We start from the raw sequence: 288358 nt of genomic DNA on the forward strand, positions 1-288358 counted from the left end.
GCGAGGGGGGAGGAGGAGGAGGGGGAGCGAGGGGGGAGGAGGAGGAGGGGGAGCGAGGGGGGAGGAGGAGGAGGGGGAGCGAGGGGGGAGGAGGAGGAGGGGGAGCGAGGGGGGAGGAGGAGGAGGGGGAGCGAGGGGGGAGGAGGAGGAGGGGGAGCGAGGGGGGAGGAGGAGGAGCGAGGGGGGAGGAGGAGGAGCGAGGGGGGAGGAGGAGGAGCGAGGGGGGGAGGAGGAGGAGCGAGGGGGGAGGAGGAGGAGCGAGGGGGGAGGAGGAGGAGCGAGGGGGGAGGAGGAGGAGCGAGGGGGGAGGAGGAGGAGCGAGGGGGGAGGAGGAGGGAGCGAGGGGGGAGGAGGAGGAGCGAGGGGGGAGGAGGAGGAGCGAGGGGGGAGGAGGAGGGGAGCGAGGGGGGAGGAGGAGGAGCGAGGGGGGAGGAGGAGGAGCGAGGGGGGAGGAGGAGGAGCGAGGGGGGAGGAGGAGGAGCGAGGGGGGAGGAGGAGGAGCGAGGGGGGAGGAGGAGGAGCGAGGGGGGAGGAGGAGGAGCGAGGGGGGAGGAGGAGGAGCGAGGGGGGAGGAGGAGGAGCGAGGGGGAGGAGGAGGAGCGAGGGGGGAGGAGGGGGAGCGAGGGGGGAGGAGGGGGAGCGAGGGGGGAGGAGGAGGAGGGGAGCGAGGGGGGAGGAGGAGGAGGGGGAGCGAGGGGGGAGGAGGAGGAGGGGGAGCGAGGGGGGAGGAGGAGGAGGGGGAGCGAGGGGGGAGGAGGAGGAGGGGGAGCGAGGGGGGAGGAGGAGGAGGGGGAGCGAGGGGGGAGGAGGAGGAGGGGGAGCGAGGGGGGAGGAGGAGGAGGGGGAGCGAGGGGGGAGGAGGAGGAGGGGGAGCGAGGGGGGAGGAGGAGGAGGGGGAGCGAGGGGGAGGAGGAGGAGGGGGAGCGAGGGGGGAGGAGGAGGAGGGGGAGCGAGGGGGGAGGAGGAGCGAGGGGGAGCGAGGGGGGGAGGGGGAGCGAGGGGGGAGGAGGAGGAGGGGGAGCGAGGGGGGGAGGAGGAGGAGGGGGAGCGAGGGGGGAGGAGGAGGAGGGGGAGCGAGGGGGGAGGAGGAGGAGGGGGGAGGAGGAGGGGGAGCGAGGGGGGAGGAGGAGGGGGAGCGAGGGGGGAGGAGGAGGGGGAGCGAGGGGGGAGGGAGGAAGAGAGAGGGAGGAGGAAGGGAGGGGGAGGGAGGAAGAGAGAGGGAGGAGGAGGAGGGGAAAGAAGGGAGAAGAGCGGACGGGGTGGGGGCGTGCCGGCCCCTCCCGCGCAGGCAACGTTGCTGTCTGCTTCTGGAGGCGGTTTTCATTTCTTCGGTGAAAGCCGTCCGCCTTTTCTGCACCGACCGATTTCATTTGTACTTTGGTTTTGGGTGTTTTTAAAAACAAACTCTTCCCCCGCGCGCCCCTCATGGAGCCGAAGCCCCGCGAGGAGGGGGCGCCAGCCGCAGGCGGCGGGAGCCTGGAGGAAGCCGGCGCCCCGAGGCAGGCGGTCACCGAAGTGATGGCTCTGTTCACTCGCTTCGGCAAGACGATGCTGTGGCTCATGCCCATCTACCTGACCGGCTACTTCGGGCTGAGCGTGAGCTTTCTGGTTTTCGGGCTGCTCGTGTGGATGGGCTGGAAAGTGCAGAGGGAGAGCAAGTGGAAGCGGCTGCGGGACGGCTTGTACCTCCTGGAGAACGAAGAGACGCTGACCAAGGAAAGGACGAGCAAGAGCCTGCCGGCCTGGGTGAGACGGACGCGTTTCCTTCCCCACTCTCTGCCATCTCTCACATAACGGGGGGAGGGGGGGGGGGGTTGATGCGCAGAGCCCCCACTGCTGTGAACCCCAATCATCGCCAGCCCTATATTCAGCGGTGAATATTCTTTTCATGGAAAACACACAACATATCATGACGTTTCAGCCTTTAAAATCACAACACTGGAGAAGCGCAGCTGGTCCCACAGTCTCTTTCCTTGGATGCATCACCAACATTTCGGGCTTGAGTCTTTTTCTCTTCAAAGAAAGGCTGCATTTGTTTCTAGCTCTAAACCCCTCTGCTCATGAAGGATGAGATCTTCTTCTATTTTTGCGGATTCGGCCTGGTGGCTGGAAATTCCAGAAGGGTGAAGTCACAAGGCTGGAATCCCCATCAATAGACGGAAAGGATTTTCTGGACTGGAGAAGAGTTGATTTTGTTTCCGTGCCTTTGACATTTGCTCGGGGAGTTGCCGTGCACTGGGTGGGGCTGTGATGCATTGCTCGTGTGGTCACAAGTTTGGATCCAAGCTTGTGGCTCAGCCTGGATCCCAGAGATCGCAGTGACCAGTCCATGCAAATGCCACCATCTGCTCTCTCGCTAGGACACTGGTGATGGGAGTAAAACGCGGAAGTCTTTGAAAATTTCAAAAATATATATTACAATTGAGTTTAACGTATTAATCTTGCACACAAGATCTACCAAGAGAGTAAAAAGCAGGTCCTATCATTACCTCTCACAAATGTAATACAAATCCATCCATATTAAACATTTTTTCTTAAAAATAATTCGGGTTGGCAACTGAATGAGTTACATTATACCCTGTGTCATTACACAGAGTAATAGCTTCTCATTGGATAATATGATGGAGGACAACCATCATTCATCTTTTTTAAAAAAAGGAACAAAAGCCTAAAACTAAATCTAATCTAGCCCCTCCCTCTAATCAAGGTTAGCTTATTTTTGAAAAAGAGTAAAGCTATGGATTGAATATCAACCTTCAGCAACGAGACAGAATGGCCAGAGCATCCAAATTACATACCATGATTGGCAGATTAAAAACACAAAAGTCATGGTTGAAGTAAAAGGAGGTTCTCATTAATCAGCTGGTCAAACAATTTTGCATGGCAAAGATAAAGAGACAAAACCAACATTATTTTGCAGCCACACCGGGGGGGGGGGGGGGGAATGCACGTCTCTTCTTCATTTTGAAAACCTGTTGCAAATGAAGAAATGCAGATTCTATTTTATTGGACTTCATCCCACAGTACAACATTAGTGTATCGATGCTGCTTTACTGCATCATTTAAAAAAAAACACTGGGCATGTTGGCTCCCACCCATAATTTTCCAGGTGCAATGAGCGAGAGAATATTAAGAGTTTGGCGATGAGGGGTGACTCAAGGCGGTAAACACATGAGCAATAGTGGGAGCAAAACAGGATTCTGTTCATTCCTTTTTTTTCTCTCTTGAGAGCTTCAATCCATTTCTGCCTGAGGAGATAATATATTTGGAAAAAAAGGAGTAAAACACGGAAGTCTGCAGACGCCGTGATTGAAGTTAAAAACACAAAGCTGGAGAAACTCAGCAGGTCAAGCAGTGTCTTTTATATGCCAACGGTCAAGGTACATAACCAATGTTTCAGGCTTGAGCCCTTCATCAAGGTTACAGTATATATTTCTTGGGGGGGGGGGGGGGCAGTCCATTCTTCAGTGGCCTTTAGTGATAGGGTAACTCGATGAGTAAAAGATAGTAGATATGAATCAGCATTGCATGACACCATGTTAATTTTTAAAAAATGAAACACCGAAGGAACTTGGTTACTATGAAGTAAAATGCTGTGAAGTCAGTTACTGCTTAAATGAAACACAGATGGAAAAGCTGCTCAGGAACAAATCTGTAGGATTCAGACACACTGATATTTAATAATAGTGAATCTTCTGGCGAACAAACAATGACTTCCAATAACCAGGATTAAATAGATGTTGATTTATAATGCAGACCCAATTGAACAAGCCATGGGTGATGTAAATGGGAAGCACCCAACAAGACCAGTTTCCTCAGAATGCAGCAAAAAAAAAGTTCTTTTAAGAAATGTTTTTGAGGGATGAGTTGAGCTGAATTTGGTCAACTAACCTGGGATTCTGCATGTGATTTCTGCCTATCTACCCTGACCTGGTCCAGGGTAGATAGATGAACAAGCTGACTATCCCTCTATCCTCTTTTTAAATTTCACCTCCCCACACTCATTTTGAAGTTTTCAGAATCAGGATTTATTGTCATGAACAAGTCACAAAATTTGTCATTTTGTGGCAGCTTCACAGTGTAAAAATTTATTTAAACCACCATACAAAATAAATAAAAATAGTGCATGAACAGTTAAAGTCAGGCCGTGTCTGTGGTTCACTGATTATTCAGGAATCTGATGGCAGCGGGGAAGAAGCTGTCCTTGTGCCACTGAGTGCTCACCTTCAGGCTCCTGTACCTTTTCCCCGATGGTAGCAGAGTGAAGAGGGCATGGCCTGGGGGGGGTGGGGGTCTTTGAGAATAGAAGCTGCTTTTTTAAGATATTGCCTCATGTAGATGTCCTCAATGGAGTGAAGTCTGGTGCCTGTGATATCGCAGTTAACAACCCTCTGGAGTTTATTCTTGTCCTTTCAGTTGGCCCCTTCAAAAATAGAATATTTTAAACATGCTTAATGAAAAATCAACTAAAATGTTAAAGTATGGAAAGTAATAAAAAAAAGTCACTCCTTCCTCCTGATCGGTGAGACTAAATGCAAATTGGATGGCTGCTTTGCTCAGCATTTTATCCAAACCTTAGCCTCTATCCTGGATGTGATCACCTTTGGGGCCCCTTCCCACAGCTTCACCTATTCCATTTTAACCTTGATTTGAAACATGGATGAGCCATTTCTACTTGTTGGTGCTGTCTGACCTGCTGAATTTCTCCAACAATTCTTTGTTGAAACAAAAACAAGTTTTGCAACTGCTTCAGGCGGTGTATAGATCTACCCCTCCTCTACCCTTCAAACTCTGTACAAACAGGATTCTTTTTCTTCCAAAGTAGTTTGTGCTCTTTCACCTGAATTTTCAAGCCTGCTTTGCTTAGTTTAAGGTTTGTAAAGCATTCTAATTTTCTCACATATTGCAGTGAATAATATCAAACAAGAAGTTCTCATTAGTGGCTGAGAATCAGATAAAGAGGCTGATCTTGGAGGAGCACAAATATATACAAGAGTTGTAGGACTGGGATAGATGCCAAAAATAAGGAGGGGTAGGATGTGAAGACAAGGTAAGAACTTGAAAATTGTGGCATTGCTTAACTAGGAAATTGCATAGATCACAAGGCACAGGGGTGATAGGTGAACAGTATGTGGGGATTTGGGACACTGGTAGTAAAATCTTAGTTGGATTCAGATTTATAGAGGGTTGAGCAATGGAATCCTGCTGAGAATGCATTGGAATTGTCAAAACTAGAGCTGACAATTAGGGTTTTAGCAGCAGAATTATCAACCAGAGAAAGATTTGGATCATGTGACAGAGGTGGAAATCAGAGGCCTTGGTGTCTGAAGCTCACCAATGAGTCAAATATGACACTAAGCTTCATGTCAGGAACTTTGATCTTCCCAATAGTTAGTTGGAGACAATTTCTACTCTTCCAGCCCTGGAAATGAACAGTCTGATGACTTAGAGACAGCTTGGGGATGGAGCGAGGAGATGTTGAGCTGAATTGGGTATTGGTAGAGTATGTGTGGAAATTGACATTTTTGTTTCTGAGATTTTAGAAGGTAAGCATGCTGATGAGAAATGGACTGGTGTTGTCACAATTGTATAGGATGTTGGTGATTTGGAGCACTTTTGGTACTGTAGTTGGGGCAGGAAACCCGATTATGGAGGTAGTCATAGAGGTGGTCCTGGGAAAGAAGCACAATTCTGGGATGTTCCGGGACACTTTAACAAAACCTGGAAAATTCTAGAAACAATCAGCAGGTCAGGCAACGCCTGCTGGGAGAAACGCTTAACATTTTGGATAAAGAAATCTTCATCCAATCTGCTGTCCTTCTTTCTCCTCCACCACCCCCTCCCACCCCCCCTTTCCCCTGCCCTCCTTGTTTACTTACACACATCCCGCCCAGCCTGAGATTTCTGTATGAAAACAATCCCAATTTAGATGGTGAGACAGCAGTTTCCATCGCATCTGGCTTGAGGTGATGAGGGAGACTGGAGGATCCGTGTTGTCTGTCAGTGCGTGGAGCAGGTGCTGTCTGTCCCCAGCCATGATTCACACTCAACGTGTTGATTTTTAAAACAGAGACAAAGAAAGTCATTAGGAAAGAAAAGATACTAAGAGTTTGTTCAAATATATAAAAAGTAAAAGAGAGATACAGGTAGATATAGGACCAATTGAAAATGAAGCTGGAGAAATTATAATGGGTGACAAGATAGCAGAGGAACTAAATGGATATTTTGCGTCAGTCTTCACTGTGGAGGACAGAAGCAATATAGCTGATATTCAGAGGTCTCCAGGAATAGAATTAAGTACAGTCAGGATTACAAGATAGTGTTTAGTAAGCTGAATGGACTAAAAGTAGATAATTCTCCGAGACCTGATGAGGTGCACCTTCGAGTTCTGAAGTAGGTGGCTTTGGAGATTGTTAGACGCATTGGAATTGATTTTCCAGAAATCATTAGACTCTGGCATGGTTCCTGAAGATTGGAAGGTCGCAAATGTAGTTCCACTGTTTAAGAAAGGAGGGAGGCAGAAAAAAGGAAATTATAGGCCTATATCAGCCTGACTTCGGTAGTTGGAATGATATTGGAATCGATCTTCAAGGACGAGGTTATGGAATACCTCGAGATGTATGGCACGATAGGTCCAAGCCTATGAAGGGAAGATCCTGCCTGATCAACCTAATGGTGTTTTTTGAGGAAATCTCAAGTAGGGTGGACAAGAGAGATGCTGTGGAGGTTGTGTATTTGGATTTTCAAAAGGCCTTCGATAAGGTGCTGCATAAGAGGCTGCTTAATAAGATGAGAGCCCATGGAATTACTGTAAAAATAATAGATTGGGTAGAGCATTGGCTGATAGGCAGGAAGCAAAGGGTGGGTATAAAGGGATCCTGTGCTGGTTGGTTGCCTGTTACTAGTGGTGTTCCGCAGGGGTCTGGTTTGGGGCTGCTTCTTTTTACAATGTGTGTTGATGATTTAGATTGTGGATTAAATGGTTTCATGGCAAAGTTTGCAGATGACACCAAGATGGGTGGTAAAGTACGAACGCTTACAGAGAGACTTGGACAATTTAGGAGAATGGGCAAACAAATGGCAGATTTGATGTAATGTTGATAAATGTATGGTTGTCCATTTTGTTTGGTTGAGGAAATAAATGGTCATTATTATTTGGATGGGGAAAAAATTCAAACCTCAAAAGTACAAAGGGACTTGGGGGTCCTCGTGCAGGATAACCTGAAAGTTGACCACCAGGATGGATTGGCGGTACAGAAGGCGAATGCTATGTTGGCATTTGTTTCAAAGGGGATTGTGTATAAAAATAAAGAGTGTTGATGAGACTCTATGGGCACTGGTGAGACCTCATTTGGAGTAACTGTGGGCAGTTTTGGGCCCCATATCTTAAAAAGGATATAGCAAGGTTGGAGAGGGTACAGAGGAAGTTTACCAGAATGATTCCAGGAATGAGAAGGCTAACATGTGAGGAACGCTTAGTGGCTCTTGGTCATTATTCATTAGAATATAGAAGAATGAGAGAGGATCTCTCAGAAACATTTCCAAAAATGAATGGATTGGACAGAGTGGATGTAAATAAGACGTTTCCCCTGTTGGGCGATGCCAGGACAAGAGGGCAGTCTTAGAATTTAAAAAGTACCAATTTACAACAGAGATGAGGAGAAATGGAGGGTCGTGGATTTGTGGAATTCATTGCCACATGCAGCTGTGGAGTCAGCATCATTGGGGGAATTTAAAAGGGAAATTGATAGGTATCCAATTAGTCAGGGCATCAAGGGATATGGGGACAAGACCAGAACTCGGAACAAGATGCGAGAACAGTTTAACTCAGGGAGGTTTCACGGAGCAGACTTGACGGGCCAAATGGGCTGCTTCTGTTCCTTTTGCTGTGATCTTGTGACTTGGATGCAGTCCTGAGCTCCACATCTCAATGCTGAGTGTCTGCATTGCTCTCCCCAGCCTGCCCAGCGCCAAGATGTAGGTGATTAATTGCTGGATTTGTTCCCACTTCATTGCTGGAGCAATGTAGGAAGTTGAAGAGGTCAGAGTGCATCAAGATGAAAGTGACAGGTACAGAAGGTGTTCTATGAAGTGATGACCCAATCTGTATTTGATTTCTCTCATACAGAAGAAGCCCATCATGATTTTAGATTTATTGTCAGAGTACATACAGCCCTGAGATTCCTTTTTCCTGTGGGCGTAGCAGAATTACTACTTACTGGTAGTGCAAAAAAAAACTGTACACATGTAAACTAATAAAGAAATGTAAAGAAACGGCAATACAGAGAGGAAAAAAATAATCAAGTGCACGAGTGAGAGTCCTTAAATGAGTCCCTGATTGAGTTTGTTGTTGAGGAGTCTGATGGTGGAGGAGGAGCAGCTGTTCCTGAATCTGGTGGGGTGAGTCTTGTGGCACTGATACCTCTTTCCTGATGGCAGCAGCGAGAACAGAGCATGTGCTGGGTGGTGTGGATCCTTGATCGCTGCTGCTCTCTAACGGCAACATTCCCTGAAGATGTTCTCGATGGTGGGGGGAGGGTTTTGCCTGTGATGCCCTGGGCTGTGTCCACTACCTTTTCCAGGGCTTTGCGCTCATGGATATTGTTGTTCCCAGACCAGACTGTGATGCAGCTGGTCAGCACACTTTCCACCACACATCAGTAGACATTTGCCAGGGTTTCCGATGTCGTACCAAACCTCCACAAACTCCTGAGGAAGTAGAGGCGCTGACGTGCTTTCTTCACGATGCCATTCGTGTGATGGGTCCAGGAGAGATCCTCCGAGATAGTAACATGCAAGAACTTAAATGTGCTCACCCTCTCCACCTCTGATTCCCCAATGATCATTGGATCGTCCACCTCCGGCCTTCCCTTCCTGTAGTCAACAATCAGCTCCTTAGCTTTGTTGACATTGAATGTGAGGTTGTTGTTGGTGCACCATTCGGCCAAGTTTTCAATCACCCTGACTCATCACTGCTTTTTTTTATACACAGCCCACTACCATGGTATCATCAATGAAATGATCATAGATCAGGACCCAAGATGAAAGGCCAGGTGTTGTATCATGGGAAATGTTAACTTGTTCTCTCCCCACTGGTACCTGAAATGTAGGTGCTTCCAGTATTTTCTCTGTTTGTTTCAGATATTAAGCATCTGCAGTTTTTCATTCAAAGATTTTGGAAAAGAAAGGGAGGTTAGATCGATGGAATGATTTGCTGCAATTAAAATGCAAGTTGTTATTGTCATTTTGATTGATTATGGAACTTCAATAATCAACAGCACTGCAGTAAAATACATTTCCCCTCAAGTCTAGTGAATCTAAAAGGGCCAGGAAATGGAAACTAGAATGCTTCAGCATGTATAATATATTTCATACTAACCTCTGGTGGCCCAGACCCCATCTCCAGCTGCCCTGAGGAGCCTGAACTCTCAGTCCAGACCCCTGGCTCTAAGTCTGGACTAATGATTGAGCCAGATACTGGACCATTTGGATTTCTGAATGATTGGATATTATAGGGTACATAATGCAAATTGTAGAGAAGAATCCGACCACATCAAAGCCTTAGAGAAACACAAGCTGCAGCTGCTGGAATTCTGAAACATTGACAGACCATTTCTACTCATGAATGCTGCCTGATCTGCTGAGTCTGTCCACCAGGTCATTGCTTATCGCATTAAAAAAATGTTTTTTTAAAAAACCCGTTTATCTGCATCTCCTCAGCTCTCTTCCACTCCCCACCCTCCAGCACTTTTTTCCATCTTCATCACTGTTGCAAATGATGCATTTGTATTATGAAAATAATCAGCTAACCTGAGAGGCAGAAGCTGGGATAAATTGACAGGAAATACTTGTTTTAGACAATGCAAAAGCAACTTGTGCGCTGTGCATGTACTTAGTCAATTTTTCATGCAATTATTGCAGTTGGAGACAGTGTTTCACTTTTTACAACATTTTACCAACTTCTCCACGTCTCCAGCCTTGATGAAGGGTTCTGGACCGAAATGTTGACCAGTCTTTTTCTCCCACAGATGCTGAGTTCCCTAGCCAGGGGTGCAGTGCTGCTGGAGGTCACAGGAGGGCTGCTCCGGGCACCTCGTGGAGCCATTCCGAGACCTCCTTGTTGCCATTTTTGGTGAGCTCCGGCACCTAAAAAAATTAGCACGCACCCCTGCCTCCAGCAGATTGTGTTTGGTGGATTTTCATTGAGTTGGATAATAACAGGAACCTGAGATACTGTTCAATTTCCTTTTGCTGAACTGTGTTTCTTCATGGAGCAGAACCTCAGATATAAATAAAACTGTCTTCTCTCCAGAGAATAACTTGCAAACAGCTCCAGAAATTTGTTAATGGAGTTTGAGCCTGGTTTCTGTAAACTGCGAATTAAAAAAAAATTTGAAGGAAACTACATTCAGCTGGCTTGTACATGTAATGAATCCAGTGTGTTCAGAATTAAAATTGATTTTTCTATTTTGCAAAAAGACTTTTTCAAAACTGTACAAGTAGTAATTCTGCCTTGCCCTCAGGAAAAAGAATCCCAGAGTTGTATGTGATGTCATGTATGTATTCTTGACAATAAATCTGACCATTGCATCATTGTACCTATGTTAAGTAAAAACATGATGCTGGAGAAACTTAGCAGGTCAAACAATGTATTTTATCGAGCAAAGATACATAACCAACGTTTCAGGCTTGAGCCCTTCATTAAGGTACTGAGTTTCTCCAGCATTGTGTTTTTACCAACCATGCTGGCTGCAGTATTTTGTGTTTTACTACAAGCCTGTGTTAAGTCTTTGTTAGAACTTTTCCATTTGTATGACTTCTCTTTCTAAGTCACTGGCAGAGTTTCAAAAAATTACATCAGCATCAAATTCTGAGAATGAAGGTGGGGTTAAGGAAGGGGAAGTGTTGGATCTTCTTAAAAATGTCAAGATTGATGTCCCTGTGGCCAGACATGATATATCCCAGGCTGCTGTGGGAAGTGAGAGAAGAGATAGCTGGGGCAGTCGCTATGATCTTTGAATCCTCTTTGACTGCAGGGGAGGTGCCAGAGGATTGGAGAATGGCAAATGTAGTCGCCTTGTTTAAAAAAAGGAGAATCCTGGGAATTACAGACCAGTGAGTCTTACGTCAGCGGTGTTTTAAACTAATGGAGAGGGTTTTCTTCTTTGGCTTGGCTTCGCGGACGAAGATTTATGGAGGGGTAATGTCCACGTCAGTTGCAGGCTCGTTTGTGGCTGACAAGTCCGATGCGGGACAGGCAGACACGGTTACAGCTGTTGCAAGGGAAAATTGGTGGGTTGGGGTTGGGTGTTGGGTTTTTCCTCCTTTGTCTTTTGTCAGTGAGGTGGGCTCTGCGGTCTTCTTCAAAGGAGGTCGTGGCCGCCGAACTGTGAGGCGCCAAGATGCACGGTTTGAAGCGATATCAGCCCACTGGCGGTGGTCAATGTGGCAGGCACCAAGCGATTTCTTTAGGCAGTCCTTGTACCTCTTCTTTGTTAACCATGTAACAATTACAGTTTGGAAACAGGCCATCTCGGCCCCTCTAGTCTGTACTGATTTAAGTGAACTCCTCTAGTCCCACTTGCCTGCACTCTGCCCATTACCCTCCAATCCCCTCACGTCCATGTACCTATCCAACTTTTTCTTAAATTACAAAATTGACCTTGCTGCAACCACCTCTTCCAGAAGGTCATTCCACTCAGCTACTGCTCTCTGAGTGAAGAAGCTTCCTGTCATGTTACATCATGACCCCTTGTTCCAATCTCACCTACCCTCATATAATTTTAAATACCTCTACCAAACCCCCCCTCAAACCTCTATGCTTCAATTAATAAAGACTCATTCTAATCAATCTTTCTTTGTGTTGTAGATACTGCAATCCAGGCAACATTTAGTATATTTTCTCTGCACCCTCTCTACGTTCTTGATATCCTTCCTATAATTTGCGGACCAGAACTGCACACGGTATTCCAAATTCGGCCTTACCAATGGCTTGAATAGTAAGAAACACCACTTCCTAACCAATAGCCTTCTTTACCACTCTATCCACATGAGATTCCACATTCAAAGAACGATGAACCATTATTCCATGATCTCTCTGTTCCTCTGCATTCCTCAATGCCCTCCCCTTTACTGCATATGTCCTGTTTTGATTATTTTTCCCAAAATGAAGCGCTTCACACTTATCGGTATTAAACTCCATCTGCCATCTTTCTGCCCACATTTCTAAGCCGTCCAAATCCTTCTGCAGTCTCTGAAAATCACCTTCACGATCCACAACTCCCCCTATTTTTGTATCGTCTGCATATTTACGAACCCAATTTACCATTACCACTCCATCATTCAAATCATTAATGTAAATGACAAACAACAAGGGACCCAACACCAAGCCCTGAGGCACACCACTCGACACCGGCCTCCATCCTGACAGACAGTTATCCACCATTTATATTCTAGCCACCATTGAACCCATCTGACTATTTCAATATTAATACCTAGCGCCTGAACCTTCCTTGCCAACCTTCCATGTGGAACCTTATCGAAGGCCTTACTGAAATCCACGTAGACTACATCTATTACTCTACCCTCATCAACCTTCCTAGTCACCTCAAAAAAATCAACAATATTTGTCAAACATGACCTACCCTCACAAACCCATGTTGGGTGTCCCTGCCCCTCTAGATACTTGTACATATTATCTCTAAGAATACTTTCCATTAGTTTACCGACCACCGACGTCAAACCTACTGGCCTATAATTGCTGGGCCTACACCTAGAGCCCTTTTTAAACAGTGGAACCATGTTTGCGACACGCCAATCCTGTGGCACCATGCCCCCCTCTAGTGACTTTTGAAAAATCACTGTCAGAGCCTCCGCTATTTCCTCCCTGACTTCCCTCAAAGTCCTGGGGAAAATCCTGTCGGGACCCAGACATGGGTCCACCCTTACACCCTTACATGCCTCAAAAGTTCCAACACCCCCTCTTTCCTAATCCCTACCTTTTCCATAACTACCCCTTTTGCTTCTCCTATCCTACACAATTCCATATACTTTTCCCTAGTGAATACTGAAGAGAAGAACTCATTCAATATCTCTCCCATCTCATTCAGCTCTGCACACAGTTGTCTGCCCTGATTCACTAAGGCACCAATTTTATCCTTCACTCTCCTTTTGTTATTTACATATTTGTAAAAACCCTTCGGATTTACTTTCACCCTGTTCGCTATAGCCACCTCATACCTTCTTTTCACTATCATAATTTATTTCTTAAACTTTTTACAATCCATATATTTTCCAAGCATCTCATCTATACCTTGTTTCTTATACTTAATGTAGGCCTCCCTTTTCATTCGAATCAACTTTCTAATCTCCCTTGAAAACCCTGGCTCTCTCGAATTTTTGGCTCTGCCTTTTATCCTAACAGGAATACAAAGATTCTGCACCCTCAAAATCTCACCTTTAAAAGACCTCCAATTCTCCTCTACCTCTTTCCCATAAAGCATATCAGCCCAAACCACTCCTTGCAAGTCCCTTCTCATTTCATCAAATCTGGCTTTCCCCCACTCAAAAACCTTCATCGTCAGACCAGACCTATCCCTTTCCATAATTATGATGAAACTAATGGTACCATGATCACTGGATCCAAAGTGCTCCCCAACACACACCTCAGTCACCTGCTCTATCTCACTCCCCAACAGTAGATTCAACACTGCCCCTTCTCTAGTGGGTACCTCAACATATTGCTGCCAAAAACTATCTTGAACACATTTTACAAATTCTAATCCATCCAGCCCCTTCACAGAATGTGTCTCCCAATCTATATTAGGAAAATTAAAATCCCCAACTGTGCTTACTACAAATCTCAGCTATTTCATTACACGTTTGCTCCTCGAGTTCTTGCTCCCCATTCGGTGGTCTATAATACACTCCTATAATTGTAACCTCTCCTTTTCCATTTTTTAATTCTGCCTCCCTTGAAGAACCCTCCAATCTATAACACCTCAGCACTGCCGTAATATTTTCCCTGACAAGTAATACCACACCAACCGCCCCCCCCACCCCCCCTTACCCCTCCAATTCTATCAAACCTAAAGCAGCAAAATCCCGGAATATTTAGCTGCCAGTCACAACCCTCCTGCAACCACGTCTCACTAATCACCACCACATCATACTGCCAAGCCTTCAGCTTGTCCACCTTCCTTACAATACTCCTAGCATTAAAATAAATGCATTTCAGAGATTTCCCACATCTTACCATCTGTTTGTTCCCATCTTTACGGACAACTATTATTTAATGCCATCATCCCCTCTCCATCATGGCACCGATCCTTTTCCTTCTCGATCACCTGTCTTTCCACCCCCAAACTTTGTGTACAAGCCTTCTTTATTAGCGGACAAACCTTCTCTTTGCTGTTCTCCTTTATATGGACCCATTCCCCCAACCATATTAGTTTAAAGCCCCCTTAGTAGTCCTAGCAAATGCCCCCGCCAGGATCCTGGTCCCTCTGGGATTCAGATGCAACCCGTCCATTTGGTACAGGTCCCACCTCCCCCAAAAAAGGTCCCAGTAATCCAAGAACTCAAATTCGTTCCCCTTACTCCACCCCTTCAGCCACACTGTCATCCTCCACCTGACACTATTCTTGCCCTCATATCGCATGGCACAGGAAGTAAACCAGAGATTACCCCCTTTGCAGTCCTTCTTTTAAGCTCCCTACCTAACTCCCTTTATTCATTTTTTAGGACCACTTCACTCTTCCTCCCTATGTCATTGGTACCAACATGTACCGCGACCTCTGGTTCATTACCCTCCCCCCTTAGGATGTCATGGACAGGAGACAGGGAGGCAAACCACCATCCGGTTTTCTTTATCATATCCACAGAATCCCCTATCTGTCCTCCTCTTCCTTTCCCGACCCTTCTGGGCTATAGAGGCTGTCCTTGTGCCAGAGATACAGCCACTGATGTCTTCCCCAGCCTGACTGCCCTCCCTCTCCACCCCACCCCCCTCCCCCAACAGTACTCAAGGAGGAGTACCTATTGTTGAGGGCAACAGGCACAGGGGCCCTCTCTTGTATCTGTCTCTTCTCTTTCCCTCTCCTGACTGTAACCCACTGACTCTCCTCCTGTGGCCCTGGTGAGACCACCTGACTATAACTCCTATCTATGACGGCCTCACTCTCCCTGACCAGAGCGAGGTCATCGAGCTGCAGCTCCAGTTCCCTAACTTGGTCCCTGAGACACTGCAGCTCAGTACACCTAGTGCAGACGTGGAGGCTAGATGACTCAGGACCTCCCACATCTGACACTGAGAACAGCAAACTGCTCTCATACACATCCCTTCTCTCTCCCCCTCGCCTTACAAAGGGAAAATAAAGCAAAAATATAATATGTGACAAATATAGTCTTACCTTAATCCAGATATGCTCGACCTCAGCCTCTGCTTGCCAAAGCCTCGAAGCCTCACTCCTTCACTAGGCCTCTCACTCACTGGGGTGAGCCTTTGCCTAACCCTCCTTTTATTGGCCCTTAACCAATTAATCCCATCACTCTCACCTCGCTCCTCCTCCGAACACTGCCTGAGCTCTGAGCATTTGAAGAAGTCCAGTCTACTCAAGGATAGTCAGCATGGCTTTGTGAAGGGAAGGTCATGTCTTACAAGACTAATTGAATTTTTTGAGGAGGTAACAAAAGAAATTGATGAGGGTAGGGCACTAGATGTGGTGCACATGGATTTTAGTAAGGCATTGGACAAAGTCCCCCACTAGAGACTCGTCCAGAAAGTCATGAGTCACGGGATCAGTGGAACCTTGGCTGTGTGGATAAAAATTGGCTTGTTGGAAGAAAGCAGAGAGTAGTAGTGGATGGAAAGTATTCTGCCTGGAGATCGGTGACTAGTGGAGTGCTGCAGGGATCTGTTCTGGGACCCCTGCTCTTTGTGATGTTTATAAATGACCTGGATGAAAAAGCGGAAGGATGGGTCAGTAAGTTTGTAGATGATACCAAGGTTGGAGGAGTTGTGGATGGAGCTGAAGGTTGTTGAAGGTGTTACAAACTAACAAACGTTATTAGTACCAACAAAGGAACAGCAATGGAACATTCACCAGACAATGACAATGGTAAATTCAAAATAATAATTTTGTTAAACTATTAATAACATTACATTTCTTACTTAACTCTAAATTTAACCCCAGTATGCGCAAATGTAAAATATGTGTGTTAAAATCAAAGCTATTTCAGTTTAAACTTGAGTCTGAAAGTCCACTTTAAAGTCCAATTTCAAACTTCCTGTTGAACTTCAGGATCTTTTAAAATTGTGGTTCAGAAGTAATTATAAAGCAAGAGTGAAGCACCCAATTTCTTTCAAACTCGCACGTCTTTTGATGAGTTGTCTTTCAGAGAGATATTCTTCTAACAAGTGTTTTCAGAAGTGTTTCCCCCCCCCCCCCCCCTCCATTAGGGTTGTGGAACTGTGATCTTCATGATGAGTTATTTCTTAAACAGGAGTGACCATATTCTGGGAACGTGAGGCTGCCTCTCTTCTTAAAAGAGCAGTCAGAAGTGGTCTTATTTAAAACCCACTTACATTGAGTAACTCCTATAATAAGGATACTACAATACAGAACAGCATCTCCCTCTCTTTCGAGAGACCACAGCCCTAGTCCTGTCTTTCCAGGATGTCAAGTCTCTTCAGTCTTCTGATTCAAAGTATCTCTCTGACTTCAGTATATAGTTCCCTGACATCATGTTTCATGACATCACCACAGTTTTAATTTTCTTTCTGCAGAACCTCCTGCCTATCTTCGAAACCATTCCATTGCCATAACAGCATCTGACCTCATCTTAGTCCAAGAGGCTTAAATGGTTTACGATGCCAGCAATTCTACATTGGTCATTCCAAATGATACATGAGGATTGAAACAGCTGTCAGCATTATGCTGATTGTACATAAAAATTGCTTTTAAGAACTAGACTTGGTTCTTGAGTTTCAATTAAGAACATTCCTTCAGTTTTATGGCTTTATTTTTCCCAGACGCATCAACTCCAACTGAACTTTTATTGCAATGATGGTTCTGCAAATGTGCTGTGACCTATGTGTGACCCTGTACCAGCCCACAATTAACAGTAACAATATAAATATATATATAATATTTTAACTCTATATCTTACCTTACTAAGACATTTTCATATGAAATATAGCTTAACATTAACCTAAACAGATCCGTTACAAGAGGATATAGATAAGATGCAGAGTTGGGTAGAAAAGTGGCAGATGGATTTAAATTCAGATAAGTGTGAGGTGATGCATTTTGGAAGGTCAAACCTGAAGGCTGAGTACAGGGTTAATGGTCGATTACTTATGAGTATGGATGAACAGAGGGACCTTGGGGTTCAAATCCATACATCCTTCAAGGTCACTGTACAGGTTGATAGGATAGTTAAGAAGGGCTATGGGATGCTGGGATTCATTAATAGGGGGATTGAGTTCAAGAGTAGAGAGGTTATCTAGCACACAGTCAGAAGGTGCAGTACATGCCAGGAGGCACAACCCAAAGCACCTCAGGCAGAAGCAAACCCATGGAATTGGCCATCACAACCGTGGCATCCACGTAGACTAAGCGGGGCCATTCAAGGGAAAGAATTTCCTGATAGTAGTCGATGCGCACTCGAAATGGCCGATTGTAATCCACATGAAAAAAACGACTGCTGGTCAGACCATTGAAAAACTCAGAAGTTTTCACATCGGATGGATTACCCATTGAACTCGTCTCCAACAACGGTCCACAATTGGTATCAGCAGAATTTAAAGCTTTCCTGTGCAACTATAACATTCGCCACATACTGTCTACACTATAGACCATCCCAGTACAAATTAAGAAGCAGAACGTTTCATACAAACTTTCAAGAAAGCCATGAAAGTGAGACAAAATTCAGACTTGTCATTGTCCTTTAAAATAGCTGATTTCCTGCTAGAGCTGATGTTCGGGAGAAATCTAAGGACCAGACTGTTGGCAATACGTCCAAATATCAGCCTCAGACTGCAACAGACAGTTTCCGCTAAGAGAGACCCAAGATCAATTGAAGTGGGAGAACCAGTGTTGGTGGAAGACTACTGAATCCACAAAGCTCCATGGGTGAGGGGAGTAGTCCTGAAAAATTCAGCCTATACTCTTATCACATCCAAGTGGGAGACATGATATGGAAAAGACACATTGACCAACTAAGACCAGTGGACGACGCAATGACACCTGAAGCCAGACAGGACGATGTGTACAGTGAGGTGCCAACCTAGCTACCAGTACAAGCATCTCCACCACATGTCGACAGGCATGTCGACATGTCAAGAGGCCAGGTGAGCAGCCCGCTGGGTCTTCACACCCTAACTCCGAAAAGACCGCCAAGATCATGTTCTCCACTGCCCAGTTATATCCTGAATGATGAACCGGAACAGATTATGCCTAGAGCTCATTTACAACAACAAAGTGCCCAGACCGATACCATCCCTCTCTGTAGATCCAAACGAACCACACACTCACCTGAATGTTTCAAAGACTATGTATGCTGGGTGGGGGATATGACAGCATTACGTGATGACATGGGGAACTGACTGAACGCTTCGTAGTGTATAATTAGTAAAACATTGAGTTAGTCTGCACTGATGTTGTGCTGTCTTTTATTTACAACTGGGGCCTCAATCATAACAGAGGTCATGTTGCAACTCTACAAATCTCTGGTAAGACCACACAGAGTATTGTGTTCAGTTCTGGTCACTTCATTAGAGGAAGGATGTGGAAGCTATGGAGAGGGTGCAGAGGAGATTTACCAGGCTATTGTCTGGGTTGGAAAACAAGTTTTGTTAGGCAAAGTTAGCAGAGCTGGGACTTTTCTCTTTTGAACGTAGAAAGATGAGAGGAGACTTGATAGAGGTCAACAAGATTATGAGAGACATAGATAGGGTGGACAGCCGGCCTCTGTTTCCCAAAGCAGGAGTAGCAAATACCAGAGGACGTCTGTACAAAGTGAAGGGAGGGATGTTCAGCAGAGACATCAGGGGTAAGTTTTTTTTTTACACAGAGAGTTGTGGGGGCCTGGAATGCCTTGCCTGGGACGGTGGTGGAGGCTGGAACATAGAGGCATTTAGGCAGGCACATGGATGAAAGAAAAATAGAGGGTTTAGTAGTTTTTTAAAGAAATATATGGGTCAGCACAACATCGAGGGCTGAAGGCCTGTACTGTGCTGTAGTGTTCTATGTAAATTAACTTTTGAAAGTTAATATTGAGTCTTCCACTGTCCTTTTGAAGTATTTTCCCGATCATAATTCACAGGATCTTCCCCTCTTAAATCTGTGTATTGGGACAACTGAAGGAACACTTTTTTCCATATCTATTTTATAAAAAACACTTTGATATTGAACCCTTCCGTTACACCCATTACATTAATAGTCCCCAGTTCTCTGGTAATTTCCACATAACTGAAGTTTCTCTTTCACTGTATATTCCACTGCATCCTCTTCAAGGCTTTGAAAGCCTCTGCTATTTAAACTAAACATCTTCCAGCCCTTTTGTGTTTTTTTTTCCCAGTGTTGAAACATGCTGTACTACTATTTAGAAGGACAAATTAAACTAAGATGTTGTCTTGTTCAAGTCCAAACATTTGAGAATTTCTTGTCAGAACATAAATTTGGTCTGCACAGAAACAATTCGCTGAACACCCCAATGGTGATGTGCCAAAATCTATGCCTGACTAGCAGATTTTGAGAATGTGAACTTTTTCGAGGATTTTCTGGTTGGGTTTTGGATTTTTTTATATCACATGAAGACTTTCTGGGAAATTGTGTGGAATATCCTCCCAAGTTTCTTCCAACCCAATTTTTAAGGTGTGTCTCAACATTTGAAAAAGCAAAAGGCTTTGTCTTTGAGTTTACATGTTTTATCATCTATTCAGAAATTAATTTTAAAATGTTTCAGTTTCATATCAGCCCTTTATTCAATTTGTATAATTTAATGTGCTTTTTTTTCTCAAAAGCATCAGTGTAACTGTAATGTGCATCAATTAAACAGCAGTGGGCATTTTGTTCAGCATAAAAATCCATTTACATCACTGAATATGCAGACATTTGCTACTATTTCTTCCATAAGCATGAATCTTTAAAATTCATATTAACTTACAATTTCATATCAGCTATGAAACAGTAGGTGTCTAATATATGAAGAATGATTGTCCTGATATCACAAGAGATGGGTATCTAGGGTGGTGGAGAGGGGTGCAGGAGGATGGTAGCAGATGTGAAGGAACAAAGCCCACTGTAGTTACTATAAGATGAATATCCAGTACCTCCACAGTGGCAAAATCTGCATGTATATTCCATGACTGCAGCTTCCCTTTACTGCTAGCAGCAGCATCTGCCTGGTTAAACCACAGAAATCTCTCATTAATGTACAGACAGTGGCCATTAAGTAAAATTGATATACGTCTCATGTACATTGATGATTCGTGAGAAGCCTGGCGAACCAGGAGCTCACCAATTGGGCTTTTACAATTGTCCAGCAGCTCATTCTTTAGCCAGCCTAGAAATTGCCATATTTAATTTAAGTGTTACAACTTCTTGGGACCACTGAACTGCAAAGTTGTCAGTCCAGCAACTCCATCATACTTGCAGGCTAAGGCCTCTTGTTCAAAGAAAGTAAACAGAGATCGAGCCGGCACATTGTACTGGTAGTAAATAGCAGCATTACACACTGTAACACATCCTTTAACACAGCGAACCGGTGCGGTTAAAGGCTGGGGCAGTACAAGACCAGCAGCCCTAAAATGGCACTGACCAAGCTGCCCAGCGAACAGATCAATAACAGGCTGGGGAAGAAGGGGATTCACATGCAAGAATGTTCCCGCCCACTATTTTTATTCATGCGATTGATGTCAGCCAATCAAACAAACGGCGGGAACTCCAACTGTATATATAAAATGAGCCTTTCCAGCCTCAATAAATCTCAGATCTTAACCTCCCACAGTGCGAGTGTATATTGTTTCTTTGTAGCAGTTGACTACAACAGCAGGTATTAATCCCAGAGGATTTTCTCCCTGGAGTCTTCCCATTCAACAGGGAAGTAGATTTGGAATGTGTCTGATTTTTGTGTTTGTTATTGGTATCTGCCTAAGTCACTAGGGGATGAGCATGTCCAGTCTTCATTTACAATTTAGCTATTTTTTACCCTTTGTACCATTCCCTCCTTCAGCACTAAAAGGGGATAGAGGTGATGTAAGATCAATATTATCTACTTATGTTGCATATTTGATGTAATAAGGCATTGAAAGGCATTTCACAGAAATGTTACATCAAAAATGATGGAGGCAAAGAAAATAATGTGAGTGGTGTGGATGGTAGCTTGGCCTGAAATGTAGCTTTTAACCAACATCAAAAAGGAAGATAGCATGATCGAGTTGTACAGAAAGAATGGCAGTATTTAGAATGTAAATAAGTGAAGACATTGGTGTTAAAAGTAGGATGAACTCAGGGACAGAGCCTCAAGATTCAGGGGAGTAGCTTAAAGTCTGATGAGGAGGAATTGCTTCTCCCAGAGAGTAGCGAATCTGTGCCCAAGGAAATGGTAGAGGCTGCCTCATTGAATGTGTTTAAGACACAGATGAATTTTTGCATGGTAGGAGAATTGAGGGTTATGAAGAAAAGGCAGGTGGGTGAAACAGAGTCCACGGCCAGATCAGCCATGATCTGAACGAGCAGGCGAGATGTGCTAGATGGCCTACTCCTGCTCTGATTTCTTGTGTTCTTGTAATGTTCTCATGAGAGAAGTGGCCAAGAATGGGAGGAGTGCAGCTATTTTGGAGCATTGGAGCATCTACAGGAAATTAAGCAAGCAGTGGTGAGACCTTGGAGGAATTTGAACAATAAAATGAGGATTTTAACGCTTGCTGAAACAGGAACTGAAAATCATCAAACAAAGTGGATGAATTGGTCCTTGTAAATTCTGACCAAGGCAGCATCATTTTGAATGAGATTATAATACATTTACAAAGGTGAGAGATTTATAACCTTCATGAAAAAGTAAAAATAAAAGTTTTGCTCAACACGCTTTCATTGGGTGTTAGTTGACTCTTCTTTCTTTGGCTTGGCTTCGCGGACGAAGATTTATGGAGGGGGTAAAAAAGTCCACGTCAGCTGCAGGCTCGTTTGTGGCTGACCAGTCCGATGCGGGACAGGCAGACACGATTGCAGCGGTTGCAAGGGAAAATTGGTTGGTTGGGGTTGGGTGTTGGGTTTTTCCTCCTTTGCCTTTTGTCAGTGAGGTGGGCTCTGCGGTCTTCTTCAAAGGAGGCTGCTGCCCGCCAAACTGTGAGGCGCCAAGATGCACGGTTTGAGGCGTTATCAGCCCACTGGCGGTGGTCAATGTGGCAGGCACCAAGAGATTTCTTTAGGCAGTCCTTGTACCTTTTCTTTGGTGCACCTCTGTCACGGTGGCCAGTGGAGAGCTCGCCATATAATACGATCTTGGGAAGGCGATGGTCCTCCATTCTGGAGACGTGACCCATCCAGCGCAGCTGGATCTTCAGCAGCGTGGACTCGATGCTGTCGACCTCTGCCATCTCGAGTACCTCGACGTTAGGGGTGTGAGCGCTCCAATGGATGTTGAGGATGGAGCGGAGACAACGCTGGTGGAAGCGTTCTAGGAGCCGTAGGTGGTGCCGGTAGAGGACCCAAGATTCGGAGCCGAACAGGAGTGTGGGTATGACAACGGCTCTGTATACGCTTATCTTTGTGAGGTTTTTCAGTTGGTTGTTTTTCCAGACTCTTTTGTGTAGTCTTCCAAAGGCGCTATTTGCCTTGGCGAGTCTGTTGTCTATCTCATTGTCGATCCTTGCATCTGATGAAATGGTGCAGCCGAGATAGGTAAACTGGTTGACCGTTTTGAGTTTTGTGTGCCCGATGGAGATGTGGGGGGGCTGGTAGTCATGGTGGGGAGCTGGCTGATGGAGGACCTCAGTTTTCTTCAGGCTGACTTCCAGGCCAAACATTTTGGCAGTTTCCGCAAAGCAGGACGTCAAGCGCTGAAGAGCTGGCTCTGAATGGGCAACTAAAGCGGCATCTTCTGCAAAGAGTAGTTCACGGACAAGTTTCTCTTGTGTCTTGGTGTGAGCTTGCAGGCGCCTCAGATTGAAGAGACTGCCATCCGTGCGGTACAATGAAAGATAATGCAGACCCAGGCTAAATGCTTATCCAACTTTTTTTCCACAAAGGCTTCAAGGCAGTGATTCTCAAACTGTTTTTTCCCTCCACCCACATACCACCTTAAGTAATCCCTTACCAACCACGGAGCACCTACGGCATCCTATCCCAGATGTGTTCTGTGGTTGGTAAGGGTCAACTAAAGGTGGTATGTGAGAACCACTGGTTTAAGGGAAGTACATTCAGTAGGAACATCCAAATTGACTATGAAAGGGATAGATCATACTTTGATGATGTGATACTTCATGGGCACCTTTCCTTGTTGCTCATTTTGTTCTAGAAATTGAATGCATCTCTGCCTCAAAATGTTTGGTGCACTGATGATAGTTGGATTGGGTAGGTTCAGCCTCCATCCAATCCATTTCCCAAATTTTAGGAGAAGGAATCAGGATTTATTGTTACAAACAAGTCATGAAATTTGATGTTATGCGGCACCATCGTAGTGTAAACATTCATAATATAACCGTCTTACAACATGACTATGGAAAAAAATAGTGAGGCCGTGTCTGTGGTTCATTGATCACTCAGGAATCTGATGGCAGCGGGGAAGAAGCTGTCCTTGTGCCGTTGAGCGCTCGTCTTTAGGCTCCTGTACCTTTTCCCTGATGGTAGCAGAGTGAAGAGGGCATGGCTGGGGGGTGGGGTCTTTGAGGATAGAGGCTGCTTTTTTAAGACACCGCCTCATGTAGATGTTTTCGATGGAGTGAAGTCTGGTGCCTGGAGTTTATTCTTGTCCTGAGAGTTGGCGCCTCCATACCAGTCAGTGATGCAACCAGCCAGAATACTCTCCATGATACACCTGAAGAAGTTTACGAGAGTCTTCACTGACATACTGAATCTCCTCAAAGTATAGCCGCTGGCAGCCTTCTTTGTGATTGCATCAACATGGAGGCCCCAGGACAGGTCCTCGGAGATGTTGACACCCAGGAATTTGAAGTTCTTGATCCTCTCCACTACTGAGCCCTCAAAGAGGACTGGGTCGTGTTCCCTTGACTTCCTCCTGAAGTCCACAATCATCTCCTTGGTTTTGCTGACAACGAGCTGATCTATCTCCTTCCAATGAGAAAGTCAAGGATCCAGTTGCAGAGTGGGGTACAGAGGCCTAGAGTTTGTAGTTTCTTGACCAGCACTGAGGGAATAATGGTATTGAAGGTTGAGGTGTAGTCGATGAAGAGTAGTCTTATGTATGAATTGCTGTCTTCGAGGTGATCCAGAGCTGAGTGGAGAGCCAGCGATATTGCATCTGCTGTGGAGCGATTGTGACGATAGGTGAATTGCAGTGGATCCAGATCTTTGCTTGGGTACATGTTAATTTTGGCCATGACCAGTGTCTCAAAGCATTTCACCACAGTAGAGGTTATTGCTACTGGGCAGTAGTCGTTGAGGCAGCTCCCACTACTCTTCTTGGGTACCAGGATGACTGATGCCCTTTTGAAGCAGGTGGGAACCTCTGACTGCCAAAATGGGAGGTTGAAAATGTCCATGAACACTCCGGCTAGTTGGTCGGTGCAGATTTTCAGTACCCTGCCTGGTACGCCATCAGGAGTTCACCCTCTTGAATGATGTTCTGACATCACTCTAAGAGACAGATATCACAGGGTCCTCAGCCTTTACAGGGATTCTGGTAGGTGCTGTTTGGTGGTTCTTCTCAATGTGGATATAGAAGGTGTTCAGCTCATCGGATAATGAAGAATCACAGCCATCTATAGTGTTTGCCCTCACTTTGTAGGCTGTAATTGCCTGCAATCCCTGACATAGCTGGCATGTATTTATGTCTGTAGCTTCCTCCGGAATTGCCACTTTGCCTCAGAGATGGCCTTCTGCAGATTGTACCTGGACTTTTTGTAAAGATCCGGATCCCTGGCCTTGTTCTTGACCTCAGCAGGTTGCAAATTTTCTGATTCATCCAGGGCTTCTGGTGGGGGAACGCCTGGTATTTGTGCGTGGGCACACGCTCATCCACACAGGTCTTGCTGAAGTCGGTGACGCCCGTTGCATATTCACCAGTCCACTGACTCAAAGCTGTCCTGCAGGCACTCGACGCGTCCCTCATCCAAAATATTACAGTCTTCACCAGTAGTGCTGTGGTCATCAATGAAATGAAACTGAAGTTTTAATCAACAGTGTGAATGCAATATACAGTGGATACTTCAATTTAGCTCCATCCTGTCTCATCCCATCCTACACTTTCCTGTGAAGCTGTGTTGCTTCATGTTATCTGATAACTGAACTGTTTTCTGGCAGCACTGTCAGTTTGTGCTTGTGCTTTTGTTTTGTTACATTGAAGTTAGACTCTTTTGGATTGACATTACAGTATGCAGTTTGGCACTTGATTCTGCCCAGTTCCGTGCTTTGCTCGAGGTGGATTGCTGATGCACGATAACGGCATTTTAAATGAGTGAATGTTCTGGGAGCGATTCCAGGATTAAAATTCAGTTTTTTAATTTGCTGATAGCATCAACTGAAGAAACCAGGCTTGAAAGCTGTTCTGAGCTCCTGAATATGATAAGAATTTTGGAATGACTCAGCTGTTTGTTTATTTTTGAGTAATTTATGCAGGGAAGTGAGGCCAGAGTGAAAATCTCCAGCAGGGAGACCAGTAAAGACATTGACCCAGTGGACAGAATGATCTGGTTCTGACTGAATTTTTTATAATTTTTGGATTTTCTTTCAGCAATTTGAAGGATCTGTGTGTTGATACTAATGGCATTTAAAAGGGAATGATTTAAAAGTTAATTGCATGTTTATTAAGTGACATGTAGGTGATCATTTGTGGCATTGCTTGTATGACAGTTGGGTTCTGAAACACAATAATGAGCATTTAGGTCATTGAAACTAAGCCTGATTCGCAAGCCTATTCCTATCATCAAGCCAATTCTTCCATCTTTGAAGAAAGGTTTAAATTTGAGACACCTTGATATCAACTAGAAGTTCATTGCTTTCAGACATTTCCAATTCAGGCAAATGTCTGACTGTCCTTTGAGTCAGACCAGATTAATTGTCAAAAATAGCAGAAGATAACTGACCGTGTTCCTTATTTTTGTGTACATCTGCAACTCATTTATGATTACTTGGTGTTTTATACATTCATTTATTTTAATCTGATGGAGATATTGTTATATCCTGCAGAATTATTTGCAGAGTCTGGGATGATGTGCAGTTTTTAATATGGCTATCACATAATATAGCCAAAATAACAGTGTTCTTTTTCAGCCATGAAGTGTAATTGTTGTCAAGTAAACCCAGACTCCTCAATTGGAGTGAAATTATGTTGGAGACTTTGCAGAATTTTTGTATTGCTGTAAAGTGCAACATCTGGCATGCGATCTCTGTTTGACTCTTTATGACAAAGAATGAGAAAATGAGTCATCTGGCTAATTTGTATCATAAATAATGTCAATATCTAGAAGTAAAATGTTCTGTCCATTATATAAATTCCCACAAAGGCATCAACTAAAAAGTGACAAAAGCTCCATATTTATGTGTTCAGTAATTTTTTAGTTCGTCGCATGAGCTTTCATTATTACCATTCAGAGATGTGAGAATTTGTCTTCCTTTTCTAAACAAGCAGTGAGATACTGTAACAACATGGGACTCCCACTCAACCAACATAACTTTCGTTAGAAAGGGATGAATCATAGTTCTAGTTCTAAATCACAGCTGGCCTATTGGTTCCTCCTTCCTTGCCTCCTCCTCCTTGATTTCCTATTTGCTCTTTGACTCTCTCATGACCCTTCTGATCTGTGTTGAACACTTGTTTGTTTGCCACTTGACATTCCCTCCAAACTCCAGGCTCCTTATATTTTTCCTGGAGCAGAACAATAAATACACTTGAATGTTTAAAAAGTTATTAGCTGTACATGAAGCAATGGTGCTGCTTTGCACATTTTTCAGGAAGTAATAATACTTTTCTATTTTCTGGGTGGGGCGAAGTACACATTTTCTTTTTCTTGAGCATCTAATCTTTTCTAAATTTAAACATGACATGATGTCATGAGCCATTGAGCATGGTTAGATGGGGTAACGTCCCTCCATCAGAGGAGCAATACCACCCGTCTAGCCATAAGAGAAATAAAAGCTAATACATATAGCTGTTAAAGTTATGTCACTCTCTCCAACAATAAAAAGCAGTTAAGGGATTAGGTTTAAAATTAACTTTAAAAAGTGCAGAGAAAGTTTGAAGTACATAGATCCAGTATTTCTCAAGATTCTGACATGCCCAGAACATATGAATTAATGAAACCTCTCCATTGTTGCATTTATCACAATGAGGAAATACATTCGCATCAAATGAGATAGTTTGACTTTCCACGTGAGCCCTTTGGACTACTTTAAATAGTAGGAGAGAGTGATGGGCACATAAGGAAGAGGTATTAACCAAGTTGAAAATTACATTTCAAGTTTCTTCAGGAATTAAAAGGTGTAGGTCCTATTTCCAGGCTTTTAAAATTTTATCTCAGGGAGCCTCTCTTATTACCAACAACATATCATAAATGTTAGATATTGGACCATTATAGAAAGGTTGTAAATTAAAAATTACACCCATTAAATTCTTATCAGTCCTCTTAGGAAATGTATGTAATTGAGATCGTAAAAATCTCTAAATAATGATAAATGAGTATTTGGTCGACCGTATTTAACTAAAAGTTGTTCAAAGGAGGGAAGACTCCCCTTGACAAATAAATCGTTTGAACATTTAATGCCTAATCTATACCATTCTTTAAAAGTTGCATCGATCATGGAAGGTTTAAAGAACTAATTAGAAAAAATAGGACTAGAGAAAGAAAATCTCATTAAACCAAAATGTTTTCTGAAGGGTATCCAGATCCTCAAAGTATGTTTAACCACTGGATTATTAATTAATTTATTTAGAGATATAGGAAGTGAGGGTCCAAGAAGAGAAATGAATGTTCTTTGGTTCACAGTCCAATCTCACTTTTCATTCCTCCAAGTTCACTGGTTGCAGGCAATTCTTATACTGTGCACAGAATTTAACATTTATGAAGTTCACCAGGCTTTGGTGCTTGAAAGATAAATGGTTACTGCTCCGGAAGGTTCTTGTCAGTTTTCAGAGAGATTTGTTGTTCCAGGACATCCACAACTGATTTATTTCCATCAGCCACTTCAGTGTCTTGGTGATGAAACTTGTCCACTCAGGGTTCTCCAGATGATAACCTCTTTCTTTCAGGTCACCACAGAGTTCCTTTTTGTTTCACTTATTCCAAGTGAAACATTATGCAGCCAGTCGTGTCCTCTTGCATGAACCACAAGGGCTATGACCAGGCTGAACTAAGAACTCACAACCCGTCTTCCAAATGGGGTTTTCCACAAGCTTGCCAGCTTGTCCTGTTCCAGTCCCATTTGCTGTTACTGTCTGTAACACTGTAGGATCTCTCTCCCTCTCTCTCTCTCTCTCTCTCTCTCTCTCTCTCTCTCTCTCTGAGAGAAAACCTGTTTGACTTTCTCTTGCAAAACCTAATGACCCTCTTAGAACAGCAAGTTCCCTTCCAGCCAATCTGTGGCTCCGACTATATATTTCATCTGTTGCCTTTTTGTAAACAAATATCCATTAGTGAAGTCTCTTGGGCACTCTCCAAAGCTCTAGCAAAGGCTATGGGGCCAATATGTCTAGCATTAGCAGAGCTCCAGTATTTTAAATAAGATCTGTTTTAAAGTGTTTGTATGTGACTTACACTAACACTAACAAACTCTGCCCCAATTTATCTCCCAAAAACATACCTATATTCTGTCACACAAAAATAATCAGAGACCCCTCAATGTGGCAAACATGGTCCCATTCTGGAGAGCCATGCTTTCCATTTTCACAAATCTGCTTATAAATGACAGGTAAAACACAGGATTCTGTAGACAGCATGGTAAGTGAAGAAACACACAAATGCTGGAGAACTATGTCCTTCTCTAGCCCCTTCTCACTTTAGACCCTATCCTGGTCTTGACCTGAAGCATTGATTTCTCTCTGTGGATGCTGCTTGACCCACTGAGTCCCTCCAGCTTTGCATTCTCTTTAAAAAAAAAAGGCAGGGGAGCTGTTGCAATGGCAGTACTGCCACTGGTGCAGATCTGCAAAGACAGAGTGTTCACCTGGAGGGTCCTACCACCCAGTCCAATTGCTGTCGTCTCTGTACAGGCTTTAAACGGTCTGTTAAAGAAGTCGACAGTGGTTTATTTTAAAATCCTGCAGGGCACCAGTAACACATTTGAGAAGGAGAAGCAGAGGAGATGACCCTAAGAACAGTGACCACGGAGGTAGACCAGCAAGGGGCTCTGCGGCTGAAGGACACACACAGGAGGTGAGCTGTTGGTGACTTGCAAGCAACGAAACCATACAGGCTATGGACTGCTGGGGACTTGAGGTCAAAGGACCCACAGCAGGTTGCTGGCTGCTGGAGACTGGCTCATGAGAACTAGATGTCGGAGCTAGGATTTAAGAAGGTGCTGAGGGCAAGAAGGGTCCTGGGCTCTAAGGCTTCCTCACCATGGCAGAGGTTTGGATCTGGAGCTTGGGTTGCTAATGGTTTGAACTGTGCAGCTGCAGAGGCTGAGGGAGGCAAATCCACGGACACTCTGTGACTCTGAAGGGGCTCTCTTTACAAACCATAGAACACTACAGCACAGAAAACAGGCCATTCGGCCATTCCAGTCTCTGGCGAAACATTATTCCGCTAGTCCCACTGACTGACACCCATTGCATAATTCTCCAGACCTCTCCCATCCATGTATCTATCCAATTTATTCTTGAAACTTAAGAGTGAATTCACATTTACCATGTCAGATGGCAGCTTGTTCCACACTCCAACCACTCTCTGAGTGAAGAAGTTCCTCCTAAACCTTTCCCTTTTCATCCTAAAGCCATGTCTTCTTGTGTTTGTCTCTCCTAATCTAAGTGGAAAGAGCCTTCTCGTGTGAAGAAGTTCCCCATAAACATTTCCCTTTTCACCCTAAAGCCATGTCCTCTTGTGTTTGTCTCTCCTAATCTAAGTAGAAAGAGCCTTCTTGCATTGGCGAAGCGGTTAGAGTAGAGCTGTTATAGCGCCATTAATTAGGACCAGGGTTCGAATCCCACGCTGAGTTTGTACAATCTCTTTGTGTCTGTGTGGGTTTTCCCTGGGGGCTCTGGTTTCCTACAAACCGTTCAAAACGTACTGGGGGTGTAGGTTCTTTGGCTTGGCTTCGCGGACGAAGATTTATGGAGGGGTATGTCCACGTCTGCTGCAGGCTCGTTGGTGACTGACAAGTCCGATGCGGGACAGGCTGGCACGGTTGCAGCGGTTGCAAGGGAAAGTTGGTTGGTTGGGGTTGGGTGTTGGGTTTTTCCTCCTTTGTCTTTTGTCAGTGAGGTGGGCTCTGCAGTCTTCTTCAAAGGAGGTTGCTGCCCGCCGAACTGTGAGGCGCCAAGATGCACGGTTGGAGGCGAGATCAGCCCACTAGCGGTGGTCAATGTGGCAGGCACCAAGAGATTTCTTTAAGCAGTCCTTGTACCTCTTCTTCGGTGCACCTCTGTCTCGGTGGCCAGTGGAGAGCTCGCCATAGAACACGATCTTGGGAAGGCGATGGTCCTCCATTCTGCAGACGTGACCCATCCAGCGCAGTTGGGTCTTCAGCAGCATGGATTCGATGCTTGTGGACTCTGCCAGCTCGAGTACTTCGATGTTGGTGATGAAGTCATTCCAATGAATGTTGAGGATGGAGCGGAGACAGCGCTGATAGAAGCGTTCTAGGAGCCGTAGGTGATGCCGGTAGAGGACCCATGATTCGGAGCCGAACAGGAGCGTGGGTATGACAACGGCTCTGTACATGCTGATCTTTGTGTGTTTCTTCAGGTGGTTGTTTTACCAGACTCTTGTGTAGTCTTCCAAAGGCGCTATTTGCCTTGGCAAGTCTGTTGTGTATCTCTTTGTCGATCCTTGCAACAGATGAAATGGTGCAGCCGAGGTAGGTAAACTGGTTGACCGTTTTGAGTTCAGTGTGGCCGATGGAGATGTGGGGCGGCTGGTGGTCATGGTGGGGAGCTGGCTGATGGAGGACTGCAGTTTTCTTCAGGCTGATTTCCAGGCCAAACATTTTGGCAGTTTCCGCAAAACAGGACGTCATGCGCTGGAGAGCTGGCTCTGAATGGGCAACTAAAGCGGCATCATCTGCAAAGAGTAGTTCACGGACAAGTTGCTCTTGTGTCTTGGTGTGAGCTTGCAGACGCCTCAGATTGAAGAGACTGCCATCCGTGCAGTACCGGATGTAAACACCGTCTTCATTGTTGAGGTCTTTATTGGCTTGTTTCAGCATCATGCTGAAGAAGAAAGTAAAGATGGTTGGTGCGAGGACGCAGCCTTGCTTTACGCCATTGTCAGTGGAGAAGGGTTCGGAGAGCTCATTGCTGTATCTGACCCGACCATGTTGGTTTTCGTGCAGTTGGATAACCATGTTGAGGAACTTGGGGGGCATCCGAGGCGCTGTAGTATTTGCCAAAGCCCTTTCCTGCTCACAGTGTCAAAGGCTTTGGTGAGGTCAACAAAGGTGATGTAGAGTCCTTTGTTTTGTTCTCTGCACTTTTCTTGGAGCTGTCTGAGGGCAAAGACCATGTCAGTAGTTCCTCTGTTTGCGCGAAAGCCACACTGTGATTCTGGGAGGACATTTTCGGCGTCACTAGGTATTGGTCTATTAAGGAGAATCCTGGTGAAGATTTTGCCTTCAATGGAGAGCAGCGTGATTCCCCTGTAGTTTGAGCAGTCTGATTTCTCGCCTTTGTTTTTTTACAGGGTGATGATGATGGCATCACGAAGGTCCTGAGGCAGCTTTCCTTGGTCCCAGCAGAGCATGGGGGCCCTGTTTTCCTACAAACCATTCAAAACGTACTGGGGGTGTAGGTTAATGGGGTGTAAATTGGGCGGCATGGACTTGTGGGCCAGAAGGGTCTGTTACTGTGATATATGCATGTATTTACTCTGTCTATTCCCCTCATAATTTTGTAAAACTCTATCAAATATCCCCACATTCTTCTAAGCTCCAAGGAATAAAGTCCCAACCTCTTTAATCTTTCTCTGTAACTTGAAGATCCGGCAACATCCTAGTAAATCTTCTCTGCACTCTTTCAATCTTACTGATATCCTTCCTGTTGTTTGGCGACCAGAACTGCACACAATATTCCAAGTTTTACCTCACCAGTGTCTTATACAAGCTCACCATAACATCCCAATACTTTGATTTATGAAGGCCAAGGTGCCAAAAGCTTTCTTTACAACCCTGTCTATTGGTAATGCCACTTTCAGGGAATTGTGTATCTGTATTCCCAGATCCCTTTGTTCATCTGCACTCCTCAGTGCCCGACCATTCACCATTTACTTTCTTTGACTATTGGGGTGGCGGTCTAATGGCCAATCTTTGTCGGCAGACTAAAGGGAGTTTTGTGTAATATGACATTTCTGTTTTATTACATGACTTTTTTTAGACATACAACATGGTAGCAGGCCATTAACCTACGCCCCTGTACGTTTTGAACGGTGGGAGGAAAGTGGAGCCCCCAGGGAAACCCCACACAGACACAAGGTGAATGTACATGCTCCTTCCAGACAGCGTGAGATTTGAATCCAAGTCCTGATCGCTGGCACTGTAACAGCAATGCGCTAACTGCTACACCAACTGTGCTGCCCTATAGTATCTGATCTAAATGTTTCTTCAAGATTCCAGCGTCTGTAGTTTCTTGTGTTTCTCTCAGTTGATTTTGTTAGAGGTCATGTTAACCTTTTTTTATGTTGATGTGGATGCACCAGTGGAAGGTTGAGGACTCGACCAGGTTCCTGGCTTGGCAGTGTTGTCAACAATACATCTCTATATATCCTGTTGACTCTTTTTTACTGCTGATTCCACTAATGCTTGTTCCTGGGAACATATCCTGTGCACTCAGGGAGGGACTGCTGTAAGTGGATTCTTTTTTAAAATTTTTTTAAAATTTTTCACACTATAAACCATATTGACCAAAATACACACAAACATTTTCCTCTTGAATATACGCAGTGTCATTTTCTCCCCTTTTCCCCCCTCCCTTCTCTCCCTCCTTCCCACCCCCCTCCTTACCCACTAAACGTTCAACATATGCAATACATTAAACCCATTAAACAATGTCATCACACGATGAAAATAAACAAGAAAATTGTGTCATCTACTTTTACACACTGGGTCAGTTCATTTCGTCTTCTCATTCTGTCATTTTAGGGGGTGCAGGTCCGCAGTAGGACCTCTCTGTTGTGTTCCATGTACGGTTCCCAAATTTGTTCGAATACTGTGATGTTATTTCTTAAATTATATGTTATTTTTTCCAATGGAATACATTTATTCATTTCTAAGTACCATTGCTGTATTCTCAGGCTCTCTTCTGATTTCCAGGTTGACATTATACATTTTTTGGTTACAGCTAAGGCTATCATAATAAATCTTTTTTGTGCTTCATCCAAATCGAGGCCAAGTTCTTTACTTATATTACTTAGAAGAAAGATCTCTGGATTTTTTGGTATGTTATTTTTTGTGATTTTATTTAATACCTGGTTTAAATCTTCCCAAAACTTTTCCACTTTCTCACATGCCCAAATTGCATGTACTGTTGTTCCCGTTTCCTTATTACAGAGAAAACATATATCTGATACTGTTGGGTCCCATTTATTTAACTTTTGGGGCATGGTGTATAGCCTGTGTAACCAATTATATTGTATCATGCGTAACCTCGTGTTTATTGTATTTCTCATAGTTCCAGAGCATAGCTTTTCCCATGTTTCATTCTTTATCTTTATGTTTAGATCTTGTTCCCACTTTTGATTGGGTTTATAGCTTATTTCATCGTTCTCTTTCTCTTACAGTTTGATGTACATGTTATAAATCTTTTAATTATCATTGTGTCTGTAATCACATATTCAAAACTGCTTCCTTCTGGTAACCTCAGCCTGCTTCCCAATTTGTCCTTCAAGTAGGTTTTCAGTTGGTGGTATTGCAAACATTGTACCGTGAGTTATACCATATTTGTACTTCATTTGTTCAGAAGATGATAAATTATTTCCCAAAAACAATTTTCTATTATTTTGATCCATTTTCTCTCCCATTCTCTAAAGGAAAGGTTATCTATTGTGAAAGGGATTAGTTGATTTTGCATCAATATTAATTTTGGTAGTTGGTAATTTTTTTTCCTTTCTACGTGAATCTTCTTCCAAAAGTTGAGCAGATGGTGCAGTACTGGTGAACTTCTATGTTGCACCAGCTTTTCATCCCACTTATATAGTATATGTTCAGGTACCTTCTCCCCAATTTTATCTTGCTCTAATCTGGTCCAATCTGGTTTTTCCCTTGTTTGATAAAAATCTGATAGGTATCTTAATTGTGCTGCTCTATAATAATTCTTAAAGTTTGGTATCCTCATTTTCCCCCCTTTCCATATGAATTTCCTTATTATTTTCTTTAGCTCATTGAAGAATTTCTCTGTTAAGTGAATTGGTAACAATTGAAATAGGTATTGTATCCTTGGGAAGATATTCATTTTAATGCAATTTACCCTTCCTATCAGTGTTAGTGGTAAACCTTCCCAATGTTCTAAGTCATTTGTAATTTCTTCATTAATGGCTGATAATTTAATTTGTATAGATGGCCTAGATTATTATCTAGTTGAATACCTAGGTATCAGATTGCTTGTGTTTGCCATTTAAATGGTGATTCTTTCTTAAACTTTGTGAAATCCACATTATTCATTGGCATCGCTTCACTTTTATTTGTGTTGATCTTGTACCCCGATACTTCTCCATATTCCTTATGTAATTCTTTTATTGATAATTCTGGTTCTGTTAAGTATACTATGACGTCATCTGCAAATAGACTGATTTTATATTCCTTCTCTTTTATTTTTATCCCTCTTATTTTATTTTCTGTTCTTATCAATTCTGCCAAGGGTTCTATAGCTAACGCGAACAGTGAGGGAGATAGTGGACATTCCTGCCTAGTTGACCTGCTTAATTTAAATTAGTTTGATTATATATCCATTTACTGTCACCTTCGCCAATGGTCCCTTATATATGTTTTAATCCAATTAATATATTTCTCTGATAGGTTGAACCTCTGTAGTCCTTTGAATAAATAATTCCATTCTACTCTGTCAAAGGCTTTCTCTGCGTCTAAAGCACACATGTCAAACTCTGGCCCGCGGTATAATTATATTTGGCCCGCAAGATCATATTAAATATATATATTAGAGTTGGCCCACTGGCCGCCGCGCCAGTATAGCGCATGCACACTGAAGGTGAAAATGAAGACGCCGGAGGTGTGGAGGGATCTCAGAGTCCTGAATCCCGGGGATCGGAGCACCGTACTCAGCCCGCCGGCTCCTGGACACACAGACGCAGCTAGAGTTGGGGACCATCCTCGCTGGGTCTGCGCTTCAGCGGCGACGCCGGACCGAACGTCTCGTTGGCGATGCCTTCCCCCTCGCTCCGTGCACGGCGGACCCTGCCTCCCGCTCCTTTTGTTGGAGACGAGCCCGGCGCCGTGAGATCGCAGTTTAATCCCTCTCCAACCATGGGAGGGGGGTGGGAGCAACGCGCTCTTCTCAGCCAATTCCTCCACCGCCCCGGACGCCGGCGTTTCAACGGGGGGTTCGGGTGCCTTCGTCAGGCGACCGACCTGTTGGTCCAAGACAAGGGGAGAGCGTACAAACTCCACACAGACAGCACCTGAACTCGGGTGAACGTGGAGCTGCGACCCCACATTCCACATCAGGACTGTGTGTAAGATTGGGAGCAGTGAGACGGAAGCTTATTTTGTTCCTGTAATTTAAGCCTTTCTTGGGGTGGGGGGGGTCCTTCTCTGACCATTTGCCTAACAATTAACCTAATCAGATGTGGAGTTACCACAATACAACAGTTCTCAACCTTTTTCTTTCCACTCGCGTCCCTGTGCCATTGGTGCTCTGTGATTAGTAAGGGATTGCTTAAGGTGGTCTGTGGGTGGGAAGAAAAAGTTTGAAGACCACTGCTTTAATCATCCCTCATTGACTCGTCATGTGCACGGTTTCAGAACGCTAAAGGAAATTGGCCAATGACAATTTTTCTCAAGCAAAATATTTCAGTAACAATTGGGTCTAGAGCAGTGATTCTCACCCTTTCCTTCCCACTCACATCCTACCTTAAGCAATCCCTTACTAATTACAGAGTTCCGATGGCATAGGGCACACATGTCAAATTCTGGCCTGCGGGCCAAATTTGGCCCGCGATATAATTATATTTGGCCCGCAAGATCATTTCAAAAATGTATTAGAGGTGGCCCGCTGGCCGCCGCGCCAGAATAGCGCATGCACAGTAATACAACAAATCCCAGAATGCATTGGCATCAGCCCGCTAATCGCCCCCACCTCCTCTGTTTACGTTGCAGGGTCTCACCGTGGACTCTGGTTTTGGGGCCTGGGCGGTGTCAGGGGAAGCCAAGGCCGCTTCCCAGCGCCCGGAACCGGAGGCCTCGGGCCTGACCTCGCCAGGACCGTTGCCCACTCCCCCTCCCTGCCGCAGGCCGACCCGCGACTCACGGTGACAGGGCCGCTGATCCGCCAAGATGCCGCCCTGCAGCGAGAGCTGCTGCCCCCGCACTGTCGTTGTCCAACCCGATAGCCCGCAAACCCCGCCCTCCCGCACACAGGCCTGAGTAAGGATTATGAACTTTAATCTCAGGATAAAACGATCTTCCAATAGTTTCATGTCACAGTGATAAATATATTCCTGGTTAAAAATGGTCCTGCACCTGGATACAAGCTCATTAGGCATAAAACTTGAAAAGTGTGTAAATCAAAGGATATCTGTACCAATGGAAAAAGGGCATGGCAAATAACCCTGCTAAAGTTCATGCCCACAATCAGTCACCCATTTGATTGTTTCAGGAATCATGTTATTCTCCCACATTCTCAATAGCCCTCAGATTTTACTATTCAACAGCACACTAGCAACATTTGACAAATCCTGTATAAAGAAATTATTTATTGAATATTTTATTTCTCATTTGTTAATGCTTCTGGAAAGAGTTTATCCAAAACTATTATTAAACATTTATTTTAATAAGAAAAAGTTTAACATTATATATGTTGAAAGAAGAGAAAACATGTAGATGTTGTTGAAAATTTTCAATAAATATTTAGTTCGGCCCTCGACTTAGTCCAAGTTTTTAATTTTGGCACTCCGTGAATTTGAGTTTGACACCCCTGGTCTAAAGGAACCGCCACTGTTGGAGTTTTGTTTCCTTGTACTGCATGGATTAAGTTAATGAATTTACAGATATTGTCTGTTGTTCGTCTTTTATTAATAAATCCAGTTTGATCTAGTTTTACCATTTTTGGTACACAGTCAGCCAATATGTTTGCTAATAGTTTAGCTATTATCTTATAATCTGAGTTGAGTAGAGATATTGGTCTATACGATGCTGGTATTTGTAATGGATTCTTTTGAGGAGATTGGCATTGAGAGCCAAAAGTTGTGAAGCTTCTGAGTAGCCTAATTTTCCTTAGTGATAATTAGGCAAGACATCGGCTTCTATTCTGAATTTTTTTTTTGCCAGTGTCTAGACACTGGGCCAAATGCGCTAATGTGGGTTTTGGCATAGATACTATCGGTAATTGATCTCAGGAACTGAAAAGCATTTTATGTTGGTAAGCTCCCACAGGGGCTGTAAAAGGCAGGAGGTAAATCAATTATTTAGATAGGTTCTTATCGATTGAGTCTTCATTTATATTCCACTAAAGAATTCAATTTTTGTTTTCCAAAGTGAAGTAAACCAGTTTTGATTTTACACAATCTCATCCTATATGATTTGAATCCTCTTATTTTTTGAGATTTTGAACAACAATTGTTTCCTATCTAGAATCGTACAAATCATTGTCAGTAGTTGATTAAATCACTTGTCTACCTCTTGAGTTCTTTGTATACACAGCTTTGAAAATCTTTTTTGGATGTGGGTGAGTCAAATTAATGTTGGGATAAGCTGTTAAAATCTGTCTTGATAGGAATAGTTAAGACTATTTTACAAATCCTCATCAGATAATTTGATGTAAAAAAAAATACATGAAGCTTTATTGAAATTGCAGATATTCTTTAACGGTGCTATTCCATGCCTGAAGATGGGCCTAAACTGCTTTCTCACCCAGGCAGTGCATTGGTGCACTTGCTCTGCAAGAGTCATTAGACTCAAGAAGCCAAAGTAGAGAAAACATTGGTGCCAAAATAAGGATCTATCTTGCATAATCTTTGAGATGCTTGCAAGATAGGTTGTCATATTGACTGAATGTATCAGCCATTTTTAACAGTAAACTCTGCATCCTTTGTCCAATTAAATATCAGATTGAGAATGTAAATATGATTTCAGATTTATTGTCAGAGTACATACATGACATCACATGCAACCCTGAGATTCTTTTTCCCGTGGGCGCGGCAGAATGACATTGGTAGTGTATAAACTGCAATAAAGAGAGAATTAAAAAAAATCAATAAAGTGCAGTAGTGAGAGTCCTTAAACGAGTCCCTGATTGAGTTTGTTGTTGAGGAGTCTGATGGTGGAGGGGGAGCTGCTGTTCCTGAACCTGGTGGTGTGAGTCTTGTGGCACCGATACCTCTTTCCTGATGGCAGCAGCGAGAACAGAGCGTGTGCTGGGTGGTGTGGATCCTTGATGATCGCTGCTGCCCTCCAATGGCAGCGTTCCCTGTAGATGTTCTCGATAGTGGGGAGGGATGTCCTGGGCTGTGTCCACTACCTTTTGCAGGGCTTTATGCTCAGGGGTATTGGTGTTTACATACCAGACCGTGATGCAGCCGATTAGCACACTTTCCACCACACATCAGTAGACATTTGCTAGGGTTTCCGATGTTGTACCAAACATCTGCAAACTCTGCAATGCTTAAAACTGAGGTTATTAATACCACCCTGAATGTTGCTCCTCTGTTTTAAGCAATCGTGGGCTGGGGGGGTTATTGCTTTTTTTGTGTGGAGGTTTTGAACAGATATTGGAATCTTCTGTCCAATGGGTATATCTCCTGCGACGGAGCTTTGAATACAGATTTCAAGAGCCTGTTGTTGGGCATGTGAGTTCTATGACCTGCCTAATGGAAGAATGGAATGTAACCAGGCCCTAATCCAGAAAATGGATGCTGCAGAAGGATTGCTTATCTTACAAGTGGATTTTGAAGCAGCTTTCGTGGTATCTTACCAATGCTTTGAGATGCCAGCTGTATCTCAGAAGCATACAAGGCTGCAGGGATCACTGCTGCTATTTGACTGTTGTGTGTCAGGTCTGAGGTTTTGATCTCCAAACATCCTTTTCCTCAATCAACTGATGACTGCACTGGGGCATTGAAGGCCTTCACTCTGACAATAAAGGTTCACAACGGGACTCTGGAAAATGTGGATCATGGTGAAGACAGACATTAATAATCAAATTCCTTTTAATGTGCCAGTGTAATCCTTGGTTGATTTGAGCCAAAAACCCTGACTCACAATCAGCTTTGAAGTCTTTCGCACCATTTAATGATAAAGCATTGAGCAAATGAACACTGGTTTCCTGAATGGGTCTGAATCGGATATCACTACCACAGCTCCATTTTTTTTTCTTTTTGAGGTCTTTTGTTGTGCAGATACTTGCATGCAGCTGGTGTTGACTTAAACCAAAAGGGTTACATTTCCGCTGTCATCATTTCACCTCATCAAGCCTATTAGGTTATTTTTGTTTTCTTTCAACTTCACTTTTCTGTTTTTGGTCCATATACCATGATAAACCACACAAGAATCTTCAATCCTGAAAATTTCAGTTGGCTCCCAACACCACTGGCTTTTGGGGAAAGTGAGCTTCAGGGTGAGATGAAGCCTGACCTTTTTTAAGACAAATCGTGGTTAAATGTACTGTAACAAACTGGAGCCCTATGATGAAAGGGATCAGAAATACGATTCCAAACAATGCTGGTTGCAGACGGGGTGATTATGTGCGCAACTTCCAGGTGTCAGAATTCTGGAAATCTGAGCCGGCCGTGGGAGAATGGTTTAAATTCTGAGGTTTTAAAATAGTGTGTTGATTTTAAAAATACGAGTAACTTCCCCACACCATGGAACGTGGAATGATAGGCAGATTAAAAAAGCTGTTTCTTCAATGGAAAATAAGAATGTGACTTTTGGTTTCCTGTTTTCTTAAAAACTTAGTCTCTCCCCTCCATTTCATTTGGAGCCAAATAACCAGGAGGCTTGCCAATGTAGTGATTAATAGTGTGAGCAAATATTGAATTCTGCAGCTGTTGAAGGAGGTCCCACCCCAACCCTATTAAAAGCACAGACACTGCAGTTGCTTAACATTTCTGAGATGGAATCATCTCCTTAATTCTTCAGACTCACCCCACAATCTTTTGATTTAAACAAGCAACTTTAGTTGATCATTACAGTTCTTACCCTTGGGTGAGGAACATTTTAAACAGATATACCGATCTTCCAGAATTTTCCACAAAGTATCATGAACAATGTACTGTTGAGGATTCTAGTTTTAAACACTTGTATTTTCTTTCACTGGGGAATGGAAGAGGAAATGTGTTTGTACGACTGGAACTTTTCACTAAATGCTGCCTTGAAATCTAAACAATTCCCAGAATTTTGTGGAATGTTTTGTTGTTCATAGCAGCCCTAAGCTGCAAGATAATTGAAGTACTGTGAATTGTTTCCAAAATTCTCTGCTACTGTTTTATAGGAAATAGAAGCAGGAGTAGGCCATGTGGCCTCTTTTGTCTGCACTAATTTTTAATAAGGCTAATCTTTGACCTTGGTACCTCTTCCTACACTAACTCCATATATTGTCCTCTGATTTGTGAAATAAATAATTCTAGCTAATTTCACTTGGATTTGGGAATGAGCATAGAACATTATGACAGAGTACAGGTCCTTTGGCCCATGATGTTGTGCCGACCTCTATAAACCTACTCAACAAACTAAACCTTCCCTACCTCACATCCATACCCTCGATTTTTCTTGCATCCATGTGCCTGTCTCAGTTTTTAAAAAAAGTCCCTATTGTAGCAGCCTCTATCACCACCCCTGGTGATGCATTCTAGACACCCAGCACTCTGTATTTTAAAAGAAAACTTGCCCCTGAGATCTCCCTAAAACTTTCTTCCCCTCACTTTGTACAGAAGTCCACTAGTGTTTGCCACTCTCACCCTGCGATAAAGACACTGGCTGTCCACCCTATCTATGCCTCTCATAATCTTGTAGACCTCTGATAAGTCACCTCTCATTCTTCTTTGCTCCAAAGAGAACAGTCCCAGCAATGCTAACCTTGCTTTACAAGACATATTTTCTAATCCAGGCAACATCCTGGTAAATTTCCTCAACACCCTTTCCATAGCTTCCACATCCTTCCTATAATGAGGTGACCAGAACTGAACACACCAGAGATTCATAGAGTTTCAACATGACTGCTCAACTCTTGAACTCAATCTCAGATCAGATTTCAGATTTATTGTCAATATGTACTCTGACAATAAATCTGAAATCTGATCTGGGATTGAGTTCAAGAGATTCCTGAGATTCTTTTTCTGTGGCAGAATTCATAGTGCAAAAAACTGAACACAGTGTATTCATGTAAATAAATAAATAACTGTAAACAGATAACAAACATAAACAAACTGTGCAATACCGAGAGAATTTAAAAAATCAATAAAATGCACAAGTAAGAGACCTTAAACAAGTCTCTGATTGAGTTTGTCCTTGAGGAGTCTGATGGTGGAGGGGGAACAGCTGTTCCAGAACCTGGTGGTGCGAGAACCTTGTGGCACCTACACCTCTTTTCTGATGGCAGCAGCGAGAACAGAGTGTGATCTGGGTAGTGTGGATCCCTGACGATTGCTGCTGCTCTCCGACTTCAGCGTTCCCTGTAGATGTTCTCTATGGTGGGGAAGATTTTGCCTGTGATGTTCTGGGCTGTGTCCACTGCCTTTTGGTGGGCTTTCAGCTCAGGGGTATTGTTGTTCCCATTACTAGACCGTGATGCAACCGGTCAGCACACTTTCCACCACACATCAGTAGAAATTTGCCAGGGTTTCCAATGTCATACTAAACCTCTCCAAACTCCTGAGGAAGTGGAGGTGCTGACGTGCTTTCTTCATGATGCATTTGATGTGTTGGGTCCAGGAAAGATCCTTTGAGATGGTGACTCCCAAGATAATGTTCACCTCTCCACCTCTGATCCCCCAATGATCACTAGATTGTACACCTCTAGCTTTCCCTTCCTGAAATCAACAATCAGTTCCTTGGTTTTGGTGACATTGAGTGTGAGGTTGTTGATAGAGCACCATTCAGCCAAGTTTTCAATCTCACTCCTGTTTGCTGACTCATTCCCTTCCTTTATACTACCCACTACCATGGAATCATCGGCACATTTGTAGATGGTCTTATTGTTGTTCTGAGCCACATAGTTGTAGGTGCAAGGTGAGTAGAGCAGGGGGCTAAGAACACTGCCCTGTCGTGCTCCGATACTAATGGAGAATGTGGAGATGTTCTTACAAATTGTGTAATCTTCCAGATTGTAGTCTGGAGGTGAGGAAATCCAGGATCCAATTACACAGTGGGGTGTTGAGTCCCAGATCTTGGAGTTTGCTGATCAGATTTGAGGAGATCATGGTGATAAATGCTGAACTGTAGTTGATCCCCTGACTAATGAATGCCAGCATACCATCAACCTTCTTAACTACCCTATCAAACTGCACAGCAACCTTGAGAGATCGGTGGATTTGGACCCCAAGGTCCATCTGTTCTTCCACACTGTTAATAATCCTGCCATTAACCAAGTTTGACCTTCCAAAATGCATCATTTCCCATTTATCTGGATTGAACTCCATCTGCCACTTTTCTGCCCAACTCTGTCTATATCGTTTTGTAACCTACGACAACCCTCAACACTATCCACAACACCGCCAATCTTCGTGATCATCTGCGAACTTACTGACCCACCCCTCCACTTCTTCATCCAGGTTATTTGTAAAAACCACAAAGAGGAGAGGTCCCAGAACAGATCCCTGTGGAACTCCACGAGTCACTGACCTCCAGGCAGAATACTTTCCATCCACTATCACCCTCTGCTTTCTGCAGGCAAACCAATTTTGAATCCACACAGCCAAGGATCCACTGATCCCATGCCTCATGACTTTCTGAATGAGTCCTTGTCAATGTGGAGGATTGTTGTCAATCCTCGATTCAGGTACAGGGGTGATATAGCAAACAGCAGTTTACTTCCTTAAGTAAAGGGCCAGTTCCCTTTACACAGGAATGTGGGAGGTCTGTTATTCCTTTTGGGATCAAAGAGCTCCTCGAACATACAAGTGCATGGGTTTGTATATCACACCACAATCTGACTTAACCAATTATAAAACCGTCTTCTGCCATGTGACAAACATTAAGCGACACATTGTTCATCTACCAATTGTGTCATTTTGTAGACCAAACATGGTAATGTATCCCCTTTCCCTGGGCATTGTTCTTGCATGTCACATGCATGGGGAACTCCAGGCCTGTGAAATTTACTAGCTTTGCTGGGGTTGCCAGGCAACACAAGTCATGGGGCCCCTCATTTCTCAAAAGCATTTACAACTCTCAGCATTCTTTCGCAAAGCAGCAGGGCACATGTAGGCATTAATCAACAATGATGAATATACCTCAGTCTACACTAGGCAGATCCACATATACGCCTGACTAAAATCCATTGACATCACATCTACTGTCCTTCCTTCATCAATTTCTTTTGTTACCTCCACAAAAAACTCAACTAAGCTCAAGAGACAATCCCTTCCCTTCAAAGTCATGCTTTCTTTTTCAGTATTTTTGAGTTTTATGTAAATTATACATAGGTAATAATAAGTATCCCACAAAGTAGATCTACTATTACTTATGGCTACAAATAACCTACATTACATTCAAAAATACAAAAGACACAACATATAAAATAAATACTAATAATCTAATCCCTCCCTTATGAAGTTATTGGTTGAACATAATGTTGCAATATTATGAGTCAGACATGTCATCACATCTGATAGTCATTGAATAGGAGTAGGAGGGACAGCATCTTTCCGTCACATGAACATAGCTCTTCTAGTGATAAGGAGAGGAAAGGCAACTACATGTAGCATCAGAAAAGCAAAGCCAGGCTGACTATCCTTGAGTAGACTGGACCTCTCTAAATGCTTGTAAATCCTATCCTTAAAAATCCTCTCCATTAGTTTGCACACCACTGGCAAAAGACACGGCAGGATAATCCCCAGGATTCTCCCTATTACCTTTTTTTAAACATGGGGACCACATTTGCCATCCTCTAATCCTGCAGCCAAAATCATTGCCAATGCCCCAACAATCTCTTCCCTCCCTTCCCATAGCAACCTGGGCTATATCTCGTCTGGTCCCGGGGACTTTTCAATCCAAATGTTTGTAAGAAGATCCAGTACTTCGTCTTTCTTAATCTCAACATGGTCCAGCACATAAGCTTGTTCTATTCTGACCTCACCTTGGCCATGGACCCTCTGTCTGGTGAACACAGAAGCAAGGTTCTGACACCTCCCTGCCGCCGCCGGTCCCCGCTCCTGTCTGGGGAGCCCGAAGCGACATCTTCGATTCAGACAGCACTGCACCCGATGTTGAGAATGGAGTCGCCGACTCCGTCTGCAGCTGATGCTGAAGACTTGGGCCCAGCACTGTTTGGCATCTTCTCAGCCAGAAGCAAAGTTTTCATTTTTAAAAAAAACCGTTAATGTAATGAAGTCAGTGCCAACAGAGTCAGGTGTTGAATTTTTTTCCACTTGTGCCATCATGTCGGTGCTAATTTTTTTTGGTTTTTGGATCTTTTCGGTTTTTGAGATCTTCAGATAAGGGGCACTTAACCTGTCTTCATTTAGGACGCCTCCAACCTCCTCCACCTCCATCATCCTTAAGCGGCCCCACCTTCACTCTTATTATTCTATTCTTCACATTTACGTAGAATGTCTTGGGGATCTCCTTAATCCTACATCCAGGGCCTTCTCATGTCCCCTTCAAGCTCTCCTAAGTCCTTTCCTAAGCTTCTCCCTGGCTACCATATAATTCGCCCTTCCTGTTTCCTGCTTCTTAAATCTAATGTATGGCTCCTTCTTCTCCTTGACTGGCTGCTTCACCTGCTTCGTCAACCTCGGTTCCCTTTTCCGACCATCTTTTCCCTGATAATGTTCTGTAGTATTTGATAATGTTTTTGCAAGGCACCTTGCGATATCTTACTATGTTATTGGTACCATAAATATGTTGTTGAAATTTTAGTCAGTATGAAAATCTAAGCTGCAGATTTTAAAGAACATTGTTAATATTTATGGAATCTTTGTATGCGAAAATAGCCATAGATATAATTGAGGTAATATCTTGCATGAGACTAGATGGCATGCTTTCTGTTTAATGGTTACAAAGTTTAGAGAGGATTGAGGAAAGTTTTTTTCCTCCTCCCATTCAACCTGTAGCAGAGATCTACAACTCACTGCCTGACAGGCTGGTAGAAGGAGAAACCCTCCTGAGATTGAAAAATTACTTGGATGAGCACTTGAAGAACTCACAGGATCATGAGCTGGAAAGTGAGATGAATCTCCAGTCCATTTTTGCCTGATGTAGGTGGACGTAGTGTGCCAAACGGAGGGGTCTATGATTATTTTGGTTGAGTAAAATTAAATAGTGATTTCTTCTCTTGACTTTGCTGTCTTATCCAATGCTTAAGTTAGCCCCAGGTTACTTACGATTATTATAAGATTTGCACCTCAAAACTAAGGCATGTGAATGTAATGATAAATATTGAAGGGATGAAGCATCTTCACATGATGCAAGGGTAACTCATGCCAGAGATTGCTTTTTAGCTTCAAATTTAGATCTGCAAATACTGTGAGACACAAGATTGATTTAACATTCTGGGGAGGACTTCCATTTAAAAGCTACAGATGTCCCGAGATTGATTCATTAAAAAATGGCAATATATTCTCTCTCCACAGATCAACTTCCAAGATCTCGAGCGTGCAGAGTGGTTAAACAAGGTAGGAACTTCAACTTTGATGGCACTAACTTTTGCAGTGGAGGGTTCATCAACCACAAAGTGCAATGAGTTTAATTGATATCACTGGAATACAAGCTTATCTCAGGCACGTGTTGAAAAATGAAATGAGTTTGGCACAAGAAATACAATTTATTTTGATTGAAATGCAAACATTTTGTTAATGTGTATACATTGCTTAGAATTTGTTTTAAAGTTGGCTTTTCCCCCTTGTCTCTCCCAGTATCACATCCATTTAATGCTTAGAATTTATGGGTAATCCCTGAGATTGCTCAGGTGTACAATGAATGCTCACATCCCATGGAAGTTCAAAAGTTTTGACTTTCTTGGATGATTCTGAGCAATGAACATATGCATCCTAAGTGGTGATGGTGTTGAGCATCATTTACATAGCTGAGGCACCAGGCTGAAGATCCAGCTATAAACCTCTGACCACTGTGGAGGAGCTGCTAGAAAGCAGCTTGATGCATGCCCCTTACTTGATTCCTCTGCCGCCTCTTTTGATGCTTGAATAACATAATGCTTGTTCTCTGGTCAATTTACAGGGATGAACCCACATGGCATCAAGTGTAGATGTTTCAAGATGTGCACTTCTCTTATTTTTAATTTTTTAAATTTAAATTTAGACATACGGCACGGTAAGAGGCCTTTTTTGCCCTTGAGCCTGTACCACCTAATTTACCTCCAAACCCGGGTACATTTTGAAGGCTGGGAGGAAACCAGAGCCCCTGGGGAAAACCCATGCAGACACGGAGAGAACATACAAACTCCTTACAGACAGCACAGGATTCACACCCCTGTCCTGATCACTGGCTACACTGAGCACAGGGCTGAATACTCATCCTGCTCCTGTTTATGCGACTGATCCACGACTGCATCGCCAGATCCAGCTCCAACAGTGTCATCAAGTTTGAAGACGACACAACAGTCGTTGGCCTCATCAGCAACAACGATCAGTCGCACAACAGAGAAGAGGTGGAAAATCTGGTGAAATGGAGCGAGAGTAACAACCTGAGTCTCAACATGGACAAGATGAAGGAGATGATCATGGACCTCAGGAACGACCACCCTCCACTACACATCAACACCACTAGAGTGGAGAGCACCAAGTTCCTTGGAGTTCACTTAACTAGTGACCTATCGTGGACACTCAACATCTCCTCACTGGTCAGGAAGGAGCAACAGTAACTGCACTTTCTGGGAAGACTGAACCAGGCAAGGCTACCAGCCACCATCATGTCAACCTTCTATAGGAGATCTATCGAGAGTGTCCTGGCCGGCTGCATCACAGTGCTGTAAGGTTGCTGTGGAGAAGTGGTCAATCCACGGGACCATAAGAGTGGCAGAGTGGATCTCACTGGAGTCTCCCTCCCCCCACCATTTGACGTGAAGAGGGCGCGCAAAATCATTGAGGACCCTTTCGGCCCTGCACACAGTATCTTTCAGTTGCTCCTGTCAGGGAAGAGATGCAGTAGTATCGAACAGTTTGAATGACCAAAGGAACTGCTCGCACTAACCTTTTGAGAATCTCATATGTACAAGACTATATTTATTATTTTTATAGATAAAATATTAGTGCTGTTATTTGAATTGTTTTTCTGTATGCGTGTTTTGTCTGGTTGTATGTCTGTATGTCTGGAGAATGCCGTTTTGTCAGATTGTACTCTTGGTGCCTGCCACATTGACCACCGCCAGTGGGCTGATATCGCCTCAAACCGTGCATCTTGGCGCCTCACAGTTCGGCGGGCAGCAACCTCCTTTGAAGAAGACCGCAGAGCCCACCTCACTGACAAAAGACAAAGGAGGAAAAACCCAACACCCAACCCCAACCGACCAATTTTCCCTTGCAACCACTGCAATCGTGTCTGCCTGTCCCGCATTGGACTTGTCAGCCACAAACAAGCCTGCAGCTGACGTGGACATTACCCCTCCATAAATCTTCGTCCGCGAAGCCAAGCCAAAGAAAGACTTGTACAGTTAGATGGCAATAAACTTGACTTGGCTCTGCAATCGCGTTGCACTAACACTGCTGACTACTGGAACTCAGTTAATAGGAACTGACAGGTCATGTCAATTTCTCCCCTGCTCCTCTCCTGGAAGTTCTACTTGTTGCTGGTTTATAGTTGGACAAGTTCACCTTCTTCAGGACGTAAGAATCTAAGAACTGAAATCATGAGGAGGCCAGTCTGTCCCTTGTGCATATACCCCAATTCATCATCTACTACCTCAGTGGCACATCCCTACTACTAACCACATATCCATAATTTCCATGACTGCGAAAATTGTATTAGTTTTAATTGAATCCCCTCAACAGAGCGTGAGCATTGGTAGGTAACTCACAATTGTGTGGAAGAAGGCAGCATAGTTGAGCCCAATCACCCAACAGTAAATAGATACATGGCTATATATGCATGTGCACACACACTTGCCATTATTGAGTGTTCATTAGGAGCCTGGGTTAATCATTTCCCCAACACTGACCCTCAACACTGGCAGAAATCAACTAATTGAGTTTATCTTGAATCCCTCTGGTGTAAAAGGCTTTGATACCACACTAGGCAGTGCTTTTAAGTACTAACCTTAAGGAAAGCTATATTTTTAAAGTTTTTTTATTAATCTGTTCAGAGTCCTAGATTTCCCCCACTAGTAGAAATATTTATTTTAGCATTTACCTTGTCAAAGCCAGACTTGGATGTTTCATTTGGAGTATCATTATTCTATTAAACACTATTAATTCTTGGCCCAATATGCTTGATCTTTCCTCCTAAAATAATCCACTTCATCCTAGGAATTGAACTAATGATTCTTTGCATTTCCTCCAAGGCGATCACATTATCTTTAAATATCGAAATTGACGGCATATAGGACTCCTCCGTTCAAGGCGAGCACATTATCCTTAAATACCGTAATTGACAGCATATAGGACTCCTCCCTCCTTTTTGTTCAAAAAATTGTCTCAAAAACCACCCCGGGGTCCTATACGCGAAGGTGACATTTTGGTGCCACTATTTCGGGAACTGAAACACAAAGCACTCAAACTATTCACCCAGTTTCAAGAGGCCTGCAGAGGTACTGTGGCTGTCCAGGATGTGGGCCCGCAGCTTAGCGGACCACCTTCCCTTGGTGGTCTGTGCTTTCTGGAGCCACCGCTGCTCACTTACCCTGTGAGAAAGATGATCACGGTGGCCCCCGCCAGCAGCACAAAGCCATGTTTGCAGTACACGCCGATGGTACAGTTGATCGTTTGCTTTGAGGGGAGCACTTGGCCTTGATGATCAGGCTCCACATTGAGCCTTTATTAGACAAGCACAGCCCCCCCAGGCAAATTGAATGAGGCGGTGGAGGGGGGGGTCTGGAAGTGAGCAAGCAACCTGTCAAGTAGCTCCCCTCAAAGCAAGCGATCGATTGTCTGCTCCCTGTGACAGTGGGCCCAGCCTGTTTCCCTGGTGACCGGCTTCTTCCCCCTCCTGTCCTTGCCTCAGCGGGGAGGAGGATCTGTTGCTCATGTGCGATGAGGATTCAGCGTCTCAGGCATGCAAGGCTGGAGGGTTTTCATCGAGGTGAGTGAAGGCACACACGCATGTGTTATCTACAAGTGCAGGAGGAGCCCATTCACCAATTTAGCAGTAACCATAAATACACTAAAACAAAATTTTCCTAAAATTTTATGCTAAAAATAGTAGGCAGGGTGGGGGGGGGTGTGTGGGGGTAGAGGTCTTGTATGCCAGTGGGTCCTATATTCAGTCAAATATGGTTAGGAGACATAACAAACAGTATCTAGACCCATGCACCTATTTTATGTGCACACTTACTTTAACTGCAGTGTAAATCAGAATTTATTGTCATGAACAAGTCATGAAATTCAGTGTTTTGTGGCAGAATCATAGTGAAAACATTCATATCATGAACTATCTTACAACATTACTATAAAAAAATAAAAATAATACTGCATGAAAAGTGAGGCAGTGTCTTTGGTTCATTGATTATTCAGGAATCTGATGGCAGCAAGGAAGAAGCTGTCCTTGTGCCGCTGAGTGCTCGTCTTTAGGCTCCTGTACCTTTTCCCTGATGGTAGGAGATGGTATCAAGAATACAAGTTCAAAACCTCTTAACTCTTTAAATGCTAGCCATTGCAGCAAAAAGGGTAAGTTGGAAATTGCAAGATTGAATGGGGAAACTAAGAGAATTGTGTTTGGCATTCAAGTTACATATAAAAATTGCAGACAAACTGCACCCTCTGTGTGACCCTCCTCCCCTTACTGTAAAGCAGCAACTGCAGCACTCCCACTACTGTTGATAATGTGACAGATTATGTTATATTTAATATTGTATCTTGATATGTTTTAAAGGAGATAAATTGTGGCAGATTTTTAGTTAGGTCACACACAGATACTGTTACGAGCACAAAAGACCCTTCAAAACACTTCAAAACAGATCTCATTTAAAATGCCACAGCTCTGCTCAAGCCAGACAGTCCAGGCTCCAGGTGCCTTTACAAAAACTTCGAAGAATGCCTATAAGGACTTCACAAGTAGGTGTTAATTGGACATGCTGTGGAGCAATGGATTATTGTTTTGGAAAGCAACAGATGAACAAACTCGGAAGATTAGGTCTGGAGCCGCAGTCTGTCTGAGTGCAGTTGGCTGTTCTAAGAGGTCATGTGATTTTCTCTGAGTGAGAGAGGGAGAATTGAGTTCTACAGTTCAGCAGCAGCAGCTGGGACTGGAACAAGACAAGCTGGCAAGCTTGTGGAAAAAAACCCATTTTGAAGCCAGGTTGTGAGTTCTTAGTTCAGCCTGGTCAAAGTCCTTGTGATCCATACAAGAGGAGAGGACTGGCTGTATAATGTTTCACTTGAAATAAGAGAAACAAAAAGGAACTCTGTGGTGACCTGAAAGAAAGAGGTTATCATCTGGAAAACACTGAGGGGGAAAGTTTCGTCAGCAAGACACTGAAGTGGCTGATCGAAAGGGATCAGTTGTGGGTGTCCAATGAGCAATAAATCTCTCTCTCAAAACCAACAAGAACCTTCCTGAGCAGAAATCATTTACCTTTCAAGCACCAAAGCCTGGTGAAATTCATAAATGTTAAATTCTGTGCCCAGTATAAGAATTCCCTGCAACCAGTGAACTTGGAGGAATGAGAAGTGAGATTGGACTGTGAACCAAATAACTTTTCTGAACTTACACACACTTGCGCTTAGAATTAGAAGGGGGTTAAGTTAGGTTAGTTAAGTTAATAGTAATAATTTAAAGTTTGATCCTGTTTTCATGTTTAAAGATAATTAAAAGCAACTTTTGTTTAAGTAACCATTTGTCTTGGTGGATTTCTATTGCTGCAGGGTTTTGAGGTTCTCTGGGCTCATAATACTAGAGAAAAATAGCCCTGAGGAATGCACTTATACTTACAACGTGGGGTTCCATTGGAAATAGGATTGAGGGTTACAGAAAATTGTGATATGAATTGTTTTTTAAGAACGCCACCCCATCGTAATGCGGGAGTTTCCCCGTATACCTCATGTGCCTTTAGTCACCACATATGTGGTCAATAGCAGGGGTTGAACAGCATAGCCTTGTTACAATATATCGATTACTTTAGAAATTGGGGCCATTTGGATTCATTGTTTTATGCATCGCACAAAGCAAAATTCACCTTTTTTAAAATGTTTCTGGTGGAAGTCCCACCCATAACAAATCTCATTGAGAATGGCTTTTTATTGGTAGGTTCTGCGGCAAGCGTGGCCATTTGTTGGCCAATACCTGGAGAAACTGTTAGTGAACTCCATCGCTCCCATTATTCGGAATTCAAACAACCACCTGCAAACATTTGCCTTCACAAAAGTCAGCTTTGGAGTGAAGGTAATTTAATATTGGCACAATTTAAATAGTTTTCCAGTAACAAGTGCTAATTTTCACCTAGCCTGTGTTTGTGAGTTTCTTCAATGTTTGATACAGTGAATCTATTGGGATAACTACAGAATAATTAAATGTTAAGCTATTTTTACTGCTATTTCCTCCCCCTGGAGATGGGTGATATCTCTATACACGTGTGTATTTTGATGAAATGGCAGTTGTCAATTTGAGCCTTGATCACATCAGAGGTTGTTTGACCAGAGTCCATTTCTCTGAAGTGGAAGCCTACTCTCATTCGTGTTTCTACAAGCTGTTCCCAAAAGTGGTAAAATAAGTATCAACAAGGGTTGCTTTAGAAGGCATCTTTAATAAGGCAGTATTAATGAATGTGCAGATTTCCACATACCAATCAGGTACACTTGATCAATGATGAATATAGCAATTGAGCACACAAACCAAATGAATGAAAGGTGTAGCAGCAGGGAGAGGACCACATGACTCATCCAACCTAATCTGCCACTCAATAAAATTATGGCTGACCTTCCAGATTAAATCCACTTTCTCACTATGTCCCTCGATTCCCTTGGGGTTCAAAGAGATATTAATCTCAGTCTTCAGTATATTCAGCAAACCAGCATTCTCAGCCTTCCAGGTGGAGAATTCCAAAGATCTTGATTTCCTGGAATTGATTTACTGAACATGTGATATCTTGGAAAAGGCAAATTTATCCTTTTTTAGGCACTGCAGACCAAAATTGATCGCTATTTCTGATGTGGTCTTTTCAAAGCTGTGTCCATATAACAAAACATTCTTTCTCCTTTTGCAATCCCGTCTTGGAGAACACTAACATACTATCTGCCTTCCTGTAACAAAAATATTTTAAAATGCATTCCTTGTTCTTTTCAGATCCAGCAGCAAAAAGTATTCACAAACAAAGGAGACACTATACATGTACTAAAAGCTTAAAAACACAACTTTATTGTGATTACACCAAGATTGCATAAAACTACTCATGAAATGCTTCAACAAAGTACAGAAGGTACTTTGTCAAGCATGCCAATTCAATGTGTATCAGCTGTCTCGCTCTCCTCTCTTGCTCAATCTCCCTTTTTAACAGCAACTTAGCACTTGTACAATTTCAAGTTGAAGTCCCAACTAGACTAAGGAATAGGCCCCTTTTATACTCTTTTTGATCAAACAAAATTTGCAGTCACTACCTTTCCTATTGTCAGTTTTACTTGATGGGGCATCATCCGAAATTGTTAAATCTTATCAGTTCTTCAGATGTGTCTTTGAAGTACCCACTTTCGTTACATGATACTATAACATTAGACTACCTGCATGTTACATAATTGAGAGCATCACAGATTTAAAATTTTACATTTTTTTACCCGTCAAAACAGAACATAATTCTTATCCCAGAACTTTTCCATCCCTCCTGTGGTGCTGGCCTATATCTAATCTCTTGTGACCCTTTGCTTAGGCACATATGCAAAAAGGCTGCCTTCACCAGCAGCCCTGCACATCTTCAAAGAATTACCTAATTCCAAGTTTTTACCCTACAATTACTGTGTTGTTGTTATACACAAATCACATAATGACTTTGTAAAGTTTTATCCTCTCACTTCTTCCTTTATGCTGACTTTACCTGCATGTTTACTTTGTGGATTTCATTAACCTCTAGTTCCTTGCCATCTTTAAGAACATAAGAATGTAAGAAATAGGAGCAGGAGTCGTACATTCGGCCTGTCGAGCCTGCTCCGCCAGTCAATGAGATCATGGCTGATCTGATGATGGGCTCATTCTCACCTACTTGCCCTTTCCCCATATCCCTTAATTCCCCAACTATGTAAAAATCTATCCAACCTTGTCTTAAATATATTTACTGAGGTCACCCAATGGGCAGCAAATCCCACAGATTCACCACCCTCTGGGAAAAGCAATTCCTCCTCATCTCTGTCCTAAATTTACTCCCTGGATCTTGAGGCTATGTCCCCTAGTTCTGGTCTCCCCCCACCAATGGGAACAACTTACTTACCTCTATGCCTTTCATAATTTTATACGATAACAAATAATATTTGTTTTTATATTCTTCCTATGTAAGTGAATAATCTTAACTTTTCTCACATTGTACCTGCACTGTCATCTTCTTACCCATTTGCTTAATCTTTCTACATTCTTTTGCAAATTATCCATGTCATCTTCACAGCTCATTTTCTTTTGTTTTGAATATTTTATTTATGATTTTCACAGATTCACAAAGCTTAACAAACCATTCAGTTTTCCCAAAATTCCTGCATATAAACAGAGTCTGTATTTATCCACTCCCTCTCCCCCTTCCCACATACAATTTAACATACCATCAAGTAACTTATGTTACTAGAGCAATACACATATCAAAGGGGCCTTCGACCCCAACAAACCCTAAACAGGGATGGAAAAAAAAGGCATGTCACCTGCATCATATCCTGTTTTATTCATCACACTCCTTTTCCTACCAGGGACTAATTATTACAGTATCTCTATTTCTAGAAACGGGGGGACTAGTCCATCTGGGTGCTGATATATCTCAAATGAGGTTGCCATACTCCAACAAATGTGTCATGTTGCAGCTCAATTTCTGAACTAGCTTTGTATAATTAGTAAAATTCAGCAAGTTACACTTGATCATTTTCTCTTTTTTAACCAATCTTTTTTGCTAATATATTACCTCTGACAATCTTAATCCTTACATTATGAACAGGGTTTCTTTTTTGGATGGTACAAATGGCTTTTTGTAAATCCAGGAGATGTAGTACATCCAATGGTCTTTATCTTATCTACCTACTAATTACATCCTTAACAATATTTTTATTTGTTAATGCTTTATCTTTTAATTCCCCTCTAGAATTTCTCTTTGCTTGGCCTCCAAAGACCCACAATTAGTTTCATTTCTCTCTTCACAATTTCATAGATATAGGAGATGTTTTTATACTATTTTTGCCAGTTTTATATTTTATCCTTTTTCTTTATCAGGGTTTATCAGATGCTGATTCTTGATTATTTCTTGGGTTTACAAACTCTTGGCGACATTATATGTTGAATCTCACTCTGTCTTTAACCAACATCAAAGCACAAGCAGTTTTCAGTGAGAGTCTGTAATTATCAATCACCATTAATGTGGTCTAACCCCCTCTTCTAACATAGCATTCTGAATTCTGCCTTAGTTGGCAGTCCTCAACACTCACTTTAAAATGGATGTTCATCTGCTACATTTGACGAGCCATTAAGGAAGCTTTAACTGTAAGGAGCTGAAGCTTGTTTACTGCAGAGCAAACTGATATATATATATATAGTAGCTAACTGGAGATTCTTTCAAAGCTCTGAAATTTCTTTCAGCCTCTGAAGATTCATGGAGTACAGGTGCATTCAGGCGCAGACAAAAGGCAGGTCATGCTTGACCTGCACATCAGGTAATTGACTCACTTTTCAATTCTACTCTCCTGCTTAACATCCAAGGTAAAATATATTTTCATATACAAGTTTATGTTCTTGTATGACAGTTCCAGCTTGACATACCAATGCAGTGGTTTCACCTAGCCCTCTAATGTTTTTGTATGCTCCATGACTATTTTCTGTAATACTCAGGCCATCTAACATCATTTCACCTCCATTTTTAACAGTTTATCCCAGGCTACTGTCGTTGTTACTAGCAGAGGGAACACGACAGACAGCAGACATTATTTGTCCAATTCCCCCCCCCATTTTTATAGCCTTAAACCTTTGCATAAGAAATTCATTAAGTGAGGGCCCAACTAATTTTCTGGTCTCCTACTCCCACTTGCCATCACAGTACCTTGCATCAATGCTGTGGGTACACTGGGTGTAGTCTAGATATGATGTGTGTTGGATGAAATTATAATAAAGGCATGGGAAGCACTTGGAGAATGGGAGGAGGAAATGCATGGGTTGGGATGGTAAAGGATTTTAATCAGATAAATTGCCTCTTTGAATGTGCTCATTGTTTAATCCCAAAATTAATCTCTTGGCACAAGTAGGGATTAAATGTTGCAGCTGCTTTTTTTTCTAGTTGCTGGTGGCAGGTTCAACTTGAAAGTGTTTCTGTGCCCCTTTCTTGGCCACATAGGCTCTGTTGACATTGTTTTGCATGAAACAACTTCTGCTTAAACAGTGAAACCAGGCCTGTTCTCCTCAATCTCTAGATCATAGGAACCATCATTGGAATATCTGGTAATGCTATTCCCCTGAATGGGTGTAGTCATGTTAAACCATTATCTGATACCCATGCATTTGATGGATCTGATCACATTGCATGGTTATGTCTAACAAAGATCCCATGAAGTTGGCTTGTTTTACAATATACTGCAGATACTGGAAACAACGTTTCAACTGAATGAGCTTTTCTGAACAGTTCTGCTGAAAGTTCATTCGCTGAAACACCAAACTTACTGTCCACCAACTAAGCATAATTTCTATTTCATTTAACCCACGTTCCACCCATGTGGATGAGCAAAAATATTCAATCTCAAGAAGGCTAAAAAGTAATGGTGATATTCTAATGTTCACTTTTTTTTTTTTTTTAAATTTTTTATTTTTCACACCATAAATCACAATAGCCATGATATACACTTTTTCTTTTCCACACATTTACAGTGAATTTTTCTCCCCCCCCCCCCTCCTCCCAAGCCACCCCCCCCACCCCCCCCTCTCATCCATCTCTCATCCATTTTAGGTATACAATCTAGGTTGCATTAATTCAGTCAGACAATGTTGTCATTCAACAAAAATACACCAGATATTCTACTGAGTCCATTCTTTTCTTTTCTTCTCCTTCCATCAACTTAGGTAATGTTTGTTCCCGGTAGGCTTTCGCTATTGTATTTAATGTAAGGCTCCCATACTTGTTCGAATATTTCAATATTATTTCTTAAACTATATGTTATTTTTTCTAATGGAATACATTTATTCATTTCTATATACCATTGTTGTATTTTCAAATTATCTTCCAATTTCCAGGTTGACATAATACATTTTTTTGCTACGGCTCAGTTAAGTGTGTTTCTTGGACAAATGCTATATCTATTTTTTCCTTTTTCAGTAAATTTAGTAGTTTCTTCCTTTTAATTTGGTTATGTATTCCATTAATATTTAGAGTCATATACTTCAGCGTAGCCATTTTATATTTTGTTTATCTTCTCTTTCCGTTTTTCCATCATTACCTTTCCTCCTTTTCCATTTCTGTTTTCTTATTTTCAACTCTTTACCAGACAACATTCCTACAACATCCAACATTTTCCTTATTCTCCTATTTCTATCTTCTTTATCCCCAATGTCCCCTTCCCCTCCTGAGTTGTCCTTTATCCCTTGTCGGACAACCACATCTTAATGTTCACTTTTTAAAGTGTTTATGGCTGGGGACATGTTAGCACAGCAAATGTAAGGATGAATACAGAGAAAGCAAGCCATGTTGATGGGTAAGTGACAGAGTGGTGAAGCACTCGAGTCCCTTTGGTGAATTGACACTCCAGTGCACCCCCCGCCCCCCTCATAAATGACCATATCATTACCACATTAGGCTCAATACTTGGTTTCTGCACATCCTGGGATCAGGTGGAGTGAAAATCTCACTTCATAGTAAAGCTTGCAACCAAAGTCTGCTCATTTGTTCCACATATCAGACATGGCTCAAGTATCCATTTCACATATTATTGCTTTTCAATCTGCTCCATTATTAGTATCTGGACGTAGCCCTTATTCAAAATTGCAGCTCTTCTTCTTGCAAACAATATAAATATAAAACAAATAACGTCTGACAAATTGGTTCACTCACATCTTGAAGCGAGGCTGGTTTGGATCTGGTTATACAATAAAACCCATATTATCTGGAATTCAAGCAACCGGCAAAAAATCGCAGAAAATAAATAGGTTAAAAAAAATACAGAAGTTTAAAATTGGCATGCCTCACCATTGGTTGCCAATCACGTGACGCAATCTCAAGCAACCAGAAAATTAATTTAACCAACATATACTAATCCTATAGGTGTCAGATACTAGGGGTTTTACTGTATTGAACTTGCAGCTAAATGCTTTGGTTTATGAGGCTTGTGGTAGGAGTCAAAGGTGTCACCAGCGTCCCAGGGTCTGCAAGCTGCTCGCGTCCAGTGTCATGTTGTTTCCAGTGCGCATGCGCTATTCACTTTGGAAGATTGGTGCATGTGCAGGGGTTTTATGCGATCGGTGAAGTAGTTAGCCTGCATCAACTAGTATGGCAGGATAAACGGTGGGTGAGTGGGGCTCTGATTTGTTTTTTGTTGGCCGTTCATTCGTTAGACGTTACTACAAGATTCATAGAATGTTACGATATTACCTTAGACCGTTAGTCCTTTTTGTGTTGATTAATAAACTGTATAAAATTCATCTGGACTTGTTTTGAATTGATCCGAATGTGTCACAGTAAAGCCCTCAACTTGGCCTTCCAGCGGCTTTTTTAAGGAATAGTTACACTTGTATTTAAGCTTCCCGTGGATTCCAAAATTGTCTGTTTTCTGAGCAAAACCTGTGTACCTTGTGGTACTTTTGAAGTGGCTGGCCTGGCAGCATTTCTCTGCAATCTTCTCTGCAGCAACAGCGCTTCATTTTGAGTCATTGGTGCAAATTTCTGATGCAGGTATAAGTCTTGACTTTGATTATATTAGGACTGAGATTACAGGTGTATCTGTTTTCTTGGTGCTGGGAATGGGCTGCGCTGAATCGTACAATTTAAGGCCCAATCCTAATTTGCTTCTGCTCATTAGGCATAGAAAACCCAAGCTGACTAGCTACCAGCAGGAAAAGCTGGTCAGTCAAAAGCATTTAAACTGCCTATAAGAGGAAAGCTTTTTCTTCTCTGAAATATGTAGTGACTGGAAGGAACAACTTGGTAAACGCCCATTTCATTGTTGGAAATCTGGATATCCAACAAGAGAAGATGCAAGAAAAGACAGCATGAGGCACCACCCGCCTCTGCAAATGCCTGGAGGGAGATAATGGAGCAGGTCTCAATGGACTCCATGAAAGGAAATGGAACCTGTCCTTTATTCCAGGAACAACTGTGACCCTGTTGGTGAGATTGAGTTTGGAGGCACATACCACTCTCTGTTTTGAAGAATTAATGTTGAGCTAATGTAGGCAGTAGCAGGACGATTTGTCCTGACATGCTGTTTGCTCCAGGCTTATGTGCACTTTCAGTCAGATACCACCACCAGCTGCAACATCTAACCCTTTTGCCATTTGGGATTCCAAAGGGATTGTTCTCTGATTCCCTGGCCACCAACCAGACAACCTTGACCAATCACTGCCCTTCTCTTTGCACTTACCCATGAAACTGCAGGAGATGCCACACCTACCCCTTCATCCCCACCATCCAAGGACCCTAACAGTCCTTGCAGATGAAGCAGCAATTCACCTAAACTCTTGGGTCTTGTGAATTGCATCCCATGGTTACAATGTAGTCTTCTCTGCATTGAGTGAGGGCTTTTCAGAACATTTCTTTCACTCCACAGCTCACTGATATTGAGCTTCCTGATCTCCATTCCCTTTCACTTTGACCTCTCTGCTTTAGTGTCCTGGTAGTGGGGAATTTTTCTCAGATTGGAGGCCTGTGACCAGTGGTGTCCCACAGGGACCAGAGCTGGGGGCCCCATATTAAATTCAACAATTTCAGATAGCCAGCTGATCCTGTTGGGAGTTGTAGAGTTGTGCAGCATGGAACCTGATCCTTCAGCCCAACCCCTCCCTGTGGACCCAGTCCCCAACCTGAGCTAGTCCCTGTTCCCTGCATTCAGCCCATCTCCCTCTAAACTTTTTCCATCCATTTTCCAGTCCAAATGTCTGTTAAACAGTGTACTTGTACCTTCCTCTACCACTTCTTGTGGCACTTGTTCCACACCCTCCCACCACCCACCACCCTCTGTGTGGAAAAAGTTGCCCTCTCACCATTAACCTATGCCTTCTTGTTTTAGACTCTCCTACCCCAGGGAAAGACTACGACCATCCACTTTACTGGGATATTCCAAGTTTTGTACTCAGTGCCCTGACTGATGAAGGCAAGCTTGCCAAACAACTTCTTCACCACCCTGTCTATCGGTGTCATCAACTTTGGGGAACTATGTACTTGTGCACTTCAGACTCTATTCTACAACACTTTCCACAGCCCTGCCATTTACTGTTCAAGTCCTGCCCTGGTTTAGCTTCCAAAATACAACACGTCGCACTTTAAATTAAATTTACACATACAGCACGGCAACAGACCATTTCAGCCCACAAGTCCATGCCGCCCAATTGCACCCCACTAACTTACAACCCTAGTACGTTTTGAACAGTGGGAGAAAACTGGAGACCCTGGGGAAAACCCATGCAGACATGGGGAGAGCGTACCAACTCCTTACAGACAGTGCTGGATTTGAACCCAGGTCCCAATTGCTGTCGCTGTGAAGGTGTTGCGCAAACCACTACGCCATCCGTGCCACCCAACTTGTTTGAGTTAACTTGTTTGAATTAAATTCCATCTGCCATTCCTTGCCCTACTTTCCCAGAGGACCTAAATCCTGTTATAATCTTTGATAATAATTTTCTTCACTCCCCAGAATACCATCAATTTTGGTGTCATCTGCAAACTTGATAACTGTCAAATGCATTCTCATCTAAGTTATTAATACAGATAATGAATAATAGTGGACCCAGGACTGATCCCAGGGGCTTACCACTGGTCACAGGCCTCCAATCTGAGTAACAACCCTCCACTACTAGCCTCTGACTCCTACCACCATACCACTTTTGTGTCCAAAGTGATCAGTTCCAATGTAACGTCATCCACTTGTAACATTAATTAACTCAGCCATTCTCTCTCCACAGATGCTGCCAGGTATTTCCAGAGCTCCATTTGCTGGGTTTTGCCTCCCACAGCACCAACACGTATTTTTTTATTCTCCCTGGCCTTGTTCACGTATTATTAGTGACACAGCTCCAAAACCACTTGTGTCACCTGAACAATGTTGGTATCCAACCTATCACAGATCATCTCTCTGCTCCATCCCTCACCCTTCTCTGCAACCTAAAACAGCTGTTTGCTCATTGTGCCAATTCTAATAAGGATTCATCAACTTGCATTTTTAAATTTAAATGTTTATATTTTGACATACAGTACGGTAATGGGCCCTTTTGGCCCACGAGTCCGTGCCGCCCAATTTACACCCAATTAACCTACACCCCTGATGCATTTCAAATGGTGGGAGGAAACTGGAACCCCCAAAGGAAGTCCCACACAGACACAGAGAGAATGTACAAACTCCTTACAGACAGCGCGGGATTCAGACCCAGGTCCTGAACACTGGCACAGTAACAGCGTTGTGCTAACTCTATGCTAAATGTGCCACCCTGCTACGCTAAAGTTATGTGTTTCTATCTCCAGAGGTGTTGATTTATATGCTGAGTATTTTCAAATCTTTTATTGTGGTGGAAAACTTGGTACAGAGCTCATCTGAGATACACTGGTAGAAGTGGCAGGCGTAAAAAGGCCTGTAGATGCCTCTTCACCCAGATCATGCAGCCGTCCGTTAAGTCTCATCTTTCCCGGATGCTTCCTCTACCACTACACTTGCCTGTCACTTGAAATCCAAATAGTGCATGAAGAAAGGAATTATGCATCAGGGAAAACACATTTTCAAAATGTTCAAAGGACTCCTTGGGGACAAGGATGGATTTTGAAAGTCCATTTTAAGCTATAGATTTAAGAAGGCTCTGCAGCACTTTTGGGTGTCCCAAAGTTACCATTGAAAGATGAGTTTCTTTCATTTTTCTGAATTTCTCCCAGGTTTGATGTGTGTATTTCAACGTTTTGTGTAACCTATCAAACAAGCAGCACTGAAAAGTAATTGAATAAATGTTTTTTATGCAACTAGGTTTGGAGAGTTATTTTTGTTTAAAAGTCGACTGAACTTCAGTGTGACTTTAGTTTGTTCTATCTCCACTGATTCCCCCGCCCACCCCAATGCCATTGACCTGAGAGGACAACTGTTGACTGCCTTGGCCTCTGTTAGTTCTGCTCAGCAATGGGGTCTGTTAGTGGGTGTGACTTCTGCAACATTTCTTTCAGAGTCTGGCCAAAGAAAATTTCTAATGGATTTGATCTTGGGCTACTGCTCATTCTATTTGATATCAGAACTTTGTAACATTAATTAACAATATAATTAAAATACTATACATAGACAAACCCCATATCACATGTGACCTTCACTAAACAACAACCCCAGATTTGGTCTTAAATTACTTTTGAAATAATCCAAATAAAAATGCCAGTCTGCCAGTACACTGAGATTCTCTAAAATGGGGTTTCCTCTGTTGTCTTTCCTCTTTAGTTACATTGGTGACTGTGAAATCAATGTTGAAGTAAAGAAGTATTTCTGCAAAGCTGGAGTGAATGGTATCCAGGTAGGTCACTTAATGGGAAGCAGCAAAGCTCAGTGCCCCTTGTAAATACATGCCCCTTATTTTAGAGCCCCTTTGTTGCAAATGACTCTTGAAAAGAAGCACAATCTGTTTAAAATGTCATTTATGGCACAGGGGAGGATTCTATGTTCATCACAGGCACAGAAATAATGGCATTTTATCTAGTGTGGCCAGGTTAATGAAGTGGAAAATTGGCCAAACTCCCCATCTTGACATCTGATGGAAAGTGTATGGTATTGGATCAAAGTTAGTGGTAAAAGTTCCACTTGAAAGCAAGGACTGGAGCTTAAAACCTTGTAAACAAGAAAATCTGCAGATGTTGGAGAAACTCGGCAGGTCACCCAGCATTCGCAGAAGTGAAAGGCAGTGAACATGACAGACCTTGTAGTGACATCTCCTTTCAGATAAATAACTAATAGCATAAGATTAAATTGTTACTTCACCAGTGAATAATAATGGCATCTGACATGGACATAATAAATTTGTTTGTTGACTTTTGTATCGCTGTCAGTTCAAACAATTTCTCGTTGAAACTTCAGAGATTAAGCTGTCAGAAGCTGGATACTATACCAGCTAAAAGAAGACAAAGAATGCAGAAGGTCTATACAAAATGTGGAAATTAATTAAAGAAATCGAGCTTCACAATAGCTCTTTCCCTGGAATAAATTGCAGCAATTTTTCAGTTCAAGTAATGGTTTATGTCAGTCGCCATGCACAACACTTTATGAATGGCTGAGCACAAGGGCACCCATTTGCCTGTCTGTGGGCATGGGTAAGGACATTCAGACCCACTGTGGCAAACACCAACAAGCCATTTAGATCAGATATATGTGTGCCTTGTGATATAAAAGCACTTGCTAATTATACAGACTACTAACAAAATGATGATCAATGCAAAATGCGCAGTCTGCCAGCGCACAGCAGCCAATTCGCAGCAGCATTCCGATCTGCACAAACAGCCAGTCTGCAGCCACCTAATTGCACCAGCAACCAATTTCCAGCAAGCCTCTGGTAGGTGACAAGCACCCATCTGGTTTGCAGCACCAGTGGATGAGACAGTCACTCGAGCGAAATGGTTCCTTTTTGACAGGCCAAGTTGCAAGAGCATTGAAGGAGGGCGACGGTAAGACAAAGCAATAGGTTACTAGAAACAGGAAAAGCTATGGGACTCAGGTACCAGAGTCAGGAATGAGGAAGAGAATAGACACCAGTACAGTTGAGTTTGATGGTCTATCCCTATATAAGTATTGAAATGTGATTTCAGTAGGAACATGGGTGATTCACAATACTATAAAATCATAATGTTGGTTTGACAATTGATGTTCATCACCTGATCAAGGCAAGAGGCGAGCTTGGGGCGCAAACTGCACACCTTTCCAGCATCTTGCCATGATCCTGCATCGTGCGTAACAGATTTCTGAGGTGGCTCAAGGTGATTGGTCGATTGTCTGTTCTTTCAGTTTCTGACTTTTATCCATCTCCCTTGTAGCTCCACGGAATGCTTCGTGTGATCCTTGAGCCCTTAATTGGAGACATGCCCTTGGTGGGAGCAGTGACCCTGTTCTTCGTCCGACGCCCGGTAAGTATGTTGTTGTGGAAGGAAAAACCAGTCTGTACCACAGAAGATGAGGGGGTCATTGCAGAATTGTGTAACTAGGATCAGTAAGATCTTGATTTGGGATCAATTCAGCCATATAAATGATCTTGGGCGCTACCCTACAGGAATGTTGAGTCATATTTCCTATTTTGTTTGCAGTAAGTAAAGCATTTCCCGTGATTGAATATCCCACAGGCACTCACTTCCTCATGTGACCTTTTAGCCAGGGAGAATTGGAAGCCTAATAATGCCTAACCCAGTATGAGTCAGTGCCATTTGTCTTCTTTGGCTTGGCTTCGCGGACGAAGATTTATGGAGGGGGTAAAAGTCCACGTCAGCTGCAGGCTCGATTGTGGCTGACAAGTCCGATGCGGGACAGGCAGACATGGTTGCAGCGGTTGCAGGGGAAAATTGGTTGGTTGGGGTTGGGTGTTGGGTTTTTCCTCCTTTGTCTTTTGTCAGTGAGGTGGGCTCTGCGGTCTTCTTCAAAGGAGGTTGCTGCCCGCCGAACTGTGAGGCGCCAAGATGCACGGTTTGAGGTGATATCAGCCCACTGGCGGTGGTCAATGTGGCAGGCACCAAGAGATTTCTTTAGGCAGTCCTTGTACCTCTTTGGTGCACCTCTGTCACGGTGGCCAGTGGAGAGCTCGCCATATAACACGATCTTGGGAAGGCGATGGTCCTTCATTCTGGAGACGTGACCCACCCAGCGCAGCTGGATCTTCAGCAGCGTGGACTCGATGCTGTCGGCCTCTGCCATCTCGAGTACTTCGATGTTAGGGATGAAGTCGCTCCAATGAATTTTGAGGGTGGAGCGGAGACAACGCTGGTGGAAGCGTTCTAGGAGCCGTAGGTGATGCCGGTAGAGGACCCATGATTCGGAGCCGAACAGGAGTGTGGGTACAAATGAAAAAAATGACCAAAAGTTGGGTTGAGATGTGTTGTCAATGAAGGAACAGAGTAGAAATCAGTAGAGAGGCTGTCGAGCTACCGATGGGAGTTTAGTTTACATCACCAAATTATAAGGATCAGAGGTTTGCTTTCCAAAGGTTTGGGTAAACAAAGGTGATTTTTAATATCAGTAATCAAAGTCACATGAAAAATGTTGAGGAAATGGGGCTTGTTCCTGTTAAGCTAAAAGGAGGCTTGAATCTGATTTAGTTGGAGTTCAAAAGATTGTGAAGTAATCAACATCAGGGAGATACTGCAAATAAAATGAATGTGGGCAGTGGTGCAATCTCTTAAACAATTAATGTTAACAATAGTACACGATTACAGGGTTATTAATCCAGAAGCCTGGAGAAATAATTCAAAGAAAGTGTGTTCAAATGCCACTGTGACATTTTGAGAATTAAAAGATACTTGTTATAAAAATGCTCTCTGTGTTAATGTAAAATTATTCATTTTTTTTAAGGAAGGAAACTTGTCTATGTGTGTCTCCAACAGGATGGGTTTCTGTAACCCCCTTGAGCTGCTGGCTTTGTCAGACACGTTCTGAGACAAAATAAAAACACCTGCAGGTTGAAAGTTCTGGATTGACTTGAGTACTGGTCATAGAAATGTTGAGTTGCCATTTGACCATCTCTGACCTCTTTTTCTTGAGTGCATGGAGAAGAACACTGGTTAATCAGTTTAACTGATAAGAGTTGGGCTTGATTTTTAATGGAAGATTCGGATCAAAATAAGTAATTTTTTAAAACCAAAATGAATGACACCTGACAAGCTTACACAAATTTGAATGGTGTGTTAGATTCAGAGTGACTGACCTGACACTGAAAGGAGAAAGTTTTATTTGTGAATTGCTAGCTGTCCCTAATGTACTAAATTGCAGTTGATGTTCTGAAGATGATTCCTTGGTGTTCTTTCAGATGCTGGAGATTAACTGGACAGGACTAACCAACCTGCTGGATATTCCTGGGCTGAGGTAATGATCACAATCAAAATGTCAGCAATTCTGGTCTGAATCCAATTGCTTAAGGTAGGATGTGGGTGGGAAGGGAAGGTTGAGAACCACTGCTCTAGACCCAATTATTGCTGAAATACTTTGTTTGAGAAAAATTGTCATTGGCCCATTTTCTTTGGAGTTATGAATCTGTGCACATAACGAGTCAATGAGGGACGATTCAAACAGTGGTTTTCAACCTTTTTCTTTCCACCCACATCCCACCTTAAGCAATCCCTTACTAATCACAGCGCCTATGGCATAGGAAATACTTAAAGTGGGATGTGAGTGGAAAGAAAAAGGTTGAGAAGCACTGCTTTAAAGTTAGCAATGCCCCTCTTGGGTTGTATTTTCTGCACTAGAAGCCTCTGATGAATGTTTTGTTTTTCTCTCTCCATCTCCCACTCTATCCCTATTGCTCCACATACTTAACTCTGCCTTTATTTTCACTTGGACAGTTCAAAGTCTGACACCGTACTTATGGACACCATTGCCTCCTTCCTGGTTTTGCCAAACCGGATTACCTGCCCTCTCGTTGCAGAACTACATGTGGCCGAACTCCGTTCTCCTTTGCCTCGGGTATGTATTACAACACATTTCCACCAAATCATTTACTGTGATGAAATTACTCCAATATCAGGTGGTGGGCTTTTAGTGGGGTGAGGCCATGAAATCAGCTCTTCAGGCACTGTTGATATTATTGAACATTACAGGATAGAAAACAGGCCATTCTGTTTTATTCCGTTCTATTCTGTGCCAAACTATTATTCAGCCTGATCCCATTGACCTACACCCAGTCCATATCCCTCCTATCCATGTACCTGTCCAAATTTTTCTTAAAATACACTAGCATTGTATTAATAATAATAATATTAGGCTAATTATAACCCAGGGTAGTAGCTTGAACCTTTTCACTAATATTACAAGGAGAAGAATTTATTTTTACTACCTGAGCAGATCAAAAGGTTGAACTCAGTCATTTTTGTTGTGTTGGTTTCAATGGAATGAAGAGTGGACAATCCATTATCCTATCTCACTGTCCAGGCGATGATAAGATTCCTTCTCCCTTATCTTAATTTTTTAATTGACTTCACTGAATAGAAGCAGCAAGTTCCAATGTTTGTGAATGTCAGAAAACTGAAGAATAAGCAGCTTATCCAGGAAGTAAATTCCAGCCTTGTAATAACAGAAATAGGGAAATACCAGTGCTGTTGCTATGCTTTTGGGCTGCCTAGTTTAATATAATTGGCACGAGATGCAAAGTCTTATGGTTCCCCAAGGCATTAATTGTAATTAGCTGCCTGTACAGTCCTTTTGAGGGGGAGGTTTGAATTTATGCTTTTATTTTTAGGGAATAGTAAGGATCCACTTAATTGAAGCAGCAAGCCTGGAGTCAAAAGATACATACGTCAAAGGACTCATCAAAGGAAAATCTGATCCATATGCAATTGTACGTGTGGGCACACAGGTGTTTATGAGCAAGACCATCAATGAGACTGTGAATCCCAAGTGGAATGAAATGTATGAGGTGGGTGAATATCATTGTTGTTTCACCCAATCATCACCCTCTTTAAAAGCACAGTCCCTGCAATTCCCGGAGCCTACCACAGTAGTTCTGTAATGGTACTGAGGATACCAGAATCTAGACAAGAACTCCAATTGGTGTCAGGTAGAAATCCTGGCATTTTCAGGGTTATTATGGAATTTTCTTGTGTGGTGTTACAACAAAACCTGGCTCTTGTCTGGTCAGGAGGAAACCTGAAACTATTACCTGAAATGGAACTATACAGTGAGTTAATAGCACAAGTATCCCATCTGGAAGGTGAATGTTTGTCATACCTTTGTGAAAAAAGTTCGACTTCTTGAGGAAATGCAAGATCTTTCCTTGTACCCTTTCTTCATCCTTACCCCTGTCTCTCTGAACCATACACAATACATAATTGAAGGGATGTTTACCTCACTTTATACAGTCTCCAAGAACAGGAGTGGGATGAGAATTAAAAGTAGTAATGAAGTATTGGAATATGAAGCTTCACCCATATATTTTCAAGCTGTTTCAAACAGCAGGAACTTAGGTTTTGAAAGTTACTAGTGTTATAAACTGACAACCCTCTTAATATTGTTAGGGACTAAAGAGACTTTGTTAGCACTAACAAAGGAACAGCAATGCCAAAACTTCACCAGACAGTGGTAAATTCAAAATAATAGTTTTTATTAAATTATAATAACATAACTTAAACTCTAAATTTACCCCAGTATGCGCAAATGTAAATATGTGTGTATGTGTTAAAGTCACTGTGACAGAGAATACAGAGTATATAGATATGTTTTTGAGAGATAAATTGGGAAAGATTTGTTGGAGTAGGTTACATACAAACACTTTAAAGCAGATCTTATTTGAAATGCTGGACCCATGCTTGACATATCAGCTACATAGCTTTTGCGAGAGCTTTGGAGAGTGCCCAATAGACTTCACTAATGGATTGTTGTTTGCAAAAGGCAATAGATAAAAGATCTTGCTGGAGCCGCGTATTGTCTAGAGGAAAGCTTGCTGTTGTAAGAGGGTCATGTGGTTTTGCAAGCAGAGAGAGTCAAACTGGGTTTCTCTCTGAGTGAGAGGGAAAGAGACAGAGATCACTTGTACAGAGTTACAGCCAGCAGAAGGAGCTGGGACTGGAACAGGACCAGCTGGCAAGCCCATTTGGAAGATGGCCTGATCAAAGCCCTTGTGGTTCATGCAAGAGGAGAGGACTGGCTGCATAATGTTTCACTTGGAATAAGGGAAACAAAAAGGAACTCTGTGGTGACCTGAAAGAAAGAGGTTATCATCTGGAGAACCCTTAAGGGGCAGGTTTCGTCAGCAAGATATTGAAATGGTTGATGGAAGCATCAGTTGTGGATGTCCTGGAACAACAAATCTCTCTCTGAAAACCGACAAGAACCTTCCTGAGCGGAAACCATTTAGCTTTCAAGCACCAAAGCCTGGTGAACTTTATACATGTTAAATTCTGTGCACAGTATAAGAATTGCCTGCAACCAGTGAACTTGGAGGAATGAGAATTGAGATTGGACTGTGAACCGAAGAACTTTCCTGAACTTACACTCACATTACATACACGTGCGCTTGGAATTAGAAGGGGGTTAAGTTAGGTTAAGTAAGTCAATAGAGACAAGTTAAAGTTGATCCTGTTTTCATGTTTAAAGATAATTAAAAGCAACCTTTGCTTAAGTAACCATTTGTCTTGTTGATTATCTATTGCTGTTGGGTTTTGGGGTCCTCTAGGCTCATAACATCACAAACTGTGAAAAGTCTGTTTTAAAACTTCTTCATTTTGGTCTTGCTTGAAGGTCTCAAGTTTTCAGTTCAGAAATAATTATAAATCGCTTTTAAACATCATATCTTCGAGATCTCTTTCAACTCACAATACTCTGGATGAGCTGTCTTTCATAGAGATATTCTTCAAATAGGAGTGACCATTTTCTGGGCTTAAATGGGAGGTGGTCTTACTTATTTAAAAGCCACTTATGCTGTATCTCCTGTGAATAGGATAATACAAGTCCTGTCTTTCCAGGAGGACAAATTTTCTTATTCAGTTTTCTTAAGAGTCACGGAGGTTCCTTTTACGCTGAGGCTGCACTCTTTCTTTACTTAAAAGAGCAGTCGGAAAGTGGGTTTCCATTTTGAAATCCACTTATTTTCTGTATTTCCCTTTTATTAGAAGTTACACATAACAGCACCTATTCTGGTTACTGTAATTTAACCCTGTCTTTCACAAGGTTCCAACTCCTTCATGTGTCACACACTGTCTTAACCTGAACTGATCCAAAAATATCTGAATTTGATATATTTCTCCAAATCTCAGGTCACATGGTATGTGACATCATTTTTGTCTTTGAACATCATAATGTCATTTCACACAGATGTGCTAAAAAAGCATCTAAGTCCACTTATGCCTCTGTGATATCTGTCCACATGGACACAAAATGGCTGTTTTTGTTTACACAGGTGTTTCTGAGATAACGCCTCTCGTTTCCAGTAGCTCAAGAACCTTCATAAATCCTTAAATCTCTTGACTTCAGCTTCAATCAGCAGCCATTCTGTCTCTGCAAATGGCTGTCCATCTTCCATCTCAACCATGTGTGTTTAAAATGCTAATGTTTGTGCTGAAGCCAGCTAACAGCTCCAAAGAAGCATGTGTGTCTGTAGAATATAAATGAGCCCTGTCCACCCAAAACTAACTTTTACTAAGATATATATACATATATGAAAGGTAGTTTTAACATTAAACTAAAGATTAATCATAGCAGATTCGTCACACTAGACAGGGTCAAAATGCAAGTCTGCTGGACAAGGCAGTCTTGGAGCAACTTACTTTGAGAGAGTAAAATGGAACTTCCAAGAGGTAGAGAATTTGTATGTTAGCAGTTGAAAATTACCCCCCCACCTCAAAATTCTCTTTTACTGTATCTTGTGTGCACACTGTCTGACGTGTTTTCTAAACACCACAGGTGATTGTCCATGAAGTTCCTGGCCAGCTGTTGGAAGTCGAGATGTTTGATAAAGACCCAGATCAGGATGATTTCTTGGGCAGGTGAGAGCTTGGGGAAACATAAATCCTAACTACCTTCTCAAACCTGGTATGAATTCATACCTTTCAATGAGATTATCTCTTCTTCAAAACTCTGAAAAGTCGAGAGCCAGTTTGCTTAATCTTTCCTCATACGGCAAATCTGCTATCCAAGGAATCATTTTAGTAAACCTTTGCAGCACTCACTTTATCACATGTATTTCATATCATTACGTAGGGAGACCAGAACCTGTGCACAATATTCCACAATATGCAGTTTCACCAGGGCCCTACATAATTGGAACAAGATACCTCTGGTCTTTTACTCAAATCATATTGCATTAATGGCCAATGTACCCTTTTCCTTCCTATTTGCTTTCTTTCACACAGGTTTTTCCTTGGGTGTGCCTTGCTTGTAATTGTTTCAACTTTGCCCAGTTTCCATCTTTGTGCCCTGGCCTTTCCACTCATGCTGCCCTGCCAAACTTTTGCCAGACTTCTGCTGATAATTTCCCTGATTTCAGGAGGCAGTCAGGGGAACACGGCCCAGTCCTCATTGAGAGCTCAGTAGTGGAGAGGGTCAAGAACATCAAATTCCTGGGTGTCAACATCTCCGAGGATCTGTCTTTGAGCCTCCATGTCGATGCAATCACAAAGAAGGCTAGTCAGTGGCTTTACTTTGTGAGGTGTCGAAGGAGATTTGGTACGTCACCGAAGACTCTTGTAAACTTCTACAGGTGGACCGTGGAGAGCATTCTGGATGGTTGCATCCCTGCCTGATATGGAGGCGCCAACTCTCTGGACAAGAATGAACTCCAGAGGGTTGTTAACTCAACCTGCGACATCACAGGCACCAAACTTCATTCCATCGAGGACATCTACATGAGGCGGTGTCTTTAAAAAGCAGCCTCTATCCTCAAAGACCCCCACCCCCCAGGCCGGGCCCTCTTCACTCCGCTACCCTCGGGGAAAAGGTCCAGGAGCCTAAAGATGGGCATCCAGCGGCACAAGGACAGCTTCTTCCCCACTGCCATCAGATTCCTGAATGATCATTGAACCACAGACACGGCCTCACTTTTTGTGCAGTATTATTTTTATTTTTTATAGAAATGCTGTAAGATGGTTATAATCTGAATGTTTACACTGTGAGGCTGCTGCAAAACACCACATTTCATGATTTGTTCATGACAATAAATCCTGATTCTGATTAAGTCTTACCCGCCCTTGTTCTATCATTTCACCACTCTTCCTCCCCAACTGTCCTTATTTCCTGTGCTCCCTCAACTCCAAACTCAGTTCCTCTGTCATCATCACTTTTCCCAAAGAGAAGATTGCAGAAGCAAGATCTTTGATCAGATTCCCTCAGGTAGGGCTTATTCTGTCACTCATGATAGAACAGTATGTACAACGTCACAGCCAGGACTCGCAAAAAATCCTGGCAGACAACTGCTGCAAGCTACTTTGGTGTGCTGCAAATGTTAGGTTAACTTTTTGATATCACATTTAGTAAACTATTAAAAGCAAAATTTCTCTTACAGTAACAGTGAATATATCCCAGCGCTTTCCAAATGACTGACTGAAATAATCATGTTTGATTTCTATTTCTTTCAGAATGCAGCTGGATCTTGGGGAAGTGATGAAAAATGTAGTTGTGGATGAGGTAAAGATTTGCAGAGATTGAAGAATGATGACTGGGGTAACTGTCAAAGTTAAAAGATCATGTGACATGATCGTGTTGTCATCGTGTTTAGTGCAATACTGTTACAGCATCAGCGATTGGGACTAGGGTTCGAGACCCGCGCTGTCTGTAAAGGTGTCTGTATGTTCTCCCTGCGTCTGTGTGGGCTTTTTCTGTAGTATGCGGTTTTCGCCTCCCCTCCAAAACATACTGGGGGTTGTAGATTAATTGGGTGGCACTGGCTTGGGGGCCGAAAGAGCCTGTTACAATGGTGTATGTCTAAATTGAATTTTAAAAATAATTTTTGGTGATTGTAAGTAAACCTTTAACAGCTTGTACCATATTCTTTACTCTTTTGTGTTAGAGAAAACTTTAACCTACTTTTTTTCAAGCAGATTAAACCTTCTTTTAAATTTAAGAAACTTGATCTGTGTGTACCCTTGTTGGACAGGTAGGAGAGTTGGAAGAGTTGTGTGTCATTTGTGGTGTGTTACATGCAAGTTATTTGCATCATTTTGTCAGATTTTTTGCAAGGTAAAATATTTGCCAAATGTGTTCTGTGAAGCTAAAATTGTCACAAATGGCATGTGATCTTTCTTTGAGTAGTGGGGCAGTCTGAAATGAAAGGATAGAGTTACAAGATAAGGGACAAGTCATCTTGAACTGAGGTGCTTCGGAACATCTCGCAGGGGATAATGTATCTCTGGAATTCTCCATCCTGGGGGACTGGGAAGTCTGGATCACTGCAGGTATTTAAAGAGGAGGGAGATAAATGTTAGAAAGAGGAGGGAATTGACACAGAAGAGGAGATGAGACCTGGGGCAGATCAACCACATTGAATGCAGGACAGACATAATGGGTCAAATGCTCCAAATTTCTTGTGTGCTTTTTGTGTATGCACTTTGCCTGACTAATCCTCTGTCTATTTTCCAATGTAGTGGTTCACTCTGAAGGATGTGGAGAGAGGAAAGGTTCACCTGAAACTGGAGTGGCTGACCCTGTACTCTGACCCAGCAAAATTGGAGCAGGTAATCCCGAAACTGATCTTTTGAGCTGTTAGATCGTTGACTTTTGTCCAATGGAGTTGATACACAACTCTGGAATATGGTCTACTCTTCATTCACATTGTTGAAGAATTGAGTTCTGAATGTTAAAGAATTGGTCTCACAAGAGTATGAGATCACTCACCACCAGATTCAGGGACGGTTTCTTTCCTACCATTATCAGACACCTGAATGAATATGTTGCTTTTGATTTAAGATTATTTTATTGTGATGTACGAAAACAGAAAATGTGACATTATACAAAAATTTCCTTCAGACTACTTTAAGGCATACAAAAAATCTCCATCAGCAGAAATTGCCCAGCGTCCCTTACAGTCAGAGAAAGAGAAGCACAAGAGAGTCTCCTCCAGAGTCACTGAGCGTCCATGAATTTGCCTCCAGTGCTCCCACAGCCTCCGCAGCTGCACAGTCTTCAGTCCAAACCATCAGCAACCGGAGCTCTAGATCCAAATCTCCAACCCAATCAGGAAACCTCCAACACCCTCGATACACTCTCGCATTCCGTTTCCAATACCTGGTACCCCTTCAGCCAGTCTCCAGCAGTCCACAGCCCGGTGTAAGTCCCTCAACCACAGTCGCCAGCAGCCTACAGCATGCACAGGTTCCTTTCCTTGGGTCACCAACAGCCCATCTCCTGTGTATTCTTCAGCCTTCAAGCCACTCACTGGTCCACTGCGGTGGTCACCATCACGTGGGTCGTCTCCTCTGCTTCTCCTTTTCAAACGGGGGTGGTCTCCCCATTTTCTGGTGGCCTGCGCTAGTCCTCAACTTCCCTGGAGTCTGCAACCCCTCGAGGCTGCTGATTGGAGGCCCCACCATCTTCGCTAGACAGTTGCTCTGTACCAACTTGTCTCTCCCTGTAACTCTGCACGTCTGTACTGACTTTGTGCTGTACTATTGGGATGTCTAGCTGGACTGCTTGCAAAATAAACTTCCACTGCACTGTGGTATGTGACAATAAACGAGTTTGAGCTTGAACTCTTAGCTCAAAGATTAAAAACGAATTTAATCTTGTTATTGCCTTGCCTTTGAGACAGCATTTGACTCAGTATTGCCTTACTTGTTTTTAACTAGTAATAAACTTTTAACATGATTCACTCATCCCATGTTTACTAACCCTACTTTATATTATTCTGCATTTCCGGCACAAAGAAATATCAATTTTGGAAATGGAAATTGTTCTAATCATTCCAGTGGATGTACAAATTTCAAACTTTGGGTGGGCCTTCATTTAACAATACCCTGACAAGGAGTACAGCACAGTACAGGCCCTTCAGCCCTTGATGTTGTGCTGACCCATATTCTCTTCTTTGGTTTGGCTTCGCGGACGAAGATTTATGGAGGGGGTAAAAAGTCCACGTCAGCTGCAGGCTCGTTTGTGGCTGACAAGTCCGATGCGGGACAGGCAGACACGATTGCAGCGGTTGCAGGGGTTGGTTGGGGTTGGGTGTTGGGTTTTTCCTCCTTTGCCTTTTGTCAGTGAGGTGGGCTCTGCGGTCTTCTTCAAAGGAGGTTGCTGCCCGCCGAACTGTGAGGCGCCAAGATGCACGGTTTGAGGCGTTATCAGCCCACTGGCGGTGGTCAATGTGGCAGGCACCAAGAGATTTCTTTAGGCAGTCCTTGTACCTTTTCTTTGGTGCACCTCTGTCACGGTGGCCAGTGGAGAGCTCGCCATATAACACAATCTTGGGAAGGCGATGGTCCTCCATTCTGGAGACGTGACCCATCCAGCGCAGCTGGATCTTCAGCAGCGTGGACTCGATGCTGTCGACCTCTGCCATCTCGAGTACTTCGACGTTAGGGATGTAAGCGCTCCAATGGATGTTGAGGATGGAGCGGAGACAACGCTGGTGGAAGCGTTCTAGGAGCCGTAGGTGGTGCCGGTAGAGGACCCATATATTCCTTAAAAAAAAGTACTAAACCCTCCCTACCCCATAACCCTCTATTTTTCTTCCATCCATGTGCCTGTCTGAGAGTCTCTTAAATGCCTCCAATGTTTCAGCTTCCACCGCCATTCCTGGCAAGGCATTCCAGGTACCCACAACTCTCTGGAAAACAACACAACTTACCCCTGATGTCTCCCCTTAAACATTCCTCCCTTTATTTTGTACACCTGTCCTCTGGTGTTTGCTATTCCTGAACTGGAAAAAAGGCACTGGCTGTCCATCTTGTCTATGCCTCTCAAAATCTTGTAGAACTCTATTAAGTCACCTCTCATCCTTCTTCGCTCCAAAGATGAAAAGTTCAAGCTCTGCTAACCTTGCCTCATGAGACTTATTTTACAATCCTGGCAACATCCTGCTCAATTTCATCCATGTACCTGTCCAAATTCTTCTTAAATGTTAAAATTGAGCCCGGATTCACCACTTCAGCTGGCAGCTCATTTCACATTCCACCACACTGTGTGTGAAGAAGTTCCCCCTCATGTTCCCCCTAAACTTTTCCCCTTTCACCCTTAACCCACATCCTTTGGTTTGTATTTCACCCAACCTAGGTGGAAAAAGCGTTCATGGATTTACTCATAATTTTGTATACATCTATCAAGTCTTAACGTGTTAAACCTTTCCCTGTAACTCAGTTCCTGAAGTCCAGGCAACATCCTAGTAAATCTTCTCTGCACTCTTTCTATCTTATTGATATCTTTCCTGTAGTTAGGTGACCAAAACTGCACACAATTCTCCAAATGTGACTTCACCAATGTCTTGTACAACTTTACCATAACATCCCAACTCCTACACTCAATAGTCAAGTTTATTGTCATCTGATTGTACAAGTACTTGAAGTGGAACCTCCAACAACACAGCTGCAGGCTGTGCATTTCAGATTCTGCTGTTTTTTTTTAAATTGCTTTGGTCTTTTTTTGCTCAGGAGACTTTACATTCCCTATATTGTATATTTACAGCCTTCATTCCTTAGTTCACTCCATCAGGGACAGCTTCTCACAATATCCTTTGTTTAGTCCCTTCATCACCACTAGTCACAGGCCTCCAGTCTGAGAAGCTATTGTCCACGGCCACTCACTGGCTTCTCCCACACAGCCAATGTTTTTGAATATTTTAATATGAGATTTCACATCCAAAGTACAGAGGACCTATGGATAGATGTTAAAATTCTCAAAGATACACTACACTTAAAATCACCAATGCCTGAAGAGGGCGCACAAAATCAGTGAACCGGTCCGGACTCGAAAGGCCAACATGGCCTGTTTCCGCTCCGTAAATGGTTATGGTTATATGGTTATATATATAAGTACAACTTGATGAAACAGTGTTATCCAGTCCTCGGTGTAAAAACATGCAGACACACAACCAGACATAGCACACATACATACAAACAATACATTTTTTTATTTATTCAGATTTATTGTCAGAGTACATGCATGACATCACATACAACCCTGAGATTCTTTTTCTGCGAGTGTGGCAGAATTACCACTATTGGTAGTGCAAAAAAAACTGTACACAATGTAATCATGCAAACAAATAACTGTAAACAGATAACGAATGTAAATCAACCAACTGTGCAATAGAGAGATTAAAGAAAATCAATGAAGTGCACAAGAATCCTTAAATGAGGCCCTGAATGAGTTTGTTGTTGAGGAGTCTGATGGTGGGGGAGAGCAGCTGTTCCTGAACCTGGTGGTGTGAGTCTTGTGGCACCGACACCTCATTTCTGATGGCAGCAGCGAGAACAGAACATGTGCTGGGTGGTGTGGAACCTTGATGATAGCTGCTGCATATGCAGCACGAGTATTATATCTGTAAAAAAAAAAAAAAAAAGAAATATTGTTTTATGAATATGAGAGTCTCGGAGGGTCAGTGTGAGCTGTTCCTTTGGTCATTCAGCATCCTCACTGCCCGTGGGAAGAAACTGTTCCTTAGCCTGGTGGTGCTGGCTCTGATCCTCCTGTATCTCTTCCCCGACGGGAGCAGCTGAGAGATACTGTGTGTGGGGTAGAAGGGGTCCTCAATGATTTGTGTGCCTTGTTCAGACAACGATCCCGGTAGATCACGTTGCTGGGGGTGGGAGGGAGACTCCAGTGATCATCTCTTCTGCTCTTATGGTCCTATGGATTGACCTCTGATTCATTTCTCTGCAGCCACCATACCACACTGTGATGCAGCCAGTCAGGATGCTCTCAATAGATCTGTGGAAGGTTGACATAATGGTGGCTGTTAGCCTTGCCTTCTCCACTCTTCTCTGGAAGTGCAGTCGCTGTGGCACCTTCCTGACCAGTGAGGAGATGTTGAGTGTCCACGATAGGTCACTAGTTAAGTGAACTCCAAGGAACTTGTGCTCTCCATTCTCTCCACTACAGAGTTGTTGAAGTGTAGTGGAGAGTAGTTGTTCCTGGTCCCTGAAGTCCACGATCATCTCCTTCATCTTGTCCACGTTGAGACTCAAGTTATTACTCTCTCACCATTTCACGAGATTTTCCACCTCTTCTCCTTAGTGCGACTGATCGTTGTTGCTGATGAGGCAACGACTGTCATGTCATCTGTAAAGTTGATGACACTGTTGGAGCTGGATCTGGTGATGCAGTCGTGGGTCAGTAACATGAACAGGAATGGGCTGAGCACACAGCCCTGAGGTGAGCCAGTGCTCAGCGTGACGGTGCTCGATATTCTGCTACTGTCCTGGACAGACTGGTCTTTCCGTTTAAAAAAAATCGAGGATCCAGTTACAAAGAGGGCTATGGACTGTGTGCAGGTCAATGGTACTAGGTAGAATATTGGTTAATAGTTCAGCACAGACTAGGAGGGCTGAAGGGCCTGTTTTTTGTGCTGTAATGTCAGCCACAAACGAGCCTGCAGCTGATGTGGACATTTACCCCTCCATAAATCTTTGTCCGCAAAGCCAAGCCAAAGAAGAAGAATGTCCTTCTGGAGTAAATTAGTTAGCAAGCCATTGTGTGGCCACAGCTATGCCTTCCTGAACCCCAGCAGAGGGCTGGGGAAGAAGTGATCCTCCATGATCATAAGGTATGAACTAAGTGAAGAATGCCGGACAAGAAAAGGCCAATTGCTCCATCTTGTTCCAAAGGTGAGATGTCACATGCTTTATATTTAAGACCATCTCCACCCATGGATTCCATTTAATCTCCTGGGATAAGGAAAAAAAAAACATAAAAAGGGTGGGGGGAGTGAAATTCCTGTCTGGCAACCTTGGGTGATTCTGAGTCGTCCAAGAGCTGTGTTAATTAATATCTAACTCTCATTGACTTGATGCCAACCCAACTCATAACTAGGGTGCAGTATGGCTGGTGAGATGTGTTGGGAGGGAAAAAATTATAATGTAAAGAGCAGATTATTATTTAAGTGGTGAAAGACAAGCATTTTGTAGTGCAGAAGGAGTTGAGAGTGCTCATGCATGAATTGCAAAAAGTTGGGTTGCAGGTACAACAGGTTATTAAGAAGGCAAATTGAATGTTGACCTTCATTGCTGGAGGAATTGAATTCAAGAGCAGGGAAGTCATGCTTCAACTGTACAAGGTGAGGCCACACCTGGAGTACTGTGTGCAGTTCTGGTCCCCACACTTGAGGAAGGATATACTGGCCTTGGCGGGCGGTCCAGAGGAGGTTCACCAGGTTGATCCCGGAGATGAGGGGGTTGATCTACGAGGAGAGCCTAAATCACCTGGGATTATACTCACTCGAATTCAGAAGAATGAGAGGAGATCTTATAGAAATATATAAAATTATGAAAGAGATATATAAGATAGAGGCAGGAAAATTGTTTTCACTGGTAGGTGAGACCAGAACTAGGGGACACAGCCTCCAGATTCAGGGAGTAGGTTGAAGACAGAGATGAGGAAAAACTTTTTCCCAGAGAGTTGTGAATCTGTGGAATTCTTTGCCCAGGGAAGCGGTTGAGGCTACTTCATTAAACATATTTAAGGTTCAATTAGATAGATTTTTACATATAAAAGGAATTAAGGGATATGGGGAAAAGGTTGATAGATGGAGTTGAGTCCATGATCACATTGAATGGTGGAGCAGGCTTAATGGGCCGGATGGATGACTCCTGCCCCTTTTACTTATGTTCTTATGTTCTCTTCAGGTACTGCTTATAAATAACTCCATTGTGACACAGAACAGTGAGGAGCCCTCTGCTGCCATTATGGTTGTCTATGTGGACCAAGCACAGGACCTCCCGGTATGTACAATGTGGTCTGAGTGGCTTTGACCACCAATAGATTCCATTTCACAGCTGAACTGGCTAATCAAACACCAGCAGTTCATTCAAAGCACAATATAGGCGTTACCTCGTAATCCTCTTGCATTGCGCTATGTGGCACTCTGTTGATTTGCCAGTGGCAAGATTCGCCAGGTGAGATGTTCCTGATTAAAAACACAGTAAATGTTGGAGGAATTCAGTAGGTCTCGCAGCGTCCATAGGAGGTAAAGATATATTACCAAAGTTTTGGGCCTGAGCTCTTCAAGTTATAAGCAAAGAACAGAAAGGTGTCATTCTGAAGGTTCACTGTAACTTCTTTCTATGCCCGTATTCATAAAGGACAGGGTCCCATGTGTTTTTCTTTTAGATGGCTTTCTCAGCTTGCTCAACCACTTCCAATGAACTTTCCACATGTACAGCCCCCTTCCCTGGCTCTCTCTCTTCCTGTTCCTCCTTTACAATCAGGCCCTCTACCTTGTATTGTCTCTTCTTGTTTTTCATGCCCATTAATGTCTCTGATTCTTTTCAGTTAACCTACACCAATAGGTAATTAACAATGGCCATTTGATCAACCAGCATATTGTTTGGGATTTGAGACAAAACCCTATGGTCATGAACAGAATGTTCAAACTCTGCCCAGGATTAAATCCAGGTCTCCGGAGCTGTGAGGCACCAGGACTAATTGCCAAAGAATAAATCAATTGTATCTGGCTTTTCTGTTTTTTGAGCAATAAACTCTATTAAGTTGTATGATTTACCAACTTTTAAAACAACCAGAACCATCTTTCTTTAATGATATTCCCACAGCATCTTTTTTTTTCTTGGTGAAGAAATGGTAAAGGAATGTAAAAGATAATTATTGTAAGCCAAACATTTTGGGCCTCTAGAAGCTCCAGGCTGCAACTGAGCAGAGAATCATCAGGGCCAGGTATACAGATGTTGAAGAGGAGTCTACCAGATGAGATCAGAGAGTCAGTTCTGTGTAGCTCTGAGGAATGTTAGTTCCCCTCCTGACCACTTTCCATTCCATCTGTATTTCTTTGTCTCGCTCTCTCTCTCTCTCTCTCTCTGCTTCTGTGCTTCCCTGTTCTGATTTCTCACCTTGCATCCACCACCTGTTGTTTCATTAAATCTTGTTTTTCATTTTGTCCACAGCTAAAGCACGGGTCAAGGGAACCCAATCCTCTGGTGCAGGCTTCACTATTGGACAAAACATTTGAGAGCAGGGTATGAATGAGTTCTTCTGGGTCTAAGATGAATACCGTGTACTTTCGAATCCTTTAGCAGAGGGGAAAATAAAATGGGGCAATGATGGAAAAATTGGAGGAGAGGCGAGTACTTTTTTTTTCCTGCCAGAGGACTGTCAAACTCACTGACTGAAAGGGAGAAACCCTTTCCTATGTTTGAGCAGCATTTGTAGAGCAGAGCTATGGTGGAGCTGGGATTTTGACAGCACAAACATAATGTCCTTTTGTGTTGTAGATTTTTGTGCTGCCATGTAAAATGCAGTAGGCAAGAACTAGTGTGGTATTGGCTGTTTGTGGGATCCTACTGTTTGGTCACTACATTTCTGACAGTAAAAAAAAAGTTTATTTTCCATGGGTTATATACATGGGTAAAATCTACTGGGAACTGCAGGTTAATGATCAGGGAAAGAATTCTGAAAGGAAACTCTGAGGGTCCAGTTATCATAAAGGAATTAAGACAGGGCTGACCTATACCACACTAGTTAATTGGTGAAGTTGTGTGAGGAAGAAACTCTAATTATTCTTCAAATAGCAGCCAGGGTATTTTGAGACAAGCTGAGAGAACAGACAGATCCTCAGTTTAACATCTAATCCAGATGACAACAACCCCAAAGATGCAGGCATCACTGTTCAACTACACTGCAATGACATCCTTGATTTCTCTGGAGTGGGATTTGAACCCATAAGAATGTTGTTCACCAAGCCAGCTGACACTGGAATGAATGACATAAAATTGTGATATAGATACCTGTTGTACATCATTTGCAATGCCAGTTACATTCACAGTTTTTCACCGACAAGTAAAGTTGACGTTGTTTTGCCACTCTGATATTCCAGTTTATTGCCTCTTCCTGCAGACTGTATATAACACGAATGGTCCAATCTGGGAGGATGCCTTCACCTTCTTTGTTCAGAATCCAAATCAACAGGAACTTGAAATACAGGTAACTTACCTGAGATGACAGAAGCATCAGTTAACACCATACTAGCCCTGAGGAAATTTCTGGCTAGTACCTTTGAGAGTCAGTTGGGCAGATAGTTTCAAGAAAAGGAAGGAAAAGGGATTGAAAATTGGACCAGGTATGTGAAGTAACTGGAACATCAAGGTGTGGGTGGGCTTGCAAGAGGAGGTAATAATTCCAAAATATTCTTAATTCCTTTTGTGCAAATTTTGGCCACAGAACACCAGTTGAGAAGCTCATTGAAAATTGGGTGAAGGTGAAGATGAAAAATGAGAGGGAAAAAAATATAAATGACAGGTTTATACTTTTAGTATTTAGTTAAACCTGTACATCTTGCTTTCTATTCTAGGTTAAAGATGATGACCGTCAGTTGAGTCTGGGATCCCTGGCCCTGCCTCTTTCACAGTTGCTGATGAGCCCAGATATGACCTTTGATCAGTGGTTCCCACTTGAACACTCTGGACGAAACAGCCAAATTTATCTCAAAATCATTATGCGGGTGAGTGAGAGGGCAACAGGTCAGAATAATTTGTACCTTTAAATAACAACTGTCTATGGATTGAAACTAAAGGAATGGTGCTGGCTCTGACAGGAGAAATCAGGCAGTTTGACGACAGAAGGAGAAGCAGGAAAACAGAACAAAGGGAAACATTTTTATATTCACTGCCTGTTATATGCTGCCCACCATTATACAGCCTGTCTGCCTCACAGTCCACTGATTGTAATGAAGTGAAAATTCAGGTAGACATTATAAAAGGTACTCTGCCATGTTTCTGCCTCAGTGTGAAAATGTTGAAGCCTGTTTGGCAATGCTCTTGTTAGCATATTTGCTCTTTCTTGTGGCCAATGCATCCCTTTCTCTACTTTAATATTCTTCCAGTTTCTTCTTTTCATTCTGATTTGTTCTTCTTTAACCTTGAGGCTATTTCTAAATCTGTTGCAGTAATAGTTTAAGTCAGGACTGGGGTTCAAATCCCACACTGTCTGTAAGGAATTTGTATGTTCTCCCTGTGTCTGTATGTGTTTTTCCCGGGGGCTCCGGTTTCCTCCCACTGTTCAAAAATGTGCCAGGGGTTGTAGGTCAATTGGGTGTAATTGTGTGGCATGGATGTGGGCAAAAAGGGCCTGTTACTGTGCTGTATGTCTAAATTAAACTGAGGAGAAGCTGAAAGGCCTTGCACATATGAAGGTAGACGCATCTCCTGATCAGATATTTCTGAGGACCCTGTGGGAAGCTAGAGAGGAAATAGCAGGTGCTCTGGTTAAGATTTTTGTGTCATCATTAAGTGAGGTGCTAGAAGACTGCAGGGTGCCTCCATTCAAGAAGGGCTGCAGGGAAAATCCCTGGGGACTACAGGCCAGTGAGCCCAATATCTATAGTTGGGAAGTTTCTGGAGAGTATTCTGTGGGAGAAGAGAAAGATGCACTTGGATGGACAAGGGCTGGTTCGGGAAAGTTGGTTTTGTAACTGGGAGGTCACATCTTACAAATCTGATTGAATTTTTTGAAAATGTGACCAAGAAGGTTGACAAAGGAGAGCTGTAGACGTTGTGTAGTATATGAGGATTTCAGCAAGGCATTTGATAAGATTCTACACTGTAAATATCATATGGGATCCAAGGTGAGATCATAGAATGGTGAGAAATTGCTTCAGAATAAAGCAAAGGGGATTGAGAGTGACTAGTGGTGTGCCTCTGGGTTTGGTTCTGGGCCCATTACTGTTTGTCATCAGTATCAATGATGATTCAGATGAATACGTACATGGTGTGATTGGCAAGATTGCGGATGACACTAAAGTGTCTGGTATTGTAGATAGTGCAGACGGTTGCCAAAGATTACAGCAGGATCTTGATTGGATGGGCAGGTGAGCAGAAGAATGGTTGATGAAATACAGAGAAATGTCAGGTGTTGCATTTTGGGAGGTCTAACATGGATCTGGGGAGTGTTGTAGAGCAGAAGGATCCAGGAGTACATGTGCATAGTACCATCGCAACCAGATAGGGTGGTCAAAAAGGCTTTGGTCAGATTTGCATTCATTTGTCAGAGTAATGAGTGTAGAAGTTGGGAGGTCATGTTGCCCCCTGGAGTATTGTGCTGCGTTTTGGTCACCGTGCTGCAGGAAAGATGGAGAGGGTGCAGAGAAGGTTTATGAGGATGTTGTCAGGAGTTGGAGGCTTGAGCTTTTGGGCGAGGTTGATCAGGCTGGGGCTTTGTTGCTTAGAATGCAGGAAGATGAGAGGTATCTCATATAGGTGTACATGAGTGGAATAGATCGGATGAATGCAGTCTTTTGCCCAGAGGTAATGGTTAGGGGAATCGGTAACCAGAGGACATAGGTGAGGTGGAGGGGGGGGGGGGGGGGGAGAGATTTAACATAAAGGGTGGTGGGTGTATGGAATGGGCTGCTGGAGGAGGTGGTTAAGACAAGTGCTATTGCATCATTTAAGAAAAACTTGAATGGATACATGGAAAGGATGGGTTCAAAGGGATATGGGCCGAACACAGGCAGATAGGACTAGTGTGGGTGGGACATTTAGGTTGGCATGGGAAAATTGGGCCGAAGGGCCTGTTTCCACGTGGTATGACTTTATGACCTATTCTGTTTCACAGTTGTGTCTTTTGCAGTTGAATTTCCATTGACCGCATTCTATTTAACTTCTGCTTAAAACTTCCACAGTAAACTACTAATCTTTTAATTGGTGTTAAATTATTCACAAAGACATTCTATGAAAACAGGTTAAGAAGTCAGCATCTAGAAAAAGAATACACCCTCCTGTGTATCACCTCCCCTCTCTCATACTTTCTCTTGTGCTATTTATGTCTGCAACATTGGCCCCTTCTCAATGGTGGGGAGTGTAGACGTGAAAAATGAAATAAAGAGGAAACATAATTCTCCATCGTGATTTAATTGAACCAAGATACCACCTTGATTTGAAATGGGAGTCAATATAATGTTGTACATAAATTGTTTTGTTTTATTAAAATAAAACAAGTCAGATACCACTCAACTTCCCTGTTTTTTTTAAACCAGAATTGTATGTTTGTTTGTCAGGTCCTGATTCCTGATGCCATCGATCTGGAGAAAATTCCTCGAGCTCGAAAATTCACAATGGAAAAAGTACAGGGATCATCTAAGTCAGACAAGATAAATGTGACCACGACGAAGTTGGTGGAAGCTTCGGGAGTGGGGAGCCTGATGCATGCACCCTTACCAACTGAAAGCAGTGCCCCAAGAAGTGTGGGGACTGAGGTACTGAGTCACTTTATATTTTCAACATGAGTAGGTTGGTAGAGATCAGACTGAAGTTGAAGACGATGCCAAGTGATTTATCAGCTTGACTGACAGTGTTTGGATTTTGATTTGTAGCCCAATTGTTATGGTGAAAGAGTACTGGACTCTGAATACCAAAGCTTTATTAAGTTCAGTGGATCATTGACCCAAAGTCCAACTTGAAAGATTTGAATTGGGCACGTTCAGTTCTACCCACATCCAGGAGCTCATCCAGCAGCTTAGTCTTGCAGTTGATGTGAGTAATTTTGCGAAAGGTAGCAGTGTGTTGCCTATTAATCCACCTGCTATGTCAAAAACTGAAAAGGAATTGACTCAATCTTGGAGTGGTTTAGTTGGAGTGGAGCCTGTTTAGTGGAGGATTGATTAATTGTGGGAAGTGATAGATTGCAGGGATGAATTGATTGATTTCAGGCCTTCATTATTGATTGATTGATGAGGATTGACTGATTGCAGAGTTTAGTTGAGTGTGGCAGTCGAATGCAGTTGCTTGAATTGCAGATAATCCTGGTGTTACAAGTGCAGAGAACCCCAAAACCCAGCAGCAATAGAAATTCACCAAGACAAATGGTTACTTGAACAAAAGTTGCTTTTTATTATCTTTAAACATGAAAACAGGATCAAACTTTAACTTATTGCTATTAACTTGACCTAACTTCACCCCCTTCTCATTCTAAGCGCACGTGTATGTAATGTGTATATAAGTGCAAAAAAAAGTTCTTTGATTCACAGTCTCACTTCTCACTCCTCCAAGTTCATTGGTATCAGGCAATTCTTCTACTGTGCTTGAAAGGTAAATTGTTACCACTCAGGAAGGTTCTTGTTGGTTCTCAGAGAGAGATTTGTTGCTCGATGAACACCCACAACTGATTCCTTTTAATCAACCATGTCAGTGTCTTGCCGAAGAAACTTGACCCTCAGGGTTCTCTAGATGATAACCTCTTTCTTTCAGGTCACCACAGAGTTCCTTTTTGTTTCCCTTATTTCAAGTGAAACATGATGCAGCCAGTCCTCTCTTCTTGTATGGACCACAAGGACTTTGACCAGGCTGAATTAAGAAGTCACAACCTGGCTTCAAAATGGTTTTTTTTTCCACAAGCTTGCCAGCTTGTCCTGTTCCAGTCCCAGCTGCTGCTGCTGAACTGTAGAACTCAATTATTTCTCTCTCTCTTACTCAGAGAAAACCACATGACCCCTTAGAACAGCCAACTCCACTTAGAGAGACTGTGGCTCCGGACCTAATCTTCTGAGTCCATTCATCTGTTGCTTTCCAAAACAATAATCCATTTACTCCACAGCATGTCCAATTAACACCTACTTGTGAAGTCCTTATAAGCATTTTTCAAAGTTTTTGTAAAGGCACCCAGAGCCTGGACTGTCTGACTTGAACAGAGCTCTGGCATTTTAAATGAGATCTGTTTTGAAGTATTTGTATGTGATCTAAACTAAAAAAACCTGCCACAATTTATCTCCTATAAAACATATCTACATACAATGTAAAATACAACATAATCTGTCACACTGGGAGAACAGATCATCTTTTGATGGAATGGTGGAGTTGTCTCGATGGCCTGAATTATGCTGTAGAAAATCCTCATAAAATTTGCATAAAACCATAGGTAATATAGTTTACTTCAGATTATGCTATACAGTTTGTAAAAGCTGCAGCTTTGTAGTTGTATGGAAAATGAAACTAAAAATCTGAAGAAAATTACTACTCTGGAGATTTACTCCAAACAAATTATTTCAATGACATCCAGTGAAATCCTCCAATCTACTTTGAAGTTTTTAATGTGAAACTTGTGGGAAAGAGACATTTGTTTAAAAAGTTGCCAGAGAAGAATCCTAAGTTCTTAACTGTACAAAACATATCAGTCAAGCACAATTTTACCCAGAGTTGTAGGTGCCTGGATTGCCTTGCCAGGGGTGGTGGTGGAGGCTGAAACATTAAGGGCCTTTAAGAGATTTAGACAAGTACATGGATGAAAGAAAAATAAAGGGTTACAAGGTAGGAAGGGTTTTTGTTTGGTAGGAATATATGGGTCGGCACAAAGGGCCTGTACTAGGCTGTAACGTTCTATGGAATATAATTTTGTGGTCCTTATTTTTTTAAATAGTCAAGAACTAAGGACTTGTGGAGGAGCAAAGAAATTTGGGGATCCAAGTTCACTAAAGCAAGTCATCAGAAATGTCCAAGGGTCTGAACCTTCTTCCTTTGAAGTTGTGGTCATTGATGTCTGTTTTTTAGGGGGTGATACGGATTCATTTGATGGAAGCTGAGAACCTGATTGCAAAGGACAACTTCATGAGAGGAATGGTGAAAGGGAAGTCTGATCCCTATGTCAAAGTGAGAGCAGGAGCCCAAAGCTTCCGAAGTAGAACTATTAAAGAAAACCTGAATCCTAAGTGGCATGAGATGTATGAGGTCAGTATGTTCAGCCCATGCAGTTTGAAAGCAAAGCAAATTAATATAAAAGCCATTTATACTGCAGGACTAAATGGATATGTAATGGTGGACCAGGGTAACAAATGGGCTGGATGAATTTTCATTTTAAAATGTGCCTTATTTTTACTCTCTTTCCATTGCTGAGAGGCCAATTCCTGGTTCTGGGACCGGCACTGCCCTTCTTTTTCACTCAACATTCTTGGACGTCCATTATAGTACAGTAAAACCCCTGCCAGCCGGAATTCAAGCAACCAGCGGCCTCAAGCAACTGGAAAAAAAAATCAAGGAAAATTTAAAAAATTAAAATAAATAAGAATAAAATATGTAAATATACGCAAGTTTAAAATGCTAAAAGTAAATGTTCTCTGAAGTCACACATAAACCTTGGGTGAAGAAGGGAGCCAATATCCAGCCAGTGGAGGGAGAGCCTTGTTCAGGCTTTGCTTGTAGCAGCTGTTTGAATAAAGTTGTGTGAAACAGCAATGGGGGTCGACCAGGTTGAAGAGCTGGTTGATGCTGCTCGCTGTTGGGGTGACTCTCTTAAAGTGTCTCCTTATCCCTACTGAGTAAGAGTCGCCCCGGTCAGAGGCTTCATCTGTAAACCTGGGGGAGGGGGTGTTAATTATCTGTTATTCGTCTTTCGGGCGGCTCCGTGGTGGGGGAGGAACCTGCAGATGCAGTGACAGTGAAATGTTTTCAAAGAATGTGACTGAAAATAAAGTAAAATGTTTTAAGCTTTATATATTCTCGCAAGTACAGAATAGTATTTTTGTCTTTTAAACTGTTTACTCTTAATGCAGGTGTATTAGTTAGGCATTGTAAGAGTAAATCTAAAGCAGCCAGAAAATACACATCCGGCATCTAACAATCCCCATAGGTGCTGGATACCAGGGGTTTTACTACACAATCCTTTATCCAGACAACTAAAATCTGGAAGGCTCCAAAAACCGGCATTTTATTCCTGGTGCTGGTACAGCAGAAGGAGGGAGAGAGGGGGGGAGAGGGAGAGAGAGAGCAGCATGACTAAGTTGGGCGGGGGGGGGGGGGGAGATGGCAGCACGACTCGGGCGAGCAGGGGAGAGAGATGTCAGCATGACTCGGGCAGGCAGGGGGGGGAGAGAGACAGCAGCGCGACTCGAACGGGCGAGGGGGAGAGAGATGCCAGCGCAACTGGAAGGGGATGGATATGGCAGCGCAACTCAGGTGGGCTTAAATCTGGGGCAGCTGGCTTTTGTTCTGAAATCCGAAATTCGGAACACACTGTCCCCCTGGGGTTCCGGATAAAGGATTGTGTACCTGTAGTAGATTATTTCCTTCTTTGTGTAAACTTTTATTCCTCTGTCAATATGACTTAATCACATTCTACCGAAAGAATGTATTGACTTGTAGTAAACTCTCTCCTCTCAGGTCATAGTAAATCATGTTCCCGGACAGGAGCTGGAGTTTGAGCTCTTTGACAAGGATGTGGATAAGGATGATTTCCTCGGAAGGTATGATAATCCAACAGGAAATTCAGAATCATGCAACAAGATGGTTAACATTCCATTAGAACTTTAACTGGTTCCTCAAAGATGTTGATGAATTTGTTTATTAGTTTGAAGAGAAAATCTCTGGGGTATTGAAGTGCTAGTTGATGAAATAGACAAAGATGATGTGGTCAAACAATAATCATGGCTTTTATTAGCAGAAACTCATGGTACAATAATGAAAGACAACAGATGCATATACAGTTATATCCAAGGGAAGTGTCCTTAACAGTAGATATAATGCACAGCCAATGTTAGTACAGCAAGGCTCATCAAAGGGGAGACAGGCAGCTTGGGAGACATTCACCACATGTATGGAGCACAATCCCATTCCAGGTACACATTGTTAGCACCAAACACTGCAAAGAGATATTAGATTCAGAGTAAAACTCCTTCTGTGCTGTCTCATCAAGTACTCCCAGGGCAGGAAGAACGTGTGTTGGCTGAACGAAGACTAGACATACCTAACTCCAGCTGCAGTCAGTGTTGAAATCTGCACTGGAGAGAGAATATTGCTGGATTTCATCAACTGAGAGGCGAGGATAAGCTTTTACATGACTAAAGAAGACAAAACCTTTATAAAACCTTTGAAAGTTTGATGGCTGGATGCAGAAAACTTCTGGGAGAAGAGGATGAGGTCAACTCAGTGTCCATTTTCAAGGGACAATCTATCATGTCTTCTGCTCTTTGCAGGTGTAGCAGTTTTAAAAGAGCTGTCTCAGATCTGGGCCGCTAATTCTAACTCTGTGGCCTTTGCCAGCATTGCTGCTGGCCCTCCCTTCTGCCCTGTGATGGAAGCAGAGTAAAGTGAGAGGTTGACCCAGAGGGAAAGGACTATCCAGGTGGAAGAAACTAAAAACCCAGAGGCACATCTGAAAACTGAGAAATTGTTTGAGCTGAGCTGAACCACCAGCCCACTTGTCCTGCAGGCCTGAGGGAACTAGGCAGATGTAGAGGAGAAGATGGAGATGTCTTTGGTGATGGAACCTTCACGTTTCTTTTGGGGAGGGGGGTGGGAGGAGGAGCAAATGTTACTTTGAGATGGAGGAGGGCCCTGAGTTACAGTTCCCAGCATCCCCACCATTACATGATGTTGGGCAAGAGCTTGGCGTGGAAGGAACAAATAATTTCAGGCAAAATTATCCTGTCCAACAGAGGGAAATGAAAACACTTCTGTGGCAAGGAAGGCTGTGGACACACTGTATGAATTAGAAGCGCGAGTTGGCTACTTAGCCCATCAAGTCTGTTCCTACAATTAATAAGAATGTTGCTAATCTGATCGTAAAGTCAACTCATTCCTTAGCTTATCAGGAATCTATCTATCCTGGACTTTAATACATTATAAAAGGCTCTGCTCCCACTGTCCTTTGATGAGGAGAGATCAAAAGACTTGTCACCCTCTGGGAGAAATAAAAATGCTTCATCTCTCTCTTAAATGGAGATTCCTCATTGTTGGAACATGAAAGTCTGCAGACATTGTGATTGTAAAATGTTACAGAAACTCGGCTGGTCTTGCAGTGTTCCATAAAAGTCGAAAATCTATTGCCGACGATTTGGGCCTGAGCCCTTCCTCGAGGAATAAGCCAAAAGCAGGAAATCTCCAAATTCAGGCCGTGCCGGCTGTGGGAAGGGATCCAGACCAACAAAAGGGGTCAAGGCCAGTTTTAATGAAAGCCACAGAAGTTGATGTTAATGCCATCCAGTGGAGGGTTCCCAGTCAGAAGATGAGGTGTTGTTCTTCCAATTTGTGGGTGGTCTCAGACTGGCAGTGCATGAAACCATGGACAGACATATCAGCAAAGGAATGGGGTGGGAACTTGTTAAACAGTGACCCCTAGTTCTAGATTCTCCACGAAGAAGCCACCTCTCCACAGTCAGGTCTTGTTCTTCTATACCTCAACAGATACCAGTTGAGCCTTCCTAATCTAGTAAACCTTTCTGAATTGGCACATTATCAAATGCCTTCTGTAAATCTGAATATCATTCTATCCACCTACCTGTTAATCAATCTACTCCCCAGGACAAGACGTTGTATTCACTTGCAAAGTAAATTAACTTTGATCTATCTTCATCTCTTGCCCATACAGATTGAAGATCGGCTACAAAGATATCATGAAAAGTAAATTGATGGATGAGGTACGGACATCTGGTCAATTGCAGTGCTGTATTCGATCTCTCGGTACAAGAATAACTGTGAAAAGGAAAAATCTATATTTTTTTGTCTGGCTGATTTAAAGTGCTCAGTCTTTTTTTAAAAACTATTTATTCATTCAAAAAACAAATAGTATATGGCATATACAATAATTAACCATAAACATGAACGTTATTTTTTATATATAGGAAAAAAAAAGAAAAGAGCCCCCCCCACCTTCGGCCAACTCTCCTAAGGAGAGCCATAAAGAAAAAAAAAATTAAAGAAAAATTAAATATACATATTAAGATCTAATATGAAGTATTAGATGAAGTAAATTGAAATGTAAATATTCTGAATATAACAACCATTTATTAATTAAAAAATTATAATTATTACGTGAAACATACGTAATTTTTTCCATTATTAAACAATATTTCATCTCATTATGCCATCTATTAATATCAATCATACTTGTATCTTTCCACGTACTAGCAATACATTTTTTCGCTGCAGATAAAGCTAAATATACAAAAGCAAGCTGAAACTTATCTAATCCCAAGCCTTTCAGAGGTTGCAAACTACCCAATAAAAATACTATCGGATCTAAAAGTATTTTAATCTTATACAGGTATTCTAAAAACAATTGAATTTTCTTCCAAAAAGATTGTATATGTATACATGACCAAACAGCATGAAAAAAAGTTCCAACTGTATTACCACATCTAAAACACAAATCTGATTCATGAAAAGCATACTTTTTAAATTTTTCAGGTGTTAAGTATAATTGATGTAAAAAAATTATAGTTAATCATTGCATATCGTGCATTTATCAATCTAGTTACTCTATCATAACAGATATCTAACCAATCATCCTCGGAAAAAAATAAAACCAGTATCCACTTCCCATTTACTTTTAGATCCATCCCAACCCTTTTTATCCATACCATCCTGTAATATTTGATACATAGATGAAATATAACCCTTCTCTGGTACCTTCATAAGAAAAGTCTCAAATTTAGTCATTTCAGATAAAATCATATCTCTACCAAACATGCGTTTTACCAAAGATCGAATTTGATAATAGAGAAATAAAGAGTTCTTATCAATACCAAAACTGTCCCTCATCTGATTAAAAGATAAAAATTTACCCTCTTTAAAACAATTTCCCAAATTTTTCACACCTTTAAATCTCCAATGCAATAAACTTCAATTATGTATTGAAAAATAAATAAGTTGATTATTATACAACGGAGTCAAAGCTGATAATTTACCCCAAGAGCCTATCATTTTAGTTTTCTTTATCCATAACTTCATTAAATGTTTTGGTATAGGCACATTATATTGTTGTAACAAATTTATATTCCATCTAAACAAAAATTGATGTATTTCAAATTCAGAAATATTTGCCATCTCAATTTTGGCCCAACTAGGAGGCCGTACCAAATCCATCAATGAACTAAATTTAAGTTGGGCTGCTTCATAAAATTTTGAAAATGTGATAAACGTAATCCCACTAAGTCATATTTCCAAGTTAATTTATTCAAAGTTACTCTTGAAAATTTACCTCTCCATAAAAACTCCCTGACCATTTTATTCAAGTCTCGAAAAAAAATATTATCAAGTAAATACGGAATAGATTGAAACAAATATTGTATACGCAGAAAAATATTCATCTTAATTGTATTTATCCTCCCCAATAAATTAATAGGTAAATCTTTCCAATTAATCAAATCAGTTTTAATTTTTTTTATTAACGGAACATAATTTAATTTATATAAAGATTGATAATTAACATCCAAAATTATACCCAGATATTTAATTCGATCAGTCCATTTCAAATTAATAATATTCTTATAAACTGAATAATCTCCTTCACTTACCGGTAATATTTCACTTTTTTCCCAATTAACTTTATATCCAGAAAGACATCCATATTGTATTAAACACTCCTTCAAATGCAAAAGTGGCTGAGCTGGGTTTGTTAAATACACCAATACATCATCAGCAAATAAATTAATTTTATACTCCTCGTCTAAAACTTTCATACCTTGTATCTGTGTATTTTGTCTTATCAGCTGTGCTAAAGGTTCAATCACTAACTCAAACAAAGCTGGTGATAAAGGACAACCTTGACGAATTGATCGAGTCAATTTAAAAGGTTCCGAAATCAAACCATTCGTCAATACTCTAGCTACCGGTTTACTATATAGAGCCCTAATCTAACCAATAAAAAAAGGACCAAACTTAAATTTCTCCAAAACTTTAAACAAAAAAATTCCATTCAACTCTATCAAATGCTTTTTCTGCATCTAAAGATATCGCCATCGGGTGATCTGAAGATTGTCGAAATCTATTAATCAAACTAATCACGCGCAAAATATTATCTGAAGCATATCTATTCTTCATAAAACCTGTTTGATACATATGAATCAACTTAGGTAAAAATTTAGCCAATCTATTCGCTAATATTTTAGCTATTATTTTATAATCTACATTTAGCAACGAAATTGGTCTATATGAAGATACTTTAACAGAATTTCTATTTTTTTGGGGATTGCTGTAATTAAAGCACTAGAACAAGACTCAGGTAATTCATAATGTTCTCCAACTTGACGTAATACATCCCCGAACACTAGATAAATCATCATAAAAAATTTTATAAAATTCAACCGAAAATCCATCATCACCAGGCGATTTACCATTCGGCATTTCCATCACAGCCATTTTAATTTCCGAATCAGTAAATGGTTCTTCTAACTCCTGTATAACTCCATCCTCTAATATCGGTAAATTCAACTGTGATAAAAAAAGATCAATCAATCCAGTTTCTTGTTTTCCTTCAGATGTATATAATTTTTTATAAAATGAACAAAATTCATCATTAATCTCACGAGGTTTATAAGTAATAAGAGAATTCCGTCTAACAGCATTAATAGTCCTCGAAATCTGTTCTTATGTATTGAACACCTTATGTGCTTTCCCTCCCCATTCATAATACCGTTGTTTAGTCCTATTAATCACAGATTCAAATTGATAAGATTGCAAAGTATTATATTCCAATTTCAACCTAGATAATTCTATTTTCTGATCTTCTGTAGCATCTTTCTGAAATTCCTTTTCTAACTCATCAATCTGTTTCTCTAATTCAAGACTCTGATTTAATCGATTCATTTTTATTTTAGAAGTATAACTAATTATTTGTCCTCTCAAATAAGCTTTCATAGCATCCCATAATACAAACTTACTTTGAACAGAATTAGAATTTTCTTTTAAAAAAATTAATTTTTTTTTCAAAAAATCAATAAATTCCATATTTTTTAACAACATTGTATTAAACCTCCAACGATAGGCCACTTGAATTTTCTCAGAAGTTGCATATGTAAAATATAACAAAGAATGATCTGAAATCACCCTACTTTTATATTCCACTTGTTATATTTTCCCTTGTAAATGTGCCAATACTAAAAAGAAGTCAATCCTTGAAAACGATTCATGTCTAGATGAATAAAAGGAGAAATCTTTCTCTGTCGGATTAAGACGTCTCCAAATATCTATTAAATTAAGATCTTTCATCAACGCTTGAACCTGAACTCCCATCTTAGATTTCTTAACTTTCTTCAGAGATTTATCTAATAAAGGTTCCAAAACACAATTAAAATCACCACCAACTAGAACATTATCATTAGCCTGACCCAAACATAAAAATGCATCTGAAATAAATATTTCATCATCTACATTTGGAACATAAATATTAAGTAAATTCCAAAATTCACTAAAAATCTTACAATTCAATTTAAGAATACATCCTGCCTTTTCCTCCATTGATTATAATTCAAAAGATAAATTTTTATGTATCAAGATTGCTACGCCTTTAGCCCTTGAATTAAATGAAGAAGAATATACATGCCCAACCCAGTCCCTCTTTAATTTCATACTTTCCTTCACATTCAAATATGTTTCTTGTAAAAAAGTAATATCAATTTTCATTTTCTTAATATCCGCCAAGACTCGCTTACGCTTAATCGAACTGTTTAACCTCAACTTTGACATACCTACTATTATTACTAAATACCAATAATATCTTTATATAAAAACTCAAATCAACGTATATAGGCCCTCCAATGGGAAAAAAAAATCACAAATTAAAAATTAACTAAAATGAAAATAAAAAAATAATAAAGAAAATTCCCCCCCCCCCCAAAAAAACTTACCAAAAGGTAGTAATCCCTAAACAAAAATTGGGTGTGGGTCACCCACCAGTGGCTGATGACTAGTAAAGAACTTAGAGCAAATCTCTCCCTCCCCAGCCAAACAATCAATAACATCAAAATATCATAATAACAAAAAAAATACAGTAAGAAAAAGAAAATTCTTCTTTTCATCCAAGAGATTCCAATCTCGAAGATCCCATTTCAGAAGAAGTTGAACTCTTTCCATTCCCATTTTTCCCATTTCTGCCATTTCTTCCGTTTCCAGAACAACCAGATTTTTCTTTAGGAGACAATGGTGGACTACGTCTTTGTCCTCTTATGTATCTTATGAATCAGCAAAAATCATTGCTTCCCGATCATTCTTAAAAAACTGAAATTGATAGTCTCCATAAAACACCGGGTAGCGAAAAGTAGACTTATAACCTTTACGCCACAAAACTTCTTTAATTGGAATAAATAGACGTTGACGTTGAATGACCTCTTCACTCAAATCAGGATTTAAAAAAACTCTGCTATTCTGAATCAATAACGGAGTTTGTCGTTGTCTCGCATTTTGCACTGCTAGTCGAAGTATTGCTTCTCTGTCCAAATAATTCAAACATCGAATTATTACCGGTCTCGGTGGTTGACCAGCTGAGGGTGTTCTTCTTAGACCTCTATGGGCTCTTTCCAGTACGAAGCCTCCAGAGAAAAATTCTTGCCCTAATACTTGTGGGATCCAGTCTTTAAAGAAACGAAGAGGATCTTGTCCTTCTCTTTTCTTTGGCTTGGCTTCGCGGACGAAGATTTATGGAGGGGTAATGTCCACGTCAGCTGCAGGCTCGTTTGTGGCTGACAAGTCCGATGTGGGACAGGCAGACACGGTTGCAGCGGATGCAAGGGAAAATTGGTTGGTTGGGGTTGGGTGTTGGGTTTTTCCTCCTTTGTCTTTTGTCAGTGAGGTGGGCTCTGCGGTCTTCTTCAAAGGCGGTTGCTGCCCGCCGAACTATGAGGCGCCAAGATGCACGGTTTGAGGCGAGATCAGCCCACTGGGGGTGGTCAATGTGGCAGGCACCAAGAGATTTCTTTAGGCAGTCCTTGTACCTCTTCTTTGGTGTACCTCTGTCACAATGGCCAGTGGAGAGCTCGCCATATAACACGATCTTGGGAAGGCGATGGTCCTCCATTCTGGAGACGAGACCTACCCAGCGCAGTTGGATCTTCAGCAGCGTGGATTCGATGCTGTCGGCCTCTGCCATCTCGAGTACTTCGATGTTAGGGATGAAGTCGCTCCAATGAATGTTGATGATGGAGCGGAGACAACGCTGGTGGAAGCGTTCTAGGTGATGCCCATGATTCGGAACTGAACAGGAGTGTGGGTATGACAACGGCTCTGTATACGCTAATCTTTGTGAGGTTTTTCAGTTGGTTGTTTTTCCAGACTCTTTTGTGTAGTCTTCAAAAGGCGAGTCTGTTGTCTATCTCGTTGTCGATCCTTGCATCAGATGAAATGGTGCAACCGAGATAGGTAAACTGGTTGACCGTTTTGAGTTTTGTGTGCCCGATGGAGATGTGGGTGGTAGTCATGGTGGGGAGCTGGCTGATGGAGGACCTCAGTTTTCTTCAGGCTGACTTCCAGGCCAAACATTTTGGCAGTTTCCGTAAAACAGGACGTCAAGCGCTGAAGAGCTGGCTCTGAATGGGCAACTAAAGCGGCATCGTCTGCAAAGAGTAGTTCACGGACAAGTTGCTCTTGTGTCTTGGTGTAAGCTTGCAGGCGCCTCAGATTGAAGAGACTGCCATCCGTGCGGTACCGAATGTAAACAGCGTCTTCATTGTTGAGGTCTTTCATGGCTTGTTTCAGCATCATGCTGAAGAAGATTGAAAAGAGGGTTGATGCGAGAACTCAGCCTTGCTTCATGCCATTGTTAATGGAGGAGGGTTCAGAGAGCTCATTGCTGTATCTGACCCGACCTTGTTGGTTTTCGTCCAGTTGGATAACCATGTTGAGGAACTTTGGGGGGCATTTGAGGCTCTCTAGTATTTGCCAAAGCCCTTTCCTGCTCACGGTGTCGAAGGCTTTGGTGAGGTCAACAAAGGTGATGTAGAGTCCTTTGTTTTCTTCTCTGCACTTTTCTTGGAGCTGTCTGAGGGCAAAGACCATGTCAGTTGTTCCTCTGTTTGCGCGAAAGCCGCACTGTGATTCTGGGAGAATATTCTCGGCGACACTAGGTATTATTCTATTTAGGAGAATCCTAGCGAAGATTTTGCCTGCAATGGAGAGCAGCGTGATTCCCCTGTAGTTTGAGCAGTCTGATTTCTTGCCTTTGTTTTTGTACAGGGTGATGATGATGGCATCACGAAGGTCCTGAGGCAGTTTTCCTTGGTCCCAACAAAGCTTGAAAAACTCATGCAGTTTGGCATGCAGAGTTTTGCCGCCAGCCTTCCAGACCTCTGGGGGGATTCCATCCATTCCTGCTGCTTTCACACTTTTCAGTTGTTCGGAACTGAACAGGAGTGTGGGTATGACTCTTCCCGGGTGAGGACCTCATCCAGCTCTAGCCTTAGGGGCTGTTGAGGGAGCTGGAGCAGGGCGGATTCTTGGTCTGAGCGGTTGGCACTGAAAGGAGATTGGAAGTGTTTTGACCATCGGTTGAGGATGGAGATCTTGTTGCTGAGAAAGACTTTGCCGTCTCAGCTGCGCGGCGGGCTTTGGACTTGGGGTGAGGGGCCGTACACAGCCTTTAGAGCCTCGTAAAAACCCCTGAAGTTGCCAATGTCCGCGCTGAGCTGGGTTCGCTTGGCGAGGCTAGTCCACCACTCATTTTGAATCTCCCGGAGTTTGCGCTGAAGATGGCTGCATGCGCGACAGAAGGCTTGTTTCTTCTCTGGCCAGGACGGCTTTGCAAGGTGAGCCTGGTGGGCAGCTCGCTTCTATACTTTCTGGCAAACCAACGATTTTCACATTATTCCTTCTGCTTTGATTCTCCAAGTAGTCTATTTTCCTCTCTAACTTTCTCCCGTTCTCCCAGTTCTATGATTGATTTTTCAACCTTCAACACTTTTTCTGTTAGAAGCCACGTTGTTTACAGTCCGATAAAGCATTCTGAAATTTTTTAAATTCTTCATAAGATGCATTCACACGTGCTTTAACTGTATTTAATTCTGAACTTATACCAGCATTCATTTGAACCATCTCATTCATTAGAGGTGGAATAACTGCATTTAATTGGCAGAAAAGCTCAGCTCTGCTCTCTCTGACATAGTGGCAGAACAAGGTAACTGCAGCTCCTGCTGCAACTCAACAGAAGGCATTTTAAAAGTTTTACTGCGGGTCTGGACTCCCAGTGACGGTACCCCGACTTCCTCAGGGGGTCGCCGCTGGTCTCCCTCCGCCTCGTTGTTTTTTTCACAAAATCACGAAGGAAAGCGATATCTTCAGGTTGAAATGCTTCCTGATGCATTTCCAACAATGGAGTCGTCTTCCTGTGTGCTCCCTCTGTTGAAATCGAAAGGCTTTCCAAATCGAGGTCCACTTCTTGGGAACATGCACCTTCTTCCAGAGAACGGGTAATTCCAGCACCATCCTTCACTTGGTGAGTAATAGACATTTTTTTTCAGCCCCCACAGGCGATCATTGAGGTTTAGACAATGAAGAGCTTGAGCCTGGGGCTGTATCAAGTCGTCTAGGCCCCAAATCTTCAGCACTTCGAAAATGTAACTTCTTCTGCACTTGAGGTTTAATCTTTTTACCATTAACGGCCATAATAGTTCCTTAATACTTTAAACTAAAATTTAAAAAGTTTAAACTTGAAAACAAAGGGTTAAAAAACAGGTATTTAAAAGTCTGGCCAGAGAGGTCGAGATTACACGTCTAGACTCTATGCCATCTTGCCACGCTCCCCAGTTGCTCAGTCTTCTTGTCGTGAATCCCAACTTTAGCTAAGTTTTCAGATGCTGATCAGGAAACATTACAGATTAGAAGTTTATCCAGCTAAAAGTTGCTAGTGTGGAGCAATTGTCCAAGGACAGGGTCAAGGCATTGCCCTGACAGGGTTGGAAAAATCCTGGATACCTCTGTTTTCCAGATGGGAGGGCAATGAAAATGACTTCCACAACGTGACACAATAAAAGCAGGTTCTTCAGCCCTGAGACTGCCTCCACATGAGCCACCCAATGAAATTTTACAAGCACGTCAATTAAAAGCAGGTGGAGGCTATTTGGTCTGCTCCACTATTCAATACATTTGTGGCTGATCTGATTGTTACCTTTGCTCCATGTTCTCCTCTACCTTGGGAACTTTCATCCTTTCTAATTGAGAACCTTTGCATTAACAATACAGGGGATCCCCAGGATATGGGTGGTTGACTTACAGAAATTCATTTTATTCCAATTTTATATATTTTAAAAGTATTTTTAAGATAGTAGTAATAAATTCACAACTGGATACAGAATAAATTCCATCAGTTTAATTTTGGGTAATGTTTTGTAATTATTTGAAATGAAAGAATTTTAACAAGCGCATGTCGAGATACTGTAGAAAATGAGCATCCATGACATGTAAAAATTAACTTGCAGAGTGTTCTCAGGAACGGAATCTTTGTGTAACCCAGAGACTGCTCAAAACCTGTTGAACTTTTCCTCACAAGACAGTCTTAGCCAAGGAAGCTATTCCTGAATTGCTTCCTTTGTATTAACATCCTTTCTTGTATATGGAGACCATTACTGTACATATTTCAGATGCGGTCACACCAGCACTTTGCGTATCTGAAGTATAACCTACTTCTTTCTGTGTTCACTTCCTTAGCTACATTCTGTATTTGCCTTTTGTTAATCATACATTTTGACACCCAGATCTATCTGCATCTCAGTTCTGAAATCTCTCCACATTTGGACAATAAGCTTTTTCTATTTTTCCTGCCAAAATTTAGTTTTACAATTTTCCATGTTATTTGTCATATCTTTCCCTACTCACTTGACCCATCTAATGCCTTTGTAACCTTTTTGTGTCTTCTTCACAACCTACTTTCTACCTATCTATGCCTAGTCAGTAAATGTATCACTCATCCTTTGGTGCTTTCATCCACATCATTCATATCAGTTGTAAGCTCTACCATTGACCCCTATGGCACAGACGGTTCTTGTTGCACCTTCAAGTCAAGTTGTAGTGGCCCGCGAACCGAGTCGGCTCACAAAATAACCGGCAATCACGAGGGCTCTGCAGGGACCAATGGCTGTCATCCTGCATGATCTCCCTCATGGCAGGAAACAGTAGGCAACGGCGGGAGCGCTGGCCACTCAGAGGCCAGTGCTGCAATGACGTTACTCCTGTCAGAGGCAGGGAGTGAATATAAACAAAGCTGGCAGTGCAATAAATTAGTCTTCGACCTCAACTCGACTGTTCTTACTCCACATTTTGCATAGCGCATATGCTACAAAGTCACCTTTATCGTTGATATCATGCTCGCATAGTAAAGACAAGGATGGAGCATATTTACATGAATATAAGTTAGAAGTTAAACACATTAAAATATTAAAAGATGTACAGTAAAAGTTCACGGTACACTATCCACACATGTTCTGGAAATCCAAAGTCTGATGGCTTATGGGTAATAAACAGTTGCCCAATCTGGACGTAAGGGCCCAAATGGCAGAAGGGAGAACAGTTTACATGAGGGGTGTGTGGGGTCCTTCACAATGTTTATTGCCTTTCATTTCAACCTCCTTTATGCCTACTATGTTTCCTGTTGGCCTCCAGCTATAACTCTCTTGGCTGCGAATTGAAATTGTTTTGAGATCTCTATGATTTTATAGTTATTGGTTGTATTTTGATATCTCATTGCAAGTTTTTTTTACTGGAAAAAAAAACTAGACCATTGCTCTCAGGTTTGCATCAGAGAATAAAAACTGAGAACCATTTCCTTTTTCTGCAGTGGTTCATGCTGAATGATGTGAAATCAGGAAAACTTCACCTCAAGTTGGAATGGCTGCCACCAAGTACGAATTCCGTCATCTTGCACCAGGTACCAATTTCCTACCTCCTATACATGATTTTGTGTCTTTAGCTAAGAGGCTGAACATCTGGCAGAATGTGGGGACTGGGGGGGTTATTGGCTGCAAACTTTTGCGCTGAGTTCCAAATAACTTGGATGAAATTCTGCTCTTGTGGAATGAAACTGCTTTCTCAATTTCAGATGGTGGAAGGAGAGACTAATAGTTTCTATTTTTGGAATTAGCAGAGTGCTTTTTGGCTTCTAACTAAATACATACACCAGGGCTATTGTGCTTAACAGGCATAGAGAACATAGAACATTACACCATGGCACAAGCCCTTTGACCCACAATGTTGTGCTAACCTATGTAAACCAACTCAACAATCTAACATTTCCCTCCCTCACAACCATAACACTATTTTTCTTGCATCATGTCTGAGTCTTTTAAATGTCCCTATTGTACCAGCCTCCACCACCACTCCTGACATTGCATTCTAGACACCCACTACTGTGTTTAAAAAAACTTGCCCCTGAGGTCACCCATAAATTCTCCTCCCCTCACCTTAAACAGATATTCTCTGGTATTTGCAGTTGTTGCCCTGTGAAAAAGGGTGCTGGCTGCCCACCTTATCTATGTCTCTCAAAATCTTGTAGATCGCTTACTCACCTCTCATCTTTTTTCACTCCAAAGAGTTCCTTTGTTAACCTTACCTCATAAGACATATTCTCCAATCCAGGCAACATCCTGCTAAACCTCCTTTGCACCCTCTCCAAAGTTTCCACATCCTTCATCGGGATGCTCTTTATCGACTACAGTTCAGCATTTAACACCATGATCCCCTCAAATATGATCAGTAAACTCCAAGACCTGGGACTCAACACCCCACTGAGTAATTGGATCATGCATTTCCTCACCTCCAGATCACAATCAGTGAGGATTGGTAAGAACTTCTCTACAATCCCCATCAGTACTGGAGCACCACAGGGCTGTGTTCTTCACCCCCTGCTCTACTCACTTTACATCTATAACTTGGTACAACGATAACACCATCTACAAATTTGCTGACAATACCATGGTAGTGGGTTGTATAAAGGAAGGGGATGAGTCAGGACACAGGAGGGAAATTGGAAACTTGACTGAATGGTGCTCCAACAACAACATTGCACTCAATGTCAACAAAACTAAGGAGCTGATTGTTGACTTCAGGAAGGGAAAACCAGAGGTGTATGATCCAGTGATCATTGGGGGATCAGAGGTGGAGAGGGTGAGCAAATTTAAGTTCTTGGGAGTCACTATCTCAGAGGATTTCTACTGGACCCAACACACTAATGGCATCGTGAAGAAAGCACTTTAGGGCCTCTACTTCCTCAGGAATTTGCAGAGGTTTGGTACGACACCAGAAACCCTGGCAAATTTCCACAGAGGTGTGGTGGAAAGTGTGCTGACTGGTTGCATCCTGGTTTGGTATGGGAACACCAATACCCCTGAGTGGAAAACCCTGCAAAAGGTAGCGGACATAGCCCAGGGCATCACGGACAAAACCCTCCACACCATCGAGAACATCTTCAGAGAACACTGCTGTCAGAGAGCAGCAGCAATCATCAAGGATCCACCCCCCCCCCTCCCCACCCCCCCAGCACATGCTCTGTTCTCGCTGCTGCCATCAGGAAAAGGTGTAGGTGCCACAAGACTCGCACCACCAGGTTCAGGAACAGCTGCTTCCCCCTCCACCAACAAACTCAGTCAGGGACTCGTTTAAGGACTCTTGTGCATTTTATTGATTTTTTAAAAAATTCTTATTTCATAGTCAGTTTGTTTACGTTTGTTATCTGTTTACAGTTCTTTATTTGCTTACATGCATGCGCTCTGTACAGTTTTTTGCTCTATGAATAAGTGGTGATTCTGCCTTGCCTGGAGAAATAGAATCTCGTGTATGTACTCTGATAATAAATCTGAATCTGAGGCTAACACAATATTCCAAGTGTGGTCTAACTCGAGTTTTATAGAGCTGCAACATTACTCTCGACTCAATCCCGCAACTATTGAAGCCCAGCATCCCATAAACCCTTCTTAACTACCCTATCAACCTGCAAAGCAACCTGTACTCCATGTTCAAGCCCGACCTTTCAAAGTACATCATTTCACACTTATCCAGATTGAACTCCATCTGCCACTTCTCTGCCCAACTCTGTATCCTGTCTGTATCCTATGACAAACTTATACACTATCAACAAACCTCCGACCTCTGCTAACTTACCGACTCATCCCTCTACTTATTCCTCCAGGTTATGTATAAAAAATCACCAAGAGCAGGGGTCCTTGTGGAACTCCACTATTCACTGACCTCCAGACAGAATATGTTCCATCCACTACTACCCTTTGCTTTTACAGGCAGGCCAATTCTGAATCCACACAGCCTAGGTTTCATGGATCCCATACCTCGTGACTTTCTGAATTAGTCTACCATGGGGGACCTTGTCAAATGCCTCAATAAAATCCATATACACCACATCTACTGCCTTACCTTCATCAATTTCTTCTGTCACCTCCTCAAAAAAAACTCAATTAGGCTCGTGAGGCATGACCATCCCCTCACAAAGCCATGCTGACTATCTCTGAATATGCTTCTCTAAATGCTCGTATCACATCCTTAAGAATCCACTTCCAAGTTTGTCCACCACTGATGCAAGATTTACTGGTCTATAATTCCCCGGATTCTCCCCATTACCTTTTTAAACAAGAGCACTTTATTTGCCATTCTCCAATCCTCGGGTACCTCCCCTGTGGCGAGGGAGGACACAGATATCATTGCTAATGCCCCAGCAATCTCTTCCCTCACTTCCTGTAGTAACCTAGGTATATCTTATCCAGTCCTGGGGACTTGTCAAACTGGATGTTTTTAAGAATATCTAGCACCTCCTCTTTCTTAACCTCAGCATGTAACCCTGTTCTTTTCTGACCACACATTGATCAAAGTATTTGTTTAAGACCTCCCTTAGCTCCTCTGTTGCATGTTCCCTCCTTTATCCTTTAGTGGCCCTTCTGTTCTTTATATGTGTAGAACGCCTTGAGGTTTTCTTTGATTCTACTTGCCAAGGCCTTCTTATGCCCCCTTCAAGTTCTCCTAAGTCCTTACTTAAGTTTTTTCTTGGCTACCATATAATTCTCATGAGCCCTTCCTGGATTTTGCTTTTTAAACCTTATGAATACTTTCTTCTTCCTCAACTTGTTGATAAATAGTCTCAGAGGTCTTTTATGAGCAGTTCATCAGCCATTCAGCAGTCTTGGCTGCCTGTGGGAAGAAGCCGGGTGTGCTGGCACTGATACTCCTATCTCTCTTACCTGACGGGAGTAGCTGAAAAATGCTGTGTGTGGGTTGGTAGGGGTCCTCACTGATTTTGCGAGCCCTCTTTAGAAAATGATTTTGGTAAATCTCATCAATGGGGGAGGGAGACCCAGTGAGTGGGACAAACCTATCCAGAATCCCACGCAAGTGGTCCCTAAACATCCTCCAAATTACTTATGTTCCTTTCCCCGAGAAGATCTGTTTCCAATGTACTCTCCAAAGTTCCTGCCTAATACCATTATAATTAGTCCTTCCTCAATTAAACTACCATTTCTTCTACTCATATCCTTGTCCATAGTTATGCTAAAGGTTGGGTAGTTATGGTCACTCTCATCAAAATGCTCCCCCACCGAGAGTTCTGTCACCTGACCAGGTTCATTACCCAGAATTAGATCCAGTACGGAATCGTTGGCTGGTCCACATACTGTGTCAGGAATCCTTTATCAACATGCCTGACAAATTCTACCCCAAATATCCCTCTTGCGGTGAGGAAGTGCCAGTCAATATTGGGGAAGTTTAAATCTCCAATAACAACAACCCTGTTTTTTTTTTTTTGCACCATTCCAAACTCTGCCCACCTCTCTGTTCCTCAGTGTCCCAAGGGCTATTTGGAGGCCTATAGACAACTCCCAATAGAGTGATCACTTCCTTCCGATTTCTGACTTCTGCCCACAATGTCTCAGTAGACCCTCCCTTCACAACATCCTCCCTTTCTGCAGCTGTGATAAAACCCCTCTTTTACCTCCCTCATGTCCCTTTTGAAATATCTAAACCTTACATCAGCTAAGTCTCTGTAATGGTCACAACTTTGTAATTCCACATGCTGGTCCAAGCTTTAAGTTCATATCCTTTATTCCTAATACTTGCATTGAAATAAACACATTTCAATCACAACTGACTACATTTATGCTCCTCCACTGCCTGACCTTTCTCACAATCACACTACACATTGCATCAACTTTTTCACCATCTGTTCTATTCTCTGACCTATCATTTTGGTTCCCATCCCCCAAGCAATCCATGAAGTTTAAATCCTCCCCAACAACTCTGGCAATCTTCTCCACCAAGATAGTGGTCCCCTTCCAGTACAAGTGTAACTTGTCCTTTTTTGTACAGATTGCACCTTCTCCAGAAGAGATCCCAATGATTCAGAAACTTGAAACCCTGCACCAATTATACAGCCACACGTTCATCTGCTATATCATCCTATTCTTACCCTCACTGGCATGTGGCACAGGCAGGAATCCTGAGATTACTACCCTTGAGGTCCTGTCTTTCAGCTTTCGGCCTAACTCCCTGTATTCTTTCTTCAGGACCTGATCCCTTTTCCTACCCATGTCATGTTACTAATATGTACCACGACTTCTGGCTGCTCACCCTCCCTTTTCAGGATGCCATGGACCTGATTGGAGATGTCCCTGGCACTTAAACATAGAAGATAGGAGCAATGAACCTGCCTCTACTGCCCTCTGTGGCAATGAATTCTACAGATTCACCACCCTCTGGGTAAAGAAATTCCTCCTCATCTCGGTTTCAAACCTAAATGGTTTGCCTATTATCCTCAAACCATGGCCCCGGGTTCTGGATTTTCCCATCATTGGAAACATCCCATCTGCACCCACTTGGGAGACAACAAACCATCTGAGTGTCTCTTTCATATCCATAGAATTTCCTGTCTGCCCCTCTAACAACTGAGTCTCCTATTTCCTATCACTCTCCTTTTCTCCCTCCTTCTCTTCTGAGCCACAGGACCAGATACCCCTGGTCATTGCGACTTTGCACTGGTAGGTCACTTTTGTTTAGGAAAAGAATAATTTTGGAAAATAGTGCAGAATAAATTGGGGTTGTTAAATTTATATACCTTTTTTTGTGCAAGTATTTTCTTTTCCTGTCAAATATTAGTGCAAAATAAGGACATTGTGACCAACCAGACTGAAACTAGATTTTGGCACTATCTTTTTAAAAATATTAAATTTGACGTTAGAAACAAATTAGCTTTTAAATCTGAGTTGGTATTTCCCATTGATGTTTTCTCTTCTTCCCCCCCCCCCCCCCCCCCCCCAAAACTGTGCACAGGTGCTTCAGGCCAACAGGACTATTTTCACACAGAATGAGGTGGAACCATCTGCTGCCATCTTGACGGTCTACTTGGACAGAGCACACGAACTTCCTGTAAGTCTTCAGGTTCTTGATTATCAATAAAATACCAATTTCTAACCCAAGATAAAGTTAGTACTTCCCTGTTGGCCTAGCTGTTAGCTCAACGCCTTTACACCTCCAACTATTGTGTCTGGGGTTCAATCTGGCGCTGTCTGTAAGGAGTTTGTACATTCTCCCCATGTCTATGTGGGTTTTCCCCCGGGGGCTCCAGTTTCCTCCCACCGCTCAAAACGTGCTGGGGGTTATAGGTTAATCGGGTGTAAATTGGACGGCATGGACTTGTCATCGTGGGAATGAGACAGAATCTAAGTTTGTTTGTGTGCATGATGCTGTACTATATTCAATACTTAAGTCATTCTAAACTTGGTCAAACCACTGAGTTGAACTTGCTATCTCTGTTCATTTGATGTGATTCTGAATGTAGCTCTTTTATTTTCATAGATGAAGAAAGGAAAGAAGCTCCCCAATCCAATGGTTCAGCTCACTGTCGATCACACCACATTTAAAAGTCAGGTAAATGGATTTGAAGCTTTCATGAAGTTAAATTTATCATCATCTGATTGTACGAGTACAATCTGATGAAACAGAGTTCTCTGGTCCTCAGTACAAAACACGCAGTCACACACCCAGACATAACACACACAGACAAACAATACACATGCAGGACAAGTATTCATTTCTACAAATAAATAAATATTGCTTCATGAATGTGAGAGTCTCGGATGGTTAGTGTGAGCAGTTCCTTTGTCTGTTCCTCAGCCTGGTGGTGCTGGTTCTGATCCTCCTGCATCTCTTCCCCAATGGAAGCAGCTGAAAGATGCTGAGTAGAGGGTGGAAGGAAACTTCAATGATTTTGTGCACCCTCTTCAGACAATGATCCTGGTAGATCATGTCAATGGTGGGGGAGAGGGAGACTCTAATGAGCCTCTCTATCACTCTTATGGTCCTGTGGATTGACCTCTGATCCATTTCTCTGCAGCCATCGAACCCCACTGTGAAGCAGCCGGCCAGGACATAATGGTGGCTGGTAGCCTTGCCCACTTCAGTCTTCTCAGGAAGTGTAGTCGCTGTTGCACCTTCCTGACAAATGAGGAGATGTTGAGTGTCCATGATAGGCCACTAGTTAAGTGAACTCCAAGGAACTTGGTGTCTCCACTCTCTCCACTACAGTGTTGTTGACGTGTGGTGGAGGATGGTCATTTCCTGGTCCTCCTGAAGTTCACGATCATCTCCTTCGTCTTGTCCACAGTGAGACTTAAGTTGTTACTTTTGCACCGTATCACGAGATTTTCCATCTCTTCTCTGTAGTGCGACTCATCGTTGTTGCCGACGAGGCAACGACTGTGGTGTCATCTGCAAACTTGATTTCGCTGTTGGAGATGAATCTGGCGACATGGTCGTGGGTCAGTAGCGTGAACAGGTGCGGGCTGAGCACATAGCCTTGAGGTGCGCCAGTGCTCAGCATGGTGGTGCTTGACATTCTGTTACTAACCTGGACAAACTGGTCTTTCTGTTAGGAAGTCCAGAATCCAGTTACAGAGAGGGGTGTTGAGTCACAATGAGGGCAGAGTCTGGGGCATGATCGTATTAAACACTGGGCTAAAGTCAATGAACAGCAGCCAGGCATATGCAGCGTCGTTCTCCAGGAGGGTCAGGGTGGAGTGAGGGGACAAAGCTATAGCATTATTTTCTGGCCTCTTGAGAAGATTATGCTGAGCTTATACCTGGTGTAGAAGTCCTTTCCCTCCTGTTCTGGCAAAGTATAATTTAGAATAGGGCTGGTGATTTGCCATTGCAAAATATGACTGAAAATCAGCATCCGTTAAAACATTGGTATCTTGGTAAGAAAGGATATAGAAATGGCTGTTGAGTGAATATATGGTAATGGTACAATAATGTGGATTTGAAATGAAGCTGACCCACCTGGAGAACAACACTGCATATGCCAGGCTGCTGTTGAATAAGGGAGGTCATTCTGCATCTAAAATGCTGTATGAGAATGCTGAATCACAGAGATCAACCCTGTATCAAACTCGTTCTGTACCTGTCCTGGGAGTGTTTCATGGGGTAGGAGAAGGGTAACATTGATCAGCAGGTCATTCAGCATCTATAGGAAGTAAATGGTAACCAATGTTTCAGGCCTGAGCCCTTTGTCAAGGTATGAGCAAAAAAAGCAGGCAAGTACCTGAATAAAAGGAAGGGGCAGGTGGAGAGGTGGGGGGGGGGAGGAGGGAGAAAGGGGCAAAAGGAGAATAGTCTAATAGGGAGGAGGACATAGGTGGATATAGATGGAAGCATAGAAAAGAACTGAGGTGATCGGGGAAAGAATTAGCACTTCAAATGGAGAGGCAAGGGGGTTGGAAGTTGGGAGGAAAGGAGAAAGAGGGATTGGGAAACAGACAGAGAGAGAGAGAGATGGGGGAGGGTCCTAATGGAAACTGGAGAAGTTGGTTATTAATACCCTCTGTCTGGGCTCTCTCCAACCGGATGGTATCTCCAGTTTTCAACAGGCCCCTCTCCCTTCTCTCTCTCACCCTATCCTTGTCTCCTTTCCTCCTGTTCCCCACCCCCTATCCATTCACAGAGTTACCCCCTTCCCCATCACTTCTTAGCTTTTTTTCTTTTCTGCCTTGCCACCTGTATTCACCTAAGACCTCTTCCCATTGGCCTCGAGTTCCTACCCCTGCCCCTTCCTCCTCTTCTTCCCCAACCTTTTTATTTAGACTCCTGCCTGCTTTTTGACGAACGGCTCAGACTCTTTGCTTCCTATAGGTGCTGTGTGACCTGCTGAGTGTCTCTGGTGCTTTTGTGTGTTGCACAACAATCTCAGCGTTTGCAGACTTTCTTGTTTAACTCTGTGAAGTTTTCCTTATTCTTTGTGATTTAATTATGTTATTCTCTGACACAGGTTATTAATAGCACAGACCTACCTATTTGGGAGGAGTCGTTTTCATTCCTAGTTAAGAATCCAAATGTGGATCATCTGGAGGTTCAGGTAAACAGCAAGAAAGCCAGAATATGAACTTGTATTTTCAGATACTTTGTCTTGAAAAGTCACCTGAGCTTACCAACACGTATGCCCACCTCAAAAAGTTGGTGGAAATCTGAGTAAAGACAGAAAATAATAGAGCATCACTCAATAGGTTAGTAAGTATCTGTGTCAGGAAAGCAAGATTAATGTTTCAGTTTGATGACCTTTCATCAGAATATTGAGAAGAGTATTTTAAGTCATGGAGGGGCCAGAACAAGAGGAAACTAGTAAGTTGGAGATGCGTGAGATTTTAAATGAATATTTCTCATTGGTCTTTACTGATCGCAGAACCTAAGGAATTGAAGGAAATGAGTTGTGAAGTCCTGGATGATGTACTTAGTACCAGGGAGGCAGTATTGGTGGCTTTGGAGTAAATTAAGGTGGACAAATCCCCAGGGTCAGACCAAGTGAGGAGCTGGGGAAGAAATTACGGAGGCCCTTACAGAGATGAACATAACTTTTGGCCTTGGGTGAAAGATTCTGTTCCTATGTGAACACTTATGAAGAGTGGAGGTGGCTAATGTTGTACTGTTATTTAAAAAAGGCAACAAGGACAAACCAGCGAGCCTGACGTCAGTAGTTGTAAAGTTTCTGGAGGGGATTCTGGGGGACATGGGATCCAAGGTGGGCTGGCTGATTGGATTAAAAACAGGCTTGGTGGAAGGCATCACAGGGTTGTGGAAGGTTCCTTTTCTGATTGGAGGCTTGTGACCACTGCTTGTGACAACTGCAGCAGTTGATTCTGGGTTTGTTAACTATATTAATAATTTGGATGACAATGTAGTTAACATGATAAATTTGCAGATGACACCAAAGTTTATAACAAGATCTTGATCAGTTTGTGCTCGCTTCGGCAGCACATATACTAAAATTGGAACGATACAGAGAAGATTAGCATGGCCCCTGAGCAAGAATGACACGCAAATTCGTGAAGCGTTCCATATTTTAAAAAGTAAAAAAAAGATCTTGATCAGTTTGAAAAGTGTGCCAAGGAGTGGCAAATGGAATTTAACTCTGACGAGTGTGATTTGTTGCAATTTAAGTCAAATCAGGGCAGGATTTGTGCAGTAAATGGTAGAGCCCAAGAGAATGTTATAGAACAAGGGGTACAGGTGCATAGTTCCTTGAAATCGGCAACTCAGGTGGACAGGATGTTGAAGACAGCATCTGGCTGGGGAGGATATTCAGTACAAAAGTCATGCCATCAGGATACAAAGCAACAGAGAGACCACATTTCGAGTACTGTGTACATTTCTGGTCATCCACTTATAGAAAAGATATCAACAAGTTGGAAGGTTTGCAGAGGATATTCATCAGGATGTTGCCATGAATGGAAGGCTTGAGTTAAAGGGATAGGCTGGATCTTATTCTCTGGAATTTAGGAGGCCAATGAAATGACCTTGTAGAGGTACAGTAGACCCCCATAATCCACAGGGGATATGTTCTGAGACTCCCCCAGTGGATGTCTGAAATTAGGGTGTTACCCTATACTGGGTATGCACCACTTAACGTCCATGATACTTTCTGTGAAATTGGGCGTTATGCGATGTGGACATAGTTCAAACACCATATTATATACAGCAAAGCTACATGGGATACTGTAATGTATCTGTAAAGTTTTTATTTGTAAGTATGGATCAGGGTTGTGAGCAGAGAGCAGGGCAGTGGGATCAGTATGGGGACTAATACAGGGTTGTGGTGAGAGAGTGGGGCAATGGAATCCGTATGGGGACTGATAGAGGGCTGAAGGGAGAGAATGGGGAAGTGGGATCAGTGTGTGTACCGACGTGGCGCTGTGGGGAGAGAAAGTGGCAGTCGGATCAGTTTTGGACCATGAGTAACTGAAACAGCAGAAAGCAAAACCACAGATAAGGAGGTCCACTGTCTATAGCACCATGTCGGGAATGGGTAAAGTGAGTGCTCATAGTCTTTTCCTCAAGAATAGACAATTCTAGAACTGGAGGACATAGGTTTTTAAGGCAAGAGATTAACGGATCTTAAGGGCAACTTTTTCCACCAAGAGGATAGTCTGGAACAAACTCCTAGAGGAAGCTATAGAAGTGGGACATTCAGTAGACATTTGGATAGATACAGTATATGAATAAGAAGGGTTTAGAAGGATTTGGGCTAAATGGGACTAGCCCAGAATGTCGTCATGGTCAATCGCGTTGGACAAAGGGCCTGTGTTCCATGCTGTATAACTATATTACTTTTGTTAATTTCAATATTTTAATATATACGTTATTTATTTGTTTTAAAAATTTTCCCCTAGGTGAAAGATGACGGTCACACCCTGGGGACTCTTACCATTCCACTTTCTGAACTGCTGGCCAGCAAGAATCTGACCTTAGACAAGTGGTTCCCTCTGGAAAATTCAGGGCCCAATAGCCAAATTATGTTGAAGGTTATCCTTGGGGTAAGGATACAAAAGAAATAGTGATTGTGTATCTATGCCTTATAGAATGTGTTATTAGGAATTGGGTTTTGATGATTTTAATTTTCACACAGATCCTAGTTTCTGACCATTCCAGCGAGCTTTTCTCAATTCAGTCCATGGATCAAGGACCAACCAGCCACGAGGTGGAGAACTTGTCATTCTCAGCTTCGGCAAGTGATGAGTGTGAACCGAAACCTGTTTCCTCATTAGTAGAAGATCCCAGCAGTCATTCAGTGGGCTCCTTTGCTTCTGAACACAATGTCAACATTCCGGACAGCGAGTCAGCATCTTCTGAACTGGATCTGCGCCAGAGAATGAATCGGTAGAGAGGAACATATTATCTTCATGCTAATAAATAAATGCTTTATTATTTGACAGATGTTTTCTAAACATTAATTTTATGTAACTTATCTGTCATAGGATGCAAACATGGTATTCCAACTTTAGATGTGTTGTGATTCAGGAGTCATTTGGAGTTCAGAATAAATATAACAAACTTTTTTATTCAATCAATCTTGGTACAAACATACATGTAGGCTATTAAAGGAATAGTATGAATGCTGGTTCCTCTACTAACTATATATCTTATCACTGTCTCTACTCCCTAACAGAACAAAGGCAGAAGCTCAGGAATCCCATGCTTCATCTCTCCAGCTTTCTCCTCTTTTATTTTGTACAAGAAAGTCAGGGAAGAAATTAAAGAGCATCAGAGTCATGTTAAACACTGTATGTCTAATGTCACGCAACTTTGAGCTAGTGGTTAACTTATGGACTGGTTGCTCAATGACCATATGATGCAGTTGTTATCCCTTTATGTAATTTCATTGTCCTCCTCTTTCAGCAAAATGGATGTTTCAGAGTCACCACAGATCAAGTTGACACTGTTGTACAGCATGCAACATGGGAAACTGCTGCTTGTAGTGCGTTCTTGCAGGTAAGCGCGACGATTATTCCACTTCAAAGAGAAACATACAAACTGCAGATCTTGGAATTGTGAGCAAACAATAAAATTCAGAGGGTCAGTGTCTTGGGTTTATTGCTAACACATCATTGCACTTCACAACTCTTAATCCTTTTGGGATGATGGGCTTCATTAATAGGGTGATTGAATTCAGGAGTCGAGAGGTCATGTTGCAACTCTACAAATCTCTGGTGAGACCACATTTAGAGTGTTCAGTTCTGGTCACTTTGTTATAGAAAGGATGTGAAGCTATGAAGAGGGTGTAGAGATTTACCAGGATGTTGCCTGGATTGGGAAAACAAGTCTTATTGAGGCAAGGTTAGCAGAGCTGAGACTTTTCTCTTTGGAGTGAAGGAGGAGACTTAATAGAGGGCTACAAGATTATGAGAGGCATCGATAGGATGGATAGTCAGCCCTGTTTCTCAGGACAGGAATAGCGAACATCTCTACAAAGTGAAGGGAGGGTAGTTTAGGGAAGACATCAGGGGTCAGAACATCTATTGACACAGAGAGTTGTGGGTGCCTGGAATGTCTTGCCAGGGGTGGTGGTGGAGGCTGAAACATTAGGGGTTTTAAGAGACTCTTAGACAGAAACATGGACAAAATAAAAATAGAGGGTTATGCAGTAGGAAGGGTTTAGTTTTTTTTCTGGTAGGAATATATAGGTAGGTCCAACATTGAGGGCCAAAGGTCCTGTAATGTTCTGTTCTTTGTGAAAAATATCTGTTGATAATTTCATGCATCTGACTTCTCATAGTAGCAGGGGTTATTCTGCCTTAATACAATAAATTCCAGCAGCTCCCAGAAGTAACTGTGGCAGTAAGTTTAATTAATTTTAAAGCTAGCGTCTAGTCAACGTCGATGCCAACCCAAAAATCATGAGCTCGTTTGTTTGGTGACTTTGGTGAAAATTATATAGGAAAATGGATGGTCAAAACTGAGATTCAAGCAACCAATATCCCATTTAAGTGGAGGTTATTTCCTTGATGTCAATCTTACTCCTCCCTCCCCCATTGTTTCCCACTGCTATCTCCCCTTTTTCTCATTCCCTTTCAATACTCTTCCTTCTCAACCCCTTTCCTTTTCATTTTCCCTCTTTTTCTCTGCTCTTTTGCACTCCCAATAATCTCAACGTCATGTCCGTCCTGACTTTTAATATTAGTCCTGTCCCTCATCTCACTGCTTCCATCTTATCCACTCATTTATATTGGAGACTTTTGGAGGAGGATATGATCGGACTGCTTAGTTTTGGCATGTCAGACAGCATAATGATTGAAAATAACCACTGCATAGTGAAATTGTATTTACTTTGCTATGTTTAAAAATTAACTGACTGCTGGTTATTTGTTGCAGAAACCTATGCCTCCATTCGAAGGAGATCCCAGACCCATATGTCTCTCTAATTCTGCTCCCTGACAAAAATAAAGTGACAAAGAGAAAAACAAGTGTGAAAAAGAAAACAATTAATCCAGAATATAATGAAACGTAAGTATGGGGTAGATAAGGAATGATCGAAAGGAAACTGAGAAAAAAGTAGTAACAGAAGAAAATGGGTAAAAAGAGAATGAAAATGGAGAAATATCCAACACATGAAAGGGGAGCTATTGCTTTTGGGATGCTCTTGTGTATTAGATAATGATGGAAATCTTTGTATATGCCATTGTATAGAACGTCTGAGTAATAAATTCACAGCATCAATTCTGACAAACTTGCCTTTTTAGGACATAAAAGGTTATTTGGCCCATGCATTCTTTTCCCCTCACCTCCCCTTCCCCGCATCATCCCCTTTCCCGCATCATCCCCTTTCCCCCATCCTCTCCCCACCCCCCTTTCCTCCACCCTTCCCCACTTTCCCCCTTCCCCTTTCCCCATCCTCCTTTTCCCCCATCCCTACCCCCACCCTCTTCCATCCCCATTCCACTTTTCCCTCACCCCTTCCTCCTCTCCCCCTTATTTCTCCCTCACCTTTCCTCCTCCCCTTTCTCTTCCCCTCATCCTCCCCTTTCCCATCCTCTCCCCCTGATTTCTCCCCCTCTCTCCTCCCACCCCCCTATTTTTCTTCTCCCCTCTCTTCCCCTTTCTCTCTACTCCTCTCTCTTTCTTCCCTTCTCCCCCTCTCCCTCTGTCTTTTCCCCTTCCTTCCCATCTCTTCCTCCCACCTCCTCTCTCCCCTCTTCTTCCCTGCAAGTTTATATAACTTTGTCAATAAAGGGAACTGTGGGTTAGGGAGGTTGAGGAAATACATTGTTCAACCTAAAAGTGTGTGTGTGTGTGTGTGTGTGTGTGTGTGTGTGTGTGTGTGTGTGTGTGTGTGTGTGTGTGTGTGTGTGTGTGTGTGTGTGTGTGTGTGTGTGTGTGTGTGTGTGTGTGTGTGTGAGGAAGCAATGAAAGTTGGGAAGTTTACGATAGAATCAACATTCAGGAACTCTAGTATAGGAATGATGCTCAATTAAGTTTTCATATTCTAGGTTTTGTTCTTGAGGTGGTTTGTTTTTCAGATACGAGTTTGAAGTATCAATGGAGGAAGCAGTGAAGAGAACACTGGACCTAACTGTTAAAAACAGCGTATCCTTCATGTCTAAAGAGATTGGAAAGGTATGGTACACTTAGGGAGAACTTTGAAAAGAAAACTATTCCATGTGATAAATGAATATAATGCCACAAAAATGGGCATGATTGCATTGGGAAATATGAATGTGTACAAACCATTTGACAGCACCTGCAAATTTCCCTCCATGTTACCTACCATCTTGACTTTGAAATAGGTGGCCGTTCCTTCCTCATTGCTCGGTATAAATTCTGAAACACTGTCCAACGGTACCGTGGGAACATCTTCATAATGACCACATCAGTTCATGAAAGTACTCATTAAATGCTAGCTTTGCAAAGGATATCCACTGTTACGGAGTCCAGAGGACCCCAAAAACCAGCAGCAATAGATATGCACCACAACACAGGGTTACTTCAACAAAAGTAGTTTTTAATTATAATTGAACTAGAAAACAGAATTAAACTTTAACTTATTGCTTAACATACTTACTTAACCTACCTAATCTACTTAATCCCCCCTCTAATACTGAGCACAGGTGTGTATAATGTATATTTAAAGATTAGAAAAGTTCTTTGGATCACAATCCAATCTCATTGGTTGCAGGCAATTCTCCCTAACAGAAGTTAGCATGAACAAAGTTCACCAGTCTTTGGTGCTTAACAGGCAAATGGTTACCATTTGGAGGGTTCTTGCTGGTTTTCAGAGAGATTCCTTTTCCAGGACATCCGCCACTGATTCCTTCTCAATCAGTCTTGCTGACGAGACTTGCCCCCTTCAGGGTTCTCCAGATGATCCTCTTTCTTTCAGGTCACCTTTCACACCGTCAGTCTTCTCCTTTGACCAGGCAGCCTGCCAAATTTTGCCAGCTTGTCCCTCTGGAACAGATTTCTGTCTCTCTCCTCTCTGTTTCACACCCTCCCTCTCTGAGAGCAAAACACTTCTCTGCCTGCAAAGATCACATGCTCTCCCAGGCAAGCTGCTGTCCATACTTTGTTGCCTCCTGCAAAAAGCATTCTGCAAAAGTCCTGGAAATATTCTGTGTTTTAAAATTTGTGTGTGCAAGATGCTCCAACAATTCCTCCCAAACCACCTCCAAATACTCTGTCACACCACATCCCAGGATTTTTTTTTAATTATGAAAATAAACCTTTATAGATCTAAAGAAATATAAATAACTTTTTCGACCAATCATATAACTTGCTGCAAGATATACTTGGTGCTTCAATATTAGAAAGATTCTGATCGTTCCAAGCCCCTCTTATCATCACTTCTAGGAGTTTATTCTTCTTTATTTTGTGCCTTGTCTCCTTAATTTTGAGTTTTAATAAATTTAGGTCTAACCGTCTAATGCATCATGAAGATGGCGGCGCTGCTGGAGCCCCTGTAGCAGCAGCACTGCCGGGAGTGAGGGAGCAGAGATGCAGCACTCCCGCGGGGTCTCGCCGCCCAGTTGACTGCCATCAGCTCCAGATGGGCTTTGAGCAGCCCGTTGAAGGAGCCGACGGTGGTTTTAGTTGAAATTCCACGACTGGGTCTGTCCCCAAGATGGCAACGCCTATTAATTGGCAGCAGCCACGAGGGGTTGCTGGCTCAGGGGAAGTGGAGGACTGGAGCAAGGCACCAGAAGATGGGAAGATCACACACCATCTGAGAGGGAGAAGTGGAGCAGATGACCCACGGGGACAGTGACCATGGCAGTGGACCAGTGAGGGGGCTCTGCGGCTGAGGGATGTGGTAGGCTGCTGGCGACTCGAGGCGAGGAACCTGTGTGCTGTTGGGAGATATGCCAGACTGCAGACTGTTGGAGACTGGCTTGAACTGACTGGAGGGGTACCAGGTATCGGAACCAGGACACGAGGAGTGCCAAGGGCGCTGGAGGGTCCCTGACCATGTCGGAGGTTGGGATCTGGAGCTCAGGTTGCCGATGGTTTGGACTGGACTCTGTGGGACTGCTGAAGTGCTGGTGAATCTACGGACACTCGGTGACTCGGTGGGGGGGGGGGGTGGGGGGGGGGAAAACGACTCGCTTTTACTTCTCCCTCTCTCTCTGACTGTTGGACTGTAGAGGCACTTAGGCAATTCCTGCTGGTGGTGAATCTGTCTGCCTTGCAGCAGGCAAAAAGGAATTTCATGTAATATATCACAATGACAATAAATTGAATCTTGATGTTGATATAATCAGATCTATTTTTGATTCACTTCCAGCTCCAAATTGATCTCTCGCAACTTGACCTGACTCAGGAGAGAACACAGTGGTAAGTGAGTAAGACGAGGATTTGAGTAAGAAAATGGGCCAAACTGTTTGCCCATCATGATTAAACTGTTCTATTACTGATGCTTACCTTGTTTTATTTCTAATTGATCACTGGCTTTCTTACAACAAACATTATTTAAACATTTTCTTCAAATTTAAAAAAGAGATTATTCTGCTCGCGGTTAATGCAGAAATGCCAGATCTACATCTTCAGAGAAAGAGGGAAATGCAACAAAAGTTATTGCAATCCAGACCCTGATTCTGTCCCAGTGAGAGACCATTGGATTGTCAGAACCTGTCAGGTGCCAATAGAAAATGACTTTTGTGATTAGAGATGACACTTTGCATGCTAAACATAATTCTGCCTGTGACTGCATGAAAATAGGATTGGGCCTTGCTGTGTCCTTAAACTGTTGGAGAAGCTGTCAACATTCAGCATTTAGTATGAAGTATGACTGTTTTTGTGAACCATTGGAGAGTTGTCAGTGGACTGTACCTTCATAAGGAGTTGACAGCTTCTGGAAGAGCAAAAATATTAAGATATAATTTAAACATTTATTGATATAATAACTTAAAATATTTATAGCAAATTATTAAAATAAAACTTTTCTTCATTTTGCAGGTTTGATTTGAAGGAAGAATAAATAGTGTGATTCTGTTGCCATAATAAACTAATTGTTCAATTTGGTTTTGGTTTACAACCAACTATTTTTAAATGGTTTTGTTTCCACTGAAGTATTTTGTACCACTTTAAGTATTATGCTCATTTTAAAAAATATTTCATATTCAATTACTGCATCAATATTCATGTTTTAGCTTTAATTCACCAGAAATTCTAAAGATTGCAATCAGAGTATTAAGAAAAGTTACTGCTCATTCTGTTTGTTAGTCCTTTTTTTTGTTTGAAAATAGTCTTATTTCATGCTGAATAACTACAAATCTGAAAGCACTTAGTGTTTTCATCTTCAGAAAGTAGGTTTATTTCCCTCTATCTCAACATTCTTAATGAAAAGGGGTGAAGGAGTTTGTTGCATTTTCTAATTAAAATCCAATTACAAAATTGCTTGCCATTTAATGTATAATGGGGCAGACTCAAGACCAAAAGGACGGTTAGAATATTATTAGAATATTATTACTGCAGCCCTCAGAGTTGTGTCGACCCATATATTCCTACCAAAGTAAAACTAAACCCTTCCTACCTCATAACCCTCTATTTTCCTTTCATTCATGTGCCTGACTAACAGTCTCTTAAATGCCTCTAATGTTTCAGTCTTTACCACCATCCCTGGCAATGCATTCCAGGCCCTCACAACTTACCCCTGACGTCTCCCCTAAACCTGCCTCCCTTCTCTTTACAGATGTCCTCTGGTGTTTGCTACTCCTGTCCTGTCCTCTCTATTGATGCTAATCGATAGTGCTAATAGTCAGAATCTCGCCAATCTCTATTAAGTCTCCTCTCATCCTTATTCACTCCAAAGCGAAAAGTCCCAGCTCTGCGGACCTTGCCTCATAAGACTTGTTTTCCAATCAGGAAACATCCTGGTAAATCTCCTCTGCACCCTCTACTTAGTTTCCACATCCTTCCTGTCATGAGGTGACCAGAACTGATTGGTCACCAGTTGGTGTGGAAAATTGCTGACTGGTGCAGGAGAGAAGTTTGAAATTGCTTTTGAGCTGTAACTAAGTTGATGTCACTGTTGGATCTAAACACTGCAATTCCTGGCAGAGAATGATGGTATTTAAAGAGGGGGGGGGGGGGGTATAATAGGGCTGATAGAACATTTTTAAAAAGCAAGATCTGAATGCAAATGAACAATTTCTAGCTCATTAATTATAAAACAAAAGATTACTTCAAAGAGATAATGCACAGCATTTGTTCAGTCTCCAGCACCAATGAAGTACAATTAACTTTGTACTGTATCTAAAGCAATTTTTCAAAAAAATTGAACATCATAATAAAGTAGCCATTTTCAGTGTGTGGTGTTTTGCTCAAACTAATCACAGCATTTTGGATCGCAGCTTTAATTAAAGTGTAAGCTGTCAATACCTGTTGTGACTTTACAGGTGTCATATTCATTGCCAGAAGCAACCCTTGAGATGCGTTACAGGAGCTTACAGTCACAGCATGCTAACTTGCAAAAGAAATTTCTTTCATTAGTAACTATTGGAGCTGGTGAAGAATTATGAGCATCTACTTCACTCAGCAGCATCTAAATTGTACAGATTCTAAATCAAGCCAACGAGGTCCCCATTTAATGAGTGGAAAACGCCTATTTTTTTTTAGGTGCCCAGGAATGTTCACTCTTCATCAATCTCACTTTAGCCCTGTTCCAGGTTTGAAGCAGGCAATCAGAACTCCTAGTTGCTAAATATGAAAGGTGCAACCCTTCTGAATGACGGTCACATTTCAACAAACAAACCTACATCCCCACCCAAAACTAGTCAACAGGTAGGTGAAGGTGATGTGCAGGAAATCCATTGATTTGCAAAGATACTAACAAATGGCAAGACAAATCTTTACTCCAACAATCAACCAGCCTTTCATCAAATTCCTGATCTCCTTTTTCCACTTTTAAGGTTCAGTGTTGGGTGTACCTAATGGACCCTTAATTGAGGAAAAGCAATATAATTTCTGCTCCATTTTCCACTGGAGCAATTTGATACCCACGAGATTCAGCAGTCCTTTTTGTGTTAGGTCCTCTAAAATATCAGTTCCAGTGTTCAAATAGCAAATGAGAATTCAGTAACTATAATTACAGTGCGACTCTGATTATCCGAAATGGTCAGGACTGGGCTAACAGTTTTTTCAGATAACTGGTCATTTAAAAAAAAAGCCCAATAGCAACAACAAATAAAATGTATCAATGTTTAAAGAACAGCAAACAACAAAGGAAAGCTTTTTAAGCATTAAAATAATGTTTAATTAAAAAAAATGCTGGCTGCTACCATCTCCCCACTGAGGTTCCCGCTCCTGCCGGGAGGCTGCTCTCCTTGATGCCGAGACAAGGGATTCTTCTGACCGTTTGTGGCTGGGAGACAGTGGCATGCAGTTTGAGGGGGAGAGTTGGAGAGAAAAGTCAATGGGGAAGGTAAAGAAGAAATAAAGCAAGAGGGAAGGGAGTTAACCGAAACAAAGAAAAGCATTCTCATTTCATGTCAAGTGAATTTTTTTTCAACCTGTGAGGCCATTTTTAAAAAAAATGCATATAAATGAGGATTTCTGATTTGTTTCAGATATCCTTATTTATCTGAAATTTTAAAAATTTTTCTGATAAATGAGGATTTTGGAGAATCCAATTTTGGATAATTGGAGTTGTACTGTATGTATTTGGGCAGAAGTGAACATTTTAAATTTAAAATATTTATGTAGATTGCTATTCCCTTTTAAAGTCTGCAATATATTTCCCCTTGGTTGAATATTGGAACCAGTGCAAACCTCTGTAAACAATGCCCACTGAAGTAACTGAATCGAAGTGGATGATAGATGGTGTTAATGTCATTTAAAAATGGAGATAACAAGAAAATAGCTGTCGGTGCCATATTTAGCTTATTTCTTGGGTTTATTTCAATAGTCAAGAACAACTCTGTCGCCTTTTAAAAAGTTCTACATATATTCACAAACTTGCCAAGTCTGAATTAAAATAAAAATGAACATTAAAAAACATCCACAAGGCAATACGTCTCAGCTAAACATTTGAAGAATATGCACTGCTCAGATCAACAAAGGGTTATGACTCACAAATATCATGAGAACGCACTCAGAGGTTGTGATCTCTGCAGTCTGAGCTCTGTTAACCTTCAGTAATTATGACAAAAGCAGGTCTGAGGCAACCCCACATCCTTCAGAGCTATAAGCAGCTTCTGTGGATAAACAAATCAGAAAAATACAAAAACATTCAGCCCATCAAACAGCTCATTTCATCCACTGTCCATGAACTATATTATTAAGGATTCCCTCTCATTGGCCCTAGACCAATACTCTAAGAAGCACCAAATTCATCTTTACCTTTCCCTGAAACAACAGGAACAATTAGCTGGTTTTACCTCTCTGAACCCAAATTACTATCCATGCAGTTCTCGATTTAAGAGTTAACTAATTGAGTTAATTCATGCTAAGAAAATCAGAAAGGGATTGATGTTTAATGGTGAAAAATTCTAAGCAGACTGGAACTTTATAACATATCATTTCAGATTGTACATTAAAGCCATTATGAATCTTCAGCTGAAATACAAGGTTCTTATTTGATGTTCAGAGTTGATGTACCCCAGTACTCCCACAAGGTGGTGGTATTATGCTTTGTAATATTTCGTACCAAACTCTTAAATCACCATGCTTACTGGATTTGTATGGGATTGGTGGGGGGGTGTTCGAAAAGAGTATTGTACTGTTTACAAATGTTAAATAGTTTGGTTAATTTATCTGCAAAATCAAGTCAAAATTAAGCTCAGTTCCCTCACATTCATTCTATTAAAACTATCAAACCTATTTTTCATTTACGAAAAAACTTGAGTTGCTTAGAATTAAAATATTTTTTTCCTGAAATATATCTATTATATTTAGGACATTAAAACTAATACCCATCTGATTTAAAATAATAGCACTTTTGAGCATCATTGAAAATGGATTAGTCAATTATTCACAAATATTGCCCCATAAAATTTGATAATTCAGTAAATTTAACAGTCAAAAATGATCACTAAATCTAGGGGCATACTTATTCAAAATATTGTAAACTGTATTAAGGCTGCTAATCTTAATATTGATTTTAGTGTTTCCACCTGTCTAAAGGTTTTTAAAAAAACAAAAGTGAAAAGAGCTGGAGCTAAGCTTACTAAATCATGGTTTCCCCAGATAGAAGCTGATTGTCCAGACAATTTCTAAAAAAAAACAAGCTTCTTTCTGGTTTGGACATGATAACATTTAATGGTTTCATTCTAGTTCTTACTTACTGCTACTCTGCCTTGTATTTCAGATAAAAAGTAACAGGAGGTCACAATGTAGAAAAAATTCTTACCTACGATTATAATAAAGCTTTCCATGCAATAGGAATGAGTTTAAGGTCATTCTTCTGAATCGTAAATATATCAGCACTCAAACATGACAAGCATAAACTGCTACCTTTATGGTTTCATGTTGCCAAATTATAGTATAATTGCATGGAATCACGATGTATTTCAGTACTTAATCATGTATAGAATTTCACGAATTTAAAAGGCCATAGATGAATACATTTGCATGTACATTTATTGTATTGCTGTATGTATCTCAATAAAGTAACAAATGCAGTCACAATCCATCATCTACCTTTACTGCTGTGATAATGCACTTACTCTTTTGTTTAACATTGTTCGGTGGCAGCCCACTTTTTTCAGTGGCAGTAGGTTGTGGGTCAAGCCTCACCCCTTGGACTAAAATATATAAAACAAAAGCCAAATACTTTTAAATGGTGGAAAATTGAAATAAAACTACAAAATGCTGTAATCTTTGAATAAGTCAGAGAGAAATAGATATTCTCGTCAGTTTTTGGGTTAAGCCATCCATCCAAAACAATAACTTGCATCTCTCTGCAGATGCATCATAACCTGCTGAGTATTTTCAACTTTTTGTATTTAACCAGTAGTAATTTTTCAAGAATAAAGACTTTTATTTCTATAGATCACAACTTGGGATGGCTCAAAGTGCTTTACAGCCAGTGAAGTATACATTTAATGGCAGGAGTCTCAAAAGCATTGATGTACAGAGGGATCTGGGGGTTCAAGTCTATCAATCCTTGAAAGTGGCTACTCAAGTGATAAGAGTGGTAAAGAAGGAGTATAGTAGGTATGTTTGCCTTCACTGGGTGAGTATAAAAGTAAGGAAGTCATGTTGCAGCTATATAAAACTTTGCTCAGGCCACATTTAGAATACTGTACTGTGTGCGATTCTGGTCACCCTATTACAGAAAGCATGCAGAAGCTTTGGAAATGGTACAGAGATATATCAGGATGTTGCCTGGGTTACTTAGAAGAGGTTGGACAAACTTGGATTGTTTTCTCTGGAGTGTTAGAGTTTAAAGGGTGATCTGACAGAAGATTATAACATTATGAGAGGCATTGGTAGGGTAGACAGTCAGAATTATTTTGCTAGGGTAAAAATGTCAAAAACTAGAGGACACATGTTCAAGGTAAGGGGAAAGAGTGCCATCGTTTAAAGGAGATATGCAGGTAAGTTTGTTTTCCCCATACAGACTAGTAGTCCCTGGAATGGGCAGCCAAGCACTATAGTGGAAGCAGATAAAATAGTATTTAAGAGGCTCCTAGACAGACACAAATATGCAGGGAATAGATGGATATGTATCACATGTAAAGTTTTAGCATAAATTGGGCATCATGTTCAGTGCATATGTGGCCCTGTTGCTGAGCTGTAGTGTTCTATGCTCTAACAGGAGCCCCAATGAAGTTTTAGGACTAAAAATAAAATAAAATTTTGGATGCTACTGACCAACACAAGAAATACAAAAAGCAAGAAAGTGATTTGTTCTTTCTTGATGGAAGCTGGAGGGACTTAGTGATACAGGCAGCATCCATGGAGAGAAATAGTCAATGTTTCAGTTCGGGACCCTTTAGTGTGAAGGGGAGATAATCGAATATGAAAAGGGGAGAGGCCAAGAGGTGATAGGGTGTTGGACAGAAGGTGGAAAATTATGAATCGCTATTTGATACGAGTCAGATTATAGTTTGCATTTTGCATAGATATATGGAGATAACATGGCAGGATGTTGACTTTACAAAGAGATAAAACAATGAAAGAAAGTTATGACACGAGTTTTCTATTGTGTTAATTCATTGTTCAGAATATCTAACAGATTTTCAAAATTCTTGAAGGGTTTTGAGAACAGAACAAAGGACTTTTCACACTAGCTGGTGGATTGGGAACAAGGCAAAATGGAAGATTTTCAACAAATGATTAGATTGAAACAAACAATTTTACATCATTTAAAATTCTCAATGAATGTTCTTTTAAAAGAATGCAACATAACCTAAAGAACAGGAATACAAGATCAGAGTATAATTACTGAAACATTACGGCAACAAAGGAGGCCATTAGAGACTTTGGAAGTGATAGCTACAGTTGAAGAACCAGCACCAGCAAAAATGTTTCTGTTTTGATTTCTCAGGTTATAATGGGAAACTGTATTTAAATATGAGATGCAAAACTCTACCTATTCCTTGTGTCAGTGCTGCTGTCGCAATGAAAAACTTTTGTGGTAGAGGTGTGATCCCCTTTTTAGAAGATGTCAATGCAAAATTTTATACTCCCAATTCATTCTGTTGGTAAAGTTAAATTATGGCCTAATTTTTAAATTTAAAAAGTATTAATAACTATTGAAGGTATTAATAAGTTTATTTCAGAAATGTATAGATTACTTCAGAAAAATGCTCTGAAATTGGGAATTCATAAATCAAGATTAAAATGGGAATCTGATATAAATGTTAAAATAGATGAAAATCATTGGAAAGAGATATGTACACAAAGTATGACTAAAATTATTAATGTTAGGTATAGGCTAGTACAATATAATTTTTACATCAATTATATTGAACACCAAAGAAATTAAAGAAATTTAATTTGACATTATCAGATGTAACAAAGAAGTAGGTTCTTTTATACATTCCACTTGGTTTTGTCCAAAAGTATATACATTTTGGTCTGAAATTAAAAAATGTTTGAATAAAGTATTAGAAGTTACACTCCCAATGGATCCTACGATATTTTTGTTAGGAGATATTACAAATACTTGTATTAAATTGGGATTAACCATGTATCAAATAGAATTCTTACAAATTGCTTTAGCTGTTTCAAAGACATGTATTGGTACTACATAGAAATCTAATGTAGATTTAGAGTTAGAGAGATGGCATGTATTCCACTTGAAAAAAATTACTTATAATTTACACAATAAGCATCATTTCTTTTTGAAAATATGGAGCCCATATACAAAGTGTTGGTTTAAAAGTTGAAAGATCTCTCAGTATCTGGTCTGAGTGGTGAACCTGTACTCCACAATTCAAATCAATTTAGATTTATATTTTAGATTGACATTTTCCTATATTATCTACATAGATATATTCCTTTTATCTATCTTTTATTTTTATTATTAGAAAAAGGGTTAGGGAGGGAGAGAGGGAGGGTTGAAAATATTCACATGTAATTTGATATCAATACATCTATACAGTATATAGATGTATTTTTCGATGTGATTTAAATTTTTAAACAAAAATAATCAAAAAAATGCAAAATATTATATTCTTGCAAGCTTAACAGGGTAAATGGTGACAGAATGCATTCTCTCATGACAAGTCCAAGACCAGAGATCATGGTCTCAGAATTGGGGGCATCCATTTAAGACTGAGATGAGGAAGAATTTCTTCTCTGAGGGTTGAGTCTTTGGAAGTTCTTGCCACAGAGAGCTGTGGGTTAGAATCTTTGTGTATACTTAAGGCAAAGATTAATCTATTCAGTAAGGGAATGAAGGGCTAATGGGGCAGGAAAAAACAGAAAAGTGGGCAAGGAATGTTTGTTCAGCTGAATCTTTATGAACAGCACTCCTCTTTTCTTTGGCTTGGCTTCGCAGGCGAAGATTTATGGAGGGGGTAAAAGTCCACGTCAGCTGCAGGCTCGATTGTGGCTGACAAGTCCGATGCGGGACAGGCAGACACTGTTGCAGCGGTTGCAGGGGAAAATTGGTTGGTTGGGGTTGGGTGTTGGGTTTTTCCTCCTTTGTCTTTTGTCAGTGAGGTGGGCTCTGCGGTCTTCTTCAAAGGAGGTTGCTACCCGCCGAACTGTGAGGCGCCAAGATGCACGGTTTGAGGCGAGATCAGCCCACTGGCGGTGGTCAATGTGGCAGGCACCAAGAGATTTCTTTAGGCAGTCCTTGTACCTTTTCTTTGGTGCACCTCTGTCACGGTGGCCAGTGGAGAGCTCGCCATATAACACGATCTTGGGAAGGCAATGGTCCTCCATTCTGGAGACGTGACCCACCCAGCGCAGCTGGATCTTCAGCAGCGTGGACTCGATGCTGTCGGCCTCTGCCATCTCGAGTACTTCGATGTTAGGGATGAAGTCGCTCCAATTAATTTTGAGGATGGAACGGAGACAACGCTGGTGGAAGCGTTCTAGGAGCCGTAGGTGATGCCGGTAGAGGACCCATGATTCGGAGCCGAACAGGAGTGTGGGTATGACAACGGCTCTGTATACGCTTATCTTTGTGAGGTTTTTCAGTTGGTTGTTTTTCCAGACTCTTTTGTGTAGTCTTCCAAAGGCGCTATTTGCCTTGGAGAGTCTGTTGTCTATCTCGTTGTCGATCCTTGCATTTGATGAAATGGTGCAGCCGAGATAGGTAAACTAGTTGACCGTTTTGAGTTTTGTGTGCCCGATGGAGATGTGGGGGGGTTGGTAGTCATGGTGGGGAGCTGGCTGATGGAGGACCTCCGTTTTCTTCAGGCTGACTTCCAGGCCAAACATTTTGGCAGTTTCCGCAAAACAGGACGTCAAGCGCTGAAGAGCTGGCTCTGAATGGGCAACTAAAGCGGCATCGTCTGCAAAGAGTAGTTCACGGACAAGTTTCTCTTGTGTCTTGGTGTGAGCTTGCAGGCGCCTCAGATTGAAGAGACTGCCATCCGTGTGGTACCGGATGTAAACAGCGTCTTCATTGTTGAGGTCTTTCATGGCTTGTTTCAGCATCATGCTGAAGAAGATTGAAAAGAGGGTTGGTGCGAGAACACAGCCTTGCTTCATGCCATTGTTAATGGAGAAGGGTTCAGAGAGCTCATTGCTGTATCTGACCCGACCTTGTTGGTTTATTTATACAGTAAAAGCCCAGAATTCAAGCAATCAGCAGCCTCAAGTAACCAGCAAAAAAATCGAGGAAAATTAATTAAAAAAATTAAAATAAATAAGAATAAAATAATAATTTTAAAAATGAAAGTTCAAAATTGTAAATGTTTTCTGAAGTAACGCATAAACTTCCAGCCAGCGGAGGGAGAGCCTTGGTTGTGCTTTGCTCATAGAAGCTGTTTGAATAAAGTTGTGTGAAACAGAAATAAGGTCGCCCAGTACAAAGAGCTAGTTGATGCCACTCGCCATTGCGGTGACTCTTAAAGTATCTCCTTATTCTTGCTTAGTAAGAGTCACCCCGGTCAGAGGCTTTATCTGTAAACTTGGGGGGGGGGGGTGGGGGGGGGTTATTTAAATTATCTATAATGTTACAGTTTGTCTTTTGGCAGCTCCTTGTTTTCATAGAGTGTGACTGAAAATAAAGCAAATGCTTTAAAGTTTAATTATTCATGCAATTGAAGTTTCTTTAGTGTAAATATAGTAGATTTTTTTTGTCTTTTAAACTGTTTATTCTTAATGTATTAAGTATTGTTCTTCTTTTCTTTGGCTTGGCTTCGCGGATGAAGATTTATGGAGGGGGTAAAAGTCCACGTCAGCTGCAGGCTCGTTTGTGGCTGACAAGTCCGATGCGGGACAGGCAGACACGGTTGCAGCGGTTGCAGGGGAAAATTGGTTGGTTGGGGTTGGGTGTTGGGTTTTTCCTCCTTTGCCTTTTGTCAGTGAGGTGGGCTCTGCGGTCTTCTTCAAAGGAGGTTGCTGCCCGCCAAACTGTGAGGCGCCAAGATGCACGGTTTGAGGCGAGATCAGCCCACTGGCGGCACGGTTTGAGGCGAGATCAGCCCACTGGCGGTGGTCAATGTGGCAGGCACCAAGAGATTTCTTTAGGCAGTCTTTGTACCTTTTCTTTGGTGCACCTCTGTCACGGTGGCCAGTGGAGAGCTCGCCATATAACACGATCTTATCCAGAATCTACCAATCCCCATAGGTGCTGGATACCAGGTGTTTATTGTATTTCTTATGGTCTTAAGTACAATTAGAACATCAGTTTTTCCAAAAAATGCCACCTTAAAATATACATTAAAAGGCCATGAATCAATTAATTGTGTCCTTCCCTATGAAACTTTAAAATTGACTTAACATCACGTTGACAACTAATCCAGACTTAAAATTTTCATTTTAAGTGAACACATTCTCTGTGTTTTACTTTCTATTCATACTTAAGCTAGTTTTGGAGGCTTTTTCTCTAATAATATCACAGTGTGCACCACTGAACAAAATCACAAATACTATAAAATAACTACTATAAACAGAGCACAAGTTTACCTTGCACACAGTGGCAAACTTAATCACATTATTATAATAATTAATATAAACTGTATTGTTATAACAATGAGCTCTATCTTAGTTGACAAAGCACTGGACTTCAGACTGGAGATGCTGTAAATTTAGTAGGATTTTTTCAACCTTTCTGGAGCTTTTTTATATTGCTGATGGCATTTGGCAAGCTGATAGCAGACAACAGGAGGAGCACCAGAGAAATCTTGTTCTATTTTCTAGGGTAAGTCGGCAAAATATCCCCACCTTGTGTCTTAAAATATGGTGTTACACAATCTAATTGCTCAGCCAGTATTTTGGACAGGTTGACTTTAATTTTCCTAGGTGTGCAATCAATGTATGGGTTAGAAAAATTACAGTAAAGTGTATTCCAGCATGCTCCAATTTGAATCGTAAGGAAAAGCAGTATGCAACAAAATGAAATCCTGACACTTTTGTTTTCTGAGTTATTTTTTTCTCTGCTTATGAAACTGAAAAATATCAACAAAGTATCGGTTTTGCTTTACCCTGAGGAGATGGATTCTGAACCAAAGTTAGATCCGTGGTAGAAACCATGTCTTGCAGCTTATGATCAATTGGAGTTGAAGGTACTTCAAAATCTAAAATTGAACATTTTAGTGTTAAGAAAATATTAATCATTATGCTTGTTTGGCTTACTTAAATGAAGCTTTTGGAATTAAATATAATTATACAAACTCCAAGGATATGCATTTATGGCCAACATGTTTTGGTGAAGCTTTTGAATTTATGGGCCTAGAATTTCCCCATTCTTCCCAGCTCCAAAAGAAACTTCAGTTTAAGATTTGCAGAAACTGGAGAAACAGTGGAAAATAGCTATTTCAATATTTTTAGCAGGGGTTAGACTAATCTTTTACTCACATTACAATCACAAATCAAGAAAACCCATCAGAAATTCTACTCAATTCTAGAGTAAAACATTTCATAATTAATTACTACAAAAGAGCCTGACTGATTTTGCAGCCAAAGTAACAAAAACATTATTAATTACTCTTCCAAGTGTGGTAAAACTTCAGTGCAATCCTTCAGGAAGAAGATTGTAAAGTCACCTTGAATTACAGTCTAAATATCATTCCAGCCAGTTATTTGCCTGCTTTCTACCCCAGGGAGAGTTTTGTTGCCTCAGAGAGCAATATGTAGCAGTGGTATAGATAGACTACAACTCCCAGGTCGAGCGAACTGGCACGGGACATTGTGACATGGCGCACATGGTTCAGTGTTTTAAAAGAATATGCGCATGACTTGAGTAAACGAGTTCTTATTTACCTGTAACTGTGTGTCGTTATTTCATGTTCATCAGTCACGACTGCATTTTCAGTGGCTATAATTGGTGACCTCAACGGGTCCAAAACGAGCTTTTGGACCCCATATGGATACTGCAGCTGTTGCTGTTAAGCTGCTGCCCTTCCGGATGGTGGTTTCCAGAGCTGTGGTTTCGACAGGCTGAGGCACAATTTCACTTCAAGAAGATCTAGGTGGAAGCGACTTGCTATTATCACCTCATCAGTGCCTTGGATGAAGCCACTCCCAAGCGAGTTGGTGACGTCCTGCGCGATCTACCAGAGCTTGGAGAGTGCAAGTATGACACTCTTAAGTGCTCCTGCTGCGAATTTACGGCGTGTCCCATAGAGAGAGGGCCACCAGACTGTTACACATGGAGGAGTTGGGCGATCACGCCCCATCCGAACTAATGGACGACATGCTGTGCCTGGCATTCAACCACAGCCACTTATGTTATTTGAATAGCTCGTCCTGGAGAGGATGCCAGAAGACATTAAGACTTATTATCACAGAATTCTTTCGAAAACCCCAAGGCAGTAGCTGCAGAGACAGACATCCTGTGGCTGGCACACAAAAAAACACACCAAAAGGTATTTGAACAATGTCACTGCATCACAGCTGTCTGTACCCAGCACCTCTGATTTTGATACTACTTCCCAAGCCAACACTCTCAACACACCAGCTCTTATAATGAGGCAATGGCTCAAGTCAGACAGACAGCCTGTTGACAATTCCACCTGCGTTTTTACCACCAGTGTTAGGGATTTTACCACCAGTGTTGGGGAGTCAATGCATGTAGATGCTTGCCACACTGTGTTCTTGGGAAACACCCTGGCTGACTGTCGTTAATGGCTGTGATGGTTGGCCAAAAATCTATGAGCCTTCTATATGTTTGGAATCAGCTATCCCAATGTAGATATTTGGTGGACACAGGATCAGAGATTAGTGTTTTTCCACCAACCAGTTTTGATACGGTAGTTCCAATATACCCATGTATGGCACCAAAAAATACGAATGTTCAGTTTCAGGAACATTTATTATAGCGGCAGTGTCATGATCGCTACTTGAGGCCGATTTCTTTCAAGCTCATTCGTTCATGGTGAATTTAAAAGGGTGTTGACTGGTGGATAGTACCACCTTTCAAACTATTCGCCTGGCAGAATCGCACGTTCCTGCACTATGCCTTCAAGTCATGTATAAGATTGTTGATAAATTCTCCAGACCTATAGAAGATTTTCCCAAAATTACAACTCTGCAGTTTTCAGCCCCCACCGCAAAACATGGAGTAAGTCACCATATTTCTACCAAGGGTCCTCCCATTCATGCTAAGGCACATTGCTTGACTCCAGATAAACTGCAATTAGCTAAACAAAAATTCCACAAAATGAAAGAGCAGGGGATCATTTACAGGTCAGACAGCCCAAAAATGCACCGGAGGGTGGAGACCTTGTGGAGATTATAGACAGCTCAATTACACCACTATACCGGATTGCTACCCTATTCCCCATTTTCAGTGAATCTGCATGGGGTGAAAATATTTTCAAGCGTGGATATCACCAGGTGCCAGTGGAACCAGATGACATCCTGAAAATGGCAATAATTACCCCTTTTGGACTGTTCGAACTTTTATGTATGCCTTTTGGGTTAAAAAATGCAGCTCAGACCTTTCCGCAAGTTATGGACGCAGTAGGGCATGGCATGGCCAACATCTATTTATTTAGATGACATATTAGTCACCTGCAAAAATAAAGAAGAGTAGAAGGAACACCTGCGTACACTTTAGATGTCTGCGAGAATTTGGACTGACCACCAATCCAGATAAATGTGTTTTTGGATAACAGTCCATAGAATTCCTGGGGCATACAATCACCAAGGGTGTGGTTCCGCTGCCTTCCAAGATCGACGCCATGACTGAATATTCCAGACCAATCACTGTTGAAGGCATGCAAGAGTTCTTGGGCATGGTTAATTTTTATGGGCGATTCCTTCCAGCAGCAGCTCATGTTATGAAGCCTCTGTTCAATCTGCTGTCTGGTCAGGCCAAATCTATTCAGTGGACAGATGAAAGGCAAAATGCTTTCATATAGAGAAAGGGACTATTAGCTCAAGCAACCATGCTCAATTATCCAGTCAAAAACGCAGCCACCGCCCTTTCAACAGACATGTCTGATGTGGCCATAGGTGGGCCTCTGCAGCAGTATGTCGATGGACAATGGAAGCCATTGGCATTCTTTAGCTGCCACCTCCAGGCCGAGAAAAAATACAGCACCTTTGATAAAGAGCTCCTAGTCATATATTTGTCCATCCATCATTTCCATTATTTTCTGGAAGGCAGACACTTCGCCATGTTCACAGACCATAAACCCTTGACCTTCGCGTTTTCCAAGGTGTCGGAGCTGTGGTCAGCTCAACAACAGTGGCAGTTGTCCTTCATCTTGGAATTCTCTACCAGAATAATGCACATTTCTTGAAAAGACAATGTAGTGGCTGATGCACTTTCCTGCTTAGTTATGCTTGAGGTATCAACTATGGACCACGATATTGACTACGTGGCTCTCACCGTTGTCCAAGCGCAAGACGGTGAGATGGAGTTGTATCGCACCTCGATAACCAACCTACAATGGAAGGATGAGCAAATCAATGCTGACGGCATGCTGCTCTTGCGACATGTCAACAGGAGATCCACGACCAATGGTTCCAGGTTCGTAGAGACGTCGCATTTTTTATTCTGTCCATGGTCTTTCTCATCCATCCATCAGATCAACTGTTTGTCATATTTCAGACAGATTTGTTTGGCACGGTCTGAATAAAGACATTATGCAAATGGACAGATCTTGTACAGCTTGTCAAAAAGTGAAAATCTATCGGCATACGAAAGCACTGCTACAACCTTTCTCACCAGTAACTCACCACTTTAACCATGTCCATGTGGATATTGTGGGACCAATTCCAGTTTCATGAGGTTACCGCTATCTCCACGGTGATCAATAGGTTTATGAGATGGCCTGAGGCAGACCCCATGGCGGATGCTTCTACAGACTGAGGAGCTTGTATACAGCGGTGCCTTTGGTGGTCCCAGGGAAATTGGTTCCACATGGATCCAGTAAAGATTAAGATTACAAAGAGCTGCTGAGCAGACTAAGGGATGCTGTAGGCAAATTATCCATTGTACCACCATCATAACATGGCAAACCTGTTTCTTTTGTACCACACGAACTGAAGGACTGTGAGTATGTGTTTGTACATAAAGAAATACATAGACAGCCCTTGCAGACGCCATACGAGGGACCATACAGGGTGATAGTCAAATGAGGTCAACCTGGATCAAGGACATTTCCGGGCAGGCTCTGTCATTCATAATTGACAGGCTCAAACCTGCCCATGTTGACAAAACTGCTCCTATTCAACAGCCAGTAGTCTGACACAGGGGTAGACCTCCTAAAAAGCTACCAGGTGATAGTGCCGATTCTGGTGGGGGGGGGGGGGGTGCATGTCGCGGTATTATAGATGACTACAACTAGCAAACTGGCGTCATAACGTGGTGCGTGTAGTTCAGTGTTTTTAACGAAAATGTGCGTGACTGGAGTAAATGAGTTCTGATTTACCTGCATGTGTGGGTGTGTGTCGTTATTTCGCGTCCATCAGCCACCACTGCTACAAAAACATTAATGGTGGTGGGGAGGGGGGAGGAAAATAATGAAAAATTACCTGTGTCCTGAGAATTCAGCATTTTCTCAGCATTGTCACATAAAAGTGAGCATGGAACATCTTGATCCCTGTTACTAGCTGAAGAATGAAATCAGTGTTACAAAGATTGCCAGCTCTTTATAAGTAGTAATGTTAAGCAGCTTTATTCAAAATTACCTTCGTCCATCATTTCAAGAACCCAAATGTCAAACCACTCAAGACCAGATCTTTCAATCTCAGGCACCAGATGCAAAGGTGACTCAGCTAATAGAGATTCAATCTGCCTACTGTATGGAGAGTAGTAAGTAGAAGCTGTTTGATGTCTTGCTCTGTGCTCCATTTTGAACACTGTAATATTAAATACATAATACTATCAATCCACATTCAAGAATCTAAACTTTAACCTGTACTAATAATAGATTGCTTAAGGTGGTTTGTGAATGGGAAGGGAACTCAATTGCAACTTAAATATTCTGCTTGAGAAAAATAGTCATTGCCCCATTTCCTTTGGAGATATGAAACTGTGCATATAACGAGTCAATTAGTATGATTAAAACAGTGGTTTTCAAACCTTTTTCTTTCCACGGGCAGGGTTTTTAAAAGCTGCAGGTGACTGAATAAACAACTTTTACTGAACTCGCTCTTCATTTTGCACTGAAACACAGTTGCTACAAATCTGTATAGGTTCCATGACCTCAATGCTTGTTTTACTTACTTCCCACGACTCTGTGCCCCATTCTGAGTAAATACTGATTGGAAAAAAAACCATTTAAGATCACGGCCATCTCTTTTGGCACCATACAAGTCTGATTTTCAAGGGGACCAATTTTGTCCCTTACTATCCTTTTGCTCTTAATATACCTGTAGAAGCCCTAAGGATTTTTCTTCACATTGTCTGCCAAAGCAACCTTGTCTTCTTTTAGCCTTCCTGATTTCTCTCTTGCAATTTTTATACTCCTCAAGTACCTCATTTGCAATTGGACCCCTATATAATCTAAATATAGTTGTGTAGTGGCCCTCTACCCGGCATACAAAATGGCCGAAGAATACGGCGACCGTGCAGACTCTGGTGGGGCCAACGACCTTCCCAGATGACCTGCATGGTGGGAAGAAATCAGCAACGATGGGAACGCTGCCTAATCGGAGATCGGTGCTGCCATGATGTCACCCCTGTTGTCAGCAGCCGGGAGAGAATATAAGCAATACTTATATTTATTGCAGTGCAATAAATCAGTCTTCGACTTCAATTCTTCAAGTGTGTGTCTTCTTTTCACACTTTGTGGTAGCGTGCATGCTACATTGGTGATCTCGGCAGGTCCAACCGGCAGTTGGACCCAAAGATGACGGATCAAGCAGTTTCAAGTTGAAACTGCCAACTTTCTGGGCATCGCAGCCACACATGTAGTTCGAACAGGCCGAGGACTAGTTCCACCTTCAACAGATCAGTGCCGATAACATGTTACTACTATGCAGTAAGCTCACTCGACCAGGAGACAGCAGCAAGAGTCGTCAGCTTGCTTCGGCAGCCTCCAGAGCAAGGCAAATACGATACCCTCAACGAGATATTAACCCACACTTTCGGGATCTCACGGCGTAAGTGCTCTGCCCCATTGTTGCATATGGATGGTTGGGGGACGGGGTCCCATCTGCCCTCATGAGTGAAATGCTCACCCTTGCTGAGGGTCACTGGCTATGCCTGCTCTTTGAGCAGATTTTCCTGGAGCTGCTGCCTGAGGATACCCGACCCTTGCTTGCCAACGAGGACTTCAGCGACCCTAGGAAAGTTGCAGCTCAGGCGGACGTGCTCTGGAGGGCCAAGAAAGAAAATGGCGCTTTGGTGGAACAGATCGCTAGGTCCCACATGCAGCCAACAAGAAGGCCACAGAAGAGAGGCAAGTGGATCCCCTGACCCATCAGTATTAATATTATCACCAATGTGTGGGCCCATTGATGCCATCCACCCTGCATGTTTCAGGGAAACACCACAGCCAACCATAGGCGCTTCTTCATGACACTGGTGCTGAAATAAGTGTCCTTCCCCCCTCCCCCACCCCATGGCCTACGAGATCCAGAATGGCAAATTGGGCCCGGCATTGAGGCCAGAGAACAGCACCGCCATACAAAAATTTAGCACCCACACCATCCCCCTCTGCTTCAGCAACAACTGGTTCATGTGGACATTCACAATGTGGCTATGGCACAACTGCTCCTGGGAGCAGAATTCCTGCGAGCCCACTGCCTGCTGGTGGACCTTAAAAGGTGGCAAACGGTGCATGCTAGGACTTTTCCAACTATGCCCTGGGCGAAACCAAGTTACCTGCCCCCCACCTCGACCCCATTACTCTGTCTGACAACACATTTACGCAGATCCTAGTGGAGTTCCCTTCGATTGTGGTGCTGCAGTTTTCCACCGCCGAGACGATGCATAGGATAAAACACCACATCCTCACTGAGGGGTCCCCCACTCCACTCGCCAAGGGAGAGTTTTTAAAATATCGAATATGGATAGTGCGGCATTCCGACAGCCCCTGGGCCTCTCCCTTGAAAGTGGTACCGAAGGCAGCAGGAGGGTGAAGGCCATGTGGTGACGATCACCGCCTCAATAAGGTCACCACATCCGACAGGTACCCCGTGCCCTTCATCCAAGACTTTACCACTAACTTACAAAAGGCACAGGTATTTTCAAAAGTTGACCTCGTCAGGGGCTATCATCAGATTGCAGTCCATCCCAATGACGTCCCTAAAACCGCCATCATTATCCCTTTTTGGACTCTTTGAATTCCTAAGTATTCCCTTTGGTCTTAAGAATGCAGCCCAGACCTTCCAGAGGCTGATGTATGCGGTGGGCCGGGATCTCCCATTCATGTTCATCTATTTGGACGATATTCTCATTGCCAGCTGCAACAACACAGAGCATGCGGCCCACCTAAGGTAACTGTGCACCCAGCTACAGGAATTTCGGACTAACAATAAACCCTGCTAAATGCCAGTTCAAGTTGGAATTGATCGACTTCCTGGGGCATCGAATCAACAGGCGCGGAGCGAAACCCCTGCCCAAAAAGGTAGAGGTCATTCGGTGTTTTGCCAAGCCCCACACAGTGAAGGGGTTGTAAGAATTCATCAGTATGATTAACCTTTATCACTGATTTATTACCGGCAGTAGTTCATATCATGCACTCCCTTTTCACGCTCATGACAGAGAAAGGTAAAGACATATTACCTGGAACAATGAGGTCACAGAGTCGTTCCAAAAGGCCAAAGACACACCGGCCAATGCCACCCTTCTGGTACACCCCAGACCAGGGGCACCAACCACTCTTACTGTAGGCACCTCCACCACAGTGGTAGGGTGCATACTGGAGCAATTCATCAAAGGGCAGTGGCAGCCCCTGGCCTTCTTTAGCAGGTACTTCTGGCCACCTGAACTCAAATACAGTGGCTTTGACCAAGAGCTATTGGCGTTGTACCTGGCAGTTAAACACTTCAGGTAATTTTTGGGAGGAAGACAATTCAAGGTCTTCACTGTTAACCTTTGCTTTCCATAAAGTGTCTGACCCATGATCGGCCAGGCAGCAGCGACTCCTCTCATGTGTCTGAGTTCACCACGGTCATCCAAAACATTGCGGGTAAGACCAACATGGTGGCCGACGCGCTGTCCTGCCCAACGACTGAATCTGTCCCAGGGAACAGACTATTTCACCCTAGCCAAGGCACAGTAAGAGGATCCTGAGATCCTGGCATACAGAACAGCAGTTTCTGGCCTCAGGCTGGAGGATGTCATTATCATTCCTGGCAACATCTCCACTGGCAAACTCCACCCCATCATGCCGGCAGCTAGGAGGTGGCAGGTCTTCGATGCAGTGCACAACCTGGCGCACCGAGCCATCAGAATTTCTGTTAAAATGGTGGCCAGTAGGTTAATCTGGCATGGCCTTTGGAAACAGGTCAGTAGTGGCCCAAGACCTGTATGCTCTGCAAGACGTCCAAAGTCCAGACGTATGTTAAAGCATCCTCCCCACCCAGACTTTCAAGCCAGTGTGACATCAGTTCAGCTACGTCCATACACGCTGCCAGTCTCCCGTGGGGTGAGATATCTCCTCACCATGATTGACCACTCGATGAGGTGGCTGGAGGCGGTCCCACTGGCCGACACAACCACCAAGACCAGTGCCAGGGCACTGATTAACACCTGGGTGTTGAGGTTCGGAATCCCAGAGCATATAACCTCCAATAGAGATACACTGTTCACTTCGGGACTCTGGGCAGCACTGGGCAAGTTGCTGGGAACCCAGCTCCACCATACTATGGCTTACCACCCTCAGGCCAGGCGGAGCGGTTCCATAGGCACCTAAAGGCGGGCTTGATGGCTTTGCACAAGGGGCCGAACTGGGCAGATGAGTTACCCTGGGTCCTCTTTGGCATCCACACCAAACTGAAAGAGGACTTTAGTGCCTCAGCAGCCGAGATGGTATACCGTTGGTGATAGCGGAGGAGTTCTTGACCGCTGCCAAGGACCCAGAGGACCCCACAGCCCATTGACTAAGCTGAAGGAAAAACTGGGCATTCTAGCACCTCCACAATCTCCGCTGTGTGGCCAGACCAAAGTCTATGTCCCCAAAGCCTTAGAGATCTGTGAGTATGTTTTCGTTCGGTGGGGGGAAAACAGAACACCTCTGCAATGGGTCAATATGTACTGGATATCGCCAGTAAAGAAGAGACTTTCACTATCAACCACCTCAAACCAGCACACCTGGACATTAGCCACATAGCCCCCATAACGCAGAGGTAGGCCACCGAAAGCAGCTTTGATCGCTGGATTGGTGGAAGGGGGAGGGTTGTCGTGTAATGGCCCGCTAACCGGGTTGCGACCCAGTACACAAAATGGCCGACAAACATGGCGACCACGCAGACCCTGCTGGGGCCAACAACGTTCATCCCAGGTGACTGCCTGCACGATGGCAAATGAGCAACGGCGGGAATGCTGCCCAATTGGAGATTGGTGCTGCCGTGACATCACTCCTTTTTTTTGAAAAATTTATTTAGTTTTGCAAAATACTAAATATAAAACGCAAAATAAAACTAAATCTACCCCCTATAACCCCCCCCCCCCTTCCCAACTTTCCCACCCCTTACCACCCTCCCCTCTTGGAGCTTATATAAAAAAACATTTAGATAAAATCATAATATGTTGAAGTGAAGTATGTCAACGATATACATAAATAAAATGTCTACTTTACATCTAAATCCATATATTCTAAATACAAAGTCCACATTTTAACAAAAAAATTATTTTGTAAATTATACATTTTCTTCTCTAAATAAAAACATGATTGAATTTCTTTATGCCATCTTTGTATACTTAACTCAACATAATTTTTCCAAGTTACAGCTATATATTTTCTAGCCACCACCAAACCCAATCAGATAAATGCAATTTGAAGTTTTTCCAAACGTTACAGATGCGTTTTTACATTTGAATCAATCAAATGAGAATATTATGGTTGGAGGGGATTTTAATTGTTGCTTGGATCCACTATTGGATAAATCTCCCAAAATTGTCATGAAAACTAAGATGGCGAAAAGAGTAATTGAGTTGATGGGGGGCTTAAGTTTGGTTGAAATATGGTGACGAATCGAATCGACTGAGAAAGATTATTCCTTTTATTCTGCACATCATGAATTGTTTTCAAGAATAGATTTCTTTTTGGTATCAGCTCACTTACAAGGTAGGATTGAGCAAGCGGAATATAAGATTAGAATTTTGTCAGACCATTCATTGTTTTTGATTTTTTTGTACGGTTGGTGATAAAGTGGGAACAAATTACCGTTGGAGATTTAATGAGATGTTGTTAAAAAGGCCTGAATTTATTCTGTATGTGAAAAACCAGATTAAGTTTTTTTTTAGAAACAAATGAGGGATCTGTACAAAGTAGATTTACATTGTGGGATGCTTTAAAAGCATACTTACGAGGTCAAATTATTAGTTAAACAGCTAAAGAGAATAAGCAATATATAGCGAAACTTTTAGGGTTAGAAAAAGAAATTGCAGTATTGGAAAAAAATTCAGAAAAATGCAACAGAAGAGAATAGATACAGTTATCTAATTTGAAGTTTCGTTATAATACAAAGCAAACTTATAATTACGAGAGAATGATTCAAAGATCAAAACAGTATTATTACGAATTAGGGGAAAGGACGCATAAAGTGTTGGCGTGGCAGTTGAAGACTGAACAAGTCTCTAAAACAATTAATGCATTTCGGGGAAATTCAGGAATTACTTATAAACCACAGGAGATTAATGAGGAATTTCATGTTTTTTATCGGGATTTATATGCATCTGAAGGGACTACAGATATGGAGCAGATTGATTCCTTTTTGTCAAATTTGAATTTATTGGATGAGGAGGATATAAAGTCATTAGATAGTCCATTTACTGATCTGGAACTTAAGGAAGCATTGCAATCTATGCCAAGTGGAAAATCACCTGGGGAAGATGGTTTCACAACAGAATTTTATAAAGAATTTCATGATTTGTTATTTCCGGTGTATATGGATGTACTTAAACAAGCTACCAATACAGGTTTATTTCCTGAGTCATTTTCAAGAGCATTGATAATGGTTATACCAAAGAAAGACAGAGATCCATTTAAGGTTGTATCATATAGACCTTTATCTTTATTGAATGTAGACTATAAAATTGTAGCAAATGTTTTAGCAAATAGATTGGCTAATTTTTTACCAAAATTAGACATAGAGATCAAGCAGGATTCATTAAGAATAGGTATTCTGCTGATAATATTACTAAATTGATTACAATAATCAATACATCAAGACAGCAACTCAACCAACCAATGATACTTGTGCTAGACGCTGAAAAGGCTTTTGACCGCGTGGAGTGGAAATTTTTATTTAAGGTGTTAAAAAGATTTAAATTTGGACCACTCTTTATTGGTTGGGTTAAGACATTATATACTAATCCTTCTGCACAGGTGGTGATGAATGGACAGATTTTGCAAGCATTTAATTTGTTCAGGTCAACTAGGCAGGGCTGCCCATTGTCACCAGCCTTATTTGCATTGGTTATAGAATCTTTGGCTCAAGCAATTAGACAGAATGTAAATATTAAGGGAATTACAATTGGCCAACGAGAGTAAAAAATTAATTTATTTGCTGATGATGTGTTGATGTATTTGTCTCAGCCTAAGAATTCTTTAGAACCTTTACAGGATTTGTTAAAATATATGGATCAATGTCAGGTTATAAGGTAAACTGGGATAAAAGTGAGATAGGATATATGCATATCAATAGGATCGAAGGATGTGTTTTCAGTTAAAACTCCGCGATATCAGAATCAATTAATTATACTTTCTTTGCATAACCCTTATTTGAAGGACTGGGACTCAAAGGGATTGATATCAGTGGAAGACTGTTTTGAAGTAGGTTCATTTCTTTCGTTTGATAGACTTAAAGAGAAGTTTGGTATATCACAGAATACTCTATTTGCTCATTATCACGTACGTGATTTGTTAATGAAATGTTCTGGTTGAAAATTAACACTACCAAGTCAATCGAAGTTTGAGAACTAGTTATGGATAAGGGAAAGAAAGGGTTTGTTTCAGAAATGTATTTGTTGTTACAAGCAAAAATGAAGAAGGTAGATATATTTAGAATAAGGTATAAATGGGAGAAGGATTTATCTATTCCGTGACGTCACTCCTCTCATCAGCAGCGGGGAGAGAATATAAGTAGAGCTCCAGTGCAATAAATCAGTCTTTGACTTTGACTCCTCGCATGTGTCTTCTTTCCACACTTTGCATTAGTGCGCACGCTACAGCTGCCATATCTTAATGAAAGTGTCATATTAATTTTAAAGTTATAAGTAATTTTCTCTATGGGTACCCATCTACGCATCTCCTCAGCCCATCGAGCAATAAGTAGGATAGAGTCGGACTTCCAAGTGATTACTATACACTTCTTGGTCACAGCCAGGGCTAACTTAGCAAAACACATTTGAAATTTAATCGACTTATTGCTCACATCCATGAAGTTGCCCAGAAGGTGCAGCTCTGGGTCACATGTGAAAGTCAAATGATCTTTTTCTTTTCTTTTTTCTTTGGCTTGGCTTCGCGGACGAAGATTTATGGAGGGGGTAAAAAGTCCACGTCAGCTGCAGGCTCGTTTGTGGCTGACAAGTCCGATGCGGGACAGGCAGACACGATTGCAGCGGTTGCAAGGGAAAATTGGTTGGTTGGGGTTGGGTGTTGTGTTTTTCCTCCTTTGCCTTTTGTCAGTGAGGTGGGCTCTGCGGTCTTCTTCAAAGGAGGTTGCTGCCCGCCAAACTGTGAGGCGCCAAGATGCACGGTTTGAGGCGTTATCAGCCCACTGGCGGTGGTCAATGTGGCAGGCACCAAGAGATTTCTTTAGGCAGTCCTTGTACCTTTTCTTTGGTGCACCTCTGTCATGGTGGCCAGTGGAGAGCTCGCCATATAACAGGATCTTGGGAAGGCGATGGTCCTCCATTCTGGAGACGTGACCCATCCAGCGCAGCTGGATCTTCAGCAGCGTGGACTCGATGCTGTCGACCTCTGCCATCTCGAGTACTTCAACGTTAGGGGTGTAAGCGCTCCAATGGATGTTGAGGATGGAGCGAAGACAACGCTGGTGGAAGCGTTCTAGGAGCCGTAGGTGGTGCCGGTAGATGACCCATGATTCGGAGCCGAACAGGAGTGTGGGTATGACAACGGCTCTGTATACGCTTATCTTTGTGATTTGCCAAGGCAAATAGCGCCTTTGGAAGACTACACAAAAGAGTCTGGAAAAACAACCAACTGAAAAACAAATGATCTTACGACTATGTAGAATGTACAAAGGTTCCAATTTTGATGCCACACCTAAAGGACATTTCAGATATTTCATATTTTGATTTATGTTAATTTTGTGGTGTAAGATATAGTTGATGTAGAAAATTATATTGGACCAGTCCATTTCTCACATTAATCGTTGATGTCATACTGTCCAAACACCAGTCAGACCACAATTCCACTGGTATTATAATGCCTAGATCCAAGGCCTACCTCTCCATTGACCTTTGTAGGCCTGGCTTAACACTTTCACCTTAGAGAGCAGAATACATCCTAGTTATGAATTTTGCTGTAATCCCCAAAGCATCCCCTGAACTTCATTTCTTGAGGGCAGGGCCATTGTGGGACCCCATCTCTCTCGCAAGAAGGACCTCAACTGAAGAAACCAGTGGAAGGTTCCATATAAATTGACAGATTATATTTCTGTTCTAGTTGTTCAAAGGACGTAAGTAGCCCTTCTTCATAGCAATCTTTAATATGTTTAATTCCTTTCTTATGCCAAATATTTAAGATTCTATTGCCCAAGTTCATTCTGGCACAGTGGTGCTTTTGGTGATAACTCCACTTTTTTTCCAATACTCCCATTAATTTCATGCTGGATTTTAATTATATGTATTAGAATGGGGTTATCTTTTTTTATCATTAATTTGACATTCCATTTATAAATTAAATCTTACACTGCACCCTATCTCATTGTACGTAGTCCCATTTGGATCCACGAAGGAGAGTTCTCTTCGAAAAAGGATGAGAGGAACCTCGCCTAGGCTGCTAAATAATATATATTTTTTAAATCTGGTAATCTTAATCCTCCCAATTTATATTCCCAGTTAGTTTCTCCATGGCGATCATAGGCATTTTATTATTCCAAAGAAATTGTCTTATATTACCAATAAGAATCTTTAAAAATTCTTTGGCAAAGAAATGAGCAACGATTGAAAGAGGTATTGCAGTCTTCGCATCACTTTCATTTTCACACAATTAATGCTTCCAATTAAGGTGATAGGCAGGTCTTTCCATCTTGTAAATCCTTCTCTATCTTTCCAAGCAATTCAAGATAGTTAGGTTTGAACAGATTTTGTAAGTTATTATCCACCATTATTCCTAAATATTTAATTCCATCCACTTACCATTTGAACTGGCTTCCTTTTTGATATATTTCATTTGTTAATGAAATATTTCCAAATTTAATTTGTAACCTGAGACTCTCCCATATTTTTCCAGTATGATCTGTAGTTTGGCCAAAGACTCAACTGGGTCTGATAAGTACAGCAGCACATGATCTGCAAATAAATTGATTTTATGCTCTTTCTGGCCAACTCTGAATCTATTTATATCTGGATCTCTCCTTATAATTTCTGCTAATGGTTCAATCACCAAAACAAAGAGGCTGGAGACAGTGAGCACCACTGTCTGCTGGATCTACTCAAAGGAAACATCGACGACATTTGGCCATTGGTTTTAATTTTGGCTTGTGGTTTATGGTAAAGAGTTTTTTTTATATCCAATCAATAAATGTTCAGCCCATTCCAAATTTTTCCAGTACTTGAATAAAAATGGCTACTCTAGTCAATCAAATGCCTTATCTGCATCTAATAATACAGTTAAACTTAGATTTTCTTTAGACTTAGCCAAATGAATTATATTAAATAGTCTGCTCAAATGATCTGCAGAGTGTCTTTTTTTAACAAAGCCCACCTGGTCTGAATTTATCAGTTTAGGCAAATTTACCCTAGTCTATTGGCTAACGCTTTTGCCAACATTTTGTAATCCACATTTAACAAGGAGATAGGTCTGTATGAAGACAGTTTTAGCAAGTTTCTGTTTTTCTTCGGTAGTACCGTAAAAATAGCTGTTGAGAGGGATTCTGGAAGAGTCTTTGTTTCAACCGCCAGTCCAATATCTCTATAATGAGAGGCATCAAAAGATCTGTAAATTGTCCTTATAACTCAGCTGGGAAACCATCTTCTCCCAGTGACTTATTTGCCTGTAGTGCATTCAAGGTTTTTTTGATCTCTTTAGTGAAGGGAGAGCATCTAATTCTATCTGATCTCAATCTTCCAATTTTGGTTCAATCGCAGAGAAATTCATCTATTTCAGTAGAATCCCCTATCAAGTCTGATTCATACAGCTTTGTATTCTTTGAAAGTATCATTGATTTCCCTCTGATTATATGTTAATTTGTCAGGCTCTGTTTGAATTGCATTTATTATCCTTGATGTCTCCTCTGCCTTTAATTACCATGACAAAACTTTATGTGCTCTATCTCCCAATTCACTTTTGTTTTGACTAAGATAGATTTTTCTATTCTATAGGTTTGAAAATTTTTTTTTATTTTCCAAAATTATGTATTTTTCTTTCAAACCTGTTCTCTGGTATTCTTTTTCCAATTTTGTTATTTCTTTTCTAGGCCAATGAGCTCTGCCATATATTCCGTCATTTTTTTTGTATATGAAATTCTCTCTCAAATAAGCTTTTAGTACAGGGGTGGGCAACCTTTTTTTAAAAAAAAACACTCATTTTCCACCTTAAGTATTCCCTATGCCATAAGTGCTCCACGATTGGTAAGGAATTGCTTAAGGTGGTATGTGAGTGGGAACCACTGCTCTGGACCCAATTGTCACTGAAATATTCTGCTTGTGAAAAATTGTCATTGGCCCATTTCCTTTGGAGTTATGAAACCGTAACATAATGAGTCAATTAAGCAAGATTTAAACCTTTTTCTTTCCACTCATATCCCACCTTAAGCAATCCCTTATTAATCACAGAGCCCTTATAGCATAGGGAATACTTAAGGTGGAATGTGAGTTTTTAAAAAAAGGTTGCCCACCCCTGTTTTAGTGTATCTCATATTAGGAACTTACCATTAGTCGAGGGTCATATTTGTTTCATAAAATAATTCTATTTCTTCCTTAATAAAATTACATAATCTGTTCTTCTGAACAGCGTAGGATTAAGATGTCATCTGTATATACTTTCTTGCTTCTCAGGTATTGTTATTGTTAAAGTCAGAGGTGCACGTCAGAGTGTAATCTGGCTAGATATTCTGTTTCAACCACTCTGTTTTGCAATTATGCAGACATTAAAAACAATCTATTCTTGTATAGGATTTGTGAACCTTTGAGTAAAATGAATGATCTCTCATCGTGTGGTGTGACTGTCTCCATACACCTATCAGGTTTAAATTTTTCATAAAAGATAGAGTGACTTTTGCAGCTTTTGCCTTTGTCACTATCCTTGCTGATTTATCAAGGACAGATCCAAGCAAAAATTAAAAACTCCTCCAATCAATACATTTTGTCAACCCTCTACTGTTTTTTTAGAAGACATTTTGTATAAAGGATTCATCATCAAAATTTGGAGCATAAATATTCATGAGAGTTTAAGATTCTGCATATATCCGACAATGTGCCATTACAAGCCTTCCTACTGGGTCAATTCGACCAACACCAGTATATTTTTGTTTATTAAAATTGCTACCCCCTTGCTTTGGTATTAAAAGAGGAGGATATGACTTGTCCTGCCTAGTCCCATTTTAACATTGTGTTCCAATTTTGAAGGTGTGTTTGCTATAGCAAAACTATTATCTCCCTTTGATTTTTTTTAGTGTGCCAAAACTCTTCCTCTTTATTGGTCTGTTTAACCCATTAATATTATAACGGATAAATTTTAACATTCTGTTCATATTTACATTTGTACAGATTCAGCTTTATCATTAGACCCTTTAAAGTGATTTTCCCCTGTTAACAAACACATGTATTGCCCCTGCTCTGATGGTGACATAATCAAGAAATCCTGAAAGCCCGCGATAATATCCACGGTATTGTCTGAGGAAAAGCCCCTTCCCCCTTAGCTTTAGTGATATTTTGAAAAATTTCTCCCTCTCCAGCACCATTAACCCCCTTAAATTGGCGTATCCACCCTACTATTTTGCTAAATATTTACTTTCTGTTGAGCTCTCCCTATACATTTCAATATTATTTTAAATAACCAATAAAAGATAGTTTAAAAATGTATCTCTCATTTTACTTGTTACCCAATTTTTAACAATTACAGATCTCTATCTTTGTTCTTGTGCTTTTTCTTCTTTCTGGCATCTATTCTTGGGTCCCCTTTATAGTTCTTGTAGAAACCTCTCTACTTCCTTTACTATTTTATAGAATCTTCAGGGTCCCTCTGTTTACATCGATCCTGAGCGTCGCTGGGTACAGCATTGCATATTTTGTATTCCGTGTTCTTTACTGTCTTTTAACATTGCCAAATTCTTTTCTTTGTTTTATCAAACTAGTGCTTAAGTCTTGAAAGAATAGCACCTTTTCTCCTCCCTTCTCAATTGGGCCACTGTTTTCCCTGGCATACTCCACTGCTGCCCTTGATGTTGCTTCCCGATCCAGGTAACTCAAAAATCTTACCAGGACCAGTCGCATTCTTTGATCATCTGCTTTCCTGGGGCCAAGGAGTTCTCTCTAGAAGTAGTTTTTCCTTGAATTTTCCCACTCCCAGCACTCATGGGATCCACTCTTCAAAGAAATTCACTGGGTCATTCCCCTTGGTCCCTTCTCTCAGCCCAAAGATTCTACTGAAGTTTTCCATGTGGTCGATTTTGTCCAGCAGTAGTTGCTTATCTGATTTCCATTTCTTTGCATTTTCCTCCAGGGTTTTTAATTGTTCTGAATCATTACGTCATTTTCAACCTGGCCCACCTGAGAAGTCAGGTCTTCACTCGCTGTCGCCATCATCAGCCCCTTTTACAAGGGGCACAATTACAGCACCTGGGTGGCTGTCCTGGGGCCCAGGTCCAATTACTGGGGCAAAGGTGCTGGAAGCACCTTTTAAATTGCAGGGGGATTGACCCATCAAATCACCAACTCAATGATTTAAGGGGAATCCCACCCCCGCAATGACACGTCACGCATTCACCGCAAGTATTGCCGGATGTTCAGATGCTGGCTGCCTGGTGATGCCCGTACACAAGCGCTGATGTCATCGGACTAAGCAGGTTGGCCATTTTCCTGTTCAAATCGCCTGTGGACATGACCTAGGTAAATTTTAATGGGGTAGGCCAGGGACCTGGTTGGATTCCATTGGGGTTGAATGGGTCAGACCCTTTCTAACTGCCGCATAATGGAGGCAGTAACCGGCAAATTGCCTGGTTAACCCAATTTTACATGCCATAGAACTTTGTGGATTTATTATTGGCTTGCCTGCAGAAAACAGAAGTTAGTAGTGGATGGAACATATTCTGCCTGGAGATGAGTGACCAGTGGAGTTCCACATGGATCAGTTCTGGGACTCCTGCTCTGTGAGTTTTATGAATGACCTGGACGAAGAAGTAGAGGGATGGGTCAGTAAGTTTGCAGATGACACCAAAGTTAGTGTAAATCATTATAGGTTACAACAGGATAGAGAGGATGCAGTTCAATCCAGATAAGGGTGAAGTGATGCATTTTGGAAGGTTAATCTTGAAGGCTGAGTATATGTTTAATGGCAGGATACCTTAACAGTGTGGAAGAACAGGGGGCCTTGAGGGCCAAATCCACAGATCTTTCATGGTTGCCATGCAAATTGATAGGGTAGTTAAGGTTTATGGTATGCTGGCCTTCATTAGTTGGGGGATTGAGTCAAGAGGTAATTTTCAGCTCTATAAAACTCTGGTTAGACCACTCTTGGAATATTGTATTCAGTTCTGGTTGCCTCATTATAGGAAGGATCTGGAAGCTATGGAGAGGGTGCAGAAGAGATGTTGCCTAGATTTGAAAATATGTCTTATAAGGTTAGCAGAGCTGGGGCTTTTCTCTTTGAACAAAGGATAGGAGGGGCAACAGAGGTCTACAAGATTATGAGAGGCATAGATAGGTTGGACAGCCAGCATCTTTTTCCCAGGGCAAAAGAAGCCAACACTAGAGGACATCTGTAGAAAGTGAGGGGAGAAAAATTTAGAGATGTCAATACACAACGTGTAGTGTAGTGGGTGCCTGGAATGCATTGCCAGGGGTGGTGGTGGAGGCGTACAATTGGGATATCTATAAGACAGGCACATGGATGATAGAGGGTTACGAGGTAGGGAAGGTCAAGTTTTTTTGAGTAGGTTTATAGAGGTCAGCACAACATTGTGAGCCAAAGGGCCTGTACTGTGCTATAATGTTTATGTTTAACGACAGTTGTCCAAAGTAATGAAGTCCAAAGGTTCAACCCTTTTGAGAAGAGGAAATTTATCTCAATCTGAATTTTTTTTAACAAAATTTACACATACAGCACAATTACAGGCCATTTTGGCCCACGAGTCTGTGCCACCCAATTAACCTACACTCCCGGTATGTTTCCAACTGAAATGGTCTCCCTGTTAGTCTGAGACTTAACCCATGATTCTCGATTTATCAGCCAGGGGAAATATATTCCCTGTCAAGCCCTTTAAGACTAAAAAGTAGCGCTCACACTGCATGGGTGTGGAGAAGAATGAATCGCACACCAAAGCCTTGAAGTTGATACTGGTTTATTGCACTGGCCGTCGCATTTATATGGGTCCAGGTGCTGATGCCAGGGGACCGTGTCATCGGAGCACTGGCCTGGGATTGGCCAGCATTCCCGTTTTCCTGCCGTGCGGGAGGTCACCTGGGACGATGGCCAGTGTCACCTCCAGGTCTGTGCGGTCACTGAGTTTATCCGCCATTTTGTGGCCCGGTCTGTGTCTCCATGCGCAGGCTGCTATACGACTCCCCTCCCAGAACCGGCAATCGGGCCATTGTTTGCTGACTTAGGCGGTCTGCCCTGCATCGCGGGGTAGGAGTGGAGCCCAACTCGTTGCAGTCCAGAAATGCCGACTTCAGGCAGTCGACAGTAAAGGTCTCTTTCTTACCGCTGACGTTGAGGACGAAAGTGGAGCAGTTGTCCCTGATGATCCTGTAGGGCCCCTCGGAGTGTCGGTGTAGCAGCGGCTGGTGTGCACCTCTTCACACAAACACAAAGTGACAAGTCTTTAAGTCCCTGGGGATATTATGTTTGGGCTGGCCACATTGTGGGGGCTGTTGTGGGATCAGGGACCCCAGTTTTCACCGCGTTCTCAAGGATGGCCACAGAGTCTTCTGGACGCTTGCCGGAGGCCACGAACTCCCCCGGAATGATTAAAGGTGTGCTGTAGACCATCTCCGCCATTGAGGCATTAAAGTCTTCCTTCGGCACGGTGCAAATCCCCAGCAGGGCCCAAGGCAGTTTGTCCACCTCGCTGGGACCCTTGAGCTGGGCCATCAGGCTGTGTTGAGGTGCCTGTGAAACTGCTCTACCAACCCATTGGCCTGTGGTGTGGTGGAGCTGTGTCCCCAGGAAGTGAGCCAGTGCTGCCCAGAGTGCCCCCCTGAAGTTTGGTGCTCAGGACCCCGAATTGGGACACCCATGTGTTCTGTGGTGGCATCGGCGAGTGGACCACCTCCAGTCACCTCAAGGAGGGGTCAACCATGCGGCATCTCGCCCCATGGGAAACTAGTAACGGGCCCCACAATATTGATATGGACATGGCTGAGCCTGCACGCGCGGGCTTGAACTTAGTCTTGAGTACAAACTTTAAAAAACCCAACCCCATAAAATAAGAAGGAAACCCATTCAACCCTGATCAATGAAATCCGAGAGCAAACTTTTGTCATTTTCTGCCGGAATCACCTTCGGGAACGGCCACTCCGGCTCTAAGGGAGTTGTGAAGGAGAAGTTCACACCGAACAATTTCCCTCCCCGACTTGTTGCCGCCATTGAGGGGAAGGAAATACCTGCGACGCCAGAGATGGAAGGAACAGGGCGGCGGAGGCGTCGTCGCCCGCGCGCTGCTGTGAACGAGCGTTGCGAAGTGCGCCTCCCCTGCGCCACTTCGAAAAGAAACGGTCGCCGTGCGCTCGAGGGAAAGGATGGTTTTCAAGAGTTGCTGCTGGAGGTGACGTTGTGACGGAGGGGCCGAAAACCCCCTGGTCTCCCGTCATTTGGCGCAGCAAAGCATGGAGCGACGCCGATGGCGACGGAGGCACGCTGTCTGATCCCATCTGCACAGCAGCTTGTCGGGTTCCAGGGCAACCCTGGGGCAAAATCAATTCTGCCAGCAGGTTAACCCCAGGTCTTCGGGGAAACAGTGGTCGAACCAAGTCTCAACCAGATCATTAGTGTTAGAGATAGAGAATTTAGGTTAAAATGGCTTAAGTTAAAATGTGATGATTAATCATAAAAAGGGAAGCCAGAACGGACAGGGAGCTTACTAGCAGCCAAGGACAAAAGGTTCAGCTGAATATGTTTTTTTAAAAACCTATCTTTTCATGGTCATAGTGAGAGACATGCAGGAGACAAAGGATTGATAAGAAGTGTGAGAAACAGAATTCAGTGAATGTAGAGTTCACAGCGTACGTAACGAACGTGATCATTAATAATGCAGTTATACTTAGAATGTTTTTGTAATACTAACCAATTAAAACAGTATTAATAAGAAGGGGAAGGACAAGCAAAAAAGGTATAAAAATCAATGCACTGTATGTATCGGGGCTTAACTGGTGAGAAGCCAGTTAAGTCCAACTCTGCAGACTTGTAAATAAAGCTTGTCGTGTCATCAGTTTTAAAGAGACTCATGTGTGAGAAGTTTTATTTCTGACAAATGGGGGCTCGTCCGGGATCTACACTCCGGCCGTGAGGGGAGGCGAGAAGAGGGACATCGGAGGCGGTGCACCCCGCTGAGTTCAGCGGCTCCTAGTCCCTTGCTCGTCGCTTCGGGCGGCTTGAGCGAGTGGTATCCGGACAGGGTGACACGACAAGACGGAGAGGAGAAGGGTGACGGTTCAATCCCCGGGAAGACACCGGTAAGTGACGACTTACGATTGTGGTGTGGGGATTGGGTAACAGGTGTAACGGGATACACCTGTTTGGATAAAAACCTAACGGAATAGATTAAGTATAGATCTTTTGTCGTTGTGTGAGGACCCTGTCGCGGGACTCTAGGATAGACCCCAGGGAAACCTCGGCGGTAACCGAAGGAGGGACAGCACCTCCGACGAAGTGCCGAGAAGAGAGGGGTCAACCCCAGGAAAACCTCAGCGGTAACCGAAGGAGGGACAGCACCTCCGACGAGGCGTCTGAGAGGAAGGGAGTAGGGTCCAGAGCGAGAGGGTCCTCAGCAACGATAAACAGATCTAGGTGGGAAAATGGGAGGATCAAAATCTAAGGGCTCGTCTGAAAATTCAGGACAATTCCTGGGAGTACCCCTTGACAGCCCTTTGGGGAGAATGTTTGAAAATTGGGATAGTAAAAGATATCGGGACAAAAACAAGAAAAAGATGGTCCAATATTGTCTCCTTTGGTCAAAACAACCTATTAAAGGTTCCTCGGTCTGGTGGCCGAAATTTGGATCTGATGAGGATTGGGTTAGACAAGCATTAAACATATATGTAAATTCGAGACCAAAGGTGAATCAAGAAGAGTCAGCATATGCATTTTGTTGGGTTCCCTGGCCAGGATCCTTAACAGAATGTTTTAAATTGAGAGTGGCAGGAGAAAAGAAATGGGAACCTCTGGACAACCTTCCCCCTCCTTATATTCCCCCGGTGCCTACTGCGCCCGAGGAAAGCTTATTACCGGAGGGGAAAGGTGATGAATCTGATTGCCCCGAAGGGGGCCGGGATAAAAAGGATGAATTAAGGGAGTCGGACCCTAAACTTCCACCGGTAAACCGACCCTGGACAAGATCCCAGACTGGTCCAGGACCATCAAAATTTTCAATAAGCCTAAATCCCCTGAGGGAAGTTCCTATGGGAGGACCGGGAGGGGGAACGGGATATGTGAATGTTCCCCTAACTAGTACAGAGGTGCGGGGATTTAAGAAAGAAATGAAAAAGTTATTAGAAGATCCTATAGGACTGGCTGAACAGCTTGACCAATTCTTGGGACCAAACACATATACGTGGGAAGAGATGCAGGCAATAATGGGAACATTATTTTCACCCCAGGAGAGGCAGATGATTCGACGGGCTGCCCTCCTCATGTGGGAATATGAACAACCTGGGGACCCTAGACCCCATGAACAAAAATATCCCCTAAATGAACCCAGGTGGGACAAACGAACACCTGAGGGATTGGCAAGTATGAGACAATATAGAGAGTGGACAATTAAAGGGATACGGGAGGCTGTGCCAAAGGGTCACAATTTTACCAAGGCATTTGGGAACCACCAGGGGAAAGACGAGTCCCCTACTGATTTTTTGGAGAGGGTGAGAAAGAATGTCCAACAGTATGCTGGTGTGGACCCTAGTACACCAATGGGTGAACAGCTTATTCGAATTGAATTTGTTTCCAAATCATGGCAAGACATTAGAAAGAAACTAGAAAAGGAGGAGGACTGGAGCGAAAAACCCCTAAGCGACCTGTTAAAAAAGGCGCAAAAAGTATATGTGCAGAGAGAAGAAGAAGATCAAAAGAGGGCGACAAAGGTTATGGTACAGACTATCCGACAGATGAATGCCGAATCCAGAGGGGAAAGAAAACAAAACCTTCCTCTAAACAATCCAAGATATCCAAGAGAGGGAAGACCCCGGAGGTTCGTTAAGTGCTATTACTGCAATGAGGAAGGACACTTTAAGAGGGAATGCCCCCGATACAAGAGGGAATTGCGTGCCCTCGAACTTATGGAAGAAGATTAGGGGGGTCAGGGGTTCCAAATGTTAGGGACCAAATATAAGAGGGAACCCCTGGTAAAACTAAACATTGGTCCCAAGGGAGAAGAGGTGGTGTTTATGGTGGACACAGGAGCGGAACGAAGTAGTGTAATAACTGTGCCAATCGGGACTGAACCTGTAAAAAGTAATTTGAAAATTTCTGGGATAGAAGGGGCTCCCAGAATGGTATCAATAATTCCCCAAGTAACAGTGAAACTGGAAGAAAGAGAAGGGGTACAAGACCTCTTGTTATTACCTTCGGCTGGATTTAACCTCCTAGGAAGGGACTTACAGGCTCTCCTAGGTTTGGGTGCTCTCCCTGTGGACGGAGAAGTGCGAGTCCACCTCTGCGCTTTAAAGGAAGAGGATGAACGGCAGATTGACGAGAGAGTCTGGTATAAGGAGGGAAATCGAGGAGGTCTGGACATCCCACCTTTACATGTCACATTAATACCAGGTCATCAGCCGGTAAGGAAACGTCAGTATCCTATTTCTTTGGAAAGGAGAAAAGGGCTACAGCCGGTAATTGAGACTCTAATACGAGACGGACTATTAGAAGAATGCATGTCACCTTATAACACCCCTATACTCCCAGTGAAAAAGTCAGATGGATCCTATCGCCTAGTTCAGGATCTAAGAAGTTTGAATGCTATTGTTCAGACCCGCCACCCAGTGGTGCCTAATCCCTATACTATTATGAGTCGGATTCCCCCAGACCATGAGTGGTTTAGTGTTATCGACTTGAAGGATGCCTTCTGGACGTGTCCATTAGAAGAGGAAAGTAGAGATATGTTCGCGTTTGAATGGGAAAATCCATGGACAGGTAGACGGAGACAGCTTCGGTGGACTGTATTGCCCCAAGGATTCATTGAATCTCCGAACCTGTTTGGACAAATGCTAGAACAAATCCTGGCGGACTATCCACAATCTGATGATTCCCAACTAATGCAGTATGTGGACGATTTACTATTATCAGGACCCAAGGAACAAGAAATGAGGGGAGATACAATTAGACTCTTGAATTATCTGGGGAAAAAGGGTCTACGGGTGTCCAGGAACAAGTTACAGTTCGTTGAGAGAACTGTGGTATATCTGGGACACCAGATAAGTAAAGGACAGAAACGGATTACCCCTGAACGGATTGCGGGAATCACTAGAATGCCGTTACCCCGTAATAAGAAGGAAATAAGACAATTCCTGGGACTCTTAGGTTACTGTAGGTTATGGATAGAGGACTACTCAGCGTTGGTGAAGTTTATGTATGAAAAGCTGACAAATGAAAATGAATATCCATTGAAATGGACCCAGGAGGAGGAGGGATGGTTTGAGGACTTGAAACATCGCCTGACACGAGCCCCGGTGCTCTTTAAAACAGCCCTTCCAGCTATTTGTCACTCATAACCAAGGAACAGCTGTGGGAGTTTTATCACAGGAAAAAGGCGGTCAGCGACACCCAGTGGCTTTCCTTTCCAAAATGATGGACCCAGTGTCTCGTGGATGGCCGACGTGTATCCAGGGAGTAGCGGCTGCTGCTCTGTTGGTAGAGGAAGCACGTAAACTTACTTTTGGAGGAAAGATGACTGTGTACACCTCCCATTCTGTGAGTGTTTTATTAACACAAACTGCCCATCGATGGCTGACTGATTCTCGTATATTAAAGTATGAAACCATTTTAATGGTTGGAGAAGATTTACAGTTTGCAAAAATTAATAGCTGCAACCCAGCTCAGTTTTTATACGGCAGTGAAACAGAGAGAGAGGTGGAGCACGACTGTGTCGAGTTGACGGATCTTCAGACCAAGACCCGAGAAGACCTTTGCGATACTCCTCTGGGAGAAGGATATGAATTCTACATTGACGGCTCCGCCAGATGTGTTGACGGAATGAGAAGAAGTGGGTATGCTATAATAGAAGGAAATACTTGGAAAGTAGTAGAATCCACGAGACTACCCGGAAGCTGGTCAGCACAGTCCTGTGAACTATATGCCTTGCAGAGAGCCCTCAGAATACTGGCAGAGAAAACTGGAACGATTTACACTGATTCCAAATACGCATACGGGGTAGTGCATACCTTTGGTAAGATCTGGAAGGAGCGTGGTCTAATTACATCAAGAGGAAAGGAATTGGCACACGAACAGATGATTACTCTGACTTTAGAAGCCTTGACATTACCCCAGGAAATAGCAGTGGTCTACATACCAGGCCATCAGAGGGGAGATACCCCGACAGCAATTGGAAACAGACTGGCTGATGAAGAAGCCAAAAGGGCAGCCATGCAACAAGAAGTCCGTTTGCTGACCTTAATCCCAATAAGACAAGGCATAAAGAAGGCTCCCATTTTCACTGCTAAGGAAGAAAAGGACATGGCTCAGCTGGGCGCAAGCCAGCTGCCTGATGGAACATGGAAGACATCAGATGGAAGAATGGTTCTAAATAAAGAAATAACTCGCAATATTTTAAAACACCTGCATCAACAGAGCCACTGGGGCACCCAAGCCTTATGTGACACAGTGCTTCGAGAATATGTGTGTAAGGGAATCTACACCTTGGCCCAACAAGAGGTGCAAAATTGTTACCTATGCACAAAAATTAATAAGAAGATAATGAGGACTGGGACCATGGAAGGTCAACCATTAGCCATACGCCCTTTTCAACGTATCCAGATCGACTTCACAGAGTTACCTCAAGTTCAAAGATGGAAATATCTGTTGGTGATAATAGATCACTTTACCCGATGGGTAGAAGCCTTCCCAACAATAAATACTACAGCCTCTACAGTAGCTCGCCTCCTCCTAGAGCAGATAATCCCCAGATATGGTATAATGGATTCTATAGACTCAGACAGGGGTCCACATTTTTCTTCAAAAATCCAGCAATTGATTTGTGATGCATTACAGGTCTCTTGGAAATTACATACCCCTTGGCATCCACAAAGCTCAGGGAAGGTCGAACGTATGAATGGAACACTAAAAATCCAATTGACAAAGTTAATGGTGGAAACTAAAATGCCTTGGATAAAGTGTCTGCCCCTAGCCTTATTGAGAATTCGTACTGCCCCACGAAAAGATGTAGGGCTGTCCCCTTATGAAATGATGTTTGGGCTTCCCTTCTGGAGTACAGTTGAGGGGTGTCCCACCTTGGGGGAAGGGGATATATTTACAGGCACTGTCACGCTCTCTTGCAGATTTACGAAAGAGAGGACTATTGGCACAAACACCGCCTTTAGACTTTTCTTTACACAAAGTGGAACCAGGAGACTGGATTCTCATCAAGACCTGGAAAACTGAAAAACTCCAGCCCCAGTGGGAAGGTCCATACCAAGTTCTCTTAACTACAGAAGCTGCAGCACGAACAAGAGAGAAGGGGTGGACACACGCATCCAGATTTAAGGGACCTGTAGAGGCGCCACAGGACCCTGATACGAACTCAGATTGGACTTGTATTCCTGGAGAAAAACCTCTTACCTTACGATTTCGCAAAAAGACTTAATTCACAATGTTATTGTTATGTTCTTTGATTTTTCTTAGTTTGCCTATGTCTTTATCAGGTGTGAAATGTAAGAAATGCAGAGATACAGTGGTCCTGTTTCAGGACCACATTTGGGGAAGAAAGGAAGGTAATTTCATTTCCCATACCTCAGTTCCTGAGAAATGTTGGGCAGAAAATACCACCCAACATCCATATACCCCTTGTGTGGAAAAAGAAGGAAATAATATGGGTCATTATATACAGATTCCTAATACCACTCCTTTCCCTCTTAACGGTTGGAAAGGTGACTCAAGCCCACCATGCCCTGATGGACTCTGGTTTTGCATACACCAACGTACTGTTCCAATGAGAAGTTACACTCCACACCCGAAATTGCCTGTCCCTTTAAGACAGCCGGACTTAGTTCGAGTCCATCCAAATAACCATGAAAGTTTCGGTCATGCAGTTGGGGGAAATAACCTTTTTGTAGATCTTGCAACTAAAATTGCAGGAACTTTTAATGTAACCAATTGTTGGGTCTGCGGGGGTCCACGGATGAATTCATATCTATATATATTACACACATTTTAAAGAGAGAAAGGGGTGGATTGTTAGAGATAGAGAATTTAGGTTAAAATGGCTTAAGTTAAAATGTGATGATTAATCATAAAAAGGGAAGCCAGAACGGACAGGGAGCTTACTAGCAGCCAAGGACAAAAAGTTCAGCTGGATACGTTTTTTTTAAACATATCTTTTCATGGTCATAGTGAGAGACATGCAGGAGACAAAAGATTGATAAGAAGGGTGAGAAACAGAATTTAGTGTATGTAGAGTTCGCAGCGTACGTAACGAACGTGATAATTAAAAATGCAAGTGTACTTAGAATGATTTTGCAAAAACTAACCAATTAAAACAGTGTTAAAGAGGAGGGGAAGGACAAGCAAAAAAGGTATAAAAATCAATGCACTGTATGTATCGGGGCTTAACTGGTGAGAAGCCAGTTAAGTCCAACTCTGCAGACTTGTAAATAAAGCTTGTCGTGTCATCAGTTTTAAAGAGACTCATGTGTGAGAAGTTTTATTTCTGACAATTAGCTACCCAAATTTTGCCTATTCTCTGCTTCTAATAGTATTTACTTCCATACATTTTTTCCAAAGTTCCAGCACTCCATCAGGCATGGTCGAAAAGCACGAGAGCAGTGTGGGTTTCAGGATGCAACTTTCCATTGGGAAATACCTCGGATGATATTAGTGTCATTCAGAAGTCAATGTTGGAAATCACAAGGGCAATTAAAGAGAAGCTCCTATTCGACCATCACCTGATCGTTGGTACTATACTCATTGAATTACACTCATTAAAGCAGTAACAGTGTTGCATTTTAATCATTTTTATTTCCTTATAGAAATAAATTAGTTTTCCCATTCACATTTTCATCATTCAAGTCGATTGAATTTAGACCAATAGCAGGAATTCTTTTTATGAGTATACACATTTTAATAAGACTCCATAATCTATTGAACAGAAATGTTTCCATTTATTAATACTTACGACAGACCAAACGAAAAGAGAAACAAAAACTTGTCTAATCTTTTGCAAAATGCAGGCCAATTTAAGTGAGGAATGTTGCATCTTTAAAAAGGTACATTTCACATTTGATGTTACAGTTGAGTACATTTACTTTATCTGTTTCTCTATTTTCACGACAAGTGTACAACAAAGAACAAGATTAAACAACAGTATTACTTGACCATACAGCAGTTTTTCACAATTCCTCCAGGATAACAAACAACTTTTACATCCACCTTGAACTGAATCAGCAAACACGTTACAGCACTTGAACAGTTCTATAACCTGGGTCTTTATAGCTAAATCCCAGGACTAAAGAAAATGAACTTCACCAAAATAGAAGCTACGTTGGCTTTTATTCTGTTTCTATTCCTTAGTTCAATGGGTATGTGATCATGTGGTTTAATTCCATTATAAGCCCCATCTTCAACTTTCGGCTAACATCCTGCTAATTTGGTGGACCAGATTGCTGACTGTACTTATTTACATTGCAAATGTCACAAGACTATAGGCTTTCTGCAACAAAATAATCTATTAATATATTTCTTCAAATTTCTCTAAATAAAATAACAAGTCTCTATTTCTACATGTAGTTTACTAGAAAGAAGCTGTATTAAAAATGTGTGCCTGCACTTTTTCTTTTGAATTCAGGAAGGATATAATTTTAAATCTTCTTACATTCAAAATCATCAAATCATGATTGTGTTTCTCCAGGAAATCAGACAAAAACAAATGCCTTACAAGTGTGACCGAACTGTAATGAATTCTGGAGTTACGAGCATAAGTATTCAAAGTAATGAGTTTTACCATCAGAATGGAGAGATTTGTTTTTATTGCCAGGTGCCCTCAACAGCCTGCAATCAGCACAGTTTTTATATCTTAGAAAATAAATCCGAGGAAGAATGCAATCTATTAGCCATAATTTAGGCTTGATCAATGATCCTTCCAAAGTATCTATCACCTTTTCATCCTACCACCCCCTCCCTAAAATCACCCATTAACTTTTTTTCTTCAAAAAGGAGTTCAAGGATATACAAGGATCTGAAAGAGTATTTGACAACCTTAGTTGGCAGTGGATATTAGCATCCAGCAGCAACCTCATGAGTTACCCACATCTTATTCATTTGGATTTTGTCTGGATCAAGATTTCACTAGGGTCATATTTAAACAAATGGCAAAGGATGGAATCTTTCTCATTTAATGAGTTTCTGCTTCGACAGCACTAAATATTGCTATATTATTGCATTGAAATCTTCAATCGTCCCCAAATAAGAAACTTAATAAAATTGTCTGTGACAATAGTTTCTTGTAATTTTAAATATCAAGTCCTTGGGCAACTATGCATATGCTTTTGGTGGAAATAGCTTAGATCAATCTTTTTGCACTTTATTTAGCATGTCTTTTTTTTGGAAATGGCTCTTTACTCATTCTATCTAAATATAATTGAAGCACTGTATTTTAAAAGAATTAGCTGCAAATTACTTGTAATTTGTCACGGTGATACAATGCAATTGGGCTTTGTTCCCTCCTCAAGATTCTTAATAGGGGCATTAAGAGTAGCAGGCTGATGAGGGGTACAAATGATAGGCCTCTCAAAACTATTGGTAAGGAATTAAGAGAACATTCATTTTTTAAATATATAATTGGCCATGGGGTATGTTAATAGTGACTTTAGTTTGTACAGTATATTGCACAGCAAGTTGCTTTATTACTTAGGTAACATTTAGTAATCAAGGTACATGTAAACATCTTTGATAGTCTAGAATTTTTTCATGCAGAGACATGAAAACACATTGAAGTGTAGAAATCATTTAACAGCACTAATAATCACAATAATTGTGATAGAGTACATATAACAAATCTAATTCTTACAATCTATATATCAAACATCTCAAATTATATGCTGGTTAGAGATGAAAACCTTTCAAAGGTTGATTTTTATCAGTCAGACTCTGTATCACAAAACAAATATTTTAAAATACGCAACATTACACTGGTTTGCGTCCAAGAATTTAAACGTATTAATTTCCAGCCAACCTAAAGATTTGCAAAAAAAAAATCAAAATTAAAATTTATTTTAAAATGTTGGGAGTTTTCTTTGAAAGGCTTTATTGGGGTTCCGAGTAATTAAAAGGACAATGTGCTGCCTTCAGCTTAAATTTCCAAGGATCTTCCATGAGACATTGCAAATATCCAAATGGCTCTTCCCTGAGTCAATTAAAACTTCATCCTTCTTTGTCAAGATTTGGATTTAATCCTAACAAATAAACAAAACAGTGTACATTTGTATCAGTTTTTGCGAAAAAAAAGATGCCCGAGTACAGTACATTGAAATTGAAGTAGCAAGCAGAATATTACGAGCTGAAAAACGAAGACAATTAAAAAATCATGAAGGCAGAGAGATTTGGCAAAATAAAAAGATGTTTGACAGATGACTGTGAACTCTTGGCATGGAGGGGATGTTGCAATTCAATGTTGGTTGAATTGAATGTGCAGATTGGCATGTATAGAAAAGTTAGGTCAGATTGGGATTTGCAAACTAGAATCTTAAAATTAATCTTTTGGGGCAGAGTGGGCCAGTAGAAATAAGTGAGGATGTGTTTTACAGACATCAAGATAATTGGAAGCTTAACTATGGTGTCCTCCAGCCTCCATTATGAAAATAGATTCTCCAGATGCTACAGGTGCTACATGAATAGCCATTTTTGCAGCATTTGTGAAGGGTACAAATAATGTACTGAAGTGAGGTTTAAGGACAAATCCCATAGAGGCTGAGGACCCCATGATATCAGTCTCTGAGGGTGATATCAGAACATCATTCAAGAGGGTGAACCCTCATAAGGCATCAGGCTCTGATGGCATACCTGGCAGAATACTGAAAATCTGCACCAGCCAAATAGTCGGCGTATTCACGCACATTTTCAACCTCACATTGTGGCAGACAGAGGTTCCCACCTGCTTCAAAAGGGCATCCAAGAAGAGTAGCGTGAGTTGCCTCAACGACTACTGCCCAGTAGCGCTAACTTCTACTATGATGAAATGCTTTGAGAGGCGGGTCATGGCCAGAATTAACATGTACCCAAGCAAAGATCTGGACCCACTGCAATTCACCTATTGTCATAATCACTCCAGAGCAGATGCAATATTGCTGGCTCTCCACTCAGCTCTGGATCACCTCGAAAACAGCAATTCATACATACGACTGCTCTTCATTGACTACAGCTCGACCTTCAATACCATTATTCCCTCAGTGCTGGTCAAGAAACTACAGACTCTAGGCCTACTCTGCAACTGGATCCTTGATTTTTTTCATTGTAAGACCACAGTCTATACAAATTGGAAACAAAGTCTCCTCCTCACTGATCATCAACACAGGCACTCCTCAAGGATGTGTGCTTAGCCCACTGCTCTACTCATTATACACCCGTGACTGTGTGGCCAGGCACATTTCCAGGGCCATCTACAAATTTGCCAATGACACCACAGTTGTCAGTAGAATCACAAATGGCAACGAGGAAGCGAACAGGAGGGAGATAGATCAGCTCATTGAATGGTGTAATGACAACAACCTTGTACTCAACATTAGCAAAACCAAGGAGATGATTGTGGACTTCAGGAGGAAGTCCTTTTAATTTTTAATTTAGACATACAACACGGTAACAGGCCATTTTGGCCCACGAGTACGTGCCGGGGATGTAGGTTAATTGGGTGGCATGGACTTGAGGGTAAAATGGCCTGTTACTGTGCTGTATGTCTAAATTAAAAGTTAAAAGGTTGTCCACCTTTGCAAATTGTAAATACACAAATATGGTTAAGTGTGCAATACTTGATAAAAAATTGAAAGGAGGAAGCTGGGAGTAAAGCAGGGAATCAGGCAAAATACTCTGGCTCTGAGTCCAGGCAAGGGGTGGGGGTGGGGAGGGTGAGAACTTTTGTTGATCTGGCCCATGATATACCAGACTAACATTCATTTTAATATCAAAACTTTATTTTTTTTCCCCACCAAAACAATGTTTCACTCACCTGATCCAAGGAACATAATTTACATTGGTTTTTGAATGGAACTGCTGTGAAAAGAAATAAATATAACATATAACATATATATAACATAACAATTACAGCACGGAAACAGGCCATTAGGCCCTTCTAGTCCGCACCGAACCAAACACCCCTTTCTAGTCCCACCTCCCTGCACAATGCCCATAACCCTCCATCTTCTTCTCATCCATATACCCGTCCAACCTTTTCTTAAATAATACAATTGACTCCGCCGCCACTATTTCTCCCGGAAGCTCATTCCACACGGCTACCACTCTCTGAGTAAAGAAGTTCCCCCTCATGTTACCTCTAAACCTCTGCCCCTTAATTCTTAGCTCATGTCCTCTTGTTTTAATCTTTCCTCCTCTTAATGGAAATAGTCTATCCACATCCACTCTGTCTATCCCTTTCATAATCTTAAATACTTCTATCAAATCCCCTCTCAACCTTCTACGCTCCAAAGAATAAAGACTTAATCTGTCCAATCTCTCCCTATACTCTAGATGCTTAAACCCAGGTAACATTCTGGTAAACCTCCTCTGCACTCTCTCCACTCTGTTTATATCCTTCCTATAATTAGGCACACAGAACTCCAAATTAGGCCGCACCAACGTCTTATACAATCTCAACATCACCTCCCAACTCCTATATTCCATGCAATGATTGATAAAGGCCAGCATACTAAAAGCCTTCTTCACCACCCTATTCACGTGAGTTTCTACCTTCAGGGAACGATGTACCGTTACTCCTAAATCTTTCTGCTCTTCTGTATTCATCAATGCTCTCCCATTTACCACGTATGTCCTATTCTGATTTTTCTTACCAAAATGAAGCACCTCACACTTATCAGCATTAAATTCCATCTGCCATTTTTCAGCCCACTTTTCTAAGCAGCCCAAATCCCTCTGCAATCCTTGAAAACCTTCTTCATTATCCACTATTCCACCTATCTTAGTATCGTCTGCATATTTACTAATCCAATTCACCACCCCATCATCTAGATCATTAATGTATATAACGAACAACAATGGGCCCAATACAGATCCTTGAGGCACACTACTGGTCACCGGCCTCCAACCTGACAGACAATTATCCACTACCACTCTCTGGCCTCTCCCTTTCAGCCAATGTTCAATCCATTTGACTATCTCAAAATTTATACCTAAAGACTGCACCTTCCTAACTAACCTTCCATGTGGTACCTTATCGAAGGCCTTACTGAAGTCCATATAGACAACATCCACTGCGCCACCCTCATCCACATTCCTAGTAACCTCTTCAAAAAATTCAATCAGATTGGTCAAACATGACCTTCCTCCCACAAATCCATGTTGAGTGCTCCTGATCAGACCCTGTCTATCCAGATGTTTATAAGTACTATCTCTAAGAATTTTCTCCATTAATTTACCTACCACAGACGTCAAACTTACAGGCCGATAGTTGCCAGGCTTCCTCCTTGAACCCTTTTTAAATAACGGAACCACATGCGCAATGCGCCAATCCTCCGGCACTATCCCCATATCTAATGACATTTGGAAAATTACTGCCAGAGCCTCTGCTATTTCCTCCTTCACTTCTCTCAATGTCCTGGGGAAGATCCCGTCTGGTCCCGGAGACTTATCCACCTTTATATTCTTCAAAAGCCCTAAAACTACACCTTTTGTAATCTCTATATTCCCCATATTTACCCAATTTGCCTTTTTTATCTCACATCTCCCAATATCCTTCTCCTTAGTGAATACCGAAGAAAAGAAACTGTTCAATATCTCCCCCATTTCTCTAGGCTCCACACACAGTTTTCCGCTCTGATTTTCTAAGGGACCAATTTTGTCTCTAGCTTTCCTTTTACCATTAACATATTTGTAGAACTCTTTTGGATTAGTTTTCACCCTGCTTGCCATAGTTTCCTCGTACCTTCTTTTAGCTTTCCTAATTCTTCTCTTAAGATCCCTCTTACATTCAATGTATCTTTCACACATCTCCTTAACTCCATGCTTCTTATATCTAATGTACGCCTCCCTTTTTCTTAGAACCAAGTTTCCAATATTCCTTGAAAACCACGGCTCTCTCAAACCTTTTGCCCCTCCTTTTAACCTAACAGGAACATAAAGCTTTTGCACTCTCAAAATCTGATCTTTAAAAGACTTCCATCTCTCTACTACATCCTGCCCATAAAACAAATTGTCCCAATGCACACCCTGCAAGTCCTTTCGCATCTCCTCAAATCTAGCTTTTCCCCAATCAAAAACCTCAACCCTTGGCCCTGACTTCTCTCTTTCCATAATGACATTGAAGCTGATGGCATTATGATCACTGGACCCGAAGTGCTCGCCAACACTAACCTCCGTCATTTGACCCATCCCATTTGCCAACAGTAGATCTAACACTGCTCCTTCTCTGGTCGGCACCTCTACATATTGTTGTAAAAAACTATCTTGCACACATTTCACAAACTCTAACCCATCCAGTCCTTTCACAGAATGTGTTTCCCAATCTATATGTGGAAAATTAAAATCTCCCATAATTACAACCCTGTGCTTATCACAAATATCTACTCTCTCCCTACAGATTTGCTCCTCTAGGTCTCGGTCCCCTCCGGGTAGTCTATAATACACCCCTACAAGTGTAACCTCTCCTTTCCTACTCCTCAGTTCCACCCAAATAGCCTCCGTGGATGTGCCCTCTAATCTATCCTTCCTAGGCACCGCTGTAATATTTTCCCTGATAAGCAATGCAACCCCACCTCCTCTTGCCCCTCCGACTCTATCACACCTAAAACAACGAAACCCAGGGATATTCAGTTGCCAATCACATCCCTCCTGCAACCATGTCTCACTAATCGCTACCACATCATACTTCCAAGTATCAATCCACACCTTCAGCTCATCCACCTTTTTTACAATACTCCTGGCATTAAAATATATGAATTTCAGAGATTTCCCAATTTTTAAATCCCTGTTTTCCCTCAACTTTAATAACAACATTATTTACTTTTCCTGCCAATTGCCCTTCATCTTCTTCCAGAGCATTTCCCTTCTCTATCACCTGCCCATCCATATTCAAATACTTACTACAAACTTTCTTTGTTTGCATTCTAACCTTCTCCTTACTGCTCTGTACTATTTTGTTCCCTCCCCCCAACCATTCTAGTTTAAATGATCCTGAGTAGCCCTAGCAAATACCTCTGCCAGGATTCTGGTCCCCCTGGGATTTAAGTGTAACCCGTCCTTACTGTACAGGTCACATCTCCCCCAAAAAAGGTCCCAGTTATCCAGAAACTTAAAACCCTGCCCCTTACTCCACCCCTTCAGCCACGTGTTAATCCTCCACCTCATTCTATTTCTATTCACACTGTCACGTGGCACAGGGAGTAATCCAGAGATTACCCCTTTAAGGGACCAATTTAATCAGGTGGAACCTGCAAGAGGCCTGGACCATTTTCATGCTCAAGGCTCATTTAAATGTGATTGACAAGGTGGCACTGGTAGATGAAATTTAATTGATTAACCTTCCAATTAAGGTGATTTGATCATTCCTTTACAGAGTCAAACTAGAATTAAACATTTAAACAGTAAGAGGACTATTGAATTGCTGTCAATGGTGTGGAAGATTTCAAGAGGCCATTCATGCTTTCATTTTCAGCTGCCTCCAGCAGTCCAATGTGAGAAATACTAGTTACACTGCTCTATATTTAGTATCAAACTACCAGAGTATTTATTCAAACCAACAGTATTTGAAAATTGCACTGGAATCCTACCACCAGAATAGGACCCCAATTTAAATCATATACTAAAACTGTCACATCATTCAGATGGGAATATTGGCTACTCTTATAAATATGCTCAGAAGCCAAGCCAAGCACCCATCAGATGCCCAGTAGTTTTAAGAATATGCTTTCTAACGGCACTTTCAGATGGCCAAAATAACCCGATGTAAAGCTGCATATTCTACCCCTATGCGGCTGTAGGGAGGCCACCTGAAAGTGGATAACCCAGCCAGGAGGAGCACTTAACTAACCCTCCCCCTGTAGGTATAATCTCTGGCTCAGAGAATCCCCCGTTGCACCTGAAAGCAGCAGTGGGACTACGGCCACAGTCCACAGGAGCTGGCGTTCGCTCAGATGTGGCTCTCCTTCAGCTGGCACATTCAGGTGACAGAAAGGCGTCTTCTCCGCGGCCACCTGAACGTCCCAGCTGCACTCCCCCAGTCGCATCTGCCGGCACATTATCTGCGTCCGAGCACCTGAAAACTGCTTAATTTTCCATTTTCCATCCATGTTTTTTTGAATATTTTATTTGGTTTTTTTTCCCCAAAAATTATAGTGCATTTTAAATATACAATATATTAAACTTTTTCTCACAAACACAACAAAAACAAAACAGTCCCTCCTCCCCCCTCTCCTTCCATACATAGATCCGTTCACCTTCAGAGCTTACATATATTTTAAGTATTTTATAATTATACTGAACCAGTCCATATCTTCATTTATAATTGATGTTATGCTGTCCTTACATCAATCTGACCAGCTTCTTTCTGAAATCACCACACCCAGGTCTGACTCGCAACTTTCCCTTGACCTCTGCAACACTGGTTTTGCACTTTCACTCTGGAGAGCATAGTACATTTTTTGTTATAAATTTGGGTGTATTCCCCATCCAGACCATTCGTTTAGTTTCACTAATTTCAGGTGGGGTCAATGTTGGTCCCCATCTTTTTCTTAAGAACGATCTAAGCTGGAGAAAACAGAGGAAGATCCCATTGGCCTCTCCATATTTGTGTTTTAATTGTTCAAAGGACCCAAGTGTTCCTTCCGTGTAACAGTCCTTAATATATCTTATACCTTTGTCACACCACGCATTTAATATTCTATTGCCTACGTTCATAGGCAGTAACACATTTTTACACAATGGTGCTTTTATTGATATCCCTACTTTTTTCCCCCCAAAGAAGAAACCCTCCCTTTGGCGCCATCTTTTAAAATCGCTCCTCTCCCAGCGCCATCTTCCCCCTCGTCGGAGTTCCCATCTTGCTGCTTTTCTTATCACCTTTCTGTCTTTTCATATAAACCAATGATTTTTTTTTTTAATTTAGTATATTAGTCTCATTTTGAAATGGTCTTTTCAGCCCCTTTCAGCTGGCGACTTTAATCTTTTCATAACTTTCTTAAAAATTCTTCCACTTTATTCTTGAAAATTCGATGATCTTAAGAGATATCTGCCCTCAGCGTGGCTGGATAAATCATTGAATATTTAAATTTTTAGATCACAGTTGTCTCTTTACCTTGTCAAATTCCTTTCTTTGTATGACCAAGGTAGGACTGAAGTCCTGGAAAAATATTACTTTTGCATTGTCCACCACTAATGGGCCATTATTATTTTTTGAATATTCATATGTTGCTCACAAGATCGCATCTCTTTCCCGGTAACTTAAAAGCTTTACCAGGATTGGTCGTGGTCACTAGTTCTTCTGGTGAACCCTTTCAATTTGCAGCTTTGCATTTAACTTGTTTTGTCCCAGCATTTGTGGATCCATGTTTCAAAGAAACTCACCGCGTCTTTTCCCTTGATTCCTTCTCTCAGTCCAATGATTCTTGCATTGTTACGTCTGCTAAAATTTTCCATATGGTCGATCTCGTCTGTCATTTCTGTGTCCCATATTTTTGCTTTTCCTTCCAGTGCCTTTAGCTTGTCTTTTGTTTTGTCCAGCTCAGCCTCTGAATGAGTCATTTGTTCATTTAAGTCTTCCACAACTTTTTAAATTTCCATGACCTATATCTCTCATCACTGATTTCATATGTAAAATGGCTGCAGAAAGTTTCCAATATGTTCAGGATGGAGGCTATATCTTGGGCTAACTCCCCAGCTCTGCAGATTTCAGCTGGTCCCAAGGCCCCTGCTGGCTCATCAGGCTTCCACTCTATGTTCCTGGCTGAGCTATTACTTCTTCAGTTTTTGTTCTCAGTTGCCTTGGTCGTTAGCACTTGCTTTTTTCATTTTTGATGATGAAATTCTGGTTTTTGAGCTTTTAAACCATCTTTTTAATACTTTTTTTGGAGAGCTCTTTCAAAACACTTCTGCCCAACTCATTAGCATGGGCACACCCCTGTTTACCATCCATGTTCATTAGAAATAGGGTAGTGGACAATTTTACTAATTCAGGCTTAATTATTAAATCTTTATTCATTAAAACATGCTTGTGAAACAAGATTCATTCAGGAAATCATATATACGAACTTGTATTGTTTTATGATGTCAAAAATAAAACTATTATTTTTAAATCTATTAAATACCAGTTGCTAACTGTGACAAGAATTCATATCGGATAAGTTTAACACCCATTTTTTGTCAAGATGCAGACTTTTGCTGAGGTTGTTCATGCAAACAGGAACAGCCAGCACTGACAGGATAGTTGACAATGTGAAGTACAGAAGATAGCAGTCAGGAGTGAGAACCTTAACAGATTGTCCCCATTTGAACCAGGGACAGAGGTCAATTGAAGGTCCTTTACTACGTAGTGAATTAATGAACACAAATTGACCAGTCCCTCCAATCTCTGAGTGAATAGAAGTTGCCTGAAAGAGGACACTTGAATCCTTGTTTCAAGGAATATTTGTCCATAGGCTTAGTTTGTTCATATAACTGACGGTAGAATAGGTTCAATAGAAGGGGACCATTTCCTTCTTCAAGACCATTTCCTTGTGAATTGACTTGAAAGTTTCGTTTACAGAGCCATTCAATATTCTTGAAAGAGCAAGAGAGCAAATTAAGGTGACAATGAAATTTCAAACATCTCAAACCAGCAGCAGTTTACCTTTTTGAAGTTGCATTATCCTCAGTTTTCTTGCTCTCTGCATTCATACTAAGTGCCTTCCAAACTGTAGATCTGGACATTTCATCCGAGATATTAATTTCAGATGGATCACATCTATGAACAAAATTCAAGCAAGGACTTAATAAAACATCCCAAAACACTTCACAGGAAGATTATCAAACAAACTTTGACACCAGCCATACAAGGAGATATTAGGGTAAAGAAGATAGGTACAGGTAGAGGTAAAATGCCTCCAATGCGGAGCTTGGGGCATGGGTATCAATAGTGGAGCATTTACCAATTCCGTCAGGAACACAGATATCTGAGTGTTGTAGAACTGCGGGAGAATAACAAGAGAGGCGAGAACATAGCAGGATTTGAAAACGTGAATTTTTAAATTGATGGTTCTGTTAAGGAATACCATGCATGCATGCATGCATTGGTGAACAAGACTTTTAGGGATTTTGGGCAAGCAGAGATTTGGATGACCATGTTTATGCTCTGAAGTGGTCAAATCAAGTAGTAAAAACTGACGGGCGAGAGTTTCAGCAATACTTGAGCTGAGGTAGGGGAAGATTTGGGCAATACTATGAGAAAGACCTCCTTGGGTGTTATGTTCGACCCCAAGAAGAACTTGAGGTTGGATATTTGTGGCATCACTAACGTTGCAAAGAATGTGGTTCAGTCACATTTACTTCAGAGTTCATGGCAGGAACTCAAGGTAGTGGCCTCAGTCTTCCCAGTATTTCCTTATCAAGTACTGGATACTAGATGAACATTTTAGCAGAGTGATGGTGAGGTAGAATTAGTGTACATCGGAAATTGATGAATTGATTGAAAATTGCTTTAGAATGGAATGCCAAGGGGTTTCATATAAATAGGAAAAGAGAGGAGGCCAAGGACAAATCTTTAAGCAAATAACAATAGTAAATCAACTTAGTTCTCCCCCATCTCCATTTTGTCATCTGTAGAAAATCTCCAAATGCAGAAAGGCCAAAGGATTGTAGATTTGCTTACTGCTGCTGCACCTTCCAAGTGGTGGTGTTTGCTGTGAGCTTTTGCATCTATGCATACTGTGGGGGAGGGGAGGGGGGAAAAGAAACATTCCCTTCCAACTCCAGATTTTAAGAAACGCAACCAAATTGCGAATGGATTGCTGCTGTTTATACAACATTGCTGCATTTTGTAAAACAAAATTAAATTGCCTTTCAGTACATGTAGTTTTGCCACAACAATATGCATATTTGAGTAATTAAAATACAGCTTGTATTAAATCCACCATTATCACACTAATAAGATAATCATATTTTGGTCATCTGAAGATTCTCATTTTTTTTTGTTGTGGTTCACATTAAGAATTCCCTCTATTTGTTTTATTTCCAAGAAAAATACTAAATTGGTAATGTTGAATAACACAGGAAACTGCCAACTTGTGCACTTCCCTTAAAATTGCATCTAATTTTAGTGGCAGCAAGATAGGTTATCATCAGGTGCAGTCGAAGTGATCAGTGTTTCGATCACTGGACTTGACATCCCACACTTTTACCGGTAGCATATTGTGGGTACAGTATCTACAGAATATACTGCAGAAGCACATCTAACATTATGTAACAGTCCTTCCCATGATCTTGAAAAGACAGAAAAGCAGTTATGTCTCAAGAACCTGATCTTCAAATTCTCATCCAAGTTTCACATAATCCCACTTTGACTGATTTATCTGTTCCTTTAATATCACTGGGAAATTTCCTAGAATTCCCTACTTTTACAAGTACAAGAGCAGTTCAAGGCAGCCCAACAACACTTTCTAATGGCAACAAGTCCACAACACAAAAACAAATTATAAAACCGAATCATTCTCGGCTATGCCATTTCATTGTGGTTCAACTTGACTGCACAAGGTTTTGGAAAGCAAGGAGAAAACTGATTATTCCATTGAAACTAAAATTGCATTCAAATATAGTAATACTCATGTTTTTATTACTTACAAGGGTAAAACCAATTTTAACTGTCATGCATACAGACAGAAAAGTTACAATGTTCCTAATCTCAGTTGCACAACTGCATGTTGCTTTCTGTGCAAACCCATTGCATGTTTTGCTGCGTACCATTTCAACAACTTATTCATCTTGTTGATTGCTACATTAGTTCAAGTACTGTGATAAGTAGGAAATTGTCAACACATGCTCATCAAGGAACTTGGGCTGCAAGGCTTTATTGGAAGGAATAGAATGAATGCAGGGCATTTTTTGAGCAATCATCCAATGCTTTCAGCTGCCAACCCGAAGAAAGAAAAATCAATTATGCCAATGCTGCTGGAGGATAATGCGCAAGTTTTGCAGACTTCAGCTTTGCCGACTTCTTAATCAATAGTCACATGGCAAGAAGTTTCAAACTCTTTGGTATGCGTTCATTGCAATGCATTCTGCTATGCAAAAGCTCCATTCAAAAAGTAGCGCAAAATTGCAAGTTTGAAGTCACTGGAATCAAAAGCAATGCAACTTTTTAAAGATTTTAAGCGTGTCACAAGAAAACAATACCAGTCTTTGTGCTGTTCACATAGTAATTGTGTAATTCATGGCAATTCTGCCTGTTGTATGCATTGTGCTTTCTGCCATTGTGTGGTTGACATTTGGATACTGGCTTAATCTAGAACATTATCACATTGCTTTACCATAAGTATGACCTCTGTCAGAAGATACAATCAATGTATGGTACATTTATTTTTTAAATTATATTGGCCATACATCAACATAGCAGTACTGCATTTGCAAGTGTAATCTCACTTTTGGACAAATAATTAATTCTAGTTATTTGATGGAATGATATTATCAACAGCATTCAGAACAACAGTGACAATTTTACCTTATAGACAACTGAACTGCAGATATTAAAAAAACTAGACTGAATATTTACATTTAACCCAACTGATTTACAAGTATTGGTATTTTTAGGATTCTAGTCTGTTATCTTGTATCATTTGGGTTAAAAAAAAATGGCTGGAGATGCATGAAACAGCATGGAAACATCCAAATAGCAGAGCAGAGTGTATTAACTTAACTGTGAAGAGTATTAGAAGCACTATTTATGGGATTACCTAAAAACATTACTCTTTACTGGACTCTGAAGCAGTTTTCTACTTTCCATTGGTAGCTGCACAGCACTGTCCCCTGGTTCCAGCATTTTCTCCGATTCCTGTTAGGGAAATAAAAACACTATACTAGATAAAAATAACGATCCAAAATGACATCTTGATATGCTAAAAATATTTTCCCAAGCTCATCACAAATAATAATCTGGAGAAAGGCAGAGAGAGAGTTTTTTTTCCCTGGGTAATATTACCAAGATGCCTTTACTCTGACTAAATTTCACACTTCCCTCTCAATATTCTGTTATATATCATCTCAAACTTGGAAACACCATTGATTTTATATTCAAAAACATAATGTGCACCAATTAACATGCAGAATGACACTTTTTCCCGTTTGTGCAAAACAAGAAAAAATAACCCTAAAAAGGAAGCACAATTTCTTTTCCGGAGAAGTGAACTTATTCGGAGAAAGTGACGTTCGCTAACTCCTATTTCTCTCCATGCTCACTTGCTATTTGTGGAAAAGTAGTACAATGATTCAAGTTAGGCCTCTCCTTACTGAAGTGTCTACTTAAATTAGACAAAAGCCTGAGGTCACATTCCAAAGACAAGGGAATATTTTTGTATTCTACAAATGGAGAAAATGTCTGCAAACCATACATTATCTTGTTCAGATCACAAGGGGCCTATTGTTGCATCCTGGGTAACATGTTCAAGCAACCAACTGCTGAACAATAGGAGCGCATTGCTGAATGCAACATCGAGACTGTAATTGGGAATAAATAAAATAAAACTGCACTATATGCAAGATTGTGTTTGAAGCTTTTCAACAAATGCTATAGGGAAGAGTTTTAGTTCCACAAAAGTAGAATATATTCAATGAAAATCAGATAAATTTTAAGTGGTTTAAGTTGCACCGACTACACGTTAAATATTCTAATCTTTTTTTGCATTAACCAACTCTATTAGACAATAGTAGATTTGAAAAATCTTTATGCAAATTCTGTACACAATTTCATCTTCAAAACAAGTCACTTGCTGTAATCCAAAACTATTGAAGACAAGTAGGAAATTAAAACAAGTCTTTTATGACAATTAAATCTTACCCCGTCCTCTTTGACTTTTTTGGCGTCATCTAACTTTTTCTTCTTACTTTCAGGTATTAAATCATCAAGCCAGCTTAGCTCACGCTTCAGAAAGCAAAGGTCCATCAATTTTCTAACAAAAACTAGAGCTAATACCTGCAATATATCATCAGAGATCAGATTAAGAAATATTGAGATAACAAACAACTTGCTTGTTAATGATTCTTAATAAATGTAATAATAATAATAATGGCTTGGCTTCGCGGACGAAGATTTATGGAGGGGGTAAAAAGTCCACGTCAGCTGCAGGCTCGTTTGTGGCTGACCAGTCCGATGCGGGACAGGCAGACACGATTGCAGCGGTTGCAAGGGAAAATTGGTTGGTTGGGGTTGGGTGTTGGGTTTTTCCTCCTTTGCCTTTTGTCAGTGAGGTGGGCTCTGCGGTCTTCTTCAAAGGAGGCTGCTGCCCGCCAAACTGTGAGGCGCCAAGATGCACGGTTTGAGGCGTTATCAGCCCACTGGCGGTGGTCAATGTGGCAGGCACCAAGAGATTTCTTTAGGCAGTCCTTGTACCTTTTCTTTGGTGCACCTCTGTCACGGTGGCCAGTGGAGAGCTCGCCATATAATACGATCTTGGGAAGGCGATGGTCCTCCATTCTGGAGACGTGACCCATCCAGCGCAGCTGGATCTTCAGCAGCGTGGACTCGATGCTGTCGACCTCTGCCATCTCGAGTACCTCGACGTTAGGGGTGTGAGCGCTCCAATGGATGTTGAGGATGGAGCGGAGACAACGCTGGTGGAAGCGTTCTAGGAGCCGTAGGTGGTGCCGGTAGAGGACCCATGATTCGGAGCCGAACAGGAGTGTGGGTATGACAACGGCTCTGTATACGCTTATCTTTGTGATAATAAATGTACACTTTAATAAAAACACAGAAGTTTTATTTACAGTGCAATCTCCTGTTATTTAAAGATGTAGTGAATTTCATTGGATCACGACATCTCAGATTTCCAGACCTAAGGACATCGCTTTATTGCTATATTTTCTGGCATTTTAGGCAGATTGGGTATTCTTTCATTCAGAATCTAGTTACCACAGAAGACCAATCAATGGATGCATTAATATGAAGCCCTAAATATTAAACATAGATTTTTCTTCAATAAAATTAAATTAGTAAATACTCTCCAAATTCTCTTGGAATCCAATTCATCTCCAGGGAAGCTGAGGACTGGCACAGGGGGCCATAAAATGGAGAGACCACCCCCTTCCCCATTGGAGACTGGTTGAAGGGGTACTAGATATCAGAACCGAGATGCAAGAGGGGGCTGGAGGCTTCCTGATCATTCATGTTGGAGGTTTGGATCTGGAATTTGGGTCACTGATAGGTTGGACTGAAGAGCGTGTGGTTGTAGAGGCTGCAGGAGCACTGGAGGCGAATCTATGGACATTCTAGTGACTCTGGGGGATTCTGTTTTGTTTCTTGGCCTGTAAAGCCAAGTCAAGGAATTGGAGCTGGATGAACTCCGTATCATTCGGGAAGCAGAGGATGTGATTGACAGGAGTTTCAGGGACACTATCACACCTAGGAGGCAGGAGGAGGGTAGATGGGTGACTGTCAGGAGAGGGAAAAGGAACAGGCAGGCAGTGCAGGGCACCCCTGTGGGTGTTACCCTGACTAACAAGTATAGCATTTTTGATACTGTTGAGGGATATGACCTACCGTGCTCAAGCCATGGCAATCAGGTCTCTTGCATGGTGTCTAGTCCTGTGGCTAAGAAGGGAAAGGAGGAGAAGAGGTGAGCTGTAGTGATAGGGGATTCCATAGTTAGGGGGACAGATAAGAGGTTCTGTGGAAGAGATTGAGTATCCCAGATGGTATGTTGCCTCCGTGGTGCAAGGGGGCAAGATATCTCAGATCGAGTTCACGGCATTCTCAAGATGGAGGGTGAGCAACCAGATGTCGTCGACCATGTAGGGATGTGGGTAGAAAGGGTGAGGAGATCCTGCAAGATGAGCTCAGAGAGTTAGGTGCTAGGTTGAAGGAAAGGGCCTCCAGGATAGTGACTACTTTCTGGTATGGTTAGAGATAGGAGGATAATGCAGCTTAACAAGTGGCTAAAGACATGGTGTAGGAGGGAGGGCTTCAGGTTTCTGGATCATCGGGCTCTCTTCCAGGGAATTGTGACATGTTCAGACAAGACCGTTTGCATCTGAACTGGAGGGGACTAATATCCTTGTGGGAAGGTTTGCTCGTGCTGCTCCAGAAGGTTTAAACCAGATTTGCAGGGGGAGGGGAACCAGAGTGACAGAGCAGATAGAGGAGTGGAGGAGGGAAAAGATTATGCGAAAATTACATGCACCGTTAGAAGTCAATGGGTTGAACGTGATGGAAATGTTACCAGGTGCATCTCTTTGAAAGCAATGAGTATTGTAGGAAAGGCAGACGAGCTTAAAGAATGGATTGGCATGTGGAATGATGACATTGTGGCCATCAGTGAAACTTGGTTGCAGAAAGGTCAGGACTGGCAGCTCAATGTTCTGCGCTTCTGTTACTTTAGACGCGATAGAATGGAGGGGGGGGGGAGGAATGAGAGGTGGAGGACTGGCATTGCTCGTTAGGGAAAATATCACAGCTGTGCTCAGGCAGGACAGACTAGAGGGCTTGTCTACTGAGGCTATATGGGTGGAACTGAGGAATGAGAAATGTATGACCACACTCATGGATTGTATTATAGACTGCCCAGTAGTCAAATTATAGGCTGGTGAACCTGACATCAGTGGTAGGTAAATTATTGTAAGGTTTTCAAAGAGATCGGATATAGAATTATATCCACTGGATAGCCAGAAACTGATTAGAGATAATCAATGTGGTTTTGTGCATGGTAGATCGTGTTTAACCAATCTTAGAGTTTTTCAAAAAGGTTACCAGGAAGGTTGACAAAGGCTGTGGATATTGTCTATATGGACTTTAGTAAAGTTTTTGACAAGGCCCCACATTGGGGGTTTGTCAGGAAGGTTCAGACGCTGGCTAATCATGGAGAAATAGTGAACTGGATTCGACAATGACTGGATGGGAGAAGCTGGAGAGTAGTGGTGGATGATTGCTTCTCAGATTGGAGGGCTGTGACTAGTGGTGTACTGGGCCCATTGTTGTTTGACATCTATATCAATGATCTGAATGATAATGTGGTAAATTGGATCAGCAAGTTTGCAGATGACACTAAGATTGGAGGTTTTGTGGACAGAGAAGGTGGTTTTCAAAGCTTGTAGAGGGATCTGGACTGAAAAATGGCAGATGGAGTTTAATGTGGGCAAGTGTGAGGTGTTGCATTTTGGAAAGACAAATCAAGAAAGGACATACACGGTAAATGGTGTCAGAAGGTGTCACTCAGTACAAGATACTTAAGGAGAGCAGAAAGCAGATATATTTAGGAATACAGAGATACTTAATTCCCTGAAAATGGAATTATAGGGTTGTAAAGGGAGCTTTTGGCATATTAGCCTTCATAAATCAAAGAATTGAGTACAGGAGTTGGGATGTTAAAGTTGTATAAGACATTGGTGAGGCCAAATTTGGAGTTTTGTGTACAGTTTTGGTCACCTAATTGCAGGAAAGATATCAATAGGATTGAAAGAATGCAGAGAAAATTTACTAGGATGTTGCCCGGACTTTGGGAACTGAGTTACAGGGAAAAGGTTAAACAGGTTAGGAGTTTATTCCCTGGAGCATAGAAGAATGAGGGGAGATTTGATGGAGATATTTAAAACTATGAGGGGATAGACAGAGGAAATGTGGATGGGCTTTTTCTACTGAAGGTGGGTGAGATACAAACTAGAGGACATAGATTAAGGGTAAAAGGGGAAACATGGGGGGAAACTTCTTCACACAGTGGTGGGTGTGTGGAACGAGCTTCCAGCTGAAGTGGTGAATATGGGCTCAATTTTAACATTTACGAAGAATTTGGACAGGTGGTAACATGGATGGGAAAGGTAAGGAGGGCTATGGGCAGGGTCCAGGTCTAGGACTAGGAAAAAATGGTTTGGCACAGACTAGCGGGGCTAAGGTGACTTGTTTCTGTGCTGTAATTGTTCTATGTAAGGGGTGCTGGGCAATTTCTGCTGATCGTGAATCTTAGTTTGCCTTACAGTGGACTAATGGAAATACTGTGTTATATCACATTTTCTGTTTTATTACATGACAATAAAATAATCTTGAATCTTCTGTCGGTTCATCAATGACATTCTTTTTTTTGTATGGTCAGAAATGGGGATAGCTGCTCAATGCCCAATGTTTTATTAGCACACTCATACAAAAAGACCAAGAGAACTTCCAGGCACAGACTGTTAAGTTTCAAATAACATTTATGTCACAAAAATATCAGACAATGATGGTCTCCGACAGGTACAAGTACCTACTCATGATATTCAAAGACATGATCATTGGAGCATCCCCCACCATCAGCATCCTGGTCACAAAAAAATTCAACTGGACCAAATACACGAATATGATGGTTGCAAGAGCAAGTCAGTACATAAGTATCTTGTATTGAGTGACTCACCTCCTGACACGTTAAAGTACCTTCCACCATCAACAAGGTGTAAGTCAAGAGAGTGATGGGATCTGATCAATTTGCCCACACGAGTAGAGTTCCACAACTCAGGAAGCTTGTCAACACTCAAAACAAAGTGCATCTCTTGATTGGAACATCAACCAACCCAAGCATTTATTGGGTCCATCAGCAAAGAGTTGACAATTGACAGTAACTTACCTAATCTATTCTAACAGAAGCTCCCAAACCGGAAATCTCCATCACTGAGGAGGACAAGAGGAGTAGGAGTGTGGGAAAAACCACCACCTGCAAGATCCCTTATAAATCACAACATCCAGACTTGGAAATGCATTGCAAATTCTTCATTAGTACTGGAACCAACTCCTGGAACTTCATACCCAATAGCACTGTGGAAGTGTCTTCAGAGTGACTGCAGTAACTTGCCACATTTACTATCAATGCCAGTGTTTCCAATTAAATACCTATTAAACGAATAAATTTAAATGCAGCACATGACAGACCACATCAGATGACTTTGTTTAAAAATTATACTTTATTAATGATTACGGTAGTTCAAATAACTCAAAGATTCACTAGGTAGGTCAAAGAAAACCTACCCTTTAATTACTCAGTTCTTTTAGCTAGCTGCACAACCTCCAATTGTTGTCTGGTATTGCCTGTTTGAGATGAACTTGGCCAGGGTCCAATGTAGCAAATTTCTCTTCAAGTCAGAGACCAGAGGTCTTCTTCTGCAGTCGTTAGTCTCTGCAGTTACTGCTGCCAGTCAACTCTTTTTATACATTACTTTGTAAGTTTTCTAGATGGCTTTGATTTTTATAGGCAATTATATGACTACAAGTCGATTCCATTTCCATGCTCGTTTTTGTTCTTCAATTCTTTCATATTTCTGCAAGTTCAAAATCACTATAGCCACATTATCCACAGTTATGTTACCAGGTCCCTGGTAAACAGCATTTCAAAACTGCCTGTGCTTTTTGGTGTCAGGTACGATGGTGTCCACAGCACTATATGGCAGTCTTAGAAGGAAAATTACTGCAATTATATTCCCCCACTGATAGCAACAGGTATCCAAATGTCAGCACAACCTGACCTTACATCTATTCAGGTTCATGCTGACCAATTCTCAGTTTCCAATTTTCCTAATCAACTTCCTTCTCTCTTCCACTGTCTACAGCAGACATGTCCAGATCACAAAAATTGAATTTAAAAAATTCAAATAGTGTACAAATAGAAATAAAAGTTGGAAGATAACCCAATGATCCAAGAGCCTATATACTCTTTGAATTGGCAATGCAATACCTTTGCATTTTAAAGCAAATATGCAAAAAATGTTAACAGTTATAGTACACTGGAATTTTCTAATAAATATTGAGAGGCAAACAAAATGCTTTCTTCTTAAAACCCCTCCTACATCCAAAGTGGAAAGGAATCAGTTGAGATTATGATACAAGGTTAAAATGACAAATTGTGCCATCAAGTGTCAAATTAGCCTCTTCAGAGCTGGAATGGAGCATACGCACAAAAAGTGTACCCCATGCTCACTTCATGAAGAGTTAGCTTAAATGACAACTGATTAATGACAAAAATCAAGTTGGAGGTAACAAAAGATGTATCCAAGATGCAATATTCACAACACCTAAAAGTGAATTAGTACAATGAGAAAGGAAAATAAAAGTTTGTATGCATACAAATATAAAATGCACACAAAATCAAAGGAGCTTGAAGAGCTGCAGGCATAAAATCCAACTTTAATTGGTGCTCCCAACGAAAGAAGAGACAATGTGTATATGGTAAAGAATATTGCAAAACATGAATATAGAGTATCCAAAAGACCAATGTGATCATTATGTTAGTTAGCCCTTTTCACATTGGCTAACCAGTAAATTGGTTGTTCAATGAACCGGTTTAAGAAGCCATTTTTGCCATTCACACTGGATTGCTATTAACCGGTTTTCTGCATTCTTTCACACTCAGCACCAGGCATCCCCAGGGAGAGGAGTACCTATCCTCCACCGGTGATGTCCTAATTTGTCTCAGGATACCCCAAATCCTGTTCACACTGGGCTAACTGGCATGCAGACGTCAGATCGCCACAGGGATGATACACCCTCACTAGGCGGTCCATCCCCGGAGTGATCTGACGTCTGTGTGCCAATTCACGAGCGTTCACACTGGCACATTAACGGGTATATTGGCAGTTAATTACTGGGACAGAGTGCCAGTGTGAACGGGGCTTACTAATATCATTGTAAGAAAGAGACACTGAACAGGAGAGAGACAGCAACATGCTGTTGGTCTTTGTAACAACCTTGATAAGGGGTCATCTGCAGATTAGCAAGAATATAGAATATAGCAGATTTGGTGGATAGGATCTAGAACTAAATTATATAAAATAGATTGTGAATAATTGCAAAATTTTGATGAGAATTAAATGGAAGCACGTAACTGCCTGCAATGTTAACAGAAGTTTTATTAAGAAAAGTATTCCACCATCTCATCTGATAACAGAATAACAATGCAGGAACTAACAAAACAGAAAGCATTCAATAAAGATGTACACTTCAACAATATTATGAATAGCTTAGAGGAACACACAAGCTGGGTCGTTGGATATAGGTGAGCAATGGGGAGTATTAATGGTAAGAGTGGGGCAGCCACATGCTTTAAGATCTAGGACATCAGCTGGACTTGCTACTTTCATTCACTGTTCAAAACCATCAAGTGTGTATACAAATCACTGATTCTTGTTGTGCTTTCAGGTTAAGTATTCTGCTGATAGCAAATGCTGTCAGTGTTATGACTAAAGTAGTAGGCTGCAATACATTCTACAGCGACTACAAGGCAACTGCAAAAGAGATCTTGACGCAGACAAATTGATGCCACATTTGGTACAGAGTTCAATGTACTTGAGTAAATTTAGACAAGCATAAGCAAAGGAAAAGTCTGTACTTGGTCTGATTAATAGCCCAAGAGAGGACTGAGCTTTCAGCAGCAACAAGTAGACAATTGCGCAGAGATGGACTACTCCTAACTTCGTCTAAATGCATTGCTTTTAAAAGCTGCAATCCAAGAGTACAGCAACTTCCTGGCACAGAGCCCTCAGAATTTGTAGGCATGTGGACTTAAGCTTTTGGAATCGTAAGCAACTTGCAAGAGTTCTTTCTTAACTATTGTTTAATTAGAGAATTGCATCAGAGGAGTTTAAAATCCATATCAAGGTGGATCACAATGTTTGAGCAGATAAAGAATTTTGATCATACTTACTGCCTGCACTATTACACAATTTAAAAAAAAATCAGACACCTCGATCAGTCTTTTAACACATCCATTCAAAATTCAAATATCAAGGAACAACAAGATGGCAAGGTGAAAGGTTATCAGGTGCATCAAAATGATGAAGTACAGGTACTATGCAAAATCATATTTCCTAAATAAATGACCCATCACAGTTTTCGATGGCAGGCTCGCTTCCCACATAGTTCCCAGGTGTAAATTTCACCAATTTGTCTTGGTCCAACTATATGGATGCCAAGGCCAAGAAAACACAGCAATGCCTCCACTTTGTCAGAGGGCTAAGGAAATTCATCAATTTTAACCAATCTTTAATAGATGCACATTCCATCCTGATGAGTCACAGCTTGGTACAGGAATTGTTCTGCTCAAGATGCAATAAATTGCAGAGTTGTGAAGGCTGCTCAGACCAGCCTTTCCTCCAATGACTCAGTCGATACTTCCCACTGCCTCAGGAAAACAGCCAACATAAAGAATCCATCCCCCTCCAATCAGACTCCTCCCCACCTCCCTCCTGTCAGGTCAAAGATCAAAATTTGAAAACAAGAAACACCAAATTCAAAGAGTTTCTTTCCTGCTGTTATCAAACTGTTGAACGAACCTGTCATACATGAAAGAAAAAACATAATCCCACTCTCTCAAACCTCTCTCATTGTAAACTTCCATGGCTTTATCTGTACTTTCCTCTGTAACACTGTACTATTGTTTTATTCTGCAGCACCTGTGTGCAGGTTGATTTGCCAGGATAGCTTGCAAAACACATTTTTCCCCACTGTATCTTGCTACAAGTGACAATAAATAAATAAACACCCTTACATTAATGGCCCCTGAATTTTGTGTCACATACGAGTTCTTGCTGGTGTACACATTATGCAACAGCAAAGCCCCTGCCCTGTATGATGTGTGCTATGTCTCAAGGAATAACAAGATCTGGGAAATTTTTTTTTTAAAAAAGGTTATTCAAAGGATACAGACTGATCCAGAATTTAATTGTCCATCTTTAATTGCCCTTGAGGAAGTGGTGCCCTTGAGAAAGTGTCAAGCTACCTTCTTGACCACTGCAGTCCTTGAGCTGCGGATATACTCAATGTTACTAGGGATGGAATTCCAAGACTTCGACCCAGCAACAAATGAAGAACAGCACTTTTTCCCCCAGTCAGGAGGGTGCATATATTGTAGTAGAGCCTGACAAACAATACGGAAAGTCTGACATGCAGCTTGAGCTTCTTCTCCAGAAATATAGCCAAAATAATTTTAGTCTGCTGAGGAAGATAAAGCAGAGGTCAAAATTGCAAAATGATTGTCTGACAGAATGGGAGTCAATGAGTGGTCCCTGGGAAAGATTAAGGCACTGATTTGGTAATTAAAGTATAAATTTGCATAGAAGTGCACAAATGACTATCCATATTGTTTATTATGACCTGTTTCCTGGGAAAATCAATTGCATCTGCATTACCTGTTGCTGCCAAAAGTGGGTATTTGCTGAAGATGCAAGTTGGGATTGATGGAGGTTGGCAGTACAATATGGGAGTAGCAAATAGCGCCTTTGGAAGACTACACAAAAGAGTCTGGAAAAACAACCAACTGAAAAACCTCACAAAGATAAGCGTATACAGAGCCGTTGTCATACCCACACTCCTGTTCGGCTCCGAATCATGGGTCCTCTACCGGCACCACCTACGGCTCCTAGAACGCTTCCACCAGCGTTGTCTCCGCTCCATCCTCAACATCCATTGGAGCGCTCACACCCCTAACGTCGAGGTACTCGAGATGGCAGAGGTCGACAGCATCGAGTCCACGCTGCTGAAGATCCAGCTGCGCTGGATGGGTCACGTCTCCAGAATGGAGGACCATCGCCTTCCCAAGATCGTATTATATGGCGAGCTCTCCACTGGCCACCGTGACAGAGGTGCACCAAAGAAAAGGTACAAGGACTGCCTAAAGAAATCTCTTGGTGCCTGCCACATTGACCACCGCCAGTGGGCTGATAACGCCTCAAACCGTGCATCTTGGCGCCTCACAGTTTGGCGGGCAGCAGCCTCCTTTGAAGAAGACCGCAGAGCCCACCTCACTGACAAAAGGCAAAGGAGGAAAAACCCAACACCCAACCCCAACCAACCAATTTTCCCTTGCAACCGCTGCAATCGTGTCTGCCTGTCCCGCATCGGACTGGTCAGCCACAAACGAGCCTGCAGCTGACGTGGACTTTTTTTTACCCCCTCCATAAATCTTCGTCCGCGAAGCCAAGCCAAAGAAAAGAAAGAAAAGAAAGATGGGAGTATCAACAAGGGGCTACAGTGGTGGCAAAATGGTGCAATTAGAGAACATGTGTAACAATGTATGTTAATGGAAATGTATGGATATGACACAATGGATCTGAAAAAAGGGAACTTTAAAATTTTTTTTATTGTGAATGGCACAGTAAGCACAATGCCTTTATAGCTCCTGCAACTGGGATCAGTCAAATCCCACACTGTCAATAGAAATTTGTACGTTCTCCCCATGTCTGTGTGCATTTCTTCTGGGTGCTCACCATTCAAAACGTACCGGGGATGTAGGTTAATTTATGTGTAATTGGGCGGCATTGCTCGTGAGCAAAAAGGGGCTATTACTGTGCTGTAGGCCGAAATTAAAAAATTTAATTAAAATTAAAATGTAAAAATTGAATGAACTTTATTTTTGGAAAAAATCGACATCTACAATATTAAGATAGCATATCTCAATAAGAACAATTATATTGAACCACTCAGCTTTCCATTCTTGGATACCTAAAAAGCCCATAGTCAATAGTTCACCTCCCATTTGGGAGGCTAGCAGTGCCTCACATGCCCTCTACTTATCCAGTTTGCTTATAGTTTATGACCATCTTGTGATTTCTACATTTTTTCTCTAATCAACTCCTCACTCGAGTTATAAAGAATGAATCTAAAGTGCTTTTCATTATCTTCAGGATTCTCAAAGTGCTTTAGTTGCAAAAGTAGTACCTCTGAAGCAGTCAAGCTTACAATGCAAAAAAAAATCCTGCTAATTTGCGCACAGCAACTTGCACTGATCTAACATTGAATATTTGGTGTGTTTGTATCCCCACAATACGATGTTGCCTTGAAAAACAAAGGCAATTCCCCATTTCTTTAAAATAGTTCCACAACATTTACTTTTACCAGAGAGATCTTTGATTGAGTGTCTGGTCCAAAAAGAAGGACCGTCAGCAGTGGAACATTCTCTTAAATATTTCACTTGTTTCTTCGTCTATAATTACAAGTATTTTGTACAAGCCAGAAACCAAAAGCGAATATTTAATTTGAAGGGTCCAGAGCTGACTCTTCAAGCTTTTAAATAACCAAGAAAGATTTTAAACAACATTTATAAACCTTTGTCACAACAGATTTCACAAGAAAGGAATTTGAAAGTTCATTAGAAAAGTTTTTGGAGAACTTTAGTGTGGGCCAATCAGCAAGTTCCCAATCACCCTTAAGTAAAGGATAGTACAAACTCCAGGGAGACCTAAAAGGGAGGAAAATAAAATTAATTTTCACAATCAGGTACACAAAATACATTAAAAAGACAATTTTTACCATCATAGGAAAGACAATCGCAGCAGGTGAGGCTTTGATGACCCACAGTAGGATTAGACATCCGAGCTGTATCAGGGTAAAAAGATGAACTTTGCGCAGAGGCACATGACGTAGGTAGATAAAATCTGGTTGGTGCTTGGCTGGCATTGCAAATAGCTGGAGACGATCAAAGAACTGGGAAAAGCAAGTTTGAGTACAATTTAAAAAATGTTCATTTAGATCAGAATCACCTGTCAAAATGTTGAAACTCATTTCTAATTAATATTATGGATATTACATCTTAAAATACATTGAGATTTTATGGCATAAAAAGATTTTTTTTAAAAATCACATATTTTTTTATATAGATATATATATATATATATATACACACACACAGCTGGTTTCTCAAATTCCCACATAATTTTGGAGGTTGCATTGAGAGATGTATTTTTCTTTAAAAGATAAAAATACTTGGAAAAATATACATGCTTTCACAACCTGAACAATTCAGAGAGGAGTTTCTAACATACTTCTCTGCACAAAAATACATTTCACTATCCTTATTACTCCAATCATGGGCTCTTTCCTACTCCCCCACTAATACGATATCCTTGAAGTTTGTGCTTTTATGACATTAGAATGTAAAATAACACATTTTAAATGCACAAGTACAGTGTATAACAAAAAAAAGAAAAAAATTGTTCCATTTCCTTTTTATTAGAACAACTTAAATAGGTTAAGGGTACTGGTTATCTGACAAAGACATATAACACACTTCCTATCACTAAGATGTGCCATCTTGCATTGGCTAAAGAAAGCTAAATTAAGCCACAGGCAGTGACTAAATGTGTAAGCAATGTGTTAAGACTACTGGATCACAGATCGAGTTAATCATCTATCTAATCTTATTAAATGTACCATCTCACACCATTGTCATGCCCACTTTTACAAACTGAGCTGCAAGTCACTGATGCTTTTTACACAGAAATCCCGCAATATTGCTGTAAAGAAGAGCCGGCATTAAGTCAGCTTTGGTTGTTTTCAATGAATCAAACAAAGCCAGCATAATGTCAGGTCAGTGTGTCATTTTAAACAGCAAGCCGACATTCTGGAAGTAAAAGAGGCGGAACGTGCAACACAACACCGTCGGCATCTAGTGTCACGTATAACATACTGTATTTGATGGCATTTTAGACCCATTTCCCCCCCCCCCCCCCCCCCCCACCAAATGGTTCAAAAAATATTCCCCTGGTCTTGTATGTGAAGGTCTTAGTGTGATAATGGTGAGTAATGCCAACAGTAACACTATTGGTCCCCGCATTGGTCACTGTTGTGTTGAGAAAGTGTCAGGTTCAAGATAGATGAGTCTGGACATGTAGAGCTCGTCGAAAGAATCAAAGACTTGTTGATCCAAACCAAGGCTTTTATTAGCAAAAGACAGGAGCTCTTCACAGGTGGCCAACCAGTCCGGAATGATCCGACCTGGCTAGGGACACAACCCTTTAAGGCCCAGACAGTAGGCGTGGATAAGCTCTCAGCCAATCGCTGTAAGCACAGTCTAGATACTGTAACTATATACTTTGTTGACCTCACCAAAGCCTTCGACACCGTGAGCAGGAAAGGGCTTTGGCAAATACTAGAGCGCCTCGGATGCCCCCCAAAGTTCCTCAACATGGTTATCCAACTGCACAAAAACCAACAAGGTCGGGTCAGATACAGCAATGAGCTCTCTGAACCCTTCTCCATTAACAATGGCGTGAAGCAAGGCTGCGTTCTCGCACCAACCCTCTTTTCAATCTTCATCAGCATGATGCTGAAACAAGCCATGAAAGACCTCAACAATGAAGACGCTGTTTACATCTGGTACCGCACGGATGGCAGTCCCTTCAATCTGAGGCGCCTGCAAGCTCACACCAAGACACAAGAGCAACTTGTCCATGAACTACTCTTTGCAGACGATGTCACTTTAGTTGCCCATTCAGAGCCAGCTCTTCAGTGCTTGACGTCCTGTTTTGCGGAAACTGCCAAAGGAGGTCCTCCATCAGCCAGCCCCCCCACCCCCCCCACATCTCCATCGGGCACACAAAACTCAAAACGGTCAACCAGTTTACCTATCTCGGCTGCACTATTTCATCGGATGCAAGGATCGACAATGAGATAGACAACAGACTCGCCAAGGCAAACAGCGCCTTTGGAACACAACACAAAAGAGTCTGGAAATACAACTAACTGAAAAACCTCACAAAAATTAGCATATACAGAGCCGTTGTCATACCCACACTTCTGTTCGGCTCCGAATCATGGGTCCTCTACCGGCATCACCTACGGCTCCTAGAACGCTTCCACCAGCATTGTCTCCACTCCATCCTCAAAATTCATTGTAGCGACTTCATCACCAACATCGAAGTACTCGAGATGGCAGAGGCCGACAGCATAGAATCCACGCTGCTGAAGATCAAACTGCGCTGAGCAGGTCACGTCTCCAGAATGGAGGACCATCGCCTTCCCAAGATCGTGTTATATGGCGAGCTCTCCACTGGCCACCGAGACAGAGGTGCACCAAAGAAGAGGTACAAGGACTGCCTAAAGAAATCTCTTGGTGCCTGCCACATGGACCACCGCCAGTGGGCTGATATCGCCTCCAACCGTGCATCTTGGCGCCTCACAGTTCGGTGGGCAGCAACCTCCTTTGAAGAAGACCGCAGAGCCCACCTCACTGACAAAAGACAAAGGAGGAAAACCCAACACCCAACCCCAACCAACCAATTTTCCTTTGCAACCGCTGCAACCGTGTCTGCCTGTCCCCCATCGGACTTGTCAGCCACAAACGAGCCTGCAGCTGACGTGGACATTACCCCTCCATAAATCTTCGTCTGCGAAGCCAAGCCAAAGAAGATAATTGTGAGCTGCCGGGAGAGAGTCTTTTTATGAAAAAGATTTTTCCTGTTGTCCTACTTGCACGTTTTGCCAAGTTTTTAATGCTTACCCGTAAATACACACAAAAAAAGGTACATATACACTTTTGTGAGAGATGGGAAAATTGATCTAAAATTATGAACATGGAAGAAACTAAAATTCATCAGTTAATGGCTGTAACCAGTACAAACAGGATGAGCTTGGGGATTAGGATGCAGGAAAGCAGTGTCAGCACGATTAACATAAGAATCTTCTGTGTGACAAGAGCCACCATAAGACTAAGAAAAGGAATGGTAAGGTACAATAGAATGTAGGAAGTTGAGGTAGTCTGGATCAGATAAAGGTCTCCTAGCCCTGGACAGAAGTACCAAGTCCTACATATCTAATTAGCTAAACATACACAGATTTATACATATGAAATTAGCCAACCCAAGATAGAATGAGTCAACTCCGCATACCAAGAGATTGTAGCCCCGAGAATCAGGAAGGTGTGAATAAGGACAATGACATGATGGGGCATCCACAGGATACCCCCTGGTCCTCCAAGTGTACTGAAACTGCACGTAGGCAGGAAGGATTACCTATGCCAAACCCATCCAGGGGGCAGAAGAATGTAAGGGGGAGGGCACTCTGATACTGAAATTGACTGTATAAAAGTTGGATGAGCCCCAGGGTAAGGGAAAGCACCCAACTTTGCATTGTTGTAGTAATAAATGTTCTTTGTTCTCAATTTTTGTCTCGAGCAATTTCTTTAAAGGTACATTAATTTCTAACAAATGGGGGCTCGTCCGGGATCACACTCCCTCCACTGACAGAGTGCCCCGACGACGAGAGTAGGTGCACCCCGGCTGATTCAGCTGGACTCACGGGCGACGGGTGGCTGGTCAGTGGAAGAAGCGAGTGATATCCGAGAAGAGGCATTGAGAACAAACGACGGAAGGAAGCGCGCTAGAGCATTGCTACTGGAACACGGTAAGAGTAATTTTACTTGTTTATAAGTATGGGAATAATGAGTAGCAAGGAAGAGAGTCCTGGTTCAGGATGTGAACACCAGATAGCTACGTACAGCCCGCTTGGGTTGATGTTATCTGAGTGGGGCACGGGAAAGACCCGTGGGAAAGACAAACTGACAATGGTCAGGTATTGTTGTATTGAATGGGTTAAATACCCGGTTAAAGGGAGCTCCGTGTACTGGCCAAAGTTCGGATCCGAGGATGAATGGATGTGTCAAGCTTTGAACATCTGGCTCTATCAAAACCAGAAAGACAATGTTGAGAGCAGGGAATATGCAGCCTGCTGGCTCAAGGGACCCATTGAACAACTGGTTTTGAATGAGAAAGAATTCAGGGATAAGAGAGAGGAGGAACCTTTTGTCCCTGAATCACAGGGTTGGGATGTGTTACATTCCCTCCCTCCACCTTATGTTCCTCCTATGCCGGCTCCTATCTTTCCTTCCCCTCCTATGACCTACCCTTCTGCACCTCCCCCTCCTCCCCCACCACTAGAGAAGAAAGAGGAGAACCGGAATGGTATGGTGACTCGCTCACAAAGCGCTCGATTACCACCTCCGTTGACAGTAGAGGTAGAACATTGTAATTCAGAACAGCGTGAGATCCCTCAGGAAGAAGTGGCAGAACCCTGCGATTCACTTCTCAGGGAACAGGAACACAAATCTAAGAAACCAGAAATTAGCTGGATGCGACCCCTGCGGGAGGTTCCCGTGGGAGAAGGTCTTGGGTTCGTAAATGTGCCCCTGACCAGCACTGAAGTACGTAATTTTAAGAAAGAATTAATCTCCCTGATAGAAGATCAACAGGGATGTGCCGAACAGTTAGACCAATTTTTGGGACCAAATCTGTATACTTGGGAGGAATTAACATCCATCTTTAAGACTTTGTTTACCTTAGATGAGCGGGGAATGATCCGACAGGCAGGCATTAGAGTATGGGATAAGGAACACCAAGGGGGACACGAGGCGACCCCTGGAGAAGTCAAATTCCCCCTCACAAAACCTAATTGGGACAAAAATACCAGTGGTGGCCGCACACTGATGGAGGAATACAGGATTAATTTGATCAAAGGAATCAAGGAATCTGTCCCCAAAGGACAGAACTTCAAAAAAGCCTTTGAGGTTCCCCAAGGTCCCGAGGAGACCCCCTCTGCATTTCTCAATAGATTGCACACGGCAATTCAACAATATGGGGGTCTCAACATAGAATCCCCAGCAGGGGAACAATTGGTTCTAACGGGTTTTGTTACGAACTCAGCCCCAGACATCAGAAGAAAGCTACAAAAGACAGAAAATTGGCACGAGCAAGGAATTACCCAGTTACTGCAGATTGCTCAGAGAGCATTTGTCCAGAGGGCAGAGGATAAACAAAAAGGGAAAGCTAAAATTCTATTACAGTCAAAGGAATAGTAGCTGACCATCACGAAAAAGATAAGGATTACTGGCCAACTTCTGTACGAGGTGAGGGGAGCCACGGGTGGGGAGGTGGAGACCCCAGCAGGTGGAGGAGTAGAGGAGGATTCCGGGGACGACGTATACCCCCTAGAAATTTTGGGAAAGATTGGGAAACAGGACCCCTTATTTGTTTTCATTGTAAAAAGGAAGGGCACTTTAAAAAGGAATGCCCACTGCGAGCAATGGACACACGTTCCTATGCCCTGATGGAAGCTGATCACGAATAGGGGGGTCACGGTTCTCAATTAATACATACCGTGGGGCTGCAAGGAGAACCGTTAGTTAATTTATGCATAGGACCCCACAGGGATAAGATGACATTTTTGGTCGATTCTGGAGCCGCCCGATCTAGCGTTCTACACCAACCCCAGGGGGTGAAAATATAAGGGACAGTTACAGTTTCTGGGGTAGGAGGACGAGACTTTCCTGTCCCGGTATTGCGAGAAGTCAGAATTCAAATGGGAGATAAGATCATAATTGAGGATCTTCTATTACTTCCCCAAGCCGGAGTATGCTTGCTAGGAAGGGATTTACAGGACCAATTGGCTATCGGTACTCGACCTCTACAATCAGGCATTGGAGTACAATTCTATGTTTTAAACGAGGAAGATCGCAAACTAATAAATCCAAGAGTATGGGCAGGAAAGGGAAATAGAGGAATCCTCGATATTCCTCCGCTACAAGTCACTTTAAAAGATACTCAACGAATTGTTAGACAGAAACAGTACCCGATTCCGATGGCTGGCCGGAAAGGTTTACAGCCCGTGATTGACCAGTTGATTCAGGACGGTATACTCGAACCCTGTATGTCTCCCTTTAATACCCCGATTTTACCTGTTCAAAAACCAGACGGCACCTACCGCCTAGTACAGGACTTGAGGGAGCTTAACAAATTCATTCTTGCCCGTCACCCGGTTGTACCCAACCCCTATACCATCATGAGTAAAATTGACCCCCATAATCAATGGTTTAGTGTCATTGATCTCAAGGATGCATTCTGGACTTGTCCATTAGCCACAGAGAGCAGAGACATGTTCGCCTTTGAATGGGAGAACCCCTTTACTGGCCGTAAAAACCAATACCGGTGGACTGTCCTTCCACAAGGCTTTACAGAATCGCCCAATTTATTTGGTCAAGTCCTAGAGCGGGTATTAGATGAAGCTCCTCGGAGAGAAAATTGCCAACTCATACAGTATGTGGATGACTTGCTAATTACAGCAAGAACTTATGAATTAGCTAAAGATTTTACGGTAGCACTTTTAAATTTTTTGGAGAAGATAGGTCTGAGAGTCAGTGAGTCCAAACTACAATTTGTGCAATCCGAGGTCAAATACTTAGGACATCTAGTTAGTCAAGGAACCAGGAAAATTAGCCCGGAGAGAATAACTGGTATTATACAGATCCCCCCTCCCAAAAATGCCCAGGAACTCAGGAAATTCCTTGGGTTAGTGGGATTCTGTAGAATATGGATAGAAAATTATTCGAACCTGGTCAAATTCCTTTATGATAAGATTCCCAGTATAGGAACAGAAACCCTTGACTGGACGGATGAAGAGATTGAAAATTTTAACTTTGTTAAACAGTGCCTTACGCGTGCCCCAGTTTTAGCGCTACCCGACCTAAACAAACCTTTTGATTTATACACTAATACCAAAGCTGGGGCAGCCACCGGAGTGCTCACCCAAAGCAGGGCTGGCTATAGACAACCAGTGGCTTTCCTGTCAAAGCTTTTAGACCCCGTTTGTCGCGGCTGGCCAGAGTGTATACAAGCCATAGCAGCCACTGCAATTTTGGTTGAAGAAGGACGAAAGATTACTTTCGGCGCCCCTATGATAGTTCATACCCCTCATACAGTCCGCAATATTCTATTGCAGCGGGCTGGAAGGTGGCTCACGGATTTGAGAATCTTAAAATACGAAACGATACTAATGGACAGCAATGATTTGACCTTACTCACGACCAAAACTCTCAACCCAGCAGCCTTCCTCATCTCTCCAACTAATGACCAGCCCTCAAACAATTTAGAACATGTGTGCTCAGAGGTTATCGACTTACAAACAAAAATTAGGGAAGACCTAACCGATGTCCCTTTAACTGAAGGAGAAAGATTGTTTATTGACGGTTCTTCACGTTGTATTGCAGGAACCCGCTATAGCGGGTATAGTATAGTGGACGGTAAACAGGAACTGGTGATCGAAGCTGGTCGCCTCCCTGGTCATTGGTCAGCACAATCCTGTGAGCTATATGCCCTCTGTAGAGCACTCCACGAACTAGAGAACAAGGTAGGAACGATCTACACTGATTCTAAATATGCTTTTGGTGTAGTCCATACCTTCGGTAAGATATGGAAAGAAAGAGGGATGATAACTGGCAAAGGACAAAAGTTAGCCCATGAACAGTTAATTACCCAATCCCTAGAGGCTTTAACACTCCCGTCCGAAATTGCCATTGTACATGTGCGGGGACACCAGACTGGTAACAGTCCTGAAGCCAGAGGAAACAGGCAGGCTGATGCAGCTGCCAAACAAGCAGCATTAGCAGAAAAGATTCACATGTATCAGGTACTGCCCACGCCGATAGAGATTAAAAAGAACCCCATCTTTTCACGGGAAGAGGAGGTCTCAATGAGAGATAAGGGATTTTGCCAGACTGCCGACGGGTTGTGGTGGACAGTCGACGGACGGCAAGTCCTTAACAAAGCCATAGCCCGCCAAGTCATAGATCAGTTACATCAACAAACGCATTGGGGAACCCAGTCCCTTGTTGATACCTTTGAACGTTTCCTTCACTGCCCTGGCATATACAATATTACTAAACTTGCTACTAGATCTTGTCCCATTTGTCAAAGGGTTAATAAGAAATCGATGCGCCAAGTAATACCTGGCGGTCGCGACATTGCCGTTCGCCCGTTCCAGCGCATACAAATAGACTTTACTGAACTTCCTAAGATTGGTATTTACAAATTTCTCCTTGTCATGGTTGATCATTTTACAAGATGGGTTGAAGCTTTTCCTACCCCGAATGATCGTGCCAACACTGTCATCAGAATACTCATTGAATGTGTCATTCCACGATACGGTATGATGCAGACCATTGATTCAGATCGAGGTACGCATTTCACCTCTCAGATTCTACAGGGTGTCTGCAAGAACCTAGGAATAGAATGGCAACTACATACCCCATGGCATCCCCAAAGTTCGGGTCGAGTCGAACGTATGAATCAAACATTGAAACTCCAACTCACTCGACTTAATGAAGAGACTGGTCTTTCCTAGATTAAATCGTTACCATTAGCCCTGATTAGAATTCGGACAGCACCTCGTAAAGATCTTGCAGTCTCACCGTATGAGATGATGTTTGGGCTCCCATTTATGGGGTTCCACACTGATTCTTCCATTCTGAGGCTAATGACCAATACATTTCCAAATTTTTACGAGGGCTTTCTACTTCCATCCAAGATTTGAAACAAAAGGGACTATTAGCCCAAACACCACCCTTAGACTTTCCTATACATTCTATTAAACCTGGTGATTGGGTTTATGTAAAAGCATGGCAAGAGGATCAACTAAAACCTGCCTGGGATGGTCCCTTCTGTGTACTTTTAATTACAGACACCGCAGTAAGAACAAGAGAGAAAGGATGGACCCACATTCAAAGAATTAAACCAGCTTCTGAACCACAACATCACGACACACAGATTCAACCCTCAACCTGGCATGCAGTTCCTCATCCTTCAGACCTGAAACTTACACTGCGCCGTGACAGAGTGCCGTAATGTTACATTTATTGTCGTATTTTAACGGTTTATACATTTATTGTTGTATTTTTTTATTGTCGTATTTTAACGGTTTATACATTTATTGTCGTATTTTAATGGTTTATACATTTATTGTTGTATTTTTTTATTGTCGTACTTTAATGGTTTATACATTTATTGCCGTATTTTAATGGTTTTTACATTTATTGTTGTTTATTCATTTTTTGGAATATTGTTCGTTAAATGGATATGTCACTTCAGTACTCGCTATGTTTTAAGTCCTCCTGGAATAGGGGCAGCAGAGGTTACAATTGTGATACTTTACAGTGTAGACAGGGCATAGATTTAGGACAATTTTAATACGGACCAGGGGAACACAGTAGCGATAGTCAGTTAACAGCCTACATAGTGATTAATCAATGTACATTCCACACACAGGGAGAGACTCACAGGCAAGCTGAAATTCACGAGAAACAATCCCCCCCCAGCTTGGTCTCTTTTCATCACCCCGTGAAGGGGAGCACCAGTTACCAACAACGTGAGCTGCTTGACACTTTAATATCAGGCTCCACACAGCCTTCGGAGATTGGTGGCCCTAGGGTTCGGGGCTGAAGAGGACATCAGATACTAGCCACAATTCAACAGAACCGCCTGACTCAACTCGTTCGCTGCTGAAGGCAGCGTTTCTCACAGACTGCTACTTGTTCACTGCTGAAGGCAGCGTCTCTCACAGACTTCGTCAGGACAATGCTTACAAAAGTCGGGTGGTTAAAAGACTCTGCTTCAATGTTTCAACGTGAATCTGCCCATGCCCATATTCAGACGTGGCAACTTCGGACTGATGTGGGATGGACTAGACTCTTTACTGAGAACTGGAGCCTGATACTCGCAACCCTAATAAGCAGCTGGACTCGCTACTCTGACCTTCATGGTGCTGCCCTACCTAAAGACTTTACGCAGGTATTACAATTCGGTTAATGACCAGCTGGGTAAAACAACACCTTACACTTGAAAGATCAGTATTACTGATCTAAAAGAAAAGTGAGGAGGGGGGGAGGGATCAGTCACACTGACACTAGTAACCAAAGATCAGCAACACTGATCATGGTGAAAGATCAGTATTACTGATCTTAAAGAAAAGTGAGGATTGTGAGAGATGGGAAAATTGATCTAAAATTATGAACATGGAAGAAACTAAAATTCATCAGTTAATGGCTGTAACCAGTACAAACAGGATGAGCTTGGGGATTAGGATGCAGGAAAGCAGTGTCAGCACGATTAACATAAGAATCTTCTGTGTGACAAGAGCCACCATAAGACTAAGAAAAGGAATGGTAAGGTACAATAGAATGTAGGAAGTTGAGGTAGTCTGGATCAGATAAAGGTCTCCTAGCCCTGGACAGAAGTACCAAGTCCTACATATCTAATTAGCTAACCATACACAGATTTATACATATGAAATTAGCCAACCCTAGATAGAATGAGTCAACTCCGCATACCAAGAGATTGTAGCCCCGAGAATCAGGAAAGTGTGAATAAGGACAATGACATGATGGGGCACCCACAGGATACCCCCTGGTCCTCCAAGTGTACTGAAACTGCACGTAGGCAGGAAGGATTACCTATGCCAAACTCATCCAGGGGGCAGAAGAATGTAAGGGGGAGGGCACTCTGATACTGAAATTGACTGTATAAAAGTTGGGTGAGCCCCAGTATATGTGTGTATTCCCAGGGTAAGGGGAAGCACCCAACTTTGCATTGTTGTAGTAATAAATGTTCTTTTTTCTCAATTTTTGTCTCGAGCAATTTCTTTAAAGGTACATTAATTTCTAGCACTTTCTTACCCAAGATGGTCCTGGAATGCCAGATTGCCCTTTTACACAGAACGCGTTCCAGCACTGTTACTACCTCTGCTGCCAGAAAAAAAGCCAGAACAGCAATGATTCTTCCCCCCCCCCACCCATTCCATGTCAGTGCTTTTTATATCGAAGGTGTAGCATAAAAAAGTCGCAAACATCCCAGAATAAAATAGCTGTGTAAAAAGCACTACTGCCGCAGACAACACTAAACCACAATAAAAAATTACAGTGGCTAACTAGGAAACATATAGGATTGGAGTAGGGTAAGTAGTAGCAAGAGTATCTTGTGTGTTCATAAAAAGCACGTGGGAAAATGAAAAAAAAATAGCAAAATGGCAGATAAACTAGAACAGTTTTAAAACTCAAGCACAGAAAAGGAATAGAATCAAATTAAAACACACAGATGAGTGAGAGGTATTAATTAAAGTTTGCTGAAAGGAGGCAATTGCCAAATCATTCTATACAAGGGGTAAAGCTAGATTCCATTGTATAGGAAGGGGATGGAGCAATTTTATAGTTTGATTTGAACATCATTTGTTCCTGAGCTATTCTTCGTTGACATTTCCCCTCAAGCCCCCACCCCAAGAATGTTGATGGTACAAATTAGGCAAATTAGGTCCTGGTTCAAAATGTTGGTCATCTGCAACTCAATTAAGTTTTCTTAAACTACTTAATGAAGGCACTGATCTTGAGTAGGGTCTCAAAACCTAGCAATGGGAAGATGACTTGGATACGTCCCTTTTAAGTTACTTCCCTAAGGGCTCTCAATTGACCCCTCCTCTACCACCACATTAAAAGGTACGATAATAAACAAGCAATGTGTAACATTTAAAGAATTAATACATAGTTTAAGGAGAAACAATCCAAACAGGTAAAATGGCCAGCTCTGGCCTCAAAATTAGGATTAGATCAAAGGCATATATAATGTTGCCTAACCAAAATAAAAAAATACACAAAAAGATATGGAAAATTTCAGAATTCAGATGACCAAGGCATTAGTGGAAGAGAAAATAGAATACTGAAAGTCAGCTGATGATATGGAATTAAGTGGCAATGTGAATTGTGAGGAGGATACAGGATGGATTCCTGGGAAGGCAGGTATGATACAAAAGATGACTATGTAAAATGAGCACATTCTCTGAAGTTTAGAAGGTAGATGAGGAATTGACTTTATTTGGTTATGATACAAACCACACAGAAACACTGGAGGAACTCACCCAGACTCATAGCATCCATAGGCGGTAAAGATATATTACTGACATTTCGGGCATGGTCCCTTCCTCAAGGTATAAGCAAAGAAAAGGAAGGCATCAGAATAAAGACTGTAGTCTGGCAAGGGAGAAGTGCAGACCAAGAAAAGGTGTTAAATAGATAAGAGGAGAGGTTAGAATTGATCCTGCAATCCTCTTTCTGCCCCCAGACTTGCCAACCTTTTGTTCTCATCCCCCATCTTTAGCACAAAGAAAAACCCTCGACTTCTTCCCTCCGTCACCTTTCCCCCCAGCTGTCTGCCTGACTCCCTCTTCCCTTTTCTCCTCCGTCTTCTTTCACAGAGCGACAATCAATTCTCACTTCTCCTCTTATCATATCCAATTAACACCTTTTGTTGTTGCAGACTCCTCCCCTGCCAGACTACAATCTTTATTCTAAAACCTTCTTGATCTTGCTCAGGCCCGAAACATCAGTAATACATCTTTATCTCCTCCTGTGTATACAGTGTGACAGACTGAGTTCCTCCAGCATTTCTGTGGATTTTTAGTACAATCATATCATCTACAGACTTTCGTGTTTCACTCCATTTGGTTATGATGTCTAATAACCAGGGGTCAGATTCAAATCAAGGGATCGGTCAGTCACGACACAAGATCGTTTTGTCCCATACAGAGGATAGCAAGCCTTTGGAAATCTCTGTCCAAGAGGCTATGGAGCTTGGTTGTTGAGTATATTCAAAAGAGATCTTTAGATTAAGATTAAGGAATTTTGGGAGGGAAAGTGCAACAATGTAAAAGATCAGCCATTCTCCTATTGAATGCTGTGTTCTCCTTTGACCAGGAGTAATGTTTTCTGGTTATTGTATCTTCAATCCTGTCTGCCTATCTCTGTTTCTATTTCTTACTTATCACCCTCCATTCCACAAGCTCCTGAACCTTCTGAGCCTTTGGCCCACATTGCTGGGAATTGACCCAAGCCCCCAATTCCCCTTCCTCCTGCAATCCTCTTTCTGCCCCTAGACCCAGACTTGCCAAACTTTTGTTTCAACCCTGTCTTCAGCACAAAGGAAAATCCTTGGCTTGTCCAAGGCCAATTTAGCAACACAATGGGTTATGCCGTGGGCATCTGAATATTAATACAATAGGTTTGCAACCAATCCTTAAAGTATAATAACAGACACCAACAAATTTCTTGGCAAATACATCTTTATTGTATTTGTACATCTATCTTTATCCTCCATCATACTCAAAAACAAATTTCACGTATGGGAACTACAGAATAAGGTTTGTTTTACAAACACAATTCTCACCTGAATTCCTTTCAGTGATGAAACCCCCATGTAAAGAAAGACTCCGTAAAGCACAGGCATTGGAATGAACTGAAAATACAGAGTGATTGGAAATATCACAATGGAACATTCAAATGACTACTATTCTCTCTCCAGCCTTCACCTCATCAAATGCTGAAGTGAAGAGAAAGATTTGATAATAAGCCATTATGGTTACAATATTGCCTCAGCATAGGTTTTCAGTCACAGGATCCTACTCAGGTCATTGCTCCATTTAAAACAAAGTTTGAATACATTTTGAATTCTGATTTTCCCTTTCAGCAAAAATCAAGTTCACTCACAACTTCACTGCTTGTAAACTTGAGCTCATAAAATATTTTGGAAATCATTTGTGCAAATTCAAGTTCAATTGTACCTGACACCATGCAAAAAAATGATTTTTTTTAGTATATTTTGGGTTAAACAATGAATATCCAGTTTATTAGTCTCAAGTTAACAAGTTCATAAAAGTTAATGTGATCAACCTGAGGGACACATTTTCATACTGATGAAACTCAAACAATCATTTATACATAAAAATATATTTTTTAAAATGCTTTTTAAAAAAATTTCTTGCTCTTAGATTAAGAAAATAATAAGTGTTAAACTGGCTATCACATCCAAATTATTGAGCAGTAAATGACAGGACTAAATAACTACGGAAATAGTAAATAATGACAAACAAATCAAAATTAAAGTTGTATCATGCTGAATCTATTAAAATACGATATTTATGTCAACTAACAAGTCCCTGGATTGATTAACAAATGATCGAGATTTCTATAAACCCAATATGAAATTTTACAAGTACTCAGTGGAAGATTGTCCAATTAAAAAATGTGAAAACTGATAGTGAATATCTTGTTTCAGGAACAAAGTGCAATGTAACTAAAGTTCTTAAGTTTATTATATCAGCTCAGAAAATATAACAGCTTTTTTGACAATATTGAACAGAATTTGTGTTACGATCCAATTAAAAGTCTGGTTTGTATTTCATACTAAATGCAGACAAATCCTCGACCGAATTTTCCAATGATCACATTGTCTAATAGTCTGCTATTAACTTACCTTTAACAAAGCAGTCATAAAGACAGAACAGCCCATAAGAATAAAGATCATCAGACCAGTGACACGCTGCTCTCGAATGCCAAGGAACTTTGGCTGCTCACCAGGAGCTGAACATGCTGATTCCAGTTTCAAACTGTTCACATGAGAGATGGAGAGAACAGTTGCAGCTACAAACCAGGGTAGACCCATGATTGAACACACACCCAGCATTACAGCTACAACCAGGAGATCAAGGTGATAGCCACATCCTTTCTACAGAGAGAAAAAAAAATTGTTTGATTAGAATCTCTAAATTGTGACTGATTAAGTTCCAGCAATAATGTTAAAGCCAAAACAGTTAACTTAAAAATCAAGATACAACTTTAAATTGCATGCTACATTGAAGTTGCAATGGATTCATATGAATGCTGTTATATTCTTAATAATATTAAATTATCCACAACATTAATTTTCAAAATTTTCAAAATCAGCAGGAATTCATACTTTCAGTTTGTGTTCCTTCCTATTTATTATGACAGCAGTGATCTGTTGGTCCATGAAAATAAGAATAGTACAGAGTAGAGCTGGGATAATGGCTGCAATGACTGTCCACCAGGGATTTGGACCTATGGGGTTAATTATCCATCCACGATCATCTCTTGTTGGCTGCAAGTAAGCACACAATACAAGGATTTATAGGTCGTTTTTTTTTTGAAATTACTGGCATTAGTCCAATCTTGCAACTTCTCATTAGCAATGTATTCCAAGAACAATGTTCTAAGAGATCAGATACACAAGTATTTGGACACCCAAGGGTTAATTAAGGATAGATGGCATGGCTTTGTGTGTGCTCGGTCATGTTTAATTAATCTTATAGTTTTTTTGAGGGGTGTGGTGATATGACTACAGCAGGGGGCAATCTCTGAACCTGCAAGAAGACCACTTAAGGGGCTGACTCCACCTGGCTGGCTGTCAATCAGCTGACCTGAATATAAACCTGAGCTGGCCCCTCCTGAGCCAGTCACATGGGGAGCCACCAAGGCAAGAACTGGTTTTCAGACTTTTACTGGAATAAAGCCTGTTGAACAGTCTTTTGAGTTTTGTGCTTGCTGGCTGCTACCTCAGCACAGTACAAGGATATTACCCAGAAATTAAATGAAGGAAAGGCTGTGGATGTTGTCCTCATGGACTTTAGTAAGGCCTTTGACAAGGTCCCACACGGGAGGTTAGTTTAGAAGGTTCAGACACTGAGGTTGCAAACTGGATTCAAAATTGGCTGAATGGGAGAAGACAGAATGGTGGTGGATGATTGCTTATCAGACTGGAGGCCTGTAATTAGTGGTGTGCCTCAGGGATGGGTGCTGGGACCATTGTTGTCTATAATCAATGATCTGGACACTAAGATTAGAGGCATTGTGGACAGCAAGGAAGGCTTTAAAAGCTTGCAGAGGGAATCTGGACCAACTGGAAAAATGGTCCAGAAAATTGAATTTAATGCAGACAAGTGTGAGGTGTTGCATTTTGGAAGGACAAACCAAGGCACAACATACATTCTTCTTTGACTTGGCTTCGCGGATGAAGATTTATGGAGGGATATGTTGCAGGCTCGTTGGTGACTGACAAGTCCGATGCGGGACAGGTAAGCATGGTTGCAGCGGTTGCAAGGGAAAATTGGTTGGTTGGGGTTGGGAGATGGGTTTGTCCTCCTTTGTCTTTTGTCAGTGAGGTGGGCTCTGCGGTCTTCTTCAAAGGAGGTTGCTGCCCGCCGAACTGTGAGGTGCCAAGATGCACGGTGGAAGGCGATATCTGCCCACTGGCGGTGGTCAATGTGGCATACATAGGAGGAGTCACGTGATGGAGTAGTGGCCGGACGGTGAACTCCAGCCCTCTCCAGAAAAGTCGGGAAAAACAAGAGAAAATACAAAGGCACAGAAATAAAAGTTAAAGAAAAGTGGAAAGAGTGGAAAGAAGATGGCGACAAAAAAAGAAAAATCAAAATCATCGGTAAGAAGAGAGGAAGTGAAGACAACGGAGGAAGAGAGAGAACGCCTTACCTGTCCGAAGAGGCCCGATGTGGAGAGAGAAGCCCGCTTCCTCAGGTCGGTAGAAATAGGACTACAAAAATGGCTCGCAGAGCCGAGTAAAAGTGCGCAACCGCGCATGAAAAAAAACACACCGACGGGAGGGGGGACCAGCTGGGGAGTCGATCTCCACAGCTGGCAACGACAGCTGCAGAACACCTGCAGCAAGAAGAGACCACAGAAAACAATGAAAACAAGAAAGAAGAGAAGAAAAGGGCAACAAAGAAACAACAGATGGCCAACCCAGAGGAAGAAGAAGAGGAAGAATACAGTGAAATAGATGAAGGGAAAGGCAAGGTAAATGATATACTTTCTCTTGTTAGAGGATACATGGAGTCATTTAAAGAATGGCAAACACAGGAATTCAATGATTTAAGAAGAAGAATAAACAACACAGAAGAGAAAATGAATAAAATAGATACGACCTTAACAGAAATGGGAAAGAAAATGGACAAGATGGAAGAGCGGGCAGTAGCAGCAGAAATGGAGGTAGAAGACTTAAAAAAGAAATTGGAGGAATCTAATAAAAAAACTAAAGAGACAAGAACTACTAGCTCAAAAAATAGATATAATGGAAAATTATAACAGAAGAAATAACATAAAGATAGTGGGCCTTAAGGAAGATGAAGAAGGCAAGAATATGAGGGAGTTTATAAAAGAGTGGATCCCTAAGACCCTAGGATGTCCAGAACTACAGCAAGAAATGGAAATAGAAAGGGCACATAGAGCATTGGCCTCTAAACCACAACCACAACAAAAACCAAGATCTATTGTAGTAAAATTCCTAAGATATACTACAAGAGAAAAGGTACTGGAGAAGACAATGGAAAAAGTAAGAGAAGGCAACAAACCACTGGAGTATAAAGGGCAAAAAATCTTCATTTATCCAGATATAAGTTTTGAACTCCTAAAGAAGAGGAAAGAGTTCAATACAGCAAAGGCGATTTTATGGAAGAAAGGGTATAAATTTATACTAAAGCATCCAGCAGTATTGAAAATAATTATTCCAGGACAACAAAACAGACTATTCTTGGATCCAGAAGAAGCACGAAAATTTGCAGAACAATTACAAAAATAGACTGAGGGATGAAGACAGGTAATGAGAGTAAAAATGATCACGATTGATATGTATGTGGGTAAAGACAAAAATAGACTGAGGGATGAAGACGGGTAATGAGAGTAAAAATGATCACGATTGATACGTATGCGGGTAAAGAGGTATAAGAGTGAATAGAGACAAAGTGCATACGTGATTGTATCTGTAATTAGAGGAAAATATAGATAGTAGAGACAAGAAGTAATAAGGGAAGGTAATGAAATAGAGAGAATAAGGAGGGAATTAAAAGAGTGACCTTTGTGACATATGAAAAGTGAAATCTTTTCTGGGGGGGGCTGGGTGGGGGGAAATAGCGGTCACTGCAAAATCAGTTGACGCTTGCGAGTGGATTCGCAAATCCAAATGGAGAGGGGAGATGTGGTTGTCCGACAAGGGATAAAGGACAACTCAGGAGGGGAAGGGGAGATTGGGGATAAAGAAGATAGAAATAGGAGAATAAGGAAAATGTTGGATGTTGTAGGAATGTTGTCTTATAAAGAGTTGAAAATAAGAAAACAGAAATGGAAAAGGAGGAAAGGTAATGATGGAAAAACGGAAAGAGAAGATAAACAAAATATAAAATGGCTACGCTGAACTATATGACTTTAAATATTAATGGAATACATAACCAAATTAAAAGGAAGAAACTACTAAATTTACTGAAAAAGGAAAAAATTGATATAGCATTTGTCCAAGAAACACACCTAACTGAATTGGAGCACAAGAAATTAAAGAGAGATTGGGTAGGACATGTAACAGCAGCATCGTATAATTCAAAAGCAAGAGGAGTGGCTATATTAATTAGCAAAAATGTGCCATTTAAAATAGAAGAGGAAATAATAGATCCAGCAGGGAGATATGTTATGATAAAATGTCAGATATATTCGGAGTTTTGGAATCTACTTAATATATATTCACCTAACGAAGAAGATCAAAAGTTTATGCAAGATATCTTTTTGAAGGTAGCTAATACGCAAGGGAACATACTAATAGGAGGGGATTTCAATCTGAATTTGGATCCAAATATGGATAAAACGGGGAAAAAAATTAACAGGAAGAACAAAGTAACCAAATTTATAATTAAATCAATGCAAGAAATGAAACTTTTGGATATATGGAGGAAACAAAACCCAAAAGAAAAGGAATACTCATACTACTCGACTAGACATAAAACATACTCAAGAATAGACCTATTTTTGTTATCAGCTAGTATGCAGGATAGAGTAAGAAAAACAGAATATAAAGCGAGAATGCTATCGGACCATTCACCCTTAATACTGACAGTAAAGCTAGAGGACATCCCTCCAAGAATGTATAGATGGAGATTAAACCCCATGCTACTTAAAAGACCGGATTTTAGAGAATTTATTGAAAAACAATTAAAAATGTATTTTGAAGTAAATACGGAATCAGTGGAAGATAAATTTATACTATGGGAAGCAATGAAAGCATTCATTAGAGGGCAAATAATAAGTTATGTAACCAAGATGAAGAAGGACTATAATCAGGAAACAGAGCAGTTGGAAAGGGAAATAGTAAACATAGAAAAAAAATTAGCAATGAAGGAAGATACAACCAAAAGAAGAGAATTGGCGGATAAAAAAATAAAATATGAAACATTACAAACATATAAGGTAGAGAAGAATATAATGAAGACAAAACAGAAATATTATGAACTAGGTGAAAAAACACACAAAATCCTAGCATGGCAGCTTAAGACAGAGCAAACTAAGAAAATGGTATTGGCAACAAGGAAAAAAGACAAACAAATTACATATAATCCAAAAGAAATTAAGGAAAACTTTAGAGAATTCTATGAACAATTATACCGAACTGAAAACGAAGGGAAAGAAGGGAAAATAGATGAATTTTTGACTAAAATTGAACTACCAAAACTACAAATAGAGGAACAAAATAAATTAACAGAACCATTTGGAACAGTAGAAATACAAGAGATAATAAAAAAATTACCAAATAATAAGACACCAGGAGAGGATGGATTTCCAATAGAATTCTACAAAACATTTAAAGACTTATTAATACCGCCCCTCCTGGATGTAATCAACCAGATTGATGAGACACAAAACTTACCAGATTCATGTAAAACAGCAATAATTACAGTAATACTAAAACAAGGGAAAGATCCACTATCACCAGCATCATATAGACCAATATCTTTGCTAAACACAGATTATAAGATAATAGCTAAACTATTAGCAAACAGATTAGCAGAACAGGTACCGAAAATGGTAAATTTAGACCAAACTGGATTTATCAAAAAAAGACGCACAACAGACAATATTTGTAAATTTATTAACTTAATTCATGCAGTAGAAGGAAATAAAGCACCTACAGTAGCAGTTGCTTTAGACGCAGAGAAGGCGTTCGACAGAGTAGAATGGAATTATTTGTTCAAAGTATTGCAAAAATTCAGTTTACCGGAGAAGTATATTAATTGGATTAAAGCATTATATAAGGGACCGTTAGCGAAAGTGACAGTAAATGGACATGTATCAAAGCAATTTAACTTAAGCAGGTCAACGCGGCAGGGATGCCCACTATCACCGTTATTGTTTGCGCTAGCTATAGAACCACTAGCAGAATTGATAAGAATAGATAATAATATAAAAGGAATAAAAATAAAAGACAGGGAATATAAAATCAGTCTATTTGCGGATGATGTTATAGTGTACTTAACAGAACCAGAACTATCAATAAAAGAATTATATAAGAAATTGAAGGAATATGGAGAAGTGTCGGGTTACAAGATAAACGTAAATAAAAGTGAAGCAATGCCTATGAATAATGCAGATTTCTCAAAATTTAAGAAGGAATCTCCATTCAGATGGCAAATGCAGGCAATAAGATACCTAGGTGTACAAAAATCTAGGCCAATTATATAAACTCAATTACAATCCACTAATGAAAAAATTACAGGACGATTTAGAGCATTGGAAAGATCTACCACTAACACTGATAGGAAGGATAACCTGTATTAAAATGAACATTTTTCCAAGGATACTATACTTATTTCAGGCATTGCCAATACAACTGACAGAAAAATTCTTCAAAGAGCTAAAGAAAATAATAAGGAAATTTTTATGGAGAGGGGGGAAACCGAGGATAGCACTAGATAAATTAACAGAATGGTATAAACAAGGAGGCTTACAATTGCCAAACTTCAAAAATTATTATAGAGCCGCACAATTAAGATACCTATCAGATTTTTATCAAACAAGGGAAAAACCAGACTGGACGAGATTAGAATTAGAATAAATAGGGGAAAAGATACCTGAACACATATTATATAAATGGGACGAAAAATTGGTACAACATAGAACTTCTCCAGTATTCTCCTCAATATTTGGAAGAAGATTCATGTAGAAAGAAATAAAACAAATTATCAATTACCAAAACTAATATTGACGCAAAATAAGCTACTCCCTTTTACAATAGACAACCTTTCCTTTAGAAAATGGGAAAAAAAAGGGATTAAAAGAATAGAAAATTATTTTTCAGGAAGTAGATTCTTATCCTTTGAACAAATGAGAGATAAGTACAATATAACTGGAGATACAGCGCTGGCATATTACCAACTGAGATCCTACTTGAAAGATAAATTAGGAAGCAATTTGAGTTTACCAGAGGGAAGTAACCTTGAATATGTGATTACAGATACAATGTTAATCAAAAGATTTATAACAAATATGTATATTAAACTGCAAGAAAAGGAGAATGAGGAAACAAATGGTAAAACTAAACAAAAATGGGAACAAGATTTAAATATAAAGATAAAAAAGGAAACATTGGAGAAATTATGTTCTCGAACGATGAGAAATACAATAAATACGAGGCTACGTATGATACAATATAATTGGTTACACAGACTATACATTACACCGCAAAAGTTAAATAAATGGGACCCAACAGTATCTGATAGATGTTTTCGATGTAAAAAAGAAAGGGGAACAACAATTCATGCAATCTGGACATGTGAGAGAGTAGAAAAATTTTGGGATGATCTCAATTAGATATTAAATAAAATAACAGAAAACAATATACCAAAGAATCCAGAGATCTTTCTCCTAAGTAACATAAAAAACAAAGAATTTGGAATTGATTTGGAGGATGCACAAAAAAGATTTGTTAAGATAGCCCTAGCCGTAGCAAAAAAATGTATTATGTCAACCTGGAAATTGGAAGATAATTTTAAAATACAACTATGGTATATAGAAATGAATAAATGTATTCCATTAGAAAAAATAACATATAGTTTAAGAAATAATATTGAAATATTCGAACAAGTATGGGAGCCTTACATTAAATACAATAGTGAAAACCTACCGGGAACAAACATTACCTAAGTTGATGGAAGGAGAAGGAAAGAAAAGAATGGACTCAGTAGAATTTCTGGTGTATTTTTGTTGAATGACAACATTGTCTGACTGGCTTAATGCAACCTAGATTGTATACCTAAAATGGATGAGAGGGGGGGTGGGGGGGTGGCTTGGGAGGAGGGAGGGGGGGAGAAAAAGTCACTGTATATGTGTGAAAAAGTGTATATCATGGCTAATGTGATTTATGGTGTGAAAAATAAAAAATTTAAAAAAAAAAGTGGCATACAGACATACATAGTGTGAGAGATAATGGAATATGGGAAGTCAAGCAAGTGCTAAATAGGAATGAATTAGGATGGGTTGAATCAGGGTGGAGTAAGAATAGAATGTGAGGAAGGGTTAAGCAAGTAGAATAGAATGTGAGGAAGGGTTAAGCAAGTATAATAGAATAGGGGTCTTATAGCAAGTAGATAGATTGAGGAAGTCCTGGGGGGTTGTGATTTATGAATAAGAACAAAGACATGACACTTTCTGGTAAACAAGTTTACAGAAAGGCACATAAACTGCATGTAGGCATAATTACCTAATGCTAAACCAATCCAGGAGGCAGAAGAATGTTAAGGGGGGAGATACCTCTGTACTGAAATAGAATGTATAAAAAGTAGGGTAAGCCCCAGGGTAAGGGGAAGCACCCAACTTTGCACTGTTGTAAAATAAATGTTCTTTGTTCTCAATTTTTGTCTCGAGTGAAATCTGTGAAGGCACCTCTGCTTCTCACAATAGTAAAACGGTAGGGCACTGAGGAGTGCAGAGGAACAAAGGGATCTGGGAATAGAGATACATAATTACCTGAAGGTGGCATCACAGGTAGACAGGGTTGTGAAGCTTTTGGCATATTGGCCTTCATAAATCAAAGTATTGAGTACAGGAGTTGGGATTGTGAGAGATAAGTAAAACTGATATAAAAATATTAAGATGAGGAAACTAGTATCGATATATTGTGTAATAAATAAAGCCAGTATGAATAAGATAAAGTTAGTTTGGATAAGATAAGGGTCTTCTAGCCTTAGACAGAATTAGCAAGTTCTGCATATAAGGTTGTAGCCATGAGAGTCGGGAAGGTGTGAATTAGAACAAAGGCAGGTTTGTGAATAAGGACGATGACATGATGGGACACCGACAGGATACCCCCTGGTCCTCCAAGTTCACAGAAACAGCACGTAGGCAGACAGGATTGCCTAATGCCAAACTCATCCAGGAGGCAGAAGAATGTAAGGGGGAGGGTACTTCTATACTGAAATCAACTGTATAAAAGTTGGGTGAGCCCCAGTGTATGTGTGTATTCCCAGGGTAAGGGGAAGCACCCAACTTTGCATTGTTGTATAATAAATGTTCTTTGTTCTCAATTTTTGTCTCGAGCAAATTCTGTGAAGGTACTTCTGTTTCTCACAGGATGCTATGGTGAGGTTATACAAGATATTGGTAAGGCCAAATTTGGAGTATTGTGTGGAGTTCTGGTTGCCAAATTACAGGAAGAATATCAATAAAATTGAAAGAGTGCAGAGAAGATTTACCAGTATGTTTCCGAGTGTAATGGATTTGTGTTAATATTAATCTTTAAAGTTTTAGATATTATCTTAGTAAAGTTAGTGTGGGCGAGAGAGAGAGAGAGAGAGAGAGACTCAAGATCGATGAGTGTTTCTTTTAAAAAAGCCTTTGTGTGTACATTCTGGTGGCAATTTTTCAAACAAGCAAGTTCTTCCTCGAGGGAATTACACAGACAGTTCGGAATCTTTCATTTTAAATTCATACTTTTGAAGTGGGTCTAAATGGATAAAGATGCTTTTAGCATATGGATGTGAATCAACTTTTAGAAGCATTTCAAAAGGCCATTTGGCATTATTCATGGTTTTGGAGAAATGAAACAAGAAACGATGTCATGTGCCATGTGATAAGCATTTTGTAACAATATTAATATTTAGGGAGAATTTATAAGATTTAGAGTAGGTCACGTACATACACACATTTTAAAACGATCTTATTTTAAAGACTGAAGAATTCACATTGCAGGGTCTCTGTTGAATGTGCACCTTTCACAAGTAGGTGTTAATTGAACTGAAGTCAAAATTGACCATTGTCTTGCTGGAGTCATGCTGTCTATCAGTACCCTTTCTGCAAACATAGAAAGGTCACTCCTAGATTTTGTTTATCTAGCAACAGATGAGAGCAGAAGAAAGAACTTCCTGTTGTTTTATTCAGGAATGTGGGGGGTTTTGCAAGACATGAGTCATGCTCTCTTTGGAGTTTCAGTTGAAAAAGAGAGAGAGTTGAGTTAACAGCTCAGTCAGTCAGTCAGTGTGTGGGACACTGCCAAGTAACTGAAAAGTGCAATCCTGGGAAAACTGTTTGAAACTTGTGAGAGATGGGAAAACTGATCTAAAATTATGAACATGAAGGAAACAAATTCATACATCAGTTAATGGCTGTAACCAGTACAAACAGGATGAGCTTGGGAATTAGGATGCAGGAAAGCAGAGTCAGCACGATTACCATAAGAATCTTCTAGTCTTTGTGACAAGATCAATGAGCCACCATAAGAATAAGATAAGGAGCGGTAAGGAACAATAGAATGTAGGAAGTTGAGGTAGTCTGGATAGACAGAAGTGCCAAGTTCTACATATCTAATTAGTTAACCTTACACAGATTTACAAAGTTATACATATTAAATTAGCCAACCCTAGACAGGATGAGCCAACTCTACATACCAAGAGACTGTAGCTCCGAGAATCAGGAAGGTGTGAATAAGGACAATAACATGAAGGGACACCGACAGGATACCCCCTGGTCCTCCAAGTATACTGAAACTGCACGTAGGCAGGAAGGATTGCCTCTGCCAAACCCATCCAGGGGGCAGAAGAATGCAAGGGGGAGGGTATTCTGATACTGAAAGTACCTGTATAAAAGTTGGGTGAGCCCCAGTGTATGTGTGTATTCCCAGGGTAAGGGGAAGCACCCAACTTTGCATTGTTGTTGTAATAAATGTTCTTTGTTCTCAATTTTTGTCTCGAGCAATTTCTTTAAAGGCAATTCTGTTTCTAACAAACTGATGAAAGCAAGTTCCAGAGCAGTAGATGGCTGGAAGTGCTATCTGTCTGATGTTTCTCTTGAAATAGAGGAAGGAATGGAACTCTGTGGTAGCTTGAAGAAAGAGATTACCATCTAAAAATCCTGATGGGGCAAGTTTCATCAGCGAGATCCTAAAGTGACTAGTGATGGTACCTCAGTTGTGGAAATCCTGGAGCAACAAATATCTGTCTCTGCAAACCCTACAAAAACCTTCCTGAGTGGTAAACATTTACCTTTCAAGCACCAAGCCTGGTGAACTTTATACATGTTAAATTCTGTGCATAGTATGGTGATTGCCTGCAACCAGAGAACTTGGAAGAAGGAGAAGTGAGATTGAACTGTGAACCAAAGAACTTTTCTTAAATTTACACACACATTACATACATGTACACTTAGAATTAGAAGGGGGTTAATTTGGGTTAGTTAAATATAGAGTTAAGTTAATGTTTGATTCTATTATCATGTTTGAAGTTGATTAAAAATAACTTTTGTTTTGAAAGCCACTCGTCTTGGTGAATGTCTGTTGCTGCTGGGTTTTGGAGTCCTTTGGGGGTCTTAACAATTTTCAGAGAAAGATATTACTAGAATCAGAGATTTTTGAAACCGGAAGGAAGTTGACCATCCTGTGGAATACAGGATTGAAGATACAGCAAACAAAAAAGGTATTTTTACATGCTATTCCTGGTCAAAGGAGAACACAGACTAAGTGGCTTTTGAATGAGGAAGACTACTTCTGATTGTCTCTTTACGATAAAGAGGGCAGTTCAACCATGTTCTTTTCCATTTGGGCAATTTGTTTAACCCTTGGCCAATTTGTGAAATCTTCATGGAAGAAAATAGCCACATCTCTGTCTCTTTGGAAAGAGGACAGATTCTTCATGTGGAACACAGATTCCAAAATCTTCAGGCAAGAGAGGAAAAAAATCATTCTTATAAAGAAACATTGCTCTGAAAACAACTCTATAAAAGAAATGTGCGAGTTTTAAAGAGGTCTGATGACTTGATATTTCAACATACTTCATTATTGCTTTTGAGCAACAATTTAAAGAAATTTGATGCCTCACACTTTCTCCATAATCATTTTTGAACAGCAGTAAAGACTGAGTTTCAACACAAAAGCTTTCTGAGACTGAACTTTAAAATCATCTCTTCAGAATCAAGCTTAAACTGTAACGGATTGAGTTTTAACACACACATATTTACATGTGCATATACTGGGGTTAAGTTTAAAGTTAAGTAAGAAGTTTATGTTATTAATTATTAATAATAAAAATGATTGCTTGGACCAAATCCAATGTCTTGGTTATTCCTATTGCTGCTGATTTAGTATGCAACACCGGGTCTTTAGGAGTTGAGTTACTAAACAGGTTAGGACTTTATTCCTTGGAGTGTAGAAGAATGGGGGGAGATTTGATAGAGGTTTACAAAATCATGGAGTATAGACAGAGTAAATGCAAGGAAGCTCTTTCCATTTAGATTAGGAGAGATAAATACAAGAGGCCATGGCTTTATGACGAAAAGAGAAAGGTTTAGGGGGAACTTCTTCATTTTGAGATTGGTGGGAGTGTGGAATGAGCTGCCATCTGACATGGTAAATGCGGCTCATTCTTAAGTTTTAAGAATAAATTGGATAGATACATGGATGGGAGAAGTCTGGAGGGTTACAGAATGAGTGCAGGTCAGTGGGACTAGTGGAATGATGTTTCCGGCACAGATGAGAAGGCCCGAATGGCTTTTTTCTGTGCTTTAGTGTTCTATGTTCCACATTGTTCCACATTGACCATCGCCAGTGGGCTGATATCGCCTCAAACAGTGCATCTTGGCACCTCACAGTTCGGCGGGCAGCAACCTCCTTTGAAGAAGACTGCAGAGTCCACCTCACTGACAAAAGACAAAGGAGGAAAAACCCACCACCCAACCCCAACCAACCAATTTTCCCTTGCAACCGTGTCTGCCTGTCCCGCATCGGACTTGTCAGCCACAAACGAGCCTACAGCTGACGTGGACATTACCCCTCCATAAATCTTCGTCCGCGAAGCCAAGCCAAAGAAAGAAAAGAAAGTGTTCTATGGCTAGAAATGCAGGAGCAGATCATTTTGAAGGGTGGGGTAGGCTCAGTGACATTACTGGAGGAGATTATACAGATAATGAAGGGCATTAATCATGGAAACATTTTTAAATCCAAAACATTATTCAAATGGGACTTTGTTGGTCAGCAAGCACAAGGGTGAAGGGCAGAAGAGATGATGCAAGTTAGGATAGAGGTAGCAGAACTTTACACAAGCACAAATGACTCATGCACAAACCCCCTTCATTGCTTTCTCTATTTTATTTCATGTACCTTGCTAAGAAATCTGTTTCAGAGAACCACCACCACCTGAGGCAAGTAATTAAATCTAAAATGTCTGGTTCCCAAGTTTCAGTGTGTGGCACATCATTGCACAATATAATTACAAATTTGTGTTCTATTTATTCATTCCTCTTCAATACTGTTGTCATTATAAATATACTGTATACATGCAGTATACAGTATACAATGCAGCCTTAAGATTATTTTGCTCGCCTCAAAGTAAATGATTACTTGTTCCTTTGAGCATTTTGAATAATATTCCAAATTATAGAATTTATCAAAGACCCTTTCAACCCAGTGCACAGCATTATCTTTGATCCACTACCATCATAAAGGTAAAGGAGCATCAAAATCAGGACAGCCCGGCTGGGAAATAAGCTTCTTCCCAAAGTCTGCAAGATTGATGATCAGTATCCTGCAACCAAGTAAAATAATCCCAAAATATTTGTATATATTTATTTAAAATTCTATCTTTATGCATATACAGGATTACTATTGTGTATGTATGCACACTGTAGTCTGGAGAAACACTTTAATCAGATTGGACATGTATATTCAGATGATAATAAACTTGAACTTGAAATTATTTTGTTACCTTAAAGACACTGGGAACTTCAAGCTTTGGTGATGGTATTCCCAGAGCACAGTCAATAAGAACCATGGACAAAATGGTCAGGAAAACTGCAAAATCACTTATCATTGAGCGTACCTGTCAGTTAATATCATTAATGAACAAAACACTGTTATCAGCTATCAGGAGTAATAAATAATCACTTTCAAAAATAGATTAAATTTGCCAATAACTTTTAGATTCATGTAATAAATGGTACAGGTTCACTGAAACAAAAAGGAAAAAGACCCTTGCCAAAAAATTGCAACCAAAGGAATACATTAAAAATAGCAGGTCTACTCTTTTTCAGTAAAACTCTTCCCTGCAATCACATATGCTAAACCAAATCATCTGTTGCATCCAATCAGACGTTTGGAGTGAATCTTTACAGGCTTCCTTGTACTCGTAAGTTACATTCACTAATTTGTATTTTTTTTAAATAAAGTCTTGTCCTGCAAAATAGAATCTGCATAATTCTAGAAAAACAATTTTATTTTAAAGAAAACAAAATAATCAAGTTGTACTAACCTTGGTTGGGAAATAGTGACTTGTTTTAAACTGCTTGAGGAACCCCGATAGGGCAAATGTGGAAAAAAATAGTATAACAGACCAGAAGAGGACATCTGGAGTATATGGTCCATGCGGTCCACACGAAGGGCCAATAAATTCCCCGTGAAATGCCCTGCAGTCCTAAATTATGAAAAGCAACAAACAGATTACATTAAAAACAATGAACTGGACTAATTTTTGGTGCACCATTGCCATTGGTTTCATCACACTGAAATAATCTTCAGTCACTGATATCCACAATATTAGATGCTTATCAGATCCCACACATTATAATGGGATTGAACAGCAACATGTTTCTATTCACAAGGATTTGTCATTCATGATGTCTCTTTAAAAAAAAACAATAAACTGAAGTTTCAGAATTTTTTATGTGCCACAAGTTCATGACAAATTAAAAGGTGTTAAAACATTTGTGTTGGATAACTTCAAAGTAACTACACACACCAATCAGCATGTTATTCAGAAATGCACAGGAAACAATCAAAGAATGGGAGGGGGCAGGGTAAGGAAATGATCTTCCACTTGTCCCAGCCTTCTGTTTGAAACATACAAGTAGTGTCAAGTGCTCTCTGCCACCCATTTGTTGATCTACCACTTTCTCATGACTTGTATCCTTGCACCACAGGAAACAATCAAAATGTTGATTCTATCAAATTACATAATCTAAAGTTTGGAAAACTTCTATGCAGCACATATATCAATTTATACTGTAGGTTATAAAATGGAAAGAATGCTTAAACCAATTGAAACTTAAATAATCAAGTGAAAACCACTTCAAATCCTAAAATCATGTCAGAACATCAAATCAAATATAGTTGATCCATTTGTGGGTTTGCTGTTTATCAATTAAGCTGAAATCAACATTAAATAATGATCCTTTGGATTTTGGGAACTCTTATCCAAAGTAATTGAATGCATGAACTAAATGATTAATGGGCACAAGTTCCAAATAACTTGCATAAAATGAAACACACACAAGTTATGAAGCCTCATGGAAAATTGATGAGATACTCAAATCAACATGTTAAAGATATTTGGGGAAACAAATCTCAAACTAAAAACTGAAAATGCTGGGAAAAATTCAGCACACCAGGGCTCATCTATAGAAATAAAAATAGTAAATATTTCAGGTCAAAACTAGGAAAGAAAGCATGCAATTTTGCAGAAGGTGGTGGGGGAGAAACACATAGGGGAAAATATATGATAGGATGAGATTAAGATTGCTTTACGGACAAGCTATGGATAAAGTTAGAGTTGATGTGTTAATGATGTCAGTCAAAGACACAAAACAAAAAAAAAAGCACTGTGAAATGCAGATACAAGAAACACCAGGCGGGTCAGGCAGTACCAATGGGGGGAAAAAAACCTAATATTACAGATGGCCTACAGCAGAACTGCCAAGTGTTACAAACAGAAAAAGGGAGTGACCCAAAGATCAATGAATTTGGCTTCAACATTAACAGATGAAAGTTGAGGTGCTGTTCTTCTATCTCATAGTGGCTTCCTTTCAACAGTGCAGGAGGCCACAAACAGAGAGCTCAAAGTGGGATGGAGAATTAAAATGGCAGTTCACAGGAAGCTTTAGGCAGAATTCTTGGGGACAGAATGCAGGTGCTCTGCAAAAATCCACACTGAACATCAACCACCGATGATACTCATCCTATACTAATCCCATTTAAAAAAAATTCTCCTCACACTCTCATCAACTACCCTGCACCAAATTCTCTTCCATTAATGTCCTTAAGCCCCGACAAATACAGGATTCAGAATATGTAGTACCAAAATATAATCTTCTATAGCTATTAACAGTAATCATGATTCACCATTCTCTGAAATTTCATCTCTAAAATTACCTTTAAAAGAATGAAATACCCACTCTCTGTAATTAGCAGACGTGAACAAAACTACAGCAAAACAGCCAAGAAAACTCAATTCTGAGAATGTAACGTGCTGCCCAGCTATTACTTTCTTATCAGTTAGCCTAATCAATAACCATTCACAATCCTCCTTTACCCAGACTCCTATTTATTTCTCAGACACAATCAAAATTAGCTTTTTGTAACTTACGCTGACAGTCAGATTTGCCCAAGAGATTGACGATCTTGTAATATTTTGCTTCTCCCAGTACTCTATTGTTCTGTTGTTAGGATTATGAGGCTCTGTGCATGTACAGCTAAAGTGAACAGAACCAGAAAATTATACTTAATGTAATTAGATAACTGCGAATACTTCCCATCTTGAAGCAATCATTACCGAATTATTAGCAGAAAATAAATTAAACATTTCACAGTAAAAATAGTTTGTTAACTTAAAGAAAATTCTGTTCCACTAAAATCAGTTCAGGAATACCCAGATGTTTCTCACTATGGGTGCACTTTCTTAGGAATCTCTGTATATGCCAGGATACATTTGTTTTAGATGTGATAGATCAGGGGATCTATGGTTGCTCTGCTTGTTAAGGAGGACATTACTGCAGTGAGGTGACAGGATGGTATGGAGGGATCGACCAGTGAGGCTGTTTGGGTGGAATTGAGGGGTGGAGGAGGCAAGAGGGTGCTAATAGGGGTGTATTACAGACCACCAAATGGGCCAAGAAAATTAGAGGAACAAATTTGTAGGGAGATAACGTATATGTGTGAAAAACATAAGGTAGTGATCATGGGAGATTTTAACTTCCCACACATTGATTGGGATACCCATACGGTTAGAGGGCTGGATGGGCTGGAGTTCGTTAAATGTGTTCAGGATTGTTTTCTAAATCAGTTAGTAGAAGAACCGACTCGGGATGGTGTAATACTGGATCTCCTGTTAGGGAACGAGCTAGGTCAGGTAGCAGACATTAATGTTGGAGAACCAATTGGGTCTAGTGATCATAATTCTGTTAGTTTTAGGGTAGTTTTAGGGAAGAGCAAGGAGAGGCCTAAAGTTGAGGTTCTGGATTGGAAAAGAGCAAATTTCGAAGGAATAAGAAGGGATTTGGGGAGTATTGAGTGGGACAGGATATTTTCAGGTAAGGATGTTAATAAAAAATGGAGAATATTCAAAAAAGAAATTTTGAGGGTACAGAGTAGTTATGTCCCAGTGTGGATCAAAGGAAAGGCTGGAAGTCATAGGGAGGCTTGGTTTTCGAGGAATATTGGAAATTTGGTTAGGAGAAAAAGGGAGGTGTACAAGAGGTATAAAGAGCAGGGAGCTGAGAAGTTGAAGGAGGACTACAAGGAGTGTAGAAGGAATCTTAAGAAAGAAATTAGAAAGGCCAAAAAAAGGCATGAAGAGGCAAACAAAGTTCCCTACAGGAGGTTACGAAAAAAGGTGGAGGCATTAGGTATAAATAAGGAGGTCGTGAAATGGATTCAGCAGTGGTTGGATGGGAGGTGTCAGAGAGTAGTGGTAGAAAATTGTTTGTCCAATTGGAGGCCGGTGACTAGTGGAGTTCCTCAGGGTTTGGTCGTGGGTCCACTATTATTTGTTATATATTATACGATCTGGATGTAGGGGTGGAGAATTGGATAAGCAAGTTTGCGGATGGCACAAAGATTGGTGGTGTTGTGGACAGTGAGGTAGATTACCGTAGATTAAAAGGTGATTTAGGAAGGCTGGAGGTGTGGGCTGAGAAATGGCTGATGGAATTTAATACAGATAAATGTGAGGTGCTACATTTTGGAAAGGCAAATTTAAATAGGTCTATACATTGAATGGTAGACAATTGAGGAGTGCAAAGCAACAAAGGGATTTAGGAGTTATGGTAAATAGTACCCTCAAGGCTGATACTCAGGTAGATGGTGTGGTGAAGAAGGCATTTGGAATGTTGGTCTTCATAAATCGGAGTATTGAATTCAAGAGTAGGGAGGTTATGATGAAATTGTACAAGGCATTGGTGAGGCCAAATTTGGAGTACTGTGTACAGTTTTGGTCACCAAATTATAGGAAAGATATAAACAAAATAGAGAGAGTGCAGAGAAGGTTCACGAGAATGTTGACAGGATTTCAGGGTCTGAGTTACAGGGAAAGGTTGTGCAGACTGGGGCTTTTTTCTCTGGAGCGTAGAAGATTGAGAGGGGACTTGATAGAGGTGTTTAAGATTTTAAAAGGGATAGACAGAGTAAATGTGGATAGGTTTTTTCAATTAAGAAAGGGGGAGATTCAAACTAGAGGACATGGTTTAAGATTGAAGGGGGAAAATTATAAGGGGAACATGAGGGGAAATTTCTTTACGCAGAGGGTGGTGGGGATGTGGAATGAGCTTCCGGCAGACGTGGTCGAGACGGGATCATTGGTTACATTTAAGGAAAGACTGGATCGTTACATGGATAGGAGGGGACTAGAGGGGTATGGACCGGGTGATGGTCAGTGGGACTAGGAGGGCGGGGATTTGCTACGGCATGGACTAGTAGGGCCGAACTGGCCTGTTCTGTGCTGTAAGTGGTTATATGGTTATATGCCAACTTGAAAGTGAAAGTGCTTGGATCCAACTCGTCTTTGCAGAGAACACCTACACAGAATTAAGAATCCCCAACCGCTATTGGAAGGGATTACCAACTACTTGCAGTTAAGTTATTTTTTTTCCTTTCTGTTACTTCAATTCCTTGAGCATGTTTTTTTTTTTAAAAACACACTCTTGTGGAATGGAATCATGTGCTTAAAGACTTCAAAATAGAAGAGGAAGGGAGGGAGAACGAAGGGGTAGAAGTGTTCTCGATAAAAAGCAGAACCTGCCTTAGGTGTTCAGAGTGCAATTCACCTAAATAAACCTCAACATTGAATGTGAAGAAGACAGGTTGCCCTGAATGAAGTTTATCGTCTGCTGCAATCACAACTGAAACCTCAGCAGGGCAAGGCTTTCATTGCAAGTCCTGTGAAAGTGACTTTTATGCATTTTACTCAGATTAAAAATGGGGATATTTTCAACATTTTCGACACTGCTATACAATTTAACCAATGATCCAGTTCACCTGCTCCAAAATCCAGATTATTTCTTTCAAAAATGCATGCATTTCAGCTAATATTGGCATCAAATTTTGGCCTAAATATTCCGTGGAACCCAGGTCCTTAACTAAAGCTGTGTGAAGTGAGAATATTTACAATTATACATGTCTATTCATGCCCTCGTACTGCCAGGTTGAGGCCATGTAAGAATCGTCCTTAATTCTGACACTTACAAGATTACTTTTTTTTTTAAACATACCAGTTTCCTCATTAACAATTGTGCCACTTTTATAATTCGTGATCAGTTCGTTTCATACTCTCATTTATAACCCATGACAGTTATGATATTTTTATGGGGATATGTTCAAAGCTTCTCTGAGGGATTGGCAGGGAAGTTGTGTGTAATGGAACCATAGAAACTTAAAAATACCAAGATTGGTATGGCAATCTTTGGTAGATGGCAGTCTGAGCATTAACAATGAAAGGAAAGCAAAATGGGATTCAGGCCCTTTGTAAATATTCAATGACTTCCTGTTAGGAAATGAACAGAATTAAAATTGTTATGCCATATGGTGAAATATTCTTCCAATACTTGGACTTGGCTGGCACTTCTAAAATAATTTAAGTAAGTACAGTAACTGCTTCCCATGGAATACTAATGCTGCAGGAGCAGAGAATATTTGTCAATAAAGTCTAATGCTTACAAGTATTGAGTAAGCTGATCCAGATCTGAATGCATATTGAAAGAGTAGATTTCTCCCAAATGGACCAGCTTTTCCAGGGCTTCATAGATGAAAATGATGCAGATAAGAGAGGCAAATGCCTCCTCAGTAAAACGAGTTATGTAGCAAACAAGAGAGCTTGCATCTGTGGCAACAAGCAAGATACACAGGAATGATGTCCAGAGTCCAATAGTTGCTCTCAGTGAAAGGTAGGACAAGTTATAGTCCCTATAAAAAGAAGAAAGAGAAAATTACAATTAAAAAATGAAATTAGGAGTGATATTGAATATTTATATATATCTGAAATGCAAGCAACATCATCTGACTTTTTTTAAAAATTTTTTTTATTTTTCACACTATAAACCACATTGATCAAGATACATACATTTTCCTTTTCAAATATATAGTGTCGTTTTCTCCCCCCTCCCTCTTCCCATCCCACCCTCCCTACCTCCCCTGCCATTCATTTAAAATTCAGAATCTAAGATACATTAAACCCGTCAAACAATGTTGTCACTCAATAAAAATAAACAAGAAATTCCACTGAGTCAGTTCTTTTCATTCTCTTCTCCTTCTATCATTTTAGGTGGTAGATGTCTCCGGTAGGTTTTCTCTATTATGTTTCATGTATGGCTCCCATATTTGTTCAAATATTGTAATATTATTTCTTAACTTGTATGTTATTTTTTTCTAATGGAATACATTTATTCATTTCTATATACCATTGTTGTATTCTCAAGTTATCTTCTAATTTCCAGGCTGACATAATACATTTTTTTGCTACAGCTAGGGCTATCCTAACAAATCTTTTTTGTGCACCATCCAAATCAAGTCCAAATTCTTTGTTTTTTATGTTACTTAGGAGGAAGATCTCTGGGTTTTTTGGTATATTGCTTTTTGTGATTTTATTTAATATCTGGTTTAGATCTTCCCAAAATTTTTTCACTTTCTCACATGTCCAGATTGCATGAATTGTTGTTCGCATTTCCTTTTTACAGCGAAAACATCTCTTAGATACTGTTGGGTCCCATTTATTTAACTTTTGAGGTGTAATATATAGCCTGTGTATCCAGTTATATTGTATCATACGTAACCTCGTATTTATTGTATTTCTCATAGTTCCTGAGCATAACTTCTCCCATGTTTCCTTCTTTATCTTTATGTTTAGATCTTGTTCCCATTTTTGTTTAGTTTTACCATTTGTTTCCTCGTTCTCCTTTTCTTGTAGTTTAATATACATGTTTGTTATAAATTTTTTGATTATCATTGTGTCTGTAATCACATATTCAAAATTACTTCCCTCTGGTAACCTCAGATTGCTTCCCAATTTGTCCTTCAAGTAGGATTTCAGTTGGTAGTATGCCAATACTGTATCGTGAGTTATATTATATTTATTCTTCATTTGTTCAAAGGATAATAATTTATTTCCCGAAAAGCAATTTTCTATTCTTTTGATCCCTTTTTTCTCCCATTCTCTAAAGGAAAGGTTATTAGTTTTGGTAGTTGGTAATTTGTTTTATTCCTTTCTACATGAATCTTCTTCCAAATATTGAGCAGATGATGTAATACTGGAGAATTCCTACGTTGTACCAATTTTTCATCCCATTTATATAATATGTTCGATTATCTTCTCCCCTATTTTATCTAGTTCTAATCTAGTACAATCTGGCTTTTCCCTTGTTTGAAAAAAATCTGATAGGTATCTTAATTGTGCGGCTCTATAATAATTTTTAAAGTTTGGCAGTTGTAAGCCTCCTTGTTTATACCATTCTGTTAATTTATCTAGTGCTATCCTCGGTCTCCCCCCTTTCCATAAAAATTTCCTTATTATTTTCTTTAACTCCTTGAAGAATTTCTCTGTCAAGTGTATTGGCAATGCCTGAAATAGGTATTGTATCCTTGGGAAAATGTTCATTTTAATACAGTTTATCCTTTCTATTAGTGTTAGTGGTAAGTCTTTCCAATGCTCTAAGTCGTCCTGTAATCTTTTCATTAGTGGATAATAATTGAGTTTATATAGATGGCCGAGTTTTTTTATTTATTTGTATACCTAGGTATCGCATTGTTTGCATTTGCCATCTGAATGGTGATTCTTTCTTAAATTTTGAGAAATCCGCATTATTCACTGGCATTGCTTTACTTTTATTTGCGTTAACCTTGTATCCCGACACTTCTCCATATTCCTTCAATTTCAACATCATCTGACTCATGTAATTCCAAAGCACTTCCTTCAAAGCAAAGATGGTGGACTTTTGCAATAGAGGAGCAAAAGATGGTTAATTAAAATTACAAATCTTTGCATCACATTTTATTCCCAAAGACTGGATCTGCAGTTTTAACAACTTATGATAATATGCATCAAATCTGAATCAAGTCAGTAGGAGCAGGGGCTCAGCTCAACTCATCCTTTGATTTAAAAAAAAAATACCAGATCAATGGAAACTTTGGGAGACAGAATACAACAGTGAGAAAAACCTCCATGTCCACTGTTCCCCCACCCAATACAACAGTGAGAAAAACCTCCATGTCCACTGTTCCCCCACCCAATTTGCTTATTAATTTCCCCTTCTATCACAGTAACTAATACAATGAAGTCTTAGAAGACCTGAACTGGACAGGATAAAAAATGATGCCATCAAGTTGTGAAGTAAAGTCAAACAGTTTAGCAATTCGAAAACCTGTTAGCCAAAGCTTTTCGCTGAATCCACAAGGTCTACAATTTCAAGGTATTTCCCAGTGTGATGGTACTCAGAGACTTGTGTGGAGCAAACGTGCTTTTATTAGCTTACAATTAACAGCCGGTATCTACAATGGTCTTCAGGTAAATTGGAGGTAAGGTGGGAAAACAAGGTTTATATCGGACCGACGGTGGCAGAACCAAGAGGAGGAGCCGGTCATCTAATCTACCCATAGACAGTGAATTCCAGTTCACTGCATTCACCCCTTCCTTCAGAAGAGAAACTGTGGGTGAAAACAGACCATATTCAGCAATACAAGCTTTTTACAATTATTTACCAGTTGAATCTGTCTGGGGGCCTGGTTATTCTGGTCGAGTACCTTAGTTCTGGTGGACTTTGCTCTTCCAGAACTTCCTGTGGGTCTTGGATACTGGGACTCAAAGGGGGACTCTGGTTTCAGGATCCGATGGTTGCGTGGTTGGTACCATGTTGTCTGGAACCCTGTGTGGGGTATTTGGAAGTTCCAGGCCTATTGTAGGTGTTGGGACCACAACTCCTGAAGGTGCCAGATCTCTGATCAGATGGTGTCCTCTCTGCTATCCAGGTATGCCCATAGCCATACATCAGGTTGCGTGCAGTAGGTGCACTCTCTTGACCAAAGGGTAAGTTTTCTCCTCACGTACTTTTTCAACAGGACTGGTCCTGGAGTCGTTAGCCATGCTAAATCCCTGAGGTGGATTTCCTCAGAAATGCAAACATTAGTCCGTGAGAAGTCACATTGGTCGCAGCGCAGAGAAGCGATCTTATGGAGTGGAGTGCAGTGGGCAGAACCTCTTGTCAGTGTGAGTCTGGAAGGCCTTTAACCGGGGAGCTAATTTCACAGCTTTCCAAACCACTGCGTTCTCTTTTTCAACTTGTCTGTTGCCCCCAGGTGTTGTAGCTAGTAGTCCTGCTTGAGGTGATTCCTCTTATGAGCAGGTATCAGCATAGCTCTTCGCTCATAAACGATGAGCCCCAGTCGCTATGAATATAGCTAGGATACCCTAATATGGTGAAAATGGAGTGCTGACCTCTGATGACTGTGGTGGTCATGTCTGGGCAGGGGATGGTGAACGGAAAATGCGAGTACTCATCAATAACATTAAAAAGTACATGTTTCTGTTGGTGGAAGGAAAGGGCTCCTTGAAATCGATGCTGAGTCATTCGAAGGGATGGGAAGCTTTTATCAGGTGCACTTTGTCAGGGCAGTAGAAGTGCAGTTTGCCACCTGACCTGGTTATTTCCCTGATGCCTTGATAAAGAGAGCCATGTGGGTGATGCCCAAGTGGCAAAGCTCGTCGTGGATTGACTGCAACTGGCTGGTTTGTGCAGGAGCATAGCTTCCTTGGGATAGGGCAACTGGCCTGTACAATATATCATAGTTATAGGTGGAGAGTTTGATCCTCCACCTCGCGATCTTATCATTCTTCATTTTACCCCTTTTTGTGTTATTGAACATGAAGGCTACAGATCGCTGATCAGTGAGCAGTGTAAATGTCCTGGCCAGGTAGTGCCTCCATTGCCTGACGCCCTCCACAATGGATGAGCCACTTTCTCCACTGAAAGGTTTTAAAGCTCCTGGCCTTGTAGGGTGTGGGAAAAGAAAGCTACTGGCCTGCCCGCCTGGTTAAGGGTCGCAACCAGAGCTATGCGGGAGGCATCGCTCTCCATCTGGAATAGTGCATTTTCGTTCACCGCACTCATGGTGGCGATATAGCTCCTGACATAGCTAAAAGCCGGCTGAGCTCTAGCTGATAATGGAAAGGAGGTGGATTTTAAAAGGGGATGGACTTTGTTAGCATAACGAGATACCCACTGGGTGTAGTATGAGATGAAGCCCAGGCACCTCCTTAAAGCTTTCATGGTCCTTGGGATCGGGAGGTCTAAGAGGGGGCACATACGCTTGAGCTCTGGGCCAATGACGCCATTTTCCACCACATAATCCAAGATAGGTAGATGTTTAGTCTGGAACACACGCTTACTGACATTGTACGTGAGGTTCAGGGATTTGGCTGTGTGGAGAAACTTCTGAAGATTGGCATTGTGATCCTCCAGATTGCGCCCACAAATGGTGGCATTGTTGATGTAGGGAAGGTGCCCCTTAACTCATACTTATCTACCATTTCGTTCATCTTCCTCTGGAACACTGAAACCCCGTTCGTAATACCAAAAGGGACACTCAGGAACTGATAAAGCCATCCATCGGCCTCGAATGCTGTGTAGGGATGGTCCTCAGAAGGGATCGGTAGCTAGTGATGTGCAGCTTTCAAGTCAATAGTCGAATAGATCCGGTACTGCGCAATTTCATTCACCATGTCTGAGATTCGGGGGAGGGGGTATGCGTCCAGGAGTTTGAGGCAATTAATAGTTTGGCTATAGTCAATCGCTAGCCTGGGCTTTTCTCTCCCTTTCATGACTACCACCTGGGCTCTCCACGGGCTGTTGCTAGGTTCAATGATTTTTTCTTTAAGTAGCCACTGTGTTTCAGCTCTAATAAATTCTAGGTCCCCTACACTGTATCACCTGCTCTTCGTAGCTATCGGCTTACAGTCGGAGGTTAGGTTCTGAAACAAGGGGGGGGGGGGGGTTCTATATTCAGTGTGGAGAGACCGCGTGCAATGTCTGGCTTTTGGGCCTTTCTGTTCCGCACCATGATTGGGGGAAGTGGGCCCGACTACTCCATGGACACACTTTTAAGGTGACATAGGAAGTCTAGGCCCAGAAACACAGAAGCATACAAATCCTTCAATACATACAATTTGAACTTACAAAATTCCCCCCTTTTTACAGTTAAGTGTACTGTACAATACCCTTAAATAGTCACCGAATATGATTGAGATGCTAGATAAATACGGTAGCCTGCTGGGTCCGAGCAATTTCAGTTTCAGCTCTCAGTTGAACCAATGTCTATTAAGCAATATGTCAGATGTCCGTTTACCCTCACCTCTATCGTCGAGTTGTTCAGCTGGTGGGGTTTTGCCCGGTCGAGGACGACTGATGCCAGCACTCTGGAGGCTGCATTGCTTTCCCTATTGGTTGTCTTGATCCGAGGGCCAGGAAGATGGCATCGACCACAAGAAGCGGCAAGATGGCTGCCGCTCCTGCCATTGCTTCACTTCCAGATTTCTTCGATGCTTCATTTCCAGCAGCGGTTCCCATTATGAGGCGTAGCAAGATGGCAGGGGTGAGCAGCATAGAGAGGCAGAGCCTGAACACGGTGCGTACGACGGTTCGGGGGTCACCTTCCTGCGGTTCCCCTTGGCCCAACAGACTTTCACCCAATGTCCCCTCTTACCACATCCTGAACACATGGAATCCTTCATGGAGCTTCTGGCACAGGGGTGTTTGGCCTGTCCACAGACGTAGCATCCTTGGTTGTGTGTAGCTGTGGTAGTCGGTAATGGGGACAGCTGCGCTCTGCAGGCCTGGTCTTCTGAGAAGGCGCCGCTTTTGTTAGCGAGGTCGTCTGCTCCCAGTTGGGCCTGTTCAAGACATTTCGCCAAATCAAGGGTACTGGCAAGGTCTTTCTTCCCAAACTCTAACAGTCACTGCCTCAAGTACCTCAATCTCACTCCTGCCACGAGACTTGCTCTTCTTCTCTCACATGGGCTGAAACCGCTTCGTAGTGGAAGTTTCTCGTCAGTGTCCATAGTTCCAGAATTTAGTCTCCAGCGATCCACCTGGTCATTGCTGACATTGAGAGTCAATGTCTCACCAATACGTCGTTCTGAGGCCTCATGTAGTGGGCCTTCAATGGCTGTCTCGTACGTCGCGCAGTTCCTGATAACTGCGTATCCCTTGGGACCGATTCGAGAGAGGAAGGCCTGGCTTTGAAAGGGCATCCATCCCGTTTCTAAAAGTAAGCTAATAAAATTATAATGGGATTGATGGTTCTTGGAGACTTGTGTTGAGCACAAACACACTTTTATTAGCTTACAATGGTCTTGCAGGAAAACAGGTTTATATCGGGACTGACAGGGGCGGAACCAAGAGGAGGAGCCGGTCATTTAATCTACCCATAGACAGTGAATTCCATTAGATTTCCCTTTTGTTCTATACATGTTGACTTCCTGCTACACATTAATTGAACTATGAGTTATTTGAAGTTCATTAATCCCTGTATTAATAATTACTTACTTGCAGAATTTGAACAAGATCTTTTCAAACACCAGCACAGGACCTGTACTGCCCAATATAGTGAGAGGTTGCCCAGCAAATAGGGAATAAGCAATTCCAGTCATGGACGCCCCAAACAGGGACTCTATTGCGCTCTGAAAAGAAATCCAAAAATTAAATTTTAAGTAATAGGGACAGAAATAACTTGCCAAAAAAAATCAGCTATTCCATTAATAAGATTTTAATAACATTTACTGTATTTATAAATAACTGCATTTTGTAAACAGTACACAAGTTATACAAAACCTTTATAAAATACATTGTTCATTCAGAATGAAAGACAAGAGTGGTTGCAAAGAGGGGTTAAATGGAAATTGAAGAAGTCAATATCGACTGCTGAGAAGGGATACAAGACACAAGTTGTTTCTCCAGTTTACGTGGCCTCAGCCTGGCAGTACAAGTGCATGGATTGACATGTCAGTGAGGCAATGGAGTGCGAATTGAAGTGGTTGGCCACTGGGAGGTACTTGCTGTTGTGGCAGACAGAGCAAAAGTATGCAGATGTGGCAATGTATTCTGCACTAGACCCCAGCATCTGCAGATTTCCTATTTACCTTTATTAGCTGGAGGACAGTTTTAAGTAATTGGCGGGGAGTCAGATTCCTCCATGTTGTCAGCCCAACATCAAGGGTTGAAGGGCCTGTATGTACTGTGCTATAGTGTTCTATATCTACTTACCTGTTTCTTCCCAATCAGCCCATTTAGGCTAAGACAGCACCCCGCACAACAATACGATGTTCCATCATTCCATCTATTTATTTGAAAGCTATTAACAATGGCCATGACCCTGATCTTTAACACAGAATTGTCTCACTTTCTGTAGTAATGTACAGAGCCTACTAAAATTTGACATTTGTATTTGCTGTATTTCACCACCTGGTATAAAAAAAGTAGCTAGTACAACCCACTAGTTTAAACTAATACAAGTCTGAGTCAATGGTGTACAGCATGACAGAATAGGAACAGTAAAGAACACTGATCCAGTTCCACTGTGGCAGGAGTTTGTCTTTATTTGGCTGGTTGAAGTGCATATGCCACATGAGAGCACATCTCCCAGAGCCGCTGGACCCATTTCTATTTGCCTATAGAAGAAACCATTCCACTGATGAGGCGATAGCTTTGTCCCTTCACTCCATCTTGACCCACCTGCAGAACAACACCACATAAACCAGGCTGTTGTTCATTAACTTAAGCTCAGTGTTTAATACAATCATTCCCCAGATACTGGTGGAGAAGCTGCCCTTCTTGTGACTCAACACCCCTCTCTGGAACTGGATTCTGGACTTCCTAACAGAAAGACCAGTCTATCCAGGTCAGCAGCAGGACGTCAAGCATCATCATACTGTATTATCAATCAACCACAATCAGATAGAGTTGAGATTAATAGGCTTTAATCATCTTAAAGTCTCAGCACAGCTCGCCTGCTGCTGGCCAGTTCCAAGGCAGGTACTGAGGGAGGGGTTTGGGCATGACAGCCTTTATGGGTATATCTGGGACGGAGGGGGGGTCACAGGTTAAGGAGGCAGACCAGCCCATACAGCACATATATACATAGTGGTAGCACCATATTCACCCATCCTTTTATTCAGTCCAGCAGGGTGGTGTGGTTTTAATGTTCATTGCAGTTCCAAAGTCCCTTACAGGTTCAGCCTGCCTGGTGGTCTTGTCTGTTGCTGGGACTGTTGCAGGGTCTGCTGTGGCCCAGCTGTCATTTCCTGGGTGGTGTCTTGTGCAACAGACGGTGCCTCCAGTGGCTGAGGGGGTGTTGGTACCATGGTGCTTTTCAGGTCGGTTGGAGTTTGGGGTGCAAAATCAGATGGGTTACCGGGGGAGGGGATTGGCTGGTCAGTCGGGGATCTCCTGTGTGCACAAGGTCTTGGATGGAGATGGTGTCCTGTTGACCATCTTGATACTCCACATAGGCATATTGGGGGTTGGCGTGGAAGAGGTGGACCTTCTCAACTAGAGGGTCAGTTTGTGGTGTCTGATGTGCCTTTGGAGCAGCACCAGCCCAGGGTTCGTCAGCCAAGACAGTAGTGTAGTTCCAGATACCAACTTCTTGGGGAAGGAAAGAATCCTTTCATGTGGTGTTGGGTTCATGGCCATACAAAGAAGGGACCTGGTGGCATGGAGCACATGGGGGAGGGTGTCTTGCCACCAGGAGGTGGGTAATCCTCTTGATTTAAGAGCTAAGAGAACCATCCCCCAGACAGCGGCATTTTCCCTCTCGACTTGCCCGTTTCCCCAGGGGTTATAGTCCATGGTCCTGCTCATGGCTATACACTTGGCCAACAGGTACTAGCGCAGGTCTTCGCTCATAAAGGAGGACACCCAGTCACTATAGATATAGCGGAGGTATCCGAACAGAGTGAAGATGCTCCTTTATGATGGTGGCCATGGTCATATCTGGGCAGGGGATAGTGAAGGGGAAGCAGGAGTATTTGTCCACGATGTTAAGGAAGTATACGTTCCTGTTGGTGGATGGGAGGGGTCCCTTAGAGTCCATGCTCAGCCGTTCGAAGTGGTGGGTGGTTTTGACAAGGTGGGTTTTTGTCCGGCTGATAGAACTGGGGTTTGCACTCAGCGCAAACCAGGCAGTTGCATGTCAACTCCCTGATGTCTTTGACCAAGTAGGGGAGGTTGCGGGTTCTAACAAAGTGGTAGAGCCTGGTGACTCTGGGGTGGCTGAGCTTGTTGTGGAGCACTTTGAGGCGATCCAGCTGCATGTTGGCACATGTCCCCCAGGTCAGGGCATTGGGAGGCTCGTTGAGCTTCCTGGGCCAGTACAAGATCTCATAGTTGTAGGTGGATAATTCAATTCTCCACCTCAGGATACTGTCATTCTTAATTTTTCCACGCTGTTTGTTGTCAAACATAAAAGCAACTGCAAGTTGGTCAGTCAGCAGGGTGAACAGTTTTCCGGCCAGTTACTGTCTCCAACAGTGCACAGGTTCCACTATGGCTTGTGCCTCTTTCTCAATGGCTGAATGTCAGAGCTCAGGGCCCTGGAGGGTTCTGGAAAAGAATGCCATGGGCCTGCCCACCTGGTTGAGCGTGGTGGCCAAGGAGAAGTTGGATGCATCACTCTCCACTTGGAAGGGGATGGATTCATCTACTGCATGCATTGTCATAGTAGAAGAGGCCCAAGCACCTTTTCAGGGCCTTAAGGGTCTATGGTAATGGGAGTTCCAACAGGGGGTGCATACAGTTCGAGTCAGGCCCAATTACACCATTCTCCACCACGCAGTCCAAGATGGTCAGCCTTGAAGTGCTAAAGATGCACTCCTTTTGGCTATAGGTCAGATTGAGGCTTTTGGCCACCTGGAGAAACTGATGGAGGTTGGCATCATGGTCCTGCTGGTCATGGCCGAGGATGATCACATTGTCCAGACTATGCAGCCCATCTCCCTCTGGAAGATAGAGACCCTATTGGTGACTCTGAAAGGGACGTGGAGGAAGTGGTAGAGGCAACTATCTGCCTCGAAGGCGGTGCAAGTGCTGTCTTCTGGCCAGATTGGTAGTTGTTGATAAGCCGACGAGGTTGATTGTTGAGAAAATCCGGATCTGGGTGATCTCGTTGACTATGTCAGCAATGTGGGGAGTGGGTAGGTGTCTAGTAGGGTGAAGTGATTTATGGTCTGACTGTAGTCAATGACCAAGTGTTGTTTCTCTCTGCTCTTTACTACCACTACTTGGGCTCTCCATGGGCTGCCACTGAGTTCTATGACTCCTTTCGCTAAGAGTTATTTGACCTCCGCTTTAATGAAGGCTCTTTCCCTGGGGCAGTACCATCTGCTCCTAGTAGCTACCGGCTTGCAGTCAGGGGCGAGGTTCTCGAACAGGAGCGGTGGGGAGGAGCAGGAGAGTAGAGGCCGCAGGTTGTGTTCAGGAGTGGTGGGGTGGCCGGTTGGTGTTGGCAGGTGGGAGCTGTTGAACTGCATGCAGACGCTCTGTAGGTGGCACTGGAAGTCCAGTCCAAGTATGTCCAGTATGCAGGGGTGCAACATGATCAGGAGTTTAAGGTTCCTGTACTCGGTGCCCCGCTCAGTCAGTGTCACGGTGCAGCAGCCGCTGATCTTGGCTGAGTGGGGTAGGGAGGCCAGAGAGACTTTACATTGCATCTGGGTCACTACAAGGGAATTTGGTGTACAGTATCCAGGTGGATGAAGTTCTCAGTACTTCCAGTATCGAATAAACAGTCTGTAGGGTGGCTGTTTACCTCTACATTCATTGTAGCTTTGGCTAGTTGGTGCGGGCTGTCTTGATCGAGGATGATGGAGACAAGTGTGTGGTCACTGTCCGAGTCACTGCTGTGTTGGTTCTGGGGCATTCGCCAACATGGCTACCACCATCTCACGCACACGGTGGTATCCCGTGTTGCCTAAAGTGGTGCCACGTCAGCTCATTGTCCACAAGGCCCCATTGATCTGTCCCCGACCACCAGTAGTGACCTCTGAGGTGGAGGCAGAAGTAGTCCAAGATGGTGCTGTCGGCCACATGCGGCGCTGCTAGGAGAAGGTTGGGACCTACACACTTTTACATAATGTCCTTTCTTCCCGCAAGCAGAGCATGCGGCACTTCGGGCTGGTCAGGTCTTACCGGGGTGCTTTCCATGCCCACAGAAATAGCACTTCTGGCACTCAATAGCAGCGGTAGTGATGTGGGACCCTGCGTCCCAAGATGGTAGCCCCCCATGTCCTCCACACTGTGGCCACATTACCGAAGAGAATGCTATGGCGCTTCGCTGCGCAGTCTCCAGCAATTTAGCCAGGTCCACTACCTCCTGCAGGCTCCAATCACCCTTTTCTAGTAGCCTCTGTCTGATGTAACCAGAGCTGAACCCAGTCACGCACACATCTCGTATTAGGTCTTTGAGTTGGGCAGCTACAGAGACTTCTTGGCAGTTGCAGGCTCACCCCAGCTGCCACAGTGCCTGCATATATTCATCGATTGACTCACCTGATGCTTGTTTTTGGCTGCCCGGGAAGAATCGTGCACATATGACGTTTGTCGGGGCTCAGTACTGCTTCTGCAGGAACTCCATCACCTCAGATAAGTAGAAAAATCTCATTGCTTGGAAAACCCAGTGGCCGACTTGAGCAAAGAGTACTTCCTTATTGTTTTCTTCACTCCACATGTCGTTATGCCTCTTGAAAACGTTGAGGCAGTGCACCCACTGGTTGAATTTGGTCGAGGCCTCTGGGTCCTTGGGGTCGGTGTCTAATCTATCTGCCCATACTACCTTGTCCATAGTCTAAAATTAATGTAATTAAATTGTACTACCAATCAACCACAATCAGACAGAGTCATGAGTAATAGGCTTTAATCACCTTAAAGTGTCAGCACAGCTCGCCTGTTGCTGGCCCGGTTCCAAGGCAGGTACTGAGGGAGGGGTTTGGGCTTGACAGGCTTTATAGGGATATCTGGGAGGGAGGAGTCACAGGTTCAGTGGGGTGGTCCAGCCCATACAGCACATATATACAGCTATACACAATAATGCTGGCACCACACACACCTCAGGGCTGCGTGCTCAGTCCACTCCTATTCATGCTACTGACCCAACACTGCACCACCAGATTTAGCTCCAGCAGAGTCATCAAGTTTGCAGATGACACAACAGTAGTCGGCCTCATCACTAACAAGGATGAGTCACACTACAGAGGTGGAAAATCTCATGAAATGGTGCGAGAGTAACAACCCGAGTCTCAGCGTGGATAAGATGATGATCATGGACTTCAGGAAGACCAGGAACAACCACCCTCCACTACACATCAACAACTCTAAAGTGTTCCTCTCCACTCCAGACACCACATTATCCTCAGCCATTGAGGATAAAAGTTCACTTCAGTCTGCATAGTCAATAACATTTTAATTAAGTGTTACAGGAAGCAAGATGTACCTCTGTGACAATAACTTAAAAAAAAATCATTAATATTGCCAAGATTTTCATTTATTTTTCTTCAAATCTCAATCACAACAATTGTACTTGTTTTCCCACCCCCAGGACGTTCCTATGACCCACATTCAATCCTGAGCCATGTGATATTTGTACATTTTGCCTGTGACAGTGTGGGCTTCCTCCAATACCTAAAAGATGTACAGGTTAGTAGGGCACAAGTGTGTATGTAAGAGTTCAAATCCAAATTGATGGGAATGTGGGGAGAATAAATAAAATGGGATTAGCACAAGGCTGGTGCATATGGATGCTTGATGGTCAGTGTGGATGATGTGCTGAAGGGTCAGTGCCATGCTGTGTGACTAACTGCTTTGGAAAGATCATCAATTAATTACAACTCAAATTTCCCCAAGTTGAAGTTCCCATCTCAAAATATATTTAAATTTTATAGATTAATCCTCTTTGTTTGTGTCATGCAACATATTTTTTTGCCAAATTAGCAATTTAAATCCTCAACTTTCTTACTATGTGTCCTTCTGTTGCTTCTCCCAAGAGGCCACCAAACGTGATTACAGGAGACATGCAGGCACAGTACAGGAACAGGAAGGATGCCACACACTGCAAGTTCAAGGCATCACTGAAGTCACTCCAGAAATAAGGCATCTTTCGTTTAATATCAAGGATCAAACCCCCAAATGGCCTAAAAGAATTAAAATGAATAACAGGAATTATTATTTTCTAACATGCCGATTATTCAAAGACCATGCAAGAAAATATATTTTTTAAAAATGTAATTGACTGGTTGAATAGTATAGCATAGGCCAAGATTGATAAAAACTGAGTATGGTATCTTGAATATTTTTCTAGAAACAGTTTAACATTTCCTTTCAATTCATTGTATTCATCAATTCAATTTTAAAATGAAGCTGGTTCTAAGTTTAGAAATTAAAAAGGAAATCAAAGCTTATAAGGGTTGGACATTCATAGTAATTTAGAGATGCTACAGCTGACAAAGATAGAAATACTGGTGGAAAAATGAAAAAACTGGATATCCAGAGCAAATCAAGGTTAAGAAACAGTCCCAATCAAAATATTGGAACATTAAAATTATTGTGAGAAAAAAACTAATCTTGAGTACTAATCAATAACTTCCACGTACATAAAACCTTGAACTTAAAAGAGCACAGCAAAATACCTCATAGAAGTGCATACTAAATCTAAGAGGTATTAGGAAGGGCAGCTCAAGAATTAGTTAAAGAAATGCATTTTAAATGGAGGAGTGAGAGAAGAAGAAAATGGAAGATCATTCCAAACTGAACTGCATACTGGTGAAGAGAGTGTTCTCAAATGATGGGCTAAAAATCAGAATTGGAGGGATCAGAGATGCACAGCATAGAAGGTCCTCTGGCCATGTTACTGCTGACTATCATTGTCATCTTTACTCATCCAACTTGCCTGCATTAATTCCATAACCCTCCATGCCTTACTCATTCAAGAAGTCAGAGTTTGAGAGATTGGGAAGAAATCAGGGTGTGGGTAATTGCAGGGCTTTAGGAAGGTAGAGAGAGAGACGGAAAATGGCATCCTTGAAGTAATTAAACACAAAACGAGAAAATAAATTTGATTACATCTGTGCAGTTTCAGGGATGATGGACAAGAGGAGTTTTTGATTCAGGTTTAATGTGTAGAAACTTAAAAGCACACAACTAAAGCCATTGGAATTGGCAATACATATTGATCATGTGCACTTTACATTTTTCATTCATTTTCAAATAATTATTTGCAGCTTTGAAATTATTATATTGCTCCAGCAGTTAATCTCTGCATTTATATGCTCAACAAGTCACTGCTACAATCAGTGGTTATTAGACAATTTCCAATGGAGTTTTAATTCCTTTTCTAATTCTAACTATAAAGTGTCCACTGTTTTTGTTATATCCCATCTTACCACTGAAGTAGTTTCAGCCTTAATCACCAATTCAATAAGTACCATTTTCCCAGTTTTCACCATAGACATTATCACTTGGTAGGTTTAGATTTTTCATTCAACTATTGTTGTCCAAATCAAATATTTCAAATTACTAAATCTCAAATATTCTTTTTTTTTTTTTTTTTAATTTTTTTATTTTTCACACCATAAATCACAATAGCCATGATATACACTTTTTCTTTTCCACACATTTACAGTGACTTTTTCTCCCTTCCCCCTCCCTCCTCCCAAGCCACCCCCCCACCCCCCCCTCTCATCCATTTTAGGTATACAATCTAGGTTGCATTAATTCAGTTAGACAATGTTGTCATTCAACAAAAATACACCAGAAATTCTACTGAGTCCATTCTTTTCTTTTCTTCTCCTTCCATCAACTTAGGTAATGTTTGTTCCCGGTAGGTTTTCGCTATTGTATTTAATGTAAGGCTCCCATACTTGTTCGAATATTTCAATATTATTTCTTAAACTATATGTTATTTTTTCTAATGGAATACATTTATTCATTTCTATATACCATTGTTGTATTTTCAAATTATCTTCCAATTTCCAGGTTGACATAATACATTTTTTTGCTACGGCTAGGGCTATCTTGACAAATCTTTTTTGTGCATCTTCCAAGTCAATTCCAAATTCTTTATTTTTTATGTTACTTAGGAGAAAGATCTCTGGATTCTTTGGTATATTGTTTTCTGTTATTTTATTTAATATCTGATTGAGATCATCCCAAAAATTTTCTACTCTCTCACATGTCCAGATTGCATGAATTGTTGTTCCCCTTTCTTTTTTACATCGAAAACATCTATCAGATACTGTTGGGTCCCATTTATTTAACTTTTGCGGTGTAATGTATAGTCTGTGTAACCAATTATATTGTATCATACGCAGCCTCGTATTTATTGTATTTCTCATCGTTCCAGAGCATAACTTCTCCCATGTTTCCTTTTTTATCTTTATATTTAAATCTTGTTCCCATTTTTGTTTAGTTTTACCATTTGTTTCCTCATTTTCCTTTTCTTGCAGTTTAATATACATATTTTTTATAAATCTTTTGATTAACATTGTATCTGTAATCACATATTCAAGGTTACTTCCCTCTGGTAAACTCAAGTTGCTTCCTAATTTATCTTTCAAGTAGGATCTCAGTTGGTAATATGCCAGCGCTGTATCTCCAGTTATATTGTACTTATCTCTCATTTGTTCAAAGGATAAGAATCTACTTCCTGAAAAACAATTTTCTATTCTTTTAATCCCTTTTTTTTCCCATTTTCTAAAGGCAAGGTTGTCTATTGTAAAAGGGAGTAGCTTATTTTGCGTCAATATTAGTTTTGGTATTTGGTAATTTATTTTATTTCTTTCTACATGAATCTTCTTCCATATATTGAGGAGATGGTGTAATACTGGAGAAGTTCTATGTTGTACCAATTTTTCGTCCCATTTATATAATATGTGTTCAGGTATCTTTTCCCCTATTTTATCTAATTCTAGTCTCGTCCAGTCTGGTTTTTCCCTTGTTTGATAAAAATCTGATAGGTACCTTAATTGTGCGGCTCTATAATAATTTTTGAAGTTTGGCAATTGTAAGCCTCCTTGTTTATACCATTCTGTTAATTTATCTAGTGCTATCCTCGGTTTCCCCCCTCTCCATAAAAATCTCCTTATTATTTTCTTTAACTCTGAAGAATTTTTCTGTCAGTTGTATTGGCAATGCCTGAAATAAGTATAGTATCCTTGGAAAAATGTTCATTTTAATACAGTTTATCCTTCCTATCAGTGTTAGTGGTAGCTCTTTCCAATGCTCTAAATCGTCCTGTAATTTTTTCATTAGTGGATTGTAATTGAGTTTATATAATTGGCCTAGATTTTTGTTTATTTGCACACCTAGGTATCTTATTGCCTGCGTTTGCCATCTGAATGGGGATTCCTCCTTAAATTTTGAGAAATCCGCGTTATTCATAGGCATTGCTTCACTTTTATTTACGTTTATCTTGTATCCCGACACTTCTCCATATTCCTTCAATTTCTTATATAGTTCTTTTATTGATAGTTCTGGTTCTGTTAAGTACACTATCACATCATCCGCAAACAGACTGATTTTATATTCCCTGTCTTTTATTTTTATTCCTTTTATATTATTATCTCTTCTTATCGATTCTGCTAGTGGTTCTATAGCTAGCGCAAACAATAATGGTGATAGTGGGCATCCCTGCCGCGTTGACCTGCTTAAGTTAAATTGCTTTGATACATGTCCATTTACTGTCACTTTCGCTAACGGTCCCTTATATAATGCTTTAATCCAATTAATATACTTCTCCGGTAAACTGAATTTTTGCAATACTTTGAACAAGTAATTCCATTCTACTCTGTCGAAGGCCTTCTCTGCGTCTAAAGCAACTGCTACTGCCGGTGCTTTATTTCCTTCTACTGCATGAATTAAGTTAATAAATTTACAAATATTGTCTGTTGTGCGTCTTTTTTTGATAAATCCAGTTTGGTCTAAATTTACCATTTTCGGTACCTGTTCTGCTAATCTGTTCGCTAATAGTTTAGCTATTATCTTATAATCTGTGTTTAGCAGAGATATTGGTCTGTATGACGCTGGTGAGAGTGGATCTTTCCCTTGTTTTAGTATCACTGTAATTATTGCTGTTTTACATGAATCTGGTAAGTTTTGTGTCTCATCAATCTGGTTGATTACATCCAGGAGGGGCGGTATTATTAGGTCTTTAAATGTTTTGTAGAATTCTATTGGGAGTCCATCCTCTCCTGGTGTCTTATTATTTGGTAAATTTTTTATTATCTCTTGTATTTCTACTGTTCCAAATGGTTCTGTTAATTTATTTTGTTCCTCTATTTGTAGTTTTGGTAGTTCAATTTTAGTCAAAAATTCATCTATTTTCCCTTCTTTCCCTTCGTTTTCGGTTCGGTATAATTGTTCATAGAATTCTCTGAAGTTTTCCTTAATTTCTTTTGGATTATATGTAATTTGTTTGTCTTTTTTCCTTGTTGCCAATACCATTTTCTTAGTTTGCTCTGTCTTAAGCTGCCATGCTAGGATTTTGTGTGTTTTTTCCCCTAGTTCATAATATTTCTGTTTTGTCTTCATTATATTCTTCTCCACCTTATATGTTTGTAATGTTTCATATTTTATTTTTTTATCTGCCAATTCTCTTCTTTTGGTTGTATCTTCCTTTATTGCTAATTTTTTTTCTATGTTTATTATTTCCCTTTCCAACTGCTCTGTTTCCTGATTATAGTCCTTCTTCATCTTGGTTGCATAACTTATTATTTGCCCTCTAATGAATGCTTTCATTGCGTCCCATAGTATAAACTTATCTTCCACTGATTCCGTATTTACTTCAACGTACATTTTTAATTGTTTTTCAATAAATTCTCTAAAATCCTGTCTTTTAAGTAGCATGGGGTTTAATCTCCATCTATACATTCTTGGAGGGATGTCCTCTAGCTCTATTGCCAATAACAGGGGTGAGTGGTCCGATAATAGTCTAGCTTTATATTCCGTTTTCCTAACTCTCCCTTGAATGTGGGCTGATAACAGGAATAGGTCTATCCTTGAGTATGTTTTATGTCTAGTCGAGTAGTATGAGTATTCCTTTTCTTTTGGGTTTTGTTTCCTCCATATGTCCACAAGTTTCATTTCTTGCATTGATTTAATTATAAATTTGGTTACTTTGTTCTTCCTGTTAATTTTTTTCCCCGTTTTATCCATATTTGGATCCAAATTCAGATTGAAATCCCCTCCTATTAGTATGTTCCCTTGCGTATTAGCTACCTTCAAAAAGATATCTTGCATAAACTTTTGATCTTCTTCGTTAGGTGAATATATATTAAGTAGATTCCAAAGCTCTGAATATATCTGACATTTTATCATAACATATCTCCCTGCTGGATCTATTATTTCCTCTTCTATTTTAAATGGCACATTTTTGCTAATTAATATAGCCACTCCTCTTGCTTTTGAATTATACGATGCTGCTGTTACATGTCCTACCCAATTTCTCTTTAATTTCTTGTGCTCCAATTCAGTTAAGTGTGTTTCTTGGACAAATGCTATATCTATTTTTTCCTTTTTCAGTAAATTTAGTAGTTTCTAAATCTCAAATATTCCAGGAATTCCATCATTTTATATAAAAAGTATGTGATTTATTTTTTATTTTTATTTACTATTTTATTTATTTAGACAGACAGCACGGTAACAGGCCATTTCGGCCCACAAGTCCATGCCACCCAATTTACCCCAATTAACCTACACCCCCAGTACATTTTTGAACAGTGGGAGGAAACCAGAGCCCCTGGAGAAAACCCACACAGACACGGAGAACATACAAACTCCTTACAGAGGAGCCTGCTCCGAACCCGATTGCTAGTGCTGTAAAGGCATTGCACTAACTGCTACACCAACTGTGTTGCCCTAACATGTCATGGTAGCTGTGCTGTATCATCAATTCAAGTTTTGTGAACAAAATTTAATTTTAGCAGAAAAGGTTTTGAACTTTCCTCCCTGGTGAAGTAATCACAAGGCATTAAAGGCAATCTAGATCAAAAACTTGCCATTTTTCTTAGTCTCAACACTAAATAAATACACAGGTTCCAACCAAGATCACAACAACACCATACATTATAGAGTAGTTGTCATAAAAAAGCTGAAATTTACAATTTACAAATGAGATGGACAGAGATTTGAAATTAATTAAAAATACCATACAACAAACCTTCCTGTACGCTGAAGTTCAGGACCAGTGTGGCCCACTTGTGGTTCAGGCTCAACATGATAAGCATTACCATTTGGGATCCCTGGCTGCTTCCGTTTCTCCTATTGTAGAAATGGGAGCATAAATAAGACAAGGCACAATAAATCCCTACCCCTCCCGCCAGCATTTTGTTTGGGTGCCTGCCTACATTTTTCTGAACCTTGATGAAGGCTGAAGCCCCAAACGTTGGTTATGTCTCTTTATCTTTGCTACATAAAATCCACTGTTTGACTTGCTGAGTTTCTCCAGCATTGTGTTTTTACTCTTCTTTGGCTTGGCTTCGCGGACGAAGATTTATGGAGGGGTAATGTCCACGTCAGCTGCAGGCTCGTTTGTGGCTGACAAGTCCGATGCGGGACAGGCAGACACGGTTGCAGCGGTTGCAAGGGAAAATTGGTTGGTTGGGGCTGGGTGTTGTGTTTTTCCTCCTTTGTCTTTTGTCAGTGAGGTGGGCTCTGCGGTCTTCTTCAAAGGAGGTTGCTGCCCGCCGAACTGTGAGGCGCCAAGATGCACGGTTTGAGGCGATATCAGTCCACTGGCGGTGGTCAATGTGGCAGGCACCAAGAGATTTTTTTAGGCAGTCCTTGTACCTCTTCTTTTGGCCACTCTGTCACAGTGGCCAGTGGAGAGCTCGCCATATAACACTATCTTGGGAAGGCGATGGTCCTCCATTCTGGAGATGTGACCTACCCAGCGCAGTTGGATCTTCAGCAGCGTGGATTCTATGCTGTCGGCCTCTGCCATCTCGAGTACTTCGATGTTGGTGATGAAGTCACTACAATGAATTTTGAGGATGGAGCGGAGACAACACTGGTGGAAGCATTCTAGGATAGCTCTGTATACGCTAATCTTTGTGAGGTTTTTCAGTTGGTTGTTTTTCCAGACTTTTGTGTAGTCTTCCAAAGGCGCTAATTGCCTTGGCGAGTCTGTTGTCTATCTCGTTGTCGATCCTTGCATCCGATGAAATGCTGCAGCCGAGATAGGTAAACTGGTTGACTGTTTTGAGTTTTGTGTGCCCAATGGAGATGTGGGGGGGCTGGTAGTCATGGTGGGGAGCTGGCTGATGGAGGACCTCAGTTTTCTTCAGGCTGACTTCCAGGCCAAACATTTTGGCAGTTTCCGCAAAACAGGACGTCAAGTGCTGGAGAGATAGCTCTGAATGGGCAAGTAAAGCGGCATTGTCTGCAAAGAGTAGTTCACGGACAAGTTGCTCTTGTGTCTTGGTGTGAGCTTGCAGGCGCCTCAGATTGAAGAGACTGCCATCCGTGCGGTACCGGATGTAAACAGCGTCTTCATTGTTGAGGTCTTTCATGGCTTGTTTCAGCATCATGCTGAAGATTGAAAAGAGGGTTGGTGCGAGAATGCAGCCTTGCTTCATGCCATTGTTAATGGAGAAGGGTTCAGAGAGCTCATTGCTGTATCTGACCCGACCATGTTGGTTTTCGTGCAGTTGGATAACCATGTTGAGGAACTTTGGGGGGCTACTGGCACAACAAAGCATCTTTTCTAGTATCCAACGATTTGGATTTCTGAAGATATTAAGTGCAGAAATGTTGCACACCTTCATTGTGATTAAACAATTAGCTCTGATTGGCACTTCAATATTTTTTTAAATGTTTAAGGGTAAATAAAAGTCTTTTGATCTAGTTTTGATAGCTTAATGCTTCTCTCTTTAATCAATCATATTATTGCAATGAACGGTACAACGTGCCAGTGCCATACGTTTGCAACAAATTAGTGCACGAGTACACTCTTCACTGATTACATTGGAAAAACCATACCTGAGATGGAACATTTTTTGGTGGTTCGATTCGGATGGAGGGGTCCCATTCACCAGGGGGCAGAACAGTCACCTGATCAAGAAATTCATCTATCCCAGCAAGAAGATCACTGCGATCTTTGGCTTTGTAGGCTACATCATGGAAAATCTGAAATTCAGGCGGAACAATATCAGTAATTTTAAAAATTAGTGTGCATGATGAATATTTTTGAATGCCACTTGATAAAATTAGTAAAAGACTGTGGAATTATTGTTTGGGTTCTAATCAACAGTCTAATTTAGTTAATCAAGGTACAAGGCTGCACTTTTGTTGACTACAATTGATTCTCAGCTTTATCCTTTGTGATTCATGAAGCATCTTTGCAACTTGCTGTTTGGCACAATTCCTCCACTTCAGCTGAGCAGAACTTAAAATGGGCCACCTTCACATTTTGACATTCATTCTTACTGTTCTTTGCATCAGAGCATTTTGATTAAAATTCATTGGTCAGAGACAAAATCCTGAAGGAATCATAAAGATTGTTTCAAACACAAATAGTTTGGGGAGCATCACTAGTTCTTCATCTTGATCTGATATCTTTCTTCTTGATTAAAAAAGGTTGTAACTGCTTTTCGCTCTTTTGCAGTTCTGATGTCAACTCTTTCTTTATCCACAACTGCTGCCTGACATTTCTAGCATTTTCTCTTTTCAACATTAAAAGTAGCAATGTGCATTTTATAAGCTTGTTCCATGTCATTTTGTGATGCAGAAGATTAACACTGTGTCAGATTATGTTATATTTTACATTAAGTATAGATATGTTTTTGGAAGATAGATTGTGGGGTTGAGTTAAGTCACAAACAGATATAAACACTTCAAAACAGATTTCATTTTAAAATGCAAGAGTTATGCTTAAGGTGGTGCCCACAAGTCTGCAAAGACAATAGACTCCTGTGTTTGAGAGAGAGAGAGAGAGAGAGAGAGAGAGAGAGAGAGAGAGAGAGAGAGAGAGACTGCTGGTTTTCTGCAGTGGACTTTTGGAAGCTTGTTTGAATCCCCATTTTGAAGACAGGTTGTGAGTTCTGAGTTCAGCCTGTTCAAAGCCCTTGCAGTCCATACAAGAGGAGATGGCTGGCTATATAATGTTTCACCTGAGATAAGGGAAACAGAAAAGGAACTCTATAGTGACCTGAAAGAAAGAGGTTATCATCTGGAAAACCCTGATGTGCAAGTTTCTTCGGCAAGACACTGAAGGAATCAGTTTGTGTGTGTCCAATGAGCAACAAATATCTCTCTGAAATCTGACAAGAACCTTCCTGAGTATTCATCTTTCAAACACAAGAGTTTGGTGAAAATTCATAAATGTTAGATTCTGTGCACAGTACAAAGAACTTTTCTGAACTTACACATACATTACATACATGTGTGCTTAGAATTAGAAGGGGGTTGTTAGGTTAAGTTAATAATAATAATAATAATAATAATAAGTTAAAGTTTGATCCTGTTTTTATATTTAAAAAAATAAAAAGCAACTTTTGTTTAAATGACCATTTGTCTTGGTGAATTTCTATTGGTGCTGGGTTTTGGGGCCATCTCAAAGCTTCCTTCAGTAGAATTGCACTAATATACAAATACAAGCACGGGTTGTACCATCAAGCTTCCTTGTTGAGTCTCCTCCACTAACAACAATACTTAATGGTCTGTTCTTGCTCGTCCTTCTCATTTCTCTCTTATTAATTGTGGGTCAGCAAATGTCAACTGAATGTGAAAACACAGTTTAGCCTTTCTGCGATCCAATATCCACATTCAGATATTGATACTGACATTGACCACAAACAAAAGAAATGGCTCTAATCTGATGCTGGGCCAAGTCCAGATGTGCTTGTTCAATAATGACACTTTAAACATATTTAAAACTGCACTGATGTTATTCAAACAATATGACTATAAATAGCAATTGCACAGTGAGGGGGGTAGAAGAGAAGAGGAAATTAAGTTTTTAAAAAAAAATTTCTGAATAATGATCAGTTCTCAAGCTTACTTTTCCATGGAATTAAAGGTACCATTTTGTGGGTTTAATGTTGCAAATCTAATCACCAGCAAAGCTAATGCAAAAGCTTGTAAAGGGCGTACCTTTTGAATGATTTTAGAATCTTATTTGAAAAGAATATTCATGCATCATGATTTTGGAGAAAAATGCCAATATTTTAGAAACAAATCGAGCAATTGTAAATGAAAATTGTTTAATGTGCTAAGGTATCATTCATTATAAATAATTGTAGGAAACAGTCATTTTTTAAGTCTTTGAATAACTCTTCTTGCTGTGCGCATGAGCATTCCAGTATTTTAGTGAAACTGCACTAATATAGGCATGAGAATCAGCATATTTTAAAGAAAACAAAACTACAGAGATTTCATTTGTAAGTAATTTCTGGAATTTGTTTTCTATACTTCAGTGAGGTTGGCACCAATTAAAAAAAACTGTTGGGAGTGATGTCTGGCCTTCAAAATACTGTAGAACAAAGTAAGAGTGAAATGCACTGAAATGCAAATAATCTCAACAGGTGTGGATTTATGGATAACACTGGAATTTTTTCATGATTATACTTCAATATATTACCAAACCAAAACTTCCTTAAGTACAGGAATAACCAAGTTCAATATCAGCAAAAGTCATCCTTTTGTTAGGCAAATTAGATTTAAAAGTTTCAGTTTTCTTGTTATCTTAATCCACTTCAAATAGCAAAGGCAATTTTCACTTCTCCCAATCCAGAAACTGAGCACAGCTGCAATGCACTCGACTTCAACCCTCCCCCATTTATTATATCACGAGTTCAGGAATTCTATCTCAAATTTGTGATGCAAATAGAAGACGTCATAGGCAGCAGTGGCAGATTGTAGTTACTGTCAATCATGAAGTTCACAGTAATCTAATTGACACTGCACCCAGCTAACTGCTGCTCTGACATATCTGAAAGAATTCAGAAACAGAAATTAAAAACAGCTTCACCTTTAGCATTGTTCAGTACTCATGCACACCATCGTCTCAAGTACAGACTCACCTCATCTGTCATTATGGTGGCCATAGACCTACCAATTTCATGGTATTGCTGTGCTTTTCCAACTGGTCCAAGCAAAATGAAAAGGAATCTGGAAAAAAAATCTTCCAACATCACTGATGTTATTGAATGTTTTATAGAAACCTATTGCTCTCCAAATTAAACTGGTCTCATAATTACACAAAGTAACATGGAGCATGATCCTGTGTCTCATGTTATGATTGTTTCATTTTTAAATTCCCATTTTTTGTAACTTTTTATTTATTGCACTATTAACCATATCAACAACAATATGTACAAATGTTCTTCATTAAATATACACAGTGACATTTTTCCCTTTTCTTCCCCCCATCCTCCCTCCCCAACCCCCTCTAAAACCAATAAATATTAAACATACAAAATACAAAACAACATCCACACAGAAAAAACAAAGAACAGTCATGTCATCTACTTTTACATATTTAAGTCTAATCATGTTTATCTTCTTATCACTTAGGAGGTGGAGGTCCGAAGTCAGCACTTTCTGTCATATTTCATATATGGTTCCCAAATTTGTTTGAAAAATGTATATTAGCCTTTTAAATTATATGTAATTTTTTCCAGTGGAATACACTTATTCATCTCTATATACCATTGTTGTATTTTTAGGTTCTCTTCCATTTTCCAGGTTGCCATTATGCATTTTTTTTGCTACTGCTAGGACTATCATAATGAATCTTTTTTGGCCTCTATCTAATTTGAGACTTAGTTCTTTGCCTCTTATATTATTTAAAATAAAAATTTCTGTTTTTTTGGTATGTTATTCTTCGTAATTTTGATTAATATCTGATTTAATTCTTCCCAGAAAGTATTCACTTTTATACATGCCCAAATTGCGTGTATTGTTCCAATTTCTTGTTTACAGCAAAAGCATCTATCCGATATTGTTTTGTCCCACTCTTTTAATTTATGAGGGGTGATATATAGTCTGTGTAACCAATTATATTGTCTCATGTGTAATTTTTTATTTATTGTATTCTTTATAGTTCCTGCACATAGCTCTTTCCATGTTTCATTCTTTATCTTTGTTTAAATCTTTTTCCCAGCTTTGCTTAGGTTTTTACCTTGTTTCATCCTCTTCTTTACATTGCAATTTAATGTACATGTTTGTTATAAATTTTTTTATTATCATTGTATCTGTAATTATATATTCATAGCTGCTTCCTTCTGGCAGTCTCAAACTGTTTCCCAATTTGTCCTTTAAATAAGCTTTCAACTGATAATATGTGAACATTGTACCATATGTTATTCCATATTTGTCTTCAATTGTTCAAATGTTAATAAATTATTTCACAAAAAGCAATTTTCTATTCTCTTGATTCCTTGACTCTCCCATTCTCTAAAAAAAGTCATCCATTGTAAAAGGGATTAGTGGGTTTTGTGTCAATAGCATTTTTGGTATTTGATCATTTATCTTTTTTTCGTTCCACATGTATTCTCTTCCATATTTTCAGTATGTGATGCAGTTCTGGTGAATTGTTGTATTGCACCAGCTTCTCATCCCACATATAAAGTATATGCTCCGGTACCTTCTCTCCTATTTTATCTAGTTCTATCCTAGTCCAATCTGGTTTTTCTCCCGTCTGATAAAAATCTGATAAATACCTTAGTTGTGCTGCTCTGTAATCGTTTTTGAAGTTTGGTAACTGTAAGCCTCCTTGCTTGTATCTCTCTGTTAATTTGTCCAGCGCTACTCTCAATTTTTTCCCCTTCTTTATTATTCTCCTTAGTCCTACAAAGAATTTCTCTGTCAAGGGAATTGGTAACGTTTGAAATAAGTATTGTATCCATGGGAATACATTCATCTTAATGCAGTTCACCCTCCCTATCAAAATTAACGGCAATTCTTTACAATTTTACAAATCTTCCTGTATTTTCCTTATTAATGGCTGATAATTTAGTTTGTAGAAATGATTTAGGTTATTGTCTATCTTGCTAACAAGGTATCGTATCGTTTGTGATTGCCATTTAAATGGAGATTCTTTTTTGAGTTCTGTATAATCCATATTATTCATTGGCATCACTTCACTTTTATATGTGTTAACCTTGTACCCAGATATTTCTCCATACTCCTTCAATTTCTTGTATAGCTCTTTTATTGATCTCTCTGGTTCTGTTAAATATACTATGATGTCGTCTGCAAATAGGCTAATTTTATATTCTTTCTCCTTTATTTTTATCCCTTTTATTTTAATTTCCTTTCTTATCAGCTCCGCCAATGGTTCTATTGCCAAGGCGAACAATGAGGGGGACAATGGGCATCCCTGCTGAGTTGATCTGCTCAATTTAAAATAATTGAATACATATCCATTTACCACTACTTTTGCCAACGGCCCATTATATAATGCCCTGATCCAATTAATACATTTTTCCAGCCATTTAAATTTCTGTAACACTTTGAACAAGTAGTTCCACTCTACCCTGTCAAAGGCTTTTTCTGCATCTAACATAACCGCCACCATTGGCCTTTTATTCCTTTGTGCTGCATGAATTAAATTAATAAATTTACAGACATGGTCTGCTGCTCGTCTTTTCTTGACAAATCCATTTTTGTCCTGCTTTACTAATTTTGGTACACAGTCAGTCTGTTTGCTAATAGTTTTGCTATTATCTTATAATCTACATTTAGTAAGGATATTGGTCTGTATTACGCTGATGTTAATGGGTCCTTCCCTGTTTTTGGTATTACTGTAATTATTGCTGTCTTACATGATTCTAGTAAATTTTGTGTTTCTTCCACCTGTTTCATTACTTCCAGGAGGGGTGGGATTAATAAATCGTTAAATGCTTTATAAAATTCTATTGGAAATCCATCCTCACCTGGTGTTTTATTGTTTGGTAGTTCTCTTAAAATATCCTGTACTTCCTCCATTTCAAAAGGTTTTGTCAGTTTGTTTTGGTCCTCTACTTGAGTTTTAAGCTAAAATAGAATTATCACAACTGCATCTATTTTTATCATTTTTTCCCCGTGTTCTCAGTTTGGTACAGTTGTTTGTAAAATTCCTTAAAATTTTCATTGATCTCTATTGGGTTGGATGTGATCTGCTTATCATTTTCCCTTGTCACCAATACAGTTCTTTTAGCTTGCTCTGTTTTAAGCTGCCAGGCCAATATTTTTATGAGTTTTTTTTTCTTCAATTTGTAATATCTTTGTTTTGTTTTCATTATGTCCTTCTGCACCTTGTATGTTTCTAATATTTCGTACTTTAATTTTTGTCTGCCAATTTTCTCTACATCGTCCTTTTTCACTAATTCTTTTTCTGTAATTGCTATCTCCCTTTCCAATTGTTCTACCTTCCGGTTATATTCTTTTTTAATCCTGGTTACATAGCTTATTGTCTGTCCTCTAATGAAAGCCCTCATTGCATCCCATAGTATGAACTTATCTTTTACAGTCTCTGTGTTTATCTCAAAATATGTTTGATCTGGCGTTCAATATATTCTCTAAAATCCTGTCTTTTGAGCAGCATGGGGTTTAACCTCCATCTATACGTTCTTTGTGGGATATCCTCTAGTTCAGTGGTTCTCAACCTTTTTCTTTCCACTCACATACCACTTTAAGTATTCCCTATGCCATAAGTGTTCTGTGATTAGTAAGTGATTGCTTAAGGTGGTATGTGAGTAGGAAGGGAAGGTTGAGAATCACTGCTATTACTACTTATTTACTTATTTATTACTGAAATATTTTGCTTGAGAAAAATTGGCATTGGCCCATTTCCTTTGGAGTTATGAAACTGTGCACATAATGAATAAATTTGGAATGATTAAAACAGTGGTTCCTAAAGTTTTTCATTCCACCCATATTCCACCTTAAGCAATCCCTTATTAATCACAGAACAATAATGGCATAGGGAATACTTAAAGTGGTATGCGAGTGGAAAGTAAAAGGTTGGGAACCACTGCTCTAGTTCTATTGTTAATAGCAGGGGTGAATGATCAGAAAGTAGTCTAGCTTTGTACTCAGTTTTTCTGACTCTCCCTTGGATCTGGGCCGACAACAAGAACATATCTATACTTGAGTATGTCTTGTGCCTACTCGAGTAATGTGAATATTCCCTCTCTTTTGGATGTTGCTTCCTCCATATGTCAATTAGTTTCATTTCTTGCATTGATTTAAGCATGAATTTGGCTACTTTATTCTTTTTGTTTATTATTTTTCAGGTTTTATCCAACACTGGGTCCAAGTTAAAGTTAAAATCCCCCCCCCCCCCATCAGAATGTTTCCCTGTGTATCTGCTATCTTCAGGAAAATGTCTTGTATAAACTCTTCATCTTCTTCATTAGGCACGTAATTAAGCAAATTTCAAAATTCTGAGTATATCTGGCACTTTATCATCACATATCTGCCCACTGGGTCTGCTATTTCTTCCTTTATCTTGATTGGTATGTTTTTTTTATTGACTAGTATGGCTATGCCCCTGGCTTTTGAATTGTATGATGATGCCACTACATGACCTACCCAGACTCTCTTCAATTTGCTATATTTTTCCTCGGTTAGATGCATTTCCTGTACAAATGCTATATCTATTCTGTCCTTTTTGAGTAGTGCTAGTAGCCTCTTCCTTTTAAATTGGTTGTGTATTCCATTAATGTTTATGGTCATATTATTCAACATAGCCATCTTGTACCTTTGTTTTCACTTCTCTCTCGCCTCCTTGGCCCCCCCACCCCCATCTCCTTTCTTCCATTATTCTTCTTTAAGTTTTCCTTGCTTTTTTCAGTGCACAACAACATGCTTAGAACACAAAATACCCCTAAAATCCCCACAACCAATAACACAAAATATACTTTTAACCAAAATAACCTCCACAGAGCCAGGCTGGCTGTGGCTGCAGCAACTCAGTGTGAGGCCCCGGGAGGCCGGCACAGACTTATGTCCCGGAGGGTGATTGACGCCCGATCGGGTGGGGCTTGATCCATTCAGGCCGACTGATTGGCAGCCGGCCAACTGTTGTCCTGTCCCCTTACACTTCTGGCGTTTTTCTCTCTTCTTTATCTGTTGTTCTGGCTTTCTCTTTTTTTCTGCGCCATATCCTGGTTCTTCTTAGTTACATTATCCTCTTTTTCTTATACTTTTTATTTGCTGAACTTTGTTTTTTCCCCCCGACTTTTATTCTTTTCTCTGGAGAGGACTGGTTCTTCCCGACTGGCCACTACTTCATCACTTGACTCCCCCCTTTAAATTCCCATTTTGAAGCAATTTAAAAATGTAGCACTGGCTTTTTTTTTTAAAAAAGCAATCTATATTTGAGTGTGTTTATTCCCACTTGTCATTCTCTCATCTATTAGGAGGATAACATTAACCAGGAAAATACAGAATTATTGTGAAAACACTAATGTCCAGGCCTCTGCAATTCAGGCCCACAAAATATGGTCGATTGTTAACTGCTTTCTCAGTGCAAGGCAGTTTGGGGATGGGCAACAGATGCTCATACTGCCAGCAATGTCCATGACCCATGATAGACTTTAAAAAATGCTTAATACTTAAAAACAAACAACATGCTACTCGTGTTCCCTGTAAAATTAAATTCAACACTCTGAAAACAACTGGCAGAAAGAGATCTGGCTTGAATCTTACTCAACAAATAATGAGAGGATCAGTTTCATTTAGGAAATGAATTGGACAAATTTTTAACATCCAATTCTGTATTTATCCACAATACTCCAAAGCTGTAGTCCACGTTGCCCTGCTCTTCTGCACATTGCACCAAGACACTTGGTAAAGGGAGCAAATTTGCAGTATTTACCCAATGAATTCCCAAAGATAACCAAAATGCTCAAGGCTAATCTATTCAAGGTGGAAGCAAAAAAGATTGATAAGCATCAATGCCAAACCACTATTTGACACAAAAAATCCATTTGATTAATTGTGGACCCTTTCATTAAAGATGTCAAAGAAAAATGCCCAGATATTCCTTACAAATGACAATGGTTTCCAGCTGGCATTCAGCTTTCCAAATGAAAGCCCATTATCAAACACAGACAAAATACTCCATCACTACATCTATCCACATTTAATCATTGTGTACATTTGTGTACATAATTAGGCACAATAGAGAACTCCACAACTTCATTGGAAACCATCCACTACTGCAAACTATAGAAAACATTAGCTACCTGGTGGGTATCGGAACTTCAGTAAGCCCCGTCAGGAGGATAGCTGGAGAGAGACGTACAAATGCCACAATTGGCCGGCTGAGAAAGTCTAGCTCACCAACCAGTACATTGGAGGCTTCAGCACCAACAGGGATCTTCTTCATGAAATGGAGATCAACCTGACAAAACAAAAATATCCAGATTCTTGAAGTAATAGGATGCAGTCCCAAGTGAATAATTTTTAAGAAAAAGGTCTGGCAGTGGTAGGAAGAACCCAAATAACCAAATTGCTCTTTAATGAGCTATTCAGAACAGGCCTCTTGGGCTCAACCAGAGTGTGTGCAGAGTTAAATAATCTCAAGGCTGCAGGTGCGTGCAACACTGCAATTTATCTCAGTGCTTTTCAGTAAAAGAGGGGACAAATAAAAATCAGTCAGCACTCCAGCTGTTATCTAATGCCTAGCCCTGAAAACAGTTCTGAAGTGCATTAAAATATCACGTGAAACTGAAGATCTTTATTTAATGATACAAAATTATGCTGTTTACTAAATCAGACAAAATGAGTGTTACTGTAATTGTAAATTGCTGCCATGAGGTATCTGAATTCAAGTATTGAATGAATAGTCTGCCTTCCCACAGTGCCATATAATGCCATCCTTTAGCACCATACAGGCTCATTCAATGGGGAAAAAATCTGCTTCTAGCCCTCATCAACCATTAAGTCACTTGTGGTTATGCAAATTGTCCCTTCTCCAAGGAGTGCCTAACATGACTGCATTCAGTCATCAAGATGACAGTCATGACTGCATTTAATATTCTTTAAATGGCAAGGTAAAAATAAAATTAAAAATACTACAATTTTCTCAAAACAATTGCTGGAAAAGGATTCAAATTAACAATGCTTTCAAATTACTTCTGAAAATGTCTTTCAGACTGAAGACACCAGAATAAATTTCCACCTGAATGATCTATGAAAAGAATACAAAAGATAAACAGAACAATAGCTGTCATTTCCTGCTTGGTTTTCCACAACCACAAGATAGTCAAGTGTCAACATTGAACCCCCACCCCCACCTCCAAAGCAATGGCAATTAGACCCTAATTGATCTCAGTATGTGCATCATTATTTTTAGATCACTTCAGCAATGTCAAGCCCAGTTAGCAGGTGAGTGGTACAACAAAACATTTTGGTAAATACATAATTCAATAATAGCTTGGATTTTATATCATTGAATTGGATTTTAAAAATCCATTAATCAATGGGCCAAGGACACTGATGTTGCACCTTTTAATGATAAATAGATTTGTAGTTCTCCACAAAAGAGAATCCATGATCCCAGGTAGATGGGAAGAAAAATATATCTATCCCAACTGTGAAAAATGAGTAAAACTGATATAAAAATATGAAGATGAGGAAACTAGTATGGATATATGTGTAATGAATAAAGCCAGTATGAATAGGATAAGGATAGATAATAGAATGTAGGAAGTAAAGTTAGTTTGAATAAGATAAGGGTCTTCTAGCCTTAGACAGAATTAGCAAGTTCTGCATATAAGGTTGTAGCCCTGAGAGTCGGGAAGGTGTGAATTAGAACAAAGGCAGGTTTGTGAATAAGGACAATGACATGATGGGACACCGACAGGATACCCCCTGGTCCTCCAAGTTCACAGAAACAGCACGAAGGCAGACAGGATTGCCTCATGCCAAACATCCAGGAGGCAGAAGAATGTAAGGGGGAGGGTACTTCTATACTGAAATAAACTGTATTAAAGTTGGGTGAGCCCCAGTGCATGCGTGTATTCCCAGGGTAAGGGGAAGCATCCAACTTTGATTTGTTGTATAATAAATGTTCTTTGTTCTCAATTTTTGTCTTGAGCAAATTCTGTGAAGGTACTTCTGTTTCTCACACAACCACAGGTATAATCAAACAAGCCAAAGTGACCATCTTACCTTGCTTGACTCAATATTTGCAATGTCTTGGTTGACTACGTTTTTAGCTTCAAGATGTGTTGGAAGGGACTGTGGGGACAACATCTGACCTGAAGGGAAATTTAAAAAAAATCAACTTGATACATTACAATGGGACATTGGTAGTTTTAGAAAGGCTTAATTTAAAACTAAAAATTAAACAATTGTTAATAAAACTGATTAAATGAAAAGGAAAACCAGATATACACGCTCCAGTGACCATGGGTGGGGGGGGGGGGGGGGGGAGGGGGGTGGTGGAATCTGAGGTGGAGACAGTGAGCAAATTTAAGTTCTTGGAAGTCACTAACTCAGAGGATCTTTCCTGAACCCAAAAGACTAATGGCATCATGAGATGCACATCAGTGCTTCTGCATCCTCAGGAGTTAGCGGGGTTTGGTATGACATTGGAAACCCTGGCAGATTTCTACAGATGTGTGGTGGAAAGTGTGCTGACCGGCTGCATCACAGTGTGGACACCAGTACCCCCAATTGTAAAACCCTGTAAAAGGTAATTGACACAGCCCAGGACATCACAGGCAAACCCCTTTCCAAAGTATGTTATATTGGAGTAGATGTTAATATCCCTTATTGCTGAGATGAGACTTGCTGCCTAGACTCTTTGGGGGGGGGGGGCAAGTGAGTGATGGCATCTTCTGAGTTATCAAGTGGGTGCCCTCCTTCTTCAGTGTTTCGCTGATAGACCCATGACACATCCAAAGGGGCTCACCAGTGAATCCCGGGCTCACCCCCTAGATGCCATTCACTCACTTGGGTGCCCAGGAGGAATCCTTTCTCCTCATCCAGAGCCACTGACTACCCTTTTCAGCAGCTCTGGAGAGATCTTTAACTGTTTGTTGGTGCATCTTTCCTCAAACTCCCAACTCCCGGGGTAGCCTTGATGTCAATCTTCTGCAGCCTACTTCAACTGGTCTTCCAGCCACGTTGCTGCACATCAGCTGCAAGCTCAGTGTTTCTTGCACTCACAGGCCTCCTCCACTGCATCCTCCCAGGGCACTGTAAGCTCGATTATATAAACAAGATAGAGTGAGGCTGACCATAGCACAAGGTCTGGTCTGAGGTTGGTTTCCACAATTTCATTTGGGAAGCAGAGCCTCTGGCCTAATTCTGCCACCATCTTCCAATCATGTGCCCCGCCTAGCCGCCTGGAATCTGATCTTAATGTGGCGATTCCAGTTTGACCCTCATCTTCCTGGACACATGCTGCTAATGGCCAGTGGGATGAAGAGAAGGTAGAGCGTTAACACTTGTCTGTTGATTTTCCAGCACTGCTGCAAGATACCATCGCACCTGGTTGTGACTGAGGCTGGTCTTATAGCCCGCCAAAATATCTTTTAGTGTTGCTGAAGTCGGGCAGAGGGAGCATGCCACTGGCTGAGATTCGAGGCAATCAGCAAGACATCGTATGTAGCCCTGATGGTGAAGCTCGCTCTGAATGTCTCCATCTCCCATAGCTCTTTCCAGATCTTCCTTTTCTCCACTCACTCCCATCTCATCCATTGCCCTTGCCTTGCCTGAGCGACGGCTTTTGCATACCTTGCTGCCTCCTCCTGCCGACGTATCTCCTCCATCACAAGCCTGCGTCTCTGAGACGGAGCAGCCTTGTTCCAGGCTGGTGTACTGGCCCCAAGACCAAGACCGTTCCTCCCTTGGGCACTTGGCCCACGATGTCCCTATGTTTGAGTGCTACCTTTGCTTGCTTAGTTGATTCTGATGGAATCCATTTCCTCCCAATATCCAGGAAGATGGCAGCTTAAGCTACAAATGGATCACTCGCCTCTGTACACATCATCTCCAGTCTTATTATGGCACACTTGTACCTCTCTGAAAGATTGGAAATGGGTAGCTCTAGGATTCCTTTGCTGTAGAGCCCTATGCTGCTGAGGCATCTGGGAAGACCAAGCCACTTCCTTATGTACAAGTTGATCAGTCTCTCCAGATTTTCCACAAGCGAGACTGGAACTTCATACAGGGTTAATGGCCAAGAGGCGTGGAAAGAGTCCAAACTGCATACACCAAAGCTTGCCAGGTCGTATGGTTCTGTTGATGCTCTCAAGGCCACTGACGGTATCCTTCCTGAGCTGATGTACCTGCTCTGTATCTTTGAAGGATGCATAATACCACCAACCTAAGCTTTTCACTGGTTTTTCACAGACTGTTGAAATTGTCTCATCGCCTATGTAGAACCATTGTTCTACTATCTTCCCCTTAATGATGGAGATGCTTCTGGACTTGCTCAGGTTGATTTTCATTTGAACCTGCTCAATGTTCTCTTGAAGCTTCCTCAGCAGGTGTACAAGCCTTGGTTGTGGTCAGTGCTGTGAGAATGTCCATATATGCTCTGATAGGCAGCAGCCTTAAGCCAGATCTTATGCGCTGCCCTCCAACCACCCATCGAGATGCTCTAATGAGAATTCCATGGCCATGGTGAAGGCTAGCGGGGAGATGGTAGAACTGGCCATAATTCCCACCTCCAGATGTTGCTATGCTGTGGGGCAGTCTGCTGTTGTCAAACACATCTGCACGTCCTGGAAGTAGGCCTTAACGAGGCTTGTGAGGGCCACTAGGACTCTGAAGAAGTCAAAAGCAATCCAGAGGAGGTTATGAGGGACTGAACCTAAGGCATTGGCAAGGTCCAGAAACACCACATGAATATCTGTTCCCTCCTTCTTGGCAACATAGATCTGATCCCAGATTATGCAAGCATGTTCTAGACAGCCAGAGAAGTTCGAGATCCCTGCTTTCTAGATTGATGCATCAATTAGATGGTTCCTTTGCAGATATCTTGACAGCCTATGAGCCACCGCACTAAAGGTTTTGCCCTCATCGTTCAGGAGACTGATCTGGCAGAATTAGCTGCTTTCAGATGAATCCTTTTCCTTTGGGATTAGGATTTCTCCCACTCTCTGCCAGGATGTTGGTATCTCCTGGTTACACCATACCACCTGCAGAGGAACTGCAGGACACCTGGTGCATTTTTGTCAAGGCTGTATGGCACTCCATTGGGACCTAGGGCTGATGCAGCCCTTGCTCTATGTACAATTTTCTCCACCTCATTCTATCTAGGTGGGCTGATATCAAGCTGGTGTTCCGGTAGATGGTCAAGAACATCTACAGGGAATGCTGTTTTCAGAGAACAGCAGCAATCATCAAGGATCCACGCCACCCAACACACTCTCTGTTCTTGCTGTTACCATCAGGAAAGAGATATAGCTGCCTCAAGACTCACACCACCAGGTTCAGGAACAGGTGCTACCCCTCCACCATCAGACTCCTCAACATAAACTCAATAAGGGACTCATTTAAGGACTCTTATTTGTGCACTTTTACTGTTTGATTTTTTTTCCTCATCTCTGTAATGCACAGTTGTTTACATTTCTTTATTTGTTTACATGTGTACATTGTATACAGGTGCCCCACAACTTACAATGGGGTTACGTTCCTGCAGGCCCATCATAAGTCAAGAAACACAAGTCGAGAAAGAATACCACACCTATCATTTTTTATTAATTACATTTTGAATATTTTTCCACACTGAAAAAAAACCATTAAAAGACATAGCTGAAAGCATGCTGGGCATGAACAATATTAGAAGCACTGAACTAAAAACAATTGCTGGATGGTGAGAATGACACCAGAAGCAGGAAACATACATGGGCATTTAGTAGACATGATGGGTTGTATGCAATACACTCGTTCACGTTATCGCTACAGAGACTGCGAGGATGGTTGAATCAGCATCGGGGAGAGTACGCTGTACGATTCCCCCGCGCGGGGATGCTGCCATCACCCAGCATCAAGAGAGAGTCGCGTATCGCAAGCACGGGAACAGATCAGAATCCAAAATTTAAAGTGCGGATTCAAACCATCGTAACTTCGAAAAATCGTAAGTCGGACCTTCGTTAGTAGGGGAGCGCCTGTACAGAATTTTTTTGCACTACCAATAAATAGTAATTCTGCCTGGCCTGCAGGAAAAAGAATTTCAGGGTTAGGGGACAAAATGTCATGTATGTACTCTGACAATAAATCTGAAATCTAAATGCAAAGTCAGCAGGCTATTCCATCTCTTCAAGTCGTAAAAAGAGAAAATTAATGGCAGTTTAAAAGACCATTGGCCTGAAATGTCAACTTTTCCCTCTCTTCACAGATGCTACCTGACCTGATCAGCATTTCTAGTATTTTCTGTTTTTATTTCATTTTTCCATCTTCTGTGGCCGTTTGCATTTCATCCTTCCAAACCAAGTATACCAAATCAGCTTATGTTTGACTGCAGAGATAATAGCTTAAGACTTACTAAGAAAATAATTTATGGGTTGTCTCCCCAACAGAGCACCCACACCCTTCTGAGATAGTAACAACATAAAAATACTCCCACACGCAGTGGCTTCCTGCTATAAATTAAAATACCACGGCAAGGCCATCTCAGCTAGGTTGACTCAGATCTAAATGAATCAAGCTACTGAAAACAACTTCATTTCAAATCAAAGATTTTCTTGTTCCATAGTTCATATGGTACTCCACCAACTGGGTGTTAGTATCAAGCCTTGGGATTGTGTTGAAGATTTGGGATTATGAAGTTTAAAACACAATGAGTGACCACGGCACAGCATTGTTTTTATGACTGAATACAATGCTCCTACCATAGGATAAGGACACCACAGTTAGCGTGGCAGTTAGCATGACGCTCCACAGCCCCAGCAACCTGGGTTCTAATCCCACACTGTAAGGAGTTTGTACATTTTCCCCATGTCTGAGTGGGTTTCCCCATGGATGCTCCAGTTTCCTCACACCCTGCAAAACATATGGGAACATTGGTTAATTTGGGGTATAATTGGACGGGACAGGTTTAAATGGCCAGAATTGGCTTCTACTGTGGTGTAAATAAATAAATAAACAAGCTGAGCGTGTTTGATTGTGATATTAATATATTGTAGTTCTCAAAAACAATAACAAATTCAGGTTTGCATCAGAGCTTCAAGTTGGGAAGGCCAGCAGCCAAGTCCAGCTCTATTAATTATACCAATTTAGTTAATTGGTAAGTCAATTAAGGAAGTCAATGATCTTGACTCTTCAAGCTGGAGACAAGTTCAGGCAAAAAAATAATCATGGGAAATTTATACTGCCACTCCTTTGACAAACTGTATGGTTATATTAACAAGCTCTACCATAGGCATACAGTAGCTAAAACATAAGCATTTTGTCAAATATTTCCTCTGCATTCCTAGTTCTGGGATTTGGAGTTTCGACACTTAAATTTGCTGAGAATAGAGAGATACTGAACAGTATCAATCTTTAAAGATCCCAAGTCCATACTAAAATGCACTTACTTTTTACTATTACTGCAGTTGGTCTTTATGGTACACAATGACTACATCAGATGACAATTCAACCTTAATGTTCAGAATTTACAATGAATATTGTCAAAAATTTCAATGCTGCTCTCTAACATGACAGCACTACTTAAAATTAATCTCAATTTGGAAGCCATTGTACACAGTAAGCAATGTCTTGCTGACCATTTTTTCTAATATGAAAAATCGAGTGATTCCATCCTAATATTCCAGAAAATTGCACTTCAGAAAAAAATCCTCTTCCAGTTACTCTGCTGGAACTTAAATACTAACCATACATGTCATCCTTGCAAACACACACTGATCTCTTGTGGCATCCCATCACAAGCCTATCTGCACACCCATTTCAGAGGTCATAGACAGGTCGAAATAATTTCTATAGAAACATGGTTAAATGTTTCTACGTGTCCTTTGTAATGTCAGCAAACATTTCCAGAAAGGCTGGTAGCTTAGAAAACAACAGAATGCGATCAGCAATCATGACTGGACCTGTTAAGACTTTGGAGTTACCGGGACCAGGAGACAATTCTGGGAGCAGTATACGAATACTCTAAGCAAAATAATGGCCAGCCCAAGATTGACGATGAAAAAGTGTAATTTTTCAAGATTTTAGTGCTACTTTGATTAAGCAAAGGAAGGAGTTTAACTATGTTAATAGACTACAGCATTTCCAAACTCGAAATATTCAATAATATACCCCACGACTGAAGGTTGAAGAAGCAGAAGGTAATCAATGATTTTTTCAAGACTAAGAACGAGGTGGAAGACTTCCTGCAAGGTTTATGAAAAGACTAAGGTTGCCAAAGAGGAAGACTGAAGAATATTTAGAATTATTGAAAAGTAAATTTTATTGAAATGTTCATGGCGAGTTCAGAAAAAAAGAGAAAACTTGGAAAAGTCGTAGCAGGGTGGAGACTCCGTTCTAAGGGGGAGAATGGCACCCGGAGAGGAGAATATATAAAAGATGGCGCTAAAGGGAGGGGTTCTTCCTTGAGAGATTCCACAGGCTTTCAGGATTTCCTGTTTATGTCAACTGTCAGGGCAGGGACATTGTATGTGTTTTTTTTTTAAAAAAAGGGGAAAGATCACATACATGGGTATACACATACATTTTATAATTTCTTAACATTAAATATTATTTAATCAATCAAAAAAAGTTTTACTGTTAAACAATATTTGTTTAAAAAATCAATATGGATGGAACATTAAAATTTATTAGTCTTAATGTTAATGGGATAAACAAGCTGGTGAAAAGGAGAAGGTCTTGGCACACCTAAGAAAAATTAAAGGGAGTCTTTCTACAAGAAATGCATCTTACCAAATCGGAACATGCTAAATTAAAAAGAGGATGGTTGGGACAAGTACTATTGTCTTCATTTGGCCCAAAAGCAAGAGGAGTAGCAATTCTAATTTATAAAAATATACCAATAATAATAATAGACGAGACAAGCCGGAAGATTTGTAATGGCACATTGTAAAATTTATGCCGAATCATGGATGTTTATGAACATTTATGCACCAAATTATGATGATGAAGCCTTTATGAAAGGTATCTTTTTAAAAACAGCAGAGGGAAAACAAAATATATTGGTTGGAAGAGACTTCAATTTCTATTTATATCCAATACTGGATAAATCAGCCAGAACAATGACAAGGGCAAAAGTGACACTATCATTTATGAAAGATTTAAATTTGATTGATATATGGAAGCAGCTTAACCCCACAGAAAGAGACTACTCATTCTATTTCTTCTTCTTTGGCTTGGCTTCGCGGATGAAGATTTATGGAGGGGTAATGTCCACATCAGCTGCAGGCTCGTTTGTGGCTGACAAGTCCGATGCGGGACAGGCAGACACGGTTGCAGCGGTTGCAAGGGAAAATTGGTTGGTTGGGGTTGGGTGTTGGGTTTTTCCTCCTTTGTCTTTTGTCAGTGAGGTGGGCTCTGCGGTCTTCTTCAAAGGAGGTTGCTGCCCGCCGAACTGTGAGGCACCAAGATGCACGGTTTGAGGCGATATCAGCCCACTGGCGGTGGTCAATGGGACAGGCACCAAGAGGTTTCTTTAGCCAGTCCTTGTACCTTTTCTTTGGTGCACCTCTGTCACGGTGGCCAGTGGAGAGTTCGCCATATAACACGATCTTGGGAAGGCGATGGTCCTCCATTCTGGAGACGTGACCAACCCAGCACAGTTGGATCTTCAGCAGCATGGATTCGATGCTGTCGGCCTCTGCCATCTTGAGTACTTCGATGTTGGAGATGAAGTCGCTCCAATGAATGTTGAGGATGGAGCGGAGACAACGCTGGTGGAAGCGTTCTAGGAGCCGTAGGGGATGCCGGTAGAGGACCCATGATTCGGAGCCGAACAGGAGTGTGGGTATGACAACGGCTCTGTATACGCTAATCTCTATTCTATTAAATTAAATTATTCTATTAAAGGGTACATGATTCACATACAAGGATTGATTTGTTTTTAATGTCTGCCCAGTTAAAGAGTAGAGTAGTAAAAACAAAATATTTGGCGAAACTTCTGTCAAATCATTTACCATTAACTTCAACTATTGCAATAATGGAAAAACAAGAAAATGTATACAGATGGCGTCTCAATGCCACACTGTTGAAAATGACGGACTTTTGTGAGTTTATTAAGAGACAGATAGAACTATTCTGTGAAACTAACCTTTCTTCTACTGATAATAGCTTTTTAATATGGGATACCATATACAGAACAGAACAGGCCAGTTTGGCCCTTCTAGTCCATGCTGGAACAAATCCCCACCCTTCTAGTCCCACTGACCAGCACCTGGTCCATACCCCTCCAATCCTCTCCCCTCAATGTAATTATCCAGTCTTTCCTTAAATGTAAATAACATCCCTGCTTCAACCACCTCCGCCGGAAGCTTATTCCACATCCCAACCACCCTTTGCGTGAAGAAATTTCCCCTCATGTTCTCCTTATTTTCCCCTTTCAATCTCAAACCATGACCTCTGGTTTGAATACCCCCCCACTCTTAATTGAAAAAGCCTATCCACGTTGACTCTCTCTGTCCCTTTTAAAATCTTGAACACCTCCATCAAATCCCCCCTCAATCTTCTCTTATACAACTAGATAGTCGAGAGAAAGATATAATGAAATTGGAAAAATATCAGAGAACATGGTCATAAGAAAAATATAGACAAGAATAAAAAAATTGAAATATAACCTATTACAAACATATAGAACTGAAAAAATATATATTAAAAACCTAACAAAAATATTATGGATTATAGGAATGTGCGCATAAAGTTTTATTTTGGCAGTTAAAGGCAGAGGAGTCATCTAGAATGATAAATGCAATAAAAACAGAGGTCGATATTATAACATACTATAAAAAAGAAATAAATAATACTGTTAGACAATATTATACAAAACTATATAAATCAGAACTATTAGGAGATTAAAATGAGATGGACGAGTTTTTATACAAATGTTGAACTTCCAAAATTAGAAGATAGATGCCTCTTTCACAAGAGAAGAAATTGAGAAAGCCTTGGGTATTTTACAAGCTATCAAATCTCCAAGGAAGGATAGGTCTCCTATCGAGTTCGACAGAGAATTTAAAGATTTATTGATATCTCTTATGATGGATGTATTGGACCAGGTGGTGGAGACCCAGACCCTCTCAGAATATTTCTCAACTGCTATAATTACAGTGTTACCGAAGAAAAGTAGAAACCCATTAAAAGCTTCATCATATAGACCTATATCACTTATAAAATATTGGCATTAGCTAATAGACTGGGACAATAGCTACCAAAATTAATAAATACAGATCAGGTAGGATTTGTTAAAGGAAAACATTTTGAAATAGTCTAAGTAGACTGTTTAATATAATACATATGGCAAAATCAAAGTTGAATCCAAGTATAACTATCTCCTTAGACACAGAAAAAGCATTTGACCGATCAGAATGGTCTTTCCTATTTAAAATATTGGAAATATTTGGCATAGGCAGAAAATTTATAAACTGGATAAGAACTCAATCATAAACCACAAGTAAAATTATAACTAACAATCAGATGTCAGCAGGTTTTCCCTTGAATAGATAAGGGTGTCCTCTGTCTCTGCCACTTTTTATCCTAGCTACTGAACCATTGGCGGAGATTATAAGGAGAGATCTAGACACTAAGGGCTTCAAAGTTGGACAGGAAGAGCATAAAACGAGTTTATTTGCTGACGATGTGTCTGACCCAGCTGAATCCCTTGATAAAATTAGAAACAACATTAGAAAAACATGGAAGAATATCAGGTTATAAAACAAATATGGACAAGAGTGAGACAATGTCATTGAAAAATTTTGATTATGAAAGGTATCAAAAAGGTAGTAGATTTAAATGGAAGATAGATGGAATCAAATATTCTGGAATAATGACAGATAACAACTTATAGAATTTATATATATTTAAATACCACTTTTAGAAAAAATAAAAATTGACAGAAATGGAAAGATCTGATGACTATTCTAGTGAGAAGAGTAAATCGTATTAAAATAAATATGATGCCAAGATTACAGTATCTTTTTCAATTGTTGCCTATTGCATTACCTAAAAATTATTGAATAATACAAGGAAATTCCTATGGAATAACTAAGTGCTGAGAATTTCATTGGAAAAGCTAACATGGGACTATAACCTGGGTGGACTTAGACTTCTGGACTTTAAGAAATACTATTTATCAACACAAGCAAGATTTTTATCATTCTTTTTTGAAGAAGACAGACCCCCCCCCTTCTTGGATCTGAATGGGAATCAATTCACTAAAAGAAGAAACAGAGAAGGACTTTATTTATAAGTGGAATGTTAAGTTAATAACAAAACAGATGGATAACCCTATATTAATACATATGATTAGAATATGGCAAGAAATAAATGAGTGTGTTGGAAAAAAAGCAGATATATCATTAAGAACACCATTATGTAAAAACTTATTGCTGCCTGGATAACAAAATATTAAATTTATGGCATGATAAAGGAATAAGATATTTCTTCTTTTCTTCGGCTTGGCTTTGCAGACAAAGATTTATGGAGGGGTAATGTCCACGTCAGCTGCAGGCTCGATTGTGGCTGACAAGTCCGATGCGGGACAGGCAGACACGGTTGCAGCAGTTGCAGGGGAAAATTGGTTGGTTGGGGTTGGGTGTAGGGTTTTTCCTCCTTTGTCTTTTGTCAGTGAGGTGGGCTCTGCGGTCTTCTTCAAAGGAGGTTGCCAAGATGCACGGTTTGAGGTGATATCAGCCCACTGGCGGTGGTCAATGGGGCAGGCACCAAGAGATTTCTTTAGGCAGTCCTGGCGCCCCTCTGCTTTGGCGCCCCTCTGCTTTGGCGCCCCTCTGCTTTGGCGCCCCTCTGCTTTGGCGCCCCTCTGCTTTGGCGCCCCTCTGCTTTGGCGCCCCTCTGCTTTGGCGCCCCTCTGCTTTGGCGCCCCTCTGCTTTGGCGCCCCTCTGCTTTGGCGCCCCTCTGCTTTGGCGCCCCTCTGCTTTGGCGCCCCTCTGCTTTGGCGCCCCTCTGCTTTGGCGCCCCTCTGCTTTGGCGCCCCTCTGCTTTGGCGCCCCTCTGCTTTGGCGCCCCTCTGCTTTGGCGCCCCTCTGCTTTGGCGCCCCTCTGCTTTGGCGCCCCTCTGCTTTGGCGCCCCTCTGCTTTGGCGCCCCTCTGCTTTGGCGCCCCTCTGCTTTGGCGCCCCTCTGCTTTGGCGCCCCTCTGCTTTGGCGCCCCTCTGCTTTGGCGCCCCTCTGCTTTGGCGCCCCTCTGCTTTGGCGCCCCTCTGCTTTGGCGCCCCTCTGCTTTGGCGCCCCTCTGCTTTGGCGCCCCTCTGCTTTGGCGCCCCTCTGCTTTGGCGCCCCTCTGCTTTGGCGCCCCTCTGCTTTGGCGCCCCTCTGCTTTGGCGCCCCTCTGCTTTGGCGCCCCTCTGCTTTGGCGCCCCTCTGCTTTGGCGCCCCTCTGCTTTGGCGCCCCTCTGCTTTGGCGCCCCTCTGCTTTGGCGCCCCTCTGCTTTGGCGCCCCTCTGCTTTGGCGCCCCTCTGCTTTGGCGCCCCTCTGCTTTGGCGCCCCTCTGCTTTGGCGCCCCTCTGCTTTGGCGCCCCTCTGCTTTGGCGCCCCTCTGCTTTGGCGCCCCTCTGCTTTGGCGCCCCTCTGCTTTGGCGCCCCTCTGCTTTGGCGCCCCTCTGCTTTGGCGCCCCTCTGCTTTGGCGCCCCTCTGCTTTGGCGCCCCTCTGCTTTGGCGCCCCTCTGCTTTGGCGCCCCTCTGCTTTGGCGCCCCTCTGCTTTGGCGCCCCTCTGCTTTGGCGCCCCTCTGCTTTGGCGCCCCTCTGCTTTGGCGCCCCTCTGCTTTGGCGCCCCTCTGCTTTGGCGCCCCTCTGCTTTGGCGCCCCTCTGCTTTGGCGCCCCTCTGCTTTGGCGCCCCTCTGCTTTGGCGCCCCTCTGCTTTGGCGCCCCTCTGCTTTGGCGCCCCTCTGCTTTGGCGCCCCTCTGCTTTGGCGCCCCTCTGCTTTGGCGCCCCTCTGCTTTGGCGCCCCTCTGCTTTGGCGCCCCTCTGCTTTGGCGCCCCTCTGCTTTGGCGCCCCTCTGCTTTGGCGCCCCTCTGCTTTGGCGCCCCTCTGCTTTGGCGCCCCTCTGCTTTGGCGCCCCTCTGCTTTGGCGCCCCTCTGCTTTGGCGCCCCTCTGCTTTGGCGCCCCTCTGCTTTGGCGCCCCTCTGCTTTGGCGCCCCTCTGCTTTGGCGCCCCTCTGCTTTGGCGCCCCTCTGCTTTGGCGCCCCTCTGCTTTGGCGCCCCTCTGCTTTGGCGCCCCTCTGCTTTGGCGCCCCTCTGCTTTGGCGCCCCTCTGCTTTGGCGCCCCTCTGCTTTGGCGCCCCTCTGCTTTGGCGCCCCTCTGCTTTGGCGCCCCTCTGCTTTGGCGCCCCTCTGCTTTGGCGCCCCTCTGCTTTGGCGCCCCTCTGCTTTGGCGCCCCTCTGCTTTGGCGCCCCTCTGCTTTGGCGCCCCTCTGCTTTGGCGCCCCTCTGCTTTGGCGCCCCTCTGCTTTGGCGCCCCTCTGCTTTGGCGCCCCTCTGCTTTGGCGCCCCTCTGCTTTGGCGCCCCTCTGCTTTGGCGCCCCTCTGCTTTGGCGCCCCTCTGCTTTGGCGCCCCTCTGCTTTGGCGCCCCTCTGCTTTGGCGCCCCTCTGCTTTGGCGCCCCTCTGCTTTGGCGCCCCTCTGCTTTGGCGCCCCTCTGCTTTGGCGCCCCTCTGCTTTGGCGCCCCTCTGCTTTGGCGCCCCTCTGCTTTGGCGCCCCTCTGCTTTGGCGCCCCTCTGCTTTGGCGCCCCTCTGCTTTGGCGCCCCTCTGCTTTGGCGCCCCTCTGCTTTGGCGCCCCTCTGCTTTGGCGCCCCTCTGCTTTGGCGCCCCTCTGCTTTGGCGCCCCTCTGCTTTGGCGCCCCTCTGCTTTGGCGCCCCTCTGCTTTGGCGCCCCTCTGCTTTGGCGCCCCTCTGCTTTGGCGCCCCTCTGCTTTGGCGCCCCTCTGCTTTGGCGCCCCTCTGCTTTGGCGCCCCTCTGCTTTGGCGCCCCTCTGCTTTGGCGCCCCTCTGCTTTGGCGCCCCTCTGCTTTGGCGCCCCTCTGCTTTGGCGCCCCTCTGCTTTGGCGCCCCTCTGCTTTGGCGCCCCTCTGCTTTGGCGCCCCTCTGCTTTGGCGCCCCTCTGCTTTGGCGCCCCTCTGCTTTGGCGCCCCTCTGCTTTGGCGCCCCTCTGCTTTGGCGCCCCTCTGCTTTGGCGCCCCTCTGCTTTGGCGCCCCTCTGCTTTGGCGCCCCTCTGCTTTGGCGCCCCTCTGCTTTGGCGCCCCTCTGCTTTGGCGCCCCTCTGCTTTGGCGCCCCTCTGCTTTGGCGCCCCTCTGCTTTGGCGCCCCTCTGCTTTGGCGCCCCTCTGCTTTGGCGCCCCTCTGCTTTGGCGCCCCTCTGCTTTGGCGCCCCTCTGCTTTGGCGCCCCTCTGCTTTGGCGCCCCTCTGCTTTGGCGCCCCTCTGCTTTGGCGCCCCTCTTCTTTGGCGCCCCTCTTCTTTGGCGCCCCTCTTCTTTGGCGCCCCTCTTCTTTGGCGCCCCTCTTCTTTGGCGCCCCTCTTCTTTGGCGCCCCTCTTCTTTGGCGCCCCTCTTCTTTGGCGCCCCTCTTCTTTGGCGCCCCTCTTCTTTGGCGCCCCTCTTCTTTGGCGCCCCTCTTCTTTGGCGCCCCTCTTCTTTGGCGCCCCTCTTCTTTGGCGCACCTCTTCTTTGGCGCACCTCTTCTTTGGCGCACCTCTTCTTTGGCGCACCTCTTCTTTGGCGCACCTCTTCTTTGGCGCACCTCTTCTTTGGCGCACCTCTGTCTCGGTGGCCAGTGGAGAGCTCGCCATATAACACGATCTTGGGAAGGCGATGGTCCTCCATTCTGGAGACATGACCTACCCAGCGCAGTTGGATCTTCAGCAGCATGGATTCGATGCTGTCGGCCTCTGCCATCTAGAGTACTTCGATGTTAGAGATGGAGTCGCTCCAATGAATGTTGAGGATGGAGCGGAGACAACGCTGGTGGAAGCATTCTAGGAGCCGTAGGTGATGCCGGTAGAGGACCCATGATTCGGAGCCGAACAGGAGTGTGGGTATGACAATGGCTCTGTATTCGCTAATCTTTGAGGTTTTTCAGTTGATTGTTTTTCCAGACTCTTTTGTGTAGTCTTCCAAAGGCGCTATTTGCCTAGGCGAGTCTGTTGTCTATCTCATTGTCGATCCTTGCATCCGATGAAATGGTGCAGCCGAGATAGGTAAACTGGTTGACCGTTTTGAGTGCCTGATGGAGATGTGGGGGGGCTGGCAGTCATGGTGGGGAGCTAGCTGATGGAGGACCTCAGTTATCTTCAGGCCGACTTCCAGGCCAAACATTTTGGCAGTTTCCGCAAAACAGGATGTCAAGCGCTGAAGAGCTGGCTCTGAATGGGCAACTAAAGCAGCATCGTCTGCAAAGAGTAGTTCACGGACGAGTTGCTCTTGTGACTTGGTGTGAGCTTGCAGGCGCCTCAGATTGAAGAGACTACCATCCGTGCGGTTCCGGATGTAAACAGCGTTTTATTATATCTCACAACACAGAAGTTGCATAAATTAAAATCTGAAATATTGGAGATGTGTTTTATGTGTGGGATAGAAATAGGAATGTTCTTACATGCGATGTGGTTGTGTGTGAACATGAGTCCTTACTGGCAGGATATTACTGAAATATTAACAAGGATAACATGGGTGGCCTCCACGGGTGACCCGGAGCTTTATCTTTTGGGAAACTTCATTGAAATAAGTAATAAACTAACTAAATTCCAAATTTCATTTCTTAACCTTAGCAGTGGCAAATAAATGTATGGCAATTAATTGAAAATCCAACTATGAATAGTTGTATATCTATGGAAAAAGTCACATACAACTTAAAGAACAAATATGACCTATTTATTAAGATATGGCAGCCAATATTTGGGTCATATAGGGGCTCAATTGTAATAGTAAATACAATAATAAAGGATCATAATAAATGCTGCTCTAGTATAAATCCAAGTGACATCCCCATATAGAATTTTTGATGGTCAACATAAATTTGAGCCCTGATGGTGTGTGGATTTATATTGTGAAAGTTGTTGGGGGGGGGGGGTAGAGGGGGGGCAGGTTTGTAAAGAAAATCTCTCTCCATTTTAAAAAAAATATGTATATTTATGAAAAAAAACAAAAATAAAATATTTTTTTTAAATTAAAAAAAGAGTACAACAGAATGATAGAGCTCAAAAGTTTCACAATTTTGAACTTTACTGACACAGCAGGATAAAAAAAATTCCATTTTGGTGGACACAATCATTCAGATAAATTTGTGATCAATCATAGCAACTTATCGTTTGCAATAGGAAAGACCCAATTGCCTGTCAGGGGCATTATCTGTGTTTTCTAATGGTCTTGTTTGGACAGAATGGTACCGATGACAATTAGGGAAAAAGCAGTGGAACAAACAATTACAAAGCGCTTGGTTTATCAATGTGTTTGCACATTGATAGATCACTCTCAACAAGGAAACCGGAGGAAATGCACATTATAGATCCATTATTACCAACAGGTTATTGTGATCAACAGGTTAAGCTGACCAGTCAAGTAAATCAGACATTTACTTAACTATTTATGAAAGATGCACAAAGATCAAGACTTTCAATTACAAGGTTCATAGAACAGGATAGTCAAGTTTCCTACACTGAAACTGACTTGATTGCTTTTAGCATTCTTTGACTTGCTACAAAAATCTTGCACTTTCTGGCATTTAATTTAGAAACTGCAATTCCACTTAGTTCTAAGCTGCATTATTCTGGACGTTGGGCCAGCATTGGCACCAGAACAAATGTTAGTGGGCGGCATTAGCATGTTGGGGGGGGGGGGGAGACGGTGCAACGCTCGAAAACTTGCTCAGCAAGAGGGAGGGCAGGTCTGACAGTGAGCAATGGCCGCGACCATATTGAGGGGGGGGGCAATGTCTACAAATGCCCCCCTTGGCACCAACCCTGTGTTGGGCACTGTTGCGACTGAAAAAGCAGATACTACAACAATTAGTGGCACAGGAAGTGAAGGAACAAAATAAAAATTGGATTAAATTGAATTGGCTGTGCCCAAGAGTGCCTGCAATGTCCTTGGGTAAACTATCCAGGGCTACAGACAAGTTCCAAACAGGAAGCTATCAGGGTAAGCCTCCACGAGGATTAGAGTGCAGTCACTGAATGGCTGTGATTTGGAATGGAGGCAAATTCCTGTGTCCACTTTGTCTGCTCCTGTGGGGACAAGAAAAACTCGTTTTTGTCTCCTAGAGTTTGGATGACCACCCTAATCTAGCAACATGCAACAAAACAAGATCAAAAGCAATAGACTGGAATGATCCCAAGGTTTATAAGTCAAATCTTTGTTCTCCTGACATCCATAGACAAAACAGCTGAAAAGAATATTGGCCCTTTAAACAGCAGTTTCAGAATGATCATCATCAGTAAAAACTAGCTGTTATTTAATTCATTGTGAGATTAAAACTTTCATTGCATTGAATTGTGCAATAGTGTTGATATTAGTTTGAATTTTAAGATAGCAAAAAGTTGCTAGGTTAAGTGAAAATCCTGTTAAATTTAGGTGTTGATTTTCCAGAGATCTTTGGAATCTACTCTGGTTCAAGACAATTTTCAACTGCACAACACTTTCACTTATGGGGAAATGTGAAAACAAAAGCTCTCTGCCTAGTTTATCTAAAAGTCAATTTTATTTTAGACTTCAACCCTTGTCCTTACCAGCTTTATCCATACAATGAGGTTCAGATTGCTTTTTCCCAACCTCAGCAAAAGACCTGACAATTGGAATGAGATTATTTCTTTTCTTTTCAATTTGATGGTGATGTTTTTTCAGAAGAGCGTCACGCACTTTCATACGAATGCTTTCATCCAGTTCCATGGATGCTTCCTGATGATCAAGGATCATATCTAAAAGTAGAAAAAAAAGCACAAGCCTGATCAAAGGAGAAAAGGCATTTGTAGTTCAAATAGAGTCAATTTAGCCTCCTATATACAGAAATCTTACCCATTCTGGCATTTCATTTAGTAGCTACAAATTCACTTTCCATTACATAAAATGAAGCTAATTCAATTGGTAAGTATACAAGTGAAACACAAAAGTCTGTAGACACAGTGATTGTATTAAACACAAATGCTGGAGGAACTTTGCAGATCTTGCAGTACCTATAGGGGGGGTAAAGATATACTGTATAATTGATGTTTCAGGCCTGAGCCCTTCAAGGAATATGTAAAAAAAAATAGCAGGCATGTGCCAGAATTAAAAGGCTGGGGAGAAGGGAAGAATGAACAGGGGGAAGCATACAGAGCAACAGACAAAAGGTGTTAATTGGATATGGATGGGATACAGGAAAGAGGAAAGGTGAAAATTGACTGGGGAGGGGTTGTATTTGACTCTGTGGAAGCAGGGCTGGGAGAGGTGGAGAAGAAACCAAAATTTATGTTAATGCCATCCGGTTGGAGGGTGCCCAGATAATTAGGATTCCCCTTGTCCTCACCTACCACACCACCAGCCTCCACCTCCAATACATCATCCTCTGCCATTTCCACCACCTTCTACTTGATCTCACCACCAGACACATCTCACCTACTCTCCGCCTTCCACAGGAAATGCTCCATCTCCGACTCCCTCATATACTCCTCCTTTCCCACAAATCACCCATGACGGCTGGAGGTCTTCCACTTGCACCCACTCTAACTGCCTCACCACCATTCTGGGCCCCAAACAGTCCTCCCAAGTGAAACAAAACTTCACTGGTGAATCTGCAGGGATCATGTACTGCATCTGGTGCTACAGTTGTGGTCTCCTCTACAGAGAAACTGGACACAAACTGGGAAATCACTTCATCGAGCGGCTCGACTTTGTCCGCCGCAATAGCGGCGATCTCACAGTGGCCACACATTTCAATTCCCCATCCCATTCCTGGCATGTCTGTCCATGGTCTCATGCACTGCCAGACTGAGACCACCTGCAAATTGGAGTGACAATACCTCATATTCCATGTAGACACCTTCCAACCAGATGGCATTAACAAAGACTTCTCTGGTTTCCATTAGTCCCCACCCTCTCCCAATTTTTCCCCATGTCTCCTTTCCTATAGCTCTAACTCTCTCTCTTCCCTTTTCCATGTCTCCTTTCCCCAGCTCTGCTTCCACAGAGCCAAAAAGGCACCCACTCCCCTAGTCAATTCTCACCTTTCCCCCCATGTCCCATCCATTTGTCTCTTGCTCTGTACACCTCCCCCTGCCCATTCTTCCCTTCTCCCCAGCCTTTTAATTCAGGTGCCTGCCTTTTTACTTATACGTAGAATATAACTGTGCAATACAGGTCCTTCACCCTTCAATATTGCATTAATCTATACATTCCTACTAAAAAAAATACTAAACACTTAATATGCCTCATAACCTCTATTGTTCTCTCTTAAATGCAAGGCATTCCAGGCACCCACAACTCTCACTTTGTACAGATGTCCTCAGGTTTTTGCTTCTCGCACCCTGGGAAAAAGATGCTGGCTGTCTACTTTTTCTAATATCTATCAGAATATTGTAGACCTCTATTAATTCATCGTTCATCCTTCTTCACACCAAAGTCTTAGCTTTGTTAACCTTATATTTGAAGACATATTTTCCAATCCAGGCAACATCCTGGAAAATCTCCTCTACATCCTCCCCATAGCTTTCACATCCTTCCTGTAACGAGATGATCAGAAATGAACACTATATTCCAAGTGTGGTCTCACCAGAGATTTGTAGAGTTGCAACATGACCTCTCTTCTCTTGAATTCAATCCCTCCATTTATGAAGCCCAGCGTCCCATAGGCCTTCTTAACTATCCTATCAACCTGTGCAGCAACCTTGAGAGATGTATGGATTTGGACCCCCAAGGTACTCACCTTTCAGGTTTGACCTTCTAAAATCCATCAGCTCACACTTAGCCAGATTGAAGTCCATCTACCTCTTTCCGCTCAACTCTGCACAAGGTTAGCGGTGTTGTTGAGGCCATCCTTCTGATATGGGATAGGAGGGCACTTTTTGATTGCGTCAAACATCACTAGATGCTACTGACACTGACGCACGCTAGTGACGTGGCCGAGGGCAAGTTGGGTCACTAGCATGTGTCAACCTAGATGCTACTGATGCGGGAGGGAGTGGGATGAGTCTGATGGCTGGAGATGGCTGTGACTATTTGGGGGGGGGGGGAAAATAGCACCTCATTTTTGGGGGGGGGTAAATGGTCACGGATGCCCCCCCAAACCCCTTGGTGCCAACCCTGACTCTGCATCCTGTCTATAACTTAAAGAAGGGCTCAGGCCTGATGTTGGTTTCGTATCTTTACCTCCTATGGACGCGATGTGACCTGCTGAGTTACTCCAGCATTTCTGTGTTTTTAGTAGTAAGAATATAAAACAGCCTTGTGTTTGTATAAGACATTTTCTTTAAAGTATAGGAGTATTTACAGAATTTTGTGAGAAAATTTGGGAATTGCTTGGAGAAAACATTCACACCATGAAATCATGCAAATTCTACTTTAAAACATTTCCTTAAACACAGGCATCATACTACCTTGAATTCCTTTTTATGCTCAAAGCAGGAAAGCATCCCCCTACAGTTCACTTTGCAATTTAAGAATCATCTTTTGGAGGCCACCTTTACTGAGACAGCAGAGATAAGACAGTTGCGATTTTTATTCAACTGTGTGATAATATTATTACAACTCATATCGAGATCCCTTATGTTGTCATTGCTGACTGAAGACAGTTGAAAATGGCACCAAAGCCTTGCAGCAGAAAAAGCTGTAAAAAGACCAGCAGAACATTCCATGAGCATGGTCTTAGTTTACGCTACCTGAGAATAATGGTTGCTGCTTTCAGCCCACTCCACTTCATAAAACAACTGCGGTGATGAGATAGAGCTTATTGAAAGTGCAGCCACGGGGTCAGTGTGGAAAAAAGGAGCAAGCAATAGTGGGGCCCAATATTAGATACAACTTGGGTTTTCCACATTAATATGAAAGAACATTCAAATGTTTTTTTTTTTGCTTGATTTTCATGGCCTTGTTGGTGATTTCAACCTACTTTCTCTGGCACTCCTAATTCTACGTTTCTTTCCATCATTTATTTTCTTTGAAATAAGCAGTTATTCACTGTTTGTTGCCCTCTCATTCCTTCTGTCCTTGCAGTCTTGGTAATGTTTTTCCACTGCAGACAGCAGCTCTTCATCTTAAGCTTTGAAGCTGCTTTTTCCTCAAGTAGTTCTAATATGAAAACTTAATAAAAACAAGTTTTATTTCATTTTCCTTTCATTACTTCAAATTAAATATACACAGTTTGTTTCTAGTCACTTTTATCTTTGTATTCCAATTGCAAAATGACTCATGTTCACTGGTTAATGTTTCCATAGTTACAAGAGATGGAAAGTTTTACAATGAGATGATTCAAACTGCAACTTCCTTGTAAGTTGACTTTTCCCAAACTTACCTCATTTTACCTCACAAAATTACATTGATAGATATAACACTACCTTCATCCATAAATCGGTCAACAATCAAATCAACAGTCAAGAGGCAAGTAAATAGGAAATGAAAGAATGCATCCCTTGTACTCAAAGTCTCCAGTATATATTAAAAAAAAACCACATAATTTATACAAATTCCATTACTCCTCAAATTAGGAAATTGAATTAAAAATTACCATGAGAGGTAAATTGGATCTGCAAGTTTGCTGGTGATATGAAGATTGGAGGCATTGTGGACAGCGAGGAAGGCCTTAAGAGCTTGCAGGGGTATCTGGACCCACTGGAAAAATGGGCCAGAAAATGGCATATGGAATTTAATGCAGAAAGGTGTGAAGTGTTGCATTTTGGAAGGACAAACCAAAGTAGGACATACACAGTACATGGAAGGGTTCTGAGGAGTGCAGAGGAACAAAGGGATCTGGGAATTCAGACATACAATTCCCTGAAAGTGGCATCACAGGTAGACAGGGTTGTGAAGAAAGCTTTTGGCATATTGGCCTTCATAAATCAAAGTATTGAGTACAGGAGTTGGGATGTTATGGTGAAGTTGTACAAGACATTAGTGAAGCCAAATTTGGAGTACTGTGAGCAGTTCTGGTCGCCAAACTACAGAAAAGATATCAATAAGATTGAAGGAGTGCAGAGAAGATTTACTAGGATGTTGCCAGGTCTTCAGGGGTTGAGTTATAGAGGAAGATTAAACAGGTTAGGACTTTATTCCCTGGAGTGTAGAAGAATGAGGGGAGATTTGATAGAGGTTGACAAAATTATGAGAGGTATAGACAGTAAATGTGAATAGGCTTTTTCCACTTAGATTAGGAGAGATAAATATGAGGACATGGCTTTAGGGTGAAAGGGGAAAGGTTTATGGGGGAACTTTTTCCAATCAGAGTGGTGGGAGTGTGGAACACATTGCCACCTGACATGGTAAAAGTGGGATCATTCCTAAGTTTTAAAAATAAAGTGGATTGATATATGGAAGGGAGAGCTCTGGAGGGTTGTGGACTTGGTACAGTTCAGTGGGACTAGAGGAATGATATTTTTGGCACAGGCTAGAAGGGCCAAATGGCCGGTTTTCTATGCTGTTGTATTCTATGTTTCTAATCATAGAAATTGGGGTTTTAGAATTGTGCCCAAGTTAAATTAGGTGTTTTCACAAACAAGTGGCATATTTCCCCAACTTCAAGTGAAGAATTATCATGTAATCTTGACATTATAAATTATATAAATGCCTTAATTGTAATTTAAAAAAAAAAACACTTTGTACTTCAAGTCATAGGATTTAATAAATCTGTTTTGATGAAAACACTGTCCTTGCATTAGACATACTTGCAATCTCTTGAATGCTGTTTGCTTGCATATCCAGCAAGATTGTTCCATTTATGATGCAGCTCCGCAACTCGAACAAGCTGTGTAATGACAATGTAGCAACATATGGTTTACTCCAACGGTCGCCACCATCCTCAACATCTTCCTCAAACTTCAACCACCTGTCAAACCAAAAAAATTTCTGTTTGAAATTAATGCTGAGCTTTTAGAAAAATATTCAGAGCCTGAATGTTACCACTAAAAGGGCTGTTGTAAAAACCACTAACCAGAGGGGTAAAGGAAGATTAAGCACAAGTCAAATGAATGAAAACATTATTGATTCACTCCTACATTTTTCTTTAAATGTTATGAGGACAAAACCATCTAAAAGTTCACTGACAATACCACTGTAGTGGGTTGTATCAAAAGGGGTGATGGGTCAGCATACAGGAGGGATATGGAAAACAGCTGAATGGTGCACCAACAACAACCTCACACTCAATGTCACCAAAACCAAGGAGCCTGAAGTGTTGACTTCAGGAAGGGAAAAACAGAGGTGTACAATTCAGTGATCATTGGAGGATCAGAGGTGGAGAGGGTGAGCAAATTTAAGTTCTTGGGAGTCATCATCTTGGAGGATCTTTCCTGGACCCAACGCACAAATGGCATTATGAAGAAAGCACGTTAGTGCCTCTACTTCCTCAGGAGTTTACGGAGGCTTGTTATGACATCGGAAACCCTGGAAAATTTCTCCAAAGGTGTGGTGGAAAGTGTACTGACCAACTGCATCATGGTCTGGTATGGGGACACCAATACCCCCAATTGTAAAGCCCTACAAAAGGTAGTGGACACAGACCAGGGAGTCACCTCCCCACTATCGAGAACATCTACAGGGAATGCTGCAGTCAGAGAGCAGCAACAATCATCAAGGATCCACACCACCCAGCACATGCTCCATTCTCGCTGCTACCATCAAGAGGTATAGATGCCACAAGACTTGCCCCATCAGGTTCAGGAACAGCTGCTACCCCTCCACCATCAGTCACCCCAACAACAAACTCAATCAGAAACTCATTTAAGGTATCTTACTTCTGCACTTTGTGCAATATAGAGAGGAAAAAATCAGTTTGTTGACATTTCTTTATTTGTTTACATGTGTACTTTGTGTACAATAAATATGAATCAATAAAGGTTGGCTTTCTTTGCTCCCATACATATTATTTCACAACAGGCCACGTTAACAGCCAGAACCTTTAATTTGCACTCATTCAGATGGATGATTTATCAGCTTCATGTAATCAAACTTGTGGGAAGAGAAGTTAATTTAAGGAAATAATAACAGATTAAAAAACTGCATTGCATAATTTGATTAAGTTTACATGCAAAAAGCTTTAGGTAAGCCTGCTGCTGATCGTTCCTGGAACTGAACCTTTGTCACATGTAATATTTTCTCAGAATATAATTATTGCAGACAATTCACTCACCTGGCAGTCTCCTTCCACTCAGCATCTTCACCCCCTCGAATGCAAATTTCATCGAGCTCAGTGAAGAGTTCATGTGGAACATGGTCTTCATCATCTTCCGTTCCCAGAATGAACTGAACTCGCTGGGAAGGGGTGTCTAAAAAAAAACCATACATGGTGCAGCAGGTAATTAGACAATTAAAAAAAAAATCAATTTTGGCAATTAAGGAAAAATGCAAATCACCATGAAGATTAGACAAAGATTTTGAGATTATGTTAAAGAGCTGGAGATCTTCATCCTCAGGAGTTGATGTGATGTAGTGGCACCCTCTTTCTGTGGCATGAAACTGGTTCAAGTGCATTCAAAACACAAGATGCTCATTTTGTTTTCTCCATATTTCTATCCAATTTCTCCAATAGTGAAAACTTGTTTATCAGTGGAACTGTTTTTATTCCAGACCAATTATAAACTAGCTGGTGAATAACAAGAGCAATTTTTAAAAATATATAAAAGACCCAGTTCAGAACTTGTGTTCGGAACCTGGACTCACATTGAGATGTGTGCCACTATCAAAAACCTTTGAGCACAGAGCTTTAATGTACAAGACGCACAAAATCAAGGATCACTCAAACAACTTATTGCCAACCTGCACATGTCATCCATTTTTGTATTGCTACAAAATTAATCCTGAGGCAGTTATGGTTTGGGATGCAAAAGGCTTCTGAGCTTCCATTGAGGATGCATCAGCCTGAAAATTATATCAATTTATGAGTAAATTGAACATGTCTATGTCCTTTCATGTACAAATATCACAAAGGCCATTTTGCAAAATTAATGTGCAGCAATAATTTCCTCTGGATGATGCACCCAATGGGAAATTAGACAAAGCACTTATTTGTGAACACAATTCATATTACCATGTCTTGTATTTTTCAGCTTCATTCATGTAATGACTTCATCAGATGTACATTCTCTCTACCTTCTCAATAGAAATGAGAGAAATAACATGCAACTTTATAGGTTTCATTTAAAAATCCCAGTAAAGTGGCAAGAAAACACTACAAAAAGTCAGATTTTTCTAGTGTCCACCAATCTGCTTTTCTTGATGGACTGGCTCTTCAAAGTCAAAATGTAAGATCAAACAGAGCCAAAACATGATCTAGCCCACAGACAAGCCAACACCTACAAATGGTGTCCATTTCAACTCCTGCACTTGTGCAAAATAATTCATCATGCCACTTCTGCCAGTCTTTGAGCTGGTGGGTTAGATCGAGGGACAATGCATCTTCAGGAAAACGGAACTCCTGTTCCTGAAGTTGCACATGGGTCAACATATCTTCAACATCTGTAATGAAAGAGAAGGCCACCATTAGCATTGAATAGAGAGAATAGAGAGAGAGAGGAGCTGTTGGTAGTAGCTGCCAGTCTGTTAATGCAGTTTGTGGGGGGAAGATAGATGAAAGACCGCAAGAGAGCAAGGGCGTGTAGAAAATCTACACTATGTTTCTTCCAGTGCTGCCACTCACCATGGCCATGAATCTCTCCTGCCTCTTTCATGGTCTTTCTTTCATGAGGGATATGATGCACTGACATGCTTGGCTTCCTCTGGATAAGTCCTCCTGTCAAAAATTTTGGCACATTAGTAGCACTCCTAAAAAGATTAGAGATGGCACCCATTCCTCTCAAATAGCCAGTATGTGCAGCACAAGATGAAAGGGAAGTGCTGTACATCTGAAATTTAAAAACATTCTTCTTGCTATGCCTGAACAATAATCATATCAGCCCACATAGATTTCTGGCCCTCGTTTTGTAAAGTGTTAAATTGGTACTATCAATTCATTGTGAACAATGCTGCAACTGTGAGATGCAAAATGCCACAGTTGCTGGAAATCTGAATAATAATAATGGAAATACTCAGATGAGAGAGAGAGAGAGAGAGAGAGAGAGAGAGAGAGAGAGAGAGAGAGAGAGAGAGAGAGGATTTAATTGATCAAAGGAAAATAAATGTTGGAAGCATTCAGTGGGCAGTATCTGTGGTGGGGGGGAAAACAGTTAATTATTTAGATCATCAAAATTGGGCAGTTCTTAAACAGGAAAGGGTGCAATTATACAAAATTATTGAGTTCAATTGAGCCCCAAGGCCTTCAGCATGCCAAGAAAGATAATAAGCTTCTTTATTAATCGTCTCTACTGTCCTCATTCATCTCCCTCTATTTATACTCTTCCAGACAGATTAGGTGCGATTAATGCATTCATTCTCTCAGACCACACGGACATTCATGTCACCTAGTTAATCTTGATCCATTCTATCACAGAAGTTCCCTCTGTTCTCTCCACACACCCCACCTCCAACTTAAAAGATATATCTTGCCACTTTTGCAGTCTAGTGAATGTTGACCAACTGGAACTGTTAACTCTTTTTCCTCTTATGGATGTGGTTTGACTTGATGAAGTCAAGCCTTTTCTGCTTTGATACAACAATGCAGGGAATTGAAGGCTGTGACAGCGTTTTGAGTGGGTAGTGAACAATTCAAGATTGAAGACCAGCAAATGGCATTAAGTGTGGTGGCAGTGACCGGAAGAGTGAAGGAGATACACAGCAGTACAGCTATTAGAGCTCCAGTGGTCCAGGTTCAAACCAGACCTCCAATGTTGAATCCTCCCCTTGACCATGTGGGTCCCCCCTCCCCAAAGTGGTCTGGTTTCCATCCATATTCCCAAGGCATGCAGGATGTTGGGTCAATTTGGCTATTGCAATTTCCCCCTAGTGTGTTGGGGAATTGGTAGAATCTGGGGGGAAAAAAATGAATGAGACATGTATTAGTGTAACTGGTGTAATAGTCAACACAAACTATTGGTGGGCCAAAGAGCTCATTTCTATGTTGTATGATTCCAAGAGAACTTGTTTGGAAATGACAGAGATGGTGAGTGATGAAGTAATGGAAACCAAGGAGAGAATTATTTCTGTGAAATGTCTTCATAAATTTATTTTCAACATTGCAGCTAAATTCTTTGCATTAAATCTACACTGCAACCTCTTCCCGCTGATGACAGATGGGTTACCCAAAAATCTTGCTCAACACCCCCCCCCCGCCCCACGAGGGGAATGTAGTCTCTCGACTACACGCTCAAATGCTCCCTCAGAACCAGAGTCTCTTTTGACAAGCTGCTCCTGGCAATCAAAGTAACTTTCCATTTTAAAGACTGATGCTGCCTTTATGTGGCATTAGTGAAGCCAAATTTTGTACTTTCTCCAAAATGTTGGTTGTGCTGGGTTTAGACCTACTTCATGATAACAAGCCGACAGCAATAATTTAACTTGGAGTACAAAAACACCTCATTCTGGCTTGAATTATTTTGACTCCTAATTCTTTGGATCAGGACCTGACAAGAGGTCATGTCCTCTCTCATCAGACATTCTTTGAGGATGTGGTAATGATTTGTTTACTGAACAGTGGAAGGTGAATATCAATTTGAACTCCTTTGGTGAGCAACAAAGTTGGATAATTAACTATAGGAGGCAAGTGTGAGAAATATATTTAGACTGAGATGATTAAAAATTATTCAGATGTAAAGTATTTATGGTGAAGTAGTGAACTGGATTTAACATTAGCTGGACAGGAGAAGCCAGAGAGAAATGGTGCATGATTGCTTCTCAGACTGGAGGCCTGTGACGAGTGGTGTGCCTCAGGGATTGGTGCTAGGACCATTGTTGTTTGTCATCTATATCATTGATCTGGATGATAATGTGGTAAATTGGATTAGTAAATTTGCAGATGACACGAAGATTGGAGGTACTGTGGGCAGCAAAGGTTTTTAAAGGGGGCCATAAGACAAGGAGAGAGTAACATGATGTCAATTCCTAGAGCTCCAGGAGATTCAAAAACAGTTTAAAAAGAAAGAATAAATGTCAAAAATAATAAAAGCAGGCAAATAAAGATCCCTACCTGAAAATAATGGGAAAGAAAAACACCAGCCAGACAAAGTAGGAGGAACGGTTGGCACCCGATCCAGCCTGCTTCATGGTGCCCAAGGTAGTGATACCAAGTCCAGGTCCGAAGCCTAGGAGGTCCCAACAATGGGGATATGACTCACCAAGTGTGGTCAAATCTCATCCAGGAGGGCAGTGAGACCAACCCAGGGAGAAGTGTTGTATCCCCGATCAATCATCAGAGGGCGAGGAGCCTGCAGAGAGGTCCGTGCATCAGGGAAGAGAGTGTGTTGTGCCCCCCCCCCCACCCCCCCGAGGAGAGCAAGAGAAGAGCACCTAGGAGCAAATGCGACAAGCGGTAGGAGCGACTCACAGGAGGACATGGGAGATCTTGGCCCCGCGTCGGGGGGTGGGGGGGAGAGGGGAGAGGATTAAAGGGAATGAGATATAGATGGGGAATATATGTTGGCAAGGGGTCAGAGTTTCACGTAGTACTTAGTGTTATTTTTGGGTTTTTTTTACCCTTTTTTGTTGAATTTTTTGTTTTATATTCCCAGGTTTTGTCACAGGCCCAGCAGGCTGGAGCAGGCAGCTGAAGGAAAAAAGTTGGATGAACGATGGTTTATGGGGCAGTGGAGGTATGGGGGGGGGGGGGTGGAAAACCATAGGTCTGGGAGTCTGTGTGGCAATGTCTAAGAGTATAAAGTACGTTAGTTTCAACATTAATGGCTTGAATGGGTTGGTGAAAAGGAAAAGAGTCTTGACATACAAAAAAAAATGGGAGCGGATCTGGCCTTTCTCCAAGAAAGGCATTTAACAGAGCTGGAACACCAAAAACTGAAAAAGGGATGGGTGGGCCAGGAAATATCTTCATCGTTCAGATCAAATGCAAGGGGAGGAGTGGCAATTCTGATAGGGAAGAGTGTTCCAGTGAGAGTGCAGAATGTGATCACAGACAGAGCAGGAAGATTTGTAATGGTGCACTGCCAGATATATTCAGAATTCTGGACCTTAGTAAATGTGTATTCCCCCAACTTTGATGACGAAAATTTCATACAGGACCTTTTCCTAAGGTTGGCGGAGGGAAAGGAGAACGTTCTGGTTGGGGGATATTTTCATTTTTGTCTGGATCCTGTCTTAGTTAAGTCAACAAAGAAAATAACTAAAACAAAGGCGGCGAGGGCTACTATTGACTGTACTTGATAGAGCTGAACTTGATAGACGTGTGGAGATAGAAACATCCGAAGGAGAGGGATTATTCCTTCTACTCAAAACAACAGGACTCCTATGCTGGAATAGATTTTTTTCTTGGCTTCAACCCATGTAGAGGGTAGGATCATGGAGGCTGAGGACACAGTGAGATTTCTCTCAGATCAATCACCCCTGACAATAACAGTACAAATTCAGGACACAGCATACAGATGGCATGTTAATATGTTGCTGCTAAAGAAGCTGGAATTTTGTAGTTTTATAAGAGCGCAGATAGACATGTTCTGTGAGGCCAACTGTACCTCTACTCCAGATAAATTCCTTCTATGGAATATCTTCAAAGCATATTTGAGAGGTCAAATAATTGGATACACCATAACAGTAAAAAATAAAGAATATATGAGGGAGGTGGATGAATTGGAACAGGAAATTACTCACCGAGAAAAGGATTTCCAAAAATCAGGTTCAGAGGATCATTATAGGACTCTTAACAATACAATACGATCCAAACGTATAATATGGAAAAGGCCATAATGCGGTCAAAACAAAAATACTATGAACTGGGGAGAGAGCCCATAAAGTCCTCTCTTGGTAGTTGAGGACAGAACAGGCCTCAAGGACAATCAATGTGATACAAGCTGGGAATGGCAGGATCATGCATAAACCAAAAGAGATTAATGAGACCTTTAGGGAATTCTATGATGGTTTATATAAATCAGAGTTAACAAGGAGGTCCGATAAAGTCAGCGGGTTCCTGTCTAAATTAGAATTACCAAATTTAGACCCAGAAGAACAGGAAGGCCTAGATCTTACCTTTACAGAGAAAGAGATAAGGAAAGCATTGAATTCACCCAAGTTTTATTTAAAGATTTACTGATGCCTCTTTATATGGATGTGGTAGACCAGACAATGGAAACCCATACCCTCCCACAATATTTTTCAACAGCAATCATTACAATGATACTTAAAAAAGACAAAGATCCACTAATGCCATCTTCTTATAGACCCATTTCACTGTTAAACATAGATTATAAGATGCTTGCCAAAGTCCTGGCAAATAGATTGGCAAAACATTTGCCAAAACTAATAAATAAAGACGAAGTGGGCTAAAAAGTCAAGCAGTGGATAACATTGGCAGACTGTTGAGTATAATGCACCTGGCACAAACCAGAAATTAGAGAGGGTTAGCTGTGGCCCTGGATGTGGAAAAGGCATTTGACAGATTAGAGTGGGATTTTCTATTTAAAGAGCTGGAAAAGTTGGGGTTATGGCCAACTTTTATAAATTGGATAAGGGCACTATACCATACACCCAAGGCTAAAGTCATGAACAACAGCTTTCCCACTGACAAGATCAAGTAGACAAGGATACCTACTATCTCCAACCCTGTTCATACAAGCCATGGAGCCACTAGTTGAAGCCATTCACCAGGATCCAGACATCAAGGGTTTTAGAGCAGGCCAGGAAGAACACAAAATCAATTTATTTGCTGATGATGTACTGATATATCTGACGGACCTTGCAAACTTGTTGTTCAAACTGTGCTCTACTCTGGGGAGATCTCTGGCTACAAGGTTAATTGGGACAAGAGTGAAACTATGCCACTTATTAAAGGGGATTACAGTTGTGACAGAGCATATAGATTTGTTTTTGGGAGATAAATTGGGGCAGGGCTTTTAGTGTAGGTCACATAGAAACACTTTAAAACAGATCTTATTTGAAATACTGGACTTCTGCTAATGCTAGACATATTGGCTTCTCACATCTTTTGCAAGAGCTTTGAAGAGTGCTCAAGGAACTTCACTAATGGATTGTTGTTTACCAAAGGCAACAGATGAAAGAGAAGGCTGGAAGGAGAGCTTGCTGTTGTAAGAGGGCCATGTGGTTTTGCAAGCAGAGAGGGTCAAACAGGCTTTGAGAGAGAGAGAGAGAGAGAAAGAGAGAGAGAGAGAGAGAGAGAGAGAGAGAGAGAGAAAGAAATCACTTGACAGTGTTACAGGCAGCAAGAGCAGTTGGGACTGGAACAGAAAAGATGGCAATAACCCCAGTTTGGAAGATGGCTTAGTCAAAACCCCTGTGGTTCATGCAAGAGGAGAGGCTGTCTAATGTTTCACTTGGAATAAGAGAAACAAAAAGGAACTCTGGAGTGACTTGAAAGAAAGAGGTCATCATCTGGAGAACACTGAAAGGGGAAAGTTTCGACAGCAAGAGACTGAGGTGACTGATGGAAGTACATCAGTTGTCGATGTCCTGGAACAACAAATATCTCTCTGAAAACCAACAAGAACCTTCCTGAGTGGTAAACATTTATCTTTCAAGCACCAACGCCTGGTGAACTTTATACATGTTAAATTCTGTATAAGAATTGCCTGCAACCAGTGAACTGTGGAATGAGAAGTGAGATTGGAACCTTTCTGAACTTACACACACACATTACATACACTTAGAATTAGAATGGGGTTAAGTTAGGTTAGTTAAGTCAATTACCTAACTTAAAGTTAAAGTGTGATGCTGCTTTCATGTTTAAAAATAATTAAAAGCAACCTTTGTTTAAGTAACCATTTGTCTTGGTGAATATCTATTGCTGCTGGGTTTATGGGTCCTCTGGGCTCGTAACAATGTCAATAGTTATATAAAGTGGCCACAAAACAGGATCAAATATCTTGGAGTCAGAATAGACAATAACTTGAATAATATATACAAACTAAATTATACCCCCTTGCTTGAGAGAATTGAAGAGGACTTAAATAGGTGGATGCCCCTGCCCATAACCTTAATGGCCAGGGTCAACTGTGTTAAAATGAATGTGTTGCCGATACTTCAGAACCTCTTCCAGACATTGCCCATGACGTTGCCCTGGGGATTCTTCCAAAATTTGCTCACACCAATAAGAACATTTTCTATGGAATGGAAAAGTAGCCAGGGTCTCTGTGGAAAAATTGACCTAGGATTACAGTCTGGGCAGATTACAAATGCCAGACTTCAAGAAATACTATTGGACAGCCCAGTCGAGATACATCGCCACACTCTTTGAAGGGGGAGATGTACCATCTTGGGCACAAATAGATCTGCACATAGTAGTCTAGAAGGTAGCAGAGGACCTTGTATATAAATGGGATGTCAAATTGTTATCTGGGAATACAGGCAGCCCTATTTTAAAACAAATTATTCTCATTTAGAATAAAATTAACCAATATCTGGGAATCAGAGTGGGGCTGTCCCCAAAATCACCCTGGACTCCAAATAGATTAATACCACTGATGTCATAACAGCATCAGGTGCATAGAGGACTGTTATGAGCAGGGGCAGCTAATATCATTTGAACAACTCAGACACAAGTATGATTTCTTAAATAAGACATTCTACTGCTACTTTCAGACAAGATCTTTTCTGCAGGACAAATTAGCTCCAACTATGGCCCTACCAGCGTGCAGTGACATTGAGCCCATGATTCGAAGGGGGAACACATGGAAGTTCATCTCGGCAATTTATCTCTTGCTCCAAGCAGAAGGACCCAAATCAGGCCTTCACAAATCAAGGCAGAGGTGGGAGTTGGACTTTGGAATAACAATTGATGAGCAGTGCTAGTTCAACCTATGTCGGACCAGCAAGATTGCAATTATTAATGTTTGGTACAGGCTGGTGCAATACAATTTTCTGCACCAGCTGTACCTGACACTGCAAAAATTGAACAGATCTAAACCAGAATGTTTCAGATGTGGCATTGAGACAGGAATCTTTGTGCACGCAACCTGGACTTGTACCAAGGAGAGGCCCTTCTGGGTAGAACTAGGCCTAGTGCTAGGAAAAATGATAGGGAAAGAATTCCCACAGGATCCAGAGTTGTTTCTGTTCGGAAACATAATGGACATAAGACTCATAATGAATCTGTATGACATTTTTTAAATAATTTGGCAACCATACTTAAATTCCATTGGAGCACGACTATAGTGTGGACCATCGTGCCTTGCGGCCCCATCTTCCCCATCTATTTCTCAATTGGTGGGGGAATCCATTCCATCCTGACCAGGAAAAGTAAAGAAAAGAAAGCAGCCTGAGCTCTGGCTGCCGTGTGCCGTGACAAACCCATAAAACCCTGATATATGTTTCACACCTTTGTTGTGTGTGTCTTCAATGTCATGTGCAACTGTGGTTAGTTAAGTGTTAAATGTTGAGGGTTGTGGGGGGGGGGGGGGTGGAGGGAGGAGGACGGAAAGAGCTTGAACTCAGCAGAAAACTTTGTATAGAATTGATAAATGTAAATTGTAGTCAATGCTGATACTGTTAACATTGACACTGATCATGTTGATAACTGGTTGAGTTTGTTTGGAAAATCATAAATCAAATATTTTAAAAAAGGTTTTCAAAGCTTGCAGAAGGATCTGGACCAGCTGATAAAATGGGTTGAAAAATGGCAGATGGAATTTAATGCAGACAAGTGTGAGGGGTTGCATTTTGGAAGGACAAACCAAGAAAGGACATCCATGGTAAATGGTTGGGCACTGAGGAGTGCAGTAGAACAGAGGGATCTGGGAATACAGGTACATAATTCCCTGGAAGTGGTGTCACAGGTGAATAGAGCTTTTAGCATATTGGCCTTCATAAATCAAAGTACTGAGTACAAGAGCTGGAATGTTATGTTAAAGTAATACAAGACATTGGTGAGGCCAATTTTGAAGTATTGTGTGCAGTATTGGATGCCTAACTACAGAAGGATATGAATAAGATAGACAGAGTGCAGAGATTTATTAGGATGTTGTCAAACTTCAGGAACTGATTTACTGGGGTAGGTTAAACAGGTTAGGACTTTATTCCCTGAAGCATAGAAGAATGAAGGGTGATTTGATAGAGGTATTTAAAATTATGAGGGGGATAGACAGAGTTAATGTAGATAGGCTTTTTCCTTGGAGGCTGGGTAAGATTCAAACAAGAGGACATGGGTTAATGGTAAAAGGGGATAGTTTAGAGGGAACATGAGGGGGAACTTCTTCACTCAGAGTGATGGGAGTGTGGACTGAACTTCCAGCTGAAGTGGTAGATGCAGGGTCAATTTTAACATTTCGTACTCTATCCCACTCCCTCCAATCACAGTCTGGAACGGAAGGTCTCCAAAGCCAGATGCCACATGCAGTCTCTCCACCTTAAATATTGATTTCCCTCGCCCCTCGCCCCCCCCCCCACCCCACTCTTTCTGAATGTGACTCCCAATTGCAAACCAGTAGCTACAAAGAGCAGGTGATAGAGTGTGGGGGATCCGGAATTTATTAGAGCTGAGACACAGACTGCTCAAAGAAAATATCATTGAGCCCAGCAACAGCCCATGGAGAGCCCAGGTAGTAGTTGTGAAAGTGGAAGAAAAGTCCAGGCTAATGATTGACTATAGCCAAACAACTGATCATTTCACACTCCTGGTTGCATACCCCCTTCCTCAAATTTCAGACATGGTAAACAAAATCGCGCAGTATCTATTTGACCATCGACCTGAAAGCTGCATACCATCAGTTACTGATCCATTCCAAGGACTGCCCCTACACAGCATTTGAGGCAGATGGACAGCTCTATCAGTTCTGGAGGGTCCCTTTTGACATTATTAATAGGGTCTTGGTCTTCCAAAGACAAATGGACAAAACGGTAATCGAATACAGGATGAAGGCCACCTTCCCTTATCTCAACGTTCACCATTTGTGGACACTCTCTGGAAGACCAGGACATCAACTTCCAGAGGGTTCTCCACACTGCCAAGGCCTTGAACCTCATGTACAACTCCAGTAAGTGCGTGTTTTGGACTAAACGTCTGACAATCCTGGGCTGTGATGGAGAATGGAGACATTGGCCCTGACCATGATCAAAAGTGACCCCTGTTAGACCTCCCAATCCTGAAGACCATGAAGACGTTAAGGAGGTGCCTAGGCGGCTTCTCCTACTTCGTCCAGTAGGTCCCTCACTATGCAGATAAGGTCTGCCCCCTGTTAAAATCCACTTCCTTTCCATTATCGGCTGAAGCCCAGGTGCCTTTTGACTACATTCGGAGCTACATTTGCAAAGACCACCATGCATGCGGTGGATGAGAATGCACCCTTCCAAGTGGAAAGCAATGCCTCTAAAGTAGCTCTGGCCACTACTCTTAACCTGGTGAGCAGGCTGGTTGCCTTTTTCTCCTGCATCCTACCAGGCCACAAGCTTTGGAACCCAACAGTGGAGAAAGACTGGAGGCACTACCTGGGTGGCAGAAAATTTACACTGACCAGCGATTGGTGGCATTTATGTTTAATAATGCAAAAAGGGGCAAAATGAGGAAAGATAAGATCGCTAAGTGAAGGATCAAACTCTCCATCTAGAACTATGATATAGCATTTAGGCCAGATACTCTCATTGAACCTCCAGATGCTCTGTCAAGAGGAAGTTGTGCCTCCGCACACACCGGCCAGTTGTGGTCACTGCCCGATAAGCTTTACCATCTGGGCATCACTCACATGGCTTATTTCATCAATAGACAATAGGTGCTGGAGTAGGCCATTCATTTAGATAATTTAGATTTTCCACTATCCGTATCCTGTCCCCGCCTTCTTGCCATAACCCTCAATTCTCCTGTACACAAGAACCTTATCTAACTCCCTCTTGAACTTATCCAGAGAACCCACCTCTACCACCCTTTGCAGCAAAGCATCCCACAGACCAACAACTCTCTTGGGTGAAAATTTTTTCTCATCTCTGTCCTAAAGGGCCTTCCCTGTATTCTTAAGCTATGGCCTCTAGTCCTAGTCTCCCCCAACATTGGGAACATATGATCAGTTTCTATTGTGTCCAATCCCTTAATAATCTTGTATACCTCAATCATATCTTCCTTCATCCTTCTAAATTCCAACATATGCAACCCTAGCTTATCCAACCTTTTGGCATACGTTAATCCTGCCATCCCAGGAACTAACCTTGTGAATCTACGCTGCACTCCCTCCATAGCGAGAATGTCCTTCCCCAAATTAGGAAGCCAGAATTGAACACAATACTCCAGGTGTGGTCTCACCAGGACCCTGTACAACTGCAGAAGGACATCTTTACTCCTATATTTCATGCATCCACCTACTCACCTAACCTGTCCAAGACCCCTTGCATCTTCCTAACATCCTCCCCACACTTCACACCGCCACCCAGTTTCATGTCATCTGCAAATTTGCTAATGTTATTTATAATCCTTTTATCTAAATCATTAATATATATGATAAACAACTGAGGACCCAGCACCGAGCCCTGCGGGACCCCATCCCGAAAGTGACCCAATTTTTTGTTTCCTGTGTCAACCAATTTTCTATCCATATCAGCACTACCCCCAATTCCATGGTCTCTGATTTTGCCTACTAATCTCCTATAGGGGAACTTATCAAAAGCCTTCTGGAAGTCCAAGTACACCACATCCACTGGCTCTCCCATGTCACATCCTCGAAGGGTTTCAGAAGATTAGTCAAGCATAATTTTCCCTTCAGAAATCCATGCTGACTTGTAATGATACTATTATTTCTGTCTAAGTGTTCTGTTATTTCTTCTTTTATAATACTCTAATATCTTCCCCACGACTGACGTCAGGCCATTCTCTCCCTCCCTCCCTTCTTGAAAAGCGACACATTAGCCACCCTCCAATCCACAGTCACCTCTCCTAAAT

The 288358-nt window shown here is 41.6% G+C and overlaps 3 protein-coding genes and 1 non-coding gene across 12 annotated transcripts in view; 2 read left to right on the forward strand and 2 right to left on the reverse strand.

Annotated features, from left to right (window-relative positions):
* Positions 1-1244: 1244 nt before the first annotated feature.
* On the forward strand, positions 1245-123531 carry esyt1a (extended synaptotagmin-like protein 1a). Its single transcript, XM_069905830.1, has 31 exons — positions 1245-1746; positions 46289-46330; positions 52071-52205; positions 55578-55651; positions 62594-62666; positions 64174-64263; positions 66150-66205; positions 66682-66802; positions 67575-67751; positions 70733-70815; positions 72403-72451; positions 73408-73497; positions 79594-79689; positions 80866-80937; positions 81815-81901; positions 82269-82418; positions 84972-85169; positions 87457-87633; positions 89062-89144; positions 91268-91316; positions 101438-101527; positions 106921-107016; positions 107446-107517; positions 109913-109999; positions 112308-112451; positions 112544-112794; positions 113314-113406; positions 114787-114918; positions 115932-116028; positions 118190-118239; positions 118861-123531. Exons 1-31 carry the CDS (start codon positions 1426-1428, stop codon positions 118880-118882), a joined length of 3357 nt encoding a protein of 1118 aa, XP_069761931.1. The 5' UTR covers positions 1245-1425; the 3' UTR covers positions 118883-123531.
* Positions 110877-110983, forward strand: LOC138747806 (U6 spliceosomal RNA). Its single transcript, XR_011347668.1, has one exon. It is a non-coding gene; the product is annotated as a U6 spliceosomal RNA (small nuclear RNA).
* LOC138746626 (uncharacterized) lies at positions 121780-151258 on the reverse strand. The gene is made up of 7 exons (XM_069904916.1): positions 151149-151258; positions 150948-151051; positions 134614-134784; positions 134458-134535; positions 129957-130049; positions 123570-123647; positions 121780-122099 (listed from the first exon to the last, which is right to left on the reverse strand). The coding sequence occupies exons 1-7, from the start codon at positions 151256-151258 to the stop codon at positions 122044-122046; spliced, it is 690 nt and encodes a 229-aa protein (XP_069761017.1). The 3' UTR covers positions 121780-122043.
* A 7599-nt stretch (positions 151259-158857) lies between these two features.
* LOC138747011 (electroneutral sodium bicarbonate exchanger 1-like) overlaps positions 158858-288358 on the reverse strand; it is a 243218-nt gene continuing 113717 nt past the window's right edge. For 4 of the 9 annotated variants that reach the window (XM_069905849.1, XM_069905845.1, XM_069905844.1 and 1 more), the window contains exons 4-27: positions 277088-277180; positions 276748-276906; positions 275582-275717; positions 274119-274279; positions 268998-269186; positions 252293-252381; positions 250363-250520; positions 244210-244297; positions 241169-241315; positions 239349-239449; positions 233154-233328; positions 226694-226827; positions 219822-220067; positions 216259-216364; positions 214150-214311; positions 213607-213720; positions 200526-200687; positions 200043-200294; positions 198957-199025; positions 185458-185631; positions 174043-174177; positions 172943-173040; positions 169849-169962; positions 167557-167644 (exon numbers count right to left, since the gene is read on the reverse strand). In XM_069905849.1, the coding sequence (XP_069761950.1) occupies positions 167578-167644; positions 169849-169962; positions 172943-173040; positions 174043-174177; positions 185458-185631; positions 198957-199025; positions 200043-200294; positions 200526-200687; positions 213607-213720; positions 214150-214311; positions 216259-216364; positions 219822-220067; positions 226694-226827; positions 233154-233328; positions 239349-239449; positions 241169-241315; positions 244210-244297; positions 250363-250520; positions 252293-252381; positions 268998-269186; positions 274119-274279; positions 275582-275717; positions 276748-276906; positions 277088-277180 (3329 nt within the window). In that variant the 3' untranslated portion in view covers positions 167557-167577. Of the gene's footprint in view, positions 161258-163023; positions 163068-167556; positions 167645-169848; positions 169963-172942; positions 173041-174042; positions 174178-185457; positions 185632-198956; positions 199026-200042; positions 200295-200525; positions 200688-213606; positions 213721-214149; positions 214312-216258; positions 216365-219821; positions 220068-226693; positions 226828-233153; positions 233329-239348; positions 239450-241168; positions 241316-244209; positions 244298-250362; positions 250521-252292; positions 252382-268997; positions 269187-272350; positions 272433-274118; positions 274280-275581; positions 275718-276747; positions 276907-277087; positions 277181-288358 lie in introns of those variants that run through there. The other 5 variants (XM_069905848.1, XM_069905847.1, XM_069905850.1 and 2 more) reach the window with 5 other exon arrangements.

Source organism: Narcine bancroftii, chromosome 12 (genome assembly GCF_036971445.1).
Source record: "Narcine bancroftii isolate sNarBan1 chromosome 12, sNarBan1.hap1, whole genome shotgun sequence".
Classification (NCBI taxonomy): domain Eukaryota; kingdom Metazoa; phylum Chordata; class Chondrichthyes; order Torpediniformes; family Narcinidae; genus Narcine; species Narcine bancroftii.

Excerpts from the sequence above, each read along its gene's own strand:
- esyt1a (XM_069905830.1), top strand. The coding sequence starts at position 1,426 with ATGGAGCCGAAGCCCCGCGAGGAGGGGGCGCCAGCCGCAGGCGGCGGG. Across the intron at positions 87,634-89,061 it reads AGTGGCATGAGATGTATGAG|GTCATAGTAAATCATGTTCC; the intron begins GTCAGTATGTTC and ends CTCTCCTCTCAG. Across the intron at positions 114,919-115,931 it reads AATCCAGAATATAATGAAAC|ATACGAGTTTGAAGTATCAA; the intron begins GTAAGTATGGGG and ends TTTGTTTTTCAG.
- LOC138746626 (XM_069904916.1), bottom strand. The coding sequence starts at position 151,258 with ATGACGGGAGACCAGGGGGTTTTCGGCCCCTCCGTCACAACGTCACCT. Across the intron at positions 134,785-150,947 it reads CGGAGTGGCCGTTCCCGAAG|TGTTCAAAATGGAGCACAGA; the intron begins GTGATTCCGGCA and ends TTAATATTACAG. Across the intron at positions 122,100-123,569 it reads GAACAATGTTAAACAAAAGA|AAGCTGCTTATAGCTCTGAA; the intron begins GTAAGTGCATTA and ends GTTTATCCACAG.